This window comes from Mustelus asterias, chromosome 17 (genome assembly GCF_964213995.1).
Source record: "Mustelus asterias chromosome 17, sMusAst1.hap1.1, whole genome shotgun sequence".
Taxonomy (NCBI): domain Eukaryota; kingdom Metazoa; phylum Chordata; class Chondrichthyes; order Carcharhiniformes; family Triakidae; genus Mustelus; species Mustelus asterias.
Window position 1 is genome coordinate 38,841,726 of NC_135817.1, and position 288,358 is coordinate 39,130,083.

Below are 288,358 nucleotides of genomic sequence, written 5' to 3' on the forward strand. Positions count from 1 at the left end.
GACTGACTTAGCTCTAAGTCTCTCTGGATCCTGTATACACAAAATGTTAGTTCATAAAGAGTGTTCAGGGTGGACTTGCTCTGGTTTAATGTGAAACCTTTCAATGTGAATCCTTCAAAATGGATTCCTTCAATATCTGGAAGGTGACAGCTCTCAGGAATGGCTTTCTGGTTGCTGGGGGATGGTGCAAATACTTTGCAAGATCAAACAATGAGACAGCCCATAATTCTCATGATTCCTTTTAACATATTTTTAGCATGACAGATGGTACATAAATAAGATCTTCTATTTTCCTTACATAAAGGGGGCTAGTCAAATGGAAAACAGAAACCCTGGTTTATAGGCTCTTTTCAATTGATGTAAAAGTAGTGTCTTTGATGGAATTACACCTCCATTGGCCAAGACATATATTTTGCCATGTTTGAAGCCTGCTGTACCAGTCATTAGAAAACCCTTATTGATTTCCCAAAGGTATGTGACCCTTTCCGCAGAATATGGATGGGACTTAATCTAACCCATTGCGGTGGAAAACATGGTGGTCGGGTGACGTAATTGCTGGAGAGGCTGTGGCTCAATTTCCTGGCAGTGGGAAACCTCCTTTGATAAAGTCAGAGATGGGAAAGCGGCCCATGGAGGAACTTAGCTGTTCATGGCAGGATTGCATTAATGAGCCAATTGACTCCAATTATCCCTGAACCCACCAGAGTTTAGTTGTGGCTCAGGGATTTAATGGAAGTCACATGGCTTTCCCTTCCTTCTCGATGGTCCCAGTAAACCCTGTTGGATTTGCCAGTAGCCTATTCGAGAGGGAGGTGGCCCTTGTTGTCCTGCACTCTCTGCGCAACCTGGGACTTGGCGTTGGGAAGGGGGGTGCCGTCAAAGTCATTCTTTCCATTCCTCTGTCACCCTCACTCAAAGTACAGGGACCCAGTAACAGGATTGTTTTGGTGGGAGATTTTAACTTCCCCTATATTGGCTGGGACTCACTTAGTGCTAGGGGCATGAATGGGGCAGAGTTTGTAAGGAGCATTTAGGAGGGCTTCTTGAAACACTATGTAGATAGTTCAACTAGGGAAGGGATCATATTAGACCTGATATTGGGAAATGAGCCCGGCCAGGTGGTTGATGTTTCAGTAGGGGAGCGTTTGGGAACAGTGACCACAATTCAGTAAGCTTTAAGGTACCGATGGATAAAGATAAGTGTCATCCTCAAGTGAAGGTGCTAAATTGGGGGAAGGCTAATTTCAACAATATTAGGCAGGAACTGAAGAATGTAGATTGGGGGCAGATGTTTGAGGGCAAATCAACATCTGGCATGTGGCAGGCTTCCAAATGTAAGTTGATAGGGATTCAGGACTGGCACATTCCTGTAAGGATGAAGGATAAATATGGCAAGTTTTGGGAACCTTGGATAACTAGAGATATTCTGAGCCTAGTCAGAGAGAATAAGGAAGCATTTGTCAAGGCCAGGAGGCTGGGAACACACGAAACAAGTGTGGAACACAAGGAGAGTAGAAAGAAGCTCAAGCAAGGAGTAAGGAGGGCTAAAAGGGATCATGAAAAGTCATTGGCCAGCAGGATTAAGGATAATCCCAAGGCTTTTAACACATATATAAAGAGCAAATGGATAGTCAGGGAGAGGGTTGGCCCACTCAAGGACAGGGAAGGGAATCGATGCGTGGAGCCAGAGGAAATGGGCGAGGTATTAAATGAGAGCTTTGCATCAGTATTCACCAAAAAGAAGGACTTGGTGAATGATGAGTCTGGAGAAGGGTGTGTAGATACTTTCAGTAATGTTGAGATCAAAAAGGAGGGGGTATTGGGGGTCTTGAGAAACATTAAGGTAGACAAGTCCCCAGAGGCTGATGGGCCATACCCCAGAATACTGAGAGAGACAAGGGAGGAAATTGCTGGGGCCTTGAGAGAAATCTTTGTATCCTCACTGGCTACAGGGATGGTAGTCATGATGTGGAGATGCCGGCGTTGGACTGGGGTGAACACAGTAAGAGTTTTAACAACACCAGGTTAAAGTCCAACAGGTTTATTTGGTAGCAATTTGGTAGCTACCAAATAAACCTGTTGGACTTTAACCTGGTGTTGTTAAAACTCTTACAGGGATGGTCCCAGAGTATTGGAGAATAGCCAATGTTGTTTCTTTGTTTAAGAAGGGTGACAAGGATAATCCAGGTAATTACAGGCTGGTGGGCGTTACGTCAATGGTAGGGAAATTATTGGAGAGGATTCTTCGAGACAGGATTTATTCCCACTTGGAAATAAGTGGACGTATTAGCGAGAGGCAACATGGTTTTGTGAAGGGGAGGTTGTGTCTCACTACCTTGATCGAGTTTTTCAAGGAAGTGACGAAGATGATTGGTGAGGGTAGAGCAATGGATGTTGTCTACATGGACTTCAGTAAGGCCTTTGACAAGGTCTCTCCTGGCAGACTGATACAGAAGTTGAAGTTGCACGGGATCAGAGGTGAGCTGGCAAGGTGGATACAGAACTGGCTCGATCATAGAAGACAGAGGGTAGCAGTGGAAGTGTGCGTTTTTGAATGGAGGGCTGTGACAAGCAGCGTTCCTCAGGGATCAGTGCTAGGACCTTTGCTGTTTGTAATATATATATAAATAATTTGGAGGAAAATGTAACTGGTTTGATTAGTAAGTAGGTGGATTTGCGGATAGTGATGAGGATCGTCAGAGGATACAGCAGGATATAGATCGGTTGGAGACTTGGGCGGAGAGATGGCAGATGGAGTTTGATCCAAACAAATGTGAGGTAATGCATTTTGGAAGGTCTAATATAGATAGGAAGTATACAGTAAATGGCAGAACCCTTAAGAGTATTGATAGACAGAGGGATCTGGGTGTACAGGTACACAGATCACTGAAAGTGGCAATGCAGGTGGGGAAGGTAGTCAAGAAGGCATACGGCATGCTTACTTTCATTAGCCGGGGCATTGAGTTTAAAAATTGGCAAGTCATATTGCATCTTTATAGAACCTTAGTTAAGCCGCACCTGGAATGTAGTGTTCAATTCTGGTTGCCACAGTACCAGAAGGATGTGAAGGCTTTGGCGAGGGTAGAAAGACAGAAAAGACTTACCAGGATGTTGGAGTGACGGAGGTTGAGGGGCGACCTTGTAGAAGTCTAGGATTATGAGGGACATGGACAGAGTGGATAGTCAGAAGCTTTTCCCAGGGTGGAAGAGTCAATTACTAGGGGGCATAAGTTTAAGGTGCGAGTGGCAAGGTTTAAAAGAGATGTACGAGGCAAGTTTTTTTACACAGAGAATGGTGGGTGCCTGGAACTCGCTGCCGGGGGAAGTAATGGAAGCCGATACGATAGTGACTTTTAAGGGGCGTCTGGACAAATACATGAATAGGATACGGTGCCCAGAAGGGTAAGGGGTTTTAGTTCAGTCAGGCAGCATGGTCGGTGCAGGCTTGGAGGGCTGAAGGGCCTGTTCCTGAGCTGTAATTTTTCTTTGGACCAATTGTCAAAGTCTGGTGACATCCCGACAGCACTACTGGCAGCCGGCGCTACTTCCAGTGGTACTGCTGGTAATGGAGAGCTGCCAATCTTTTGCCAACATCCTGGAGCACAAGGAAAGCATGATGTTCACCAGTTAAGTACCCGAGAGGCACTTAATTCGGTCAGGACACTCCCATGGAAGCAACATGAGTTTCTCACCATTTCTCCAATCAGTTGGTGGGGTCAGCATTGGAAACATTATATTCTGGCCTGCAGGTTTAGGTAGACCAGCCTCCGGGTTGTCCACAGCTACTTCTTAAAAAAAAACATAAAATAGATTTAAATGTTTGAGTCTGTCACAGCGACAATGATCTATCCTTCGTCCCCCTCCTGTTTCTCATCTACATGCTGCTCTTGGCAACATCATTCAAAATACAGTATTAGGTTTTCACATGTACACTGATAACACCGAGCTTTCCTGCACCACCACCTCTCCATTTTCCCCACTGTTGTTAAAATACCAGATTGGCTCTCAGGTTGGTTTCCATCAGGGCCACTCAGCTCCTGACCCCATCACAGCCTTGACCCAAACATGGACAAAAGAGCTTAAGAGGTGAAGTGAGGGTGGCTGACCTTGTCATCAAGGCAGCATTTGACAGAGTGTGGCATCAAGGAGTCCTAGCAAAACTGAAATCAATGGGAATTGGGGTAAACTCTCCTCTGGTTGGAGTCATAGTTAGCACAAAGTGATTGTTGGAGTTCAATCATTTCGACCCTTGGGCATCACTGCAGGAGTTCTTCAGGGTAGTGTCCTCGGTCCAATGATCTTCAGCTGCTTCATCAATGGCCTATGAGGATATATTGGAGAGTTTGGGACAGTTCTTCTTGGAGAAGAGAAGGCCAAGAGGAGATTTGATAGAGATGTTCAAAATCATGAACGGGGCTGGACAAAGTATATAGGGAGAAACTGTTCCCCCTCGTAAAAGGATCAAGAATGAGAGGGCATAGATTGAAAGGGATTTTCAAAAGAAGCAAATGTGATGTACATAGAACATAGAACATAGAACAGTACAGCACAGAACAGGCCCTTCGGCCCACGATGTTGTGCCGACCTTCATCTGAAACCAAGATCAAGCTATCCCACTCCCTACCATCCTGGTGTGCTCCATGTGCCTATCCAATAACCGCTTAAATGTTCCTAAAGTGTCTGACTCCACTATCACTGCAGGCAGTCCATTCCACACCCCAACCACTCTCTGCGTGAAGAACCTACCTCTGATATCCTTCCTATATCTCCCACCATGAACCCTATAGTTATGCCCCCTTGTAATAGCTCCATCCACCCGAGGAAATAGTCTTTGAACGTTCACTCGATCTATCCCCTTCATCATTTTATAAACCTCTATCAAGTCTCCCCTCAATCTCCTCCGTTCCAGAGAGAACAGCCCCAGCTCCCTCAACCTTTCCTCATAAGACCGACACTCCAAACCAGGCAGCATCCTGGTAAATCTCCTCTGCACTCTCTCCAGCGCTTCCACATCCTTCTTATAGTGAGGTGACCAGAACTGCACGCAATATTCCAAATGCGGTCTCACCAAGGTCCTGTACAGTTGCAGCATAACCCCACGGCTCTTAAACTCCAACCCCCTGTTAATAAAAGCTAACACACTATATGCCTTCTTCACAGCTCTATCCACTTGAGTGGCAACCTTTAGAGATCTGTGGATATGGACCCCAAGATCTCTCTGTTCCTCCACAGTCTTCAGAACCCTACCTTTGACCCTGTAATCCACATTTAAATTAGTCCGACCAAAATGAATCACCTCACATTTATCAGGGTTAAACTCCATTTGCCATTTTTCAGCCCAGCTTTGCATCCTATCTATGTCTCTTTGCAGCCTACAACACCCCTCCACCTCATCCACTACTCCACCAATCTTGGTGTCATCAGCAAATTTACTGATCCACCCTTCAGCCCCCTCCTCTAAGTCATTAATAAAAATCACAAAGAGCAGAGGACCAAGCACCGATCCCTGCGGCACTCCGCTAGCAACCTGCCTCCAGTCCGAAAATTTTCCATCCACCACCACCCTCTGTCTTCGATCAGATAGCCAGTTACCGATCCAATTGGCCAACTTTCCCTCTATCCCACACCTCCTTACTTTCATCATAAGCCGACCATGGGGGACCTTATCAAACGCCTTACTAAAATCCATGTATATGACATCAACTGCCCTACCTTCATCAACACACCTAGTTACCTCCTCAAAAAATTCTATCAAATTTGTGAGGCACGATTTGCCCTTCACAAATCCGTGCTGACTATCCCGGATTAATCCGCATCTTTCTAAATGGTCGTAAATCCCATCCCTAAGGACCTTTTCCATCAATTTACCAACCACCGAAGTCAGACTAACCGGTCTATAATTACCAGGGTCATTTCTATTCCCTTTCTTAAACAGAGGAACAACATTTGCCACTCTCCAGTCCTCTGGCACCATCCCTGTGGACAGCGAGGACCCAAAGATCAAAGCCAAAGGCTCTGCAATCTCATCCCTCGCCTCCCAAAGAATCCTAGGATACATTTCATCAGGCCCAGGGGACTTATCGACCTTCAGTTTATTCAAAACTGCCAATACATCCTCCCTCCGAACATCTATTTCCTCCAGCCTATTAGCCTGTAACACCTTCTCTTCCTGAAAAACATGGCCCCTCTCCTTGGTGAACACTGAAGAAAAGCATTCATTCATCACCTCGCCTATCTCTACTGATTCCATACACAAGTTCCCACCACTGTCCTTGACCGGCCCTAACCTCACCCTGGTCATTCTTTTATTCCTCACATAAGAGTAAAAAGCCTTGGGGTTTTCCTTGATCCGACCCGCCAAGGACTTCTCATGTCCCCTCCTAGCTCTCCTCAGCCCCTTTTTCAGCTCATTCCTTGCTAACTTGTAACCCTCAATCGAGCCATCTGAACCTTGTTTCCTCATCCCTACATAAGCTTCCCTCTTCCTTTTCACAAGACATTCCACCTCTTTTGTGAACCACGGTTCCCTCACTCGGCCATTTCCTCCCTGCCTGACAGGGACATACCTATCAAGGACACCCAGTATTTGTTCCTTGAAAAAGTTCCACTTTTCATCAGTGCCTTTCCCTGACAGTTTCTGTTCCCATCTTATGCCCCCTAATTCTTGCCTAATCGCATCATAATTACCTCTCCCCCAATTGTAAGCCTTGCCCTGCCGTCCGGCCCTATCCCTCTCCATTGCAATAACAAAAGACACAGAATTGTGGTCACTATCTCCAAAGTTCTCTCCCACAACCAAATCTAACACTTGGCCCGGTTCATTTCCCAGTACCAAATCCAATGTGGCCTCACCCCTTGTCGGCCTATCCACATATTGTGTCAGGAAACCCTCCTGCACACACTGCACAAAAAGTGCCCCATCCAAACTATTCGACCTCCAAAGGTTCCAATCAATATTTGGAAAGTTAAAGTCCCCCATGACAACTACCCTGTGACCCCCACACGTATCCATAATCTGCTTAGCAATTTCTTCCTCCACATCTCTATTACTATTTGGGGGCCTATAGTAAACTCCTAACAACGTGACCGCTCCTTTCCTGTTTCTAACTGCAGCCCATATTACCTCAGTGTGCATATCCCCCTCAAAGTGCTTTTCCGCAGCCGTTAAACTATCCTTGATTAACAATGCTACTCCTCCACCTCTTTTACCAGCTTCCCTACACTTACTGAAACATCTATACCCCGGAACGTCCAACAACCATTCCTGTCCTTGTTCTACCCACGATGTGATACGAGAAAAAGGTTGCTCACACAATGAGTGGTTCAGGTCTGGAATGCATTGCCTGGAAGTATAATGGAGGCTAAGGCAGGTTCAAGCAAGGCATTCATGAGGTTGTTTGATGATCATTTGAATAGAAGCAATGTGCTGGGATGTAGGGAAAAGGCAGGAGAATGGCACTAATCCATTGTGCTCATTTGGAGAGCAGGTGCAGATACGATGGGCTGAATGGCTTCCTGCACCACAACATTTCAGTGATTCAGTGAATTAGAAATGGGTAACAAATGCTGGCCTTGTCAGTGATGCCCACATTCACATCATCACGAAGACCACCCACTTCAGCCTTCATAACATCACTTGAGTTCACTTCTGCCTCAGCTTACATGCTGCTGAAATCCTCATTCAACAAAATAAAATTCGATCCATAAAGCTCTTGGAAATATTTTAATGCCTCCAATACATAAGTTTGATTATGACAATATTTCTGCACAGGTTGCATGTTTAAGCGGCACCTTATTGAGAAATGTTCACCAATTGCAGGCAGTGCTGGCCCTGGGATCCGCAGAGGGCGCACTGTGGAAGAGTGTGAGGGGCTGTTTTGTTGCTGGGTTCCTGGAGGCGGCTGTCAATCAATGGCAATCAAAGCTTGTGTGAGGCTGGGCAGTGGAGCTCATCGCCGGCACTGGGAACGGCTGCAAGCCCAGTGAAATTAACTGGGAGAAACCCACCCGCAGCAGCAACACTTCTGCAACCCGGCTTCTGCAACATCCTGCTGCTTGTCCAGAGGCTGGGCTTTAACTCCCCAGGTTCAATTTCTGCTTCCCGACGCCGTGTCCTGAGATGGTGCTGAAACGGGCAGAGTGGAACCTGTGGATTGCTTGTTTTTGCATCATTTGTTTGGAAGGTAAGATTGAAGGTTTATCACGTACGTACCTTTTACAAGTGCAACCTCCCAAATGTCAGCACCAAGACTTCAAGTCACTTAGCGAAGGAGTAACTGGTTTGCGTTGTTTGGGGAAAGATAACGGGGAGAAAGTTAACAAAATACTTTGCTGAATGAAGTCTTATTTCAGGTTCTTCTAGTTGCTCGTTTATTCCTTGATTTTTGACTTTTTTCATGGAAATAACACTAAGGTGTGAATTGATGGAACTATTTACTCTAGATGTTTAATTTGTTAGAAGTTGGGAATGTTGATTTCTGCATTAGTAACTGGTCTGGAGCGAGTCAGTGGACTGGACAGTTAAGTTGCGGTGTTGGTAACATTGGGTGGGATGGGGGCGCCAGGAGTACAAGAATAAATAAGAGACATGTGTTCACAATTTGTACAATTGTTTGGATGTGACCGGAAACAAGTGTAAACAACGCTACTGATGAGTTCTTGAGAACCATGCCGGAAATTACATGAGTTGTCGAATGTAGGTCATGTTGTCAAAATGGAAACACAAACATCAGATGTCTTTTCAGAAATCGAGAAGTAATTAATAATCATTGTAAATAGCCTAACTTAGAATTTCCGATTCATTCTAATTGCTTAATTCAAGCAGCTGACGTGAGAGAGAAAATACATCTTAGTATTTGGAGAAGTACTGTAGTAGGTCTGAGTTTTTACAGTATTGATTTACAGAGTTTGCTGTTGTTCAAAGTTTTACTTGTCCTTGGTTGGCTTACATTTAAGTTCTTTTTTGGCTTATTTAAGTCTGCTAAAGGGTATTTTGACAGAGGAATAAGAACTATCAATATTTTGTAACGTTGAGATTAAGTAACGAATTGCTGAATATTGACGCAATTTAGACATATGTTATGAAGTTAAGGATAAATCTATAAATCTGAATAGACAATTTAAGACTGGGTAACATCACAGAGTTTAATAATGCTAATGGGGCAGGATTGACCAACGCCTCAAAGGAAAAAAAGGCAAAGGTTCAAATGAAAGTTGCTATATTTGAATACATAAAGCAATTGTATCAGAGTGGATGAACTAATGCACCCAACATATTTGATCCAGTGGCCGTGACAGAGACACGATTGGGCAGTGACCAAGATGGGGAACTAAATATTCCAAGGTAATTGCCTTTTATGGAAAATAGGCAAGATAGCAAAGGAGGTGGGTAGTTTGATAAAGGCACTAGTGGGAAAGGGTATTGGCCCAGAATATCAGGCTGTTGAATCTGCATTTCTTATCTCCACCCATAGTAAGGGTAGAAAACGCTGGTGGGAGTGGTTTACAGGTCTTCAAACAGTAACCATTGTATAAAACAAAAAGTTAGGCGTATGCAATAGTTGTGGAGGAAGTTCAATATTTGTACGTACTGGGTAAGCAAATCTAACTTGGAAGTTCATGTCATACATTCAAGACATTTTTGAAGGCCAACAGGAAAGAAGCTCCTTTAGATCTAGTATTGTGTAATGAGACAGGGTTAATTGGTAAACTTAATGGTAAAGGAGAATGACCATAATACAGAATTTTATATTAAGTTTCAGAGTGTGTTAAGGTCTGAGGCTAGAGTTCAAAATTAAACAGCCAATTATGGATGCATGAGGGTGAATTGGAAGAGGTAGATTGGGAATTTGATTAAAATGGTAGATAAGCAATGGAAGACCAATAGAAACATTTTTGTAATCCCCAACAAATATACATTTCTTTTGAGGAATAAAAACATTAGAGGTGGTACAAACATGAGGGATTTTTGACAAAGTAAACTTGAGGATTGAGGGGGTTTTAAAAATCAGAAAAGGATGACTAAGAAATTGAAGAGCAAGGTAAGTAGAGTAAACTAGCAGGAAGTTTTTAAAAGGTCAGAACTTTTACAATAGTATCAAAAGGAAGAGATTAGTGAAGGCACACATGGGTCCATGAGAGGCAGAGACAGGTGAAATTATAATGAGGAATAAGGGTTTAAGTTCTGTTGGCTAATGTATATATGCACAGAAATTCCATTCGCCCATCGCCGCTTGTCTATACTGACCAGATTGAGAATAAAAGAAGTCTCATCCTTGTAATAAAATCCCTCCATTGTCTCTTTTCTCCCTATCTCTGCAACCTTTTCCAGCCCTCAGACGGCTGCTCTGATTACAACCTCTTATACATTCTTCACTTCCTCCTCCTATCAGAGGCTGTGTCTTCAGGTGTTTTGTCCCTGAAATTTGGAATTACCTCTTCCCGCCCATCATTCTCTCCTCCTTTAAGCTTTTTTGTGTTTCTATAATGATATAAAGGCACCAATCACTCATAAGGAATTGGGCAAACACATTGTGGGTTAATTTATTGAGACTGGCTGTGTGAGAATATTTATACAAAGGTATAAAGCTGGAAGACATCAGTAGCAGAGCTGCAAAGTGAAACTGAGACTAGATCATATGACACATTTCCTTTAGAACGATGGTATGCTGTTCTCCCTTAAAGGCATATTACAACAAAAAACCTACCTACATCTTTACCCAAGGTTTTGTTACTTGTCTTTTATTGTTGGCTTGGTGACCATTTTGTTTGATTATGCCTCTGCAACGTACCTTCTTGGGACTGCTATATAATTCCTGTTGATATTGGAAATAGTTTTGGTCAACAAGGTGGTAGCAGCATAGAACACTGTTGCAGAGTAACTAAAATGTTCTGTAATGTATAGTTTTCAATCTTAATCTTACAATCATGCAGGAGGTTACAGTGCTAGATTCCAATAAAAAATGATTTTTGCACTTCATCAATCGTTTTGATTGCATGACCCTGTGAAGTTCCCAGATATTCAGATTCCACTGGTGATTCGGTCTGTTTGGTCAGCTTCCTGCTGAAGTTATAGAGGGGTAATGGTGAGTAATTTTGGCTTCATGTTACATATGCTACATTATATTATTATTTGGGAATTGGAAGTTGCAGAGGGTTATTAATATATACAGGTGGATGGTACTGTAAATTATTCTGGAGATTGTACTCACCAGCTTGGGCCATTCCTGCTTGCTTCTTTATGGAATTTTCCAACTCTACTAGGCGCCATAGCTAGGAAGCTGGTGGGAAGGTCGTCTTGTATGAGAGCAGGGCTAGGTCTACTAAAAACTGTACTGTAGAGCATTTCTTTAACTACATTATGGCACTTTTCTTTCTTGAGTGCTCACAATGATCTGTTCTGATTCAGATTCTTCTTGTAATGATGTCCAGCTAGTGAATAAAATCATAAGTGCCCTGTCTGCCTGTAGTAAATTGAGGGTGTCTTGATGAGGCTTCAGAACAAAAGGCTTTATTGCTAAAGCAACAATTAACCACACATACAAATAGGATCTGATAGGCTAACTGTGTGACTGTACACAACTTCTCCCTGGCTCCAACTATTAAACATAGAAACTAGAAGCTGGAGTAGGCCATTCGGCCCTTTGAGCCTACTCCACTATTCATTATGATCTTGGCTGATCATCAAATTCAATATACCTGATAGCCCCCTCCCCCCATATCCCTTGATCCCTTTAGCCCCAAGAGCAATATCTAATTTCTTGATCCTTCCCGATGCGGGGGTACATGCCTTAGCACTCAATTGGCTCAACTTCTCAACTCGATATTCCATAGGGTCTGGCCCGACCATGTGGCCCTCAAGAGAAAGCCACCTTAAAGGGGCAACACCACCACATCTCCCCCCTCCCCCCATTAACTCCTGAAGTCACCCAAGGAGGAAACAAAAAAAAAGTTTTTTCTTGGTAATTTGTTATTTGTGTTAACAATCAGGGATAACCCTCACGGCAACTTGTTATAAATTTAGTTGATCCAGCGACTTCCCAACTCTTGTACTCAACTTCGAGCTTGTTTCATCTGGATGTGAAAAATCAGGCCAAGGCAAATGGCAAACTCGTCAATCCAGTTGGTCCTCAGTAGCTGCTGTGTTCTGTTAGTGAAACAACTGGATATTCTGATTCCACGTCCATGACTGGAATCCCCACTCCTAATCCAGGCAGATCTTCATGTACTGCTGGAGTTACCTGTTAATCACTTGTATCAAGTACTGCTCTCCTCCTCAGATGACCCATATGCTTCTTGATGTGACATCCTTGCAACTCTACAACATAGGAGACTGGCCCTGTCCTTTCCACAAACCTACCAGCCACCTCTGCCAGTCCTGCTGCAAAACTTCTGACCATGATGAAATCTTTGTCTCAGCAGACTCTGGTGTTCTTCCTTGAGTTGTGATTCTCTTTCTGAGGGGCTTACCTAGCCTCCACCCTCCCCACCAAATCTGGAAATATTGTATCCAGCTGTGTCCTTAAATGACATCCCATTAGCAGCTTGGCTGGTGTGGCTCTTGTGGTCACATTTGGCGTGGTGTTGTACGACAACAGAAGGCTGGCGATCCTTAAAGGTAGAGGCCTATTTACTTCTTCATTGAGGCCTTGAACACTTGCATGGCTCGTTCCGCTAATCCATTTGATGCTGGGTGGTGAGGTTCTGACCTAACATGGCGAATGTCCTTTGATTTTACAAACTTCCGAAATTCCTCTGCTGTGGAATGTGTAACATTGTCTGATATTAAGACTGCTGGGATCACATGAATGGCAAAGATTTTTCTCAATTTATTAATAGTGGCAGTGGTCGTCATGAACTTCTTCAACTGGATATCCAGCCACTTCGCGCGTGTGTCCACCAAAACATGTGACCCATAAAGGGTCCTGAAAAGTTGATATGCATTCTTGCCCACTGACTCCCTAGCCACTCCCAAGGGTGTGGGTTTGCCGGCAGTGGCAGAGGCTGTTGAGCTTGACAACTGGGACATTTTACAACCATCCTCTTTATTTCTGTATCAAGGCCTGGCCAATGCACATAACATCTGGCTAGTAATTTCATCCTGCATTGACGAGGATATGAGTCGTGTAGCTCTTGCAGCAATAGCCGTCATCCTTGGGGCAGGACTGTAACCTTAGCTCCCCCACAACATCACTCCGTCTTCACAAGTTATCTCCATCCTCCTCTGTCGGTAGGGCTTGAACAGCTCAGACTTCTCATATTTCCACCTTTGCAAGACCATTTTTTAAAACTTCGGTAATACTGGGTCTCTTTCCGTCCACATCCTTGTGTACTTCGCTGAGACCAGTAAGGACTCTATCATATGCAGTGCCAGCACTATCCCTTGTGGAACTGGCGATGATGCCACTGTCTGTGGCAATGTGCTAAGTGCATGCGCATTTGATGTGTTCCTGTGTGATGCTGAAACATATAATTGTACACGACCAGAAAGAGAGCCCACCTCTGCACTCTTGCCAAAGCTATTGCCAGCACTGGCTTATCTTCTCTGAATAAGCCCAGCAATGACTTGTGGACTGAAATAATTGTAAAATATTGACCATAAATGTACTGATGAAACTTCTTGATTGCATATATGACCATCAAGCTTCCCTTATCGATTTTGGAATATTACTTTTCTGCCTAAGGCAATGCTCTTGAGGCAAAGACAATTAGCCTTTCTACTCCATCAGGCAAAACTGCTCCCATTCCATACTGTGATGCTTTGCAAGTCACCAACAAGGGTTTTGTTGGATCATAGTGCACCAGTAATGCCAACGACTGCAGAATCTGTTTGATTTTAAAAAATGTCTCTCTCTCATTTTCCTCCATCTCCAACGTTGATGTTTCTTTAACAATGAGTGGATTGAGGCTGAGGTGGTCGGTGTATTTTGTAGAAACCTGCCATAATAGTTTACCATTCTGAGAAATTACTTTAATTCAGAGATGTTTGTTGGCAGTGGAGCCTCTTCTATGGGTTTTTACTTTGTCTTCCAAAGAGTGCAAACCTTTGCGTCCACCCTAAAATCTAAATGGGTAACTTTGTCTGCTTGGAAGGTACGCTTCTCTCATTAAAGTCTCACCCCTGCTTCTTTAAATTGCTTCAGAACTTCCTCCAAGTTTGCCCTGTGTTCTTAAGGTGAGGCTCCTGTAATTAGAATATTGTCGAGCTAAACCGTTACATTCAGGACGCCTTGTAATAGACTTTCCATTGTATGTTGAAAAATGGCACAGGCTGATGAGACTCCAAAAAGATAGGCATGTATATTGGTATAAACCCTTGAGTATTGATGATTACTAATCTGTGAGTCCTTTTCAATTCCAACTACTGGCAGGCATGATTGGGATCTAACTTGGTATATTTTAAACCTCCAGCTAGTTTGGCATAGAGATCTTCAATTTTAGGAATGGGTATCTGCCTGTTGAGCTCCTCTATTAATTGTCAATTTATAGTCCCCACAAATCTTTACAGTCCGATCCAGTTTGAGGAAAGGGACTATAGCTGAGGACCATTCCGAAAATTGAACAGACATTATGATATCTAAATCTTCCAGTCTCTTGAGTTCGACTTCCACCTTATGATGAAGCGCAGAAGGCCCAGTACAAGCCCTGAAGTATTTTGGTGTTACCTCCGGATTCGAATATATTTTAACTTTAGCTCCCCTTATCTATCCTAATTAATTTTGGGAGACCTCGGAGCATTTCTACAGCAGCTCCTGAAATCCTCCATCTCACAGATCTAATGTCTCTAACCAATTCAGTTTAATCTGCTTCAGCCTGTCCCATTTAAGCACGACCCTAAACAGATAACTGTGCCATCTGGTCCTTTTAGGGCACTCTGACTGTTACTGTCCCTAAAGTCCACAGTGTCTCTCCGATTATAGGTAGACAATATAGCTCCAGACTCATTTAACCAATGGGAGAGGTGCAGACTCCTCACAGCGAGTGACCCAAGCCAGAAATTGAACCCGGGTCCCTGGCGCTGAGGCAGCAGTACTAACCACTGTGCCACCATGCCACCCATACACATTTCTTTTCAACTCAAACGTCTCCATCTTATGGAAAACTTGTTTAATAGACAGTGCAGTAGTGTGGCCCCTTTAAGGGTGCATTCTCTGAAGGCTACGTGGTCGAACAATGAAGTGTCAAGATGGGAAGCTGAGCCAATCGAGTGCTAGGGTGCACATCCGGGGTTGGGAAGGATCGGCAGTCATTTAAGAAGTCTGCCATTTACTATCAAGGCTATCTCTATAGGGGGCATTTGACTCACTTGGACCTGGTTTGGGGTAAATGATTCAGGTCCCTTGTTGGGCTCCTCAGCCAGTTTCTTCCACAGGAGTTAAACTAGCTGTTGTGGGGGTTTTTTTTTGCTTATTCAGTTTTGACAGCTTTACTCTGCACCACGACGATTTTGTTGCACCAGAAAGACACCCAATTTGTATATCAGCAGGCTTCTTGGGAGTGTTCTCCCCCACACCAATAACAAGCCTCTGCCTTCAGTGCTGAGTCCCTTTTATTGGACTCTTACCCATGTTTTGGTAGTCCTTCTCAACAGCTGTTTCCCACCACAAGCGATTTACTTCGTTTGGCACTCCTTACAATTCGCTTACACTCTGTTATTTAGTTACCTGGGCCATTTTGATCCTTCCCATATCTTATTTTGTATAATCAGGCAGTTTATGCCACAGACCAAAGAGTCCCTCAACATTTCTCCTAAAGCTGGGCTGAATACATAATGCTCTGCTCATCCTCTCAATCTGGCCATGAAGCCTGAGACTGCTTTCCCTGGCTCTCCGACTGCTGAGTGAAATTTGTAACTTGAGGGGTTGAAATGATTCTTAACCAGCTCAACTATCTGGTCAAAAGATTGAGTATCTGGAGCATCAGGTGATAAATTTCTGATTAAGCTATAAGTCTGTGGACGACAAGCTAAACCTTCCGTTTTTCTTCAGTCGTTATTGCATTTGCTACAAAAAAGTAACTTTTTTTGGGGGGGTCAAAATTTCTAATTTCCTGATCAAAGGCATTTTAACAAAGCATCTGGACCTTGCTTTTTCTTTTTGGTGCTCTTGTTCCAACTCCACCCCTACCCCCAGCTGTGCACTGCAATCCTCATGGGACTTGTTTTTCCTCGTTGCCAGTGTAATAAATCAAGGGTGATTCAATGAGGCTTCAGAACACAAAGGCTTTATTGTCAACGCAATGATTAGTTATACATACAAATAGGGTCCGACAGAATAACTATGTGACTGTACATAACTACTCCCTGGCTCCGACTGCCGATCCTTCCCAACCCTGAATGTGCACCCTAGCACTCGATCGGCTCAGCTTCCCATCTTGACATTTCATTATACGACCATGTAGCCCTCGGGAGACGCACCCTCAAAGGGGCCACACTACTGCACTGTCTATTAAACAAGTTTTCCATCAGATGGAGATGTTTGAGTTGAGAAAATGTGTATGGGTGACATGGTGGCACAGTGATTAGTACTACTGCCTTACAGGGTTCAATTCCTGGCTTGGGTCACTGTCTGTGAGGAGTCTGCACCTCTCCCCATGTCTGCGTGGGTTTCTTCCGGGTGCTCCGGTTTCTTCCACAGTCTAAAAGACATGCTGGTTAGGTGCATTGGCCATGTTAAATTCTCCCTCAGTGTACCCGAACAGGCACCGGACTGTGGCGACGAGGGGAATTTCACAGTAACTTCATTGCAGTGTTAATGTAAGCCTACTTGTGATACTGATAAAGAAATGTTTTGTTTGAGATCAAACATGATAGACATAATTAGGCTAAACATTAAAGTTTGTGTCCACCCAGAGAACCTTGGCCTGGAATTTTGCTTTCTTCTTGTTAAAGTTCAGCAGAAATGGGCTGACTCAACTCAGTGGATTGTGAAATTTTGAAGTGCAAGTCACTCACTGCAAATTGAATTTGCTGAGAACTGGTTTAAAAAGCATCACAAGAGAAGACCATAAGACATAGGAGCAGAATTAGGCCACTCGGCCCATCGAGTCCTCTCTGCTATTCAATCATGGCTGATATTTTTCTCATCCCCCATTCTCCTGCCTTTTCCCCATAACCCCTGATCCCCGTATTAATCAAGAACCTATCTATCTCTGGCTTAAAGACATTCAATGACCCGGCCTCCACAGCCTCCTGCGGCAAAGAGTTCCACAGATTTACCACTCTCTGGCTGAAGAAATTCCTCCTCCTCTCTGTTTTAAAGGATCGTCCCTTCAGCCTGAGGTTGTGCCTTGAGAAAGCCGACAACACCCAATAAATTGGCAACATCTCCATTTGAATTAATCAGCATGGTGTGTTTCCGCTAATGATGTTCACTTGTGAGTCTTTGAAAGGGCTCTAAAAATGCTTACACTAATGCAAACATCGTAAAAACCTTTGAAGATAATTTTTTTGAATGTGTTAAGAAACTGACCACTGAACGCCAATATAACTAGCAGATGGATCTGTTTTTATAAGTCATTTACAATCAAGTTCCTCAGCTGGTGGGACCAGGCACTCATGAAAATCCTTTTTCTTCTGTTAAATAAATGTTGAGCAAAACTTCATCGAACTGCTCCGAGTTACCACTTTTTGTTTGCTTTAAAAGTAATTCTTGATGCACTTGTGTTCTGAAATGCAGTCTGTGCTTGTTCACGGCAAGTTTTGCATTTGCTGATAAGCAAATGAATTCTAGTAGAAACACGAGGAAAAGCCCCATCGCAAAGTGGGTGCGAACTTGTGCCCAGTTGATTAATCTCACAGCCCAAGTGGAAACTTGATTCCCATCATGTCTTAGTTCCTCAATCTGCATTTGTGACTTTTGATTTCTTTTCACAATTTTTGGCAGGCAACAATGTTTTAAAAAAAAAAAATTCCTGACCTGTACTTGGGTCAGTTGATGTGTCGGGAACAAAATGGTGACTCAATTTGGATCCCACCGCCCCATTTGTATGGGATCTTTAATGACAGCATCCTCTTTGATGCACCATCAATCGAGCAAAGACTAGTTTGTATGCAAGAACAAATAGGCTTTTATTAGCAAAAGACTTGGAGCACACCCATGCCGATGAACTGGTCCAGACTGAGGCAGGGGGGTGGGGAGCAGTCGCCTTTCTACCTGGACCGGGGGGGGGGGGGGGGGGGGAGGAGTCTCGGGTAGGGATGGCAGGGATGTGTCCCGGCATGTCACATATACAGGTAATAAGCTAACAGTGGTTTACCACACTCTTCACCAAAATCTTGTCATAAATTAGTCCAGCAAAAATCTTGCCAAGATGTGTCTATCAAAATAACAGCTCCAATTATACAAGTAAAGATTAATTCTTGGTGCCTGCCTTGTGGGTGCCCTTGTCCAGCAGTGTTGCTGCAGCATGGCTGGTGAAAGGTTGCTGATTTTTAATATCCCAGACGGCAGATGGCCTTGCTGTAGCTCAGCCTTGAGGACCTGGCTTCTGACTGCACCAATTTGGTCTGGGCTGGCTGACTGGCAACTGCAAAGGCAGTAGTGCTGCCATTTTGTGGGAGGCTGGCAGGTTTGTGCTCTATGGTGGTACTCCCCTGGGGCAACATCTTAGTCATTTCTTGGAGGTTAGTTTGCTGGAGATTTGCAGCTGAATTGGTGGCAGTATGAGATTCGATCGCAGCATTGAGATGTTGGGCGGCTTTTGCTGGTGCTACAGTGGAAGCTGAGACTTCAGCCACCAGATGTTGGGTCTATAAGTATTTTATGGGGTTGGCCATCATTTCCATAGTGAGAGGATGGGTTCCAAGCTCCATATAATGCTCTGTGCTTTGTCCAAAGTAGACTACTTGACAGTAAGGTGCGACCTGGCATTCCTATCAATGCACCAGGCACCCTGGTGTATATTCATCAGCATGTTCCATCAAACTCCTTATCCAAATCTCCTGAAGCAGAACTCTTCTGCACTCCTGCCCGCTGTTGAGCTGGCATGCAAACTAGTTATCCTCTCCCTCTGCTCTGGCTGCAGCTCATTCGTGCACAATGACTCACCAGGTGCAGAACTTGACTGTATACTTGCCTTCAGTTTGGGTAGGGTCAGTGTCTGAGTTGCTGGTGGCAAGTGTCAAATTCAATGATGAACCTCTTCTTCAGGGCTCTGCTGGTGCTTTCTTTTCCTAGTGTTTGGGTTATGTGCCTGCCACAGATGAATAGCTGGGAAAAGGGTAATGAGACTAGTAATGAGAAAAGGGCATGAGGCTGGTATCATTAAAAAGTGTGTGAGGATTAAGTGGAATACTTAAATATTAGGCCGGAGTTTTGAATGCTAGGAGCTGCTACTGGGTGAGTAATGGGGGTAGTGCGTTGAAGCATACGAGCGTTTGCTGGGTAGGAGATGGCCACACACACATTCATTCAGCTTGACTACCTGTGTGAAGTTATTGAATTTCTTGTGGTATTGGTGCCGGGTCCTTGGGGACAGACTCCAGAACAGGAAGGCCAGTGTCTGATTCCCTTTTCCTGGAGTCCAGCAAAAACATGACCGTTCTCCTTCTGCTCATTTTCCTCATGTCTTCACCACCATGTCCATCGACCGAGGTGACTTCTCTCCTTCCCTGGTGCTCCATGTGACCAGTGTCAGAATAAGCAGCCAGCAGCAGCTTCCTTCCAATGAGTGCGGCTCCCATTTAAGAGGATTGTGACCACACCCTTTCTGAAAATGGGCATTAACAAGCTTTTAGCTTTTTGTGTCTCAACTGGAATTTTTCATAACCCCCATTTTACTTCTATAAGAGCCTTCACGACAAATGGAAGTGGCGAGAGATTGGTGGTGCTCTGAATATGCTTCACCTACATTATTGAGTGAATTCGGAGCACCAGATGCAACATTGAAGCTCTAGTGTATGTGCAAGGTTTTGTGCATGATCAACAGATGCAATAAGTGACTTTGTGTAGCATCCATGTACCTTTCTTAATAGTGATGAAGAACTTGTTGTCTGTATCTTACCGGCAATGATTATCAGCTCGGTACAAAGAGGAGGCAGTCCTGTTCTATTAGTACTTCACTTTATTATCTTGTTAGGCAGTGTACATATAAATCATAGGTCTGGTTAGAACATAAGCATGCAGTTTGTATCAAAACTATGCAGTCTAAAATGCACTCCCATTGGTTTCCATGACAATTCCTGAGTAATCACAGAACATGAGAGATATTACCCAAGAAAAAGAGCTAAGCTGGCCAGATGTCTGTCTTCCCTCTGGATGCCATCTTCATGTCTTCCGATGTAGGGTTTTCCTCTTCTGCACGGTTCGTCTCCAGAGTTTCACTGCAGCTGGTCCAGGAATCTTGAATCTTATCCTGTTCTTATTTCTTCCAAGATGTGCTGCCTCTTTGTTGTTGGTTCAAACATCCTCACTTATTTCATATTATTCCCTTATTGGCTCCAGCCCAAGGTCCTAGGTGGGATTACCTCATTGCTCTCTGGCTAAATAAGGGCTTATACCTTACGACAGTTCTTTACTAAGTCAGCTTAACCACTTCAAGCCAGTTTCACATTGTAGGTTACTCCAGTTCAAACAGAGTTTGCAGACTTTAGCTGCCCCTTTTCAGTCCCGGGCCAACAAACTGTCCAGCTTAATGTCACGATCCTGCAACTAGCTGAGTTAATGAGAACAATTTAGCACATGCCGCTGTAGCTTTCATCTCGAAAATGTGTTTTTTTTTGAGGTAAAGGATGGAAATTCTAAGAAATTACTTTGCTAGCTCTTGGTGCAAGGTGTACAATCACCCTTACTTTGGGCCCGATTTTACCAACAATTTGCGCCCATTTTCAGGTGCAAATTCGCTGTAAAATCGGATGTGAGGCCTTTATTGCGATCTGCACCCGTGTCCGAGCAAATCGCGACTTTACCGATACCCACGAGTGGTGCGGATCCGTTCCCCGCCCGAATCGGGCGGCCCGACGATTTAAATGCATTAGCATGGATTTAAATTGATTTAATTACCTGCCTGCCCAACTCTCGCCCGACTCAATTCCCACTTTACCTTCTTCTGTTCCGTTCCGGATCTGCGCTTTTAGCAACCTGCTAAATAAAAATCCGAAGAGTGGGGTCAGAGCCTGCAACAGCTCTCTGACCCAGATAATCCTCTGGGAAGGGGGGAGGAGGGAGGCGGGTCAGATGTATCTCTTGGGGGGGGGGGGGGGGGAGAAGAGGAGGAGGAGGCAGGTCAGATGTATCTCTGGGGGGGGGGAGGAGGAGGCGGGTCAGATCGTCCTCTGGCGGAGGGGGAGGAGGAGGCCGGTCAGATGTATCTCTGGTGGGAGGCAGGGGGGTCTGCTGCCACTCTGCGGGCGATCCCTCCTCCCCACCGGAGGAACGAATCCCCCCTCCCGGAGTGATTCAAGTCCATGATCTTTCATCTGAAACATTAACTCAGTTTCTCTCTCCGTGCGTGCTGCCTGAGTATTTCCAGAATTTTCTGTTTTAACTTCCAATGTGCAGCATTTTGCTCTTCTATCTGGAAGTTAGTGCCTGTTATGTTCTGTGTCTTGCTATTTGGGGGAATATGGCTCCAAATATTCTGGAATCCTTTTGATGCCTCATCGAAACGTTTTCACGTGTGAGTCTAGACGGTGACCACTGCCAAGCTTTTTATCCAGCACAGCATTGTAACTGAGCTCAACATTGCTCTCTGAGTGTTTTACATGTTTAAAATTAACAAGTTAAGGTCACTGGATATTGATCAGAAGCAGGAGTAATTGAATGGTTTTTGTTCAGTTTAGAATAGAGAGGCTGAAGCCCTGCCTGGCATTAGCTGGAGCTTGGACTAGGGATCAAATACAGGGATTTTGTGCTCTCTGTGCCTCATGTAGCAGGCCATTTACTTACTGATTCATACTCAGGCAGCACATACGGAGAGAGAAACGGAGTTAGAAAGAAAAGAAAAACTACAGCACAAAACAGGCCCTTCGGCCCCACAAGTTGTGCCGAACATATCCCTACCTTTTAGGCCTACCTATAACCCTCCATCCTATTAAGTCCCATGTACTCATCTGATGTTTCAGTTAATGTTTCAGATGAAAGATTATGGACTTGAATCACTCTGGGAGGAGGGATTCGTTCCTCCGGTGGGGAGGAGGGATCGCCCGCAGAGTGGCAGCGGACATCCCTGTACCCCCCCCCCACCAGAGATCCGTCCGCCCACTCCCCCCCCCCCCCCCCCACCACCACCACCCAGACAATGATCAGCCCTCTCACCCCCCCCCCCCCCGAGATACATCTGACCCGCCTCCTCCTCCTCCCCGCCCCCCCCCCCCCCCCCAAGAGATACATCTGACCCGCCTCCCTCCCCCCCCAGAGGATGATCTGTGTCACAGAGAGCCGCTCTCTCCGCTTTCTGCTTTTTTGTTTCCCGACACGGGCGCACTTTATCAGATTTTTTTCGAACTGTGCATGCGCAGTTCAGAGCTCCGATCATTCTGGCAGCGCTAAGCCCCGCCCACAGCGCAGATCGGACTGGAGCCGGCTGAAAGCGTATGGGCGCGTCTGAACACCGATTCCAAGGTCGGATCTGTACTACGCCCAGATTCAGCACTTAGAATCAAAATGGTAAAATCGGGCCCTTTGTGTAGCATGAATGCAAATATAAATTAATACCAAGCAACTGAGACATTACCCGTTTCTGGGTAAATCTGAAATTTAGCTCCCCAATTATTAGAATTACCACTCAGGTGCCAGCTAGTGCCACGCTAGGGAGCAATTTTGAGCTGTGAATGTTCGGCGAGAGGACAAAGTTTGAAGCAGCTCAAATTTGCCTTTGTTCAAGCTTTTTACCAGCCAGAAAGGTGGGCGACCATTGTCCACTCTGCCTGGGTTTTATAACTAAAAGGACGGAAGTGCCACATAGTCCTTACCAGCAAGAAAATATTCAAATTTCACTTTATTTTTTTTAGGATTTTTAATGTGACATTTGCTGTGTCAACCACTCCCTCCCCAACGTCCAAGAGTATTAATATGAGCTGCTGCAATTGGGTCGCTTGGGATCAGTTTGTGAGTTCTCTCATGAAAGAATTAAACTGTTATAATGAAATAAAAGTGCTTGCAGTTCAAATTGTTCTGTTAAAGTTGTGCTGTGAAGAATTGCAATGCGTTTTCAAAAAAAAAGTTAGGAAGTGCCCAATGGTGAAGGCTGGCAGAATTTAATACCTCCCCAAATTATGTGTAAAAGAGGAACAGTGTGTCAGGGGAGCCTCATAAAGTATTAAAGCGACACACTGGGAGAAATAGCTTGTTTTAATGAGTGGAATTGATGAAGCATAGAATCACATCAGTCAGAAAATAGCCTGCTCTTTCCAGAACACTGCCGGAATAATATGAATCTTTCAAATCCCATTGAAAGTGTGAAGATTTTCTAATGAAAATTTTATTGTCTGTCTTTAAACTGATAGTGTAATCTCCTCAGTTTATTGAGCAGAGGGAACATGCAGGAGGTCATTCTTTCAAACAGCATGAGCAGAGCTATTTATTCCAATGAATAAAAAATAGAGATAATATGTTGAATCTTTGGGTGAGAGTGAACTCCGGGCGTGATTTGAGTCTGTCTAAACAAAATTGGTGTATTGTTGACTGAATTAAAAGGATCTCATCCATTTTAATGCGTTGTCTTTTGTCTAGTTTTGAGCCTTACTAAATATGCACATTGGCAAGAGTATAATTTACAACTCAAATACAGTCTTGTGTTGTATGATGATGTAAGCTGAATGAATGGAGTAAGTGCAACAGTCTCAAACATTTCAAAATAGAGTTATGCATATTTCAATAGCTTTCTTTACACATACTGTAAATTGGACAGTAGTAGGATGATGACTGGGGGATAGAAACACTTAATTATTACTGGAAGGTTCCAGGCTGCCACCGGGGATATCAGTAATGTCAATCAATCCTCAATTTACTGATGCCATGTTTGCAAAAGCAAATAATGTCACTATCATCTCCGCAGACAACTGGAAATTGTAGGATTGGACTCTTGTTTAGATTACAGGCTTTCCTCAAATCCAAGCCTTCATGAACTACACAAACATTGCCCTGTAGGTTCCTTCAAACAAATCCAGTTCTTTCATGAAGCTCAAGGGCTTTTGTTTGATTAATGCACAACAGTATATGATCTCCAGCACCACATTAGGCAGGTCTCTGACTGTTTGATGCACCATCGCTCATTCTTTGTCCCTATGAAGCGAGTGACAGGCCGATGCTTGGGAACAAGGACTTTACCCAAGAACTGCTCTCTACACTTCTGTCAAGAACCCATAATTGACAGCTAAGCTACAATTGGGTTTAATTTTCTTTCTTTTATGAGATGTAGGTGTTGCTGGCTAGGCCAGCATTTATTGCCCATCCCTAATTGGTCTTGAGAAGGTGGTGATGAGCTGAGCTGTTTTCTTGAACCGCTGCAATGGTGTAGGTGCACCTACAGTGCTGTTAGGGAGGGAGTTCCAGGATTTTGATCCAATGACAGTGAAAGAACAACAATTATAATCTCAAGTCAAGATGGCGTGTGGCTTGGTGGGGAGCTTGCAGCTGGTGGTGTTCCCATGTGTCTGCTCCCTTTTGTCCTTTTCAGGTTGTCAAGGTTGTAGGTTTGGAAGGTGCTGTTGAAGGAGCATTGGTGAGCTGCTGCAGTGCATGGCACAGTGGTTAACACTGCTGCCTCACAGTGTCATGGACCTGGGTTTGATTCCCAGCTTGGGTTACTGTCTGTGCGGAGTCTGCATGTTCTCCCCATATCTGTGTGAGTTTCCTCTGGGTGCTTCGGTTTCCTCCCCAAAAGACATCCTGGTTAGGTGCATTGGCCATGCTAAATTCTCCCACTGTGTACCCGAACAGGCACCGAAGTGTGGCTACTAGGGAATTTTCATAGTAACTTCATTGCAATGTTAATGGGATACAACATATGGTTACCCTTGGATAAAGACTTTCAACATGATGAAGGTGACAACATTAATCACATGAAGGATGACAAAGAAGTTGGAGAGCCCTAACCATTTGAGCCCATTGACAGCTGCTCATCAAAGAGCATCTCACTGAACGTTTCCTGCTTGGCTCTAACAAGTCATGTTCAACACGGTGGCACAGTGGTTAGCACTGTTGCCTCTCAGCGCCAGGGACCCAGGTTCGATTCCCGGCTTGGGTCACTTTCTGTGTGGAGTTTGCACATTCTCCCCATGTCTGTGGGTTTCTTCCGGGTGCTCCGGTTTTCTTCCACAGTCCAGAGATGTGCAAGTTAGGTGGATTGGCTATGCTAAATTGCCCCTTAGTGTCAGGGGGACTAGCTAAGGTAAAAATGCATCGGGTTATGCGGATAGGGCCTGGGTGGAATTATGGTCGGTGTAGACTTGATGGGTCGAATGGCCTCCTTCTGCACTGTAGGGATCCTATGGATTCTATCTCTCCCAGTTTCTTCATTGAACTATATCTGTACAAAATCTAACACGTTAGCTGACGGTCACTGTTTCTGACTGGAACACTCATAAATTGATTTCAAAAAAGATTATAATTTTCCTCGCTTAACTAAATAACATTTCTTATTGCCCTCGTGTGAACTGATAGGAGTGTACTTAGAACAGGCATGGTATACTCTAGTGCTCCTATGAGTAACTTGCCCAGTGGTGGAATACTGTTTTGGTTCAGACAAGAGCTCATGCGATGCTTGTGGATGGTGACCTTTAGGAGCTTTGAGCCTGTGGGTCCACCTGTAGCCGTGTGCCACCCTGGGTAGTCTGGTACAGCTGGCTTTCTTGATCACTATGGCACAGCTGGCACTCTCTAACCCAATGCCAATGTAGTGCGGTCCTGAAAGAGGACAACTGATTGCATTCTAACTGCATCGCAATGCATGATAAAAGCAAATTACTGCGGATGCTGGAATCTAAAACCAAAAGAGAAAATGCTGGAAACTCTAAGCAGGTCTGGCAGCATCAGTAAGGAGAGAAAAGAGCTGATGTTTCGAGTCCAGATGACTCTTTGTCAAAGCTAAAAGGCATAGAAAGTAGGAGATATTTATACTGTAAGGTGTGGGAATGAAAGATGAGTCATAGTCACGGAAACAAGGGGAAAGACTATTAATGGCAGCATTTTTATTTTCATTTTATTCCCCCTTTCCTTACCTTTTCTCCCCCTTTGCTTCCCCTTCCCCCCCCTTTTTTATACACCCCCCCCCCCCCCCCCCCCCCCGCCCGCCCATCTGTCACAGCTTACCCTCTGATTTCAGCTTCTCTGCCGTTTGGCCACTCGCACCTTCCACTTTCTGTGGGCTGCCATTAGCAGCCTTTCCCCCTGGTTTCTGTGGCCATGACTCATCTTTCATTTCCTCACCCTACAGTATAAATATGTCCCACCTTCTATGCCTTTTAGCTTTGTTAAAGGGTCATCTGGAGTCTGAACGTCAGCTCTTTTGTCTGTAAGGAGAGAAATGTATGATATTGGGCTCTGACGTATTACTGATCTACGGGAGAGCAAACTGCTGGAGCTCTGTGATCTGACTGAAGACCCTATGCTTTTGGTGTCCAAATTTGGAGGGAATATTGTGCATTTGGGAAAGTTGTCCTTCTCTTCTGGTGGCACAGTGCTAATGTGACTGGACTCATAATCCAGACACTCAAGACTAAGGTACGAATTCACACAGTGGTGGGATTTTAAATTCAATTAATTAAGCAAACCTGTAATAAACTGGTGGACTCATTAATAGTGACCATGAGACCAAGGGGAGGATATCTGTTATCCTTGCTTGGCCTGTATGTGACTCCAGAACCACATCAATATGGTTGATTCTTAACTGTCCCCTCACATGACCTAGCAAGCTCCTCAGCTGTATCTAGGGATGTGCAATAAATGCTGACTCTCCAAGAACCAGTGAAAAATAATCTGTAGAACCTACTAAAAGGGCAGGGGGAAAATAGGGTTAGCACATAGTGACAAGAAGTGAATGGCGGCAGTACCCATTGTTTTATTTGTATGTGAGAGAGTTGAAGAGAAAAATGGACAGTACTCGAACACCATTGTTCATGTGATCACAAACGTTGCCATCACCAAGTTGTGTGCTGCCCTCTGCCAGTGAGTGTAGTGGCACTTTGTCGTTGATTAAGTTTGCAACAGCAGCGCTACTACATAGCTGCAAGAAGAGTGTGTTGGTGTGTGTCCTGTTGAAGGGTTCTAAAAATCAATTTAATACTGACTCCACTTGCTGAGCTTCCTATCTAGAAACTTCAGTTAAAATTGGAAATGTGGAACCTGGGGAGATTCCTGGTGTGACCCAAGTAACAATAATTGCCAACATGTCCAATTCATGTAGGGTTAAAATCTATTTCCAATTCTCACCCCCACCATCACTGTAACTCTGCTCCGTGTTTAATCTAAGATGCCATATCTGCGAAAGTCCATTAGTTGGTCAGGCAAGGTTTACCCCATCTCACCTTATTTCTGATCTTTTGCAATTTTGCCTCATTGCTGGTTTTCCATTTGTTGAGAATAGATTAATAGGCATGCGTTTGCCATTTGACCTTTCTTTATGAGGCAAACCAGGCTTTTGTGTTTGCAAGTTGTTTGTGTCATTCCAGTTGTAGTAATTGCAAGGATTGGCGACCACCAGTTAGTATAATGAACTCCAAGCAGCTAAATATAGAAAGTACTTTCACGATATCAACACTTCCAGTTCTAGGATCTACTCTGGCTGCAAAAGCCCACAGTCTGTACCGAGATCCCTGTGCTTGTTTCCCATTTGGTGACCCTCCTGATATACACCCCTTCAAGGGGCCAGCTACTACACCAGTGTTTAGTGTCTATCTCAAGTCTCATTCCATGCAGCTTTGTGTAATATGAGGTCCCTCAATCCTGAGGGTTTATTGATTCAGTTTGTCCAGAACCTTGGCTTTAGTCGCATCCATGTGTTGGAGTGCGCACACTGCATATTTACGTTGAATGCCATTTCAATTCTGTCATCCTTGATTTTAAAATTTTCCAAGAAGCAATATTGAAACATAGAAACTAGAAGCAGAAGTGGGCCATTCGGCCCTTTGAGCCATTCATTATGATCATGGCTGATCATATTCAAGATTCTGATTCCCCCCCCCGCCCCACTTCCCTTCCATATTCCATGATCCCTTTAGCCCCAAGAGCTATATCCAATTTCTTCTTGAAATCAGACAACGTTTTGGCCTCAACTCCATTCTGTGGTAGTGAATTCCAAACATTCACCACCCTCTGGATGAAGAAATTTCTTCTCACCTCAGTTCTAAAAGATTTACCCCTTATCCTCAAACTATGAATAATAGTTCTGCATGTTGGCAACATTCTATTCATGTTTGTGCTGCACTGAATATTAGTACTGGAGTTTTTAACTTTATTCTTGTAATTTTGCTGTTTATAGCATTGGAAGGAATTGTTTTGGTCTGTTGGACCTAATTTGCTATGTTGTACTGTAAAATGTATCACTTGATTTTTGGCATTCCATTTGTGTTTTAGTTCCAAAATTTACAGGAATTCAACTCTGCAAATCTCTGCTGCCTGTTTTGGAAGATGGTGAGGAAGTGGTAATACACTTTCATCTGGTCCGCTTTAGATGATGCCTACGTGTTTTCTGGCTGTCAGGACATCTATTTATGCACCAGTCTCCACAGCCTGAATTTCAAAACACCAAAGCCATGCATGTCTGAAAAATTCATGTCATGTCTCAAGCCTCCGGATGAAAACAGAAATAGCAACTTTTGTTTGATAGGGAGCTGGATATTAAGAAACTAATTTTAAAAATGTTGTATGGAATCAGTGCAATGACTAATTCTGGAGGGTATGTACTGAGAGCGTTTTACAGTGATTAGTTTCCACTTTGAACTTGCTAGACTTGCATAAGGGAATATTTGATGCTAAATGTTCTGCCTGAGTAACTAGAGTGTTATCACGGTAAATGGTTTAGTACTTCTGACAAGTCGCTTCCTTGGTTCACGAGAGAGATTTTTGTCTCTTTGGTCGGATTGGAAATTTTCTACATCAGTGGAAACTAATGAGTATGCTTGTTGGAGTGTTACTTTATCCTTTTAAAAATAAAAAAATTGGATAACATGCAGCTCAGGTGAACCAGGATTTCTGCGGTCAGATGAAGTAAATTAAATTTTTCTCAGGTATTGATTGTTCTTGCTCACTGTTCTATTCGTGATGGCCAAGTGGTGACGGATAGTACAATAGCCTTGCTTTATATTTTTGGAAGCTCTTATTTACAGAGAAACAATACAAAGAAGAAGCAACTTGATTGAACCTTTTAAGATCCTGAGGGGTCTTGACAGGGTCGATGTGGAGCGGGTGTTTCCCCTTGTCGGAGAATCTAGAACTAGAGGTCAGTGTTTCAAAAATAAGGAGCCACTCATTTGGTGTCGTGAGCCTTTGGAACCGTCTTCCCCAAAAGGCAGTGGAAGCAGAATCTTTGAATATTTTTATGGTTGAGCTAGATAATTGATTAACAGGCAGGAATGAGGGGTTGAGGTTACAAGCAGAATCAACCATGATGTTGTTGAAAAGTAGAGCAGGCTCAAAAGGGCCGAGTGGCCTACTCCTCTAATTTGTATGTTCCTCTGCACCACCAAACCCAACAGTCTCCGTTTCAGACTGATGCTATATATACCTCTTTGTAAACCTAGTACCAATTAAGTGCTTCGTTTGAAAGAGGCATGACTCATGAACAAAAATGAGCCAAAACGTTGAAGAAATTTAATAAAAATGTCAGACTTGTTATTTTAGGTGGATTGGCCATGCTAAATTGCCCCTTAGTGTCAGGGGGACTAGCTTGGGTAAATACATGGGGCTATGGGGATCAGGCCTGGATGGGGTCAATGGGCCAAATGGCCTCCTTCTGCACTGCAGGATTCATAGAAATCATAGAAACCCTACAGTGCAGAAACAGGCCATTCGGCCCATCAAGTCTGCACCGACCACAATCCCATCCAGGCCCTACTCCCATATCCCCACACATATTACCCGCTAATCCCTCTAACCTACGCATCTCCGGACACTAAGGGGCAATTTTAGCATGGCCAATCAACCTAACCCGCACATCTTTGGACTGTGGGAGGAAACCGGAGCACCTGGAGGAAACCCACGCAGACACGAGGAGAATGTGCAAACTCCACACAGACAGTGGCCCAAGCCGGGAATCGAATCCAGGACCCTGGAGCTGTGAAGCAGCAGTGCTAACCACTGTGCTACCGTGCCGCCTATGATTCTATGATTTACTGCACAGGCCCCATTAATGCCCACCATCTGAATACAATGAAGCACTCAATTAGTTTACAACCAACACATTTTAAATATATTCTCTTGTCTGATTTATTGAAGTCATGCAGGCAATGCTTGCATTTAAATTGCCAAATCTTTACATAGAATTACATAAAAGTTACAGCAATGGCTATAGGCTGTTTGCCCCAACCAGTGCATGCTGTTATTAATTCTCTATGTTAGCAGTTCTATATATGAACACTTCCAATGTCCATTTATTCCCCTTCCCTTCAGCCACCTGTCTAACCTATTCTTAATTACTGACATGGTCTCTGCTGTGGTTACTGACTCAAGTCAAACGTTTTACTGCTCCGTAAATTCCAGTGTAATTAAAAAAAAAACCCCTGCTCTCTGTCTTAGATCTCAAGTTTCAACCTTGCAAATCATCTGAAAATAAATGTAAAAACTATCCTGCCATTACATATATGGTCTCTCGGACCTTTCCTGCACCATTAATTGTTGCAAAATTGTAAGACTTGTAAACAAATAAAACTGAAAGTCCAAGTTTGTTGATTGCCGTTGAATTGTGAGAATAATCTAAGAAAATGCCTATCCTTTTCCAAGGAGGTGTAAAATCAAACTTGAGGAAGTGACTGACTTTCTGGTGGGGGGGTGGAATCTCAGTTCAGTAGTATCCTGAACACATATATCCTTGTAGCTCCTATATTGTGTGTCTCTTATACAAGGAAGCCGATTTTTATTCTACAGATCTATATTAATTATCTATCTTCCTGAAATTGCAGACAAATATCAGAGTTACCAGTTGAAAGCTACTATGTCTGGGACATGGAAATCTTAAACTTTGACGATTATTTTGTGCAGTAAAATATTCTAAATTTTTCCTGGCCGTAAGAGCTCATCTTTAAAAAACCACAGGTAGAGATGTTGCTCCCATTATCAGGTAGAAAATGATGGAAAAAAGGACAAATTCTCTGGCGAAATATGCTTGACTGCTGACAAATATCAAGGTCTACCAGCAGGCTACCTAATACGTAATGGATCTCTTCAATATGTTAACGAGGATCCAAATGCCTGCTTGGGGATCGTTCCATTAAATTTCTCCGCAATAAGCAGAGCTGTTTCTGGGCAGTTCTGCTTGGCTTTGGATCATAGTTTGATGTAACTGATGTGTCAAATGGACTGCTGAAAGCCACTACCAAACAAAATCAATCCTTTTTAAAGGAAATCTTCGTGCTGGAGCAGAGGCTTATAAGCAGAGGTCTGGAGACCCCTGGGTGTCTGTGAAGGGTTTCTGGGGGTCTGTGGAACTGGTGGCTGCCATGTAACCGGCAAATGTCTGTCCAAAAAGAGATGTGGATAGGTTAAATGGCCAATTTTTTCAGAAATAGCTACAGCAATCAAATAGGCCAATCAGACCAAGGCATCTTGGAGCACTAATGGGCTGCATCCAGTGCTCTGAGAGGCTTTGCTCTGATCAGCCCATTTGAGTTATTCTATCTCACTTTGCTGTACAGAAAAGACCATGGCCAACAGCAAGGATTGATCTTGAGAATGGAGCTTGGAGCAAAAAGGCAATAAGACCATAAGAAATAGGAACAGGATTAGGCTGTTTGGCCCCTCGAGCCTGCTCCACCATTCAATAGAATCATAGCTGATCCAACATTCCTCACGTCCATTTTCCTGTACTTTCCCTAGAACCCTTGATTCTCTGACTGATCAAAAAATCTATCTATCTCAGCCTTAAATATGTGCAAAGATTCTGCCCCATAACTCTCTGCAACGAGGAGTTCTGAAGACTCAGTCCTTTGAGAGAAGAAATTCCTTCTCATCTCAGTCTTAAATTGGCACCCCTTTATTCTGAGACTATGACCTCTGGTCCTAGACTCTCCCACGAGGAGAAACATCCTCTTGGCATTTACCCCGTTAAGCCCCTTAAGAATCCTATAAGTTTCAATGAGATCACCTCTCATACCAGGGATCACCCTAGTGAACCTTCTCTGCCTCCAATGAAATCATGCCTTTATTAAATAAGGGGATCAGAACTGCTCACAGTACTCCGGATGTGGTCTCACCAGTCAGTACCTTGTGTAGTTGCAGCAAGACTTCCCTACTCTTACCCTCCAATCCCCTCGAAATAAGGGTCAACATTTCATTAGCCTTCCTGATTACCTGCTGCGCCTATGTGCTAACTTTCTGTGTTTCATGCAAACGTACTTACAGTCCCTTTGTGTTGCAGTTTTTCTCTATTTAAATAACACTCTGTTCTTTTGTTCTCCATTAAACAACTTCACATTTTCCCACATTATACTCCATTTGCAAACCTTTTGCCCACTTAACCTATCCACATCTCTTTATAAACTCTTCATACACTTAACTTTCTATCCATCTATTTTTATAGCATCTGCAAATTTGGCTACGGTGCATTCGCTTCCTTCCTCTATTCATATATATTGTAACCAGTTGTGGACTCTGTGGAACCCCATTGGTTACAGTGTTGCCAACCTGAAGAAGAACTCCTAATACCCACTTGCTGTTTCCTGCCCATTGGCTAATTCTCTCTCCATGCCAATATACTTCCCCCAACACCATGGGCTCTTATGACTTAATCTTTTGTGAGGTACCTTGCCGAATGCTTTCTGGAAGTCCAAATATAACATATCTGCTGGTTCCCCTCAATCCACTCTGGCTCAGATTTCCTTGAAAATCTCTAATAAATTAAAAGAAGCAGCCAGAAGCGGTGAGATGCTGCAGAAATGTGTGTTTGAGAAGTGGGGGGTTCTCGGCGAGGCTCATGTAATAGAGCTGGGGGCATGCTAGGGCCTTGGAGAGGCACTTGTGTTTGAGGGGGGGGAGGGGGTGGTGATGTCGAACCTTGGGGTGTGTGTGAGATATGTGCGTGAGTGCATGTGCGCAGGAGATGGTTGGTGGGGGGGGTTGTGAGTGAGCAAGGTTTACATGTCCAATGTGGGAATCGTTACCTTATTAAATACTTATTACCAGATCATCCACTCCTAAAGTGGGTTATACTTCCCACGGCTAATATTAAGGGGCAATTAGTGTGTGGCTTGGGGTTAATGTGAGGAGCCGTATAGCTGGCGAATGTACTTGTGATTGTGTGCCTCTTCCTAATTCCTAATATATGCATAGATTATAGTTAGAAAATAGTTGTTTATGTTTGATTTCTGTGTTTGCACCTATTTTGTGACCAAAAAATGGGTGTCAACATTATGAGAATGTTTGGGGTTCTCCAATGCACTTGGGAAGTCACGAGGGGTCCCACATCTCGAAGTCTAGGTAGCCCTGTCTAGAGTGTTCTGCCCAGCTCCACAGCCTTTGAGAGCTTAGCATTTTGTTTCGGAGAAATGAAGGTTGAGAGGAAATTTGATAGAGGCATTCACAATAATAAGAGGTCTGGACAGAAGAGATGGGGGATAAACTGTTCCCTTTGGTGGAAGGATCGTGAAATCGAAGGGCACAGATTCAAGGTAACTGGCCAAAGAAGCAATGGCGACAGGAGGAAACATATTTTCACATGAGAGGTCAGGACCCGGAACGCACTGCCTGAGAGTATGATGGAGGCAGGTTAAATCGAGGCATTCGGAAGGGAATCATTGTTATTTGAAATGAAAACAAAACATGCAGTGCTATGGGGAGAAGATTGGGAAGTAGCTTGGCGAATTGGCCCTTCAGAGAGCCAGCATTGACATAACAGGCTGAATGGCTGCATCAGTGCTGTACCCATTCTGTGATTTCGTATCATAGAAGCAAAGTACTGTGGATGCTAGAAATCTGAAACAAAAACAAAAAATGCTGTAAAAACTCAGCAGGCCTGGCAGCATCTCTGGAGAGAGAAAATAGAATTAACATTTCAAGTCCGCATGATTCTGTATGATGAGCTGACTCATTTTTTCCCCTCCCCTTCCTTCAATTATGTAATCGAGCGAGCAGTATTCAGAATCGTATTCATTGTATCTTGGTTTAAAAAACAGATTTGTAAACCACTAAGGTATTCTAACAGCTGGGCTATTTGTCCCTTGATCTGAAATGTGATTCCCAATTTGGGGAGACCATTTAGTTTATATTTAGAATGCATTGAGTTGTCTGAGTGTTGCGCTGAATGAGATATTCTTGTCCAGAGAAATGCTTTTGAAATATTCAGTTTCCTTCTCGGATATTAAGTTCATGATTGATCGCGGTACACATCACGATACAGAGTATGCTCATTGCGGGTTACTTATGTCATGCATTCGTATCCCAATATAGTGAGATTTCCTCCACTTTCTGATGCATTTCATTCCATTGCAATTTTTCTGTTATACATGTTGAGACACTTGTATTCAGCCACTAGAAATGATTAAAATAATTAAAATTCAATTTGCAGAAATTAAAAGAAGTGTACTTCAATTGTCATGGAGCTTCACCTGAATACGGGTCATAAAATGTGCTTGGGTTCCTACATGGTACATCTTTTTGTAAGAAAAGTTACAGGCAGATGGATGCTGCACAGAAATGACTCCCCTTGGAAGTTGCGCTAAATTTCACATTCTTCTGGTGATCGGTGTACCATAGAAATGGACATGGCTAATCAGCTTTGACAAAGGGTCATCTGGACTCAAAACGTCAGCTCTTTTCCCTCCTTACAGATGCTGCCAGACCTGCTGAGATTTTCCAGCATTTTCTCTTTTGGTCTCTCCACTGGCCTGACCTGCAACATTAGAGGGTACGCATCCTGAAACCCTACTATAACGTGGGACTCCATCAGAAGAACGTGGAAGCTTTGGAGAGCATGAAAACAAGGTTCACCAGGAGGTTGCCGGGTCCTGAGGGTATTGGCTTTGAGGAGAGGTTGAATAAACTAGGATTGTTTTCATTGGAAAGACGGAGGCTGAGGGGAGATGTGATAGAGGTCTACAAACTTATGAGAGGCATAGACAGGGTGGATAGTCAGAGGCTTTTTCCAAGGGACAATTACAAGGGGTCACAGGTCTAAGGTAAAAGAGGGAAAGTTTAATGGAGATGTGCGGGGGAAGTTTTTCATGCAGAGAGTGGTGGGTGTCTGGAACGCGCTGCCAGAAGAGGTGGTGGAAGCAGTCACATTAGCAACATTTAAGAGGCATCTGGATGGGTACATTAATAGGGAGGGAATAGAGGGATACGGACCGAGTAAGGACAGAAGGGTTTTTGTAGTTAGAGCATTATGATTGGCACAGGCTGGGAGGGCCGAAGTACTTTTCTTTGTTCTTTATATTGCGATTCCATCACAGACTTTGAATTTTTGTGTAAATTATTAGTTCAGAACATTTCTGAAGGAATTGTATTTCAACAATGTTTTGGAATTGGCCAACGAGATGGCAGCCTCGAGGCTGGCTGGCTGGCAGTTTTCTTTTTATAAGTATTGGACAAACTGATGCCCACAAAATGATCAGCACAAAATCAACGGTCCTGAATTATGAAAGAGAAAATTTTACACCATCACGGAAACTGAATATCACTCCCAGATTAAGGAAGGGACTACACAAGCAATGCTTTACAAAGATTTTGATTTTGGTTTGATTCATCCTTGGAAGCAACACTTTATAGGTGTTTTAAAGATGAGGGGAAACTGAAGGATGTCGAAGGATACTGGTGGCCAAGCAAAACAAAAAGAACTTGGAAATACCGACCCCAAACCTCTTCACAAAACCATATAAACATGATTCACCCAGCCGAGAGCCAAGGCCATACCTGTATCCAGTCCTGTTCAATCCCCGGGTAAGAGGTTTTTGTCACCAAATGAATGGAAATACTCATTCTCCAGTAGAGCCAGATTCAAGAAACAGCACGGCATTTTGCAAATGATTTTAAGAACAACAGTCTGTGAGTGAGCCAGCTGCAACATCGTTTCATGCTGAATTGAAGAACTTACATAAAGGAGGATATACAGAAGAACAACTCTGACTGCGGTGAGACAGCCCTCTATTACGAAATGTTACTGCAATAGACACGAGTGAGAAGAATCAACAAAATGTCTGGATCTAAACAAAGACCAGGTTGACAATCCTCCTTTGCAGCATTACTGGTCTACACAAGCTGACCAACATCAATTATCATTTATTTCAATTTTTTTTTGTTGCTATTTTCCTCTTCCCCTCACAGGCACTAATTTGTGTTGGCATTAATTTCCATAAGCACTGATTAGTTCTATAGTACCTTGTGTATTCCACATTTCATAGGGCAGAGAGCAAGCTATTTTATCAGGAACATTTTATCGTGAGGATTAATCATGAGGATTGTCCCCTCGTGACATCCAGATGTGCACACTTCAATTAGAGATTACTGCACAGTGAGCAGGATGGAAGTTGGCAGATTTTTTTCTTTTATTCTCTCTAGCTTGAGATGTTGAAGCTATTGGCCTGTGCGGCTCGGTACCACACCGGGAGCTACTTCTGGATTGCTGTTGAGGAGTTTGCAGTTGTGCACATTCAGGAAATATGGTATAGAGTTGTATGGTGAATATGCAATTAAACTCAAAGCAAATTCTTTCTCATTTTTACATGACCTTCACTCTGCTGGAGTTTGACGTATTTTTAGATTCAAGTTTCGCACAGTTGTGACAAACTTATTTTCAAATGAGAAATATATTTTCTATCTTATCTTTTTTCCCCTTCAACAACAGCACCTGCTTCCTGAAATGTCCTTTATGACTTTGGCGACACTGCATATCGCTCCGAGGCACAGCTTAGAATGAACAGATTCTCAATTGTTTCCAAATCACTAGAAATTCAGTGAAATTTTATGACAGCTGTGCAAAAAAAAGGACAGCTCTGCACATTCCTCTTGTTTGACTGAACAGCAAGCCAATTGTATGATTTATTAATTTCTTAAAACTACTCAATGCATAATTTTATTGTTCAAGAATGTTATTTATGAAATGGCCCAGGGCAGTTGTAACAACGTAATTAAACAAGATTTTTTACAATGAGAACAATTTAATTATATATATATATTTAGACTTACTGCAGGTGACCTGACCTATTTTGTCAATGGTATAACATAATCGGCTGTGAACATAATTCCTTTGCATCGAGCAAACCAAAAATGATACATTAGGCGACTTCCAAATGGTCATTTACCTTGTCCTGGTCTCCCTTGCACAGATCAACTTGTCAATTTGTTTTTTAAAATTCTTTTTGCACATTGAGGGATTGCACTTAAACTAGTGCTGTTAATTTCATAATTCTTTTGCCAACTAAGTGATATTGTGACTTGAAAGAGAATAAAAATTCTTGTACTCAGCTTGGTTGCAATGCTAATTTGGCACTGGCCAATTGAAACTGTATTCGGTTTTTCCTGATCCAGCTGCTTCAATGCCTGCTAAGACCCGTACTGCACAATTGAGAATTGAAATATTGCTAACTTCAAATAAAATTCCCGAGGGAAAGGTTAAAGCTCTTGGTCACCTTTTCTGTTCTGATCCTGAATGGAGACAATATTACTGGTTAGTGGGGGAAAGAATGTGCTTCTGAAACTTGGATTTGCTTGAAAGGTGACTTTACAATGCATGCACTGCTTTTATATAAAAAGTTCAAACAGGCTCAATTGTAGAGCAGCTGCACTGTATATTGGACAGATGGATCTTTCCACTTGACTTGGCCGTTTTATCTGCATGATGAAAATAAGAGTGAAAAAATATGAAAACCTGAGGGAATTGTACTCGGGGATGAAAAACATTTTTTTATACAGAAAAAAGAAGCGATTTATAGTCCAGAAGTTTGTGTTAAAGGATAATGAGATGTGAAATGTACTACTGGACCTCCACCTTCTTTAGATAAATGGACAAAAATAATTCTGAATATCATCACTTTTTAGTACGTGCTCTATGTAAACTAATGATACATCAATTTACAAGAAAGATATAGGGTTCAGTTATGAAGGAAAGTACAAAGTGATAACTGATCCCTCATGAACATGGACCACAGAAACATACTAAAGGGTCTGTGGAATGTTCCACTTCAATACAATGGCCTGGATTTTGCAGTCAGCAGCAAAGAAAGCTTACAATGATTTATAGGGTTTTAGAGTGTTGATTTCCTCTTTTTTTTTCAATGCCAATTCCCATTCAGTACATTTGACAGGTTATCTGTGGTGTAGATGCAATCCTCAGCAAAATAAATGCACATTTCTGTTATTGTACAGAGCATGAAATAAAGTTTGGGACGTGCACATGGGGTGAAGGCAGCATCATTCGTATTGCAACAAAGAATGTAATTTTTAAAATCAAAATCTGCAACTTATTCATGTTCACCTGAGGGAATGAAAATCCACACCTATAAAATTATTTTTTTCAGGGCCACAGAGGCTGTTCAGTAATTGTGACAGTTTTCTTTTAAACTCAGGTTACTTGCGATTTTGAAAAATCCATGAAAAATGTTAAATCTTGTCCACCTGAGAAAAATGTGCAAGAAGTTGAGTTCCTGACCAGTCAGCAATTGCTAAATAGGTCCATTCACAAAGCTTGGAACAATGCAACCTGTGGAGAGGTAGGGCATCACTTGATGACAGCTTCCAGATTCCCACGCTTAACTGCGTGTGTGTAGATGCCAGGAGTTGCTATTTTTTTAACGCAGTCTCACAGTGAGCTGTCTTTTTAATAGCATGCGCTGACAACTTTTTCATTATTGTTACTCTAAGTTCTTTGTTAAATTCAGCTTTCATAACATTTGGGGAAACAGAAAGATGAATTATTTCTCTACAAGTTCTGTCAGTTTGTTTCAACTGCCTGATACCTACATGTCCAATAGTGAATTGCGAAGTGTATGAAATATCAACAAGTGTATGCTTCACATGTAGCAGAGAATTTTTTTTCACAGATACATGCTGATTGCCAGATTGATGCCCTTTTGGTACACTTTGCTTTTATAATTCATTCTGCTCCATATTCTGAATTTGTATCTTTCTAGTTAATATTGCTTCATAGGTTGAAGCTCTGACCCATTTGAGTGGCAGGGGGAATGAGATCTACAATAGATTTTGGATCTGCCAGTTGGCCAAGATCTAGTGAAGGAAGACCTTCTATAATAATATCCATAGCAGGTATAACACTGGACATAGAGCATGCCACTGTATTCTGAAGTGAGTTTTAAGGATCTTGTGAATTCTGAACTTTGGCTGTTAATTTCCCCCTGTACACATGCATTGGGAGATTGATTAAGCTCCCTTTTGTTTCCATGTGGAATGGAAATGCAGCTAGTCTTTGTTAAAAATCAGTGTCGGAAATCCTAGCCATTGGGTTAAAATCTACAGGTTCTAATAAATTAAAATCAAGATCTAATAAACCCAATTAAAAACAAGAACTTAATGAGTAAATTATTTATAATGGAGAATGAACAATTTGAGTTGTCTTCTCCAAATATTTGTGTACTTTTGTATTTTGTCTGTCTAAATAATTAGTGAATAGCCCTTATTCCAGGCTACAAGAAGTCTACATTAGTGGGAGACCAACAGGGAAAGTTGCTGAATGTTCTCAGGCCACTGTTACTGGAGTTACCTACTCTGGAGCTGCGGTTGTAAGATTACCTTTTTTTGGTTGGACTCCAGAATAAATTTGGTAACTCTGGTGGATTTCTGAGTTCTACCCAAATTAATAAAATATTTCCTTTTAGCCTTTATCCAGTAATGAAAGAATCCTTCTCGACATAAATCAATGAAATAAAATCAAAAATAGCGAAGGGTAAAAGACCTCTGTGGATGCAAGTGAGAAACGTCAAGGTGCAGATTTTGAGAAGACTCGAGAGGCAACTTGGTCAGTGGAATGACCACATTATTTTGAAAATGTGAAAATGTGTCTGCTGTGTGTGAATCCCATGCTATAATGCATATGTCAATTAAAAATTATTGACTAACAGTTGAATTGGGTGAGGAATCCTTGCTGGCATTTATGCCATTCCTAGAGACACAAGCTGAACCTTCCATGTGGAATGCTTCATATTCTTCACAAATAGTAGTTGATGTGTGGCCATTTTAGAAGTTGACAAAATGAGACATTGTAAAATTCTGGTGCAACAAATGGGAGAAAGTAGAATTTCTGCTGATTTTCTGTTGATAACTCATAATCGTTCATTTATGCTACCTTGAGATTTTGATAGTCTTGCATTGAAGTGACAGTGGGAGATTGAGAGAACCCCTGCAGAAATGAAATTTCAGTTGATTGAGCTTTGTATAAATGTATTGAGTGACCGCAAACAAGAAAAGTCCTCGAAACCAAATCTGTGCTGACTTTGCTGGTAACAGCTGGGTTGATGTAACTCTAAGTATTATAATTGGTCGCTGAGCCTGTGGACTATTGAGAGAAAAATTCATCCTTCGATGATCATTGCTGGAAAATGAACTCATGGCGACTACAACTCAGCCAAACACTGTCATGGTCAGAAAGTCTGCCATTTCGCCAATGAAAAATGGTCACTTGGATAAAGGACTGGCATGCTGCCAGCGACTGGAACCATTTCCCAGCAAGTGCAGAAGACAGAACACTGCTGATGGGTTTTGTGCATGACCAGCATGTTCCTGCAGCAATGGTCAAACTCATCAGCCCTATAAATTTTGCTTGAGGTTCCCATTTCGTTTGTTTTTTTTTGTAAATGTTGTTTGTGGCTCGTGAATTAGAAGAACATGACTATGAACATAAAGCAAAGGGAGAAGCATTGTTTACTGGAGTTGTATTGTTGATCAGAATCCCCAATTATCAGAATGGATAACCTAATACTACCTTAAGAGCCTGTTTCCCATCAGCATCTGAAATGCCTCAATCAGCTGTTTCACAATATTGGAGAGACAGCACACAAGCATAAAACATTTATTGTGAGCTGGTAATAATTCTTGCAGATGGTTCAATTTGATTGAACGCGATTCTTAAAATAGAACTATTGTGTATTAATATCTGGCTAAATCTTCTAGCAAAGCAGTATTACCATAGCTTAACATCCTGGACATAACCTTTCTGAGCTGATGTTTTCTCGGCTTACGGATATACCAGGGAATATGTTCTGTTTGGGGAAAATAAATTAAAATTGTTCATGTTGGATCACACATCAGAGCTGCAAAGATGATAGAAGGGGTCGTGTTTTCAGGAGTTTAAATAATTTATTTTCCTACAATTCCTGGGCAGCAACAGAACACTGGGCCCAAGAGAGAAGTGGGAGTGTCGCTACTGCGGATTTCTGAATGACTCCTGTTAATGCTGTAGCGATTGATGCGAGGCATCTAGTTTGAAGAGATGAACTGTCACTGATGATTGCTCTGTTCTGCTGAGCACTATGTTGAATTGGTGCACAGTATGGAACTCCCATTTAGCAGCCCTAGGGAGACCTGGTGAGACTGTCAGTTTTGAGATTTTATCAGCTGACCCTCTATCTGAATAGTTTAACACCAGATGCTCTAACCAGGATATGTTTCCCCAAAATCCTGTGCAAGTTATTAATTTTCTGTCTGCCCTTAACAGACCTAATGACAATTACTCCACTTTGAACCAAAACCCTTTCTAAATATTGTAAATTACTATTCAAATTTGCCAAAAATATTCATTTACAATGAAGTAGAAATATAAAAACCTGTAAATATGTAGTTTATATTTTGCTTATTGCATAGACCTCCAGGAAATGATGCACTTGTGAGGCTTCTCCTGTTGGATACTTCCATCACCCAGTTACTTGAGACATGACATAGGTGCAGCATTATTAGGAAGAACAAGTCCAAAGTCCAAAGATGTGTGGGTTAGGTTGATTGGCCATGCTAAAATTGCCCCTTAGTCTCCTGGGATGCGTAAATTAGAGGGATTAGCGGGTAAAATATGTAGGGTAATGGGGGTAGGGCCTGGGTGGGATTGTGGTCGGTGCAGACTCGATGGGCCGAATGGCCTCTTTCTGTACTGTAGGGTTTCTATGATTTCTTCTATGATTTCTAAGTGACTTTGAAGCTAATGTTTCCAAAGCATTCCAGCACCAGAGTTTTCCTCGCCTCTTCACTTTTTTTTGGAGGAAGAACAATAGAAAAACAAAAGACAACCAGGTGGCACTGGTGGTAAACTGTTAGGGACATCTACCTCACATCTCCACACGAGCAAACCTATCTGCAATTAATCAGCTTAACTGGCTGCACAACCGTGGCTCAGTGAAGGGCAAATGCAGCATTGTTCAACCTGCTCTGTCGAGATACCCATCTAACAGGAGCCAACTGATGCTTCCACCGACAGTAGTGGTTAGCTTTGCCCTCCAGTCCTCTTCTGCTTCTTGTAAGTATGTTGCCTTGTTATTCTATAACCATTGTGCCATGGAGTGGCAAACATTCTGCTCATCAGAAGCTCTTGCACACCACCTCCACTGGTGAAACAGGACATTTGAGCGCTGCACTGTTCATCACTTGGCTCGAGATTTGAGTTTCTTTCATTTATCGTAGCAGCTAATGGATTTCACCAGCAATTTTTGTTATCTAGAAAGCCCTTGCAAAGATTGAAATATGCATTAAGCTATAGCACCCACTGTGATACCTAACATATTGGGACACTGAAGGGATCATACTCACTGCATCCCGAGTGAAACTCCAGTGGCAGCTCCAGTATGTCATAGAGTTTAAAGCATGGAATGAGGCCTTTTGGCCCATTATGTCACCAAAGCAGATTCTACCAAATTGCCCAGGACCACTGCTTTAATGTTTGGAGAGGTGAAAATAGTTGTGTGTCATATTAATATTTGATTGGGGGCTACATTAGAGAAGTTTATCTCACTTGCTGACTTTCTAGTGGTACAAGAATGCATTTCAACTGCGATCTTGTATTCGGTGTAACTTGTCTCATTTTTACATGCAAATATCCTGAAATTGTTGAGTAAGTTTTCCACTTCAAATCATTGACCTTAACCAGGCTTGTGTGAAGCCAGTAAAATGTTATCTAATTTGACAAATGGCCTTTTGCAAGTTAAGTGTTCAAGTGTTAAGTGTTTTGCAGGCCCAATTCCGGCAGACATACAGAAAATGCTTAAAAAGTAGGTGGCAAATGCTCAGAGTGACGTTTTTAAAAATCTGTTTGTCGTTAATAGCTTGTTTAAGTTCCTGTGATTCACGGATATATCCAAGTGCCACTAATATCTACGCACAGATTCAAAGCTAAGCATTAAATGATGCTTCCCCTTGCTGCCCTTGTGATTTCCTGTCAGAGTCATCAGTGTCTCTCTGCATTGCGTGATAATTGTTTGTTACAGCTCGCCTCGGATGTGATTAGTTCTATACATGTTAGCAAAGAAATGGAAGCATCAGGGGCAACATTATTCCACAGGGATAGCTCCTGTCATGCCCACTGATAGCTTGAAATTTTTACTTGAATAAACCATGGCCTTATTTTTAGCCGCAGTATCACAGAAGATGATGGCGAACGCAAATGCACAACAAATTACAGAGAAGTACAGTATTTTTCAAGGCCAGCTGGACCTGTGCCAGTGTATAATGAAGCTTTCCCTTTCTGTTGTTTTCCATCCTACCTCCTTATGAACTTGTACTGTGTTGCCCCAATAAAGATGCAATCAACTTGCCCTCACTTGCTGCTGCCATTGTGCTGTCATGTTAAAAGCTGTCTCTAAAACTGAACTAATTCAAAAAAAAGGTACTTTTTGTTTTACATATGCATTAAGATAAAGCTGGAACTACCAGAATAAGTATGAATCTTCTATTTTGAATTGCATTTCAAATTCACCATTCCCCCTTTTATTTTCTCCCTCAAGTTTTATAATTGTACTGTTTACATCTTTGCGCACACACTGTCTGAAATTCTTTAAGACTTTCATTTGGAACAATTGCAGTATGTTAAAAATTCTGCTGTTTTTTTTGTTCAGCAGCTGAGGATATAATGGGTGTCTTGTGATTTGAGACTCGAAATACAATATGCTGGAGATGTCAGTCCTGGGTAGTTTTGACATTGGCGAGTTTGCAGCTATGGACTGGGCTGTTACTGTCCAAATTCCTTGCAAGATATTTATCTGATCATCATATAGTAGCTTGTAGTCTGTTCTTCTATACTCATTTTAACAACTATGGTATAGATATATAAACCAAATTTAAACAATTAAATTGGGCTCCATGTTTTCATAGTTTTGACACAATTGGCTTAATTCTTTGTTGGTTGGAGCATTTGCATGTGCATTTTCGTCATCTTCTGATCTAACCTTGTTCCTTCAATCTCTCTTTGTCTTTCTCTTCCTGTGTTCATCTTGGTTGCTTCTTTCAGGTCATCTCACCCTGTTCATCTGGTACTTTGTGCTCCTCCCGTCCAATTTCTATCACAACATTTCACTGCCTTCCTACTCTGCTGCTGCAATCCAAGGCTGCCCTCCCTCCCAGATAAGTCCACAGCTTCCCTCTGTGCCTTTCACTGAAAGCATGCATCATTGCTTCCTTATAAGCAGTAATCCCATCTGCCCTGTCCTCCTTGTGCCCATTGAGAGCTTATCTTGTCAACCTCCTTCCCATCTCATCATTGACCCTGGCTCTCTACCAAGGGATCAGCTAACATCATCCCTCTCTGCATCTCCCTCCAAAATCTCCATTCTCTTGTGAGCAAGTGGTTTTCCACCCATGACATTATAAACGATTTAAACTTCCTATCTCAAGTTACCTGATTCTATTTGCTCTGAATTCGCTACCCTACAGTTTAACCTCTTTCCAAATAAATTCTCCTGTCCATATCTCTAGCTACCCCCTCATCATTGGCCCCTCTATCCCCATGTCAATGACTGATGTGACCATCACTGATCATTTCCTTGTATCAGTCCTTGTTCATCTTGCACTTCTCCTTCCCTTCCAATCCCACTTCCTTTTACATCAACTCTTCATTAAAAAGATACTGCCAAGTCAACTACAGAAGCACTTTCAATACCCACATTCTACATAGTACTTCTGCAGCTACACATCTGCTCAATCACGCATTGACTGCTACCACAGTAAAACTCGTATTCCCTCAGAATGGTCCTCTCCCAGGTATGACTACAATCTTCAAAAAGAAAACACCTGTATTGTAGAATCATAGAATCCCTACAGTGCGGAAGGAGGCCATTTGGCCCATCAAGCCTGCACCGACAACAATCCCACCCAGGCCCTACCCTCTAAACCCCACATGTTTACCTTGCGAATTCCCCGACACTAAAGGGCAATTTACCATGGCCATCCACCTAACCCGCACATCTTTGGAATGTGGGAGAAAACTGGAGCACCCGGAGGAAACCCATGTAGACACAGGGAGAATGTGCAATTTCCGAGGCTGGAATTGAACCTGGGTCCCTGGTGCTGTGATGTCGCAGTGCTAACCACTGTGCCATCGTGCTACATTCTCCCTTTCCTACCCAATCTTTGAATGTGTTCTAACCTCCCAAATCTATGCTCATCTTTTTCACAGTTCCATGTTTAACCTTCAACATCAGGTTTCCAGTACTGAAACTGTCATAATTAAATTAGCAAGTGATGTTCCAAGTGACTGTGGTAGTCTATTCCTTGTTTGACTGCAGTGTCCATTGTATCTCCTGTGTTGTCCAGTTAACGAGAAAATCTATCGTCCTAACACGGAACCCTGAGGCACCTTCATCCGGCCTAAGAACAGCCATTACAACTCGAGGAATAGCACCTCATCTTTCCGCTCAGCACTCTGCAGCCTTCTGGATTGAATGCAACAGTTTTAGATCATATTTCTGCCTGCATTTGTTAAAAACATTCTTCCTTTACTTTCTATTTGGATTGCTGCTTGGAGCGAATGCACCTCGTCTAGATAGGGCTTTTGTTTCTTTACTATGATGTCCAAAGATGTGTGGGTTAGGTTGATTGGTCATGCTAAAGTAACCCTGGTGCCAGGGGGTTAGCAGGGTAAATGGGGTCACGGGAATAGGGTGTGGGTGGGATTGTGGTCAGTACAGACTCGATGGGCCGAATGGCCTCCTTCTGTACTATAGGGATTCTATGACTATGCTGGGCCAGGCAGATACAAGTCTGTGCTGTATGACTCTATGACCCATTACCAATTCCTTTGGCTTTTGTACCACGAAACCATTTAATCTCTCCTGCCCGTCACCCTACCGCAGACTTTCCTTTTTTTTTTGTTCTCTTCCACCCTGCCCCCTCCCACTTCTTTCAATTTCTCAAAATCTATTGCATTTCTGTCTTTCCTTAGTTCTGATAAAGGATCATTCACCTGAAATGTTAACTCTTGTTCCTCTTCACATGTCTGACCTGCTGAGGATTTCCAACGTTTTCTGCTTTTATTTTGGATTTCCTGCATCTGTCCCTTTTTATTTCATGGGCTTTAGCTTTGTTGACTAGTCTATTATGTGGCACTTAATCAAATACCTTTTGGTAATCATGAACACCATATACCCTCATTAAACCTTGATGCGCGACAATAAGCACATGGAACCAAGGCTTCGGTATTGAAGGCTTTAATAGAGTAACAATGGAACTACTAACACGAATACACCAGTTCAGACTGAAGGGGTCCTGCCGGAGCAGGGGGTCTTATACCTCGCCACCGGAGGCGGGACCCCACTGGAATGTGCCATGATAACTCTTATAACAGGTAAACACCCTAACCCAACAACATTGTACAACCCCCACAGTAACAACACCCTAGCCCAACAGTAACATAGTAACAACCCCCAGTGGTGAACCAACGATGGTTCACCACATTCACCCCTCCTTTAAGAACAAAAGGTGGCGGGGTGCACGAAAAACAGGTCATATAAACAGACAAATCACAGGATTCACAAGTCCAGACGGTCTGGAGGACCGCACCGACGCTGCGATCTCCTCAACACCGGTTGCGAAACCGGAGCAGGTGCTTGTGGTGGCGCTCTTTCCAAAGCAACGTCTGGCTGTCCCCTCAAGGACTCCCGAGCCGGCCGGCCCTGGTGAGGCGATGGTGCAGGGGATCCTGGAACGTTTGGTGGTAGTGGTGGTGGTGATGATGGTGGCGCCGATCTCCGAGTCTCAGGCAAGCTGTACATGGGAGTAAAAGTGTTATGCACTGGTCCCGGTGCTGACCGCGCCACGTCTGGGGAAGTAATGAGGAGTAGTGGATTCGTGACTGGGGGAATAGGAGCGACAGGAGTTGCTACGTCCCCTGCGGGCGCCAGGTCTCTAATGGAGACAGTGTCCTCTCGCCCGTCAGGATATGCCACATAGGCATACTGAGGGTTGGCGTGGAGGAGTTGGACCGGTTCGACCAAGGGGTCGGACTTGCGAGCCCTCACATGTCGCCGCAGAAGGACGGGTCCTGGGTACGTCAACCAGGCTGGCAATGAGGTTCCCGAGGACGACTTCCGAGGGAATGAGAACATCCTCTCGTGGGGAGTAGCATTGGTTGCCGTACACAGGAGGGAGCGGATAGAATGGAGCGCATTTGGAAGGACCTCCTGCCAACGGGAGACTGGAAGGCCCCTGGATTTCAGTGCCAGTAGGACAGCCTTCCAGACTGTAGCATTCTCCCTTTCCACCTGTCCGTTACCCCTAGGGTTGTAGCTCGTGGTTCTACTAGAGGCAATCCCGAATGAGAGCAGGAATTGCCTCAAGTCGTTGCTCATGAACGACGAGCCCCTGTCGCTATGAATGTAGCAGGGGTACCCGAACAGGGTAAAAAGTTCACTGAAAACCTTGATGACGGTGGCAGTCGACGTGTCCGCACAGGGGACAACAAACGGAAACCGGGAATACTCGTCTATTATGTTGAGGAAATAGACATTCCGGTCCGTTGAGGGAAGGGGGCCCTTAAAATCCACACTCAGCCTCTCAAAAGGGCGAGTGGCCTTGACCAATTGTGCCCGGTCTGGTCGATAAAAGTGTGGTTTGCATTCTGCGCAAATCCGACAGCTTCTAGTCACTGACCTGACATCCTCCACCGAGTAAGGCAGGTTGCGGGCTTTGACGAAGTGGTAGAGTCTGGTGACTCCAGGATGACACAGATCATTGTGGAGAGCCTTCAAGCGGTCCTCCTGCATGATTGCGCATGTTCCGCGCGAGAGGGCATCCGAGGGCTCATTGAGCTTCCCTGGACGATACATAATATCGTAATTATAGGTGGAGAGCTCAATTCTCCACCGCAAGATCTTATCGTTCTTGATCTTGCCCCTCTGCGTGTTACTGAACATAAACGCCACGGATCGTTGATCCGTGATCAGGGTGAACCGCTTCCCTGCCAGGTAATGGCGCCAGTGTCTGACTGCCTCCACAATGGCCTGAGCCTCCTTCTCCACTGCTGAGTGCCGAATTTCTGGGCCTTGAAGGGTGCGGGAAAAGAACGCGACGGGCCTGCCTGCCTGGTTTAGTGTGGCGGCTAGGGCGAAGTCAGATGCATCACTCTCCACCTGGAAAGGGATGGATTCATCCACCGCGTGCATCGTGGCTTTCGAGATGTCGTTCTTCAAAACCTTGAAGGCCAATTGGGCCTCCGGCGTAAGTGGGAAGGTCGTGGACTTGATGAGCGGACGAGCTTTGTCCGCGTAGTTGGGGACCCACTGTGCATAATACGAAAAGAACCCGAGGCATCTCCTCAGTGCTTTCGTGCTAGCGGGCAAGGGAAGTTCAGTGAGTGGGCGCATACGGTCTGGATCAGGGCCAATGACCCCGTTTTCCACCACGTATCCGAGGATGGCTAACCTACGCGTACGGAATACGCACTTCTCCCTGTTATAGGTCAGATTCAGGCGAGATGCAGTGCGCAGAAAGTGTTGGAGATTCGTGTCGTGGTCCTGCTGGTCATGGCCGCAGATGGTGACGTTATCCAGGTACGGGAAGGTAGCCCGCAACCCGTTCTGGTCCACCATTCGGTCCATAGCACGCTGGAAGACCGAGACCCCATTGGTGACACCAAATGGAACCCTGAGGAATTGGTATAGACGACCATCCGCCTCAAAAGCCGTATATTGTCGGTCCTCTGGGCGGATGGGGAGTTAATGGTAGGCGGACTTAAGGTCTATGGTAGAAAACACTCGGTACTGCGCAATCTGATTGACCATATCAGAAATGTGCGGGAGAGGATACGCATCCAGCTGCGTGTATCTATTAATGGTCTGACTGTAGTCGATGACCATCCGAGGTTTGTTCCCGCTTTTGACTACCACGACCTGCGCTCTCCACGGACTAGCACTGGCCTGTGTGATCCCTTCCTTGAGGAGCCGCTGAACCTCAGATCTAATAAAGATCCGGTCCTCAGCTCTGTAACGCCTACTTTTAGTAGCGATGGGCTTGCAGCCAGGTACCAGATTTTTAAAAAGGGATGGTGTAGTGATTTTCAGGGTGGATAGATTGCATGCGGGGCGCTTTGGGCAATTTGGATGCTGCGGCTGATTCCCTACTGCCAGTGAAGGGAGTGGCCCACCGTACTGTAGGATCACACTCTTCATGTGGACCATAAAGTTTAGTCCGAGGAGAATTGGCGCGCAAAGGTGAGGTAACACAAGGAGCCTGTATTGCTCGTAAATTGTGCCCTGTACCTCAAGAGTTACCATACATTGTCCTTGGATCGGTACAGACCGGGACCGTGATGCCATGGAAATTGTCTGCTTGGCAGGGAGAACCCGGAGTCCACACCTTTTAGCAGTTTCAGGGTGTATGAAACTTTCGGTGCTTCCACTGTCAAACAGACAATTCACAGTTCTACCACTAACCTTTATATCCATCATAGAATGTTCCAGTCTGTAGTGCCTGGTCTGATCCAGGGAGATCGACGCCACCGTTGGCCCCTGGGTGTCACTGCATGCTGCCGATGTGGATGCTGAGGACACCTGCTGGTCGCTCCTAGTCGTCGTGGACCATGATGGCCGCCCCCATGAATCGCACGTGGGCGAGGGCGCCAAGCGCAGCGACTCCTGGTGGTCTTCCTCCTCCTCTGTCAGCCACGATGGCGCCGTCCTGGGATCGCACGTGGTCGGACCTCGTGGGTACTGCGACGCCGAAGGAGATTGTCTCCGTTCTGGAGGGTTACAAGCTGCACTGCCGTTTTTAGGTTTGGACCTGCAGACTTTGCCGTAGTGGCCTTTTTTACCGCACTGGCTGCAGATTGCCGTTCTTGCCGGACACTGTTGCCGTGGATGCTTGGCCCCACCACAAAAATAGCATCGCTGGCCACCTGGAGCTGCCGCCGTCGTCGAATCGATCTGGGAGTGCGGGTTAGCGGGGCGAGGAGGGAGCTGAGCTTGCTCCAACCACGTTGACTGCACGTGGTCCTCGGGGTACAGCGCCAAGCTCTTCGCCGCCGCCTCCAACCTCACGGCCATCTCCATTGCTTGGGTCAAGTTGAGTTTCCCCTTTTCCAGCAATTTAAGCCTGATGTACGAGGACCCTACCCCTGCTACGAACGCGTCTCGGGCGAGGTCGTACATATACTGTTCGGCTGATACGTCCTTACAATCGCAACCCCTGGCAAGCTGCAGGAGCTCATTGGCATAGTCCTCCATGGTTTCGCCCGACTGCCGACGTCGTGTAGTGAGGAGGTAACGAGCATGTATCTCGTTGGGTGGCATAGTGTATCTTTTTTTTAGGAGCTCGACGGCACCCAGGTAAGTGGGAGCTGCACGAATGGCTAGGTAAATCGTGTCGCTTACCCTTGCGTGGAGGACCTGGAGTTTATCACTGTCTGTAGTGATAGCTACCGAGGCTGCCAGGTAGTCCTCAAAGCACTTACACCAATGGTCGAATGTGTTAGCTGCACCGACCGCACGTGGGTCCAGTGTCAGACGATCCGGTTTTAGAATCTGTTCCATACTCTCTGTTTTTTTTTCTTCTTGTTGTACAGCTGTGAGTTTTCTGTTTACTCTATTAAATTGATGCGCGACAATAAGCACATGGAACCAAGGCTTCGGTATTGAAGGCTTTAATAGAGTAACAATGGAACTACTAACACGAATACACCAGTTCAGACTGAAGGGGTCCTGCCGGAGCAGGGGGTCTTATACCTCGCCACCGGAGGCGGGACCCCACTGGAATGTGCCATGATAACTCTTATAACAGGTAAACACCCTAACCCAACAACATTGTACAACCCCCACAGTAACAACACCCTAGCCCAACAGTAACATAGTAACAACCCCCAGTGGTGAACCAACGATGGTTCACCACAAACCTCTCTGTTACCTCTTCCTGAAAACACAATCAAATTAGTTAAACATGATTTGTAGTTATCAAATCTGTGCTGGCTTGTGTACGCCGGTCAGCTCCTCTCTCTCTACACGACTGCTGTTGAACTGCTTATCCAATATCCTGTATTTTTCTCCAATTAAGCATTGGGAAAATTGAGGGCATCACCAACATAACCTCCGTAACTCCACTATCATTTCATCCCTTCTTCCCAGATGCTGCTGCTGTCTGAACTAGTCTGTTCCCACCTTTGGCAACCTGTTTGATCTTGAACCGGGTTTCCTACCTTGTATCCTAGCTCTTTGTTATAAATCCTGCCTACTTCCACCTTCATAATTTTGCCTGTTTCTACTGTTGTTCAAACCCTCATGCAGCAGATTTGACTGCTCCAGTGACCCTCCACCTCCTGTAAAGATACACTTTCACAGACTGTTAGTGAACACCAAAAAGATATTTATTCATAAGAATTGTACATCAATTGAAAACTCTGTATGATGTGGTATGGGCGGCACGGTAGCACAGTGGTTAGCACTGCTGCTTCACAGCTCCAGGGTCCCGGGTTCGATTCCCGGCTCGGGTCACTGTCTGTGTGGAGTTTGCACATTCTCCTCGTGTCTGCGTGGGTTTCCTCCGGGTGCTCCGGTTTCCTCCCACAATCCAAAGATGTGCGGGTTAGGTTGATTGGCCAGGTTAAAAAAAAAATTGCCCCTTAGAGTCCTGGGATGCATAGGTTAGAGGGATTAGCGGGGACAATGTGTGGGGGTAGGGCCTGGGTGGGATTGTGGTCGGTGCAGACTCGATGGGCCGAATGGCCTCCTTCTGCACTGTAGGGTTTCTATGATTCTATGTGAGATCCGTAAGATTTCTGGTTAAGATTTGGGACAAAATAGCGAGTTAAGTCATGAAAACTCTTGACTGAGGGAAGCAGTTAGGCTGGAGCTGAGCCCTCAATACGGTGATTTGGCCAGTGAGCGGGCTGATGACCTGACAATATCAAAGACTTTGTAGATGATGACTGCCAATATGTTTAAGGTCATAGATGACAGCATTGGCTTTTTGGCACAGAATTTCAGTGCTCATATTGCTGAACTGTAGAGTAACCAATAAGAAGCTTGATGAAATGGCGGAAAGAATCCTTATTGTCGAGAATGCAGCTTCCTCAGTCGAGGCCCGCTTTCAATCCTTGGAAAATCAGCTACATGCTACGTCAGATATCCTGGTCAATCTGGAGAGCTGGGGCTGGAGGAGGAGTGCCCGGGTGGCCAGCTTTCCAGAAGGAGCTGAGGGGCGAGCTCCCAGACATATCTTTTGAGAACTGGCTACCAGATTTTCTTCATCTCAACATGAAAGACGGGCATATTAATCTTGAAGGGGCCCATCGCATCCTGTTTTTGAGGCCTTACCCCAGCTGGTAATCATGCATTTTCATAGCTTCGATTGCAGGTGTTTTGATGAGGCCGGAAGGCATCGGAAAGTTATCTGAATGCAGGTTGCCCTGTTTTATCCTGCTACGCTGAGGGTGACATCTGACAGATCCTTAAGGCTGTCCGACAGTCCTGCAATTGACTTCTCAAAACATTGTGGATGGCAATAATTTGGAGTCACAGTCTGCAGCTCATCCCTACCCTTTGTCGTCACATTCTCTTTGTGATTTTTGTGAGGTTACTTATCATGTTGACGGATGATCTGGTAATGAGCACTGAGGCAAAGTTCGCCTGTTATCCTTTGAAAATCAGTGATGTCCGTTTGTTTATAATGGAGTGCGTTCCTCAGCGTGTTCCTTTTAATTACTCCAAGCTTAAGACACAGATTTGATCCTACTATATCCTAATCGTGTGAGAGCTGCAGGTGACACGGACTACCTCCATTGCTTCTGGTCCTGTATCAATATTGAATCCTCATGGTTTAATATCCTTAAAGAGCCCAAGTGTGTTGGAGAGTGTGCTGGGTAGGCTGTACGGCACTAGGGCTGTGTGATATTTATCTGTGTTTTCTTCTTATAATCCTTGCATTGATAACGGTATATACTATTATATCCTTTAGTCTTGTCGTGGCTGATATGAGTAACGACACTGCGGGGAGGTGGGTGGGTGGTTTGGTGTCAAGGTTATGGGTATGGCCCAATGAGTCCTTATAGCTGGTAAGGAAAACCCCCTTAGAACTATTGGTGTTGTGTCGTTGTTTTTCTGTATTTTTGTTATTTTGAGGTTAAAGAGCCTCTGATCGACTCCTGTGAAGGTACAGACAGAGCATATATCCTGGGAAAAGACACTGGCCGGAATCTTGCCACCCGTCCACCACGGGAATTGGAGCGGGCGAGGGGCGGACAATTGGAAGGTCCGTTGACCTTGGGCGGGATTTTACGGTTTCGGGACGAGCAACGCTGTAAAATCCTGTCCACTGTTTTGTATCAGTTGCGCCCCTGGAATAGCTGGAGATGGGGAAGTATGCTTCAGTGTGCACCATGAGCAAGGCATGTGAATCTTTGGCTGTCCAGCCTTTTCCATACCTGTGTTGGGGGAGATATTATCACTAGACTATTAATCCAGAAACCCGGCTCTGGGGACCCGGGTTCTAATCCCGCCATAGCAGATGGTGGAATTTGAATTCAATGAAACATATCTGGAATTAAGAATCTACTGATGACCATGAAACCATTGTCGATTGTCAGGAAAACCCACCTGGTCCTTTAGGGACGGAAATCTGTTGTCCTTACCTGGTCGGGTCGACTTATGACCCCAGAGCCACAGCAAAGTGCTTGACTCTCAACTGCCCTCCAAAGGCAACTAGAGATGGGCAATAAATGCTGGCCAGCCAGCGACACCATGTCCCACCGAACCAAATTTAAAAGAAAGATAAGTGCCATACAACCGACACAATGCATCTACCAACAAAACGAAGGAGACTCTCCATTGACCATAAGCAAAGAGCATTTTCCCATTCTGCCACTGCCAGGACAATTTCTCAAGCTTTTCAAGGATACTAATCCATCAGGATTTAATTTTAACACAGGGCCAAAGGCAAAGTGGACAGATCCCCACACCCACCCTGCATTCTTGGCACAATTTGAATGTATAATAGGATGAAATCAGTGTCCTCAGCTTAAGTTAATGCAGATGGTGTGGTATTTTATGCTAGGTCTCCTCCGCTCCACCGAAAGAGCACACTGGGAGATGCATTCCATTTAAACAATTGTGATCCCCGCACATTCTAGGATTCTCAAATTAGCTACTGCCATTGCGCATTCAGTCAAGGAAAATATAGGATTTTTAAAAATTCATTTCCCTAGTTGTCTTTGAGAAGGTGGTAGTGAGCCGCCGCCTTGAATTGCTGCAGTCCATGTGCTGTGGGTTGACCCACAATGTCGTTAGGGAGGGATTTCCAGGATTTTGACCCAATGACTGTGAAGGAATGGTGATATAGTTCCAAGTCAGGGCAGTGAATGGCTTGGAGGGGAACTTGCAGGTGGTTTTGTTCCCATGTATCTGCTGCCCTTGTCCTTCTAGATGGAAGTGGTCGTGGGTTTGGAAGGTGCTGTCTAAGGATCTTTGGTGAATTTCTGCAATGCATCTAGCAGATAGTACACACTGCTGCTACTGAGCGTCGGTGGTGGAGGGAGTGGATGTTTGTGGATGTGGTGCCAATCAAGCGGGCTGCTTTGTCTTGGATGTTGTTGAGCTTCTTGAGTGTTGTTGGAGCTGCACCCGTCCAAGTGGGGAGTATTCCATCACATTCCTGACTTGTGCCTTGTAGATGGTAGATAGGCTTTGGGGAGTCAGGAGGTGAGTTACTCGCTGCAGTATTCCTAGCCTCTGACTTGCTCTTGTAGCCACTGTATTTATGTGGTGAGTCCAGTTGTTTCTGGTCAATGATAACCCCAAGGATGTTGACCAGTGGGGGATTCAGTGATGGTTATACCATTGAATGTCAAGGGGTAATGGTTAGAATGTCTCTTATTGGTGATGGTCATTGCCTGGCATTTGTGTGGCGCGAATGTTACTTGCCACTTGTCAGCCCAAGCCTGGATATTGTCCAGATCTTGTTGCATTTGAACATGGATTGCTTCGGTATCTGAGGAGTTGTGAATGGTGCTGAACATTGTGCAATCATCGGCGAACATCCCCACTTCTGACCTTATGATGGAGGGAAGGTGAAGCAGCTGAAGATTGTTGGGCCTAGGATACAACCCTGAGGGACTCCTGCAGCGATGTCCTGGAGCTGAGATGACTGTCCCTCCACAACCATCTTCCTGTGCACCAGGTATGACTCCAACCAACAGAGGGTTTGCCCCCTGATGCCCATTGATTCCTGTTTTGCTGGGGCTCCTTGATGCCACATTCGGTTGAATGCGGCCTTGATGTCAAGGACTGTCACTCTCATGTCACCTCTGGAATTCCGCTCTTTCGTCCAGGTTTGAACCAAGGCTGTAATGAGGTCAGGAGCTGAGTGACCCTGGCGAAACCCAAACTGGGCGTCACTGAGCAGGTTATTGCTGAGCAGGTGCTGCTTGATAGCACTGTTGATGACCCCTTCCAACACTTTACTGATGATCGAGAGTAGACTGGGCGATAATTGGCTGAGTTGGATTTGTACTGCTTTGTGTGTACAGGACATACCTGGGCAATTTTCCACATTGTTGGGTAGATGCCAGTATTGTAACTGTACTGGAAGAGCTTGGCTGTGGGGGAGCAGCAAGTTCTGGAGCACAAGTCTTCAGTACAATTGCTGGAATGTTATCAGGACCCATTGCCTTTGCAGTATCCAGTGCCTCCAACCATTCCTTGATATCACGTGGAGTGAATTGAGTTGGCTGGAGACTGGCATCTGAGATGCTGGGGACCACTGTTGGAGGCCGAGATGGATCATTCACTCAGCGCTTCTGGCTGAAGATTGCTGTGCATGCTTCAGCCTTATCCGATCAAAGGAGGAAGGAATGTGTCTTTTCTTAAGTGGGAGACGGTTGACTTGGCTTTGTTTAAGGAAGAGGTGGGGGGGGGGGGGGGCCTCGAACTGGAAGGGGCCATGTTTGATGTGCCTCACTGTCGCCTTTTGTGCAGCTATGTCGGCAGTTTTTCTGAGATACTCCATTTAACTTTATCCTTAATAAGATGGCTCCTCTTCTTGGTGCTAAGGTTTCCCCGATGGGAAAAAATCCTGTTGTTTGCAGAACCTAAGCAAGTGTTTTACACTGGAACCTGTGAGAAGTTGCCTCCATGTTGTCTGACTTACTCCTATAAGGATTTTCCATGAGTTATGTGGCTCTGTCTCTAGTATCCTATAAGCGAGGGCATGCACCGTTATGCCAAGTACTCATGCTTTACCTTGTTCTGTTTTCTCCCAATCTTTAAAGCATCCTTTCACTGTTTTTATCTTTTGGAAGTGCCATTTGCAATGAATAACCTGGATCAACGATGTTGGTGCTCTCTTGTCTCTTTCTGTATGTATATGTGGTAAAATAATAACGCTGTACTATACCAAGCCTGGAGGGTTTGTTGCATTGTTCGTTGTTACTCAAAATGAAAAATCTTCAATTTATTATTGAATTTATTGAAAAAAAAGAATTGTACAGCAGCCATATACAATGGTTAGCACTGCTGCTTCACAGTGCCAGGGTCCCGGGTTTGATTCCCAGCTTGGGTCACTGTCTGTATGGAGTTTGCATGTTCTATGGCTGCGTGGGTTTCCTCCGGGTGCTCCTGTTTTCTCTCTCATTCTGAAAGACGTGCTGGTTCAGTGCATTGACCCAAACAGGAGCCGAACTATGGCGACTAGGGGAATTTCACAGTAACTTCATTGCAGTGTTAATGTAAGCCTTACTTGTGACAAATAAATAAACTTTTAAATATGGCTGTAGCCAGCTCCCCAAAACATCTCTTTGCCTAGGATCCCTTCTCCATGAAGTGATTCCACGGAGTCCCAATTTGTCACTCAGGTCAGTTGATTGTTACTCTGCTGTGTTGCCCTTAAAGAGACAATCACCACACCTCTGTAAAATTGGGCTCATCTAAAGCTCTGCTGTCCATATCCCAATTTGCACCTTTCCATTTTACCCAACTCATGCTTGCTGACTCTTGGTTATTCCACAGTTAGAGAAGCAAGGGCTGTTGTGCATTTGCAGTAATTACCGCGTGATTCGGGTTTGTGTTTTTGAACAAGCTTTAATTTGTTCTTTATTCAATGGTGGGTATGAGCAGGCCAGCCTTTAATGCCCTCCCCTAAATTGCCCTTGAGATATTTTTCGGTTAGTACAGATATTCATTGACTAATAACATTATCACAACTATTGTACTTGATTGTGCTAAGTGGCAAGAATTGCTGCAATCTGTACTCTTCAGAAAGTCTAGTTTAAATTGATCAGATTCCCAAATCACTGTTAACTTTTAACTGCAGACTATCCTGAGAATACTCTGACTTTTGGGGCAGGGGGAATAACCCATTCATATACTCTTTGCATCTGCGCACAACAATATGTGTTGGTGCACTTTTTTTGAGGACGCGTTTTAATTGTTTACCTTGTTTCATCTACTCTTCTGGCCTTCACATCTGTTCTTACAGGCAGTTTTTAAAATGCAATTTTAATTGTAAACCAAGTGGCCTTGTAAACTTCTGTAATTCTGACTGCTGCAGCTGAACTGCTATCTTTTAGCCTTGTACATGTTGTCTTAGCAACAACTCCCTTATCTCCGGTGCCTGATTCTCATGGCTCAGCTCATTTTGTTCACACAAAAAATAAGAGCTTTTTTTTTCCTTCTCCACATTTCCTCTCCACCTTTGAATCAACATGCTGTGATTCATCGACTCGAAAGTCAGAAACATTAGTACGGTCAGAGTTGAAACAACTCTGGAGCTAACTTGCATTTTACCAATTAACTTTGTTTCTGGTTCTGCCTTGGACCATGTGGAGTTTACAGGCAATTAATGTTAAAATGGATATATATGTGTGGTGAACCATTGTTGGTTCTCACTGGATAGTGCTGAGCCAGGGGCTGGCCAGTACTACAAGGATGTACATATGTTACTGTTGGGTTGTGCTATTGTTACTGTTGGGGTTAGGGTGGGGTTGTTACACCTTTGTACTGTAGTGTTGTGGCACATCCCAGTCGGGCTCCGCCTCCTGGGAGAGGTATAAGAGTCCCTGCTCTGGCCGGGACCCCTTCAGTCTGGGATAGTGTATATAAGTTCTAGCAGCTTCATTACAGTAAATAAAAGCCTTTCATTTACTGAGCTTCAGGCCTCGTGTTTGAGTAGCGCATCAATATGCTTGGTCAAATCATACATCCAATGGTGACAGAAAAAAGCATAACTCAGTTGTACAGAAAGTTGCAAAGTTCATGCTATTACATGGTCTTAAATAATTCTCCAGCTCCCCCCTTTACCTGAATTATTTCTGTCTAATCCTCAATTTTCCCTGTTTAAATCAAAGCAATGCAATCCTGAATTTTGTAAATCCATGTAACTTTTTACTTGAATTTCAATCCCCCTGTTAGAAAGCAGATGATCAATTTTTATGATGTTGATTTGAGTGATAAATATTAGCTAGATCACCAGGGATAACTCCCCTGTTCTTTGAAATGGTACCGTGGGATCTTTTACCTCTTCCCAAGGGAGCTTTGTTTAACATCTGATCCGAAAGATGACATCTCCAACAATGCAGTTCTTCCTCAATATTGCACTGGAGTGTCTGCCTTGGTGCTGAAGACCTGGGGTGAAATTAGAGGGGAGAATGTAATGAATTTAGTCACAGCTTAGAAGCAATCAAACTAACTTACCAGTAATGTGGCACTTAATCTTTTGCCCTATGGAGGTGACAAGTTTATACTGTTAGTTCGTTAATATCTGCTGCCTACCTGTAATGTTGGCCCAGATCTTCTGCTCTTTGGATAATTGGACACTGAACAAATGACCCAAGATGTGCGTTGGGACCCCACAGAGGTCCTGATGGTGTTTATTAACAGTAGGGCTGTCGAGGGATAGTCAGGGGTCAATGTGACTGATTGAAGGGGTTTAGTTCTGTAGTTACACAGGAGTTAAGCTAAGCTTTTTTTCCTTCCTAATATTTCCTGGATAACTGAGTGCCTTCATTTGCATATTGCCAGGCAGTGAGGGACAGAGTATAAACTTGTCACTTCCATAAGGCAAAAGATTAAGTGCCACATTACTGGTAAGTTAGTTTGATTGCTTATAAGTTGTGACTAAATTCATTACATTCTCCCCTCTAATTTCACCCCAGGTCTTCAGCACCAAGGTAGACACTCCAGTGAAATATTGAGGAAGAACTGCATTGTTGGAGATGCCATCTTTCGGATGCGATGTTAAGTACACTGGGGAAGTTGGCTTCAGAGCACTTGCGCGCCATTGCAGAGAACCAACAGACCTCCTCACAGCTCTCGCTCCTCCCCCCCCCCACCCCCTCACCCCCTCTCCCACCGATCATTGGCTATTGGCGGCACTGTCACCACCACCCCCACCCTCAACCCCTCCCCGACACCAACACAGGTTGCTGGCATCAGGACCCTCCTAATGAGTCCCCTGGCAGACCCCCAGCATGCCTCCCCCATTATGACTTCCCACTCCCACCCCCCCAAAAATTTGCACACCCAACCCCTGTCATAATCCCACCCCCTTGGTATTGCCCCAGCACACTTATGGTGCCAAGTGGGCACTGCCAGGCTGGTACTGCCCAGCCATGTCTTGACCACTATTGCAGAACAGTAGTGATTCTTGATAGCGTGATGTCTTGCTGGTGAAGGGGAAGCATCATCCGGGAAGTCAGAAGCAGCCATGTCAAACACAGTAACTATATTTGAATGTAGTCAGTTCTATGTAAATCGGCGCTTTGTGCCCTTTTTAGAGTGAAGCCATTTTCATCGTCAAAACAGGGCCAGGAAGATGGCCATCCAAGTTGCGCCTGGTGCAAATCAGATTTTTGGCTTCACACACTATCTTCCCGGCTCACCACACTGATGGACCAGCGAGTCAAGCTGGTAAGATTGTGCCCGCTGAGAATGCATCCTGGTCTGAATGTAAATATGGTGGTGTGCTAAAACAAGTTGCTTAACAAAGTACGTGGTAGTCACAATATAACTTTTACATTCTTGAAATAGATATAAACTAAGTGGATCAACTTTGACACCAGATGCCTAAGGAACTTGACATTCGATTGTGAGAATTCTCACTTGTTGTCGAGTGCAAGTCTTGCTTCCTGTAGTTGTTGCAACAAAGCTTGCACTCCCTTTGCATGGATCAGGTCATCATCGTGTGATGTATGACAACATCCAGTCCTTCGCGGATACTTTACATCGTCCTCTAGAAGATGTTTGGCACTGACGTGATGGCAAAGGGTCATCTGTTGAGAGAAAACCTTTCAAACAGTGTAATGAAGGTTGTGAGTAGCTTAGCTTTGATCAATGTTGCTTGGCCCTTGTCCACAGATAAAATAGGATGAACTTGGTGCTCAACAGCTTTGTTCGGCTGTGTAGGGTCTTTGCAAATTCTGATAGATCTGTTAGTTTTTGGCACTCGGAGCATCCCAGAGCACCAGCTTGTTGGTTCTGTCGCAGGTGAAGTAAACTCTTGTGTAAATATGGAATCAATTTCCTTATTTTCCTTTGGTGAAACGTCACACAGGCTTTGTTTCAGAACCATGTGATGTGGAATGCTGTCTTCAGTTTTCCTAGTTGTGTGAACAGCTGTGGAAATAACTCCTGAAGTTCTTAAGCTGATCTTGTCAGCTTTTCAGTTCCTCTACTCTGTAGGTCAGTACTGCTTTCCTGATTATGAGCTCTGGTTCAGTATCACAGGTTTCAGTGATTTCTCCCTTGACTTCTGTACCTTCTGGCCTCTGTAGGTTTTGTCTGATGGCTTTTCTCCAACCATGGTTCAACATTAGAAAGAACCAAAACTACTGCACAATAAAGTGGGTCTTGTTTCCCCTGCTAAGGTGTCAGCACTGCAGTAGCTTCTGCTTGTTTTTTAAAAATATTAATTCGTGGGACATGGGCGTCACTGGCTGACCAGTATTTATTGCTCATCGATAATTGCCCTTGAGAAGGTGGTGGTGAGCCGCCACCTTGAATCGCTGCAGTCCATGTGTTGTGGGTTGACCCACAATGTCATTCGAGAGGGAATTCCAGGATTCCTTCCCAGCGACTGCGAAGGAATGGCGATATATTTTCAAGTCAGGATGGTGGATGCTTGGAGGGGAGCTTGCAGGGTGGCGTTCCCATGTATCTGCTGCCCTTGTCCATCTAGGTGGAAGTGGTCATGTGTTTGGAAGGCACTGTCTAAGGATCTTTGGTGAATTGGGTAATCATTCTGAGAAACAGTTCTTCATGGCAGATGAATTTGTGAACGCTTTCGTATCATTTGCAATTTCTTGTATTCATTGTCAAAATTAACTGAAAAGGTTTTGACAGGACATCCTACATGTGCACCCTACCCATCTTTATTCAAAGGATTGACATGAATAAATCAAACTGATCTCACTTCTGGCCTTCAGTTCACTTTAGCTCAGTTGGACCCAGTTTGACCCCCCAGACTCTCAATTAGATCAAGCTTGTTAAACATAAGGAAATAACATTTCATCTTGGCTGGACTGCCTGGGAAATGGACTGCTGGCACGCTGCTGCCTGCTTTCCCCTGCTGCCCAAGAGGAGTTTCATTCCCGCTCAGTAGCAGTTTCTGATAGAAGTAAGGATTTGAATTAGTTTTTAGCCTTTCAATTGTGGCGTTAGTTTTAAGAACCAATACATTTGCAGAGCTGTCAAAACCAGAGAACTGTTGGAAGTCCGGTGTCACAGTGGTTGGCACTGCTGCCTCACAGCGCTAGGGACCCGGGTTCAATTCCCAGCTTGGGTCACTGTCTGTGTGAAGCCTGTACGTTCTTGCTGTGCCTGCATGGATTTCCTCCGGGAGCTCCAGTTTCCTCCCACAGTCTGAAATATGTGCTGGTTAGGTGTATTGGCCATACTAAATTCTCCCCGAGTGTACCGGCAGAGTGTGGCGACTAGGGGATTTTCATAGTAACTTCATTGCAGTGTTAATGTAAGTCTGCATGTGACGGTAATAAACTTAAGAGTGACCCATATGAGACTTGTTTTTCCTGTAGTTTGGGTAGTATTTTTATTGAATACATCAAAGTAAACAATACTACACACGAGCTTTTTGATGTACATTCGCGTGCAGGGAGTCCTGCATGTGGCCCTTAGGTGTTTTAGTCTAGTTGAGAGCTATGATCGACCTTCTGTTGTTCATGTGATTATGTAGATATTCGGGTCTTCATGCAGTTCACCCCAATGTCAACAGTCAAGAACGAGGTTGTTACATCACTCCCAATTGTGCAGGAAATCTTGATCTCAACTTTGAAAAATAAATTGCTGCAGCGATTTTTCCTAAACCAATAAAGCTTCTTTAAAAAATAAATAATAAATAAATTGGATCACACACTGCATCAGGGATACTGCTTCAGCATCTAAAGTAGACACCATGCAGTTTGATACAAGAAATCCAATATAAGTTTCTGTCAAGGCTGGGATTAGAGCCTGAACATTTGTAAACTAATCGGTTTTGACACTCTACTGCCCTAGGTGTTGGCACCCGACTCTTCTACTATTCATGGATACAAAGCACTGAAGTTCTATTTAAAAAAAAAATGAATATCTTCATTGAAAATTGGAAAGGGCATGTGGTAGCCAAGCATGTTGCTGGAGGTCCAGATGTTTGGGAATGCTTTATAAATAACAACAGTTTTAGCTTGTGTTTAACATTAGAATTACTGCTAAATGCTCTTTGGCTGTTTTGTGTGAAATTCCTTGCTTCATTATTTGATGAGGTGACATTAAGCTATTTATTTTAATGGACTAACGTGGACACTACAATAGTGGAGAGAGGAATTTTGGAAATATACTAATAGCAGCAATAATGGGTGTGTACCTCACACAGCATCATTTCAGGAATCATGTGCAACATCCTTCAGCATTTAGGAGGCACAATTACGTGTTTAGTTTAAATAAATACCTTCAAACACACCGGCCTGACATTGTTGGAATGTAAATTTGGTGCATCTATCTGAGGGAGAGTTTGAGATTGGGGGTGAGAGCAGATCTCTCGGTTCTATATGCCATTGATGTTCTATCCTAAATCCCTCCAGAAGATCTGTGGTGAGAGTTGCAGTTCTCCAGGATGTAGCTGATAGAAGACATCTAACGTCTCCTCCTACATCTACATCAGAACCAATCCTTTACCCACAAAGTATTACCTGCCACTATCCACCAGCATCCCATGCCTTCATTAAATTGAAACTGGACATTGTAATGCTCTTCATAGAATCATCATAGAAACCCTACAGTGCAGAAGGAGGCCATTCGGCCCATCGAGTCTGCACCGACCACAATCCCACCCAGGCCCTACCCCCACATATTTTACCCGCTAATCCCGCTAACCTACGCATCTGAGGACTCTAAGGGGCAATTTTTAACCTGGCCAATCAACCTAACCCGCACATCTTTGGACTGTGGGAGGAAACCGGAGCACCCGGAGGAAACCCACGCAGACACGAGGAGAATGTGCAAACTCCACACAGACAGTGACCCGAGCCAGGAATCGAACCCGGGACCCTGGAGCTGTGAAGCAGCAGTGCTAACCACTGCGCTACCGTGCCGCCCCTGCTCTTCTTGTCAGTTGACTTTGCTCTCAAACTGCATAAACGTTTTCGCGTGCAATTTTGGTATGTTTTTCCAAGAACAAGACTGTTTGTTTATATAGCACCCTTCGAGAACCTTTGTATGTCCTGCAGTGCTTTACAGCCAATGAAAGGTGAATGGTAACCTGGTTATGTTACTGCAATAAAAACTGCAAATGGTAGGATTACTGAACATCTGTAACAGTGTTCAGTGTTTCAGGTCAATGACCTTCATTCAGAACATCACTTCTACTGAGAGCTATTATAATCTGAAGGCTGCTCAAAGAACCATACTTCACAGTACAAAATGCCACTCAGTTTCTCTGCACCAGGTCAGGTTCAGACAGATTAAGGACTATAGACAGTGAGGTGTAGCTGAGTGTTTCAGATGAAACACAAGCATAAACGAGCAGGGACACATAATGGCAGCAAAGGTTGGGGTGGGATGTGTTGTCCAGGGCTCCAAGCTTTCATGGCTTTCTTTTTTGGAACCAGTCATTAATAGTGGGATGCTTCCCATGCAGTAATGGGTGACTATGTCTTGCTGTGCACTCTAAAAGGTAGCGCAGTTTTGAACAAATACAGATAAATTTGCAACATTGCAGTCCATTGTGGGATACGTGGCAACTCTGGGGATATTTGCCCAGAGCCCCCACACCAGGGGTGCCCAGGACAACCAGGGAGTTCCTCCCATTAGATTCCTGCCGAGGTGCAAAGCTGCGCTATTTTCATTGGAGAAGAAGACAGCTGGTTAGATCTTTTCTTCACTTCTCAAACTCTCCAGAAAAGTATTATTTGAGCATTTTTTGGGTGAATGAATTTAAAGAACTGCTGTAGTGCAGAAAATAATGAACTATTTAGGGAGGGGGAATCTAAGTATCAAATATTAAGTTTTGTAAAATGGTAATATATGCATAAAGTAGGGAATTAAACCAGCACAGTTATGCATGCATGCTGTTGGGGAGAAACAAATTGTACAGTCGAGTTCACACTATATAGCCTGGCAAGTTGTGCTTTGCATAATTAATTCTGTGCTTAAAAATGTACAGAAATATTTTCTTCCTACCCACCTTTCCCAACAATTTCCTTTCAAAATTCATGACGAATTTTGTTTGTGGGTGATAGAATATTAAATTGGCAGAGGTTAAGTGTTTGCCATTTCTGGGTATCTTAAATCAGGATGAAGGTTTTAATTAAGCAAAATCTAAATTAATCCGAAATCCAAATGAACCTACTTCAGTCTATTTGCACAACACATTTTAAATTTCAATTAATGAAATTCTAATTAGGCTAATGGCATTCAAATTAATTTCTCAGCACGACGAGTGGTCATTATTTACTTACTGGATTGGGGGTTGAGAAGTAGATAATTCTGCATTTGTATTACCATGTCATTGTTTATAGCAACTCCAGTCTAAGAAATAGAACTGCAATTTAATTGAGTTGACCCCCAGTGCCTCCCAACATCATGGAGAGCCACTGCAGGCACAGATTTTCCCCACGGAGCTGCCAGCAGATAGTGTAAAATCCTGATATCAGTGAGGCTGACAGCAAATGCCTACCATTTCTTCTGGCTCCAGATGGGCTGAGCACTTGCCCTGCTTTTAGGTACCACAGTGATGGCTTTGACGTTGAAGATCTTTGCAGACCTTGTCTAGTCACTGAGGAATAAGCCGACTTGTGACAATTAATAAATAAACTCTAAGGAGCAGTAGTCAGCAAATGGAGGTTGTGATCACATTTTTAAGTAATCTGCAAGTCCAGGCACATTTGTTTTTGAGCTACCAGCAATGCTTTGTATTCAGTTCCACGCTTGAGTACATTCTTCAACTTGATGCAGTTTTACATGAAAGCCAATTCAGAGAGGCACAAATTTTTGCCTGACTGATCAGCCTTGGCAGAGCAAAATTCAAATTGAAACCTGTGACTTTTGTGAGCTGCACTAGTATGTATTGCAATCTTCTGCTTTTGCTCTTTAGAATGTGTTGAAAGACCAGTTAGCTCATATGGTTAGAGTATGGTGCTTAATGGCATTCATGATGCAGGAGCAATCCCTGTACTGGCTGAGGGAATTCTTGGAGCATACCTCTAGAGATAGCTATGTGCTGAGAGCCAAAATTAGTTAACATTCAGAGAGAGAACCTGTTGAGTTGATTAGTAAATGGAGAGCCCTTTTCTATGCATACTGTTATGATGATATTACCATGTTACAGATAAGGAATCATAGAATCCCTATAGTGCAGAAGGAGGCCATTTGGCCCATTTGAGTCTGTGCTCACTCTGTGATAGAGGATCCAGCCTAGACCTGTTTCCATAGTCCCATGTATTTAACCCGATAATCCCCCTAACCGGCACATCTTGGGACACTGAACGGCAATTTAGCATGGCCATTCCACCTAACCCGCACATTTTTGAACTGTGGGAGGAAACCGGAGCACCCAGAGGAAACCCACACAGAGACTGGGAGAACGTGTAAACTCCACACAGATAGGCACCCACGGGCGGAATTGAACCCGAGTCCCTGGCACTGAAAGTGCTAACCACTCTGCCACTGTTTAGTTGTATAAAAGCCCAGTCGTTAAACTGGCTTTTCTCTATGCTTAAGAAATCATAGGGCATACCTATAGATGCATGTTCAGGACACCTTTAACCTAAAGGCAAATTGAAAGTCCATTTTGTACATTATGTGGGTGTTACCAGTGCTATGGATGCTCACCACTTAGCATATTTTGAGCACTCTTTGCCAGCATGCTTTCTTGCTATGATTCCATATACAATCCAGTGCTTTACTGCCATAGAATCCCTGTAATGCAGAAGGAAGCCATTCGGCCCATCAAACCTGTACCGACAACAATCACACCTGGGCCCTATCCCTGTAACTCCCAAGTATTTATCCTGATAATCCTGACACTAAGGGGTAATTTAGCATTTCCAATTTCCAATCAACTTAACCCATACATCTTTGGACTGTGGGAGGTAACTGGAGCACCCGGAGGAAACCCATGCAGGCACGGGGAGAATGTGCAAACTCCACCCAGTCCCCTGAAGCCAGAATTGAACCTGCATCCCTGGCACTGTGCGGCAGCAGTGCTACCCACTGTGCCACCGTGCTGCCAGTGTGACATCTTTCCGATAAGTCAAACTGAGGCTCTATCTGCTCCTCAGATGGCCCTGTCCACCAAGGTTCTCCCTGGTGCCCAGGCCAGTGTTTATTCTTCAACCAACTAAAACAGATTATCTGCTCATTAGCACAATGATGTTTGTGGGACCTGACTGCCTGTAAATGTTTTTGTCACCAAATGGATTACTTCAAAAGCAGTTTATTGGTAATAAAGCACTTGCAATGCATTATGTAAATGCAAATTATTTCTTTCCTTTATTTGGATGAATTTTGTTTTCAACACTGAACATGTATTCAGCAGAAAATTAAGCATCCCACCTCAGCGACACTGAGCTGAAGAAACTTCAAAACAAAATAAATTTGTGAACCATAAAATTGACAGTCGCAGTGTGTTTTGGATCTCTTGGGAAATTCTTGATGCTTATACCAAAACTATGTTACACTGTTATAATTTATTATTTATTACAGCAACTTAAATTGATGTAAACTGGAAAATTAAACTGTTGGGCACTTATGGAGGTAATGATAATAAATTAGATCAGTACTGAACCACTCTGGCACAGTATTGTATGCATACTGTATTTGCATATCTGCACACTTTAATCATTGTTGTAAATCAATTTCTACTGGTATTTCATTTGTATGCAAATTTCAGTTCTAATCCTCTTTATTAGCATAAATGTTAATTGCAATGCAGGGAATCACCATTTGGCTTAGTTGTTAGTCTATACACAAGTAATATTTTGCTTGCAAACTTGCCGCAAGCCATAGGCAATGTACCGTAAGGAACTCATGATTTTAGTTGTAAATAAACTTGCTCTGGGTTTGTTTCTTTTGGTACTAGATGCAGAATTAATTAATCTCTGTCCATTCAAAGAAGCCTCATTTGCATCTGAATGCCAGTTTTGTACCTTAGGCTTCCTGCTGTTGTTGCCAAAACACAACAGCTTTGTGTTCTGGTTGCTTGAGGCCAGAAATGTGTCTGAAAATGTTTTGTCTAATGGCCTCAAAATAACTGAATGGATGATGTCAAAGTTCCCCTTTTGTCCTAATATTGTCCGAGTTGGCAGAATTGGAGAATGGAAGGAATTTCTTTGTTCTGTATCCATTGACAGTGCCGTGCACTCTGAGGTACGGTGCACTGTGAACCAGGAGCATCAGTGTGACAATATGGTCGCATTTGTCTGTGATTGTCGGTAAAACCTTCACTCCACCCTGCTCTTCTCAAGGAGCTGTTGCCTGTCCATTGTGTCAGTGAGTGACGTAGCTGCAGAGGGGGAAGAACCCATGATATCCTTTTCCCCGTGAAGTGAATCTGTTCTTCCTTTATTGTAACCTAGTTAATCATTTGGAAAGTGTATTGAAGGTTAACGTTACCACTGTTGACCTGGAATTTCCATGGTTGTCCTGATCTGCTGTGACTTTGACAGGATTGACAAACTCCCTTGAGAACTAGTATCACCAGAGAAGCTCTGTGTGGGTGAGGCAAATATGTAGCCTTGCACAAAGGAAAGGACTAAGGGGTTATTGAAAGAACTGATCATGGCAGAGGGAGAGGAAATTGGAGCCATTATGGGCTTGGATGGGGGAGAAGATCAGAGAGAAAATAATTTTCTACCAGCTGGAGAGTGGGGTAGAAATTGCAGTCAGGGTCCAAAGGGTAGCTGGTTATGGTGTAGAGAACATGCAACCATTGAAGAAAGGGCTGCTGCTGCCAGGGAATCCAGCCTTTTGATGTGAAGGTTTGGATTTGATTTGATTTATTATTGTCACCTGTATTAACATACAGTGAAAGGTATTGTTTCTTGCGCGCTATACAGACAAAGCATACCGTACATAGAAAAGGAAAGGAGAGAGTGCAGAATGTAGTGTTACAGTCATAGCTAGGGTGTAAGGAGGTGGAGCATCACAGGAAGAATGTCAACTCTCTTCATAGATACAGTAGGTCCAAGCAACAATTTTCAAATTGACATGTGCGCAATGTATCTCAAACCCACCGAGCAGCAGGAGCGAGCCAGTGAACAGCAGGCAAAAGGTGGGTGGGTGGGTCAGGGCACATGCCAACCACAATGGATACTGGAGAGGGTGGTGGCTTGGATCAGTAGCTACCAAAAGTGGGCCCTGGGATTATTCAATCTTATTTGATAGTAAAGTGGCTACTGGCTAACAGAAGGCTGCCTAATTGGGCTGCTCCAGTGATGCTAGGTGACCGGAGCCTGCTGCTGCATGCAGACACAACTCTGCTTTAATTATTAGCGGTTGATGGTATTATTCTGAATATTAACTCTCATACTGCACCCTAATATGTGAGCAACTAATGTTGTGAGATTCATCACTTCAAAAAAAAGACATCAATAGCATTTGGATGCATAACAGGTGTGCCAATCAATTGTTGGCACCTCTGCAATTGAATTTACAATAGAAACAACCTGACGCACAACTTTCAAATGTATTTTGAAAATGATGTTGTGATTTACTCAGCAGTTTTATTATCTAATAGATAGTAAGGATACAACCGGATTGCTACCACCAACCCCTTCATATGCTTGAGTTAAACCACATGGAAAATCATCTTTCCAAAGGGAACATACGCAAACTCAGTGTTTGATCATAGCTTAGATTTCTATTGGAATCGACTGGTTATTCTGTTTAACTTTATGGGGAGCGGTTAGGAAAGAACTGTAGAATTGCTTACAAATTCTTTTGTCTCAGTTCAGTTTGATTTGATTTATTATTGTCACATGTATTGGGATATAGTGAAAGTATTGTTTCTTGCACGCTATACAGACAAAGCATACCGTTCATAGAGTACATAGGGGAGTAGGAAAGGAGAGGATGCATAATGTATTGTAAAAGACATAGCTAGGATGTAAAGAAAGATCAACTTGATAAAAGGTAGGTCCATTCAAAAGTCTGATGGCAGCGGGAAGAAGCTGTTCTAGAGTCGGTTGGTATGTGACCTCCAGACTTTTGTATCTTTTTCCCGACGGAAAAAGGTGAAAGAGAGGATGCCCGGGATGCATGGGGTACTTGATTATGCTAGCTGCTTTTCCGAGGCAGCGGGGAAGTGTAGCCAGTGTCAGTGGATGGGAGGCTGGTTTATGTGATGGATTGGAGTACATTCGCAACCGTTTGTAGTTTCTTGTGACTTGGTCAGAGCAGGAGCCATACCAAACTGTGAGACACCCGGAAAGGATGCTTTCTATGGTGCATCTGTAAAAATTGGTGAGAGTCGTAGCAGACGTACCGAATAACCTTAGCCTCCTAAAAAGTAGATCAATAGTAGTTGGTCAATACAAGTATTCATAAAAATACATCCTTTTGTATTTCCGAATTCAGGTGTATGGATAACTTTTCCAGGAATAGTTCAGTTTCAGACCTCTTTCAAAGGTGTGCAGCAGAGGACGTAGCCCTTTTAAATTCTGTCAGCTCGGGGTGCAGTGAGAACTCCCTCTGCTTTACAGATTTACACACATCCTGAGGTTTTAGTGGGAATGACTGTGTGAAGAATGTCTCAATCTCTACATCACGCTGTAGCTGCTCGAAATGCAATCAGGAATTTGTACCCTAATTGAATCACTAATGATAACCAGTAACTGGAAATCATTAATATTCCACAGATGCTTCTTTCTAAAGTCTTGTCTCCTAAAGTGTGAATAAGTGCTCATGTGGCAGAAGATATTAAAGAAATGGCAGAATCATTTATCTTGAACTGAGTTGTTTAATTTTCAAAGGCCAGCACTCAGTTAATGCATGGCAGCATTTCACGATTGGTCACTTGATCAGGAAAATTTGGTGATTCGTTATTAGCAGATTCTTTTGTGTGCTTTTTGTAAGTAAAGTTACTCAACTCTATTACATCTGCTGTCGGTGTTCTTTGGAGAGAGTGGGGCCTGGAGGAGAAGGAAATACGGGGAGGTATTTGACAATGCTCAGCCGAGCAGCTTTGGTTTCACATAAACTGATTTTACACTTAGTGGTGTCCATGTAGGACAGCTTTCATTTGTAATCCCAATAATCTGCACATGTGCATCAAGCTTGTGTTGTTTCAATGGCCAGAACATTATGGGATTTCAAGAAGAAATTAGATATCGCTCTTGGGGATCAAGGGCTATGGGTGGAAGGCGGAGCAGGCTCGAAGGGCCAAATGGCCTACTCCTGCTTCTATTTCCTATGTTTCTAGGCACGAGCTGTGGATTCTTCGGTCCCTGTACTTCAACAATTTTTGGTGTCATGGCCTTAGCAATAATGTTGACCAACGCAACATGTATTGATGAAGGTGCATACTCAGAGCCAACCTCATGCCTTGTGTGCTGACAGAGTGAAGCTGCATCATGCAATGATGTCAGGTGACAGATGCACAGCAGACACGAAGCACCAAACAGCAGTGACCGTCAAGAAGATCCAGCTTTGCACGCAAGGAGCCAACGGCCTGAGCACAGTATGAAAGTGGCTACAGACGAAGGCTTTGCTTGTGACCATTGCCGCAGGCTGTTGTGTTAGATCATAGATAATTTTAGTTGCTGCTTCTTTCTCATGCCTTCTATAAATATTGCGGCAATAGGAGGCTTTGCTATTGCTCCGTTTAAATATTTGTGTAAGACATCAAGCGCTGGTGAAAATTAGTTGATTAGTAACGATTGCTCCACATGACCTTCCTTGAAGGCCTTTCTGAAGGCGGAATGCCATGTGACTTGTTCAGAAATTTGTTTGTAAATCTGTTGTTCTGGGTGCATTACTCAGAACAAAGTGACTATTATACTGGCAGAGGAGCAAAAGACGAAGAAGCTTTTGTACATACGTAGTGGGCAGAAATAAGTGAAAATCATTGAGCTGGGGAATCAGATTGGAATGAAGGAGGGAAGAAAAGGGAAATCAAAACCTAAGGGAAAGAGAGAGAGAGAACCAATACTTCAAATACGACAAGAGTTTAGCAAAAAATAAAGTTTTGTTAAACTTTTTATTATAATGTTTACGTAAATGTTTCCCCCATGTAACATTTTTCAACCTGACCCAATTTATTCCATTCTCGTTCTCCTGAAATAAATTGCCTGCAGTTTGTAGCCATAACAGCAATGAAGCTATCCGTGTCCATTCCCATTGAGGAGTAAACGTGACATCAACTTCTGCACATTGATAGTTAAATGGGCAGCACAATGATTGGCACTGTTGCCTCACAGCACCAGGGACCCGAGTTCAATTCCAGCCCCGAGTGACTGTGTGGCGTTTGCAGGTTCTCCCCGTGTCTACGTGGGTTTCCTCCGGGTGCTCCAGTTTCCTCCCACAGTCCAAAGATGTGAGGGTTAGATTGATTGGCCATGCGAAATTTCCCCTTCGTGTCAGGCGGATTAGCAAGGTAAATGCGTGGGGTTACTGGGTGGGTGATGCGCATCAATTGGACACGAGGCTCAAAGCTTCGGTAAAAGAAGGCTTTTATTAACTAACAATGGAACTATCAGAACTTTAACACACTATCCCAGACTGAAGGGGTCCCGTCCGAGCAGGGGGTCTTATACCTCTCCCAGGAGGCGGAGCCCGACTGGGATGTGCCACAACAGTAACAACCACAGGTGTATCAATCCCACCCTAGCCCAACAACAACATTAGTACAATCCCACAGTAACCTATATACATTCCCATAGTGCTGGCCAGCCCTGGCCCAGTACTATCCAGTGGGAACCAATGATGATTCACCACATTCACCCCTCCTTTGAGAACAAAGGCCGGCGGGGTACGAAAACAGACTAAAATGTCAACAGATTATAAATTCAGACGGTCTGGAGGACCGCACCGTCGTTGTGACCTCCTCAATACCGGTGGTGACACCGGAGTAGGCACTTGCGGTGGCGTTCTCCCCAAAACGGCGTCCAGCTGTTCTCCCACGGACTCACAGGCCGGTTGACCCTGATGAAATGGTAGTGCAGGGGATGCTGACACATTCTGCGGTGGCGCGATCTTCGGGGCTCAGGCAAGCTGTGCATTGGAGTAAAACTGTTAAGCACTGGTCCCGATGCTGTCCGCGCCACGTCCGGGGGAGAAATAAGGGATTCGTCACTGGGGGTATGGGAGCGACAGGAGTTGCTACGTCCCCTGTGGGCGCCAGGTCTCGGATCGAGACTGTGTCCTCTCGCCTGTCAGGATATGCCACATAGGCATACTGAGGGTTGGCGTGGAGGAGGTGGACCTGTTCGACCAAGGGGTCGGACTTGCGGGCCCTTACTTGTCGCCGCAGGAGGACGGGTCCTGGGTACGTCAACCAGGCTGGTAAAGATATCCCCGAGGACGACTTCTGAGGGAATGAGAACATCCTCTCGTGGGGAGTAGCATTGGTTGCCGTACACAGGAGGGAGCGAATGGAGTGAAGCGCATCAGGGAGGACCTCCTGCCAACGGGAGACTGGAAGGCCTTTGGACTTCAATGCCAATAGGACAGCCTTCCAGACTGTAGCATTCTCTCGTTCCACCTGTCCATTACCCCTAGGGTTGTAACTCGTGGTCCTACTAGAGGCAATCCCGTATGAGAGCAGGAATTGCCTCAAGTCATTGCTCATGAACGATGAGCCCCTGTCGCTATGTATATAGCTGGGGTACCCGAACAGGGTAAAAAGATCACGGAATGCCTTGATCACCGTGGCAGCCGATGTGTCCGCGCAGGGGACAACAAACGGGAACCGGGAGTACTCATCCATTATGTTCAGAAAGTACACGTTCCGATCTGTTGAGGGAAGGGGGCCCTTAAAATCCACACTCAGCCTCTCGAAGGGGCGAGTGGCCTTGACCAAATGTGCCCGGTCAGGTCGGTAAAAGTGCGGTTTGCATTCCGCGCAAATCCGACAGCTCCTTGTCACCGACCTGACGTCCTCCACCGAGTAAGGCAGGTTGCGGGCTTTGACAAAGTGGTAGAGCCGAGTGACCCCAGGATGGCACAGGTCATTATGGAGGGCGTTCAAGCGATCCTCCTGCGTAGTAGCGCATGTTCCGCGCGAGAGGGCATCCGAGGGCTCATTGAGTTTCCCTGGACGATACATGATATCGTAGTTATAGGTGGAGAGTTCAATTCTCCACCGCAAGATCTTGTCATTCTTGATCTTGCCCCTCTGCGTGTTGTTGAACATGAACGCCACGGACCGCTTTTCCGCCAGGTAATGGCGCCAGTGTCTGACGGCCTCCACAATGGCCTGGGCCTCCTTCTCCACCGCCGAATGCCGAATTTCGGGGCCTTGGAGGGTGCGGGAAAAAAACGCGACGGGCCTGCCCGCCTTGTTAAGTGTGGCGGCCAGGGCGAAATCAGATGCATCGCTTTCCACCTGAAAAGGGATGGATTCGTCTACCGCGTGCATCGTGGCTTTCGCGATGTCGTGTTTCAATTCCTTGAAGGCCAATTGGGCCTCTGGCGTGAGTGGAAAAGTCGTGGACTTAATAAGCGGACGGGCTTTGTCCGCGTAGTTGGGGACCCACTGCGCATAATAGGAGAAGAAGCCTAGGCATCTTCTTAGTGCTTTTGCGCTAGCGGGCAAGGGAGGTTCAGCAAGGGGGTGCATACGGTCTGGATCAGGGCCAGTGACCCCGTTTTCCACCACGTATCCCAGGATGGCTAACCGGCGCGTACGGAATACACACTTCTCCCTGTTGTAGGTCAAGTTCAGGCGAGATGCAGTGCGTAAGAAGTTCAGGAGGTTTGTGTCATGGTCCTGCTGATCACGGCCGCAGATGGTGACATTATCCAGGTACGGGAAGGTAGCCCGCAGCCTGTTCTGGTCCACCATTCGGTCCATAGCACGCTGGAAGACCGAGACCCCATTGGTGACACCAAATGGAACCCTAAGAAAATGATACAAACGACCATCCGCCTCAAAGGCCGTGTATTGTCGGTCCTCTGGGCGAATGGGGAGTTGGTGGTAGGCGGACTTGAGGTCTATGGTGGAGAACACCCGGTACTGCGCAATCTGATTGACCATATCAGATATGCGCAGGAGAGGATATGCATCCAGCTGCGTATATCGGTTAATGGTCTGACTGTAATCAATGACCATCCGGGGTTTGTTCCCGCTCTTGACCACCACAACCTGTGCTCTCCACGGACTAACACTGGGCTGTATGATCCCTTCTTTGAGGAGTCGCTGAACCTCAGATCTGATGAAGATCCGATCCTCAGTGCTGTAACGCCTACTTTTAGTAGCGATGGGCTTGCAGCCTGGTACCAGATTCTGAAATAAAGAGGGTGTGGTGATCTTTAACGTAGAAAGATTGCAGGCGGGGCGCTTTGGACAATTTGGAGACTGCAGCTGTTCTCCCACTGTCAGCGAAGGGAGTGGCCCACCGTACTGTAGGATCACACTCTTCATGTGGACCATAAAGTTTAGTCCGAGGAGAATTGGTGCGCAAAGATGCGGCAACACAAGGAGCCTGAAACGCTCGTAAATTGTGCCTTGCACTTTCAAAGTTACCACACAACGTCCTAGCACAGCGACAGACCGGGACCTTGATGCCATAGAGATTGTCTGTTTGGCAGGTTGAATCTGGAGTCCACACCTCTTCACCGTGTCAGGGTGGATAAAGCTCTCAGTGCTCCCGCTGTCAAACAGACAATAAATTGCATGATCATTTACCTGTATATCCATCATCGAACAATCAAGCCTGTGAGGTTTAGCCTGGTCCAGGGTGATCGACGCCACCATTGGTCCGTGAACGTCACTGCAGGCAGCTGAGGTCGATGCTGAGGACCCCTGCTGGTCGCTCATGGTCATCGTCGACCAAAATGGCCGCCCCCATGAATCGCACATGGGTGAGGGCGCCAAACGTAGCGACCCCTGGTGGTCATCCTCCTCAGACTCCGTCGACCGCAATGGCGTCGTCCTGGACTCGCACGTGGACGAACCCCGTGAGTACTTCGACGACGATGGTGATGATCCCCTTTCCGAAGGGTCACAGGCCGCACTGCCGTTCCTGGGCTTCGATCTGCACACCTTCGCATAATGCCCCTTTTTACCGCATGCGGTACAGACTACCGCTTTAGCGGGACACTTTTGTCGTGTATGTTTGGCTCCTCCGCAGAAGTAGCACCGCGGGCCGCATGGGGCTGCAGCCGTCGTCTGGTCCACATGGGAGCACGCCATAACACTGCACTTCAAGCCCGAGGGGCGAGGAGGGATTTGCGACTGCTCCTGCCACGTTGTCTCCACGTGGTCCTCCGGATACAGGACCAAGCTCTTCGAAGCCACCTCAAGCATTTCAGCTAATTCCATGGCTTGGGTCAGGTTGAGATTCCCCTTTTCTAGCAGCTTGAGACGGATGTATGAAGACCCGACCCCGGCCACAAACGCATCTCAGGCGAGGCCGTACATGCTCTGCTCAGCCGACACAGCTTTGCAGTCACAGCCCCTGGCTAGCTGCAAGAGCTCATTGGCGTAGTCCTCCATGGTTTCGCCCGACTGCCGACGTCGTGTAGCAAGGAGGTAACGAGCGTGGATCTCGTTAGGAGGTTTCGTATAGCGCTTTTTTAGAAGCTCGAGGGCCCTCGGGTAAGTGGTGGCCGCACGGATCGCGAGGTAGACTGTGTCGCTTACCCTCGCATGGAGGACCCGGAGTCTGTCATCATCTGTGGTGACCGCTGTGGAGGCTGCTAGGTAATCTTCAAAACACTTCAGCCAGTGGTCGAAGGTGTTAGAAGCGCCCACCGCACGTGGATCTAGCGTCAGACGTTCTGGCTTAAGGATTTGCTCCATACTCTTCTTTTTTTTCCTTCCGTCGAGAGTTTAATTTTCGTTAATAAAATTGATGCGCATCAATTGGACACGAGGCTCAAAGCTTCGGTAAAAGAAGGCTTTTATTAACTAACAATGGAACTATCAGAACTTTAACACACTATCCCAGACTGAAGGGGTCCCGTCCGAGCAGGGGTTCTTATACCTCTCCCAAGAGGCGGAGCCCGACTGGGATGTGCCACAACAGTAACAACCACAGGTGTATCAATCCCACCCTAGCCCAACAACAACATTAGTACAATCCCACAGTAACCTTATATACATTCCCATAGTGCTGGCCAGCCCTGGCCCAGTACTATCCAGTAGGAACCAACAATGGTTCACCACAGTGGGATTATTGTCGGTGCAGACTCAATTGGTCGAATGGCCTCCTTCTGCACTGTAAGGATTCTATGAAACTCAAATCAGGAATCTGCTGCCCAATTTGCTGTCCTCCAAAAGTGTTACTGCGTTGGTGCTGAGGTACTCAGCATTACAATATTAAAATGGAGACCATGAAATTAGTGTGTTTGAACTGTTTGGTAGCTAAGGTTTGTCGATTCAAATATGTGAATTTTTAATGGTGCCATAAGTGTGAATTATTGTCAAAAAAACCTTGTTACTTTTAAAAGTGTGGACTATCATTCCTTCAGATTTTAACTGATGCATATTTTTCAAAAAATCTTTTAAAACTTTACCTGTCTGTCCCTTTATACCATACTCTGTCTCTTTATCTTTTCTTTCTTTCAGAGAGTCGGTGCAGACTCGATGGGCCGAATGGTCTCCCTCTGCACTGTGAGGCTTCTATGGTTCTGCAGCTTGCTAAGTTGGACTCTGTGGTGCTGGTCTCTGAAGTGAAATAATGACAACAGGAATGATTCTGGTCAAATCTAATGTGACCCATGTCATGTTTCCTAGCTGCTCACATGGGCCTGGTGTGCGTGTGCTGGAAACATGCAGAGTAGATAGATCACGATGTCAAACAGCCCCTCAAGTTGATTTGACTCACAATCTGCCATTTTGGACTATGCAAGCCCTTAATGCCCTCTCTTAAACACTCCAAACTGAATGTGTTCTGCTATGGCTGATACTCCCCATTAAAGCTCCACACTGCACAGGTGTGAGACTGCGCTGCATTTGGCAACTTTCTGTGCAGGGACCCAGAAGGCTGCACACCAGTAATGTTCTGTAAATGCGCACATATATAGCAGTCTTTAGGACAATGGGAGCTATTGTTGCATTTTCTCTTGGGCGACAGTGCTATTTGGAAATGGAGCACAAGACTGCAGAGGGAGGAGTAGAAGGAAAAGAGGATTCATTCGGATGGACCCCTTTGTTCCAGACAAGCCGTTAAAGATACTTGGACTCCAATTTCCTTTAGATGCCAATCTTGCATCAAAATTGATTCACAATTCCCCAAATAAATTCTGCTAGTTATATTAATAAACTTTATGAAGAACTTTGTTAAATTTACAATCTGAAAGTTAAATATAAATGTTATATTTGTGCGCATATCTAGCTGTGGCAGACCAGAAGCTCCAAGTCCTAATATTTCTATTTTTATTACTTTGCCTGGAAACGACGGTGACATGAGTGTATTGACAACATTGCTCAATGAATGGAACTGTTATGTCCAATTCTTCTAATAGACTGACTAATAAGTTATATGGAACAGATTTGATTCCTGGTCGGTGTTGAGTTGGCTGATTTGTACTTGGGAGAGACAGTGCCATTATGTTACCGGACGAGTTATCCAGAGGCTTTGGCTACTGCTTTGTGGACCTGGGTTCAAATCCTATGAGGGAAGCTGTTAGAATTTAAAATCAATGAATAAATCTGGAATATACAGCCAGTTTCAGTGATGGTGACCACGAAGTTGGTTGTCATAAAAACCCATCTGGTTCACTATCCTTTAGGGAAGGAAACCTGCTGTCCTTCACTGGTCTGTCCTATATGTAACTCCAGACTCTCAGCAATGTGGTTACCTTCTGAAATAGCCCAACAAGGCATTCTGCTCAAGGGCAATTGCTATGGGGATCATACCAGAGACACCCACATCCCATGAAAGAATTAATAAATAAAGTTGAGTTGCTGCAATTTGAGGAGGAAGGGAAAAGAAACCGGAGGACCATATCATGGCTGATATGTGTTCATATGTACTGAGAGTGCCTGATGGTGATGACATCATTAAACATGCTATCTGACTATCTTACCTCTCTTTGCAAGTTTCTCCCAGAATATAATATGTTGAAAATAGAATCAGCAAGGTATCTTTTTACAGTAATTCTGCTTTTGTTTTGCAGGGCTTTGTGCCCCTGAAATACTACAAGAATTCTCTCTCCCATTGTAACTCTTGCAGGAGACTGGCCAAACTGCCAGTGACATGTATATCCTGAACACATTTTTATTTTAGCTTTTTGTCCATAATTGGTGGAAGAACACATTCAAAAAAACATGACCGGTGCATTTACTCAGTTCATTATTGATTGAGCATCCTTGTTTGTTAACACCCTCTCCCTATTTTATTACATGAAGCCATGGCAAAAAATTGACCCAGTTATGTTTATCATTCAAGTGCATAAAATCTCTACTGTACTGGCTTTTAAACATTTCCGTATGCTATGCCATGAGGACACTAGAGAGCATTCTTATTGTACTTCAGAAATTAATCAGCATTAAATCAGTTTCTGACATCACCTTGGACCTATTGGAATTCTAAGAGTTAAAACTCTCTCTAAATATTTGTTACAATCATAAATTATGACCAATTGAGTCTTGTTGCGCTATTGAAATTGATGCCTGAGATCTATGGCTCGAGCCTGTGGCTGGAGCGGAATATATGTGATTGCTGGCACTTGAAATCATGACCTTGTTGCTATTGTATTGACACTTGCTAGAACTCCATCAATATACCAATCTAGTGATGGGTGTACAACTTGCAGCCTGGCCTCAAGTGACACGATGATTTAGTGAAAGTGGTGTCTTGACTTTCCAGTTATAATTCGTGTTAATTACGACTTCTGAGATCAATTTTTTTTACAATAATTGACAACATATCAAACCTTTTAATTAGAAAAGCATCAAGGGTACAGTTGACTTTATTTTTTTGACATTGTTTTGAATATTGAATACCACAGTGACCTTTTGGGGATGATTACTTGCTCCCCGTGAGGAACCGCATCTTGGTTTTGATTCTTTGATCCACAACTTTGCGTTATAGCTATGTACTGCAAACCAGAATCGCAGCATCATCTCTTTTAATTGAAACAAACAGTTCTAATCATAGTTAGCTGCCCTGTTCCAGATCCTTTTCCTTCAAGCACCTATCTTGAATATTGACCTGATATAGGCCTGAATTTTTGCAATGACGGAGAGGCTGTCCATCATTACAGAAAATGGCAGAAGAGGCTGAAATACAGAAACTGCCGTCACATATGTATATGGAGCAACAAAGTAAAGTTTATTTATTAGACACAAGTAGGCTTACATTAATATTGCAATGAAGTTACTGTGAAAATCCCCTAGTCGCCACACTCCAGCGCCTGTTCGGCTACACTGAGGGAGAATTTACCATGGCCAATTCACCTCGCACATCTTTGGACTGTGGGAGGAAATCCCCGCAGACACGGGGAGAATGTGCAAACTCCACATGGACAGTCACCCAAGCTGGGAATCGAACCCGGGTCCCTGGCGCTGTGAAGAAGCAGTGCTAACCACTGTGCCACCGGGCTGCCCCCAGTCAGCCCCCAGTCAGCCCCTTGAGCCTGCTCCGCCATTCAAAAAACAAAGGACCCTCAGAATCTTATATGTTTCAATCAAGTTGTCTCTTATTCTCTCAACTCCATCAGATAGAAGCCTAGCATGTCTAACCTTTCCTCATAAGGCAAACCACACATTCCAGGTGTTAGTCTGGTAAACCTTATCTGAATTACTTCCAATGTATTTGCATTATTCCTTTAAATAAGGTGACCAATACTGTTAACAGTATTCCAAATGTGGTCTCAGTAGTGCCCTGTACAACTGATGCATTACTTTCCTACTTTTGTTTTAAATTCCCCTCACAATAAATTATAACATTCAACTAGCTTTCCCAATTACTTGTTGTACCTGCATCCTACCCTTTTAACTCATGGTCTCAGACACCCTTTGTCCTCCAGAGCTCTGCAATCTCTCACCATTTGAATAATGTGCTTTTTTAAAACATTCTTCCTGGCAAAATGGACAATTTCACACTTCCCACATTGCACACCATTTGCCAGGTCTTTGTCCTATCTATATCCTTTTGTAGGTTTCTTTTGTCCTCTTTACATCTTTCATTCCTACCCACCTTTATGTCATAGGCAAATTAGCCAATCATGTCTTCAATCCCTTTGTCCAAGTAATTGATATAAATTGTGAACACTTATGTCTCAGCACTGATTCCTGTGGCGTACACTTGTTACATTACATCTTGCCAACCTGAAAAATACCCATGTATGCTTACTCTCTGTTTCCTGTTAGTCAGTCAATCTTCTACACATGCCAACATGTTACCCCCCTATACCATGACCTTATATTTTCTGCAAGTAGCTTTGACGTGGCGCTTTATCAGATGTCTTCTGGAAATCTCAGTTCAGCACATCCACCGATTCTTCTTTATCCACAGCACAGGTTATTTCCTCAAAGGACTCCAATAAGTTGGTGAAAAATGATTTCCCTTTCACAAAACCATGTTAGGGTTCTGCCTGATCACCTTAAGCTTTTCAAATGCCCTCCTGTAACGTCTTTTAATGATAGCTTCCAGCATTTTTCCTACAACAGATGTAAGGTTAACTGGCTATAGTTTCCCACTTTCTGTCTCCCTCCCTTTCGAATAAAGGAGTTCGATTAGGGGATTTTCACAGTAACTTCTTTGCATGTTAATGTAAGCCTACTTGCGACACTAATAAATTTAAATAAATAATATCCTTTAGGGAAAGAAATACGTTGTTCTTGCCTGGTCTGGCCTACATGTGACTCCAGAGCCACAGCAACGTGGTTGGCTTTCAACTGCTCTCTGAACAAGAGTGACTAGAGATGGGCAATAAATGCTGGCCAGCCAGTGACACCCATGTCCCACAAATGAATAACTAAAAAGTCCAGAGATAACTCGGATATGAAGGTGGGTTTTGTGAGCAGATGAACTGGGGAAGACTATCTGAATTACTCTGTCAAAGTGACAATGTAGATGACTGAAAATGTATAGATGTGCATTACATCGATGTGCCCATTTCCATGTATCAAGAGGCATGGATACTCCCCAGTCTTACTGCGTGGGATATTGGAGCTCGGAAAAATCAAACCCTGTTGACTGGTATGGTAAGAGTATGCCCTCTGAGGGGAATCAATATCTCACATGCCAGGTTGTGAATCCTTCCATGACTCCACACTATTCTCCAACAAGAGTGTGAAGATATGAATACAACTCTGAATAATTTTACCATCATCTTTGCCTATATGCAGCATTTCATCTATTTTATGTTATAGCTGATTTGACTACTTCTATTATCAGTAACCATTGAACCTAATTTTTATATGGTGCAATTTTGAGATGATTCTTTCATTTGCTTTTATCTTGAGTTGTGCTGTTATTTGTCAGTTGTAACTATACCATCTTTTATCTTATTGTCTGCACAACAAATGATGCCATAGAGTGTACAGCACGGTTTCATTTTAGCATCTTTTTGATATCAATGACTTCCTTCTACTTAATGATCGTCCTTGTTTCAGGCACAGCAATGCCGAACAGTATCACCTTCTTCAATCATGAAATCAGTGCCAAATATTTAATGTGTAACTCTCAACACCTCAAAATCTGCTGTACTGTGAGCATTTCATTCATAAATGCAGATTCTGTTTGCTGTCTGAGCACCTGGAGGAAATCCCGTGCAGACACGGGGAGAACATGGAGACTCCGCACAGTGACCCAAGCCGGGAATCGAACCCGGGTTCCTGGTGGTCTGAGGCAGCAGAGCTAACCACTGTGCCACCGGACCACCCCAAACAATTCCATTGTTCTTTTTCCTTCATCTATACTTTTGTTCCGTCTCCTTCTTCCCCTTTCTGTACCCAAATCCAAATTGGGTGAATTTGGATTTAATTCACCCAACTGCCTCTTCTGATCCAGTCGTGCCTCACAAATTTGATAGAATTTTTTGAGGAGGTAACTAAGTGTGTTGATGAAGGTAGGGCAGTTGATGTCATATATATGGATTTTAGTAAGGCGTTTGATAAGGTCCCCCATGGTCGGCTTATGATGAAAGTGAGGAGGTGTGGGATAGAGGGAAAGTTGGCCGATTGGATAGGTAACTGGCTGTCTGACCGAAGACAGAGGGTGGTGGTCGATGGAAAATTTTCGGATTGGAGGCAGGTTGCTAGCGGTGTGCCGCAGGGATCAGTGCTTGGTCCTCTGCTCTTTGTGATTTTTATTAATGACTTAGAGGAGGGGGCTGAAGGGTGGATCAGTAAATTTGCTGATGACACCAAGATTGGTGGAGTAGTGGATGAGGTGGAGGGCTGTTGTAGGCTGCAAAGAGACATAGATAGGATGCAAAGCTGGGCTGAAAAATGGCAAATGGAGTTTAACCCTGATAAATGTGAGGTGATTCATTTTGGTAGGACAAATTTAAATGTGGATTACAGGGTCAAAGGTAGGGTTCTGAAGACTGTGGAGGAACAGAGAGATCTTGGGGTCCATATCCACAGATCTCTAAAGGTTGCCAGTCAAGTGGATAGAGCTGTGAAGAAGGCCTATAGTGTGTTAGCTTTTATTAACAGGGGGTTGGAGTTTAAGAGCCGTGGGGTTATGCTGCAACTGTACAGGACCTTGGTGAGACCACATTTGGAATATTGTGTGCAGTTCTGGTCACCTCACTATAGGAAGGATGTGGAAGCGCTGGAAGGAGTGCAGAGGAGATTTACCAGGATGCTGCCTGGTTTGGAGGGTAGGTCATATGAGGAAAGGTTGAGGGAGCTAGGGCTGTTCTCTCTGGAGCGGAGGAGGCTGAGGGGAGACTTAATAGAGGTGTATAAAATGATGAAGGGGATAGATAGAGTGAACGTTCAAAGACTATTTCCTCGGGTGGATGGAGCTATTACAAGGGGGCATAACTATAGGGTTCGTGGTGGGAGATACAGGACGGATATCAGAGGTAGGTTCTTTACGCAGAGAGTGGTTGGGGTGTGGAATGGACTGCCTGCAGTGATAGTGGAGTCAGACACTTTAGAAACATTTAAGCGGTTATTGGATAGGCACATGGAGCACACCAGGATGATAGGGAGTGGGATAGCTTGATCTTGGTTTCAGATAAAGCTCGGCACAACATCGTGGGCCGAAGGGCCTGTTCTGTGCTGTACTGTTCTATGTTCCATGTTCTATCTATGCCTCTACCACCACCACCCTCCCACCCCCAGCCTATCCGCCCACCCCTTGAGGTCTGAGTCATTGAATCAGTCACTTTTACAGCCTGGATCACTATATCGTGACATTTGAGGCTCTAATTTCTTCCATTATGTGGCTGACTAGAAATTTCTCCTATTGTTAGCACTTCCCATTTATGTGTTGGAAGTATTTACAAGTTGATGCTCAACCTGTTTGGCCGTGTTATGGCCACACCTTCCATGGCCATCAAGTCCAGGAGTGGGTCTTGAACCTGGAGTTTCTGGCTCAGTGACAGTGAGGCTAACCATTCCGCCAGTAAGACCTTCACTCAGTAGACAATTGGACAAATGGATGATTTCTAGGGTAATAATTCTGTTAACAGGTTTGTATAGATATAAACTGTAAAACTAAAACTTATGTGATTTTGTTCGTCAGCTGAATCCTGAGATTGATGTGTTTTATAGTGATTCACTGCCTCACAAATGTATCTTTTCATTATTTTTAGCACGGTGTTTGCAGCTAACAGTACTTTCTGATGTTACAGGGAGGTTTGCAATACAGGATGTCACAGGGTAGTGAATGAGATATTTCGCCTTGTAGGATACTGACTAGTGAACCAGAATGTTTTGGGATGCTGAGGAGTAATATAGGAGTTTGAAATAAAAGTGAAAAAAGCTGCAGATTCTCAGCAGCATTTGTGGAGAGAAATGAAAACATTTCCGTTTGAAATGACCTTTCATCAGATTTCCAGCATCCGCAATGCTTTGCTTTTTCAATGTAGGAGCTTTGATGGGTGTTAGGCCAGTTATGTACAACTCTCTGGAATAAGGATTTATTTTGGACGGTGAAGTGTGGAATAATTCACCATATATTTCTTCAGTTTGTTATTAAAAGAATGGCAACAATATTCAACAAACGTTTGGTGGGTGTTTGTGAGTTTGCTGACTTAAAAGGCAATGACCATTCCCATTTTCATTGCAACCATTTATCAGGTCACTGAATGGTGAAAATGTCATTCATGTGTTGAGGATAAAGAATATTAACAGGATGCGCAGATTATTTGTGCAGTCTTTTATTTCTGCTTATAGTGTGGATAATGCTTCCTGGTGCTGTCATTGTAGGATGATTAAATCTCAGCAGACTCTGTCTCCTGTTTAATTTCAATAAGAGGTAAAGCTGTTTGCACTAATGCTTGTGGTTATTGCTGACTTTCATTGAGCCAGACCTATTACACAACAATATACATGTGATATAATCATCAGTTGGAAATGGTTGTGTGCGACCTACAATCTCCTTATTTAAATTAATGAAAGCTGAATTCCAATAAAGCTACAAGTAAGTACCCTGAGTGACAATGTCACTAGCACATTGAGGCTGTCCTATATGTCAGGTCTTTGTTGTGGGGTAGTGGGGGGGGGGGGAGAAATAATCCTATTATAGGGTTTGTGTGCGCGGTTAATTCTGCAGCTCTGTTTACTAAGATATCCAAAAACAATGTGGTCAGATTACCACGGCGTGGCTGTAGTTTGTAGATTCCTTTCACAAGGATGAGCACAGACGAAGTCATCAATTGGCCTCCACACATTACATTTCTGGATGTGGGTATATTTCATGTCTTATTTATGACTCCATAAATGTGCAATGCACTGAAATTTAAAAAGAAATAGTAAAAAATCTAAAAGACTAGCAGTGATTCCATTCCCTAATCGGACCTTTCTGGCGGATGAAGCATTTTTCTCGTGTCTGGAAAATTTTTAAAAATGGAAGCGCTTAAATTATTGGGTTATTTTAAAATGTGATAAATCTTTATGTGGTTGGAAGTGGTGTATTTCAGTTTACCAATCAATGCTATTCCCATGTTTATGTGGAGATTTGAAACGCTAACTCTGTGTTTCCCTCTTCACAGATGCTGCCTCACCTGAGTATTTCCAGCATTTTCTGTTATTAGTTCAGATTTCCCACGTCCGCTTTTATTTTGTTTCATTGTTACTTTCACAATGGGTTCCATGCATTGAATTTTTCTGTTAATCTGTTACTTATCGTGCAAACTTTTTTTAGATTATTGAGGCAATACCAGAGCCCTCATTCCTTGTCATTCTTATGTTCCCCCTTGCAGTCTCTGCCTATATTTTCCCCTCCAATCTTTCTCTTATCAATGGTGTGGTGTACTTAGGAGGAGAGACTTTTGGTGTGACATTACACAACCAAATCTAATGACAGACAGGGACCAGATGGGTTCTGGTGGATAGTGATAGTGCAGCATACCAAACCAATTTACTGAAGGTTTCTCATGATGCATCTTGAGGAGGGCATCAGAATAAGATATACAAAAGACAGATTACTGCACCACTTTTAGGGCTGAGTATTTTGGAAATTTTCAACTGAAGTCCATATGACCAGTGCCAGCCTCTGGATAAAATCGAGGACTGCAGCCAAATTTATCACATCTCTTGATCGTTGTTAATGAACCTTTCAATCGCGGGTCCTGTGCCAATCACCAGTCAGTTGGGATTAGGAGAGATGTTAAGTACAGCTGCTGAAATAATCTTGGATAAGGAGGTTTTAAAAGCCTCAAAAGTTAACAACAGGTAATATAATCTAATATTGTACATTCCTTGTACAGTAAATTAGCAATTTTAATCTGATCAATGAAGAAAGCACCCTTTTCTCTTTGTCCCTTCTTGTAGCTGGTGCTTATGGGAAGGATCCCATGCTGTGATTCCAGGAAAAGCTATCATTTCATTACATAAAGAGAAGACTGAAGCGGGGGATTCTTACTGGTGGCCTGATTCTCTTAAAAACTGAAGAAAACGAAAGAATTAAATTTGCAATGGCAAAATCTTAGCTCAAGACGTAACAAAGATTTATGAAAAACATGAAAAATCATTACAAGATAGACAAGACAACCTACGGATGTGGGAGGGCTTCGGATGGTCAAATAGCTCTGGATTAGTGTAAAATACCCCTCCAAAGATCTGAGACACTGAGCCAAAATTCAATACAATTATACCTTGTGCTATCTAAGATACAACTTCTAATTAGCTTAGATTCAATTTCATTCCATATGAACATGTCAGTCCAAAACATGACAGATCACCTCAGTGAAATGCGATGCACTACTTGACTATAAAGGTTGACTCTGGGTCGTAGGAGATGCAAGGTCCATTTATGGGAATGAATAGTGACGCTGCATCCAAGAAATGTCTGATGGGTAAACTGTGAATTAACTGAATTAATATTCGGCATGGAATATTACGGGCTACAGCAGTATCCTGGAGTTCTGCTTGATCACTGAAGCCAGTGAGTTTTTTTTTGTGAATTTGTTTGGAGATGGTGGATGTGGTTGAGGGTTGTTTCTGCATGTGACAGACTTGATTGACCTGATATCCTCGCCTTGTATTCATATGTGAAGTATTGAAATCCAGCGTAGACTATTGGGGCTGGTTTCCATTTCCTAATGATTGCAGGATGTTAACTTGATCCAGTTTCTAGTAGATATGAGCTTTTAACACACAACTGCCTATAATTGTCACTTTATTGGCAGTCTCGGCAGAATAGGGTGAAAAATGGAAATCCTCAACACTGGCGCCGTTTGTTTGGATGGATGGTGATTAGACATTGGAAAGGGACATGTCTGATTTACACTACACCTAACACAATAATGTTTAGTGCTGACACCCGAGTTCTAAAGCAGAAAAAGTATTGCCATTGCCAGCATTGCCAGTTGTCATCCTTTTTGATATATTCTTGCTTTGTTTACTTTGTGCAGAAGTTTGATTGAAGCAGTGAATTTACGTTCATGGTTATTACTCAACTGAAACTTTGCAAATGATTAATGATTTAATATTCTTTGCAAAGTAATTGAATATTAGTTGATTTTATCTAAAATTTAAATTGAAAGTGTGATCTGAATCCTTTTAACTGCAGATATAACTTATTAATTTTATGCACGTGAAATCCATTAATGCTCGGAACAATGAACCTTTCTTGTGTTGAGTGCGGCTATTTGTGAGCATCAACAGCAAAGAGGAGAGCTTGGAATTGGAAAGGTCGTTTGAAGGGCCTCAATGTGTTTCAAAGTCCACTAAGGGAAACACAAACTACCCAGGGATTTGGCACAAATCGACACTTAACTGGTACTCTGACTAAAAAGTCAATTAGTTTTTTTAAAAACCTTCTTTCTCCTGATTTGACCTCCCAGCTTCATTTAGAATCCCAGAAATGACCAGTTGGGATTCTGCAGAAACTCTTGGTTTCCAGTTTCAGGTTGCTATTTATTTATTTTCAAGGAAGTAATTTTGTCCCTTGTGTTCCCAAATAATTACTTGAACTGAGTTTCGATTCTGTGCCCGTTCAGCGCACAATTCTGAACAGATGGCAAATGTTGATTGCATAAAACCCAACAGGATATAAAGAGAATTATAAGATAATCATGTCTAGGAGGTGTTGTGAAAACCTAAAGATGCAATTATGATGAGAGGAATGCTATAGCACTGTGCATTGTCTTGATGCCCTGTATCTTGCTCAGTTTGTTCTGAAATATGTCTTGGTATTTCCTTAATATTTCATGAAAATTGTTTTCATTAATGTTGAAAATCTCAAACCAATTTAATTGAATCTGACAGAGCCAAACTCGGCCCCTGAGACTTCGCCCCTGGCCCTTGACCACGATGATAAGTCACTGGGCTGATTGATGTTGGTAGGTTACTGGTGCAGCTGTGGTGCTGAGTACCTTGATTTGATTTATTATTGTCACATGTATTAACAAACAGTGAAAAGTATTGTTTCTTGCACACTATACCGACAAAGCATACCATTCACAGAGGAGGAAATGAGAGAGTGCAGAATGTAGTGTTACAGTCATAGGGTGCAGAGAAAGATCGACTTAATGCAAGGTAAGTCCATTCAAAAGTCTGATAGCAGCAGCGAAGAAGTTGCTCTTGAGTCGGTTGGTATGTGACCTCAGACTTTTGTACCTTTTTCTCGACGGAAGAAGGTGGAAGAGAGAGGGTGCAATGGGGTCCTTAATTATGCTGGCTGCTTTGTCGAGGCAGCCGGAAGTGTAGACAGAATCAGTGGATGGGAGGCTGGTTTGCATGATGGATTGGGCTGCATTCACGACCTTTTGTGATTCCTTGCAGTCTTGGGCAGAGCAGGAGCCATACTAAGCTGTGATACAACCAGAAAGAATGCTTTCTATGGTGCATCTGTAAAAATTGATGAGAGTTGACATGCCAAATTTCCTTGGTCTTCTGAGAAAGTAGAGGCGCTTGTGGGCTTTCTTAATTATAGTGTCGGCATGGGGGGACCAGGACAGGTTGTTGGTCATCTGGACACCTAAAAACTTGAAGCTCCCAACCACTTTTACTTGTCCCTGTTGATGTAGACAGGGGCATGTTCTCATCTACGCTTCCTGAAATCGATGACTATTTCCTTCGTTTTGTTGACATTGAGGGAGAGATTATTGTTGCCACATCAGTTCACCATATTCTCTATCTCATTCCTGTACTCTGTCTTGTCATTGTTTGAGATCCGACCCACTACGTGGTTGTGGTGAACCATCGTTGGTTACCACTGGGGGTTGTTATTATGTTACTGTTGGGCTAGGGTGTTGTTACTGTGGGGGTTGTACAATGTTGTTGGGTTAGGGTGTTTACCTGTTATAAGTGTTATCATGGCACATCCCGGTGGGGCCCCGCCTCCGGTGGCGAGGTATAAGACCCTCTGCTCCGGCAGGACCCCTTCAGTCTGAACTGGTGTATTCGTGTTAGTAGTTCCATTGTTACACAATAAAAGCCTTCAATATCGAAGCCTTGGTTCCACGTGCTTGATTGTCGCGCATCAATTTTATTGTGTAACAGAAAACTCTCAGCTGTACAAAAAAGAGTATGGAACACATCTTAAAACCAGATCGTCTGGCGCTGGACCCACGTGCGGTCGGTGCCGCTAACACCTTCGACCACTGGTGGAAGTGTTTCGAAGACTACCTGGCTGCCTCTGTAGCTATCACTACAGACAGTGACAAACTCCAAGTCCTCCACGCAAGGGTAAGCGACATGATTTATCTCGCGATTCGTGCGGCTCCCACTTACCCGAGGGCAGTCGAGCTCCTGAAGAAACGATACACGAAACCACCCAACGAGATACACGCTCGTTACCTCCTCGCTACACGACGTCGGCAGTCGGGCGAAACCATGGAGGACTACGCCAATGAGCTCCTGCAGCTTGCCAGGGGTTGCGATTGTAAAGACGTATCAGCCGAACAATATATGTACGACCTCGCCCGAGACGCGTTCGTAGCAGGGGTAGGGTCCTCGTACATCAGGCTTAAATTGCTGGAAAAGGGGAACCTCGACTTGACCCAAGCAATGGAGATGGCCGAGATGCTGGAAGCGGCGTCGAAAAGCTTGGCGCTGTACCCCGAGAACCACGTGCAGTCAACGTGGCAGGAGCAAGCTCAGCTCCCTCCTCGCCCCGCTAACCCGCGCTCCCAGATCGATCCGACGACGGCGGCAGCTCCAGGTGGCCAGCGATGCTATTTTTGTGGTGGGGCCAAGCATCCACGGCAACAGTGTCCGGCAAGAACGGCAACCTGCAGCCAGTGCGGTAAAAAAGGCCACTACGGTAAAGTCTGCAGGTCGAAGTCCAAAAACGGCAGTGCAGCTTGTAACCCTCCAGAACGGAGACAATCTCCTTCGGCGTCGCAGTACCCACGAGGTCCGACCACGTGCGAATCCAGGACGGCGCCATCGTGGCTGACGGAGGAGGAGGAAGACCACCAGGAGTCGCTGCGTTTGGCGCCCTCGCCCACGTGCGATTCATGGGGGCGGCCATCATGGTCCACGACGACTAGGAGCGACCAGCAGGGGTCCTCAGCATCAACATCGGCGGCATGCAGTGACGCCCAGGGGCCAACGGTGGCGTCGATCTCCCTGGACCAGACTAAGCACCACAGGCTTGAGAATTCCATGATGGATATAAAGGTAAATGGTCGAACTGTGAATTGTCTGTTTGACAGTGGGAGCACCGAAAGTTTCATACACCCTGAAACTGCTAAAAGGTGTGGACTCCGGGTTCTCCCTGCCAAGCAGACAATTTCCATGGCATCACGGTCCCGGTCTGTACCGATCCAAGGACGATGTATGGTAACTCTTGAGGTACAGGGCACAATTTACGAGCAATACAGGCTCCTTGTGTTACCTCACCTTTGTGCGCCAATTCTCCTCGGACTAAATTTTATGGTCCGCATGAAGAGTGTGATCCTACAGTACGGTGGGCCACTCCCTTCACTGGCAGTAGGGAATCAGCCGCAGCCTCCAAATTGCCCAAAGCGCCCCGCATGCAATCTTTCCACTCTGAAAATCACTACACCATCCCTCTTTAAGAATCTGGTACCAGGCTGCAAGCCCATCGCTACTAAAAGTAGGCGTTACAGCGCTGAGGACCGGATCTTTATTAGATCTGAGGTTCAGCGGCTCCTCAAGGAAGGGATCATACAGGCCAGTGCTAGTCCGTGGAGAGCGCAGGTCATGGTAGTCAAAAGCGGGAACAAACCTCGGATGGTCATCGACTACAGTCAGACCATTAATCGTTATACGCAGCTGGATGCGTATCCTCTCCCGCGCATTTCTGATATGGTCAATCAGATTGCGCAGTATCGAGTGTTCTCTACCATAGACCTTAAGTCCGCCTACCATCAACTCCCCATCCGCCCAGAGGACCGACAATACACGGCTTTTGAGGCGGATGGTCGTCTATACCAATTCCTCAGGGTTCCATTTGGTGTCACCAATGGGGTCTCGGTCTTCCAGCGTGCTATGGACCGAATGGTGGACCAGAACGGGTTGCGGGCTACCTTCCCGTACCTGGATAACGTCACCATCTGCGGCCATGACCAGCAGGACCACGACACGAATCTCCAACATTTTCTGTGCACCGCATCTCGCCTGAACCTGACCTATAACAGGGAGAAGTGCGTATTCCGTACGCGCAGGTTAGCCATCCTCGGATACGTGGTGGAAAACGGGGTCATTGGCCCTGATCCAGACCGTATGCGCCCCCTTACTGAACTTCCCTTGCCCGCTAGCACGAAAGCACTGAGGAGGTGCCTCGGGTTCTTTTCGTACTATGCGCAGTGGGTCCCCAACTACGCGGACAAAGCTCGTCCGCTCATCAAGTCCACGACCTTCCCACTTACGCCGGAGGCCCAATTGGCCTTCAAGGCTTTGAAAAGCGACATCTCGAAAGCCACGATGCACGTGGTGGATGAATCCATCCCTTTCCAGGTGGAGAGTGATGCATCTGATTTTGCCCTAGCCGCCACACTAAACCAGGCAGGCAGGCCCGTCGCGTTCTTTTCCCGCACCCTTCAAGGCCCCGAAATTCGGCACTCAGCGGTGGAGAAGGAGGCTCAGGCCATTGTGGAGGCAGTCAGACACTGGCGCCATTACCTGGCGGGGAAGCGGTTCACCCTGATCACGGATCAACGATCCGTGGCGTTTATGTTCAGCAACACGCAGAGGGGCAAGATCAAGAACGATAAGATCTTGCGGTGGAGAACTGAGCTCTCCACCTATAATTACGATATTATGTATCGTCCAGGGAAGCTCAATGAGCCCTCGGATGCCCTCTCGCGCGGAACATGCGCCATCATGCAGGAGGACCGCTTGAGGGCCCTCCACAATGATCTGTGTCATCCTGGAGTCACCAGACTCTACCATTTCGTCAAAGCCCGCAACCTGCCCTACTCGGTGGAGGATGTCAGGTCAGTGACGAGAAGCTGTCGGATTTGCGCAGAATGCAAACCACACTTTTATCGACCAGACCGGGCACAATTGGTCAAGGCCACTCGCCCTTTTGAGAGGCTGAGTGTGGATTTTAAGGGCCCCCTTCCCTCAACGGACCGGAACGTCTATTTCCTCAACATAATAGACGAGTACTCCCGGTTCCCGTTTGTTGTCCCCTGTGCAGACACGTCAACTGCCACCGTCATCAAGGCATTCGGTGAGCTTTTTACCCTGTTCGGGTACCCCTGCTACATTCATAGCGACAGGGGCTCGTCGTTCATGAGCAACGACTTGAGGCAATTCCTGCTCTCATTCGGGATTGCCTCTAGTAGAACCACGAGCTACAACCCTAGGGGTAACGGACAGGTGGAAAGGGAGAATGCTACAGTCTGGAAGGCTGTCCTACTGGCACTGAAATCCAGGGGCCTTCCAGTCTCCCGTTGGCAGGAGGTCCTTCCAAATGCGCTCCATTCTATCCGCTCCCTCCTGTGTACGGCAACCAATGCTACTCCCCACGAGAGGATGTTCTCATTCCCTCGGAAGTCGTCCTCGGGGATCTCATTACCAGCCTGGTTGACGTACCCAGGACCCGTCCTTCTGCGGCGACATGTGAGGGCTCGCAGGTCCGACCCCTTGGTCGAACCGGTCCAACTCCTCCACGCCAACCCTCAGTATGCCTATGTGGCATATCCTGACGGGCGAGAGGACACTGTCTCCATTAGAGACCTGGCGCCCGCAGGGGACGTAGCAACTCCTGTCACTCCTATTCCCCCAGTCATGAATCCACTACTCCTCATTGCTTCCCCAGACGTGGCGCGGTCAGCACCGGGACCAGGGCATAACAGTTTTACTCCCATGTACAGCTTGCCTGAGACTCGGAGATCGGCGCCACCACCGAAGGTTCCAGGATCCCCTGCACCATCGCCTCACCAGGACCAACCGGCCCGGGAGTCCTTGAGGGGACAGCCGGACGTTGTTTTGGAGAGTACCCCACCGCAAGCACCTGCTCCGGTTTCGCAACCGGTGTTGAGGAGATCACAGCGTCGGTGCGGTCCTCCAGACCGTCTGGACTTGTGAATTCTGTATATATGACCTGTTTTTCTTGCACCCCGCCGCCTTTTGTTTTTAAAGGAGGGGTGAATGTGGTGAACCATCGTTGGTTACCACTGGGGGTTGTTATTATGTTACTGTTGGGCTAGGGTGTTGTTACTGTGGGGGTTGTACAATGTTGTTGCGTTAGGGTGTTTACCTGTTATAAGTGTTATCATGGCACATCCCGGTGGGGCCCCGCCTCCGGTGGCGAGGTATAAGACCCTCTGCTCCGGCAGGACCCCTTCAGTCTGAACTGGTGTATTCGTGTTAGTAGTTCCATTGTTACACAATAAAAGCCTTCAATATCGAAGCCTTGGTTCCACGTGCTTGATTGTCGCGCATCAGTGGTGTCGTCAGCAAACTTGACAATCGAATTGGAGGGGAATTTGGCCACACAGTCATAGGTGTATAAGGAGTATAGTAAGGGGCTGAGGACACAGCCTTGTGGGGTACTGGTATTGAGGATGATCGTGGTCTGAGAGTTAGGAAGGTCAGGATCCAATTGCAGAGGGAGGTTCTGAGGCCCAGGCCACGGAGTTTGGAGATAAGTTTTGTAGGAATAATGGTGTTGAAGGCTGAGCTGTAGTCAATAAATAGGGGTCTGACATGGCTGTCTTTGTTATCTTTGGTATCTTCAAGGCTTCTCCAGTATACGTGCTGTGCTTTGAATTCTAGAGGCTGGACCCCATCCTGCAAATACCAATACATCTGCTCTCCTATGATGGTGGAAGAGGCTCCCGTATTTATCTCCATTCTTTGTGGCCAACCATTTACCATTAACACAATTACAATTGGGGCTGACCTGCTTGCTTTAATATTGTTTGATCTTTAAATTTCAGATTCTTCTTCAGAGTCATTTTCTGAACTATGCAGCAGAGTCATAGGTTTTTTTTTGTTGGCCCATGATTGGCTTTGCTTGACTCATATGCTCCCTTCTGTTACAGGTAAAACATGTTATATCTTTAAATTTACGTCTTTCCTGGGGTCCTCTCCGCAGCACCAGTAGCATTCTGCTACGTTCTTGGTCTGCCGACCTGGCTTTCTGTTTCTCTGTGCCCTGTCTTGCTCACTGCTCTTAGGCTCATGACTTTCAGTGCCCTCATCTCTAGTGCCACGACTTGCCGAGGTTTCCCACCAAAGTTGGTTGACCTTGCCTAGTTGCATGCTTTGCAAGTCTATTGCACCTTTTTTGGTGCTTTCTGTAGTCTGAGCAACTCTAATACTCCAGTCAAAGTAATTTCTGTCTCTGCTTATCGTTTTTTGTATGGTTAGGTTATTCACACTACAAACTAACCTATCTCTTAGCATATTGTTGTGTCAATCTGAATTTGCCTTGATCAGTTAACTGCCTTAACCGTGCCATGAATGTTGTTATCATCTCCCTTGGGTTTCTCATTGTTCAATTAAGTTTTTATCATTGCATTATCACCAATGGTTTTGAGTGATAGTATTGTTTTGTTGCAGCAAAGTGATCTGAGAGTCTGGGACCTGAGTGAATGGATCAAGGAACCGTCTATCTCCTTTGAATGATTGTGAGAGAGATAGCACAAGGACTGAGAAGGGTGAATGAATTTGGGTGAATTAAATCCAAATCAGATATAGAAAAGGAAAGAAAGAGATTGAACGAAAGAATAGATGAAGGAAAAAGAACAACGGAAAAGTAGAATTTTTAAATGTAAAATCTCCAACAACAATTAATACCTGTAGAAATGAGACTGCATATGAGACTAGTTCCTTTTCGGCACCATAGAATTTGATTTGATGGTGGTTGCTTAATTTTCAATATCTGGTTCAGTGTGTATCTATTGCGCAAATACAACTTCATGTCATTCATTGTATTTCAGTGGTGATCCAGACACAGCAAGATGCCATTTATGCAAAGGCATATTTAACTGTGCATCTGCTCCTCAGCTGCATGTACTGTACTGTTTACATATTAATAATTGAAAATGCCATTTGTTTCACCATTAGTTTAACACTAAAATCTGCCCAATACAAACGTACAATATCTTACTATTCGATTATTATTCAGTAGAACCAAGCTAACAGAATAACATTTTGCAGTGTAAAATTACCATACCAATTTAGTAAGATTCAGTTAAGTTTAAATCAAAGTGGCAGTGCCAGGTTTCCAGTTTTAAGGCTGCCTAATTGGATGCTTTAAATATAAAATCATCTTCTCTTCTTGGCATTGCTAATCTCACATACAGAGAGTTTTCTGTATTGGCTGTTGCGCTGTACTTTGTCCCAGTGCTTTTATTCTCTGTTTATACTTTGATTAAAAAACATGTTGACCTTTCTAAAACTTTTAGGAGACTTCTAACCTTAGCCCTCAAGGCTGCTGTTGGAACAAGACCCTTCAGATGTAAAAGGTTCCTTTTCTTTTGCACCTGACGGTTTCTGGTACAAGGCTTGGAAAACTGTCTGCATTAAGACATTCAAATGCATTGTTGGGTGGATGGAGGGCTGTTTTTTAATTTGAACATCTTTTAGATTGCTTTCCTGTCCTCTCCCTGGATCTCTCCTTGTTACGTAACTGTGATTATGTAGCAATTTCCTGAATTCCAGTTGATGCACAGTGCAAAATAATGTCTGCTGTTTGTCCATTCTGGTTTGTGAAATATACATATTTATTTGATGTGATTTCTTGTGAATACAAGGATCAGAATCATGCCACCACTGACCTTCCTTTATCTAAACAATAATGTAAAAACAAGAAGCTTATTGACAGGAATAATTATCCAGGATTACTAAATACGTTGACATTTCCTGAAAAGCTCAGTTTGATTACAGCTCCGCGGCTTTTAGCAAGCTAGTCTCCTTCAGCCAACTGTTCTGGTGAGGATAAATTAATACCCGTAGTTCCACTCTGGTCATGTTTTCAAGTAATTTCCCAGACAAAGCCTTCCAGTGGCTTGAACAATCTTGATGAGCACCCCCCTGTTCTTTTTTGAAATTTTGTTTAATTTTGTCAGTCATCCACCTCACATCATGGGATTTTTCTAATGGTGCTGCAGAAACTGTTGGCAGTTTTATTTTGTAATTGCTGACTCCCTTTGGTGTAGTTTGCAATACAGCGGTCTCATGTGACTTCTGTATTAACAGGCATTTCCATTATGAGGAACAAATTTAATAAAGTATCATTTTTAATTACTGAACACTATGATTTTCAAATGAACCGTAAAGGCAGATTCTGGAAGACTTGCAGTGTCTGTACTCCCATGGCTGTCTGGTTGAAGTAATCTCATAACAGAACAACGTCAACATTCTGGGGCCTGCTCAGCATGTCAATATTTGTTGGTGCAGATCAATGTAACCGGAGCACCTCCTTTTCAATGTTGTTCCACATCTCCCATTTCTGGAAGCTAATATATGTAGCAGGATCAATTCTTCCTTGTCTCTCACCCACACTAATGACTCAGATTGCTGCATCTGTGTGCTGTAGGTGGAAACTTTGTGAGGAGAGAATCTAAAGCCTATGTTACCCGACTGGAAACTTAAACCTTTTTCCCAGATATTTTCCCCTTGTGTGAAATCCAAAGTAAAGAAGTCCAACAACACCAGGTTAAAGTCCAACAGGTTTATTTGGTAGCAAAAGCCACAAGCTTTCAGAACAGGCTGTCCCTTCGTCAGGTGGGTGGGAGTTCCCACCCACCTGACGAAGGGACAGCCTGTTCCAAAAGCTCGTGGCTTTTGCTACCAAATAAACCTGTTGGACTTTAACCTGGTGTTGTTCGACATCTTACTGTGTTTACCCCAGTCCAACCCCGGTATCTCCTCATCATGAAAACCAAAGGACAGAGTTGACTCAAATTTCACTTAAACAAAACTTTCTCTTTATTCAATACTTTACGTACCAATACTCAACATAAACCCACATTAGTTGCAACACTTACTTTAACTCACTCAATTCATTTAAGTTCAACCTTTTAATTAATTTAACATTAATGCTAACTTTAACTCATTTAACTTTAAGTTTTAACTGAAAATAAATACTACCCACTTGAACGAACTGGCCAGGTTTGCCTTGGATATGAATCTTCCTCATGGTTCCTTTGTTCTTCTCTGAGGATGTTCTTCAAGGCACACGTTATGAATGTGATTCTCCTGCTGAGGACAAAACCTCAAAGCACATCTTTTATCCTAATCTTTGCACAATCTCGTTACTATAACCATCACTGACGCGGTTACCGTTGCCCATCTGGCCACATCCACTCCATCCCACTTCTTTTCTCTGGATTTGTAGTTGCTTATAGTTTGTTCATCACCAGCATTTTCCAATTCCGCTGAAAGGTTATTGCCCTGGAACGTTAACTCCTGTTCCTCTCTCTATAGACGCTGCCTGATCTCCTGAGTGAAGCTCACCATTTTTATTTATAATTAGTTGGATTCAATTAAGCTTTCAGTTCTGCTTCAGTGTGATTTGGACAGGCAGTGTGTGTGGGCATCAGCATGGCAGATGCAGTATAGTGTGAATAAATGTGAGGTTAGCCACTTTGGTAGCAATAACAGGAAGACAGATTATTCCTTGAATGGGTATAAATTGAGAGAGGTCGATATTCAACGAGATCTTGGAGTCCTCGTGCTTCAGACGCTGAAAGTAAGCGTGCAGGTACAGCAGGCTGTAAAGAAGTCAAATGGTATTTGGCCTTCATAGCAAAAAGATTTGAGTAAAGGGATAGGGATGTTTTACTATTGTATAGGGCATTGGTGAGGCCACACCTGGAGTGTTGTGTGCAGTTTTGGTGTCCTTACCTGAGGAAGGATGCCCTTGCTATAGAGGGAGCACAGCGAAGGTTTACCGGGCTGATTCCTGGGATGGCAGGCCTGTCATATAAGGAGAGACTAAGTTGGTTAGGATTATATTCACTGGAGTTCAGAAGAGTGAGAGAGGATCTCGTAGAAACTTAGAAAATTCTAACAGGGTTAGACAGGGTAGATTCAGAAAGAAAGTTCCCAATGGTGGGGGAGTCCAGAACGAGGGGTCATAGTTTGAGGATAACGGGTAAACCTTTTAGAATCTAAATGAGGAGAAATTTCCCCACCCAGAGGATGGTGAATGTGTGGAATTCACTGTCACCGAATGTAATTGAGGCCAAAGCATTGTCCGATTTCAGGAAGAAATTAGATATAGCTTTTGGGGCTAAAGGGATCAATGGATATGGGAGGAAGGGGGATCAGGATATTGAATTCGATGATCAGCCCTGATCAAGATGAATGGTGGAGCAGGCTCGAAGGGCCAAATGGCCTACTCCTGCTTCGAGTTTCTACATAAGTCATCTCCGTGATCTTTGAGTACCATCAGAACCTGCTCCTCACTTCTGCAGATTGAATTACAATCGTTAATTTTTTAGCATTTATTTTAAATATTCTATAGGTATATTGACACCATTTAAAATGAGGTTCTCTCATCCTTGTTAAATTTACCTTGGAGAATCAAATTCATCAGCTCTGTCGTTTCAGTACCGGTGGTTAAATCCTAATGATGATTGATGTATCAGCAGGACAGAACTATACTCTGAGCTTTGTAATAGTAATATAATGTAGTCACAAGATAAAATACAAAGTGTGTTTAGCCAATAATTTGCAAGAAATCTCTCCAGGTCAATGGGTTTTCAAATAAAGAGCTAAATTTCTATGCAGAGAATTTTGCACGGTTTCAACTTACGCGCAGTAATGGAATGACTTTGTGTTTGTGACCGTCTGCCCAACACTGTCCTATTCTCATCTCCTTCAACCCTTTCGACAATTGCTTTGCGGTCAATTGAGTTCATTTCCACAGGAAATCTGACATAACTGGAAAATTTCATTTGACGTTTCCAACATCCAACCGTGCTGTTGATCAGATTCTAGCGTGTCAAACACTGCAAGTCTCTGCTTAAAATCTAGCCACCTGAAGAGACACTTCAGTGCTTGATCAGTTAGCTTATAAATCAAGGACTCAATAATTGTTAACTTGTACTTCACTAACAGAAGAAATTATTTGTCAATCTATAGGGTTTGTGCATACGTTGGCTCTCTGTCTGGGGCTTGACATAAAATCCAGTGTTATATTGGGGTATATGCTGTTTCATTACAAAGCGCTATTTTGCCAATACTGCTGTAATATTGTGCAAAGCTGCTGTTTCTTTACAAACTTCTTAAGTTATTTATTGAGAAGTTTCTGTTCTCAAAATAGAATCATGCATGGTTCAGTGTGTTAATATACCACATGCACATCAGAAATATTCCAGAGTTCATCCCTGTCTTTGTCAAAGTATCTGATTTCACTCAGGGCAGCAGGAGTGTTTTCTGTTTTCACCTCTAAATTTCACTCCTGATTTTTTTTTCTGTGATCATGCCCTCTTGATCTGAATTCCCCAACCTTTCAGAGATAAGGTAGACATAGTGGAACTATCAAGTTGTTTTATCACTTTAAGCACCTCAATTCCTCAATCTTCTCAATGCATGCTAAACTTATGCATCTTGCCCTCTTAATTTAACCTTTTAAGCCTGGGTGCCATTTGATAAATGAGTTGTTACCCCCTCCCCCTCTCCCCGCAGCTAATAAATCTTCCCTGTGATTAAAAACGGAAAATGTTAGAAATGGATTTTGTTACTCCGACAATAGGGCTTGATTAAGGCTGGTTTCTGAAGAATCACTTCCTCACTTCTGAATTCCAATGCTTAAAAAGAGGCCAGTGGGCCACATTAGCCTTTCTAATTCCTTTTTAAAATGCATCAGTTTGGGCAATATCTGTGGATATAGAATCAGTTCAATGATCTTTCATCTGAACTGCAAATCATAGGTAATCGTTTGTAAGAATTTGTAGTTTGGAGAGTTGAGAAGAACAGAAGAGAAGGTCGATGATGGGAGTAAAAAGCAAAGGGATGATTGGTGTGTAATGACTGCAGCGAGTCCCACAAGGGTGGCCTCTTGGAGGATGAACTCCCTGATTGAGTTAATGATTGCCTACCCAATTAGGGAGTCTCACTTGTGTGTATAGAAGAGTGTCAGGGCTACTGACACTCTGGATTCTGACTTTGTACCTGAAGCAGTCTTAGGAGTGGAGTTGAGCTTGTAAATAAAGGGAACTGCCCTCTGAAGAGTAATTTCATAGTGCAAGGCAAAAGTGGGTGGTAATGGGACAAGTAAATAAAGAAAAGTCTCAGTGACTTGAAAGTAGCGACAGCAGATTACCTGCTGTCCCCCACCTCACCCCACCCCACCCCAAAAAAGCAAAGTGGGAGCAGTCATTGTGATCTGACATTCTTGAACTCTGGAGCCTGGAAAGTTGCAAATCTTTTCAGAGGTTCAGTGCCCAAAACATTTCAATACTTCAGTTGGATTAGAATAACGCTGAGTAGAACTAAAAAATCACTTCCTTACTTTGGAATTTTAAACAAATAGCATTTTAAATAAAGACCAACAAACCATTAACTGTTTCCATTGCTTTTTGTTTCACTTGTGCATTTGCCTTTAATGATTTGTGCAGATGGAAACCTAAATCCCATCGCTCCTTCACAGCCCCGAGTTTCTCACTGCTAAGTAAAGACTCCAGTTTGTCTTTCTTGGAGCCAAAGTACAAATCCCCACACTTTCCCACATAGCGATTCACACTAAGCAGAGGGGATTTATCATGGTACGTTTGCAGAAGGTTCAATGTGAGAGTAATTGATCGTCATCTAGGTCAACTACCTTTTAGAAGATTGCCCTTTGGTTCCTGAGGAGCTGAAGAGAAAAAGTTACTTGTCTTTTGCTGCGAGATGCTCTCCCTATTACCAGTAGATTGGATCAGGTGTCTCTCATGCAGCCTCATTGATGCAGGCGACCACTCCCAACTTTGACTCCAAATTTATGATTGGGTTTGTGCATTTGTCCATCGACATCTGGGAGTCCTAATCTGCTGCACCTTCACCTGTGAACGTTTTAGATTTTGGTATTCTATATGGGTTAAAGGAACTTTAGTGCTACTGCCAGAATTTTGTGAAATAGCATCTTCGCGACATATGAGAGTTGTCTATTTGTATATATTGGGTTTGTATGGCAAATTGAATTAAGAGGTTTGATGCCAGACTTTTACATAATTTATTGTCCAATTCTGGGTTTATTTGTGATGCTATGAGCCACTTTAAATAAATGAACTCAGTTAAAGAAATGGTCAGATTGATTGATTAATGTAATGCAGTCTCACAAAGATTCAGTTAACTGTTGACACACTCCAAAAGAAGTGAAAGCTAGGCCGTTCCTGTATTGGACAGCTGCTCCACGATGATGCTTTTATGCACAGGAGACAAGTTGAAAATCTACTCCTTTTAAGTTCTGGGTGATGCATTCATCAAGTTGCCACTTTTCCAGCAGCGATGACAAGCGTACCTGCTATGGACTGAGTAGGTGGCAGTGTCTCTCTGGGGGCCTGCCATTGCCATTAGTGTGACAAAGTAGTGAGGGCAGAAAAATTATTTGCCATCTGCAGAATTTTGCAACCCGCTCGGGAAGTGGTGAAAATTTTACATTAAATTAAATTTAAAGCATCTAAAACATCTCCCACTGCTCTGCCAAAATTACATTCATCCTGCTTTGGGCATGGAATTAAATTTCTGGACTGTAGTATCTACTCAATGAACAGGATGTAAATCCAGCGTGAGCACACATCTTTTTGTACATTTTTATTTGCACAGCAAGTATTCGGTAGGGCTCAAGTTCAAAATGACACTTTTCAGGTTAAGTTTCTAATGTTTTTCAAGTTCAAACAATAGAAATTTTCTTGTGAAAATGATTAGCAAAAGTGCTAACAGTTCAGTTTCTTTTTGTTGTTTTTGGCTTTTGTCACGATGTCTTCTTTGGACCTTTCCAAAATGTTCTACTTTAAATTAATGCTGTTCATCTTCAAATGCTGTAACTCACATCCCTTCATAGGAAATAGATCTAATGCCATCAATCACTTTAAAAGCCATGATTCAGCCAGGAGAGACATTTACTCTGCGGATGATAATTTTGAAGGATATACTGGAAGGCCAGGACAATGATTTGTTTTACAAACGGCTAAATGGTATAATGGGGGGATGACAAGAGCTGGTATTTTGGAAAGTAGGGATAATGAAAAGGTATGTCATTACAGATTAATCTTGCAAACTTTCAGGCAGCTGCTTCAGATTGACATACAGAGAGATTGGATTACATTTCATGTCTAGTCCCCTTGCTGAAAAATATTCCGCGTGGTGCATAAAACATTAGGTAACACGACCCATTTCTTGTTGTTTGATCTTAGTCTTTCATTTTATTCATAATCATCTTTTGCATGGAAAGATCGGACACTCTGCAACCAGGTAGCTGTCTGGTTAACCTACCGTAAAGATGATGATATAGCATTTCCCGTTGGATGAATCATCCCACTGAAAATACTCGCTTAATAGCCCTGAACAAGAAAAGCTAAGATAAGTTCCAAGCTAAGCATTGATGTGACTAATTACATCAGTACAGCATTCCCTCTTCCCATCTACAGGATACAACTAAGGTAATTTTATGCCCTCCCAGTGGCAAGTTTGATGGGGGGGATGGCAATTTAATTGGCTGGGATGATGGTGGCTCCTCACTTCCTCCCTGGCTCTGCCGCAATTAAGCCTGTGGTGGGGAGACTCGTGGATTGCTTCCCTACCCTGCCATCAATGCGCTGCCTTAAGTGGGTGACAAATGAATGGGAGCACAGTTTAAAAGTTAATTAGTTTATTTTATTAGTGTCACAAATAAGCTTACATTAACACTGCAGTGAAGTTACTGTGAAAATCCCCCAGTCATCACACTCCGGTGCCCGTTTGGGTGTACTGAGAGAGAACTTAGTATAGCCAATGCACCTAACCAGCATGTCTTTCGGACTGTGGGAGGAAACCTGAGCACCCCGAGGAAACCCGCGCAGACATGGGGAGAACGTGCAGACGCTGCACAGACAGTAACCCAAGCTGGGAATCGAACCCAGGTCAGGAGGAATGAGTGCTAACTCTGATATTGGGTTCAGAGGAGGAGAGGAGATGCTGCTCTTGTTTTCAGCCCCCAGTAACTGGTGATTGTTCAAAACCATTAATTAGGTGAGCAGGTAGGTTTTATCCTTGTATAGTAGGGCAAGTATTGCATTAAATTAATAGTCTAACTGCAACAGTTGAGTGATGTTTCTAAATGTAAAACCTAATAAGTGAAATAAGCACAAAGATGGAAGGACATGTGATGTGTTATAGCTGTATATTGGAACTGGTCCATGGCAACTGTGTCTGCAGTTCAAGGAGCTTCGGCTCAGAAGTGAGGAGCTGCAGTCCAAGCTTTGGACAGGGCCTACAATCAGAGAATGGAAAGTTACTGGCACAAGGGATAGCCGCACCTTAGGCTAGGCACTGCTGATTTGGTCAATGGTCTGGCCAGCATGGGGACTCAGAAGGTTACAATGGTGGAGTCTCGGGCCCTGCAATTCTCCAATAGGTTTCAGGTTCTTGCAGCCTGTGTGGACGAGAGCAGGGACTGCAAGGAGGATGAACCGACTGACCGTGGCGCCATGGTGCTGGGCGCCATTGAAATGGGCAGAGTAAAAAGGAATGTGGTTGCAGTAGGGGATAGTTTGGTTAGGAGGATTTTTCCAGCTGAGAGCAAGAGTGCAGAAGGCAATTATAATAACTCCAGGAGTCAGCTGTAAAGGAGCAGTGCTTTGTTGCACAAAACAAAACTACTAACCTTTGGTGAACACAATAGGTTCCAACCGGGACAATACAATAATGGACCCACTCAGGGGCCTGCTTTATTCAGGCGCCATCTGGTTAGTTAATTACCAATCCTCAGGGAGCTCGTATTCAATGAGTCCAACAGGGAGGTCAATCAGTGATTTCCCCATGGAAGTCTTGGGGGTTTATCACAGCAATAGTACATGCGGTGCCAGAAGGATCCAGCTTTCATGGTGAATTTGCATATCAATGCCATAGTTAGGACTAAGGACAAGGTTCTGCTGTGGGGGAGCATGAGCAACAGGGGCTACGTTAAAAAGGACCACAAGGATGGAAATCTCTGGATTATGACCTGAGCCACAAATGCATTGGCATAGGGTAAATAAAATCAGCCAACTGAATGTGTAGCTCAAAGGTTAGTGTGGGAGAAATAGGTTTTGATTCATGGGGCACCAGCACCAGTACAGCAAGCTGCCACTTAACACTGGCTTGAATGTTTCATTTTTAGTGTCAATGTATGTGTTTAATGCTGATGTGCAGATGCCGGCGTTGGAAACCCACTCCATCTGACGAAGGAGCAGCGCTCCGAAAGCTAATGGCATTTGCTACCAAATAAACCTGTTGGACTTTAACCTGGTGTTGTTAGAACTCTTACTGTGTTTAATGCTGCCATTTTTGCTTTTTAATGTTGTTTTTCACCGACTTTTTCTGTGGCCCACCGACTCGTATGGCTTTCCTGCAGTGCTTCCACTTTCCCTCTGCCGGCACCCATTCTCAACTTGCACTCAAATCTGGGGCTACATCGAGTAGCAGGATTAGGTTGGTGCAGGTAGTGCTGGGTTGTCAACTCCTACCTGCACTCACCAACTTCTGCCACTGGATGGAGACTGGTCAATCTAAAAGTACTGTACTGGAGATGAGTGTAAGATTTTGTTTTTTAAAAAAAACAATTTACATTGTATTTAATGAAAAAAATTTTTTATCTTTAGTAATTTTACTTTGCAAATTATTTCAGTTAGGAATGTACAGAGCTACAAACGTATTATTTGAACTTGTACATTTTTTTTCTGAGTGAGAAATGTCCAGAGGAACCTAACTCTGGCATTAGCATTGATTCCGATGGGAACCCACCATTCACTTAAAGTTGTTTCACTTAATATTGCAATATTCAAAGGTGCAGCAGCAACTTTAAGTGAGGACATGCTATACTGTGGAAAGAAGGGAGTTGTACTGTTGGGATGATCGTCACATGAACTGCGTTTGGACTAAAGCCCTGGTGAGTCATATAACTAGACAGAAGGAGCTTTAAACTAAGAACAAAGAACAATACAGCACAGGAACAGGCCCTTCGGCCCTCCAAGCCTGCGCCGCTCCCTGGTCCAAACTAGACCATTCTTTTGTATCCCTCCATTCCCACTCCATTCATATGGCTGTCTAGATAAGTCTTAAAAGTTCCCAGTGTGTCCGCCTCCACCACCTTGCCTGGCAGCGCATTCCAGGCCCCCACCACCCTCTGTGTAAAATATGTCCGTCTGATATCTGTGTTAAACCTCCCCCCCTTCACCTTGAACCTATGACCCCTCGTGAACGTCACCACCGACCTGGGGAAAAGCTTCCCACCGTTCACCCTATCTATGCCTTTCATAATTATACCTCTATTAAGTCTCCCCTCATCCTCCGTCTTTCCAGGGAGAACAACCCCAGTTTACCCAATCTCTCCTCATAACTAAGCCCCTCCATACCAGGTAACATCCTGGTAAACCTCCTCTGAACTCTCTCCAAAGCCTCCACGTCCTTCTGGTAGTGTGGCGACCAGAACTGGACGCAGTATTCCAGATGCGGCCGAACCAACGTTCTATACATCTGCAACATCAGACCCCAACTTTTATACTCTATGCCCCGTCCTATAAAGGCAAGCATGCCATATGCCTTCTTCACCACCTTCTCCACCTGTGACGTCACTTTCAAGGATCTGTGGGCTTGCACACCCAGGTCCCTCTGCGTATCTACACCCTTTATGGTTCTGCCATTTATCATATAGCTCCTCCCTACATTATTTCTACCAAAATGCATCACTTCGCATTTATCAGGATTGAACTCCATCTGCCATTTCTTTGCCCAAATTTCCAGCCTATCTATATCCTTCTGTAGCTTCTGACAATGCTCCTCACTATCTGCAAGTCCTGCCAATTTTGTGTCGTCCGCAAACTTACTGATCACCCCAGTTACACTTTCTTCCAGATCATTTATATAAATCACAAACAGCAGAGGTCCCAATACAGAGCCCTGCGGAACACCACTCGTCACAGGCCTTCAGCCGGAAAAAGACCCTTCCACTACCACCCTCTGTCTTCTGTGACCAAGCCAGTTCTCCACCCATCTAGCCACCTCCCCCTTTATCCCATGAGATCCAACCATTTTCACCAGCCCACCATGAGGGACTTTGTCAAACGCTTTACTAAAGTCCATATAGATGACATCCATGGCCCTTCCCTCGTCAACCATTTTGGTCACTTCTTCAAAAAACTCCACCAGGTTAATGAGGCATGACCTCCCTCTCACAAAACCATGCTGATTATCGTTAATGAGTTTATTCCTTTCTAAATGCGCATACATCCTATCTCTAAGAATCTTCTCCAACAACTTCCCCACCACGGACGTCAAGCTCACCGGCCTATAATTACCCGGGTTATCCTTCCTACCCTTCTTAAATAACAGGTCCACATTAGCTATCCTCCAATCCTCTGGGACCTCACCTGCGTCCAGTGACGAGACAAAGATTTGCGTCAGAGGCCCAGTGATTTCATCTCTCGTCTCCCTGAGCAGCCTTGGATAGATTCCATCAGGCCCTGGGGATTTGTCAGTCTTTATATTCTCTAACAAACCTAACACTTCCTCCTTTGTAATGGAGATTTTCTCCAACGGTTCAACACTCCCCTCCGAGACACTCCCAGTCAACACATCCCTCTCCTTTGTGAATACCGACGCAAAGTATTCATTTAGGATCTCCCCTACTTCTTTGGGCTCCAAGCATAATTCCCCACTTTTGTCCCTGAGAGGTCCGATTTTTTCCCTGACAACCCTTTTGTTCCTAACATATGAATAAAATGCCTTGGGATTCTCCTTAATCCTGTCTGCCAAGAACATTTCGTGACCCCTTTTTGCTCTTCTAATTCCCCGTTTGAGTTCTTTCCTACTTTCTTTGTCCTCCTCCAGAGCTCCCTCCGTTTTTAGCTGCCTGGACCTACCATACGCCTCTCTTTTCTTTTTGACCAGTCCCTCAATTTCCCTGGTTATCCACGGTTCTCGAATCCTACCCTTCTTATCCTTTTTAACAGGCACATGCCTGTCCTGTAGCCCTAACAACTGTTCCTTAAAAGACTCCCACATGCCAGATGTGGATTTACCCTCAAACAGCCTCTCCCAATCAACAGCTGCCAATTTCTGCCTAATCCCACTAAAGTTAGCCTTCCCCCAATCCAACACCTTACCCTTGGGACACCACTCATCCTTTTCCATCACTATCCTAAAGCTAACAGAATTGTGGTCACTATTTGCCACAAGTTCCCCTACCGAAACTTTGAAGACCTGACCGGGCTCATTCCCCAGTACGAGGTCCAGTATAGCCCCCTCTCTAGTCGGGCTATCTACATATTGTTCCAAAGAACCCTCCTGTACGCATTTTACAAATTCCTCCCCATTCAGAGTCCCTGCTCTCAGCGATTTCCAGTCTATACCAGGGAAATTGAAGTCTCCCACTACAACAACCCTATTTTTCTTGCACCTATCCAGTATCTCCTGACATATCCGTTCTTCCACTTCCCTTGGGCTGTTGGGGGGCCTGTAGCACACCCCCAACATAGTGACTGCGCCCTTCCTGTTTCTAAGCTCCACCCAGAGTGACTCGTTACACGACCCCTCTGAATTGTCCTCCCTCTGCACCGCAGTAATATGCTCTCCAACTAATACTGCTACTCCCCCATCTCTTTTGGCCCCTCCTCTGTCTCGCCTAAAACACTTGTACCCCGGAATATTCAGCTGCCAGTCCTGTCCCTCTTTCAACCAAGTCTTTGTCACCGCAACCACATCCAAATTCCTCGTGAGCATTAAGGCCCTAAGTTCATCTGTCTTACCTGCTACGCTCCTTGCATTGAAGTATAAGCACTCCAGACCTCCAGGCCCAGCGAGGTCATCCTCCCCCAGAGTGCTCTTCATCTTTGCCAGCCTTGTCCCAGCCCCAAGCTTGTCCCCAGCCTCTACACTTGTAGACCTAATATTTTGATCCCCTCCCCCCTGCCATACTAGTTTAAACCCCCCCGAACTGCACTAGCAAAACTCCCAGCCAGGATAAGTAGTGGGGTGAGGGTTCACATGACCAGAAGAATTTGCAAGTTAGAAACAAGACAGTCAATAGACCAGGGTAACGATATGGGTAATGGTAATCAGTGTGACAGGAAGGGACAGAGCATACAAACATAATGCAACAGCAAATATAATCCCGTAGGGATTAATGGCCTAAGAAGAAGAGGGTTTGAGTGAAACGAGATTTAGAGAAAAGTTGAGACAAGAAAGTATATTGATGTGGGACAGAATGTGAGTTTTATGGTAATAATGTATCGGAGAGTAAGGTCGTTGCAGGGAATAGTGGTAAAAAAAGAAAATTGACGTCACTTTTTTTCTGCCACCTGTTGATCTACCCTATTGTGTATGTTCAGCATGCAGATAGAGATTTAGATTCTTTTCCATTGCACAGACATGTTTAAAAGGTGACCAAAGGTTGGGAAATTCCTGGGTGCATAACATTTCAAAAGCACCGGTGGAGTTGAAAAGCAGGAGTGGCCCTGAGAAAAAAATCACAAGGACGTTTCTGAGAAACATGCTTGGCTTAGAAAATCAGGAAGTAGAGTCCATATTGCTGGAAATTGGGAACAGCAATGGCTGGAAAACATGGGGGAAAATTGTAGGCCCTTTAATATTAGTTACGCCATTGAACAGGACATTAAAACAATTAATTATGGGTGCTTGAAGCAAAGTAATGTAACAGTTGTAGGGTACTTTAATCTCATATAGTGATTCAATTAAATTGGCAAAGTTGGTCTGAAAGATGAATTTGTAGCATGTTTTAGTGCCAGTTTCCTGGAGCAATATGTTGCTGAACCAATTCGAGATTAAGCTATTTTAAGATCTAGTATTGTGCAATGGGGTGTAAAGATTTAACTGGGAAATAGTAATCATAATAAAATTGGATTCCCCATTAAGTTTGAAAACAACATACTCTAATCACAAACAGAAATCTTAAACCTAAAACCATGACATACACGGTATGAGGGGAGAGCCGGCTGAGGTTCAACAGGTAAATAGATGACAAGCTATGACAGTAAATAAACAGTGCAAAACACTTAAAGAAACTATTCAAAAATATTCAACAAAAATACATTCATTGAAAAGTAAAAATGAATTGAAAAAGATGTATCTATGGCTTACAAAGGAGGTTCAGGACAGTAACAGATTTTAAAAAACTGTTAGAAGAATAGTAATACGTCTGAGAATTGGAGTGTTTATGAAACCTGCAAAGGGTTACCAAAAAGTTGAAAAAAAGTGGAAAAGGTTCAATATGAGAATAAACTAGCCAGGAATAGAAAGACGTTGAGAGGTTTTAAATTGTGATAGTGAGGACACACGCCTCAGAACATGGCCTTTCCTTCCCACTTCTCAATTGATCATAACGGGTTTTTGTTGAATATACAAGGATGAAGGTATTAATTCTGTGTCGGTACTTGACTGTTTGTGTGCTAATTGAAAACTAATCCGTCCCACAGGCTTTCTTGATTTTAAACAGTTTTTATTGTGCTAAAAACCCATCCAGGTGCAGATGTTTTTAAAACAGTAAAGCCATGTCCTGATCTTTGCAGTGTATGCCCCCCACCCACAATACACTCACAACGTGCAACATTTGTAAGTTATTCAGGAGAGGAGGTTAATTTTCAAGCATAGGCATGCAAAATTATAAATTAAACAGCAGAAGAGGTCAACGTTTGGCCAAATTAAGGTTGTGATAAAAGGAAAAGAATACAAACGTCACTATGAGGCAGATTTTCTCATGGTGATCTTGAGGCTCCAGTGGGTTTGAGGCCAATTGTAAACTGCAATTTCTGGAGGCAGTCTCTTAAACAGCAATCCGCCTTTTCCAAAAATGTTGCAATGAGATTCCTTTCAATTGAAATTCTCTCTCTCTCTCTCTGTCGGATTCCACAGCATAGCAGAGATGGGGCTTTGAACTTCAGAATGGAAAAGAGGTGGTGTTATTTGTCCCATGTGCAGATGACTCCTAGACTGTCCATAAACATCCAGGGTGTTGTAATATAATAGATTTCTCAATGGTGATACTGGTTGCATGACCTATCTATCAGTGACATGTATTCCTGAAAATTAATCCATTAGCTCATGTCTGGACAGACCCTGGCCTTGGTGATTAATTTATTTAATGCTCCAGCCACCACTCCTCAATAGATGATGAACTAGGAAAAACCCATCACCATTTTCCAAGAATTTCTGTCTGCTTGAAAAGTAGCTTTATAACATGTTTTGTTTGCCTTGATGTCTCTTTCAAAAAGTTTTATATATATATTTGACCAGCTGATGAAATTAAAGATTAATATTGAACATGCATTCATTGCACCATGACATTTCCAAGTATGTGAAAAGGAAGAGAGTAGTGAAAGCTTCCTTTGTCTTTAAAGGCAGAGACAGGAGAAACTATCACATGGGAATGAGGAAATGGCAGCAGAAATATTTGTATCTGTCTTCAGAGTAGAAGACTGATTGTTTTCAATCAAGAGGTAGTAAATAATTATGCTAATTGTAAGAGAAGGAAGGAATTTCTAAAGCAAATGGAAAGTTGTTTTTATGAGTCTTCGTATGAAGTAGCCAACAAGAGGCGAAGTATCTTGGATTTGATCAAGTAATCAGATTAATCAAATCTTCAATGCACTTATTGTTGAAGCTTTAAGCACCAGTTATTATCATGTGATCGCATTTGACAGTAATAAGGATTAATGATCAGAATGCAAAGAAAATTGCCAAATTTTAAGAAGAACAATATTATGCACATTAAAAGTCTTTATAGCGTACGGATGAACGATTGGGTTCTTTCAAAGAGATGATGCTAAATGTCATGGAGCAATGTGAACCCATGCAAAACAATTGTACCAATTGTACAGTTACTCCTGTTGGTTTGAGTGAGAAAATTTCTTAAAAAGAGGGGAAAAAGGCATTTGTAGCTATGAAGGAAAATGGCACCAAGTTGAGGTGGACTTAACACTAATTAGCATATTGGAATTGTTTTAAAAAAAAATTTAGAATCGGCAGATTTGAAATAGCTGCCAAAGGGCTAGCATTATAGGAATTTCTTTGCTTTTTTAAAAACTAGATCGAAAGGTTATGCAGTCATTATCAGAACCGAGTCTGGTTAAGCATCATTATTTTCTAAGGACAAATAAACAGCTGGATTGTAAAACATTTTGACAGACTTGTCAAATTTAATAGCGGTTTCAATTCACCTGCAATAGAAATCTCCGCAGATCAGACTTTGAAACAGATGGATCTTTGGAGGCAATGACCTCACTTTGCCTCAAGTAAATGCTGCGGCATTTCCCCCTGATTTAATCCTCACCATCTGCTGGATCTTTCTTGGTGGTGCGAAGGCTTGACAATGCAGTTGGCGAGTTCTGCCAATCCAAGTAAAGCCAATATCCAAACTAAGAGCCTTAGAAAAAGGTTCATTTTGCACATCAGGTTTGATGGGTGGCAGCAGAGAAGACGTTGATGGATTATTTGTGAAAAGGATGGTAACAAGAAAACATTTTAATGAAACCTGACAGTGCCTTGCTGCTAGAGGCTGGTCTATTGTGATTCTTGAGCAGATTTCAATTTAAGCAGTCATCCCTCATGCCTGAAACAGGAAAGGAGCCTTAGGAATATGTTGAAATAGGAGTTCCACAACACATGAATCTGATGCAATTGTGATCTACAGCCTTTCTGTTTAATTTCTGTAAAAAAGCTCACTTGGATCTAATTTGCCCAAACACTTTAAGTTAAACAGTTCTACTATATAAGTTCACTGTTCCTTTTTCAGGCAACAAAGGACCCAGGGTGGCCAGTCTTTGCTCCTAAATTGGTTATTTAAGTTCTGAGATGAACCGTGTAGCATGTCTGCCCATCCTCCCAATAACTGAATACCCTTTTTCAAACTGGGAGAACAAAATTCTGCACAATATTCCAGATGTGGTCTCACTGGGTCAAATACAGCTTGAAACCAGTCTGATGGATTTACATGTTGATGTCTACACTTTCCCAAGATTAGATTCCCCAGCTCTCTCCACTGATTTGGAGATGGAAGGTCCTGAAATTGTGTAAATCTAGTGCTTTTCTTTGAAACTTTTCTGGGCTTTCTCTCTTGTTCCCTTCCTCACTCTCTCTCTCTCTCTCACGCCCACACCCGTTCTCTAACATGTGTCCCCTTGCCCGCCTGCCTTTTCTCATGCACCCACAGTGTACATTAATGATCTGGACATGAAAATAGGAGGTATGATCAGTAAGTTTGCAGATGACACGGAAATTGGTGGTGTGGTAACTAGCAAGGAGAGAAGCCTTTGATTACAGGATGATATAGACGGGCTAGTCAGATGGGCAGAACAGTGGCAAATGGAATTTAACCCTGAAAAGTGTGAGGTGATGCACTTTGGGTGGCCAAAAAAGCAAAGGAATGCACAGTTAGCAGTAGGAAGTACAGATGACCAGAGATACCTTGGGGTGCATGTCCATAGATCCCTAAAGGCAGCAGGACAAGTAAATAACAGGACAGGTTAAGAAGGCATATGGGATACATCCTTTATTAGCCCAGGCATAGACTATAAGAGCAGGGAAGTTATGATGGAGCTGTATAAAATGCTTGTTAGGTCACAGCTAAAATATTGTGTGCAGTTTGGGTTGCCATGCTACAGGAAGAATGTGACTGCACTCGAAAGGGTGCAGAGGAGATTCACCAGGATGTTCCCAGGGCTGGAGTGTTTCAACTATGAAGAGAGGGTGGATAGGCTGGGGTTGACTTCCTTAGAGCAGAGGAGGCTAAGTGGGGTCCTGATTGAGGTGTAGAAAATTATGAGGGACATGGAGTAGAAAGGAGGAAATCTTTCCCCTTAGTAGAGCAGTCAATAATCAGGCGGCATAAATTTAAGATAAGGTGCAGGAGATTGAAAGGGAATTTAGGTAAAACTTTCCCACCCAGAGGGAATCTGGAACTCATTGCCTGAAAGGGTGGCAGAGGCAGGAACCCTCACAACATTTAAGAAGCATTTAGATGAGCACTTGAAATGCCTTTGCATACAATGCCATGTGCCAAGTGCTGGAAAATGGGATTAGAATGGATAGGTGCTTGATGGTCGGTGCAGATACAGTGGGTTGAAGGGCCTCCTTTTGTACCGTAAAATTGTATGGAACCAAAATTGGACAAAATATTCTGGATGTGACATCACCTTTCTGTGAAGAAAAAGATTGTTTATGCTGTTTTATAATTAATTGCTGTTGCCATGCATTATTAAACATGATAATTTCACAATATTTATGCAGCACCATTCGTAGAATTTTCATGAATCCTGAACTATAACATCAGAAACCCCTGAGCACACAACCCTGCTTAATAAACATGTGCTTGGAGTTCTCCCAACTCAATTGTACCATGTTGTATTAAAGCTATACAGTCACTATTTAGTCACATTTACCTGTGTCATAACATTACTAATGCATGAAAGTTATTTCCTTCAAATCTGCAGCTGGGCAGCTTTTGCAGTCAGCCAGCAGTTCTTGATGATTTGCTGGTATTGAATAGCCAGTCCCTCACCTCTTATTGTTCTCAGCATATCATATGCTACCAGTGGATAAGCCTACTCCTTGAACCTTGATGTTCTTATCACATCGTGTGCAGAAAAATTATTTATATTAATGCATGATTCATCAAGGTCAGCATTCTGATCTGCATGCAATGCGTTTTCCCCATCATCTGTGCTGGGTTTGTATGTTCAGCTCTTACATACAGTCCATAATATAAAAACCATCAGTGACCTGATAGCAAGTTGTTGCGAGTGAAATTTGCAACAGTTTCTCATCTATTATGAATTTGACCAAGAGCTGATAAGAATGCTGGCCTGTGGTTACCGGGGCTCTGTCTTTGATCTCTTTCCACTGCTACTAATAACGTTCAGTACTTTTTGAGCAGGTAAACAAACCTGAGGACAAAATCAATGAGCTGAGGAAGCAGTTGGTTCTTTAAGCAGGGCTTTTGGTAGCTTTTCTGAGCTAGAGGTCTTTGATTTTGCTCGTCATAAATTTTAGCCTTTACTGTTTGAGCTGCTGCATTATGATAGCACCAGACAGATGAAATTTCTACAAATAATTGCATTCAATACTCTGCTTGTCTATATGGATCTATATTTCACAAAAGGAAACATATTCCGATGGAACTGATTTTAGGACATTGATTTGGCTGTGATTCACCAGCACAGAACTTGCCTGAGAATGCAAGTTAGACTGATCTTGGTTCTTTTTGTGACTAGTAAATCATTTCCTCTTTTGGGCTTAGTAAGGATTTAGACTTCCCTGCCTATTTGCTTCTTGATCTTCCACAAATGCCAAAGCATTTCTATGTGAATTTGCTGCAGGATATGGTAGTAATATTTACCATTGGTTGGAATAAAGGAAGTTGTCAGCATTAAATCTCCTTGCTGTAAGCTCAGATGGATCTTCTGGCTGGTACGTGCATTTGTCTCAACTAATTGGAGACTGTTATGTAGTGACACTTCAGGCGTCGTCTAGACAATTCAGACTTCATTCGGGACAAGAAGGTATTTATTAATGAAGAGAAACTTAGTACACAGGTTTGTAGCCCTAGACTGCCTTGGACCAGTCTACCCAGTTGCTCCAGTCTTTACATGCTTACTACATGGCTTCCAGATGTATTCCACCCCAGAGAGGCAGTGAGTGCTCCTCTGGGGTGATCACTCACTCCCTGTTCCCATTGGTCCTTCAAGCCAGGTGACCCTCTTCTGCTGTGCTGTCTTAAAGAGGCAGACGCCACAAACACAACAGGGACAGAGCCACAAAAAGCAATGGCAAATTAGTAAATATTTTGTAATTATGAAAAAGTTTTCAGACTTATTTATATTGAGCCATTCACAACCTCAGGACTTCCGAAAGTACTGCACCGTCAATGAAATGCTTCTGAAAGTAGTCACTATTGTAATGTATGTACAAAGTTCCAGCCCTAATAATTTTATAGCTAATTTTCCTGCAACATAACATCATTGCATTCATATATAAAATGCCATTGCTATCCACTGGTGCTCGGTAAATTTTGGAAGTTCAGGTTTGGAGTCAGAAAAATCAGTAGTTGACGTTTTACTGTGCTGTATTTTATTACATTGGTTATGACTTTGTGTCAAATTCCAGGTTGTGTGCACAATTTTACCAGTGTCATCCTGTTTAAAATAAATTGCATTCAAAAATGCAAATGCTTACATTTTAAAATTCTATGTTTCATTTTTAACAGGACCATGTCTCTTTTGTTCTTGAATTGTGACATTGGCAATGGAACATTCAATGAGATTCACAAGGTCCTGAGCTGCAGGTTGAACCACTGCTTTGCTCGGTTCACTTGTACAGATTGTTGCAAACAGGTTCATAGAGGAAGATATGAAGCAGAGAAAGTAAGAGTGATTTCTAGCAGTGAGGTGTTGTATGGTGGAGCATTCATTAAATAATATGATTGTTGCCATTTGGCATAGTGTTGAAATGCTTTAAATACCTGAAGGGGTTAATCTGGCCAATCCAAGTATTGTAGTTGAGTGCACACTGATTTCTCAAAGGGTTAATGTGGATAGTGCAATGTCATGGTAATTCTACCTCTAAACAAACACTTATCTGCAATTCACACCATCCCTAATTTCGTCTGGGATTTGGAACATGTAAAGAGATCGTGTGCAGCTGTTCAGGGGTTCCAGCTTGGAATGGTTGTAAGCTCTTGCTGGTTTACCTAATGCAGACATGATTCTGTGTTGTCTGCTGCCATCTGCTTCCATCAAGAAACAAAAGTGGGTTCTGTTTGATGTAAGCATGTCAGATAAAGCTGTAAATAATTTAGGGCACAACAGGGCAGATTTTTGACATTGTCCAACCCTCCCAATTATCATTAAACCCTGACTGAGCTATAAATCAGGCTGCAGACTCGCTATCACCTTCACTGTTACACAGTCAAGATCCACCCCTAGTGATTTTGAATATTTAATTGTATTACGCCTGGTTCTACAGTTATATAACATGAGAAACACAAAATTATAAATGCAGCATACATTTATATGCATGTATCTATATAATCTAGGATAACATACAATCTCTGATATGCTTGTCAGGCAGTAACACTTTGAGATGGTCAACCAAGATCAGCCACAAGTAGAAAGGTCAGCTTGGCAGCAACCTCTCAATCCTAAGATCCATTTCTGCCTTGGAATGTGTTTTTTTCTATTAAAATGTTTTGTTTGTTTCTCATTCTGCCGTTTTTGTATACCTGGATGGGCCCTCAAGTTCGTCAGAGATGGAACTTAAGTCTTACTGAATGATTAAGCTGGATGTGGCTTCAGAATCTTTCTTACTATTACTGGGGATAACTTTGTTTCTGGACTCGTATGATGCTTTGGGAGGTGGGTAAAGAAGCACTAAGGGATTTTTAAAAATGGGCTTGAATAACTTTGGGTCTATAAGATGCGGCTAACAGGCCAATCATGCATGTTTAGATTCTTGTATCTGCTTGCTTATCATCACCGAGGAAAATCAGTGAATGAAACATCACTTTGTGTTGCCACCATGTCAGTCACTGTTTCACTTCATAGTATTGTACCACAGAAGGAGGTCATTTGCTTTGTTGTTCTTATGCTGGTCTCTGAAAGAACTCTTCTTCATCCACAGTCTCAATATTCTGTGACATTTTTCTTTTTCAAATATCCACTTGCATTTTTAAAAAAGCATCATGAGTTCTACTTTCACCACTTTTTTTCTCTGGTTGGGCATTCCATGTCCTGAAAAATAAGGATTCTCCTGGAGTATCTTTTCAGTCTTGTGGTGATCTGTGCCCCCTCTCAGCTGATCAGTCACTTTGAACAAGTAAAAATGGTAATGTTTGGACGATCGTTCAGTCAACTTCAATGACAAGAAGATTGGACACAGTGGGAAGTTGGCTGCTGACGTGCTCTGCACGAGGACCAATTTCACCCCCAGCGTCTCTCATTCTTTTTGCATTTCTCTCCATTTGCCTTTTTAAAAGATATTTGTGTGTTTGAACCCCAATAAATCTCTGCTTTTCTACCCTTCAGTAGTTTCATAATTTTATCTGTGTGATAGCTCACTGTTCCTCCCAAAAGATATCCGTGCTCGTTTCACTTCAATAAGTTTCATGCAATAATTATTTGCTAAATCTGCTTACATATTCTTCCTTCACACTTGAAACTACATTCTGAAAATTTTGAAATTGGGGTCGGTTTTGAGGCCTCACACCCAGAAGAAATGAGATAGTAGCATTCCCGAAAATCATGTGGGATGATTTATTTCCATCATCATTTAGGCCGAGTGTTGAACAGTGTTAGAGGACTTAAAATACTCTGGGGATTTAAAACACGAATGCAGAATATTAGAACAGAGTGGATTAATTTAGGATAAGAATCACATACTGCCTTATATATACTTTGCAGAGGTACTGTGTGCATAGACACACATATAACCACAGATAGGGAATTTAAACATGTATTTTTGAAAGTGTACTATTGAGCAGGCATACATCTTGGATAATAGCACAGGGTTTTAAGGCATCATGGGGAATAGGCCAGTAAAGTGAACCACATTGCTTCTAACAATATACTTATAGAAGCGTAACTCTTATCAGCATGAGTACCAGATAACTCAGTAAAGGGGACATTCATTGAACAAGGACAAGCTAGTGATTCCAGACAGCTAATGAATAGGCCGAGTATACTATCAGATAAGTGTTTAGGCCAGGTGGTCATCAGAAAGTCAGGCAGAAACCACTAGAACTTATTGTTCTCATGTTGTCAGACAATATCTGTAGTTGGTCAAGGTATATGACATTTACTAATGGTGATTGACCTGAACTAATGAGGATTGGCTCATGATGAGCCAGAGAGTGGGTAAAATGTCTTTTGGAAGTTGTTTAATTGTATTGCCACTGTGATGTAACTGCAGAGAAGAGATGGATTACCCAGCCCTTCTCTCCCAGCGTGCGTTGGTCAATAAAGAAATGTCTTTCACCAAGATACTGTGTCATGAGTCTTTGTATTAGCTAAAGTTATGCTCAATACTTATACTCAATATTCTGGAGAAAAAAAAGCCCTTAGCGACAGCATTCAGATTTTCTTGCTGGGAAGTTGGCCCTTGGCTTATAACTGATTTTGAGAGCTGAGTATCTGGGTCACTTTTTCCTGTGCCTTTATAAATTGAGTTCTTGTTCTTTTGGAAATAACTTATCTTTCTTGGCTCGAGCTATGCTCACTCTATGGATCATGGTGAAATTGGTTTTCATGGTTATACATATTTTTTTGAACTATGTATAAAGTTTATTTCTGTTTATGTAAAATTATCCAATTATTATTAATGTAATGCAAAATGTGTAGTTTGACACAATTACCAATGAACTTTACATCTAGTTTTAATCTATTTATTGCCATACAGTGCAAAACACATTTGCACAGTATTAAAAACAAGAACAGCCAAAGTAAGTTTGTTTGTTTTCGCCATAGTCTTAGTGGGGCTGTTGGTATCATCTTTCTTCTCTGGCTCTCTCAATCCATGTCTCAAAACCCATCTGGTTTTTCTTCCTTTCTGTTTTGCCCTCAATTACTCCTCCAGTCTTTATCAGGACAAGGCTGTGGGGGTCTTTGTTTCCAATGTTCTTACTTGGTTATGTTTCTGTCTCTGACTGTATTGGCAGCTCCTTTGATTTCTGAACTTTTACCCTTGAACAAACCCACTCATTTGTGTTTCTGTCCATTCACCTGATTCTATTTAAATACTATACATCATTTAAAAAAATAAACTATTGCGAAATAAACTTTATCTTTTTACATTGAAACAAAGCTATCTTTTTAATCAGTGATTTAGGGTTCCTCCTTTTAAAAACTCTGTTCCATCACCATTCCCTGTTTGTGCAGGGGTGGGAGAATGTGGGCTTTGCAGCCTTGCTGTTAGCATTTTCCCCTCTTTTTTTCGGGAATGGCAGACCACCAAGGATTCTTGGTTTGTCTCAGGGTTGCACAGCTTTAGTCTTTGATTTTCCAAACTTCAGAATTGCTTGTCGAGATGTGTGTTGCAATTGTGGGACTGTTTGATGATTTGTAGGGGGAAACTCTTTGCAAAGCAGCGGGGAAACAAATGACTTCATCTGGCATTATTTCCATCTTAGTTGAAAGTGAGTTCAGGGTTATTCAACTCATTTCATGACAGCTTGCTGAGCATTTCTACATCAAATTCTAATAGACAGCAAACGCAGAGCTGTCTCTTGAAGCAATGTTCAGTGATTGACTAAAGTTTACTATCTATATAGTCCATAGGCTTTGTTAGTTGTATGCTGACAACTGGCATATTGCTCCCGACAATTAAGAGATTTGCTCCTCTCCATTTCCTATTTCTACATTTAATATATCTAATTAAATCTAGCTGGTAATGAGCTATTTGCTGCAATGGATCTCTTGCTCTAATTAAGTATTCTACCCAGATGCCTCCTGCTCCAAATTTTGTATCGTACTGTATAGTACTATGAAACATGTAGGACAACAATCCATTGGATAGTTTACCTACTTGGTAGGATTACATGACGTGTCGTTCATCCTCCTCTGTTCCACCCATCAGTCACTTATGTTAGATGGGGTGGGCAGCTGATGTGTCTTGACTTTGGGTTGTATACTGCACCTGTGAACCCAGTATGGAATGAAATATTAATCTTGACTTTTTTAAGCACAGCATTGATCGGGGTGTTGTTTTTTCCTGTCATGTTTAAAAAAACCATGTTATCTGAAAGATTACAAGAAGGTATTGTTTGCTGATCCTTTTTGGAGCAGCAAGACTGTCTTGCTCATGTGATGCTCATGGCTGTCCTAACTTTGATCAATACCAATTACAAACTAATTGATTAAACATGACTACTGTATTCATTCACATCTCTCAAGGGCAAAGGCGAGAGCAGCTGGAGGCATTCATTATTAACGTGGACTCTCGTGTTCTGTTATGTGATTGCCTTGTGGTTTGAAATCATGCAGAGACGATCCTGTAACGCAATCATGCCTGTCTGTTTTAGGCTAATATCGCATAAAGTGTGACATTGTTTCACAAGGTGTGAGAGAAGTCGATAAAAGTAGTAGTCATGGAACAAAATCACCCTGTCAAGTAAACCATTATCCATGGTGCACATTCAGTTCATCTCATCATGGATTTACAGGATCGTTTTAATGTGTTAACACCTTCATTAAAATACCAGTGAAAGTGTTTGACGAAGGAAAGTTCAACAATTCTGGTCGCACCAGAAATTCTTTTAGCTTCTAGTCTCTAGTCCTGGATGAGGCTTGTTAGATTTAAACCTGAAGCAAATATTTTGTACACGCTTACACTCACATTTATATCTAGTTAAATTTACATTTACACCTTCATCTACATTTATTTTATATCGTCTTTCCTTGTTCTTCCCATCATTTATTGCTTCATACATCGCTGCATTAAATTTAATCTGCCACTTGTCCGACCAATGCACCCCTGCTGTCTGTGAAGTTTCATTATCCTCGTCAGAGTTCATAACACTTCAAAGTTTTATGTCAATTGCAAATGTTGAAATAGTACCTTGTACACCATTGGTCATTCAATATAGATCAAGAAAAGTGATACTGACCCCTGGGGAGCACCACTATATTCGCAGTCACTCAAAACATGCAAATATGCAAATAAGGTCCAGAAGTAGGCCACTCGGCCCTTCAAGCCTGCTTCGCTATTCAATAAGATCGTGGCTGATCTGATTTTAACCTCAAACTCCTTATTCCTGCCTGGACCTCACCAGCCTTTCACTCCTTTGTTAATCAAGAATCTGTCTAGCCTTGTCTTAAAAAAAAATATATATTTTGCATTTTTAAATGAACAAGAGCTTTGATTTTTTAATCATATTAAACTATATGTATTGTTGAAAAAAACTTATATTTAGTCAAATGTTGGTGGGGGGAAATGTATAGTCTCGTGATATTGACTCAAAACACAAAATACTGAAAAAATGCTGTGTTTGCACCTATTCAGTCATGTTGGCTTTAAGGGTGAATTTGGATCATGGTTGCAAAGTTATTTTTATGAAAAATAAACGTTAAAATCCTAGGCAAATAAAGCATTGATATTCAGCATGTTCATTGTATTTTAATTCGAAATCAGACTTTGAAAAATTCGTTCTTGGGTGTGAGTGTTCCTGGTTAGGCCAACATTTATTGCCCATCTCTTATTGACCTTGAGAAGGGGCTGGTGAGCTGCCTTCCTGAATTGTTGCATTCCATGAAGTAGGTACACCCACAGTACTGTTGGGAGAGAGCTCCAAGATTTTGACCCAGCTGCATTGAAGGAATGGGAACATTTCCAAGGCAGGGTAACCTCCAGGTGGTAGTGTGCCCATGTAGTGTACTTTAAATTATTCATGAGTATTTAAATCTGAGGGAAATGGGTGCAGGTTGCACTTTGCAACATGTAAAAGTACAGCTGTCTTCAAACAGATCCAGTTTTTGTTACTAGGATTGTCAAAACATGACTCATGGGTTTAGACATTCGAGGAAAAGGTCCAAAGTTGCTGGTGTTTTCTTTTTGGAGAGGTTGGCTGCCCCTGGGGGGAGAGGTCGGCTGCCCCTTTGGAATTGTTCAGAGTAGATATGAATGTGTGTAAAGTGGATCATTTAGCCCTTTAATCTTTTGAAAAATTTTAGCCTGCAGTTGGGAAAAATAGCAGTGCTTGGTGCCATGGTGAGTACTGGGTGAGTTGGCATGGAAGGTGTAAGGAACAAAGTTGGTGGGCATGTGTTGGCACTAAGTTAGCATAGGAGCAACAGGAATGAGCAGAGTCCTATGGATTTGAGTTGGCATAAGGGTTAGGGCTATGGGGATGAATGGGGGTGATGGGTTGTATGAGTTGACACTAAGTTATCTCACAATCTATAAAGCACCATGGAGGGCATGGGTTGGCATGCCGGGAATGAGGGAGCATGGGGTGATGGGCATGGGAGGTGTATGGAGGTTGAATGGGGCTGCGGGCTAGAGGGCGGTTTTGAACAAAGTCCTCGGGCACCGAGGTGGGCTGCTGAAACTTTGTGGCTGTCTCCAAACTATTTCTGTAGTCGATGGGCCAGACTCTTGTTGGCACCTGTCATTCCCAGAGCGAAAATATAAAGATTTGGGGCACTTTCTCCCAAATCTGATTTGCAGAGGCAGAAATGTTCTGATTTCCAATTTAAGCTTAACAGTCGAGTTTGTCACATGGCTGGAAGCGACATATAATCATACGCTGGGCCCCTTCCTCTGCAAACAAAAGGAAAATGTTCAAACCTTTTTTAAATTACTTGGGAGCTTGGGGAACCTATACTTCCCCATTGCTCGCTCCATGGCAACGCCTCTGCCAACCAATCTGCATCCTTTTCTCCTGCATAAATTGTTGTGATTGCTTGAAATTTGTCATTCTTGTGTTTGTCCTGATCTTTTTAGCAATACTCAAGTGCTGCACTAAGTGGCTAAAGAATTCACAGAGCTATGTATAATATATAAAGCAGCTGCGTTATGTCAATCTGAATAGTCATTTGATTCATTTTTATTAGAGAACAAGACATCCAATTTGCACAATGAAGTCTGGGGAAATTCCACATTGAAGGATGATAAATTTAGTAGTTTTCAGAAGCACTTTGTGTTAGTGGTGTAATAATAATAATTATAAATCCTAGTTTTTGCACAGTCTTTATATGTTTGACGGGTGGTAGGATGTTTGGGGGAAGGAGTGGGAGAGGAAGAAAATTCTTCTGAGTCACTGTGGTTGGGTTAACTGCAGTTCCAATTTAGGATTTAAATGTGGATTACAGGGTCAAAGCTAGGGTTCTGAAGACTGTGGAGGAACAGAGAAATCTTGGGGTCCATATCCACAGATCTCTAAAGGTTGCCACTCAAGTGGATAGAGCTGTGAAGAAGGCCTATGGTGTGTTAGCTTTTATTAACAGGGGGTTGGAGTTTAAGAGCCATGGGGTTATGCTGCAACTGTACAGGACCTTGGTGAGACTACATTTGGAATATTGTGTGCAGTTCTGGTCACCTCACTATAAGAAGGATGTGGAAGCGCTGGAAAGAGCGCAGAGATTTACCAGGATGCTGCCTGGTTTGGAGGGTAGGTCTTATGAGGAAAGGTTGAGGGAGTTAGGGCTGTTCTCTCTGAAGCGGAGGAGGCTGAAGGGAGACTTAATAGAGGTTTATAAAATGATGAAGGGGATAGATAGAGTGAACGTTCAAAGACTATTTCCTCGGGTGGATGGAGCTATTACAAGGGGGGATAACTATAGGGTTCATGGTGGGAGATATAGGAAGGATATCAGAGGTAGGTTCTTTACGCAGAGAGTGGTTGGGGTGTGGAATGGACTGCCTGCAGTGATAGTGGAGTCAGACACTTTAGGAACATTTAAGCGGTTATTGGATAGGCACATGGAGCACACCAGGATGATGGGGAGTGGGATAGCTTGAACTTGGTTTCAGATAAAGCTCGGCACAACATCGTGGGCTGAAGGGCCTGTTCTGTGCTGTACTGTTCTATGTTTGTTCTGGGAGTGAGAGGGTGTGAGATTTGTGAGCTGCTAATGTGATTATGAGGCCATTTGGCCTGTCCAGTCCCTGATGCCCCTCAGCAAGAGCAACTCAGCTAGCCCCACGACCCGATCCTTTCCTCTCCCTGCAGTTTTCTTTCTTCTCTCTCCCCTGCTCATCCAATTCCCTTCTGAAAGCCCCTGTTCCCACCACACACTCAGTGCATGTTCTTTTATTCTCAAAGAATCCGTACAGTGCAGGAGGAAGCCATTCGGCCCATCGAACCTGCACTGACAACAATCCCACCCCACTCCATAGCCCCATGTATTTACCCTGCTAATCCCTCCTGACACTAAGCGGCAATCTAGTTAATGTTCCCCAAGGCAAGTCACTGGGTGATCAAGTTCTTAAAAAAAAAAGTATTTAAAAGTTTACAAAAGTTTTAAAGAATTTATTGGAATATTTAAATGGCTATTTTCCTGCTTTCAGTCATAAAACAAAATAACATCAGAAACACCCTGTAGCGATACTGTGCAACCCATGTTCCATCAATAGAATGCAACTGTTTTTCTATTAAGAAAAGCATCTGGAGGTGTGATGCGCGACAATCAAGCACGTGGAACAAAGGCTTCAGTATCGAAGGCTTTTATTGTCTAACAATGGAACTACTAACACGAATACACCAGTTCAGACTGAAGGGGTCCTGCCGGAGCAGAGGGTCGTATACCTCTCCTCCGGAGGCGGGGCCCCACCGGGATGTGCCATAATAACATCAACAACAGGTAAACACCCTAACCCAACAACATTGTACAACCCCCACAGTGACAACACCCTAACCCAACAGTAACCTAAGAACAACCCCCAGTGGTAACCAACGATGGTTCACCACATTCACCCCTCCTTTAAAAACAAGGCCGGCGGGATGCAAAAAAAAACAGGTCATATGTACAAAATTCACAAGTCCAGACGGTCTGGAGGACCGCACCGTCGCTGTGATCTCCTCAACACCGGTTGCGAAACCGGAGCAGGTGCTTGCGGTGGCGTTCTCTCCAAAACAACGTCCGGCTGTCCCCTCAAGGACTCCCGGGTCGGTTGGCCCTGGTGAGGCGATGGTGCAGGGGATCCTGGAACCTTCGGTGGTGGCGCCGATCTCCGAGTCTCAGGCAAGCTGTGCATGGGAGTAGAACTGTTATGCACTGGTCCCGGTGCTGACCGCGCCACGTCTGGGGAAGAAATGAGTAGTAGGGGATTCGTGACAGGGGGTATGGGAGCGACAGGAGTTGCTACGTCCCCTGCGGGCGCCAGGTCTTTAATGGAGACAGTGTCCTCTCGCCCGTCAGGATATGCCACATAGGCATACTGAGGGTTGGCGTGGAGGAGTTGGACCGGTTCGACCAAGGGGTCGGACCTGCGAGCCCTCACATGTCGCCGCAGAAGGACGGGTCCTGGGTACGTCAACCAGGCTGGTAATGAGATCCCCGAGGACGACTTCCGAGGGAATGAGAACATCCTCTCGTGGGGAGTAGCATTGGTTGCCGTACACAGGAGGGAGCGGATAGAATGGAGCGCATTTGGAAGGACCTCCTGCCAACGGGAGACTGGAAGGCCCCTGGATTTCAGTGCCAGTAGGACAGCCTTCCAGACTGTAGCATTCTCCCTTTCCACCTGTCCGTTACCCCTAGGGTTGTAGCTCGTGGTTCTACTAGAGGCAATCCCGAATGAGAGCAGGAATTGCCTCAAGTCGTTGCTCATGAACGACGAGCCCCTGTCGCTCTGAATGTAGCAGGGGTACCCGAACAGGATAAAAAGCTCACTGAATGCCTTGATGACGGTGGCAGTCGACGTGTCCGCACAGGGGACAACAAACGGGAACCGGGAGTACTCGTCTATTATGTTGAGGAAATAGACGTTCCGGTCCGTTGAGGGAAGGGGGCCCTTAAAATCCACACTCAGCCTCTCAAAAGGGCGAGTGGCCTTGACCAATTGTGCCTGGTCTGGTCGATAAAAGTGTGGTTTGCATTCTGCGCAAATCCGACAGCTTCTCGTCACTGACCTGACATCCTCCACCGAGTAGGGCAGGTTGCGGGCTTTGACGAAATGGTAGAGTCGGGTGACTCCAGGATGACACAAGTCATTGTGGAGGGCCTTCAAGCGGTCCTCCTGCATGATGGCGCATGTTCCGCGCGAGAGGGCATCCGAGGGCTCATTGAGCTTCCCTGGACGATACATAATATCGTAATTATAGGTGGAGAGCTCAATTCTCCACCGCAAGATCTTATCGTTCTTGATCTTGCCCCTCTGCGTGTTGCTGAACATAAACGCCACGGATCGTTGATCCGTGATCAGAGTGAACCGCTTCCCCGCCAGGTAATGGCGCCAGTGTCTGACTGCCTCCACAATGGCCTGAGCCTCCTTCTCCACCGCTGAGTGCCGAATTTCGGGGCCTTGAAGGGTGCGGGAAAAGAACGCGACGGGGCTGCCTGCCTGGTTTAGTGTGGCGGCTAGGGCGAAATCAGATGCATCACTCTCCACCTGGAAAGGGATGGATTCATCCACCGCGTGCATCGTGGCTTTCGAGATGTCGCTTTTCAAAGCCTTGAAGGCCAATTGGGCCTCCGGCGTAAGTGGGAAGGTCGTGGACTTGATGAGCGGACGAGCTTTGTCCGCGTAGTTGGGGACCCACTGCGCATAGTACGAAAAGAACCCGAGGCATCTCCTCAGTGCTTTCGTGCTAGCGGGCAAGGGAAGTTCAGTAAGGGGGCGCATACGGTCTGGATCAGGGCCAATGACCCTGTTTTCCACCACGTATCCGAGGATGGCTAACCTGCGCGTACGGAATACGCACTTCTCCCTGTTATAGGTCAGATTCAGGCGAGATGCGGTGCGCAGAAAGTGTTGGAGATTCGTGTCATGGTCCTGCTGGTCATGGCCGCAGATGGTGACGTTATCCAGGTACGGGAAGGTAGCCCGCAACCCGTTCTGGTCCACCATTCGGTCCATAGCACGCTGGAAGACCGAGACCCCATTGGTGACACCAAATGGAACCCTGAGGAAATGGTATAGACGACCATCCGCCTCAAAAGCCGTATATTGTCGGTCCTCTGGGCGGATGGGGGGTTGATGGTAGGCGGACGTAAGGTCTATGGTAGAGAACACTCGGTACTGCGCAATCTGATTGACCATATCAGAAATGCGCGGGAGAGGATACGCATCCAGCTGCGTATAACGGTTAATGGTCTGACTGTAGTCGATGACCATCCGAGGTTTGTTCCCGCTTTTGACTACCACGACCTGCGCTCTCCACGGACTAGCACTGGCCTGTATGATCCCTTCCTTGAGGAGCCGCTGAACCTCAGATCTAATAAAGATCCGGTCCTCAGCGCTGTAACGCCTACTTTTAGTAGCGATGGGCTTGCAGCCTGGTACCAGATTCTTAAATAGGGATGGTGTAGTGATTTTCAGAGTGGAAAGATTGCATGCGGGGCGCTTTGGGCAATTTGGAGGCTGCGGCTGATTCCCTACTGCCAGTGAAGGGAGTGGCCCACCGTACTGTAGGATCACACTCTTCATGTGGACCATAAAATTTAGTCCGAGGAGAATTGGCGCACAAAGGTGAGGTAACACAAGGAGCCTGTATTGCTCGTAAATTGTGCCCCGTACCTCTAGAGTTACCATACATCGTCCTTGGATCGGTACAGACCGGGACCGTGATGCCATGGAAATTGTCTGCCTGGCAGGGAGAACCCGGAGTCCACACCTTTTAGCAGTTTCAGGGTGTATGAAACTCTCGGTGCTCCCACTGTCAAACAGACAATTCACAGTTCGACCATTTACCTTTATATCCATCATTGAATTCTCAATCCTGTGGTGCTTAGTCTGGTCCAGGGAGATCGACGCCACCGTTGGCCCCTGGGCGTCACTGCATGCCGCCGATGTTGATGCTGAGGACCCCTGCTGGTCGCTCCTAGTCGTCGTGGACCATGATGGCCGCCCCCATGAATCGCATGTGGGCGAGGGCGCCAAACGCAGCGACTCCTGGTGGTCTTCCTCCTCCTCCGTCAGCCACGATGGCGCCGTCCTGGATTCGCACGTGGTCGGACCTCGTGGGTACTGCGACGCCGAAGGAGATTGTCTCCGTTCTGGAGGGTTACAAGCTGCACTGCCGTTTTTGGACTTCGACCTGCAGACTTTACCGTAGTGGCCTTTTTTACCGCACTGGCTGCAGGTTGCCGTTCTTGCCGGACACTGTTGCCGTGGATGCTTGGCCCCACCGCAGAAATAGCATCGCTGGCCACCTGGAGCTGCCGCCGTCGTCGGATCGATCTGGGAGCGCGGGTTTGCGGGGCGAGGAGGGAGCTGAGCTTGCTCTTGCCACGCTGACTCCACGTGGTCCTCGGGGTACAGCGCCAAGCTTTTCGACGCCGCTTCCAGCATCTCGGCCATCTCCATCGCTTGGGTCAAGTCGAGGTTCCCCTTTTCCAGTAATTTAAGCCGGATGTACGAGGACCCTACCCCTGCTATGAACGCGTCTCGGGCGAGGTCGTCCATGTATTGTTCGGCTGATACGTCTTTACAATCGCAACCCCTGGCAAGCTGCAGGAGCTCATTGGCGTAGTCCTCCATGGTTTCGCCTGACTGCCGACGTCGTGTAGCGAGGAGGTAACGAGCGTGTATCTCGTTGGGTGGTTTCGTGTATCGTTTCTTCAAGAGCTCGACGGCCCTCGGGTAAGTGGGAGCCGCACGAATCGCGAGATAAATCGTGTCGCTTACCCTTGCGTGGAGGACTTGGAGTTTGTCGCTGTCTGTAGTAATAGCCACAGAGGCAGCCAGGTAGTCTTCGAAACACTTCCACCAGTGGTCGAAGGTGTTAGCGGCACCGACCGCACGTGGGTCCAACGCCAGACGATCTGGTTTCAAGATCTGTTCCATACTCTTTTTGTACAGCTGAGAGTTTTCTGTTAGACAATAAAATTGATGCGCGACAATCAAGCACGTGGAACAAAGGCTTCAGTATCGAAGGCTTTTATTGTGTAATAATGGAACTACTAACACGAATACACCAGTTCAGACTGAAGGGGTCCTGCCGGAGCAGAGGGTCTTATACCTCTCCTCCGGAGGCGGGGCCCCACCGGGATGTGCCATAATAACATTAACAACAGGTAAACACCCTAACCCAACAACATTGTACAACCCCCACAGTGACAACACACTAACCCAACAGTAACCTAAGAACAACCCCCAGTGGTAACCAACGATGGTTCACCACAAGGTGGTAAGCTGACAGTGTCTGAGTATCTCTTCAAAAAGATTAATATTCTGTTACTGTTGGATTACGTTGCGCACTTAAAGGAATTCTAACTCTTCTACACCCATCCGAGTCATGGTGGAAAATTTCTTTATCGCCACTACTGAGGAAATCCTTTTGTTGCATACCGCACGTTTAACAGTGATTTAAAGGGATCGAAACAATGTCTGGTAACCTCTAAACCTTATCCTTTTTGAGAAAGCTCCTTCGATGATGATTAGCCATCATATGCACTGCTCATTAGATTTTTGCATTGTATTGTTAGTACTTGTTCAAATCTGTTGTACTTCATAATTCCATCTAATTGGAAATAAAGGTGATTTAGTTGCTTTAACCTTTAAAATTTCTGGCTTGGTTTCATGTTGCACCAATTGTGTCATAGGGTGAGACGATAATCAATTCGGTCCACAGATTATTGTAAATGGGGTAAATGTTAATCCTACATATCAGACAATTCACGAGAAGATTCTTGGGGCGGCACAGTGGTTAGCACTGCTGCCTCACAGCACTATGGACCCGGGTTCGATTCCCAACTTGGGTCACTGTCTATGCGGAGTCTGCACGTTCTCCCCGTATCTGCGTGGGCTTCCTCCGGTTGCTGCAGTTTCCTCCCATAGTCCCAAAGACGTGCTGATTGGGTGCATTGGCCATGCTAAATTCTGCCTCGGTGTACCCGAACAGGTGCCGGAGAGTGCCGACTAGGGGATTTTCACAGTAACTTCATTGCAGTGTTAATGTAAGCCTACGTGTGACACTAATAAATAAACTTTAATAAAAAGACAACACCATCTGCAGAGTGGAAGACAGGACCGTGGAGAATTCCCTTTCCCTGGTTGTACAGAGGTACTGCTCTCCAAGTGAACAGGGAAAAGCTTGGGGAGTGAGCTGGTTATGCTTGGTCACCGACCCTTTTTTTGTTCAGCACTCCCAGATTAAGTGGGTGTGGGTCTATCGTCCATCCAACTACTTTTCTGCCATCTTTGATCAAGATGAAGCTGACGTGATGATGCCACCCACCAGAATTCCTGCAAGTTTCAATGCTTTAGACTCCAACATTAAATGTTCCTGCACAGCGCCGCTGGAAATGGGCCGAGGGGGATGATGGGAACCTCAAAGCAAATTTAAAAGTTGGATTCTTGACGTGAATTAAAAATTTTTTTTCAACCCTGATCTGCATTTGTGGTACTATGTGCCTGTTAATCTTAAAAATAGTGCCTCTGTACAAAACTTAAATTACTATTGGCAATATAAGCAATGCTTAATATATTTGTTATGACAATCCTTTGTACATTATTTGAGTGGCGTTAAAAACCTATTTAGATGAATCTGGTTAACATTACATTAAATAGTGGATGGAGCGAGATCATAAATGCACTATGCATTCATCCAGCAGTAGTGTGAGCAGCAACACCTAGACTAGTTTTGCAAAGCCATATACAAGGGACAAGCGTTGCAGATAAAATCATTGATTCAACATTGTTGTAAGTCATGCAAGTTACGGATGCATTGTTTGCTAGAACAAGCAACTTTATCCACTTCTTCATTGACAAATGTTTCTCGTAATTTTACAGAGCAGCAGAATTCTCTGCAAATAATCAGTTTAAATTCATGTGGCTTATCGTGCTCCTTAATCATTCAGGCATGTATGTCAACATGCAAGGATACCACTCCCTCGTTCTTCAGCTAATTTTCTCAGGCAGCAGCAACTAGCTCTGGTGAAGAATTGGAGAGGGCGGCACGGTAGCACAGTGGTTAGCACTGCAGCTTCACAGCTCCAGGTACCTGGGTTCGATTCCCGGCTTGGGGCACTGTCTGTGTGGAGTTTGCACATTCTCCTCGTGTCTGCGTGGGTTTCCTCCGGGTGCTCCGGTTTCCTCCCACAGTCCAAAGATGTGCGGGTTAGGTTGATTGGCCATGCTAAAATTGCCCTTAGTGTCCTGGGATGCGTAGGTTAGAGGGATTAGTGGGTAAATATGTAGGGATATGGGGGTAGGGCCTGGGTGGGATTCTGGTCGGTGCAGACTCAATGGGCCGAATGGCCTCTTTCTGTGCTGTTGGGTTTCTAAGATTTCTAAGAAGAGTTATGCCTGAAATACTTCACTGCTCTATCTTTATGTGTGCTGATTAACTGTGTTGCTTCCCTGGTTCCAGGGTAAAGGACATGTGAGGGTGCAGAATATTCTGCAGAGGATAGTGAGTTAGACAGAAGCTGGTACCGACATGTACAGCAACATAGGGGAGGATTATGACTCTTAATGGGAGGATCACTCGTGTGATTGGAGAGGGCTTAAAATAACTTGGCGCCATAGTCTTCTAATCTTCTCTGGATATGGTTGAGTTTGCAGAGGATTGCAAAATGTCAAATGTTGACACCCCTACTCAAGAAATGGTACAAGGACATACTGAGTAAACTAAAAGCCAGTTGGTTTAACATCATGAGTGGGTATAGTTTTAGAACCACTAAAAAGGGAAGAATTCAGTCGGCACTTGGGTTGCAGTTAATTAAGGAAAGCCAAGAGGATTTGTGAAAGGTAAATCATGCTTAACCAATCTTTGTTGTGCATGCCTCATTGTTGAATATATTTAAGGCTGAGACATTTTTTTTTGAATCGAAGGATACCAGGAGTTGAAGCTGAAGATTGGCCATGATTGTATTGAATGGCGGAATACGTTGGGCCACATGATCAACATCTGCTGCTATTTCTCAAGTTCTTATGGAGTGCCTCAACACTCATACTGATGTATTGGAGAAGAGCTTGATGGACTGCTTTGACATTCTGGAAGCCCCTTTGAACAGTTGCATACAGCATCATGAAGACAGTAGTCCGAGGTTACAAAGCAATAATCTGAGCAGCACTCCTATCTTAGAAAGCTGTGATATCATCCATCACACAATGCATCACAGTGGGATCCAAAGATGACTGCCATTCTATATTGGAAAGGGTGGAATCTGAGCTCTGCACAAAGTCCTGAGCCAAACTATTGCTGGACTCAATGTTCCTTGGCACTGAGTGCAGAGTTTGTGGTAGGTTTTCCAGTCCACCAAACATTTGGTTGTGTACATCCATCATTCTTTGTCTGGAGCATGTCCTGTTGAGGTCTTCAATTGACTTCTCTGAAACAGAACTCGTGTGTGAGCTCATCCTCTGGTGAGCTGAAACCTGCACTATGCTGCACTGTTAGTGTGGAGGGAATGAATGTTTTAAATGCTGGGTGTCAATCAAGTGGGCTGCTATGTCCTGGAATGCTACTGAGCTTGAGTGTTGTTGGTGCAGCACTCATCCAGGCAAGTGGAAAGTATTCCTTCATACTCCTGACTTGTCTTGTAGAGGATGGGTAGGACCATCGGAGCAGGAGTACGCCATTTGGCCCTCTGGCCTGCTCTGCCAATCAGTTATATCATGGCTGATCTTATGCCTCAACACGATTTTCCAGCATTATCCCTCTATCCCTTGATGTCTCTATTATCTCGACATCTATCTATTTCTGTCTTGAACATGACTGAGCTTCCATAACCCTCTGGGGGTGGGGAATTCCAAGGATTTATCACCCTACAAGTGAAGAAATTCCTCATCTCAGTCCTAAATGGCTGACCTCTTATTCTGAGACGGTGCCCCTGGTTCTAAAGCCACCAGCCAGGGGAAACATTCTTCCTGCATCTAACCTGTAAGAAATTTGCATCTTTCAGTGAGATTACCTAGAATTCTTTTAAACTCTAGTGAATACAGACCCAGTCTCCTCAATCTATCCTCAAAGGATAAATTTTGCCATCCCAGGAATCAGTCTGCTGAACCTCCATTGCACTCCCTCTTGTGGTAAGTATATACTTCCTTAGGTAAGGAAATCAAAACTGAACACAATATCCAGATGCAGTCTCACATGGATCTATACAATTGCACTCAGACATCTTTACTCCTGTACTCAGTTTGGTTTCTTGTCAGTGGTTACTCCCAGGATGTTGATAATGGGGGATTCAGCAATGATAATGCAATGGAATGTCAAGGGGCAATTGTTAGATTTTCTCTTGTTCGAAATGATCATTGCCTGGCACTTGTGTGGCATGAATGTTGCTTGCCATTTAGCAGCCCAAGCTTGAATGTTGTCCAAATCTTGATGCATATGGACATGGACTGCTTTAGTATCTGAGGATTATGATATACAAAGGAGGTGAGCCAGAACTGTATAATTTGGTGTGGGGAAAATCTTGGATACAGCTGCCTCCATCAGTGAATTTCATGCCAAGGTTATTTCTCCCTTGAATTTTAATGCCATTGGCTTATGTAAGGCAATAGCAGAATACTCTGTTTGAATATCGGAACCTAGAATGTACAGCTAGATAATGAAAGTGCCTGGGTCAAGAGTTTGATTACTTATGCCAGCAGATAGTTGCTGGGGGCAAGGTTTGCCACTGAAACCTGGCTAATGAAACCTTTAGAGACCGCTCAGCTATAGATGTAAAAGGAAAGAGAAGCTGAGACACAGTATCCAGGATAATTGCTTGGGGCTGTAAAGAACAGGGGGACTTTTGGATGGGAAACTGAAAGTACTGGTTTGACTTGAAAGAAGTCTTTTAAGTATTTTCAATAACATTACAGCCTGGCAGCTCGCAGATTGACAGACTGCCTGAGGGTGGGGCAGGGGTGGTCGAACATTTCAGGTTAATTGGACATCTGGGGTTGTGGGTAAGGCGGCGTTCCGATCCAATGGAGGTAAGCTTGTTGGGCCTGGGCGAAGCTGCGGCTCCTAGCCCATGAGTAATGCAGTAAAGGCACTTGCCTCCTGGATCCAGCTGATCTATCTTCCCCTAGACCCAGAAATCTTGGCTTCCATGTGTTAAGTTTTAAAAATTGCAGATGAAATGGAGGCACATGGTCCCTCTAAAAGAATTCACTGACCAAATTGCCTCCTGACAGCAGGTTGGTGGCTTGCCCCTCTCCCACCCCCCCCCAAACAGGATTCTGTTAAAACGGATGTGATGGGTTGGGATTGGGTTAGAGTATTTTAACTGGACCTGACATTATATAACCAGGGTGTGTTCTCCACCTTATCAATGTAGCAGCAGTTAATCGTTGCATTGCAGGAAATGTCTCCGAGTGGAAGGCGGAAGGGGGAGGGGAGAGATCAGTGGGCAGTTTGGAGAAAAGGACAAGAACCTAGCTGTAGGGGTCTGAGCAATGGAGTCCCCTGAGCAAGCTGATGGGAATGGTCACTGGTTAGGGGTTATGGTTTGATGATAAGGGGTAAACCTTTTCGGACTAAGGTGAGGAGAAATTTCTTCACCCAGAGAGTGGTGGGTGTGTGGAATTCACTACCATGGAAAGTAGTTGAGGCCAAAACATTGTGTGATTTCGAGAAGAAATTAGATATAGCTCTTGGGGCTAAAGGGATCAGGATATTGAAATTGATGATCAGCCATGATCAAAATGAATGGCGGAGCAGGCTCGAAGGGCCGAATAATCGACTCCTGCTTCTAGTTTCTGTGTTTTTATGTAACTCTTCTCTCTTCACCTGAAACCATCAGTCGTTGGCATTAAAATTCCACTGCCCCCACCCCAGCTGTACCTGCTTGTTATTTGGAGAATCAGAATTTGGATGCTGAACCAAAGGTTCAGAGGCCTTGACCCATTGGGTTAGTTCTGCTGAATGACTCAGTCAGGATACCTCACATTCCACCTTATACAACCTCAACATCGAAAGGGACGTTGTCGGAAATCATAGAGAAGAAGAGAGCTAGGTTTATCTCGTGGTAAAGAAAGGAAGAAGAGTGACTTGCATTTATGGACGGCCTTTCACAACTTTCCTGACATACTGAAGTGCCTTGCAGCCAGTGAAGTACTTCTGAAGTGGAGTTACTGGAGCTTTGTCATTCAATTTTGCAATGTGAAAACATCCAGAGGATCTTTTTTATTAATTGATGTTTAAGGGGTAAATATTGACTAGACACAGGGAAAATTCCACTGTCTTTGTTCAAAAAACACTGCTTAGGAAGGTTTTTGATCTACCTGAGTGGACAGACCTGTCAGACAGTTCCACATTCCCGCAAACAGCATTGCAGTGTCTACCTTGATTTTTGTGCTCAACTTACTGGAGTGGGACTTGAACACACAACCTTCTGACTTTAGAGGCATGTGTGTTACCAACTGAGCCATGGCTGACTTTAACCAGCAGTCAAAAAAAACCCTTCAGAATGAACAACCTACTCGGGTAACATCTAATGGAAAAGACTCTTAACATCCACTACCCACAAACTCATGCCCAAACTTTGAGCCAGAAGAATTTAATCATACTTTCATATTAGGAAAGAATAACTTCACTTATTTTGTTCTCTTAAAGGGGGAATTGCTCGTATTTCTGGTAAAGGAGAGTAACGCATTATATTTTTCATTGTAATACATGAAAAAGACGCATTTATGTTTTCACAATGTGGTGATGTGTTTATACTTCAACGTTAGTTCAAGGGATTGGAGGCTTACATTGTGGATACATCTTACAATTCCACCTGGCAGCAGATGTAATTATGGTGAACAGGCTGGAGATTAGTGTTCTCAGGGTTGTTAGAAATAAAAATGCATCTGAAGTTATGCTTCCAAGGAAGGGTTGTGGTGGTATGAAACAGCTGTTTAGTGTATTGCCTAATCATAATTTCCAAAAAGTTCCAGTACTTTTTATTGTCACAGAGTTTGTGTTTTATTGTTGTCTGATATCCAAGTGCTTTAATATGTGAGCTTAATGTGTTTCCTTATCCTGAATGTTTTGTCCCAATTTAAATGATTCCATCAGCAAGCATTTTGTTAATTTAAAAATAAAGATTGGTATCTATTAGCGCACACTTTTCCTCGAGGTTTAAACATTTACATGCATGCACACACACAATGGATATAGATGAAGAAAGAAAATACAGTCTGGAATTATTTCAGTCTTTTTCATAGTAGACTTGTAGTTTCTTGATGCTTTAGCTAGAGTGAAGTCTTGGAAAAGCAGAGCATTCTCAGTAAATTAAAAGGCTTCTTGCAGTTGAATTGCCAGATAGTCAGCTCTCAGGTCAACCTGAAGTTGGAACAGATTGGGGAAGGTTCCTATTCCCACTTTCAAGGTTTGACCTTGGCCTTACAGCTGTTTTGATGGTGTTTCAGATGGGGTATGTTATACTGTTTCTGCCCTGAACAGCTGCTGTTTTCACAAGGCGCAGGTAACAAACATGGCTACCTTAACCATGTGACCTCTGACAAGTTTCCAAAAAGGTGGTGGGTTGGGATAATACACATCTTGTAGTATTACCTTTTGTATTTTGTGGGTTTGGATATAGCCAGAGTCTTTGTAATTGAATGACCCATTCCGTTTAAATTACCCCGTTGAATACCTCTCAGGAGATGACAATGTGTTCTGATGTCTCTCTGGCCCACGGTGAGGTAGAAAGATGAGTCAGCTGATATGTGATGGTTTGATCTGTCAGCAGTTCATTCCTATCAAAGGAACCCATGAATTTCACAAGTTGCTCTGGGTTGCCCATATTTTAATTACGTATTTGGTCAAGTCTCAGCAAATGCATTTTTAAAATTTGCAATATTTCTACATGGTCCTTTTGTGGGTGTGAAACTTCAATAAAGGGTAGGTATTATTTTATTTTTGCACTCTTGAAATATATGAAAAATATCCAATAAATGTATTAATCTAATGCTGTATTCTAGAAAAAATTGAGTCGGGGTGGTGGAGTCCAATGGGTAACAGTCAGGAAGCAGAATCTGTCTTCTCCCTGGCTGGGGAATGATAAGTGGAGTTCACTGATAATAGGTGTACTAGGAGGAGGCAATGGCCTTATTGTATTTTTGCTAGACTGTTAATCCAGAAACCCAGCTAATATTCTGGGAATCTGGGTTCGCATCCCACCACGGCAGGTGGTTAAATTTGAATCCAATAAAAAAAATCTGGAATTGAGAATCTACTGATGACCATGAAACCATTGTCAATGTTGGAAAAACCCATCTGGTTCATATAATGCCCTTTAGGGAAGGAAATCTGCTTGGTCTGGTCTTCCTGTGATTCTAGAGCCACAGCAATGTGGTTGACTGCCCTCCAATGACAACTAGGGATGGACAATAAATGCTGGCCAGCCAGTGATGCCCATCATCCATGAATGAATAAAAAAGTATATTTTCCAATCGACAAAGTATGAGTTTGTCCATGTACTCCATTCCTCTGTGTATTAAGCACTGATATGTGAATTTTGTTGGACATAAGACCATTAGACATAGAAGCAGAATTAGGGCACTCGTCCATCGAGTCTGCTCCACCATTGAATCATGGCTGATACTTTTCTCATCCCAATTCTCCTGCTTTTTCCCCATAACCCCTGATCCCCTTATTAATCAAGAACATATCTGTCTCTATCTTAAAGACACTCAATGACCTGGCCTCCACAGTCTTCTGCGGCAGAGAGTTCCACAGATTCACCACTCTCTGGCTGAAGAAATTCCTCCTCATCTCTGGATGAGGATCGTCCCTTTAGCCTGAGGTTGTGCTCCCTGGTTCTAGTTTTTCCTACTAGTGGAAGCATCCTCTTCACATCCACTCTGTCCAGGCCTCGCAGTATCCTGTAAATTTCAATAAGATCCTCCCTTATCCTTCTAAACTCCGACGAGTACAGACCTAGAGTCCTCAACCGTTCCTCACATGACAAGCTCTTCATTCCATGGATCATTCTTGTGAACCTTCTCTGGACCCTTTCCAAGGCCAGCACATCCTTCCTTAGATATAGGGCCCAAAACTGTTCACAATACTCCAAATGGGGTCTGACCAGAGCCTTATACAGCTTCAGAAGTACATCCATGCTTTTGTATTCTAGCCCTCTCGATGTGAATGCTAACATTGCATTTGTCTTTCTAACTGCCAACTGAACCTGCACGTTAACCTTAAGAGAATCTTGAACAAGGACTCCCAGGTCCCTTTGTGCCTCTGATTTTCTAAGCATTTTCCCATTTAGAAAATAGTCTATGTCTCCATTCCTCCTTCCAAAGTTCATAACCTCATACTTTTCCACACTGCATTCCATCTGCCACATCTTTGCCCCCTCTCCTAACGTCCAAGTCCTTCTGCAGCTCCCCTGCTTCCTCAATACTACCTGTCCCTCTACATATCTTTGTATCATCTGCAAACTTAGCAACAGTGCCTTCAGTTCCTTCTTCCAAATCATTAATGTATATTGTGAAAAGTTGTGGTCCCAGCATCGACCTCTGGAGCACACCACTAGTCACCAGCTGCCATCCTGAAAAAGACCCCTTTATCCCCATTCTCTGCCTTCTGCCAGTCAGAAGTTTAACAACACAAGGTTAAAGTCCAACAGGTTTATTTGGTAGCAAAAGCCACACAAGCTTTTGGAGCTCCAAGCCCCTTCTTCAGGTGACTCACCTGAAGAAGGGGCTTGGAGCTCCAAAAGCTTGTGTGGCTTTTGCTACCAAATAAACCTGTTGGACTTTAACCTGGTGTTGTTAAACTTCTTACTGTGTTTACCCCAGTCCAACGCCGGCATCTCCACATCATTCTGTCAGTCAGCCAATCCTCTACCCATGACAGTCTCCTATGTGTCGCCTTGTCAAAGGCCTTCTGGAAATCTAAATCAATCACATCCACTGGTTCTCCTTTAGCTAACTTCCTTGTTACCTCCTCAAGGAACAGATTTGTCAGACATGACCTTCCCTTGACGAAGCTGTGCTCACTCTGTCCTACTTTATCATGCACTTCCAAGTATTCCGTGATCTCATCTTACTGAAGTCAGGTTAACCGGCCTATAATTTTCCGTCTTCTTCCTCCCTCCTTTCTTAAACAGCGGTGTTACATTAGCTACTTTCCAGTCCTCATACTCTCCCTGCCTGCCTGCAGTGATTCCTGAAAGATCACCACCAATGCCTCACGATTTCCTCAGCTATCTCTTTTAGAATCCTGGGGTGTAGTCCATCCGGTCCAGGTGATTTATCCACCTTCAGACTTTTCAGTTTCCCCAGAACCTTCTCCTTAGAACATAGAACAGTACAGCACAGAACAGGCCCTTCGGCCCACGATGTTGTGCCGAACTTTATCTGAAACCAAGATCAAGCTATCCCACTCCCCATCATCCTGGTGTGCTCCATGTGCCTATCCAATAACCGCTTAAATGTTCCTAAAGTGTCTGACTCCACTATCACTGCAGGCAGTCCATTCCACACCCCAACCACTCTCTGCGTAAAGAACCTACCTTTGATATCCTTCCTATATCTCCCACCACGAACCCTATAGTTATGCCCCCTTGTAATAGCTCCATCCACCCGAGGGAATAGTCTTTGAACGTTCACTCTATCTATCCTGTTCATCATTTTATAAACCTCTATTAAGTCTCCCCTCAGCCTCCTCCGCTCTAGAGAGATCAGCCCCAGCTCCCTCAACCTTTCCTCATAAGACCTACCCTCTAAACCAGGCAGCATCCTGGTAAATCTCCTCTGCACTCTTTCCAGCGCTTCCACATCCTCCTTATAGTGAGGTGACCAGAACTGCACACAATATTCCAAATGTGGTCTCACCAAGGTCCTGTACAGTTGCAGCATAACCCCACGGCTCTTAAACTCCAACCCCCTGTTAATAAAAGCTAACACACTATAGGCCTTCTTCACAGCTCTATCCACTTGAGTGGCAACCTTTAGAGATCTGTGGATATGGACCCCAAGACCTCTCTGTTCCTCCACAGTCTTCAGAACCCTACCTTTGACCCTGTAATCCACATTTAAATTAGTCCTACCAAAATGAATCACCTCACATTTATCAGGGTTAAACTCCATTTGCCATTTTTCAGCCCAGCTTTGCATCCTATCTATGACTCTTTGCAGCCTACAACAGCCCTCCACCTCATCCACTACTCCACCAATCTTGGTGTCATCAGCAAATTTACTGATCCACCCTTCAGCCCCCTCCTCTAAGTCATTAATAAAAATCACAAAGAGCAGAGGACTAAGCACTGATCCCTGTGGCACTCCGCTAGCAACCTGCCTCCAATCCGAAAATTTTCCATCCACCACCACCCTCTGTCTTCGATCAGACAGCCAGTTACCTATCCAATCGGCCAACTTTCCCTCTATCCCACACCTCCTCACTTTCATCATAAGCCGACCATGGGGGACCTTATCAAACGCCTTACTAAAATCCGTGTATATGACATCAACTGCCCTACCTTCATCAACACACTTAGTTACCTCCTCAAAAAATTCAGTCAAATTTGTGAGGCACGACTTGCCCTTCACGAATCCGTGCTGACTATCCCGGATTCATAGAAATCATAGAAATCATAGAAACCCTACAGTGCAGAAGGAGGCCATTTGGCCCATCGAGTCTGCACCGACCACAATCCCACCCAGGCCCTATCCCCACATATTTTTACCCGCTAACCTTCACATCCCAGGACTCTAAGGGGCAATTTTTAACCTGGCCAATCAACCTAACCCGCACATCTTTGGACTGTGGGTGGAAACCGGAGCACCCGGAGGAAACCCACGCAGACACGAGGAGAATGTGCAAACTCCACACAGACAGTGACCCAAGCCAGGAATCGAACCCGGGACCCTGGAGCTGTGAAGCAGCAGTGTTAACCACTGTGCTACCGTGCCGCCCGATGATGCCGGATTAATCCGCATCTTTCTAAATGGTCGTAAATCCCATCCCTAAGGACCTTTTCCATCAATTTACCAACCACCGAAGTAAGACTAACCGGTCTATAATTACCAGGGTCATTTCTATTCCCTTTCTTAAACAGAGGAACAACATTCGCCATTCTCCAGTCCTCTGGCACTATCCCCGTGGACAGCGAGGACCCAAAGATCAAAACCAAAGGCTCTGCAATCTCATCCCTTGCCTCCCAAAGAATCCTAGGATATATTTCATCAGGCCCAGGGGACTTATCGACCTTCAGTTTATTCAAAACTGCCAGGACATCCTCCCTCCGAACATCTATTTCCTCCAGCCTATTAGCCTGTAACACCTTCTCTTCCTCAAAAACATGGCCCCTCTCCTTGGTGAACACTGAAGAAAAGTATTCATTCATAAGAACATAAGAACATAAGAACATAAGAACATAAGAAATAGGAGCAGGAGTAGGCCATCTAGCCCTTCGAGCCTGCCCCGCCATTCAATAAGATCATGGCTGATCTGACGTGGATCAGTACCACTTACCCGCCTGATCCCCATAACCCTTAATTCCCTTACCGCTCAGGAATCCATCCATCCGCGCTTTAAACATATTCAGCGAGGTAGCCTCCACCACCTCAGTGGGCAGAGAATTCCAGAGATTCACCACCCTCTGGGAGAAGAAGTTCCTCCTCAACTCTGTCTTAAACCGACCCCCCTTTATTTTGAGGCTGTGTCCTCTAGTTTTAACTTCCTTACTAAGTGGAAAGGATCTCTCCGCCTCCACCCTATCCAGCCCCCGCATTATCTTATAAGTCTCCATAAGATCCCCCCTCATCCTTCTAAACTCCAACGAGTACAAACCCAATCTCCTCAGCCTCTCCTCATAATCCAAACCCCTCATCTCCGGTATCAACCTGGTGAACCTTCTCTGCACTCCCTCCAATGCCAATATATCCTTCCTCATATAAGGGGACCAATACTGCACACAGTATTCCAGCTGCGGCCTCACCAATGCCCTGTACAGGTGCATCAAGACATCCCTGCTTTTATATTCTATCCCCTTCGCAATATAGGCCAACATCCCATTTGCCTTCTTGATCACCTGTTGTACCTGCAGACTGGGCTTTTGCGTCTCATGCACAAGGACCCCCAGGTCCCTTTGCACGGTAGCATGTTTTAATTTGTTTCCATTGAGATAGTAATCCCATTTGTTATTATTTCCTCCAAAGTGTATAACCTCGCATTTCTCATTCATCACCTCGACTATCTCTACTGACTCCATACACCAGTTCCCACAACTGTCCTTGACTGGCCCTAACCTCACCCTGGTCATTCTTTTATTCCTCACATAAGAATAAAAAGCCTTGGGGTTTTCCTTGATCCGACCCGCCAAGGACTTCTCATGTCCCCTCCTAGCTCTCCTAAGCCCCTTTTTCAGCTCGTTCCTTGCTAACTTGTAACCCTCAATCGAGCCATCTGAACCTTGTTTCCTCATCCCTACATAAGCTTCCCTCTTCCTTTTCACAAGACATTCCATCTCTTTCGTGAACCATGGTTCCCTCACTCGGCCATTTCTTCCTTGCCTGACAGGGACATACCTATCAAGGACACCCAGTATTTGTTCCTTGAAAAAGTTCCACTTTTCATTAGTGCCTTTCCCTGACAGTTTCTGTTGCCAACTTATGCCCCCTAATTCTTGCCTAATCGCATCATAATTACCTCTCCCCCAATTGTAAGCCTTGCCCTGCCGTACGGCCCTATCCCTCTCCATTGCAATAACAAAAGACACAGAATTGTGGTCACTAACCCCAAAGTGCTCTCCCACAACCAAATCTAACACTTGGTCCGGTTAATTTCCCAGTACCAAATCCAATGTGGCCTCACCTCTTGTCAGCCTATCCACATATTGTGTCAGGAAACCCTCCTGCACACACTGCACAAAAACTGCCCCATCCGAACTATTTGACCTACAAAGGTTCCAATCAATATTTGGAAAGTTAAAGTCCCCCATGACAACTACCCTGTGACCCCCACACATATCCATAATCTGCTTAGCAATTTCTTCCTCCACATCTCTATTACTATTTGGGGGGCCTATTGTAAACTCCTAACAACGTGACCGCTCCTTTCCTATTTCTAACCTCAGCCCATATTACCTCAGTGTGCAGATCCCCCTCGAAGTGCCTTTCCGCAGTCGTTAAACTATCCTTGATTAACAATGCTACTCCTCCACCTCTTTTACCAGCTTCCCTACACTTACTGAAACATCTATACCCCGGAACGTCCAACAACCATTCCTGTCCTTGTTCTACCCACGTCTCCGTAATGGCCACAACATCGTAGTCCCAAGTACCAATCCACGCCCCAAGTTCATCTACCCTGTACCGGATGCTCCTTGCATTGAAGTAGACACACTTCAACCCACCTTCCTGTCTACCGGTACCCACCCTTGACCCTGATACCTTCCCCAATACCTCAACACTGACTTCTGCACTACAACTCCTTTTCCCACTCCCCTGACAAATTAGTTTAAACCCCCCTGAAGAGCCGTATCAAATTTCCCTCCTTGGATATTGGTGCCCCTCTGGTTCAGGTGCACCCCGTCCTGTTTGTACAGGTCCCACCTTCCCCAGAATGTGTTCCAATTATCCACGTATCTGAAACCATCCCTACAACCACATGTTTAACTGCACTCTCTCCCTGTTCCTCAACTTGCTATCACGTGGCACCGGCAACGTACCAGAGATGACCACATGTTTTGTCTTGGCTCTCAGCTTCCAGCCCAGCTCCCGAAATTCCTGTGTTAAATCCCCGTCCCTTCTCTTACCTATGTCGTTGGTACCAATGTGTACCACGACTTGTGACTGTTTCCCCTCCCCCTTAAGAATCCGGAAAACACGGTCTGAGACCTCACAGACCTTGGCATCCGGTAGGCAACATACCATCCGTGAGTCTCTTTTGCTGCCACAGAACCTCCTATCTATCCCTCTAACTAACGAGTCCCCAATAACTATTGCCCTCCCGCTCTGCCCCTTACCCTCCCGAGCCACAGAGACGGACACAGTGCTGGAGATCCTCTCACTGCGGCTCACCACTGGTATGTCGTCTCCTTCAACCGTATCCAAAGCGGAATACTTGTTGCTAAGGGGAACAACCACAGGGGATCCCTGCACGGACTGCTTCCTCCCAGCCCCCCTCACCGTCACCCATCTGTTTTCATTCCTCGGAGTAACTGTATCCCTAAAGCTTCTGTCTATGGCCACCTCTGCGTCCCTAATGATCCTAAGTTCATCCAACTCCAGCTCCAGTTCCCTAACACTGTTTTGGAGGAGCTGCAGATGGGTGCATTTCCCACAGATGTAATCAGCAGGGACACTGATGGAGTCCCTCACCTCAAACATAGTGCAAGAGGAACATAGCACTGCCTGCACACCCATCCCCTCTAGATACCTTGCCAGTACCAGGTAGAAACAGCAAAAATGAATTAAACTCATCCCGGCTCGCCCTGTCCCTTGAATCCCTGTGAGCCTAAGCCCTTATAGCTCACACTCTGCTTCCCACACACTCCCTGTGAGCCAAAGCCCTTATAGCTCACACTCTGCTTCCCACACACTCGCTGCCCGCTCCCGGCACTGCCCGCTGTATACTGCAGCCTACCTTTTATACTTCGCACGCTTAAAAAACCCTTCCCAGACTCCTTAGCAGCCCACTTCTGGTTTTCACTTCAAACTTAAGAAAAATACTACCACAAAAGTAAAGGCCAAAAAAAAAACACACACTAACTGACTACTTAAATAAATAAATAATTCAATCAATCTCTCACCAGCACTCCTGCCTCCAATCACCCCCTCTCTGCTTGCTCCAGTGGAACAATGAGAGTGATGGCCACTACACTCATGTGCCCCCTAACTCTCCTGGAGCTCTGGCATCCCACTGGTGTCTTCCACCGTGAAGATTATTGCAAAGTAACTATTCAGTTCTTCTGCCATTTCTTTGTTTCCTATTATTATTTTTCCAGCCTCAGTTTCCAGTGGTCCAATGTCTATTTTTGCCTCTCTCTTACCTTTTTATATATTGAAAAAAACTCTTCCTATCTTCTTTTATATGACTAGCTAACTGCTGATGAGATTGGTGGCCCAATATTCATGCCTCAAATGCATGTGCCTGTAGAGCAATCAGTAGCTCATGCATTACGTGGTATTAAGAGCCAAATTTGGGTTGGCCTCGAGCTCGCTGGTTGAGGTGAGTATTTCTCAAAATGGACCCAGAGTGCTGACCATATTTATTGCCCCTTGGGCTGTAAGTTAATACAGTCAGGAAGAAGATCTGCAACGTCCGTGTTGAAGACTCTCAAGAATTAGCCCCAGGTTCCCTTCTCTACAAAGTATTCAAGAATGAAAATAATTTAACAATTAATCAAAAGACGAGGATGCATTTATGTTCAAAGGAGGCTTGAAATGAATTTAAAATTATTTTTATTTAGCAATATCTTTAGAGCACTGAAGAAAATCTGACAGTATACTTCCATGATCTCAGGAGTTGAGCTTTCAGTCAGTATTAGATTCTCTATATAAATATATTGCACCAAATCATTTGCTCTGAACTTTTAGCATTGTTTCATATTCGCAAGTGCACCAGTAAAAGGTGGGGCTAGGGACAATTCATTTTTTCCAAGTCGTTCCAATAGGCAGAGGAAACCTGTTCATATGTGGATACAGTAAGAAGTCTCACAACACCAGGTTAAAGTCCAATAGGTTTATTTGGTAGCAAATACCATAAGCTTTCGGAGCAATGCTCCTTCGTCAGATGGAGTGGTCTCTGTTCTCAAACAGGGCACAGACACAGAAATCAAATTACAGAATACTGATTAGAATGCAAATCTCTACAGCCAGCCTGGTGTTAAATGCACAGACAACACAATGTGGGTGGAGGGAGCAGAGTTGAATGCTCCCTCCACCCACATTGTCTGTGCATTTAAGACCTGGCTGGCTGTAGAGATTTGCATTCTAATCAGTATTCTGTAATTTGATTTCTGTGTCTGTGCCCTGTTTGAGAACAGAGACCACTCCATCTGACGAAGGAGCATTGCTCCGAAAGCTTATGGTATTTGCTACCAAATAAACCTGTTGGACTTTAACCTGGTGTTGTGAGACTTCTTACTGTGCTTACCCCAGTCCAACGCCGGCATCTCCACATCATATGTGGATGTACAGGGATGTCAAAACTCTGATAGCCAGGTGGGCAGTGAAGGATAGAGTAATAAAGCCAAGGTTTTATTGACTTACAATATTTTATTTGCAGAATTAAACGTTGCATAGTTTGCATCTCCAACAGCTCAAGCCTCTTTCAGCTGGCTCCTCGATATATAAATGCAGGTGAGTCCCAATTAACACCTGGCACCTGGATACAATTATCATCTGGTGCAGGAGAAGGGGAGCAAAGTACTGATTGTTGCTGCAGATGAACAAAGAGATGGCTGTGAGATGAAGGAAGGAACAAGAGAGGGAAGGAGAGAGCAAAAAGGGATTTTTTTTAGCATTAGATTAGTGATATTAATCAGCAAAATAAAACATTGTGTCGACATTGTTGAACCAGCTGCTAATTAACCTTCCTTCTATATTTCACAACGAGATACTTCAAATACAAACCCTACAGTGCAGAAGGAGACCATTCAGCCCATTGAGCCTGCGCTGACAGCAATCCCACCCAGGCCTATCCCCATAACCCCACTTATTCATCCTGCGTGTTCCCCTGACACTAATGGTCAATTTAGCATGGCCAATCCACCTAACCTGTACATCTTTGGAGTGTGGGAGGAAACCGGAGCACCTGGAGGAAACCCACGCAGACACAGGGAGAACGTGCAAACACCACACAGACACCCGCGGCCGGAATTGAACACGGCAATGATGCTAACCACTGCACCACTGTGCTGTCCCAATAACTCCAGGACAATTCACTCACCTGATGAAGGAGCAGCGCTCCGAAAGCTCGTGCTACCAAATAAACCTGTTGGACTTTAGCCTAGTGTTGTGAGACTTCTTACTGTGTCCACCCCAATCCAATGCCGGCATCTCCACATCCAGGACAATTGGTCATGGTGTATACAAAACAAACTTTATTCATACACAACACAAGAGAACAATCTATACCGTGCGGAGGAGTATCTTTCAATTTCTTATTTCAGTTTGCCTTATTCACTAAAACAATCTTCCTTTCTGCATCTCTGTTTTAGAACTTTAAAGTGCATTTCAGAAAAGGCTTCACCATTTATATGAATCTTAGTTATTTATTTCAAAGATACTTGCGCTGCCACGACTTCTTGATTTTTTTGTTCTTGGATCCGTTGAGAACCAGCTTTATTGACTGCTTATCTATCTAAACTTGCCCTCTATATTGAAGTTAATTAACTCTTCTGCAAATGTTTATTATACCAGTCATTAGAGTTATACATTAATGGATGAAACCATTCCAATCATTAATTTTCTTGTTCAGGCATTCGCGTTTAACTTTTGTTTTGGGAAGCCAGTTTATACTTGTTACACAGGTCAGTTTGACTATTATCCTTTAACTGTCTTGCGTATTTGATAGAAACGGATGGATCCTTTGAAATGAAAAGATTGAGAGAGAAAAGGAGATATAGATGGAATGGCCAAATGGGCAAATAAGTGGCAGATGGAATTTACCCCTGAAAAGTTTGAGATGATATACTTTGAAAGGAGTAATTTGACAAGAAAGTACTCCATGAATGGTAAGACACTAGGAAGTTCTGTGGAGTAAAGGGACCTTGGAGTGTTTGGGCACAGATCTCTGAAGGCGGAAGGGCATGTTAGTAGAGTGGTGAAAACGACAGATGGGACACTTGCCTTTATCTATCTACCGGCTCCAAGTGGAGAGGATCGCCAAGAAGATAACAGAATTCCCACTCACCTGAAGAAGGGGCTAAGAGCTCCGAAAGCTTGTGTGGCTTTTGCTACCAAATAAACCTGTTGGACTTTAACCTGGTGTTGTTAAACTTCTTACTGTGTTTACCCCAGTCCAACGCCGGCATCTCCACATCATGACTACCATCGACACCGCAAACTACCGGCTCCAAGTGGAGAGGATCGCCAAGAAGATAATAGAATTCCCACTCACCTGAAGAAGGGGCTAAGGGCTCCGAAAGCTTGTGTGGCTTTTGCTACCGAATAAACCTGTTGGACTTTAACCTGGTGTTGTTAAACTTCTTAATTTATCTATCGAGGCATAGATTACAAAAACAAGGAAATCATGTTGGAGTTGGAAAGAACTTCGGTGAGGCCAGAGCTGGAGTACTGTGTGCAGTTCTGGTCGTCACAATTTCAGAAGGATGTGATTGCACTGGAGGGGGTGCAGAGGAGGTTCACCAGCATGCTGCCTGGGAATGGAACATTCAAGTTATGAAGAAAGGTTGCATAGGCTTGGATTGCTTTCATTGGAGCAGAGAAGACTGAGGGGTGACCTGATCGAGATGTACAAGATTATGAGGGGCATGGACAGAGTGGATAAGGAGCAGCAGTTCCCCTTAGTTGAAGGATCAATCACGAGGGGATATAGGTTGAAGGTGAGGGGCAGGAGTTTTAGGGGGGATGTGAGGAAAAACTTTTTTATCCAGAGGGTGGTGATGGTCTGGAATGCACGGCCTGGGAGGGTGGTGGAGGCGGATTGTCTCGCATCCTTTAAAATGTATCTGGATGAGCACTTGGCATATCATAACATTAAAGCCTATAGGCCAAGTGCTGGCAGATGGGATTAGGTGGGAGTTCAGGTGTTTCTAATGTGTCGGTACAGAATTGATGGGCCAAAGGGCCTCTTCTGTGCTGTATGATTCTATGATTGTTGATAGAAGATTATTTATAGTTAATGAAATGTTTTACAGAAAGAAAAATAAATGGTGAAAGGTTTTGCAATCTCAAATAGTTTGTGAAGGAATGGCCTATTATTTGTCGTGGTCCTTCCTTCTTGTAAGACTTGCCTAGCTTTTTTTTTATTTCATTGATTTGGCATGAAAGTCGAGCTCGTTCTGCAATGGGCGGCAATCCATTCTGCCAGTTATCGGCTGATAGTGAAGGTGGTAATTACCCCCACTTCCCCAGAATGGAATTTTGCCCTAGTGCCTTGTGTGATTGTAATGAGTGTGTTGGCATCTGAATTTGAGGAATCCCATCCCTTTCCATTTTGGATTTGTTCTGGGAAATAATACCCAATCTTTCAGAAACACATCAGAAAATGAGGGACATTTATCAGTCTTGTGGTGTGATATACTGCTGGCTGCATAGAATTATGGATAATTTATCTCGTGTTTATGCATCTGTATTTGCACCTTATAGATTAGTTCTGTTCCTTCTCCTTTTGCGGGTCTGTATCTAGTTGGAATGACAGTTCCTGTCCACCCATAGATTGTTGCCATTCGATTCTTATGTTACATTAGCCCATGCCAGGGTTTTCCAAACTGTTTCAGTCATGCAACCCTTTTGACATCCCAAAAGTACTGATCGAACCTCAAAGAAACATTATGTTGAAGAATTAAACGACAAAATAATTATTGCACAATAGGTGCAAACATACAAAAACAAATTATTTTCTATTTCACACAGTCATCTCTCTCTGATGCACACACACTGATCTCTTCCTCTCATGTACACACTCGCCTCTCTCTTTCGCTCTTCATCTGAGACTACTTTCCCTCCTGGCTACATCTGCCCTGGTTTCACCCCAACCCCAGCCTCTCCTGCCCTGTGCATACGACTACCTTGCTCTGAGTCTGGTCACCTTCGCTCTTGGCCTTGCCTGTGACTTTCAATTGACTTTGCCGGTATCTGCAGCCCATCCAATTAGAATCTGAAGTCTCAGTGCATTGACTGCTGATAGGTGCACTACTCAGCCTATCAGTAGCCACTGCTGTGCGATAACCACCTCTGATCAGGTTGGAAGGACAGCATTTTAAAAAATGAAATGGCTGGATCTACTACAGCCCCGCTGTGAGTCCAATGGAGCCCAGGGTTCTGCAGAACTGAATTTGGAAAATGCTGGCCTATGTCATTCTATTAAACGTTTGACTCATCCTACACTTTCCACCTCATCAGTTACACTCCAGCAAGATAAAAACATTTTTCAATTTTGTCTCCAAGTGTTTGTTTTTCTTCCCTCTCCATAACTGTTTGAATGGCGTCGATACATTGATTTCACACAGTAAGAAGTCTCTCAACACCAGGTTAAAGTCCAACAGGTTTATTTGGAATCATGAGCTTTCGGAGCGCTGCTCCTTCATCAGATTAGTGGAAGTTAGTTCATAAACACACAGGCCGTGTTTGTGAACTAACCTCCGCTCTCCCGATGAAGGAGCAGCGCTCCGAAAGCTCATGATTCCAAATAAACCTGTTGGACTTTAACCTGGTGTTGTGAGACTTCTTACTGTGCCCACCCCAGTCCAACGCCGGCATCTCCATCTCTTGATTTCACATGGTTAAATTCACACTGATTTTAATTCAAATACAGAACACCAGATGCTGGGTCTGAAACACTGCAGTCTTTGTAAAACACAGATGGTTGCCATGTGTGGGGTGACTTCACAATAGAGAACCAGACCTTGTTGAGTTATATCGAAGTCTGCATAACTACTTTATTTTCATATCTGAATTATCTGCAACACTTTCAGGAGAAATTGAGACCAAGAAACTATGACCCTTTTGGTTGGAGTGAATTGGAGGGGTTGCAAGCCGGTTGGGGCTTTGGCTAGCCAAACTCCTGGTCTTCCCTACAAGTTTGTGTTGGGCTTCTGAATCCTCTAGGCAAGGTCAGTGGGAGAGGACTCCCACATCAAAAGCGTCCCTGTGCTGTATCTGGAGAGAGATCAGTGATGTGCGATAAATCACACGGGAGGCTGGATGTACCCGGGAAATAAAGGCTTTTATTACCAACAATAACGGAGCTACTATATACAATATGCAATCCCAGACTAAAGGGTCACCAGGCAGAGCAGTGACCTTTATACCTCTCCCAGAAGGCGGAGCCAACTGGAGTGTACCATAGGACGATATTAACAGGTAGAACAGCCCAACCCTAACCCCAACAGTAACATATCTACAGACTCATAGTGCTGGCCAAACCATGGCTCAGCACTCCTGGTGGTAACCAACAATGGTTCACCACAATCAGTGGGCTGGTATGCTGAGCAAAAGTAATTGTACCAAAATGTTGCCTGCTGGCAGACACCGTCCTGGGGATCCTTGCTTGGGCCCCAGGAAGAAAATTTAATTTATTAACTTTTTCTCATTTCTTATAAAGGAAGACTTTGAGCATTATATTTGGACCACTCAATCTGACACCCTCTTTAGGCAATCTTGGTCTATCTCATGGGCACCTGATGTTTTAGTAGTGCAGGCACCCACTAATTTCTATAAATTCGGTGAACTCCCTGACATCACCAACTTTGGCAGTGTTACTGCCAGACTTCATTGTACAGTTGATTCTGGCATTTATGTGAGGATCATAGGGTGAAGAGATTTTCGGGTGCATACTTTCTCACTGCAAAAAAAAAGAACAACAGTAAACAGACTTCATTTATAAAAAAACCCCACAGATTTCTTGAGTGGAGAGCATCAGCCTCTGGATCTCTCTGAAAGCATGAGATTTAATTTCCAGTGTTCACCACCTCTTTTAGAGACTTCTAAGAAACACCAGGAAAAATGGACTTTGAGTACTTTCTTTAGGTTATCCAAGTTTTGGAATGTTGTATAAAATTGCAGCTTAATTCCTGGCAAGCCTCATAACCCACTCCACTGTCTGTGGTAAGGGCTTATTTACATGAGCAAGGCTAAATCAGAAAGGAACTGAATTGCAGAATATGGGTCCAAAAACATTAGTGAAAATTCCTGTGTTACATTGTCCACCTCAGTGGCTTTGATCGTAAGCTTGTAGTCCGGACTGATTCTGAATGATCTGTTGTTTTTGCAGTTGTCAGCTTTTGCCAGTTTTCTCATTTGACACCGTATCACAAACTCTCAGAATTCATGTACGCCACGTATATACATTTGTCTCAGGGAAGAAGACTATTAATAGTTGTTAAAATCGGATTACAACGGATTGTCTCCATAGCAATAAGAAACACCTGCTCCCCTTCCTCAAGTCCTGCTCAGCAGTGACCAGAGAGACACAAACTCCTGGCAGCTGGGGCTGTCTTAATCTGCTTATAGCAATATTAATCACTGCCTAAGATGGCATAAGCATCAAAGTACAGTCATTTAATAGCTGAAGTTATGTAATATGGTCTAGAATTCTGGTTCATCACTTTATATTAGGAATTATTGATATCACTTTTGTACCATATTGTGTTAGATAGTAGCATCTGCATTACTAATGCTGAATAGTAGGTAGTTAGGAAATCCGATTGGACTTTTGATGCGTCATGCATAAAGTTGTCTCTTATCTATGTATTAAGGAAATGGAAGCCATTCTACAGGAAGAGGATGTTTTATTTAAATGATATAAATAAGCTAATTTAAAAGTGAATGGAAGGAAGGATAACCCTTCACGATGTGGCGTTTCTATTTTCTTATCTGCTCTGAGCAGCAGTGAATATTTATTCGCTTTCAGCGCAGACAGAGCTTAATTAATGGAAGGAGAAGGAAAAGACACTGCTGACGCACATGGTTGAGATTCACACATGGGAAATGGCTCCTTGCATTAGGCACCATGGAACTGCGTCCTGTATGAAGCAGTGGAGGAGAAGAACTAAAAAAATCGTTCATTCAGAGTGAAAATTGACGTGACCCTAAGGGGGTATGATTGATTTTTCAAAATCTGTGTATTAATACCTCTCATGTCACTTGTTTACAGCAGATGCATTTTGTTTGATAGCATTAGGTGTTCAAGAAATCATCTTGAGATAAGTCTGAGAAAATCCCAAGACAACCCATCTCTCAATACAAAACATCTTCAATCTACAAACCCCAAGTAAAATTATTTTAGAAAAGCAAGCAGTAATGAATTCTCGCATTTCATCAATATCGAAGATTTGTCAGAGACAATTTATTCCTATTAGATTAAACAGTATAGATTTGGTTCAATCCCTTGTATCTTTTGTATCCAAGCAGTGAGATAGAGTAATTGCTGCGGTGGTAATATTGAAATGGAACTGCATGTGTGAACAGCTGCCTCGCAAACACAGTCACTTCCAGATGAATTATAAAATGTAGTGGCCTACATTGTTTTAAATTCAATTTTACAGCATTTCCAAAAATAACCTATTTTGCCTTAAGCAGCCTCTGATTATGTTGAGTGATTGAGATAAAATAATATTGAGATGAAATCAAAGCTGTGAGGATGAATATTTCGCTTTATCAAGGCTGTAATTTTGCCAAGCTTAAATAATGTCTATGGAGAGAAGCACAAGAGAACTGAATAGTGAAAATATGTAAAAATAATTGAATAGTTGTGCTTGATTACTTTTCAGAAACTGGAGGTGATTATGTAGAAGAATAACGCCAATATACATTGTACAATACCTTGCTTCTTCTGAAGAAAGGTCCTTGACCTGAAATGTCAACACTCTTTCTCGCACCACAGATACTGCCAGTTTGCTAAGAATTTCCAGCATTGTCTGTTCTTGCATTGCATATTGATGTCAGGTTGCCTCACCATGGTCCAATATAAGTAAACTTTCGACAGACTTGGAGCACATGACTCTGTTTCATTTTCCATAGAGCGCAAGATGTTGAGACTGTGAGAATACTTCTGTTAAACACCAAAGAATTGTAACTTCAGATTTGGAACAGATCTAAGGATAGCCCAATTGACCCTTCTGGTTGGAGTGAATTGGAGGGACTGCAGCTGGTTGGGGCTTTGGATATCCAAACTCCTGGTCTTCCCTGCAAGTTTGTGTTAGGCTTCTGAAACCTCTAGGCAAAGTCAGTGGGAGAAGACTCCCACATCAAAAGCTTCCCTGTGCTATATCTGGAGAGAGATCAGTGGGCTGGTATGCCAAGCAACAGTAATTGTAACAAAATGTTGCCTGAAAAATGTCACCGGAAGGGGTGGCATTGAAGCACAGTGGTTAGCACTGCTGCCTCACAGCGCCAGGGACCCTGGTTCGATTCCTGGCTTGGGTCACTGTCTGTGTGGAGTTTACATGTTCTCCCCATGTCTGCGTGGGTTTCCTCTGGGTGCTCTGGTTTCCTCCCACATTCTGAAAGACGTGCTGGCTAGATGCATTGACCCGAACAGGTGCCGGACTGTGGCGACTAGGGGAATTTCACAGTAACTTCATTGCAGTGTTAATGTAAGCCTTACTTGTGACTAATAAATAAACTTTAACTTAAAATTTGGCCACAATTTTGGTTTGGTGCAGATTCATTCACTTGTCTATACTCCTAGACTGGCTGGCAGGTGAAATGATTAAACTCACAATGTCAATAAATCAGTGGCTATTTATTGAAGTTAGGATTATCTATAGGATTACTGTAGGATTGGATAAAAGTTGGTGAAGTGCAATTTTGGTGGGTGCATGAAATTGCATGTAGTAGATCAGGTTCCTGCTTTGTATCCCACCTGACATTCCTCTTCAACGAAGTCAGTGGTAAAGAAAATTGGCAATCGGCAATCTGCTACTACATGTTGGAGTGGAGGAGACTTTTTCTGCAATGAAAGCTGTAGGTTCAGAAATGTAGTTGGATTTCTTCCATTGCAGAAAAAATTTGATGTGAATTAGGATGATTTTTTTTCCAGAGCTTTTGTGACGGTTTTCTTCCGTCAGTCAAAGTGATTGAGAATCCTGAAAGTTAGAAATACTAGAAATCCTGGGTGGCTTTGTACATGAACTGGGTGGAATTAGTATGCTTTTACGATGGGAAGGTAGCGGTTATGATGTGGTATGCTCATGAGGATGACTTCATTGAGCAGTGTCAACAACTGGATACCAGAGGTACATTTATCAGACCACGTTTAACAAAGGTCTGTCTTGACCAATTCAAATGTGGGATCATTGAAAATGTTCTTGTATGAAAGCTTGCATTTAAAATGATTAATGTAAAAGAATTGGAAAACTTGGATGCTCTCCCTTCTGTCAAATAAGATGCCTATACCACAGAATGATGAGATTGGAAATTCCATTACTTGATGGCCATTTTGCAGTATACTTTTTCAACTCCATTCCTAATGACAATGAAAGATATTTGGCACTTTTATTCTTGTTACCATAGTATTGTCATCCTATTGATCCGCTCTACTAGTTGTAAATCCTGTTGAAGGCAACAATAAGAAAATTCCTGTTCTTTATAGCTGTCATCTCACTCATGTTGGACTGAATGAAAATCTATCTTTAGCAGATGAAGTGGTAGTGATCAAAGACATGAGGGAAAATTGAATCTCTTGTTGTTACTGTCTTTATACTTATTATTTATCATTACTACTGCCTTTGCCGTGTCCCGTTTCTAACGTACGAGAATTGATGTAGAGATTTCAAACAGAAGGAGGCATGCACCTGTGCAGAAAGAAGGCGCAAACACAGGTATTTGGAAAGGACTTCTGAAAATTCCTACTATGAGCTGCCATTAGTGTGAGGAGGTACTAGTTTGAACTAGATAGCATTTAGGCTGCAAGTCATGGGTGCGCACTGTCAGATGCATAGGAAAGTTGGGTAATGGATTGTGGACATTCCAGGTTATTTTCTGAAACTTTAACCCTAAACATTCCTCTGACTTTACAAAATGTACAATATTTTATTTTAAAAAAGAAAAATTCAGTGCAACTGAAGTTACCCAGTTTCAAAGCACTACATTCTATCAGCAACAGTAGAATTCTCTCATTGGACACAAAATAGTCATAATGATGACAAGAATAAAAAAACAAAGTGTTACTTAAATGGAGAGCGTCTGCAGAATTCTAAATGCAGAGGGATCTAGGGGTTCCAGTGTATGAGTCGCAAAAAGTTATAATGCAGGTACAGCAAGTAGTTAAGGAAGCTAATGGAATGCTATCCATTATAAAGCAAGGAATTGAGTATAAAAGTAAGTAGAAATACTTCAGTTATAAAGGACATTGGTGAGACTGCATCTTATAGATGTGTGTGTAGTGTTGGTCTAATTATTTAAGGAAGGATGTGAATGTGTTGAATGTGGTTCAGAGGAAGTTGCCAGACTGATATCTGGAATGAGTGGATTGTCTTCTGAGGAAAGATTAGACAGACTTGGCTTGTTTCCACTGGAGTTTGAAAGAGTGATGGGTGACTTGATTGAAGTGTACAAGATTCTGAATGGTCTTGACAAGGTGGACATTGAAAGGAAGTTTCCTCTTGTGGGTGAGTCCTGGCTAGGGGGCCACTGTTTTAAAATTAGGTGTGTCCTTTGAGATCAGAGATGAGAAATATTTTCTCTGAGGGTTGTGTGACTTTGGAACTCTGCCTCAAAAATTGACGGAGGTGGGAGCAATTGAATATCTTGAAGATGGATAGGTTCTTGTTAGGTAAGGGAATCAAAGGTTACTGGGGTTGATGGGAAAGTGGAATGTGAAACACAAACAGATCAGCCAAGATCTTATCAAATGGCAGAGCAGGCTCGAGGAGCTGAATGGTCGCTTTCTGTTCCTATTTCATATGTTTGTATGTTGCCTTTATCCAATCATTGTATTATCTAATAATGTACCCACATTTCCGGTTGGACAGGATACTCCTTTTAATGGCCAATGGATAGAAAATATTTAATGCTAGCCACCGTTGCATTAAATATGCCTGTGTTTTTTAAATATTATTCTTGAAAGCCCTGGACTGAACAGGATAAACATCAGGTAGATTTTTATGGAGTGGTCCTTGCTGGTGTTTCTGGCATTTGAACTTGTGTGCATGTTCGGTGAGGAAGGTTCGTACTTGCTGTTACGGTTCCCCCCCCCCCCCCCTCCCCATAGTGAAATTGATTTTATCCAAGTACATACACAAACAAAATGGTGATTCCACAAGTTGTTGATATATGTTGATGCTAATGGAATAGTGCCTTAGTTGAAATCCACAGCATCAAAATGAAGGGAAAAATGTGAGGAACAAGCATTGTCCTCACAACAGGTGATGGAAATAAATCTCAAATACTTTAAATTTGAATTAATTTTAGCCAGATTATTACATTGCCAGTCTCAGATTATTGGTAATACTCTCATTTTTAAGTCAGAATGCCATGGGCTCAAAACCCCATACAGTGAGTTGAGCACATATCTAGACAGACATTTAGAACATAGAACATTACAGCGCAGTACAGGCCCTTCGGCCCTCGACGTTGCACTGACCAGTGAAACCAATCTAAAGCCCATCTAACCTACACTATTCCAATATCATCCATATGTTTATCCAATGACCATTTAAATGCCCTTAATGTTGGCAGTAATGTTACTGCTGCAGGCAGGGCATTCCACGCCCTTGTTACTCTCTGGGTGAAGAACCTACCTCTGACATCTGTCCTATATCTATCACCCCTCAATTTAAAGCTATGTCCCCTCGTGCTAGCTATTACCATCCGAGGAAAAAGGCTCTCACTATCCACCCTGTCTAATCCTCTCACTATCCACCCTGTCTAATCCTCTGATCATCTTGCATGCCTCTATTAAGTCACCTCTTAACCTTCTTCTCTCTAACGAAAACAGCCTCAAGTCCCTCAGCCTTTCCTCATAAGACCTTCCCACCATACCAGGCAACATCCTGGTAAATCTCCAATGCTTCCACATCCTTCCTATAATGCGGTGACCAGAACTGTACGCAATACTCCAAGTGCGGCCACACCAGAGTTTTGTACAGCTGCAACATGACCTCCTGGCTCCGAAACTCAATCCCTCTACCAATAAAAGCTAAAACTCCGTACGCCTTCTTAACAACCCTATCAACCTGGGTGCCAACTTTCAGGAACCTATGCACATGCACACAGAGATATCTCTGTTCATCCACACTACCAAGTATCTTACCATTAGCCCAGTACTCTGTAATCCTGTTACTCCTTCCAAAGTGAATCACCTCATACTTTTCCGCATTGAACTCCATTTGCCACTTCTCAGCCCAGCTCTGCAGCTTATCTATGTCCCTCTGTAACCTGCAACAACCTTCCGCACTGTCCACAACTCCACCGACTTATAAATCCAGGTCATTTATAAAAATGACAAACAGCAGTGGCCCCAAAACAGATCCTTGCGGTACACTACTAGTAACTGAACTCCAGGATGAACATTTCCCATCAACCACCACTGTCTGTCTTCTTACAGCTAGCCAATTCCTGATCCAAACCGCTAAATCACCCCCAATCCCATGCCTCCGTATCTTCTGCAATAGCTTACTGTGGGGAACCTTATTAAACGCTTTACTGAAATCCATATACACCACATCAACTGCTTTACCCTCATCCACTTCTTTGGTCACCTTCTCAAAGAACTCTAAGGTTTGTGAGGCACGACCTACCCTTCACAAAACCGTGTTGACTATCCCTAATCAAATTATTCCTTTCTAAATGATTATAAATCCTATCTCTTATAATCCTTTCCAAAACTTTGCCCACAACAGAAGTAAGGCTCACTGGTCTATAATTACCAGTTTTGTCTCTACTCCCCTTCTTGAACAAGGGTGGCACTATTCCTGTGGACAATGAGGACATAAAGATCAAAGCCAAAGGCTCTGCAATCTCCTCCCTAGCCTCCCAGAGAATCCTAGGATAAATCCCATCCAGCCCAGGGGACTTATCTATTTTCACACTTTCCAGAATTGCTAATACCTCCTCCTCATTAACCTCAATCCCATCTAGTCCAATAGCCTGTATCTCAGTATTCTCCTCGACAACATTGTCTTTTTCCTACGTGAATACTGATGAAAAATATTCATTTAGTGCCTCTCCTATCTCTTCAGGCTCCACGCACAACTTCCCACTACTGTCCTTGACTGGCTCTAATCTTACCCTAGTCATTCTTTTATTCCTGACATACCTATGGAAAGCACTAGGGTTTTCCTTGATCCTACCCGCCAAAGACTTCTCATGTCCTTCCTGGCTCTTCTTACCTCTCTCTTTAGGTCCTTCCTGGCTAACTTGTAACTCTCAAGCGCCCCAACTGAGCCTTCACGTCTCATCTTTACATAAGTCTCCTTTTTCCTCTTCACAAGAGATTTTGTAAACCACGGTTCCCTCGCTCGACCACTTCCTCCCTGCCTGACAGGTACATACTTATCAAGGACACGCAGTAGCTGTTCCTTGAACAAGCTCCACATTTCAATTGTGCCCATCCCCTGCAGTTTCCTTCCCCAACCTATGCATCCTAAATCTCGCCTAATCGCATCATAATTTCCTTTCCCCCAGCTATAACTCGTTCCCTTCGGTATATACCTATCTCTTTCCATCGCTAAAGTAAATGTAACTGAATTGCGGTCACTATCACCAAAGTGCTCACCTACCTCCAAATCTGACACCTGGTCTGGTTCGTTACCCAGTACCAAATCTAATGTGGCCTTGCCTCTTGTTGGCCTATCTACATACTGTGTCAGGAAACCCTCCTGCACACATTGGACAAAAACTGACCCATCTAACGTACTCGAACTATAGCTTTTCGAGTCAATATTTGCAAAGTTAAAGTCCTCCATAACAACTACCCTGTTACTTTCGCTCCTATCCAGAATCATCTTTGCAATCCTTTCCTCTACATCTCTGGAACTTTTCAGAGGCCTATAGAAAACTCCCAACAGGGTGACCTCTCCTTTCCTGTTTCCAATCTCAGCCTATACTACCTCAGTAGATGAGTCCTCATCAAACGTCCTTTCAGCCACCGTAATACAGTCCTTGACTAACAGTGCCACACCTCCACCTCTTTTACTACCTTCCCTGCTCTTACTGAAACATCTAAACCCCGGAACCTGCAACAACCATTCCTGTCCCTGCTCTATCCATGTCTCCGAGATGGCCACAACATCGAAATCCCAGGTACCAACCCATGCTGCAAGTTCACCCACCTTATTCCGGATGCTCCTGGCGTTGAAGTATACACACTTCAAACCACCTTCCTGCCTGCCGGCCGGTACTTTGAAACCTTATCCATGACCTCACTACTCTCAACCTCCTGTACACTGGAGCTACAATTCAGGTTCCTATCCCCCTGCTGAATTAGTTTAAACCCTCCCGAAGAGCATTAGTAAATTTCCCCCCCCCCCAGGATATTGGTACCCCTCTGGTTCAGGTGTAGACCATCCCGTTTGTGGAGGTCCCACCTCCCCCAGAATGAGCCCCAATTGTCCAGGAATCTGAATCCCTCCTGCACCATCCCTGTAACCACGTGTTCAACTTCTCTCTCTCCGTATTCCTCTCCTCACTATCACGTGGCACGGGTAACAAACCAGAGATAACAACTCTGTTTGTTCGAGCCCTAAACCTCCACCCTAACTCCCTAAATTTCTGCCTTACATCCCCATCCCTTTTCCTACCTATGTCTTGGGTGCCTATGTGAACCACGACTTGGGGCTGGTCCCCCTCCCCCTCCCCCTTAAGGATCCCGAAAACACGATCCGAGACATCACGGACTCTGGCACCTGGGAGGCAACACACCAACCGCGAGTCTCTCTCGTTCCCACAGAATCTCCTATCTGTCCCCCTAACTATGGAGTCCCCAATAACTAATGTTCTACTCCTCTCCCCCCTTCCCTTCTGAGCAACATGGACAGACTCTGTCCCAGAGACCTGTACCCCATGGCTTACCCCTGTTAAGTCCCCCAAACAGTATCCAAAATGGGATAGAGGAACAGGGGATCCAGGGGATCGCTGCACTGACTGCTTCTTACCCCTTCCAGCCGTCACCCACATATCATTTCTAGGACTAGCTATCTCCCTGTAGCTTCTATCTATAGCTGCCTCTGCCTCTCGGATGATCCTGAGTTCATCCAGTTCCAGCTCCAGATCCCTAACACGGTCTTCAAGGAGCTGGAATTTCAGTACCAAGTGATGCCTTTTGGATCAGACTTTAAACAGAGATATCAACTGGCCTCTCAGATAGGTATTGAAGATCCCAGGGCACTGTGTGAATTCAAGCATGAATGTTTTCTTAATGTCTTTATCCTCATTGGCTTAGAAAGGGATTGAGGTGTCCTGAGCTTGTAAGGACTCACCTGATGAAGGAGCAATGCTCTGAAAGCTTGTGATTCCAAATAAACCTGTTGGACTTTACCCTGGTGTTGTGAGACTTCTTACTGAGCTTGCAAAAGGTAGCAAATGAAATGCTAGTTCTTGCCTTTTTGTTGGCCTAAGATTGCCAATGGCTTGCAAAAGGTTTTTGATTTTAATTTGAAAAATAATTTTAATTGGGTAAAATACTTCTCAATTCTTAGCAAGACAAATGCAGAAGAAATATACCTGAAACAAATGTAATATAGGTCTACCCTGAGGTTTGAATTCCGGAGTGTAGAGAATTAGCCTTGAAGTTCTGAGCTGTTCAAAGTTGCTTAAGGCACTTGACTCTTTATCTGTTGTTTTAATTATTTCCCTATTGGCAGCAAACAGAGATTATGCATTAAAATGAAATGTTGGTTCATGATAAATCCATAGTTACAGAATTGAATTATTGATTAAATACTTGCTGCTCTGCGGTGTTTATTTGAGTAAATATTGTTTCTAATTTAGTATGGTAAATTTTGTGCTATCTGGCACTCTAGCAATTGGAATTGTTTATCAACTGGAATTCCAGATATTACGATTCCTAATATGAATCGTAACTTTACCAACCATAAGCTGTTATTATTATTTGGGACAGATAGCTGTATTATTTTATACTTCAACTTATGTTTTCATGTACTGTTGACGATTAGAAGTAGAATTAATGCTGTTATTTACTTGAACATTCGTTCATGTGACATGTATTGTGCTGTATTTCATTGGTGAATGGAACTCTTTGTTAATTGGCATCACCCATGCCCTGTGCATGCTGGATAATAAAGATTGTACTGTGTATAATTTTGGAAGTTTTCGGATTTATCCAAACCAGAAGTTCAAAGGCAGATATTTTGAGGGAGACCACAAGGGTGGAAAGTGGAAATATTTGGTCATGATTCTCTTCTGGCACAATAATTTTTTAGTTCTTTGTTCCATGCTAGTTTCACTTAAATGAGGATATGTTTCAGATATAAAAGTTACCAGATATATATGTTACAAGCTGAAGGCAAGTCACTTTCATCGAACTGAATTGGCTAATTGCTAAAATTTCCAAATTAAACAGCGATCAATAGCATGAAGTTCTTTTAAATGTGACTTCTGCTGATTTCCAAGCTTTATTAGTGTACAATGCTCCACATCTTTGTCAACCTAAGTCACTGACAAAAATAACTTGGCAAAGGCAAATTAATTCCAAAATGAATTGAATATGTGGGACTACTCAATGCGCTCCAGTTGAGAGTTGTTCCGCAACTGGAACTATATAGAGCAAAGAATTGTAATTTTGGAAATAGCCACATACAATGAAGTTGAGGACCAGAGTGATTTTCTGCAGCATGCAAATCAGTGCCAGATTAGACAGTGGGTTGCAGGAGGCAATCTGGGTCTTTAACTGCCTGGAGACTTGTGCACTGCTTCTCTAAGAATTCTAGGTATGTCAGTGTGCATCTATTCACCCTGTTGGGAAAGTAAGGAATATTAGCAAGCGACAGACAATTTCAGGGAACATCAACCAGTCCACATTTCGGTTTTGCATGACAGAGGTAATCGATGGCTTGTTTGCTAAAACAGATTAATTCATCACATTCCCCGCTGATTACTAGAAACCAGATGATATTGCGTTTGCTCTTCAGTGATTGATGCACAGGATATCAGAGTGTAAATGTTCACTCAAGTCTTCCCTTTTAATGCACTCTATCCTGTCATAAGTGACTTGACTTCTTTGCCCCAGGACAAATCCTTCAACCCAGTACTTATCCTGAAAACACATCAGATTTCTTCATCTCTACATGACAATGTGAATCTACACAAAATAATTGTACCCTTTCTTGTATTATTGTAATTTCCACGAACAACAGTGCTACACAAGTGTACATTCAATTTTAATACAAATTACTTTTCCAAAATTGACTGTTCTTTGGCTAATTGTTTTTGTTCACTGATTCTGGATTATACCTTGACCATCATAATGAAGACATGCAGTGTTTGGGATGAGAGAAAAGGCTCCCAGTGTCACTGCCCTTCTCCTTTCCATGACAGACACATTTTTGGAGGTTTCTTGCCTCGAACATCTAGTAGCAGGTATCTCTTCTGTTTAGTTTCATCAAAATAAACACTTATAAAATATATATATACATATCCTTTCATGGGATTTGAATATCACTGGTAAGGTGTGCCCATCCCTTTCTGCCCTTGAGAAAGTGGTGCTGAGCGACCTTGTAGAACCAGTGCAGTCCATCTGGTGTAGATACACTCCGTGCTGTTCGAAAAAGAGTTCACGGATTTTGATCTAGAAATACTGGACGAATGGTGCTATAGTTTCAAGTCCAGATGGTGTGTGGCTTATAGGAGAATTTGCAGGTATTGGTTCTCCCACTGCTTCTTCTGCCTGTGTTCTTCTAGGTAGTAGAGGTCATAGATTTGCAAGGTGCTGTTGAAGGAGCCTTGCTGAGTTACTGCAGTGCATCTTGTAGATGGTGTATACTGTTGCCATTCTAAATCAGTCATGGAGGGAGTCAGGGTTTAAGGTGACGACGGAAGGGATGCTAATCAAATGGCAGCTTTGTCCTGGATGGTGTCAAGCTCCTTGAATGTTGTTGCAGCTGCACCTAACCAGGCAAGTGGAGAGTATTCCATCACACACCTAACTTGTGCCTTGTAGATGGTGGGATTTGGGGAAATGAGAATCGAGTTACCAGCTCTTGTATCCAGCGTTTATGTAGCTCACCCAGTTCATTTTCAAGTCCATGATAACTCTCAGGATGTTAGTGGGGGATAATACAATTGCGTGTTAAGGGAAGATGACTGGATTTTCTCATGTTGAAGCTGGTCATTTCCTGGCACTTGTACGGTGCAAGTTTTATTTTCTGGTTAAGCCCAAGCTTGAATATTGTCCAAATGGACATAAACCACTTCAGTACCTGAGGAGTTGCAAATGTTATTGAAATAATGCAATCAACAGCAAATATCTCTACTTCTAACCTTATGATGGAGGGACTGTCACTTGATGAAACAATTAAAGATGTTTGAGACTGGGGCCCTGAGGAACCTGTGCAGTGACGTCCTGTTACTGAGATGATTGACCTCCAACAACCACAGGCATTTTCCTTTGTGCTATGATACCAACAGTGAAGAATTGTCCCCTGGTTTCCATTAACTTCAATTTTTCTGGGGCTCCTTGACACTACACATCAATCAAGGATAGTCACTGTCTCAGCAAAAATAGACAATGTTGCTTTTAAAAGACATTTAAAATACAGTGACATTTTGGGCTGATCCTAATGCATCCGCGCCATGCTTTTAATTATTCTCTGGCTGCACTCTCTGGACCACACAAAATGCCGTTGGCCTGCTTCAGTCTACTAAACCAGCTCATCATTCCAGGATCATTTAAAATGTAAAGATAACCACTGGCTTCTTTTCTCCACTGCAGTTTCCTTAAATCAGTCTCCCCATTTTCCTTGTACTTGTTTGAGGTCAGGATGAGGAGCTCATGGATTTGTTTCTCATTAAGATTGAGACCATCTGACCAGCTGCCCTGCCACATACCTCCATTTTACTCATCCACCGAGCTAATCTTCCTCTCAGGTTGCACCCCTGCGGTAAACCACTGTTATCTGTTATCTGTAGTGGTTAACCACCGTAGTTAGTATTTCTCAGTACCTGTATATGTGGCACATCCCTGTTGGTTCCGCCCAAGTCTCCTCCCCCTGGTATGGGTATAAAGACGGTGGCTCCTCCCCCCTTGCTCTCAGTTCAGACCAGATCACCGACAGGGATGGCTCCAAGTTCTTGCCAATAAAAGCCTATTTGTCTTGCTCACAACTAGTCTCGGCTCGATTGATAGTGCATCAATTTTATTGGCAAGTTTTTTTTTGAAGAATGGAGCAGCTACTGAAACCTGAAAGGCTGAATCTGGACGCGCAAGCTGCCGGAGCCTCTAACACGTTTGACCACTGGCTGCAATGCTTCAAAGATTTTATTGAAGCCTCCACTGCCATCAGTACAGATGATGACAAACTACGGGTGCTCCGCAGTCGGGTAAGCGACGTAGTATACGCTACGATCCGAGACGCGGAAAATTATACGGCCGCTATCGAACTGTTAAAAGGCCTGCATAATAAACAGCCTAACGAAGTCTATGCAAGACACCTCCTCGCTACACGCAGACGGCAGCCAGGTGAATCAGTCGACTAGTTCCTGCACGCCTTGCGTCTGCTTGCTCGGGACTGTAACTGTAGGTCTGTGACTGCCGCCCAAAATGCAGACGACTTAATCCGGGATCCCTTTGTCACGGGCATCGGAACTACTTCCATCCGGCAACGGCTGCTGGAACAGGGTGCACTGGACTTAAGGAAAACAGTGCAACTGGCTGTGTCCCTAAAAGTAACCTCACAGTACCTCGAATCCTACTCACCTCACCACGTGGGCGCATCCTGGACACCACGGCGTCGCTACCGGGAGGACCACAGCCCTACGCCACCTCACGCCTCTCTGGTGACCTGACCATGGCTGCAACCTCTGGAGGCCCGAAATGCTACTTCTGCGGCCTTCAACTACCGCGAGTGACCAGCAGGGGCCGCCATCTCCTACCTCATCGGCCTCCTACAGCTTTCTGCAGGATTCAACAGTGGCATCAGTGACCCTGGATCAGACGAAGCCTCATAGTCTCGCCGACTCCATGATGGACCTTGAGGTAAACGGGCACTGGGAGCATTGTTTGTTTGACAGTGGGAGTACGGAGAGCTTCATTCACCCCGATACAGTGCGCCGATACGCTTTTTCTGTGCGGCCCGTCCAGCAGACGATCTCCATGGCATCACAATCCCGCTCTGTAAAGGTCCTCAGCTGCTGCGTGGTGACCCTGAAGGTGCGGGGCACGATATACGATAACTTCAGGCTCCTTGTGCTGTCACACCTCTGCGCTTCTGTACTCCTGGGGCTCGACTTCATGACCTATCTGAAGAGTATCACTATACAGTATAATGGCCCTTTTCCCCCGCTCTCCGTCTGCAATCAGCAGTGCCTAAATTGCCCACCGCGCACCACCTGCAGTCTCTCAACTCTTAAGATCGCCCCTCCCTCCTTGTTTGCGAATCTCACTCCCGACTGCAAGCCCATCGTCACCAAGAGCAGGCGGTATAGGGCTGGAGACAGGGCCTTTATTAGGTCCGAAGTCCAGAGGCTCCTCAGGGAAGGGATCATCGAAGCCAGTACCAGCCCCTGGCGAGCACAAGTGGTAGTCGTTAAGTCCGGGGAGAAACACAGAATGGTCATTGACTACAGTCAGACCATTAACCGATATACGCAGCTGGATGCGTACCCCCTTCCCCGCATATCTGATATGGTCAATCAGATTTTACAATATCAGGTGTTCTCCACCATTGACTTGAAGTCGGCGTACCACCAGCTCCCTATCCGCCCGGAGGATCACCAATATACGGTGTTCGAGGCGGATGGTCGCCTTTACCACTTCCTCAGGGTCCCCTTTGGCGTCACCAACGGAGTCTCGGTCTTCTAGCGTGAAATGGACCAAATGGTAGACCAGAACGGGCTGGGGGCTACCTTCCCGTACCTGGATAACGTCACCATCTGCGGCCATGATCAGCAGGACCACGATGCCAACCTCCACAGATTCCTGCACACGGCTAGCCTCCTTAACCTGACCTACAATGAGGAGAAGTGCGTGTTCAGTACACACCGCCTTGCCATCGTCGGGTACGTAGTGGAGAATGGGGTCCTCTGCCCCGATCCTGACCGTATGCGTCCCCTTCTGGAACTTCCCCTCCCCACTAGCCTCAAAGCACTGAGAAGATGCCTGGGCTTCTTCTCGTACTATGCACAGTGGGTCCCCAACTATGTGGATAAAGTCCGTCCGCTCATAAAATCCACCCTTTTTCCCTTGACAGCGGAGGCCCGGCTGGCCTTCGACCGTATCAAAGCTGACATTGTGAAGGCCACAATGCACGCTATAGACGAATCCATCCCATTCCAGGTGGAGAGCGATGCGTCTGATTTCGCCCTAGCCGCCACCCTTAACCAGGCGGGCAGACCCGTGGCCTTCTTTTCACGAACCCTTCAGGGCCCTGAAACCCGACACTCCTCTATCGAGAAAGAGGCCCAAGCCATAGTGGAAGCTGTACGGCACTGGCGCCACTCTTTACCTGTAAACGGTTCACCTTACTCACGGACCAACGATCCGTTGCCTTTATGTTCAACAACACGCAGCGGGGCAAGATTAAGAATGACAAGATATTACAGTGGAGGATCGAACTCTCCACCTACAATTACGATATCTTGTATCGGCCCGGGAAGCTCAATGAGTCACCTGACGCCCTGTCCCGTGGAACATGCGCCAGTGCACAGATGGACCGGTTACAGGCTCTCCACAACGACCTCTGCCACCCGGGGGTCACCAGGTTTTTCCACTTTATTAGAGCCTGAAACCTGCCCTACTCAGTTGAGGATGTCAGATCCGTAACTCGGAACTGCCAGGTCTGCGCGGAATGCAAGCCGCACTTCTACCGGCCAGACAGGGCACATCTCATAAAGCCACCTGCCCCTTTGAACGCCTCAGCATCGACTTCAAATGTCCCCTCCCCTCATCTAATCGCAACATATACTTCCTCAATGTCATTGACGAGTACTCACGTTTCCCCTTTGCAATTCCCTGCCCAGATATGTCCTTGGCCACAGTTATTAGGGCCCTGCACGGCCTCTTCACTCTGTTTGGTTACCCCAGCTATAACCATAGCGACCAGGGATCCTCCTTCATGGGTGAGGAACTGCGACAGTACCTGCTCTCCAAAGGCATAGCCTCAAGTAGAACTACCAGTTACAACCCCCGGGGTAACGGACAGGTGGAGAGAGAGAATGCCACTGTCTGGAAGACCGTTTTACTAGCGCTACGGTCTAAAGGCCTTCCAGTCACCCGCTGGCAAGAGGTCCTACCGGAGGCACTACACTCCATTAGGTCCCTCCTTTGCACAGCAACCAATGCCACCCCCCACGCACGGATGTTCGTGTTCCCCAGGAAGTCTTCCTTGGGGACTTCACTACCATCGTGGCTGGCATACCCGGGTCCTGTCCTGCTTCGGAAGCATGCCGGGACCCGTAAGTCTGACCCCCTGGTCGAGAGAGTAGAACTCCTCCACGCCAACCCCCAGTACGCCTACATGCAGTACCCTGGCGGGCGGGAGGACACAGTATCTATCCGTGACCTAGCGCCTGCAGGTGACTCGGGGACCCCTGTAGCCCCCAACCCCCGACTTTGTCCCTATCATGTCAGAATCACTACTCACTCCTCTCGCCCCCGTGTACAGCTCGCCTGAGCCCCAGGAGTCGGCACCATGCACCCGAGGGGCAGATGAAAACACGGATGACAGCTACGTTCCGGCACCCGCAACGACACCGCGACCTGAATCCACGTCGGAACCGGTACTACGGAGATCGCAGCGGAAGAGCAAACCTCCGGATAGACTCAATCTGTAAATATTGTTCACTCCGCCTCACCCCCGACGGACTCTCTTTTAAACGGGGTGAATGTGGTAAACCACTGTTATGTTATCTGTAGTTGTTAACCACCGTAGTAAGTATTTCGCAGTACCTGTATATGTGGCACATCCCTGTCGGTTCTGCCCAAGTCTCCTCCCCCTGGTCTGGGTATAAAGGCGGTGGCTCCTCCCCCCTTGCTCTCAGTTCAGACCAGACCACCGACAGGGATGGCTCCAAGTTCTTGCCAATGAAAGCCTATTTGTCTTGCTCACAACTAGTCTCAGCTCGATTGATAGTGCATCAAGCCCCTGTCTCCAGTTTCACTATTCATTTCTCTCCCATCTCCCCTCATATCCTGTCCAAGCTCAACTTACCCTTGAGCCTCACCTCCTGCTCTCTTGACTCTCATCTCAATAAATTACTGATGTCCCAATTTGAACATGTTATCCCTCTTCCTTTAAATCTGCCATCACCATCCTCAAAAAGCAGCATTCTTAATCTCATTGATGTTGCAAACTACTGCCCAACCTCCCTTTTTTCTCACCAAAGTCTTTGAACATGTGGTTGTTTTTCCAAATCTTTGCGTGTCTTTTTCGGAATTCCATATTTGAATCCATCCAGTCAGCTTTCTTCCCCTGCACAGTACCCTAGTTGCTCCTATCAAAGTCACCAATGACATCCACAAAATAAAATTTCTGTCCTTGTCTTTTTCAACTTGGTTGTAGACTTTCATGCAGTTGATCACATTCTCCTCCTCTAATAATCCCCATTGTTGTTCTGCTGTGTGATACCATTCTCACATGTCTAATCTATTATCCTTCTTATCCATTCTTATCTAATCATTTCTAGAATATCACCTAGCAATAACTTCTCATCCCCCAACTGCACCTCTCCCTCTTGTGTCCCACTGTTCTTGGCCCCCTCTTTCACATCTAAATGCTGCCCCTAATGTATGCTGATGATAATGTATGACTGGTTGGCACAGTGGTTAGCACTGCTGCCTCACCGCCAGGGATCTGGGTTCGATTCCCGGCTTGGATCGCTGTCTGTGTGGAGTTTGCACATTCTCCCTGTGTCTGCGCGGGTTTCTTGCGGGTGCTCCAGTTTTCTTCCACAGTCCAAAGATGCGCGGGTTAGGTGGATTGGCTATGCTAAATTGTCCCTTAGTGTCAGAGGGACTAGGGTTAAATCGTGGGGCCATGGGGATAGGGCCTGGGTGGAATTGTGGTCGGTGCAGACTTGATGGGCCGAATGGCCTCCTTCTGCACTGTTGGATTCTATGATTCTATAACCAGCTCCAGGTAACTGCCACTGTTGTTAAACTATCTGACTGCTTATATGAAGTCCAGTGCTCGATAAGCAGAAATTTCCTCCACTTAAGTATTGGGAACTTTAATTGCTACACCATTATTTAGGCTCTAAGCTCTGAAATTCCCTCCCTGCAGTCCTCGGCACCTTTACCTCACTTTGCTCTTTAAAACCTACTAAGCATTTGGTCATTTGATCTAATACTCGACGTCCTATTTTTGTTTTAAAGTGGTTCTGTGAGCCACCTTCGGATCTTTTATTAGGTTGAAGCCCCTGTACAGATTTAAGTTGTTGTTCCAATGTTAACTTCAGTTTTCTGTCTCAACATTAAGTCAGCAAGGATGAAACCAAGCTGGTTGCAATTTAATTAACTAACCAATGAGGGAGGCAGTCACAGCTGATCCATTGTAGACATCTCAATAACACGGCCCTTTTGGTTATGCAAGTTTCTGCAGCTTTGCAACACTGGGAAGGAGACAGGTTGGTTGAACCTGGTAGGTATTAATAAAGAATTATATTTCTAAAGGTTAATTTTGGAGCTCTGGGCAATTGACAGCTAAATAAAACAAATCTCTGATTTTACAGTCTAAAATGGCTGTCTTCAATTTTGTCCAACCAGGATTTTGAATTGTTGAGCTTGAATGCGAACCTACAGCGGTGTGTCAGTAAGGTTGTGGATTTAATTTTAACCAAACCAATGGATTGTCTAATTGCAAAGTAAAATCAGGTGGGGTATAAAGTGGGTGGCCAATTTAATCCTGCCAGTTTCCTGTCTGAGTGAAGGAATTAAAATTACCTCCGGTAGTCTTCTATAAAAGTTGTTTTCTGTTATACGTGTTTTTATAAACCAGTTTGTTAACTTGGAAATCGTGCCTCATCATCTCTTGGCATCCTGGGCACTGTCCATCCTCTAAAATGATAAACTCTGCAAATTGTCCTTCACACTGCACCATGGTTAAGAGTTCCTTAACTCGGACTTGACAATATGTTTAACCACCACCTCTAACAGTAATGTACAGCCCAAAATCCCTACCATAACATCAACTGGGTGATGGCAACACTTAAATGCCATTAGTTGTCTGATGCCATCTGGGACACATCATTTAAATGTTAGCCTTCACTTCATTTGCTCAAATCTTTTTACAAGAGCAACTTGGGATGCAATGTCCAAATAAGGCAAGGTGCTGGGGCAGGTGTTATGATGGCTGTGGGGGATCATCAGTCAATCTCCCCGTGGGTCTCGTAGAGTGCAAGCACCCCTGTTAGGCAAGTGGAGGCTTGCCAGTGGGAAGGAGCAACAGGGTTTTAAAACCAACTGACTCCACTCAGGCTGGCAGTCAAAGGGCTCTGGGGGTTGACCTGCACACTGTAGCTGCCGAGTGGCACTTTATGCATGTTGTAAATAAAGGATGATGGTGATGGAAGACTGGCCTCGGCGGGATTATTACGGAAGGCTTTGCTGCCCTTCTGTTCCCTAATCCTATAGGCTAAAATATTCTTATCTTGTGTCCATTTTTAACTTGATATCTTTAACAATAGTGGAGATGGTAGATGGGGAAGAGAACACAAGTTTCTTCCTTGTTGGCTATGTGAGGTGCAGGCCATACCATTGTTGCATCCCTCACTCCTCTCCATGGGAGAGGGCAAGATTGAGGGGACACTGTAGGCAGCAGTTTTAATTGTATATCTTTTATTTTTGGTATATGGGAACTGCTGCCAAGCCATGTTTATTACTGGTCACTAGTCCTGAGAAGGTGGCAGTGATGGGCCCATTTTAAATAGATGCCCTCCGTGCGTTAATTATGCTGTGACTGTGGTTTACGGGATGCAGCAGGAAAGACCACACAGGGATTCTGGATCTACGTCCTGCTTCATGTTCTTCTGGTACCTCTTCAATCACATCGTGTGTTGCTTGCGTTTTCATTCTCATACACCAGCTCAGGTTGTCTCCCCTTGGGGAAATAATGTTATTGGGGGAAGTACCATTATAGAGACAGAGCACAAGGGAGCTGGATGATTGGGGAAGGGCCAAGGATGTTACCACCTTGCCATTTCTGGTTGAGGTGAAGGAAACCTATTGTTTTGGAGTCCAAGTCTGAGTGCTAATAGGCTATTGCCTGAAACTTGGTATATTCAAGAGCCATCAAAGATACACACAAGCTCCGAGACCAATCTTTCAGGCAATGGACAGCTGCAACTCTGGAATCCGCAGTCCTTATTTGTGGTAATGTAAGATAAACTTTTTTTAGGATCCTTACTGTTGTATATCAACTCTGGTCAAGGCTTGTGCCTTTGTATGATTTTCCTTCGCTATTGTACTTGCAAATGTTAAGAAAGCCCTTTCCATTGTATTAAGATTTATGCCTTGTCGCCCTTAATACATTTGTTTATTTGACTCTGTTCCCTGACTCTCTTCCCAGAACAGCACAGGGAAGGTTAATGAATGATGGCAACTTCCAGAAAATCAAGCATTTTGTGAAGGTCATTTGCATCTGGTCAGAAACATTCTGGATATTCAGTTGATACCTCTTCCTATTGATCCTTATTATGCTATGCCTTGCTGTCATGCTAAATGAGATAAATTCCTCAAATTCTCCTTATTGAGTCAGTTAACTACAAATAACAGACATGGACAATGGTGCCCTAAATGTTTGGCCACCTGAAATGAGTCTGCAACATAGAAATTAGGGGTGACCAGTCCTTTCTCTTGGATGGACAAAATTATTTAGGTAGACAATCTTGTCCAGGGCTGGAGGTGAAATTGGCCTTTGCCTAAACTGTGAAAAAGGCTTGTAGTGAATCGGCAGTCATTTATTTTATCTCATTCAGTCTTTCCCCTGGAGTTCACAGAATGATAGTTGACCATCTTTTGGGGGCTCATTTCCCCGCCTGTGTCACTTTTGAGATTTAAAGTCTTGACAATATTTGTCCATATAATGTAAAATCTGCCAGGGTGAAACATGGGCTGTTGATTCGCTGAGTCAGCTTTGTGCCTAGTGTAAATTAATCTTGCCGCCCCCACCGCACCCCCAGGTGGTCTTGTATTGGCTGGGCACAGCTCCCCTGATGCCTCTTTACTGAAGCAGATATTTCTTATGCAGAGCTCTTCACTGAGATGGGAAAAGATCTGTGATGTGCAAATATCTTGGTGTTAAATAATATCTCAATAGTTTTCAAATGTGTCATCTTCCCCCTTCAGTAAAGCTACTAATCGTGAAATGTCCATTGGAAAACCATGTCACCTACTCAGAATCTCTTATTATGGCATGAGCGTAAAAATATCTTTGATTCTTTCAGGCTATCTGCTATTTTGAAGCAAGCCCAGCTTATAAAAGTTCTTTTTTATGTTGATACAAAATATCTTGGTCTTTTGTAGATTGTAATAGATAACAAGTCCTATTCTGTGACACGGTTGTGGGCTTGAGATAGAATTTACAAACTAAAATTGTCATGCTGTGGTATCATCTGATCTCCTTGATCACGTGATATGCTTGCCACACATTCCAATTCAACTTGTACTCACTATTTGAACAGCTCATTGCGTCTGCATCACATAAACAATACCATACTCAAGTATAACATGTTCACCGGTCACTTTAATGGCATTAGTTGTTTGCATTTGCATCAGTTCAATATTATTAACCTTTTCTTGGCAGGTCGGGTGGAGTCATTAGAAGTGACTATGAGTAGCAAGAGTGTACAGGTTGCCAGAGGTCAAACAGCTGAACTACCATGCACCTTCAATACAAATGCTGCTCTGAATCAACTCAACATCATCTGGACTGTGACACCTCTCTCCAATGTCAATCAGCCAGAACAGGTTGGTCATTTAAAAAGCATTGTGTCCATAAATTGATGAGTTTAGACTTGCCCGAGTGCTCCAGCCCTGGTGTTAAAGTCACTCTGTTTATCGTTACTGGTGCACGACTTGCTGGCGAAGTTCTTGACACAGAAGGAAAATTCACAAAACTGCACTGAGAGAAAGTGTCTTACACAGGGTGTGACTGGTCTTATCTTTTTTTTAAACTTAAGTTTACTTACTTCACTTTGTATCTCAAGTTCAGAGCAGCCCCTCAGCTGAGTCTCCCTAAAGCAGAGCAGTTAACCGTAGAATCCCCACAGTGCAGAAGGAGGCCATTCGGCCCAACGAGCCTGCACCAACAACAATTCTCCCAGCCCCAATCCCCGTAACCCCATAACGTACTTACCCTGCTAACCCCACTGACCTACACATCTCGGGACACCAAGGGGCAATTTAGCATGGCCAATTAACCTAATCCACACATCTTTGGACTGTGGGAGGAAACCGGAGCACCCGGAGGAAACCCACGCAGCCATGGGAGAATGTGCAAACTCCACACAGACAGTCGCCCGAGGCAGGAATTGAACCTGGGTCATCAGACTTTAACTATTGCTGTGAGGCAGCACACTAACCACTGTGCTGCCCATTATTCACACTAGGTTCTACAGTTAGTAGAAGCTGATATCGAAGATCTAGTATAGCTGGCAGCAAAATCAGTGGAAACCTAATGAGCTTCATTAAGGCCAGAATCTAGGAAGCTTTTTTTAAATTCGGCTACTCAGAATTTTTGTACTAGGCAGTTCTCCTGAGTAAATCTCGTGAGTCTAATCTGGGGTTGCTTCCATCTTGAGAAGACCTGTGTGCGAGGAGCTAAAAGCTATAACTTTCACTTGGAACATATTTTACCATAGGAATTGACTGCTAATCTAAACCGCTCAATGTGGATGAGCGAGAAATGGGATCTGCCCCTCTGGGCATTTGCTTCAGGGAAGAAGTAGTCAGAGATGGTCCCGATGGGAGCTTAGAGGAAATTCATGCAGGATCAATGTGGAAATGGTGGACCTCATTCTCTGTTGAAATTGTGCTCTATTTCGGGCAATATGGGCACAATGTGTCCATGTGGTACCAGAAGACAGGGCAGCTGCAAAAGCAGTGCAGTCGGAACTGAGACGGGCAATGAAATCAAAACAGAAAATGTTGGAAATACCCATATCATCTATGGAGGGGGAAACAGAGTTAACATTTCCAGTTGATGGCCTTTCACTGGAACTGGAGAAGTTTGACATGTAGCAGGTTCTAAGTAAAGACTGAGGTAGGAAAGTGGATGGATTTGGGGATGGGTTTAGGGGTGGGTGGGCGGGGGGGGGGGGGGGGGGACAGCAAAAGGGCTGGTTGGTGATTGCTCAAAGCAGGAAAGATTACATGACATGATCATGATAGAAAGCGAAAGGAGCTGGTAATGGGTCAAGAGAAGAAACAAATTTAAGTCTGGAAAAGTTGCAGATGACAAAAGCAGTTCCATGCCAGCAATGTCAGTCCAAAACCAATAGGAGCCAGTTATGATCTGTAATTGTTGAACTCAATGAATTCAGAAGGTATAAAGTGTCTCATCAAACTTCCATTGAGCTTTATTGGAACAATGAAGGTCAGAGTGAGAAGCGGGAAGAGAATAAAAATGACAGGCAATTGGAAATTTAGGATTACACTTGTGGACTGAATTGAGCTATTCTGCAAAATGATCACCCAATCTGTAATTGGTCTCCTGTGGTAGCATGGCCCCTTTAAGGGGCATTACCTGAGGGCCACCTGGTGGGCTTTTGCAAACCACTTCACTTCAAAGAGGAAGTTATACCACAAACTGTGGTCAGGCTTTACTCTAACTATTGCAGTCAGGATCAATGGGGGTGCTTGAGGTGCATTCAACTGTGACGGGAAATAAAAATAAACACAGGTAGCTGGAGGATGATAAAAAGCTACTGAGCTGACAATTGAATCTTGAGGCAGTGCATGTTGCATTTGTTACAGATACAAGGCTTGAAGTGCAATGGAGAGGGTTTCAATGATTTCAGTTCGCTGGGAAGCCTCAGCAACTTCAAATCAAAGCTGTGTGCGTACAATGGGGCTGAGTGCACAGCTGTAGAGAATGGAACCCTATCCAGGTAAAATTGACATCTGCTCTCTGTCAGAGGACTTCAAAGGGGTCTTCTCACATCTGCAGCTTTTGACAGGAAGAAAGGAAAATCTCTGCTGCAGAATGGAGTGCTGCAGTGATTTAAAATCCTGTCAGGCGACGGGGGTATGGAGATTCAAGTGACCTGGCCACTTGAGAATTTGCACAGCAGGAATGCAGATATTGATCACAGGGCTACCTGAAATCGCCATGCCAGGCATGATCTGCCATTATGCCAGGATTAGAAGGGGCAGTCCAGCCATGACACCCCCATCCCAGTGGTGAGTGGTGAGATCAACCCTTTTCCCCCAGCCCAAGCCCACCCAACGCCCAGGACCCTTGACGGACTCTTCCCCTGCAGCCTGGCAGCAGCAGTGGGGTAAATGGCCAGTGGACCTCCATCCTCAAGCCCCCTTGAGGCCCAAGGCATCAGGCCAGGGTGTTGGCACTGCCAAGCCACGTGGTCTGAAGGGAGACTGAGTGGGGGTCTGAAGGGGAAGGGGACCGGAGTGAGGCGTCTGGTAGGGTAAACAACATGTCTGCATGGTGTTGGGGGGAAGGAGGGTGCCTCTCGTTGTTGAGGGGTTACTGGTGCTTCCTCAATCCTCGGGGTCCAATATGTCAGGTCCTCGCTTGTGAGGACGTATATGAAAGCCCATCTGCTGCAGATCTCGCTGGGGAGACAGGTGAATAGAGGAAGGTATTTGAATTGGGCTTCAAGCCCATTAGTTTCTTTATTAACTAGCCAATTTAAATATTCATCAGGTTCCCACCCTCCCAATTGGCGCTGCCATTTATAGTGCCAAAAATCCATTTTTTGTGCCAACGCCCAATTCTCCGAGCCATCGTGATTTGCGATTGGAGCTAGCAGGCCTGGAGAATCTTCCCAGGAACTGAATTAGGTCATTTGGCTCTTTGAGCCTGGTCTGTCATTCAACAAGATTATAACTGATCTCAATTTCATCCTCCTGTAATATCCTAGAATTCCCACCATACCCAAAGATTCTATTGACATCCATTTTGAATATACTCTGCCTGAGCTTCCATAGCTCTGTGGGACAGAAAATTCAAAAGATTCAGCAGCCTTTGAGTGCAGAAATTTCTCCTCCTTTCAGTTTGAAATGACCTACCCCAATTCTGAATGGTGACCTTGTGTTTTAGATTTCCCAGCCAGGGAAAACGTTTTTTTAGCAACTACACTGTCAAGTCCACTTTAATGCTGTCCATTTAAATGCGTAATGAAATTTGGTTCAGGGTTGATTTGTGGTTTATGATTCAAACTGAATTGGTTCATCCCGCTTTGAACTAGCTGAACTAGTAATTCAACAAGGTTTAATTTGAGAGCATTAACTTCCCGAGCAGTTCTTTGGGACTTGAGGGGCAACATTCAGTCTCTGTCGATCTGGAGACTGTAAGAGTTTTAACAACATCAGGTTAAAGTCCAACAGGTTTATTTGGTAGCAAATGCCATTAGCTTTCGGAACGCTGCTCCTTCGTCAGATGGAGTGGATATCTGCTCTCAAACAGGGCATTCAGAAACACAAAATCAAGTTACAGAATACTGATTAGAATGCAAATCTCTCTACAGCCAACCAGGTCTTAAAGATATAGACAATGTGAGTGGAGGGAGCATTAAGCACAGGTTAAAGAGATGTGTATTGTCTCCAGACAGGACAGCCAGTGAGATTCTGCAAGTCCAGGAGGCAAGCTGTGGGGGTTACTGATAGTGTGACATAAACCCAAGATCCCAGTTTAGGCTGTCCTCATGTGTGCGGAACTTGGCTATCAGTTTCTGCTCAGCGACTCTGCCCTGTCGTGTGTCGTGAAGGCTGCCTTGGAGAACGCTTACCCGAAGATCAGAGGCTGAATGCCCGTGACCGCTGAAGTGCTCCCCCACAGGAAGAGAACAGTCTTGCCTGGTGATTGTCGAGCGGTGTTCATTCACCTGTTGTCGTAGCGTCTGAATGGTTTTGAGACTGGCAGACCTGGGCTAATGTTTCAACTTGTTAGTAGAGTAAATTTAAATATCCATCTCCATTTTGAATAAGCATCCTTCTCTATGTGGCGTATTCAAAGACAGTGAAACACCTTAAGCAAATATGTAGAATCCATATTGTGGATGCCCTACCTTGCTTATTATTTATTTATTAGTGTCACAAGTAGACTTATATCAACACTAATGAAGTTACTGTGAAAATCCCCTAGTTGCCACACTCCGGCGTCAATTTGGGTACACTGAGGGAGAATTTAACATGGCCAATCCACCTAACCAGCATGTCTTTTGGACTGTGGGAGGAAACCGAGTGCCCAGAGGAAACCACGCAGCCACGAGGAGAACGTGCAGACTCCGCACAGTGACCCAAGCCGGGAATTGAACCTGGGTCCCTGGTACTGTGAGGCAGCAGTGCTAACCGCTGTGCCACCTTTACTCTAATTGAACAACATATTTTTAAAATTGTCATTTTGGGGCAAGTGTGAAGGGAAATATTGATCAGAGAATCGGTAATTAATTGGAATTGAAATCCTGTTACTGGGGTTAATAAACGTATGGTCCTCACATAAGGATTCATTCTCAGTGTTATAGGAAGTTTGAAAGCAGCTATACCATATTCTGCAAGCATACTAGAAATCCTGTTGTTTTCAACAGTAATTCCCATCCATCCAACAGCTATTTTGTTTTTGAAGAGTTTGAAGTTTTTCTAAGTGTTGTTATGCCAAAGAAACATAAAGGGTAAAATAAATATAATCTTGGCTACTTCATAAAATTATTATTTTTTAAAATGGTTAAAGGCTTTTTACTGAAGCCTCAGCAGCTATGACTCACACAAAAGGAATTACTATCCTTCAGAAAACAACAAGGATGTTGTTACCCCAAAGGATTGCTTATGCCTTCTGTGACTACAAAAATCAAATTCCAAGAAAATGCACAAAAACCCTTTACATTTCGAAGGCCGAACTCTGGCCAACATAGACAATTGGCAGAATTTTCCCTGAATTTGGCAAAGGGTGACAAGTGGTGGGGAAAGCAGCGTTGAAGAGGTGTTTTTCTCCAGTGTATTGTTCGGGACATAGCAAGGGGTAAGTCCCACAACATCATGCTGATTGATTGAGCCCGCCCCACCAGCAACCAAGTTGTTTGAAGATTGGGACGTCATTTCTGAAGGCTGCCCCAGTGCACATTAGTTCACCTGGACCCCCCCGCCCCCCCAAAGAAAAGAAAAAAAGCATGCAACTGCTGCCCCCAGCTCTGCCTGGGCACAAGTGCACCAGGGCAATGCCCAGGTGTGACCCTCTTTTACTATCCTGAGTGATACACTCACCTGAGTTTTTCTGTGAGGTCTGCTTGCCAGCTGCACACCTTGGGAGATTAGTCGGGTTTCGCGCCGGTCTGCCCTCATGCTGACGTGAATGGACTTTCTTACGGGCGGGGAAGGGAATAGAACATAGAACATTACAGCGCAGTACAGGCTCTTCGGCCCTCGATGTTGCGCCGACCAGTGGAACCAATCTAAAGCCCCTCTAATCTACACTATTCCAATATCATCCATATGTTTATCCAATAACCATTTGAATGCTCTTAATGTTGACGAGTCCACTACTGCTGCAGGCAGGGCATTCCACGCCCGTACTACTCTCTGAGTAAAGAACCTACCTCTAACATCTGTCCTATATTTCTCACCCCTCAATTTAAAGCTATGTCCCCACATGCTAGCCATCACCATCCGAGGAAAAAGGCTCTCACTATCCACCCTATCTAATCCTCTGATCACCTTGTATGCCTCTATTAAGTCACCTCTTAACCTCCTTCTCTCTAACGAAAACAACCTCAAGCTCCTCAGCCTTTCCTCATACGATTTTCCCACCATACCAGGCAACATCCTGGTAAATCTCCTCTGCACCCTTTCCAACACTTCCACATCTTTCCTATAATACGGCGACCAGAACTGTGCGCAATATTCCAAATGCGGCCGCACCAGAGTTTTGTACAGTTGCAGCATGACCTCCTGGCTCCGAAACTCAATCCCTCTACCAATAAAAGCTAACACACCGTACGCCTTCTTAACAACCCTATCCAACCTGGGTGCCAACTTTCAGGGATCTATGCACATGGACACCCAGGTCCTTCTGTTCATCCACACTACCAAGTATCTTGCCATTAGCCCAGTACTCTGTATTCCTGTTCCTCCTTCCAAAGTGAATCACCTCACACTTTTCTGCATTAAACTCCATTTGCCACCTCTCAGCCCAGCTCTGCAGCTTATCTATGTCCCTCTGTAACCTGCCACTTCCCTCCGCACTGTCTACAACTCCACCGACTTTAGTGTCATCCGCAAATTTACGAATCCATCCTTCCACGCCCTCATCCAGGTCATTAATAAAAATGACAAACAGCAGTGGCCCCAAAACAGATCCTTGCGGTACACCACTAGTAACTGAACTCCAGGATGAATATTTCCCATCAACCACCACCCTCTGTTTTTTTACAGCTAGCCAATTCCTGATCCAAACCACAAAATCACCCTCAATCCCATGTGTCCGTATTTTCTGCAAAAGCTTACCATGGGGAACCTTATTAAACGCTTTGCTGAAATCCATACACACTACATCAACCGCTTTACCCTCATCCACCTCTTTGGTCTCCTTCTCAAAGAACTCAATAAGGTTTGTGAGGCACGACCTACCCTTCACAAAACCGTGCTGACTATCCCTAATCAAATTATTCCTTTCTAGGTGATTATAAATCCTATCTCTTATAAATGATCCGGGTGTGGAGGCCTGGTAATGATATGCTAATGTATGGAAATTATGTTCCTCACGCTGGACGACGGGATCCACGTTGTGGATCACAATGCATCAGTTTCAGCCGTTAACCTCTCTGAAGGAATAAATCATTGGACTTTTGATTCTGGACTCACGTGAATGACAATTCTTATTTTGTGGTCTTTGCTCTGAACCTCTTTCTTTCTGTTATGCCTCATTTATTGTGTGAATGTGCTGGGGGCTATGTTGTGAAACCCCTTCTCGCCTTTTGAGTGTATCAAATAAACTAACCCTCTGATCTCAATTTTGCTGTTGGGTTATTTGAGGAGGATTGGATCGCTCCAAAACTGAGTCGGCGGGGAAAATACAGCAACAGTGAAAAAGGGGTGGGAATCGAAAAATATCTTTCTGTTTATGGGTGGGTAATCAGGGCTGTTTTAAATTAAATCCCCTGTGTGTAAGGGTATGCTGAATTCCTTCACACCTTTTCTGCACTAAAATATGTTAAACTACTGTGCTACGTTTAAAAAAACGCGTGCAGTCTGTTTTTAATACTCTAAATGTTTTATGGAGTGTTTGGGATCACTGATGTGCACACTCCCACTGTTAATAGCGCTTGGTGTCAGAGACAATCATGATTTTGACAATAAATATCATATGCAGCCTGCATATGAGCCATGACCATTTCCCATTTTAAAAACTCACGTCTGTGCTGTACATTATACACAATTCAGTTATAGCTCCAGTAATAAAGGAAAAAAGCCATCAAGATTGTAGAATTTCAATTGAAATGGTTAAGCTGTCTATAGGGGATTTTCACACTGACAGGAAATATACATTCCCTGACAATTAATTGGATAGGTGAAATTCTGAAATTGTTATAAAGATTTTAACCAAGCAAACCACCTCTGGACATGTTAGGGTCTCAAATTGCCATCTCTTTAGGACCCCTTGTGTTGCTGAACTCAGTGCAACTATACTGGTACATAGCAGCGTTGATGCTGTGGTCAATGGTGTTTAAACTAAAATCTTGTCATAGAATGAAATATTATTGAATTTAATTGGGACGAGCTTAGGGGTTTAAAAAAAAAAAGGGCGGCATGGATAAGTTGGGCCGAAGGGCCTGTTTCCATGCTGTAAACCTCTATGACTCTGTGTTATGTTTTAGTTTGAGCTAAATGTATTTATTTTTCCTCTTTGTTTTCTTTTGTCGCAGGTAATTTTGTACCAGGGAGGGCAGGTAATTAGTGGGGCCACCCAATTTAATTCCCGTGTGGGTTTTGTCACCACCATGCCCAGCACAAGTGCCTCCATCTTCATTAATAACACACAACGGTCAGACACGGGGACGTACCAGTGTTTGGTGAACAATCTGCCTGACAGAGGAGAGAGGAACATCGGTATACTTGGGTTGTCTGTATTAGGTATAATTATTTACTCTTCTGCCATCTTTCAAGTGATTATGATATTGTGTGCTATGCATTAGATAAAACTTTGTCGTTTTGTTTCTGAGTGTTATTGCCTCAAGTTACCTTGAAGCTGCTCGCGCTACAGTATGACTTGTCTTGATATCAATTGATCTCTCTGTTACATGGTTGTTCAATATTCCAAAGAGATGAAACGCTGCAGATTACGAGATCCTTAAACGGCAGAATCAATGCTCAAATTGAAGCTATATAGATAACTTGAAAGTTTATTTTTAAAATTGGCTTTTAAGGGTTATAGGTCAAATTAAGACTGCCATTTTCAATCCTATTTTCACTTTAAATCAATCCACAATACAAAATTGTGTTCAAATTCAGCTGTGTAACATTGGTTTATCAAGTTCACTCAATAGTGCGTTTATAATGTAATGTTTATCAAGGTGTTGAATTCACACTTTATATTTTGTAATCTAAGTGCTATCATATTTCAAATAATGGAACCAAAGCTGAACTTTATGAAACATGATGACTCCTGTGTCTATGAAATGTAAAAAATGACGAGCAAAAGTAAAGAATACAGCTTACATAATTTGGAAAGGTATTAAATATCTTGCCAGAAACTGAGTGGGATAGTGGCAGAAAAGGGACAAAATTTGGGAAAGAATGCCTATGCTGCATTTTTGCCTCAAGCTAGACTTTCCATAGCTTGTCCTTGGGTATAACTGTTGGCTACCTCCTCTTATCTGCTGCTGTATTTAATTATTGATGGGTGCAAAAAGGCTTACGTTCCTGCTGGGTTTTCTTATTTACTGCCTCTTACTATCACAGTGTGGAGCTACCTGGTAAAATGGGGCACGAGACCTGAAGGTGATGATAATGGCTCTGGTTTGTTTAAAGAGAGGGTGAGAGTCAAGGAAAGACCTCTTGTCTCTTAAATGTTGCCCAGGATCCTTCTCCTTCATTTCTAACCACCTGGTGCAGCAGTAGCCTCATTTCCAGCTTGACACTGGCGGGCTCCATCTTGTCTCTGCATGCCAAGAGAAAAAAAACTGAACAAATTGTTGCCTTGCTTTGGGGATTTGCATTTGCTGAACAAATGAGCAGAAATCTTGCTTTACTGTAATATCTCACTAAGAGAGGAATTCAGCAGCTTGAGACAAAAATGGGAACTTTTACTGTTTAAGATAGCTGTGGTTAAAATGGCAGTTGCTTTCTCTTCACTAATATTCAAAGTGGAAGGTAGTTATGGTCAAATATCTCTGGGTCAGAAGTCAAATATGCAGAAAATACATTGACAACTGGTGTAAAATCTATGAATTGTATATGACTTCAAAGACCCAGCTATAACCTTTCTGATGCTTTAGCAGTTTGGATGGATGCTTGCATGTTCCCCTATTGTGAAGTAATTGCAGATCCATTTTAATGTGCGATTTACCTTTAGCATTAGTAGATAAGAGACCATTATTCTTTTGAACCTCATGCAATCACAACTGATGGGCAATATGTTTGAAAGAAGACATCCATGTAATTTATGGATTCATTTTTTTTCAATGGTCTTCATTTGCTATTGACAATTTCTCTAAAACGTGAAGGGACTGATTAGAGTTCCCTGAGAAATACTCTTACATATTTACCACCTGGGTCCCAAACATAAATTCAGCAATCCCATTTTCTCAACCAACATCACTTTTTAAAAAAAAAAATCCTCTGATTGTTTATCTTTTGCTGTTTGTGCTACCTTGCTGAATATAAATTGGTTGCCACGTATTCCTAATAAACAACAGTGGTTTTACCTCGGATATATTAAATTGGACATCCTGAGGTCATGAAAGGTACTGATTTTAGATGCAAGGTCTTTTTCCTCCGTTCCCTATTTCATTTTTTTTGATTCACAGACATGAAATTGTAAATATTTCACACGCTTATGTTCTTATTTCAGTGAGCTTGGTTATAGTAGGTTCAATGATATTATAGATCAATCACTCAAACACGCTCTAATAGTGAGAGAATTGTACTAGTGTACACATGAAAGGAGTGGACGTGCAGACGTTCTGTTAGTATACAAATGTAAATACTATTTTATTAAGATTGAAGTTTAAAACATTGCAATTTTGAGCAAAGCTCATGTTCTTGTGAATGGTTCTGTGACTATTGATCACCATCAACCCTCAGCTCAGTTTTTTTGCTTCTCCCTAGTTGTGTGGGCTTCAGAGTTGGGGATGGCTGCAAATAGGAATTTGGGACAGACTCTACATCTGCCAGGTTTCTGACCCAAATCTGCTGTGTCAGAAATTCCAACAAGTCTCCGATCTGTCCAAAGCAGCCCCCGATCCGTGGCAGAAAAATGTAAATGAAGGAATCAAGGCGTGAAGCCACTAACTATCCCACTGCTCATGGGTTCTATTCTCTTTCAGATTCCAGAACTGGCACAGATGTCTGCACCTACTTAATGATATGCACATCTTCTGTGAAAGAGAAGCTGCTGAAGATGAAATTGCATTGTAGGCTCTTAATTTCTTGAAGCTACCTGTCGGTTTTGTAAAATTCTTGCACCATTTTGTTCGGGAATCCCTCACTTAGTTTCTCCATTACATGTGGGGAAAATGAAATTAAGAGCTAACTCCCCGAAGGAACCTCACAGAAGTAGCAGGAGGTTGCCGGCAAATCGGGCTTATTGCAGACAGAGACATGGCTACAATCGGGGCATGCTTGTTATCCGATTAATTCAGGCCATAGGATCTTTAGAAAGGACACAATATTGAGAAAAGAGGAGTAGCAATATCGATTAATAGGGAGAATTACAGCAGTAACAAGGAGGTATTTAAAACTGACTCAAACAATGGAAGCACGATATTTAAAGTTATGGACTGCAAAAAGGCTGGTGGGAGTTGTCGAAAGCAATGGTTCCCAACCTTTTCAGTAACATGGCACGCTTCAGTGAGACAAACAGTTCCACGACACACCCAATTTTTTTGACCCACTGTTTCCATGAATATAGCTGATAGTTTTGAGCACTTTATCGAATTTGTTTCCGTATGTGCAGCTGTTTTGATTCTGTTTACACCTTTTCACGCTGTGGATTAAGGCTTTTTTATTCTTGGGAAGTGGGAGGAAAAACAGTAGAGATAAAATAGTTAACTGGTTTGGGAGCTTTAAAAATTCAAGATTCTTTAATCTTCAAGACATTATTACTTGACACACTGCAATTCACTGAAGCAGAATCTCTGTCCTTTGATAAACGTGTCAAATGTAATACAAAGAAATGCAAGTATTTTTACTGAACCCTGCCAGTTAATGAGGGAGCTCCATAGAACAAGCTGTACAGATTGTTTAGCAACAATCAATTAATAACTTTTTGTCATGCTAAGTGAACAGTAGTGACACTTTTCTGTGGAATGGATGCATGTAAAATGGAACTAGAAATTCCAGGTCAATCAAGAAGTGGTCAGATGGCGAGGGCCCTGTTGCTCTGCTGTTCATAATAACTTTCCGTTTCAACCGTCTTCTCAAGGATTTATTAGAACAGAATCATAGAAGCCTACTGTGCAGAAGGAGGCCATTCGGCCCATCGAGTCTGCTCCGACTGCAATCCTACCCAGGCCCTATCCCCATAACCCCATGCATTGCTGGTCTGGGCTGGTGGTTGGGATGGTCTGAGAACTTTCTGAAGGGCAATGGTTTTCCTGTTTGAGGGAGAAAGACCTTGATCGAGACCTTGATCTTGAAGAGCTACTTCAAATTGGAGATCTGGACTTGGACCTCAGCGGAATGAGGGACCGACATCTCTTCAAATGAGATCTGCAATCTCAGCTTCAGCTTTGAGAGCTGGTGTAACGATGCTCCCTTGATCTGCATCTTAAATGGGAACAAGACCTTCCTAGTTGCTAGCCCCATCCAAACCATGTCCTTCTGCTGAGTGTAATTAGCAGGTCAGCAACATGTTTCCCCCTAGGTTGCGTGTTACAGTCATTGATGTGAACAGGCAATATGAAATTTATACTGTCTGTCTCGATTCGATTGGGCGCAAGGTAATAACACAACCCCATCCCCACTGAAAAACTAGAACAAAAATAAAAAGCGAGTATGCTGGACATGACCGCAAGGATAGAGAGAAACAGAACTGACATTTCAGTTTGATGACCTTTCATTCTGATGAAATGCCACCAACCTGGAACATTAACTCTGTTTCTCCATATCCACAGATGCTGTCCGCCTGCTAAGTACTTCCAGCATTTTTTGTTTCTATTTCCGATGTCCAGCATCCGCAGTATTTTGCTTTTGGCACAAAAATAAATTGCATTTAATTTCCTTCCACTGTTAAAATGCCAGAGCGCCCCATGTTATTCATCGTTTCCAGAGCGAGGAAGCTGTAATGCTGCTAGCTTAAATGTGCAGGTTAATATCCATGAAATTGGGAGATGGTAAGGGCCTGTGGATTTGATTATTAATTCTAGTTCTCCTGAAACATTTTAAAGTGGTACCTCCAAAAATACAGCTAAGGGGTTCAGAGGACGTTTGGAGGTCATTCTAGCTCTGGATATGTTCTGTAAATGTGACTGTGCAGAACCTGCCCTGTGTTATCAGTTGGTATTTTGTACGTGCCAACAAAAGCTCGAGTGAATCAGAACTAAAATTAACTGGCACAAGACATGATATTAAATTGGTCCCCCTTGAGTGCTTTCAGCCCCCTTAATGATTTTTTTCTGATTCTGCCACCTTTACGATGATATTCTTTCCATACACATCTGTGAGTTACACAGCTCCTGTTTTAACAGGTAGGATTGAAACTCTTGAATGACTCGGGAAGTAAATGTTTTAAAAGATGTGAAACATGTATGTAATCCACATGTATGTAGAGGTGAACGAAACCCCACAATCATTCCAGAATTTCTCAATCTTCATGTCTATTCCTGAAAAGCATCCTCTGCATTTCTGGGGTCTTCAAACTCCACAGAAGTGAAACCTGGAGGGTTCCATGCTACCCACACATTCCTTAAAGAGCCACAGTCATTGAAAGCTCATTCCAGCTCTCCTTTGGCAGTTTCCGTTCCCAACGAAGACCTCGCGGTCTGGAGCTTCTGGAGCAATATGACATTCTTCAGCTCCATTTTCTTTCCCTCCTTTTTCCTTTCCCTCTTGTTGCGGGATTCTCTGGAGGCTACATATCACCATAACTTCAGTCCATACAAAGACTCACGGAAGCCAGTGTCCCAGTTTAAAGACATATCTTTAACCATGGGAGAATGAGCATTGGGCAGTCCAGTGCCTTACTACAAGACAAGTTATCAGCATTCCAATACCACTCACTCTGAGGTTACAATACACAAATCATAGAATCCCTACAGTGCAGAAGGAAGCCATTTGGTTCATCAAGTCTGCACCGATTACAATCCCACCCAGGCTTTATTCCCGTAACCCCACATATTTACCCTGCTAATTCCCTGACACTAAGGTCAATTTAGCAGGCCAATCAATCTAACCCGCACATCTTTGGACTGTGGGAGGAAACCGGAGTACCTGGAGGAAACCCACGCAGACAGTGACCCACGGCTGGAATTGAACCCGGGTCCCTGGCACTGTGAGGCAGCTGTGTTAACCACTGTGCTACTGTGCTGCCCCAATTGATCAATCAATCAATTATACATTTTTCATATCAAATTCTCTCACCTTTCATTAGTTGTGAACCAATTATCTTCAATATAAATCAATCATTAATAACACTTGCTACACACTTTAGCCAATTGCATTCTACCTTCTGACATCATGGGATTTCATTGGTCTGTAGAATCTGGATGTTTCCTCCTCCTATTGCTGTTGCTTCTTCCTCTGTTGCCTGGTAATTCCTGATGCTTAGCTACAAAGGTAAAAGTTAAGGTTCCCACCAACTCCTGCTATATCGCTGGCCAACGAGACAGATGTACATTCTCATATCTGAGAAGAGACCTTTCTTATGTGGATAGTGTGAAGATCTCTATTCATAAGTAGCCCTGAGAACCGTAATGCTAGCAACTTTCGCTGATAACTTGCACATTCTGAGGTTCATTGTTTCCAAAGGATGTGGTTCTGTCTACTAAGGCTTTAGCTCATCACCCCCCGCAGCAGCCTGCTCTTGGCTAAAGTGCATAATTATTTTTTATAAAATGCAGTTAATACATTTCAAAATACACATTCAATCAGAAATACTTGTTCAAATCTTTGCCTTTATGCCAAATATGCCTTGATGCAGGCAGTTTCCCTGTTAAACTGTTTGTCTGATTTGAGGACATTTCACTTGGTGTCAATTGTTTGATTAGTGCCTTAAATCCCTAATTGTTTAAAATTTCTCTGACCTACTGGGATTTTCTCTCCACCACCTCCATCCCCTCCACCTGATTAAGAGTTGTTGTTTGTGTTAATTGAAGTTGAATACCATTAGCTGTAGCTGCTATGGTGTCATTGGAGCCAAGCCTTTAGGAATTGACAGAGAGAGAAATAAAATAAAGTCGGGGCTTGGGGTCTGTCCTGTGGCCACAGTACACTTGCACCCTACCTGTAGCGCACAGTTGAAAATCACTGGCCCTCCTGAAAGCAGTGTGGCAGTGAGGGACTGCACAAATACAGAGAACAAGGAAGTATAGAAAAAAAATTGGTTATTGGGACACTTTAATTTTCAGAGACTGGTGAAGTATGAAAGCTCAAATAATAAAAGCAATGAATTTCTAGAACGCATTTGGGACAGTTCCCTAGAACAATATGTATTAGAACTGGCAAAGCAATTGGCCATTCTGGATTTACTGATGTGTTATGAGCCAGAATTAGATATCAATCTGATGGTAAAGGGACATCTTGGGAATAATGACCATAATGTGATTGAATTTGATATTTGATTTGAGAAGAAGGGAGAGCCACTAACCAAGTCTTTAAGTACAAGTAAAGCAGCCTCAAAGGGATGAAAAGTAAATTGAATCCAGCAAGCTGAGATGAACTGTTAAACCTAAGGAAAAACACGGTAGTATTCAAAAAATATTTGAGGTGGTTGTTATATGTTAGTTATTGTGCGATGCCTAGTTCCTTTAAGCGTTTGTTCAGTCCATCTTGTCATTGACTACTTTGCAGGCTTTACTCAGTCCAGATCCAGCCACTGTGGAGAGAACAGCAACCTGATAAAGCTGTTCTGTTGTTACACCCAAAACCCATGTGCTATCACTTCCTGGTCTTTTTTCCTGAACAAGTGCTGCAAATACAGCAAAGGTACCTCGGGTATGCACTGGTTTTGTAAAGGCTCCACTTTGAAATCATAAGGCGGAATTCTCCCAAGCCCCCGCCATTGTGTTTGATGGTGGGCATAGTGGAAGAATATGGTGGGAGGGCCAGAAACTAGTTTTATCCAGCGTGAATTTACAGCGGGACCTTCTGCTGGTGCCCACTATGGTGGGTCAGAAAACCTGCCAGAGGACTTCATTTGCATCCGTTAATGGGATGCAGATGAAGCCCCCCTTCCCCACATCAGATTCTCCACAATGCCAGTGGGAGCACACACTGGCATGAAATATATTTGGAACAAGTTGGCGTACAGATGTTGGGATTCATCTGAACAATGCCGGGGCTGCCTTCAGAGTTCAGGATGGTGACCCTGGAGCGCCACAGTGAGTTGGGAAAGCACCTGCAGGTGGATCTTCCAGATCAGGTGTCCTGGAGGTGGTCCATCTTCAGTGTCAGAATGCCCTCGGAGATCTCCTTTTTTTCCGGGAGGTCCACCTTCTTTCTTTGATGGTGAGTCAGTGATGTTGGGCACCTTTTCAATTTGGTACTTGGACACAATGGCGGACAATGTGCCATCCAGGCCAGCCCTGCCATGGAATATGGTGTAAAACATTCGGAGTCTTAAATGATAACATTGGGGATGAAGATTTGGTGTGTTTTCCAAAGCTGCCATAGTGGGAAACACAGTAAGAAGTCTCACAACACCAGGTTAAAGTCCAACGGGTTTATTTGGTAGCAAAAGCCACAGCTCTTTAACCTGGTGTTGTGAGACTTCTTACTGTGTTTACCCCAGTCCAGCGCCAGCATCTCCATATCATAGTGGGAAACACCATGTTCCTCTCCCTGTCACAGCACTTAGTCTCAAATTAGGAGAATCCCGCTCATAATGTCAGGTTCGACTTGTATGATGTGGTAACGCTCACTTCTATTTCACCTCCAACTCTCTCTTATTTCCCATCCAACATCCAGTCCTGGATACATATTAGGAAGACCAAAATTATTGCCTTTGGTTCCTGCCGCAAAACCTGACCTCTAACCACCATTACCATCCCATTCAGGCTATTGTGTCAGACTAAACTAGGCTGTTCATGACTCCAGTGTCCCATTTGACCCTGAACTGAATTTCTGACTCCACGTCCTCTCCATCGCAAAGTCCACATCCACTTTCAGAATATTCTACATTTACATCTCTGCCTTGGCCCACCTTCTGCTGAAACCATCATCTTTTGTTATCTCTACATGCGACTATTTCAATGCTCTGATGGCCAACCTCTTATCTGCCACGCTTCATGAAATTCTGCTGCCCTTATCCCAACTCCCACTCATCCCGTTCACTCATCACTCTTGTGCTCACAGGCCTGTGACTGTCAGTTTACCAGCACCACAATTTTAAAATTCTAATTTTTGTGTCCGAATCTCTCCACCTCTCACCTTGCCCCATCAGTCCTATTGAACACCTTAGGATCCATAGAATCCGTACAGTGCAGAAGAGGGCCATTCAACCCATCGAGTCTGTTTGACTGTGTTGTCTAGGCATGCTCTGCAAAAAAACCTCAGCACTAAGCAAGCCCTCCTCTCATGGCATTGTTCCTGACAGGGAGCCATTGCCGGTTGAATCTTTGGTGCTTATTCCTAAGCTGTCAGGTGCTGGCTTCTGTGCTCCGATGACATGGAGTTCTGAGGAGTCGGACCAGAATTCTGGAATGTGCTGTTGTATAGAGAGATGGCAGTATCAATCAGGTCAACTCCAGTGATCACCATCCCACTTGGTTCTCAATTTGGCTCATTGATCAGTGGAATGGCAAACCTAACAGAAGCTATCAGACCCTTAACACAGCATTTCCTGTGTGTGCGCATTGTGTATCTTCACATACTTATGATTCCACCTTTTTAGCGGCAGAGGTCAGGATGTTTCAGGCCATGACTACCATTTAAAACCAAAGTTAGGATTTTAAGGGGACTCGCAGCTGTTAACATTGTCGGAGCTCCAGTGCAGACATTGCTATTGCAGAGCTTGTGACCCCAGAACTTCGGCTTATGACCTCATGATGGAAAGAGCTGCCTTAAAGTCCTTAGAACTCGCCTTAAATGTTCATTCACTCTACACTGACGCACACAGTCAACCTTCTTCAAGATACTGAAACAACTCAGCAAGGCTGCTTTGAAAAAAACCACCTCAAATCTGCAACCTCTTCCAACTAGAAGGACAAGGGCGGCAGGTGCACAGGAACACCACCACCTGCAAGTTCCTCTCCAAGCCACATACCTTCCCGACTTGGAAATATATTGCCATTCCTTAACTGTCTTTGGGTTAAAATCCTGGAATTCCCTACCTAACAGTGTAATGGTGTACCTACACCGCATGGACTGCACAGTTTAAGAAGCTGGGCCTAGCCAGCGACACCCACTTCCTGAGAAAGAATAACTAAGGAAAAAAAAGATGGCAGCGGCCTTTAAAGTCATGGCTGACAGTTGAAGATCCTTTGCCCCCGCAAAGTGAGTGATTGCTCCCTTCCCTAGCACTTAATTTGAGAAGAACTGAGAGTCATTAACCAAGTTTTAAGTAAAGCAGACTTGAAGGGATGAGAAATAAATTGAATGCAGAAAGCTAAGATGAACAATTAGACATAAAGAAAAAGAATGTGAAGTATTCAAAGTGTGATTGAAATGACACCAATCCAGTGCATATCTTAAAAAATAAAGGCTTAGAAAGCATAATGTCAGGTATCTCTCCTTCATAAAATAAAATGAAAAGATTGAATCATTTTCCTGCACCAATTATTAAAAGATTATTACCATTAATTTCTGCAAAGACACATTATGTTCCCTTGTTTTAGATTTCTCCATGGCTCAATTGGGCTGGAAAGGATTTTGCACCGAATTATTCTTTGTTTTGAGTATAGGAATCGTGCATATTTAGCATGATTATTGCGTGGGTTACAGAAGGCTGCATCCTGCCACAGTTTTTGTCTTTGCATTATATTAGTGGAAAAATAAATGTAATCAGTGATATATTTGGAAAACTTCAATATTTTGAATACAACATTTTCATGGTATAACAGATCCATGGGGAAAATGTTGCACTCTATGGATAATTTAGGTATTTTTTTAGATTTTTAACATGTATTTACCTTTGTAAGATTATGCAGAAATGAAGCAATGCACTAGAGGGTGCTCTTGCAACATATTTACCTCTTTACTTTTGATTTCTTTGTGATACATACTGCGACTGCCATGCTTTACTCAAAACAAAGGATAATTCGGTGCAAAATTCTAGGCAATAGAATGAAATCAAGTCGCGTGTACAAGATCCTTTCCAGCCCAATTGAGCCATGGAGAAATCTAAAACAAGGGGACATAATCTTAACATTGGAGGTAGATCATTCAGAAGTGAAATCAGGAAGTACCTTTTTTTAAGAAAAAGGGTGCTTTAAATTCGGAACTCTGTCTCCAGAAAGACAGTGGGTACTTTGGACACTTGGAGCTTTCAAGACTGAGGTAAATAGATTTGTGTTAGGTAGGGGCAACGGGTACTTGGAATAAAGACAGGAAAATGGGAATTGAGGTGCAGGTCAGCAATGATCTAATGAAAGAGCAATAAATTTAGAATTTATTCTTTGATCCGATTAAGTAATTAGATTTTACAACCTTTCAGGACTTACTAAATGTTTTAAAATTAATTTCCCTCAAATTCCCAAAACACCAACATCTCTCTGGACTGCCCTTGTTCTTGCAAGCATTGCATTCGACGTTTCTCCAGCTCTTTGGCTATGTAAGCCTACCTGCTGTTTGAAGAGGTTAATAGCTAGAAAGACACGATCATCAGTCATGTGGCCCTCCAACCCTTTGAGAGTAATAAACTCCATGATTGCCCCAATTGCACTTATCCCAATTTCTACAGTTAAATTTAAATTCCTGAAACCACAAGCTGCCCTCTAAAGTACATTATAACAGGCATGAATCATGAGCTATTCTCACAACAGTATTCTCAGCGTTTCACAGATACTTTCAATTCTGAATGGGGCTTGGAAGTGTTCCATCAGAAGGTGAAGCAGATATTGCAGATGGTGTGTTATGCGATCATTTTGTTGTAGGAATGTAGCTGTTACTATTTAGTTAAAAGTTGTCTCGTCTATCGACAGATGCACGCTGCCTCACCGCCGTGCCATGTGTGGTATGAAGTCGTCAATGCTGTTGTTGGTGCGGTGAAGCACATCCACACGAATTCAGTGTTAGATCTCTGAATGTGTCGATAGACAGCTGAGAGTCCAATTAAATGCTGAGGGAAGGATTTGTGGTGTCCAAATTGGACAGCTTGTCAATGCAATAGAAAATAAAGGTTGGTAAAGTATTGATGTCCTGCCACTAAATCTTACCAGCATTTTATATAATGTCTCATATCGTAAGATCACCAGATAGATATGGGATGAGGACAGCTATTTGACTGAATGTAGCTCATCTCCCCAGAGGAAAGCAGTCCTCCATCACTACAATTTTGCTGAAGGAAGGAAGGGCAGAAACTATGGAGCCCCTGTCACAACTTGCAATCTCTTAGGTTTTGGAATGAAGGATTACAGATGTTACAGCATTGCTCCAAAAACAGGAAGAATGGTAAACCTGACAATTACAGGCCAGACAGCCTAACATTGGTGCTCAGACACTAATCCAAGAGAGAATTAATTGGCAAAATATGGGTTGATAACTGAAAGACAGCCAGATTATGGCAGAAACCATGTTTGACTAATTTGAATTGAATTATTTGATGAAATAATGGGGAGGATGGATGGTGGCTGTGCAGCTGTTGCTGTCTTGACGGACTTTCAAAATGCATCTAATAAAAAAAACCACACAATAGATTTGTCAGCAAAATTCAAGTTAGTGGGGCATAACTGTGTGAATGTGAATTGGCTCAGGGACATAAAGCAAATAGAAGTGAACAGTTGTTTTTAAGGCTTTAGGGATGTGTGCAGTGGTGTCTTCCAGGGGTTGATATTCAGACCACTGAACAACTTGATGCGCCTTAATGACCTAGACTTCAATATACACGACTTTATTTAAAAATTTCAGATGGCACAGAAGTTGGAACTATGGTCAACATTGAAGAGGATATGAAGAGACTTTAGAACACAGGCTATTGAAATGTACAGACTTACGATGCAGAGAGATGTGAAATAATATTGCTAGGGAGAATGAGGGGAGGCAATGTATGCTAAAGAGGATGCGGTTCTGGATGTGTATGCATGCAAATCTTTTGAAGGTGGCAGGACAAATTGAGAGTGCTGTTAAAAAGGCATGTAGGCCATTGGGAGCTTTTTCGGCCCCTTGGAAATGGGTTTGAAAGATGGAGGTGCGGAGGTGGCCTGTAAAATCTTGAAGTGCATTTCCCAACTGCACTATCACCTTCTTGTTTAGGATCGCTTCCCCAGGGCCAGGCTGTATGCACAAATGGCAACCTGCCTGGCAACTCTGGGAAACCAATTAAAAGTGTTTAATACATTCTGTAATGGCCTTTTCCTAGGGCAATGCCAGTTTGTCTGAGGCACACCGGACCACTGCTGTGTCGGTGGCTTGCCTTGTCACTGGAGACGAGAGCACAGTGGGGGAACAGTGTTTCATGAAATGAATCTGCAAAGTTACCTTTCAAATGAGCATATTAGCATAATTCAGCACATCCATGGGCAAATGCTGTCAAGCGGAGTTGTTTCCCCTGCAGAAGGATCCTGATAATTCTGGATATTAGTGAGTGCCAGAATTAATAGCATGGCTCCATCTTGATGCCCCATACTTGATCTTCGGGGTCCCTGACCTGGAATTCATCCCGACAGCAGGATTGGCATACTCACAACAAAATGCAGCCCATGGGGCAGGATTATCCATTCTGGGTCAGGACCCTGATGTCAAGGAGGCCTCCACATGGTGTCAGGATCTCTCACCTGACTGCCTTCGTGTCTGAACTAGTGGCTAATGGGCGTGCTTGCTATCCAATTAAGGAGGGTGGGCAGGCTTTCAAAACCACAGGGTCAATAAACTTCTGCATTGGAATGAACTACATTCTGTTCTTGCAGCTAAGGGAGAGAGAGAGAGAATGGACTCTGCATCGTGAGGCCACAGCTGTCAGACTGCCATTGTGGAGGGGGAATGAGAGGGTGGGAGGGAGCTCAAAGCCAGCCTGGAGTGCCGCCTGCCTCCCCCCCGACCCGTCGTCTGCCACTGGGAGGCCACCCCAATGCTGTGGAGGGCCTGCAGGCCAACTGGAATTGATGAACTTTTCAATCATCTCAGTTGCCCACATGCTCTTTGCAGATGGGTTCTGCCCGAATCCAGCCTCCAGGGAAATGATCTGGAGGCAGGATGGTGCTGGCAAACTCTCACACCAACTGGCAATGTGCACTTCCACACCTCAACCACCTCCAGTTCTCTCCCCCAAATCGGGGCCAGATTTCTGCCATAGTTATATTTGATGTAACATTCTGGATTTATCCTTTCTGTACTAGTTATTACCATAGACCCCGCTATGAGATCCCTACTCAATCACCTCATTGAGAGGGAGCGCATTATTGCAGAATAATGTTTCAGCCACGATTAGATCCGTGAGCATTAGTGATCTTTCTAATTTGAGAATTTAATGTAAAATAATGCCATGAATGATCCTAAAAGTTAAGTCAAAGCACAGATCAAAGTGACAAGCTGACTGAGTGCACAATCTGCTGTGAATTGGTGAATGTTCTGGTAAATATGAATTGTACCCAAACAGAACATTGTGTCATTAAGCAGTAGTACAGAAATTGGGGTGCTGAGTATTGTCGGTAACATCAGACCAGATGTAATGGGAGTACATTTCTGTAACTTGACAATTGTGCAGAAAAAGTTTAACTTTGATCATTTGTTGAGTTGAACGGTCACGCAGGAGCTTTGTGGCTTTTCCCACCGAAATGATGAGGCAATAAATATAAGCATTTCCCCAGGCGGTACGAGGCCTGCTTGCATCTGTGCTCTCATTAATTTCTGGGGGAGATGTGTTTTAATGATGCTCTAGCTGTGCTTTTCAGAGCTGATGTTTTGTAATCTTTTCTTTCAGTGCCACCCACTATCCCATTGTGTGGACTTCAAGGAGTTGTTGACACTGGAAATGATGTCACGCTGACTTGTAGCTCCAAAGAAGCTATCCCCACCGCGATGTATTCCTGGGAAAAACTGGACTCAATAACTAAACTACCACCAATGTCAGTACATGGTAATGTACATACTTGGTCCATCAGTATACCTGGTTAAGAGTGTTCTTTCTGATTTTTTTTTATTACTATGAATTTGTGAGCTTTAAAAAGAATTGCTGATGGTCTTGTGGTTTTCTCCGGTACTGAATGAACATCTTTGGACTCGTATATCATAAATAAAACCTATAATTACCTGATTATCCATTTCTGTTAAACGGATAATGCTGATAAATTTAGGAAAGCTGGTTTTCAAAGTCAACATTTCCAGCTAACGTTACCTTATTATTTCTGGCTTCTTATAGTTCTCTTATCAGTTAAATCAACAGTGATGATGATGAAGACTGCGCCTTTGATATAATTACCATGTAATAGCTGCCTCATTTATACAAGAAAACCCAGAAACTCATTAACGGTTGTGAAGTTTGTTTTTGAAACACAACACGGGAAATATTGATAAAAATAAATGTAGTGCAGCAATGGCATTGAACGGTAATTTTTTGCAAATGGGAACAAGAGAAATGATGGAGATTAATGGGAAAGTCATGACTGGGGGAAGGAAAAGATCAGACAACATTAATCAAAGGAATAGTGAAATAGATTGGTGTAAAATGTCAGGAGATCACAGTGAATAGCGATAGACCGGGATGCTATTCTTAGGCAGGAATCATATAATGCAGCAGATATAGATTACAACATTGAGATAGTACGTTGGCATGGGACATCGCTGTTCACCTCTGCAGACCTCTCAATGCTTGCTGCTAAGGATAACAAATTAAGCGAATTTCTGCAGTCTAAGGTCCTTTCTGCAATAGAAGCGAGTTTGCGAGCAGGACATTTATATCCTGAATGAGTGCTGTCACCTCTGGCAGACCTGTGTTCAATGTTTGGTGATGTTACATAAAAAAAGAATCAACATTTTTATTAAAACAGAATAATTCTGTGACTGTAGACGGGGCACACAATAGAATTATGCCACCATTAGTGGAAGCTAAATATGAGGAATATAGAAACACTAGCAAGAAGGGAATGAGAAAAAGGTCATTTGGCACATTAAGCGCACTATTTGCAATGCATCATGTCATGGACTCAAAACAACTTATTTAATCTCTTGAGGGAAACAAATAACCACAGGCAAAAACACAAACACTAAACTGTTTGAAATTTCTGCTGGAAGACAATCTGGTGAAATTGAGAGATATTAATCTAATGCATTGCAGTCTATATTATCCACTTGCCTGGTTATATTTTATGATATTTTCATGGTGGTGGTAGCCTGGAACCCGAGTATTGCAAAGAATATTTGGTCTCCTGTATTAGTGGTTATTCCAGTTTACCATTTGGCAACCTGATGTTGATTCTTTTCATTTTTGAAGGACTTCATTTAAATAGTGTTAAAGGAAATTGTTAGTTTAGGAAGAAAAAGGCTTGATAGACTTGTCATTTTGATCATGATGCACCACACGTGCCATACAGCGGGGTTTAATGGAAGCATAATATCTTTGTGACGCAAATCGTTGGGTTGAAAATATACCATGTAATGTGAGAAATGGGTACAAATTAGTAATCACCTGGAAATGCAAAGTTAATGGAGGACAGCCAGCATGGATCTGGTGATGGCAATGGCGTTTGAACAATTGCAGTAGATCTTTGATGAAGTTACTCACTGGAAGTTAAGTACAGTAAAGAGAGAGAATATGGATTTTCTAAGACCATGTTTCATAAGGCATCTGACAAGAAGCTGGAGGCATGTGTTACAAGAGTGAGAAGAAAAGGGGGGAATAAGTTCTTTATGCCATGTTTTGCCACAAGCGAGAATTGCATTCGTTAAGGAAAAACAGGATAAATATTGAAACAGAAGATTATGGGAAAGGCGAATAGGGCACTTGGATTAGTTTTGCATTACTCTAGAAAAGAGCAATAGCTAAGTGACCTCTTTCTGCAATGTAAACCTCTGATTCAATGGTTTCACGTGTTAATGCATTGAACTAATATTTCTTTGTCGACTGCTGAATGAAGTTTGCTTTAATAAGATTATTAATGTGAGAAATTTCACATTCAAATATCTTAGCATGTTATAGTGCAAGATGTGATTTGATTCCCGTGTCAGCTTGTTGACAAACCCAAGTTGCATAATTGCATGTGTGATATTCCGATGCTGATAATCATTTGTCAACTACTTTCAAATGAGGATTTATCGCACTTCAATTCACGAACAAAAAATAACTGGATGCCTGGGATGTTAATAAAAACCAGCACCCCCCCCCCCCCCCCCACCCCCACTTCCCTGCAGACAGGATTGGGGCAAAGAGATTTGCAATAATATATAGAGGGGTACAGTGTGGAAATCCTGCCACCTTTCTCTCTGAACCTGGGTTGGGAATGCTTTTGTGGCCTCCTGGGGGAGAGGGGCGTGACGGGAGTGGGGGGGTGGTGGGGGGGCGCTACATCAGGGATGAATGGGGCCACAGAAAGCCCACCCCCTCTCTTATTGTCAACCACCCTCTTCCCCCCACCCCCTCCCTCCACCTGCAGCACCCATCCCACTCACTTACCTGTCTCCAGAGGACCCATTGCTGATTCTCTGGGTAGGCCCCTGTGCAATACCTGCAATGGCCATGGCTCCCGGTGACACTGTTGGTGCTGCAGAGCTGCCTTTGATTGAGCAATAGAGGGAAGGGCGTCGGGGTTTCCACACCACAGGGGCTTTAATTCAGTGGGAAGCCCTATGATGTCTAAGTAAGCGCCTGGTTACCTTGGGAAGGTAATATGGGATTCTTCTACTGGTGGGTAGGACCCATGTTACACCACGAAATTCTGCCGCTGGTCTGACTTGAGGACTAATTTGCTGAGATCTCCCCATTCTTGGTTCAGAGAGGTGCTTAATAGGGGGCAACTGGTACACCGTAGACAAGAGGAATGCTTCTAGTGACAAATTTAGAATTAGATTAGCTTCATTGCAAGAGGACTTGCATATAGGAGGTTTTACTGCAACTATGCAGGGCCTTGGGAGACCATGCCTGGAGTATTGCGTGCAGTTTAGGTCTCCTTACCCAAGATGGGATGTACTTGCCACAGAAAGTGTAGTGAAGGTTCACCAGACTGATTCCTGGGATGGCAGGATTGTCATATGAGGAGAGATTGGGTCGACTGGGCCTGTATTCACTGGAATTTAGAAGAATGAGAGGGGATCTCATTGAAACGTATAAAATTTTAACCAGGCTGGACGCAGAGATGTTATTTCATCTGGATTGACAAGGGGGTCACAGTCTCAGGATATGGGCGAGGCCATTTAGGACTGAGGTGAGGAGAAACTTCTTCAGTGGGAGGGTGGTTAACCAGCAAAATTCTCTACCAAGGAAGCCTGTGGAGACCAAGTCACTGAATATATTCAAGAAGGAAATAGATTTTTAGACTCTAATGGTGTCGAGGGGTATGAGGAGAGCGGTAGAGTATGGCATTAAGACAGAGGATCAGCCTCCATCATGTTGAATGGTGGAGCAGGCATTGAGGGGGATGAATAGTCTACTCCTGCACCTATTTTCTATGTTTTTACGAAACTTGGAACTAAGTTGTCCATGGATATCAGGATGGAAGCAGGTGGGGAGTGAAGAATAATAACGCCGTGAGCACCCGTTCCTAAAATTAAATACCTTTAACTTTTCTTTTCACCTATTACTAGTGATTTACTTTAGATTGAAATTTATTCAAATGAAGACTTGATAGCCTCATCAAAGAGCTGACTTGGAACAGTTGCTAAACCTGATGTAGCAAAAAAAAAAGGCTCATTTAATAGACACGGTCAAAAGGACAAAAGCCACTGAATCGCTGCGGGTAAATTACTTTATATAATAATGTTCCTTCAGCTTCATGATACATCATACTCCTCTGAGGTTTCTGATGGTATTGTCTGTATCCGTTGTTTAAAATAAACTTGTTAAATATAAAAGTGGTCAAAAATGGCAGAGAAGTGCCATCAGTGATAAAACATCCTCTTGCAATGTTTAGTCATTTTATTGAGTAGAGTTTTGATACTTTCATCTTTTTATTTTTTGAGTTTATTCTTAAAATATTTATTTACAGCTTTAGACTGCATTTCTGCAGGTTTAGGGAATATGTTCCTGGGTGGAAAAAAATGAAGCAAAATATCAGAATGTGGTGCGACTTCCACGCAAACCTCTTCGAAGTAGATGTGACATTGTGACACAGACAGAGGTCACATAGAGTTCAAAAATATTTGCCGTCAGGCTCAGCTTCATCATTTTCATGGTCATTTAATTATGATTAAACCTATCCAGAATAATACTTGCATACAAATATGCAAAGATTTGTTTAAATATATCACAATTAATCAAACTATCACCCACTGCCAACATTGTAGCTTTCCTCCTCCTTATTCATGGCCTCGACCAATTTCCTTCTCGGTTTGGGCAGCATGGTGGCACAGTGGTTAGCACTGCTGCCTCACAGCGCCAGGACCCGGGTTCAATTCTGGCCTCGGGTGACTGTCTGTCTGTGTGGAGTTTGCACATTCTCTCTGTGTCTGCGTGGGTTTCCTCTGGGTGCTCTGGTTTCCAGCCACAGTCCAAAAATGTGCAGATTAGGTTGATTGGCCATGGTAAATTGCTCCTCAGTGTCGGAGGATTAGCAGGGTAAATATGTGTGGTAATGGGGATAGGACATAGCTGGGATTGTTGTCAGTGCAAGCTTGATGGGTCAAATGGCCTCCTTCTGTACTGTAGGGATTCTATGATTCTGTTGGCTGAAGTTTTGTAGGGTCCGTGTCATCTCGCCCAGCTGTGCTAGTTTCCATCAAGATGCAGGCCAGCACTCGAATCTGGCAAAACTTTCAAAAACCTGATACTTCCTCAAAAATACCGACCGGTCAAAAAAAACTTCTTGATACAAGCCGATGGATTGTTGAAGCAAATTGTGGTACTGGAAGTAGAATGAGACCTCGTGCAACTATATAGTAAGTATAAACTGGGACTTGCAAAAACAAAATACTGACTATGGCTAGGATTGAACTGGAAGCATGATAAACTGAACCTGCAAATTTTATTTTGTGGGTAGCCATTGAAAACTACTTTGCCGAGTTGGATTCGTAATTCTTGGGGATCTGGGCCTTCCCTTCCCCAAGATCCACTAAAATCCAAACATGTAGTAAAATGCAAAAATAATAGACCCGTAGAATATTTACACACTGCATTAATAATAAATCATAATAAACCACACTTAATGGAGCTGCTGCAGGCTCTTGTGTTAACCTGTGCATGTTCCAGGAATGCCAAGTGCATTGTAAGATTTTGGGTTGTCACATGAATACTGGGAACAGTTTATTATTACCTTCAACATCTGACTGGCCATGTTGACGTATCATTTCAGCTATTTGACGCATGCTTCCATGTCCTCCTTGTTGCTAGGCAGATGTAGATGGCACTGAAGACTTTTTTATTTTACACTCAAATCCTCGACCCAACTGCAGTGCAATCAGAACCAACATGCATGATGTATTATGATGAATGCAAGAAGGGATGTGGGCTGCAGAAAGATGCAGCCCCTTCTCTTTGTTTTACCTGTGCGCACAGGAGAAAGTGCGATATAACTTTAACGAGAAAACCTGGATTAGAAATGGTCATCTGAACTTCTGATGCCTTACCTACTTCTGCAAATCTTTGCACCAGAAGCCATTGATGGACTGGGGGAGGAAAATGTCCAGCAAGTATCCACCTTTTGTTAGTTTTTTTCTTATCCTACTTAGTTGCTAAGATCCTAATTTCCCTTTGAGCACAACAGTGTGCTGCAATAGCTTTGTATCTTATCGAATATCATTGTAACATATGTTCCTTTTCTCTTTCTGTAGATGTTTTCCTCAGCTGAAGAGCTGGGTTCAGTGACCCTTCATAACATCTCACATTGTGCATACATAATCAGAGTAGAAGAATCTTGGGTCATTTAGAGGATGGAACTCTGGAAGAAGCACTGGGTGAACTGCACACTACAAGTGAGGAGGAGGGGCAAGAGGAGGCGAAAGAAAGGAACAGGAAGCAGGTGGCTGCAGAGCCTGCTACAGATAGTGTTCTGTCATGTGAAGCATGCATTGGTACTTCATGGGCCTACCTGTAGAAGAGATTTGATAAACAAACAAAAGGCTGTGCATGTCTTTTGCGAATGTAAACACGACTTTGCGAGATAATTGAATAGGTTGTAGAGGTGCGACCCTAGCTTTTGTGATAATAGCACACGAATTCGCATTCCTTGACGTCACCATGGTGCACATGACAGTGCTGTGACTATCTACTGAATAAGACAAGTTAGAATTCAAGTGGTAGCAAATAATTTTCTCTCGTATAGATCTCTAGTCATCCTGAAGGAATGCCCGGTACTTGAGGCATGGCAGGAAGTTGCTTGTGGATTTTGAAGGCCAGTAATCTCAGCCGTAGGTTTTCTTTGCCAAAGTTCCTCAGAGCAGAATCCTAAGCTTCAGCCGCTTCATCAGTGACTTTGAAATGGGGATGTTCTCTGATGATTGCACAGTATTCAGTATCATTCACAATTCCTTAGATATTGAAGCAGCTCGTACCAACATGTAACATCCAAGCTTGTACTGGTAAGTAGCATTCACACCACACAAGTGCTGGAGAGTGACCAACTCCAAGAAGGAAGTGTCTTTAAACCGCCCAGTCAATTGCAGTGCCATCATCAAATTCCCTCATCATCAACATCCTGGGTGTTAGCATTGACCAGAAACTGAACTGGACCAGCCATATAAGTACTGTGGCTAGATGAGCAAGTCAGAGTCTGGGAATTCTGCAGAGAGTAACTCTCACTTCCTGACTCCCCAAAATTTGTCCATCACCTTCAAGTCAGGATGATGAAGTAATCTGCATTTACCTGGGTGAGTGCAGCTCCAATAACACTCAAGGAGCTTACACTAGCCAAAGCAAAGCATCCAGTTTGAACGACGCCCCATCCAACCTCGTAACATTCACGCCCTCCAATTGGTGCAAAATGACAACTGTGAACGTCATCTACAAGTTGCACTGCAGCAGTTCACCAAGGTTTTCTCAATAGTATCTCCCAAACCACTAACCTCCGTCACTTAGAAGGAGAAGGACAACAGTCACAATGGGAAAACCACCATGTTTCTAAATTCTTGGAAGTGCAGGGTCGGATTAAGACTAGTCAGCATGGATTTAGTAAGGGGAGGTCGTGCCTGACAAACCTGTTAGAGTTCTTTGAAGAGATAACAAATAGGTTAGACCAAGGAGAGCCAATGGATGTTATCTATCTTGACTTCCAAAAGGCCTTTGACAAGGTGCCTCACGGGAGACTGCTGAGTAAAATAAGGGCCCATGGTATTCGAGGCAAGGTACTAACATGGATTGACGATTGGCTGTCAGACAGAAGGCAGAGAGTTGGGATAAAAGGTTCTTTCTCAGAATGGCAACCGGTGACAAGTGGTGTCCCGCAGGGTTCAGTGTTGGGGCCACAGCTGTTCTCTTTATATATTAACGATCTAGATGACGGGACTGGGAGCATTCTGGCCAAGTTTGCCGATGATACAAAGATAGGTGGAGGGGCAGGTAGTATTGAGGAGGTGGGGAGGCTGCAGAAAGATTTAGACAGTTTAGGAGAGTGGTCCAAGAAGTGGCTGATGAAATTCAACGTGGGCAAGTGCGAGGTCGTACACTTTGGAAAAAAGAATAGAGGCATGGACTATTTTCTAAACGGTGACAAAATTCATAATGCTAAAGTGCAAAGGGACTTGGGAGTCCTAGTCCAGGATTCTCTAAAGGTAAACTTGCAGGTTGAGTCCGTAATTAAGAAAGCAAATGTAATGTTGTCATTTATCTCAAGAGGCTTGGAATACAAAAGCAGGGATGTACTTCTGAGGCTTTATAAAGCACTGGTTAGGCCCCATTTGGAGTACTGTGAGCAATTTTGGGCCCCACACCTCAGGAAGGACATACTGGCACTGGAGCGGGTCCAGCGGAGATTCACACGGATGATCCCAGGAATGGTAGGCCTGACATACGATGAACGTCTGAGGATCGTGGGATTATATTCATTGGAGTTTAGGAGGTTGAGGGGAGATCTGATAGAAACTTACAAGATAATGAACGGCTTAGATAGGATGGACGTAGGGAAGTTGTTTCCATTAACAGGGGAGACTAGGACGCGGGGGCACAGCCTTAGAATAAAAGGGAGTCACTTTAGAACAGAGATGAGGAGAAATTTCTTCAGCCAGAGAGTGGTGGGTCTGTGGAATTCATTGCCACAGAGGGCTGTGGAGGCCGAGACGTTGAGCGTCTTCAAGACAGAAATTGATAAATTCTTGATTTCTCGAGGAATTAAGGGCTATGGGGAGAGAGCGGGTAAATGGAGTTGAAATCAACCATGATTGAATGGTGGAGTGGACTCGATGGGCCGAATGGCCTTACTTCCGCTCCTATGTCTTATGGTCTTATGGTCTTATGTTCCGCTCCAAGATGAACATAATGCTGATTTGGGAATATAATCCAATCCTTTACTATCACTCAGTCAGAATCCTGGAGCACCCTCCCTAACGGCACTGTGGGTGTACCTGCAGTAATTCAAGAAGGCAGCTCATCACCACCTTCTTGAGGGCAATTAGAAATAGACAATAAATGCTAACCTTTCCAGTCACGCCCACAACCACGGAATGAATGAACACAAAAGAGGACCAAACGAGCCAGGTAATTCTGAGGAGAATGGCTCATTGCTTTATCCAGCCGGTGCTGTCATTGGCCTGAAGAATTACCAATTTGGGGGACAGAGTTGACGCACAGCCACAGTGTTAGGCATGGTGCCAACATTTGATGGGATATGAAGGCCACAGTGATGAAAGTCTGCCTGCCTCCACACTGCTGCCTTCATTACAGTACATTCTTGAAAAGAAGCAATTTAGATTCTGAATGACATATACCATGCAGAAACAGTGAAGGCGAGCACTGGAATCACACATACAATTTTATTTTTAAAAAAGATGCAGTGTACATAAGGAAAAATACTTGCAACCGAATGCTGAAAGCTTGTGCACGAGTGATTCTGCAGGAGCAGGATTGTAGATGAATTATGGATTCTTTTTGTGAGAGTTGTCCATGGCTGACAGAGTAAATCTCTTTTGCCCACATGTTCCACTTCTTCCTGAACATCCCCTGACTGGCGATAATTGGGCTGGTTTATTCGTTCTCCTGCTGTAGATGACTGTCTTTGTTGTAATGTTGTGTAGTATGTAACAGATGGTGGCAAGTTTGGGAATCCTTGCTGGGTATACAGTTGCAGTCCCATCTTTACATTGTCAGTCCAAAGATTGTAATCCTTACATTGCATACTTCTGGTACACTCGATGTTAATTCTTTTGAGGGATGTGCCTTTCTGTTTCTTTATTCAAGTAGGGTTTCTCAGGGGTGATGGAGATAGTGGAATAGTGGTGGGGTATTCATTAGTTCATCAACAAAATCTCATGCAAGCCCTTGCCTTTTCTCCATTCTTTCAATTTCTTTTGTTTGACAGATTGTCACGAAATTAAGGTCTTTGGATGCTGCTAGGATATCAGCTATTGACTTGCATGATGAAGTTCTTGAGGTCTGAAGGTTGAGATAAATTTCCGCAGGGGTTCTCTTGTTCATTTGCTGAAACTTAAGCTGAAGATCTGCCGTAACCACAGAAAAGTTATGGACATGACCCACCAACAATATCTAAAGTGTAGCCTCTGTCTTACTTGCATCCAATTTGTAGAGAAATGACCAGTCTTACTTTTGGCTTCCATCTATTCCACAGAGGACACTTAAACTGAACCATGGTAGGTGATGGGACCACTCTATGGGGTGCATCACCTGTGGAGGCAGTGTCAACTCACAGAAACACAAAGCGTCCAACCACTAAGATATGGACGGGATTTTATGGCCTCGCTCGACCCGAGACTGGAAAATGTCATTCAAGGTCAATGGACATTTCCATTGTCCACTCCTCGCCCGCTCTGATTCTGTGGTGGGCGGGGCAGTTGAATTCCGGTGCAAGTCATCATGGACAGTCAGCTTGTAGAAGGTCAACTTGTTCCGTTGCCCTCCCCGCTCCTCCACTAACAGGACCAGTGTACCTCAAGTCTGTTGTGCCTATCCTTAAAGGCAACAGCAACTTGCATTCATCTAGCACCTAAAAATGTAATTAAACACTCGTGGGCACTTCACAGGAGCATTATCGAACAGATCATTAGACCTATTCCTGGTCCAGGTGTGCTGCAGTTTTCCAACGCAGGCCGTTAACGTGGCCTGGATGCAGGTCTGTCCCTCGGCAAGGCTTGGCTGGAAAAAAAAGGGGGAGGAACACCTGACAGCCCTGCAGCTGTATTCTTTGTTGTCAACCTCAGGATCGAGAGTGCAGGAGTGCAAAGACCCTAAGTACCAAAGAGTCAATGGATAACTGGAAAAAGATTCAGCTTATTGGGCCCCTCTAGTCTCAGCAGAAGACTTGGTGCACATTGAACACCAAGTTGATGGATTGCCAGGCATCTTGTTGCACCTATGGGGCTCACTGCAGGACCGAATGGTGGGATATTCCTTTCCACCTCATTAGCATTGACATGTTGGACCTGTATCTGTTGGAAGCGTGGGTATCATTGTAACAGTTTTGCTGCATTTCTACTGCAAAGATGGTAATGGGATGCGCACAACTCCAAGGAAATTCAGTCAAAGTGTCTGCACTTGAAATGTGACCCCATAATTTCTCTTTACGGATGGAGCTGCTGTTTACTATCAACTTTTCCTGTTTTTAAAAAAAATTCTGTTATTAGAAACAACTAAATAGTGACCCAGGCAGCCTATGGGTGGTGGGGTGGGGGGTGCTGCGGCAGGTTGAGGGCTTTATTTTTATATGGTTTTCCTTCGAACTGTATTAATGCGGATGTGACCTTCAGCGAATGCCTCTGAGCTTGAGCAATGTCAGTACTGCCTTGTCGATGAAGTGACATATTTTAGGATTATTCAGAAATGCTTTTTATAAATTGATATATTATTACGACTTCCCTAATCATTCAATATATTCTTTCAGATCAGACACCGGGAACATTGATTCTCCGGAATATCAGCACTGCTACAAATGGTTTGTACCAATGTACAGCGTCTAATACAATTGGATCCAGTACGTGTGCCATTGACCTACAGGTTATTGCACGTAAGTACGTCTTCAACACTGGCTTTTTGCAGAAAATACCACTTTGTGAATTTTCCTTCACCTCTGAGTGAAGAATTCAGTTTGACCTGCATTTATACCATGCATTAATAGCAAGTAGGATTTTGAAATCTACAGCCATTGCACACATTAGCCATCCAGCCACTGAAAACAATTCGGACTCTGTAGATGAAGCAGAGTTAAGCCCGTCGAAAGAACATTTAAGGTAACCTATTCATCATAAAAATACCTACCTTATGAATCCAACAGAATTTTATAAAGAATTGTCTTTGACAACAATGTTCTATTATATAGCAATATTTTAGGGGTTACCTAGTGTGAAAATTGGGTATGTTGTACATTTAGATGAATAAGGCTGTTATTATATTTGAGCTCAAGCCTGTAATAACCATTCTGCCATCCTCTCGTTGCAGCTTAAACATCCATCTGAGCAGGTAGACAGAACCTCAGTTTAATGGCTCATTTGCTCTGACAATACAGCATTGCATTGGAGAACCAGCTTAGACTATGCACTCACGTCCTAATGTGAGTCTGCAAACTTATGAATCAAAGGAAAGAGTGAAGCTGCCATTTCTGATATATCTTTCTGAGAAAGTTGCAGGGCAGAGAGAGGTTTAAGTACAACTTTATGATGGGTTTATAAAAATATGAGGTTTGTTTTATTACGTTTATAAGCATAAACTGACTTCCTGCAACTGTAGGGGGAATTTCTTGGAGTAACCTCCTGGGGAATCTTGTATGCAGTCGAACACAGCAAACACAAAGACTTGTGAAAAACAGTATGTAGTAAAAGGCGTTTCATTTAACCAACACGTATTGGGACAGAGATGATCTGAGGATTGTAGCCTCTCTGACGTTACATCACATGAGCACAACAGATACACATTTCTGAAGATTTGATCTTCCCGCCCCACCTCTCATTCAAACTGGATGATCCAATTATATTAATACACTTCATTTACTTTGACCATCAGCATTCTAGCCTCTAGCAGATTTAGGAATTCATTGGTCAACCGGACCCATAGACTCTTTCCCCCTGTTGCCTAGTAACTTCACTCTCGCAAATCCGGTAGGTCCTAGGGTCGCTCCTAACACCTGCGGTCCTGAGAACAATAAGGGAGTCATCTTCCCTGTCGGTTTCCCTGCCCCTTTATTAGTAGATGCTACATTCCAGCTAGAAGCTGAATCCATTCATTCATTTCAAAAACCTTGGTATTACAGCTGCATAATCTGCCTCTGATATTAGGCTACATTACTCTATACTTCTTTATTCCAAAAGAACGCAGTTTGTCTGCTTAAACCTATTTCCCATTATGCCAAGAGGTAAACTGCTCGTTTGCCAAAGCTTACAATAAAATACAAAAATACAGTTTAAACCTATAATACTTGTTCAAAAAATGATTATATATGTGCTTAAATAGACAATACTTTCGTGGCATGTAAGTGATGCACATTGGGATACCTTCAATATATAAGGCACACTATGGTTCCTAATCTACTTTGTTTTGATAGTCTAATAAAACAGGGGTTCCCATTGCCCCCACCATAGCAACCCTTCAATTTTCTCTCTTCCCCTGATGAAGACACTCTCATATTCTGGGTTTGAGTTTCACAGGCAATGGTATTTTCCAGTAGAATTGCCTTAGTGACTATCCTTTATGTACGTTTTGACATGCTTTACGATTTAAAGCTGTATTGCAGTTGATCACACTCTTACTTAACGAGTATGATTCACTGAATAGTGATTAGGAGTGGGTATGCTGAGAATTTTTAAATATATACCTCCCACGCTTTAGGGCAATTATGGCACGCCTCATGCTACCCTGGCTGAGATAAAGTGAGTTAGCATAAACTGGGGATTGACTCTAAAATTTTCCTATCTTTCTGGGACATATTACACTGACAAAGAGCATCTAGCGGTTGGGCCATTAAGAGAAACTAGTTGCAATGTTTACCTTAGAAATAAATATCTTCGATTCCTTAAATGGTTTGGCAGGTGCTACCTTGTTCATTTAAAATATCTTATTGTTATACATTTGAGATAAAATCCGATTGAAAAAATGCAGAATGAGGGTGAGAATTGTATTAAGCTAGATGCTACTATTATAAACTCACTTTCTTTCTAAACAAAAAAGGAAAAGCTTAAAATTATACATATATGGTACTATAATTAGCACGTGTCTCTACCAAGATCGATAAGAATCTGGCAGTAATAATATATAAAGAACGCACATGAGAATATGTCAAAAATATTTATGAAATTTACCTTTTTAAAAATCCTATGTTATATGCCTCTGCCATTTACTATTCATTCTCTGCTTGTCATTTGAGCTAATCTTTAAAAAATATCATTGTTGAAGGGACTGCATGATATTATATGACAATCCTAGCAAGACTGCTGGGATGAAAGTCACCTCTCGCTCATGCTTGTTAATGGTCCTAAGTGAAATTAGTTCAGGCAATCACAATCCAGTTCTCTGGGGATGCAGGTCCATAGCACAGATCTCCCAATACTTTGGCACTAATTGACACTAATGAGGCAATCTCACAGAAACATTATGAGGCTGGATAATGTGAGAAATGGAAATGTCATGCTAATATCGTGAGGGTAGAGGAAGGGATTCCAGTAGGTTTCTGCAACGAACTGTGTTTGCAATGTTATACAAATAATAATCTTACACCTTTTATTGGTTGTCTCTCTCAGATGGATGTTTGCACATGTTGCTCATTAAAATTTCCAGAAATACTGTGGAATGTTACGAAGGAATATTTTTATTCCAATCGTATTGCTGTGGAACTACTAGAAGGCACCACTTTGCAGATACATTTTTAAATAGATGGGAAGAAAAGCCAAATCCTGAAAAGCTATGGGCAACCATTGTGTGGTTATAAATCTAGGTGAATAGTGGAAATGAGAAAGGAAGACTGGCACTTATAAAGCACCATTGACAATTTCAGGACATTCCAAAATGCCTTTCAGCCCGTAAGTGAAGTCTAGTCATTGTTTGAATGTAGGAAACTCAATAGTCAAGTTGTGCACTGCAAAGATCCAACAAACAACCATGTGATGAACAATCAGGTAATCTGTTTTGTGTGTTGGGTAAGAGATAAGTGTTGGTTAGGATTTCAGGAGAACCCTCCTGCTGTTCTTTGAAGGTGCTGTGCTTTTGAAGGGGCAGAAGTCTCGACTTTAATGTCTTTCCTACAGGACAGTACCTCCAACCGGGCAGCACATCCTCAGTGTGAGCTGAGATTATGGAATCAAGACTTTGGGTCTTGAAATGTAACCCATCAATGGCGAGAGTCCCATCGCTGTACCAAATCTGGAATTTAGCAATTTATGTTCTTGTGAACTGCCATACACCCTGGTTCAATTGCCAATTTCTGGAAATGGCTGCATTTTTTAATGAAGTGTTTTCTAGCAGTCTAAGGTTACTCTCAGAAACCAATTCTGGCAGAGCCATTCCAGATCAACTATGTCCACTAATATTATAAATGTGGCATTAAAAACCCGTCCACTTAAAGGAAGACTTACAGGTCCAAAGTAGAAGACTCATTAATGATGTTTCAAAATTTTAAGGTTACCATATTTAACACGACCCTTGGAGTTGTTCTCGCTCTTACTATTTAAACTATGCCAAATGTGCAGTGATGACCTGTTATGTGAATAAACACATGTTTTTCCTGCCATGCTTCTGACTGAGTTCAGGTGGAATAGTCCACACTCTGATAACAGTCCTGCAATACGTGTACGATTATTACGATCTTCAGAATTTTAGATTGGTGCTGCAGAAGCCACAACAATACAGTGAACTAAACCACCAAAATACTTTGTCAGTATACCCCAAAATGTTTTTTGCGAAATGGTTCATAGAAGTTAAGGATGCCGTTGCACTGTTAGGCCAACATGTTGTATGTTATATTAAATATAGACACTTAGAAAATAGGAGCAGGAGTTGGCTATTTGGTCCTTCGAGCCTGCTTTGCCACTCAACATGATCAGGATTGATTCTTTATCTCATTGCAAAGCTCCTGTGCTCTCCCCTTACCCTTGATACCTTTAGAGTCTAGAAATCTATCTGATCTCTTAAATATATTCAGTGACTTGGCTTCCACCAACTTCTGTGTTAGAGAATTCCACAGGTTCACCACCCTCTGACTGAAGAAGTTTCTCCTCATCTCAGTCCTAAAGAGCCTAGCCTGTATCCTAAGACTTGTTCTAGACCCTCCAGCCAGAAGAAGCAACACTCTTACATCCAGTATGTCCAGCCCTGTCAGAATTTTATATGTTTCAATTAGATCCCCCAAATTCTTCTAAATTCCAGTGAATGCAGGCTTTTTTGACCCAATCTCTTCTCGTACGACAATCCTGCCATCCCAGAAATCAGTCTGTTGAACTCTGTGGCAAACCCTGTGAAGATCATTGTATTTTACAACATTCTATGTGTCATCACTCTGGCAAAATGTCACCCTGTGTCACAGAATGGGAAGAAAAAAAGTATTAAAAGTTACCAACACATCAGACCAGAACTACACACAATACTCTACGTGTGGCCTCACCAAGGCCTTGTACGGCTGCAGTAAGACACGCTTGTTCATGTACTCAAGCCCTCTTGCAATAAAGGCCAACATACCATTTGTATTCTTAATATCTGGCTGTACCTGCATGCTTGCTTTCAGTAACACGTGTAGAGGGAAAACCAGGTCCCTTTGTACAATCTGTCACCATTTAAATAATATTCTGCCATTCTGTTTCTCTGTCCAACATGGATAGCTTCACATTTATCCACGTTATACTGCATCAGCCACATATTTGCTCACTCACTCATTGTCTAAATCACCTTAAAGCTTTTTAACATTCTCCTCACCTCTCACCTTCCCATCAAGTTTCATGTCATTAGCAAACCTGGAAATATTACTTTTGGTTCCCACATCCAAATCATTGAAGTATATTGTGAATAGCTGGGACCCAAGCACTGATACCTGGTGGGCTCCCACAAGTCATTGCCTACTTCATCGAAAAATACCCATTTATTCCTACTTAATTTCCTATCTGCTCACCAATCCTCAATCCATGCCAATATATTACTTCCAATCCCATGCGCTTTAATTTTGCACATTAACCTCCTACGTGGGACTTTGTCAAAAGTTTTATAAAAATCCAAATACACCACATCCACTGGTTCACCCTTACCTATTCTACTAGTTGCATCCTCAAAAAACTCCAATAAGTTTGTCAAACATGATTTCCCTTTCATAAATCCATGCTAACCTTGTCTAGTCCCATTAGTATTTTCTAACTGTCCTGTTATTGCATCCTTTATAATAGACTCTAGAATTTTCCCTACTGCTGATGTAAGGCTAACTGGTCTGTAATTCCCTGTTTACTCCCTCTCTCCCTCCTTTTTTTAAATAACGGGGTTATATTTGTCACCCTCCAAACTGCCAGGACTGTTTCAGAATCTGCAGAAATTTGGAAGATAACAACCAGCGCATCCACTATTTCCATGACCACCTCTTTTAGTATCCTGGGTTGTAGATCATGTCATAAAATTCCTATAGTGCAGAAGGAGGCCATTTGGCCCATCAAGTGTATACTGACCCTCCGACAGCTTCTTACCCAGGACCACCCCCACCCTATTCCCGTATACCCACGCATTTACCCCACTAATCCTCTAACCGACACATCTTGGGACACTGAAGGGGCAATTTAGCATGGCCAGTTCACCTAAACTGCACATCTTTGGACTGTGAAAGGAAACTGGAACACCCGGAGGAAACTCGCACATACATGGAGAGAACGTGCAAACTCCACATAGGCAGTCATCCAAGGCTGGAATCGAACCTTGGTCCCTGGTGCTGTGAGGCAGCAGTGCTAACCACTGTGCCACCGTTCCGCCCAGATTATCAGATCCTGGGGATTTATCAGCTTTTGTTAGTTTGCTGCTTGCAGATTCAAATCCCAAAATTCCTATTTCAGGAAGCACATCAGAAAGATCTCCACCAGAGGCTTGGTGCTTCCTCAGAAAGTAAGTAAATGTCAGAACAGCTGGTTAGAAAGCATCAGAAATAAGAAGCGGGCCACCTGTTTATTGTAGAATGATACATTTTCTGAACAATATCACAGATAGTGGAATTACTTATTAAAAATTGGTTACAGGGAGGAAAGAGAAGATAATATTCTCTTGGTTTCTTTTGCTTCAACAGCACAACTCCAGAATGTTGGAATCATCATCGGAGCGGTGGTGACGGGGATTCTGGCCCTTCTACTATGCATCTTCTCTATTATTGTCATTCTGTTCTACTGGAAGAGTAAAAACAAGTATGAAGAGGAAGAGATTCCCAATGAGATCAGGTTAGTACTTCAGACCATGAAGCAAGGTAGAATTTGCATTTATATAGCACTTTTCAAAATATTTCAGAACTAATGAATTACTTTTGAGGTATAGTCACGGATGTAGGTAAGTCAGGCAACAAATTTAAACCTAATCTGGTCACAGGCACAGCAATGCAATAAAGACCAGTTACAATCTACATTTTGGTGATGTTGCTTGTAGACTAAATCTTACTGTTACACCAAGAGATTTTGCTTTACCTCCATCTGAATAGCAAATGGAGTCTAAATGTTTAATCTGAAAGATAGCGCCTCTGACAATGAAACATTCCCTCTGTACTTGGGGATTTTCAGACAGATCTGAAATCAGGTAGCAATTAGTAAACCCTTTGAGAACTGTGGAAGTATTTATCAGGTGTCTGCTGTGGCTCAGTCGCTAATGCCTTTGCTTCGCTGTCATGAGGTCATGGATTTAAATTCCACTTCAATTACTTGAGGGCAAAATCTTGTGTAAGGATCCAGTTCATTACCCGTGGAATGATCCACTGTTGGATTTGCTCCCTTTCAGATGAGTCATTTGTCGTGAGGCAATGCCCCATTATTTTTCTGAAAATATGCTTGTTCAATTTTTAACTGAATGGAAATTTTGCAAGTACTGGATATTGAAGCAATGGCTGCCATAGACAGTCACACCCAAACCTCTTGGGAATGCACAGCGGGTGAAGTATAGCAAGGCAAGGCTGCCCAGCCATTAGGAAGGGATTGTAATTGACCCTGGTGATGTCAAGAAAGTCTTCAGCAGAAGAAAGAGGTTGAAATTTGCTCTCTCTCCCTCTCTGTCTTTTGGAATATGATTGTCATCTGGTTTAAGAAGCCAACTCTGGTAGAAATCTGCAAGTGATTATTATCGTGTAACAGTTGCAACATCTTCAGCATGTGACCACATCAAGAAACCAGCTAACCCAAATTAGCCACTACGTTTAAAATCTATGCCTTAAGGGCAATTAAAGGACATTAGTTTTATATTTCATCTTTGTTTATTGGACTTAGATGTGTGTGTCCGTGTGTGTGTGTGGGGTCTGAATGACTCCATGAGGGCCAAATGCTCTGTGTTTTTATTATTTTTTCTCTGCTCTAATGGTTAATAAATTTGCCCTTTAATTCAAGAAACTGTATTTGATTGGCTCCTTATTGCTCACTGCATAAATAGTTAAATTTTGCAAGTACTGGTTTGCAAAACGCAAATTCTTGTGAAAAAATAAACTTAAACCTTTGTTATGACCAATTGAGGAGATTGAATAGAAGAAAGCCAGTTTACCCATACTCAGCTGATCATATAACACGTCCAGTCTAAGCCTCATCCACCCTCTTAGGTGGATGTAAGAAATCCACGACATTATTTTGAAGAAGAGTTCGCTGGTTAATATTTATCCCTCAACTCAAATGTCAGAACAGGTAATCTGGTGATTATCACATTGCTGCTTGTGGGTCTTTGCTAAGTGCAAATTGGCTGCTACGGTTTCTGCATGACAACAGTAACGACGCGGCAGAAACATTTAATTGGCTGCGAGGTGCTTTTGGGTATCCTGGAATCGTTAAAAATGCTATAAAAAAAATATTTCACTCTTCCTTTTGCACCCTGATGTGATCGAAAATAACTGTAACCTCCCTGACAATCAATTTATGCCTCCCATAAGGCATGAAAGGACATTTCCTGTTGCTTTCCATTTTCTTTGAAATCTTTTTCAGGCAGACCAGAATCTTTTTTTTCAAAAATAAAGCAAAAGGCTTTTGTATAACTTATGTATTGATCTTCACTTTAACATGAACCTCGCTTTTTGTAACTGAGCAAAACCTGTTCTGGGAACAGTTGGCAGCCTGCCCGGTGCACTCAAGTGCGTGTGCGCCCAAATTTATAGGGTCTGAATAATTCATGCTGCTTACAGCACAATGCTGGTGGTGCACTGGCAACTAATGAGGGATACACAGAACCTGGCCAGCAGTTCAGATATAAAGAAGTATACGTAAACTTAAGAGGACAAGTATTATTTCAGCCTTTCTAAAACTTCCAGTGAATTTCAAATATTTGTTTGCGTTGATCAAGTCTTTGGGGAGAGTGGGGTGGGGGGGGGGGGGGGTAGAGGGGTGGCAGGGTGAGAATGCTGCCAATGAGGTGAAAGGAAACTTAACATGGAGATACAAAATGGAGTCCATCAGCAAGTGACATGGTTAAGCACAATGCAACAGGATTTGAGCATCTTTCTCTGATAGAAGTAGCACACCTGGTCTGTCAGGAGGTCATACCAGTTTGTAAAGTCATGGTTATTGGAGGCCAATCAGCTCAGCTCCAGGGTATCACTAGCAAGTTCCTTGGGGTAGGACCCTAGGCTCAACCATCTTTAGCTGCTACTTGGATGAGCTTCCCTCCATCATGTGGTCAGAAGTGGAGATAGCAGTTCATGACTAGTAGTATTTTAATCCTTTTTGCAATTCCTCATAATGAGGCAGTCTTTCCCTGCTTGAAGCTGTGGTCAACATCTGGGCTTGTGTTAATATGGAGGAAGTAACATTTGTACCTCATGTGCCAAACAATGACATGGAAGTCTGACCACATGCACCTGACATTCAATGGCATTGCCATCGTCATCCTGGGGGACACCATTGACAAGAAACTTAACTGGTCCAGCCAGCTACAAGAATCGATCAGAAGTTGGGTATTTTGTGGCAATTGACCCACCTTATTGGTTCCCAAAAGCTTTTCTACCACATACAAGGCACAAATCAAGAGGGTGACAACTCCACACTTTCCCTGATGAGTGCAATCCAACAACAAGTTGCTTAAATACCCACCTCCTTGAGGGCAATTTGAGATGGGCACTAAATGCTGGTCTTGCCAGTGACTCCCATGTTCTGTGAATGAGGAAATAATTTTGAAGCGTGGAATGCCATCTACTATCCCCTGTACTATGGAAACTCTGTACTTGCCAAACTTCAGCCTCATATTTCCAGTTAAAATGATGAACGTGTTGCCCCGCTAAGAGAAAATGTTTTGGATGCAACTTGGAACAGATGATTGACTCATTTGGCATATCTCAGCATTAGTAGTTCTGAAGGATTTGATGGTATAAAGGTTTATTGCACATGCAAGAGCACAGCCACAATATGTAAAGCCTTGACATTTGAAGAGCTACAGATGAGCTACAGCTGGGCACAAGGTTTTTATTCGTACAACATATATCGATCCAATTTGTTCTGTTCTTCTCTTGCTCCATGATTAGCGATCGCAGGAAATTGTAAATGTAATGTGCGTTACTCTGATTGACATCAATGCTGGATTCACCAAAATGTTTCCTATTAAGTTCTGTGGAAGAAAAATGATGGAAATGCATATTTTCATTGTGCAGAATACTTGATTGATCGAGTTAAATGAATAAATGTAGTTTTCATTCTGAAGGCTATAGCAGTTACATTTGTCATCCTTTTAAGCTAAAATCTCATGTCCTAATTATGTGATTCCAGAAGAAAAAAATGGTGTGCTGAGAATTGATGGATTATGGAATAATGGATGATGTACAAGGACTCTGTGGACCTTAAGATTTTTTTTCACAGGCTGTCTGATTAGTTGGGCAGTCTGTTTGTAATAGGTGCATTAAATACAAGATTGCATTTAAAAGACTATTTTAAAATGTGAGGTTTCAGTGACCAAGTGAGATATTTTGTGTGAGGATAGTTTGATGGTGTAATATGTTCGAACATCAATGTAGAGTGATGAGAGACGTGTTTGATTCTTCCAGAATTCCCCTACAGAGTCATAATGCTACGGATTTGGGTACTTAGTGGAGGGCAGGTTCAACACTATATCATGCTGTGCTTTTATCCACTCGACCATTAGTCTGTGCTATGGTGTCTTCATGATGAACTTCATAAATACCTAGCTATAAGGAGGAGAGTGAAGCAGATGATCAGAAGGTTGTGCTTTCACCACTTACTCATGGGTTTGAAACTAGGTCAAACTGATAGGAGTACTGAAATCACTTTGATTTCAAAGTTGCTAGGCAACTCGCAAGATACAGGGATAATTTACTTCAAGGTCTGTTCTAACTCTCGAGAACACTTGCGTAACAATCAAGGTACTGTGGAATTCATTAAAGCTTTTAGTTTTGAAACAGCAGTTTACTTTGTAAAACACACTGTTGGTTTTATTTTAATTATATTTCAATCTAGTGGACATGAACCATGTTGCCAGTTGTAATAATTAACAAAATGCAAGATTCCTGCTCTCACGGGCGAGATTGGAGTCCTGTGGAACTGAGAGATTTGTTGGAAGATACTTTGAATATACTATACTGATTTCTTCGTGCCATAAAGAAGGTTAACAGGCTTCGCTATATCAGAGTTTTAATGTAATTCACTGATTCAATGTTGTAAAAATAAAATACATAGAGAACAAATATCTCGGGCAGGGGGGGAATTGCATGCAAATGGAGCATTCCGACCTGTGTTCATTTTGAGCACAGGATCAGTGCAATCTATTTAGTTTATTGAATTTTAATTTCCTCTGATCAGGTTTAGCACTTTAACTCCTGGAATAAATCATCAGTCATGTTATGAATTATTTGTTATATTTATTGATGCAATAGAAAATGCAACAGAATCAGTAGATGGCTAACAATTATTCTGAGATTTAAAAAAAAATAATGTTCTTTTCTTCAGGGAAGATGACATCCCACCATCATCATCTACCAAAGGTTTCCATCCAGCTAGTTCCTCTGAAAATGTTACCCTTACGTCAGCAAACACATACAATGCCCACTACTGGCAAAACAAGAAGCCCATCTACGAGTCAAATCCATTCAGTCGGTACAACGGACACACGCTCCACTCAATTACAACGACGTCTAGTCAACCACAGAACCGACCACTGTATACAAACGGAAGCCACCACGCCACACCAAAGGCAATGGTTGTTGCTACAAGAAGTCCATCTTCACAAAACCTAGCAAAATGCAATGGCTCGCTTAGTCGTAAGACTCCTTCACAGCACACACTCTCCTATGCTGTTAGTCATTCAAATCTTCAGCGAATGGGTGGCATACCAGTCATGATACCTGCACAGAACAGGGCAGGATCTCTGGTATAGGTAACATTTCATTGATAGACTGAAGACTATACTCCTGTCCTAAATTTCAGTTGCAGACTGATATTTTTTCATGTTTAAAAAAACACTTTCTTGCAAGGTCCCTTTCCTGATTGGTGAGAGGGGTTATGTAAAAGCAAAGCCATTTCATGCCTGAGTTTGATTTAAATGCAGCTGCATTTTGTCTTAAATTAACATTTCTGAAGTCTTATTTCGCTTTTCAAAAGTCATCGACTAATATTGATGTACTTTCCTAAGGTTCTTAAGAAAGGAGTACACATTATTCCAAAAGGAACAAGACAGATGCTTATGATTAAAGATGAGTGATTTGAATATAGCTTCTTAATTTCTAATGGACTGAAAAAGTGTCTGAAATTAAGTTACTGCCCTCAGAGACAGGAATACCTGAAGATTTTTTTTTAACCAGGAATATCTCAAAGTTATGATTCCATCAGTTCACTTAACTTTCAGATGCTTGTAATCACGCCTGGGAAGAGAATAAATATTTGAATGAAAGACAATGTTGAAATGTAAGAACTAGTTCTGGAAAATTAACAACTGAATTCCAGAAGTTCAACAACTAATTCTAAGTGCATTGCAAAGGCCAGGGATTGGTGGAAAAGTAGTTTTGTCAGCTGGGCCATGACACTGGAACAATGCATTTTTCTCTGAAGGGAATGATTGCGGTCTCCTCCAATCTGGATGTCCTAAGACGTTGCAGCACATTGCTTTTGCTGAAACACTCCTATGAAACAATTCTACAAGAAGAGCAGTGATGCAAATTACAGGCAGCGAGACCGATTGACACCATGAGAACTAGACTGCTTGAGATGATTTAAGAAAAATAAATGAAAATGGAATGCAAGTACTAAATTATATCTTTAGCCACCAAAATGGATTTGCAAATTACCGGACTGAACATGCTCTTAATTGCTCTCCGGAACAATAAACCAGTATTTTACAGTGTTTTGTTTTCACAACAAGGTTTAAAATGTTCGTTGTAGTGGAAAAAAATGATTTCCAATGGCTGAAGTCAGTGTTTCAGCACTTTGTTGTTAAAGCTTTGGTTAAACATTTACTGAAGAAATATTTCTTTTCCCTATTAAGAGATTAGGTTGCACTTGTATTGCAACAATTAATTATGTTTACATTTTTTAATGGTGTCGATGACTCTTGCAACTGTTGTACATTATTTGCATCCGATAGAACCCTCTAGCTGGCAGATTGCTGGTTGGCACAGATTTCCGGTTCTCCCACTGTCTTGAAACCGCTGGGCTATGATTGCCCAGCTCAAAGGCTGTTTTTCAGGGTACAAGAGGCTGAGGCCCTATATGAGATTTAACTTTGAGTTCTGAGAGTTACTGTGGAGGTCTTTTGCTGACATGGGCACTCCAACAGATTTCATCTAGGTACCAAACTTTGTCTCAATTACCAGTGGTGTAAAGCACTTAACTACTGCGCTACATACCCGAGTCATTTTATTTAATTAACAAAGCTGCTTCCATCAGTGTTATGTAAATACTGACTTGCTGATGAGAGCAGTGCCGAAGCAACTTCTCCAGAAGTTACTAACCACACCAGCTGTGTACAAGTCTAAAGACTCTGTTTTTTCACCCACCCTGTAATACTGCGAGTCAAAGCAGCAGCCCATGGAGATCAGTTTAAAAGAAGATTTCCAGTATCACTGGCAAGTCAGTGAAAATGAATTAATCGGCAGAATTGAATGAAAACTCTCCTCGAAGACACCACTGATTTTCAGCCGTTTGTGCATGAGTTTCAGTTATTGCATCAATCAATTAAAAGAAAATTATTTTTTTGATTCTTCTGCACATCTATAACTGTTAAATGTACAATAAAACTCATTAGCACTGAAAAATGGCATTTTGCATTTAATTTCTAAAAAATTACAGTACTGGGCATAATGTGATTAACATTGTCAGTTTATCAGGGTTCGACCAATTGTAGAAAAAAAAGCAATCAATTTTGATGACTAATAATGTTTAACCAGTAATTATGACCAGAAATTGAAGGGGATGGAGGAATAGAAGCCATTTGGAAAAATTCACTTCCTCTTCTAGGCAGATGCTCGAAAAATAATTGCTTGCCTATTTTTGATCAGTCATCAATATTTACAAACCATTAATGTGTTCGCATTTCATTGTCCAGCAGTCAAATGCTGCCAGGAATGTTTCACTGATCATGCAAAGTACGGTACAAATTTAAAATTGTAATTTTGTCTCCATCAGAAATATTTCGAGCTTTTCAGTCCAAAAAAAGGCTAAAAGATTATGGCTCCAAAATTGGGCTCCCTTGTGCCGACAGTTTGTGTTCCAGGTGCCCTTTTGGTATTAAAATGGGGGTGCCTGTATTGTCTGTAACAATTCCCACATGGCCTGGGCCCAATGTCATTTTGTTGAGGGCTGTGGCTCGGATGTAAGGAGTGTGCACCAGACGTATACAGAGTAGCCAGCTTGTGACGTCAATCAGCATGTAATGCTGATTTAGAGCCAGTACTTTGATTTTTGAGCTTGCTGTTCTCGCCAATGCCTTCTCTTAAATATGCAGAGCTGAGCGTATGTTCAGCACCAAGAACACAGACAGACACATACCCACACACATGCACACACAAACATGCACATGCACACAAGTGGCCTGTGCTCAGGGAGTTATGCTGCACATAGAGAAGGGCTTAGTTGTGACTGCAAAGATTCTGGTCAGGCCACTTTCTCTCCGTCTTGAGTGCTATAATTGCAATCACTCTTGAACTGCAGCACAAGGGGGAGATTGAGCAGAAGCAGCAAAAAAAGACTCGCTGCATTGCGTGGAGGAGGAGGAAAGAGTTCTCTGTAGGAGGTCTCATTCACTTCCAGTATTCCAGATGCCTTTACCTCCCACTTAGCAAGGATGAATTAATGCTTTGTCTGCACTTTACAAAAATTATGTTCCTAAAAGTTAATTCCAAGTGACTAGATCTGGTGACCATCTCATTGCATTCTTTCCAGGATGAATCAGGTATGATCTTTGTTCAGTGCTAACTGCTGCGACAGAGAGATAAGAATTTTTTTTTGTTTATATATCCAATTCAATCCAATCAAAGTCCAATTCCAAGTCTCAGCAAGCGAGATATTCCCGATCGAAGCTGACAAGACAGGCCTCTCAGTCCCTGTCTTGGGCTTGATCGACATGATCCAAGCTGATTGGAACAGGCGTTGCAAGGCTCCTCCAAGGCTTGATCTAATTTGCATTTTAGCCAAAAGGCCGAGATGCCGCTTTAAAAAATTGCTTCAAATGAAACCTCAGTGTAACCTCATGATTTCAACCATGTCGATACTACACTTGATCTTAGCCAAAAGGCCGAGAAGCAGAAATGTTCCTTTTGCCAGGGGAAGGAAGCTCATTGTGTTCTTTCTGACCAGAGAGAAGGCAGAGTGTGCACTCAGTTTTGTCAGAAAGGGAGGGCGTGGGGGGATATCCAGTGTTTCAAGGTGGCATCGACTGCACAAGTGCCTTTCCAACTGCCTCATTTAAATCCTGAATTGCATCACAACCACTTGGGAAATGTGTAGTTTGTGTGTGACGATGCAGCACATCGTACAGGTGAAGAGCCCACTATCCTGGCAGCTATCACAACACTTTTGTCTGTGTCAGTCTGTTGTTCCCATAGCATTTAAGACACCCCATCAAAGCATAGGATGACTGTTAGGAGTCCATGACTCTCTGCTTTACACCTGGCACGTGACTTCACTCTACACTGTACAGATGTACAATGAGCGCCATGGTACTAGACAAATCATAGAGCAGTCCACCGGGGTTCTGAAGAAATAATTCCATTCCTTAAATCTCCCAGAGGGAATCCATCAGCATTAGCCGGAGTTTGTGTCCTGATTCGTGATGGCCTCCACAACCTGACCATTAAGGGACCAGTCCTTGCCATCAAGGATACAGGAGCAACTGGAGAAGAGGAGGAAAGATCAGCAGCTCCCCTTTCCAGCCAGGTGATCCTTGATCACATCAGTCAACTACAATTCCACTTTGCCCAAATTGTGCAACAGTCAGACACCTGGGTTGAATTTTCTGTTCTGCCCACCACGGGGATCAGAGCAGGCGAGGGGCGGACCAAAGGTCTGCTGATCCCGGGCGGGATTTTCTGGTTTCAGGGTGAGTGACACCAGAAAATCCCCGCCTATGATGTTCTGGTCCCTCCCTTTTGGAACATCAGAGTCCTCTTGGCTGCAATGCTGAAATAAACATTACCACAAAGCAATCATCCACACCAACCTCATCTAACAAACCAACCAATAGTAGATATATAGTCAGCTATTGACCCTGATGCATCCCCTTTCTGGCTGGTACCTTTGCCTGGCCTATTGAGTTCTACCTCACTGGCTGCAGCATGGCTGGGAGAAGACAGATTTTCAGTGGAGAGAGACTGCAGATGGCTTTGCAGGACATCCTCAGACAGCTCTGGTCCCGGAGCAGGCATGTCAAACCTTTTCCTGTGCCATTGGGTGGGCGCATTCAACTTTTCTCTCACCACATTAAACTTTAATTTTTGAAAAAAGCTGACATCTGAAGGGAATTTGCTGAGCAAGAAAAAGTCAAAATGATAAATTGATAATTAAAAACAAGAATTATAAATAAAGATGATCATTAGAGTGTGAAAGGTGAGAATGTTTGTCCTGTTCACTCACACACAGTCTCATCCACTGTGAGTGTCAGGTGGGGTGCGAGGATCAATGAGAACCATGAGACTGAGAGTGAAGCAGACATGCACTCTCCTCCTCCCTGAAACCTCATTCTGTCTGTCTGTCTCTCTCCAACACACACACCCTTCTCTGATACACACAACTGCCCCACACATACCACCTCTCTTCCATGTGCACATACAGCTTTTCACTCTCACACATGCATATACATCCCCTCTCTCACATGTACCCCTCACACACACGCAGAAACCCTTCCCTCATGTACGCACACCTTTCACGCATGTGCACACACCCCTCTCGTGCACACTCCCCCCTCTCTATGGCCTTTCACTTTATTGATTTGTTAATTGTTTAATTTGCTGCCTTGTTAACTTTTAGTCTGTTAATTTCATTTTAAGTTTTCATTGGTCTATTCAAAGGAAGCACCCCACTCTTCACACTCTCAGGCTCTCCCCCTCACTCACATTCTCCTCTCTCACACAACACACACTCACCCCTCTCCCAAACACACACTTGCTTCTTGCTGACATGCATGCACACTAACTCTTACTCACACGTGGACAGGGACACCCCTCACTCATGTACACACACTCATCCCTTGCTCTCTCACACTTGCACACTGTTACATATGTTTGCACTTTTGCACGCATGCACACACAATTGCTCATCCCTCACACGTGCACATTTACTTGCCCCTCACACGTGCATTTGCAATTAACATTAGAAGAATGGTCAGCCCTGTAATTGGATGGGTAATAACAGTAAACATTAGGTCAGTCAGGCATCTGAATTGGATATTTACAGTAAAGGTGATGTCAGTAATCTATATGGATGGGCGCCCAATGCTCCAAGACAAATTGGATGGTATGTAACAGACAGCCTTAGTTGTCTATGAGTAAACCACCCATTCTCAGCCATCCTCACTCTCACTCTGCCACCCTGGCTCTCACTCACTCAGCCACCCACACTCAATCCCTCTCTCTCACTCACTCACTCACTCACTCAGCCACCCTCGCTCCCTTTCACTCACTTAGCCACCTTCTCTCCCTCACTCTGTCACCCTTGCTCCCTCACCCTCCCTTCCTCGCACTTTCTCTCCTTCACCCTCCCTTCCTCGCACTTTCTCTCCTTCACCCTCCCTCCCTCTTTAGTGAGTCTATCAGCAGCAAACACCGGAACAGCCTGTTATTGGAGGAGCAGACCCTTACCGAGCACACAGAGGGGCTTCATGGACCACAATCCGGCCTGCACAAGCCTGTCCTCGAGGATCGGGTTTTGGATTGCACTACCTCAGTATGTGTGGCAGCACACTCCGATTCCTGGCCTGCTGTAAGTCTGCCAGCTCCTTGAGTCAATGGTTTCAGCAGCCACAATGGCAGCAATCCTAGTATACAGAATATCAAGCTGGACTTGCAAACTGCACGCCTGGGTCTCAGGATCGCGACCTGTGCAGCAGCAATTAAATGTTGCTTTTCTGCAATAGAAGCTGAGACATCAACCATCAGGCATGGTTCAGTTCAGAAGCGTTCTCTTTGTGTTTGCCTGAACCTCCAGGCTGAAGAAGATGGGCTGCAAGTATCACACACATCCCTGGGCTACGTTGGTGCTGGATTCCTCCTTTAAAGTTAAAGTTTATTTATTCGTCACTCTTGCGCCTGTTCAGGTACACTGAGAATTTAGAATGGTCAATGCACTTAACCAGCACATCTTACGCACTGTGGGAGGAAACCAGAGCACTTGGAGGAAACCCATGCAGACATGGGGAGAACGTGCAGACTCCACACAGACAGTGATCCAAGCCGGGAATCGAAACTGGGTCCCTGGCGCTGTGAGGCAGCAATGCTAACCATTGTGCCACCTTCACAGTAACACTTTCTGGCAGGTCTGTCAATACGCCAAATGTCTCTGTGCATCTCTATCAGTCTTTCTCTGTACGATCACCCCTCCACCAAAGTGCTATTCTGAGTTCTTTTGTAGCAAATTTTGTGCACAACCTTACCCTCTAGGCAGCCGGCACAGTCACTACTTTTCCCTACCTCAACTACAGGCCACTCATGCCCACTAATGCCTCTCTTATCCTCTATGCCTGGTATCAGTATCTGAGCTGGTGGCTGAGTGCATCAGATTGAGTGATAGTGTTTCTTCATTCATTTCTTAAACGTCAGGCTGCTGTGCCAGTGACTGGGGGGAAGCTTAAGGTGCAAGCTTATACCATCTGCAGAGAAATGGGATGAGGGGATCTGTGATTTGAGAAGGTGGGTTAATTTGGTTCATGCTGTGCTGCTGGTCACGACCTCAGTCATGATCACTCAATGATGGCAAGCAATATCTCCTCCATTTAGGTGAGGACATGTAGCTGTACCTATCTCCTGTCAGACACTGCTGCTACCTATTATAAGCCATATTGTCTGCAAGAGAGAGGAAATGTGGTGCAATGTAGGCATGGGTTGATGTGCCTGCTCCAGTTGAATAGCTTGGTTATGAAAGCTGAGAAATAAAGATGTGAGGCTTGCCGCGGTGAGAGGGTGAGGTTATGAATGTTAGGCATGAGTCATGGTTGACAGTGACTGCAATTTCCATTAACCTGTATGTGTCCCCCTCTCATCCAAAATTTCAACCAAATTCATTGGAAGCAGGGGAGATCAAAGGCAACCCGGGCAGGCTGACAGGAGACTAGGGCAGGCTGGCAGGAGACTAGGGCAGGCTGGCAGGAGACTAGGGCAGGCTGGCAGGGGAGCAGGTTCCACATTTGTTTTGTGGAGCCAGGAGAAGAACTGCAGCTTCTTCAAACTCTGAAATAAAAAGGACATTTTGAGGTTTCAAGTTTTTATTGTGCATTCTTCAGTGGTCCCTTTAAGGAGCATCTGGGTTGGAAATGGAAAGAGGGAGGACCACATTGGCAGTTGGTCAAACATCCGTGCAGTATGGGCTTAGGTCTCTGCCTTGCTAGTCGTCATTTATTATCTTTCTTGAAAAACATGTGGAATGATGTTAAATTCTGACCCCATCATTCACTGCTATAACTTTGAATAGAGCAATAATGATTAACTTGGACAATTGAAAGATATAAACCAGGGTAACAGCTGGGAAGAATAAAGTTTAGTAACCCACAAGTTCCATTCTTTTCCAGGACACAAGTCAGGTGCACTATGCAGGAAATTGGACTAGGATCCATTTCTGATGAGAATCACTGACTGAGGGGGGTGGGATGATTTGTTTACCTGACCGCCCCTCAATCCTGATGACATCTTTATGGTTGTCGAGCAGGATTCTGAGAGTTCCTGAAAATCTCAACAGTAATAGGGGCGGCACGATAGCACAGTGGTTAGCAACGCTGCCTCACAATGCCAGGGACCTGGGTTCAATTCCGGCCTTGGGTCACTGTGTGGAGTTTGCACATTCTCCCCGTGTCTGCATAGGTTTCCTCCGGGTGCTCTGGTTTCCTCCCACAGTCCAAAGATGTGCGGGTCAGGTTGATTGGTCATGCTAAATTAACCCTAGTGTCGGAGAATTAGCAGGGTAAATATGAGGGGTAATGGGAATAGGGCCTGGGTGTGGTCTGTGCAAACGTGTTGGGCCAAATGGCCACCTCCTGCTCTGTAGGGATTCTATGATTCATTCTATGAACCCTAGAATCCCTACAGTACAGAAGGAGGCCATTCGGCCCATTGAATCTGTACCAACTCTCTGAAAGAGCATCTTACCCATGCCTACAAACTGTCCCCCATCCATGTGCATTTATCATGATCTAACCTACACATCTTGGGACACTAAGGTGCAATTTATCATGGCCACTCCACCTAACCTGCACATATTTGGACTGTGGGAGGAAACCAGAGCACCCGGAGGAAAAACACACAGTCATCCAAGCCCAGAATGTAAACTGGGTCCTTGGCACTAAGGCTGCTAACCACTGTGTCATTGTGTTGCAACACCTCAACTATAGCTAGCAGTAAGTACACATGCATGAAGAAAAGCATGCGCGGTGTGCAAAGGCAACATATGTGCCCTGCAATGCTGTTGGAATATGACGACCACTAGTGAACACATTGAGAGAGCAGTTGCAACCATATACATCTCTAGTCAGACTGATCTTTCACGCTCCCTCAACCAGGCACTGTCGTTAGATGCAGCCAGGCTTGTGTAGTGCTTGCTGTGATACTGCTGGTACCAGTGTGAGTCTCTGCCCCATATCTTTAAATTACCACCTTCCTGGGATTTAGAATGGAGGAGTTGGAATTCCTATTCCAGTGGTACAGTTGGAATAGCTACACTCAGCTTTTTAGTAAGCTTTGACAATGAAACAAGAAAGCAAAAAGTTTCGATGTGCAATCTTATGAATGTCACCTGAGGAAATAAGTGTAGTGTGGGCAGTCAGTAACAAACAACTGGCCCCAATGCACGCTCTCCCAGTGCATCATCCCAGAGCACAATTCAGGTACTTAAATGAGCACTCTCGCACTGTTGTTTGTTATCAGCTTATTCCCATGCAGGTTTACAACACGCCTTAGATATCCTATAATGACAGAGCCAACGTACACAAAACAAATGTTGCTTCTGGCATTTCAACTCCATACAACAAGACATTCATGTGGTTCCACCATCGCAAAGCAGGAGGGCAATTCTGTTCCTCATCACGTAATGTCCTAAAGCACTTCACAAGAACATTATAAACTGAAATTTGACATCATATGAGATGTTTGAGAAGATAACCAAAAGCTTGGCCAAAGAGATGAACGTTTTAAAGGAGAAATTGGTGGGGGGGGGGGGGGGGGGCGGCGCGGGGGTGGTTGGGGGGGGGGGGGGGGGGGCGGCGCGGGGGTGGTTGGTGGGGGTGGAGCTATCAATGGTGGAGCAATTAAAAGCTGGGATGTTCAAGAGGCTGGAATTAGAGGAGCATGGATATCTCCGAGGTTTGTGGGGCTGGAGGAGATTGCAAAGATGTTGAGGGGCAACCATAGAGATATTTGAAAATAAGAATTTTTAAATCAAGGTGTTGTTTAACTGCGAACCAATGTAGGTATCATGGTTCGTGATAAATTAAACCCATCACGGTGTGTGAACTTCTACTCAGAAAAAAATGTTATCAAAAGATCTGCTGTACAAATCACGTCTGAGGAACAGTGCACTCCTCTTAATTGTTATCATTTGGGAATGGGTAGGTAATTGTACTGTAATTATTTCACTGATACAGTATGCTAAGAATCACTCAAATCTGATCTGCCAAATTAAATCTTGAATTAATTTACTAACTTAATTCTGAGCATGATTTTAAGCTGAAACGCCGAGGTGAAGGGACATCACCCACAGTGGAGAAGGGTTCCAAGGTTAAAGAAGTGAAAGGAAATGGGATAATGTGATTCTGTGACACCAAGTTTGTGTTTTAAGAGCTTGAAATTACTAGTGAAATCCAAAGTCTAACAGAACTCACTCAGATTACCATTAAATTTAATAGTAACTTGTATTTACATTACAGCTTTCACGTCCTTTCATCTTAAAGCACTTCATGGGAACATTATAAACTGAAATTTGATGCCATATGAGATTTTTGAGAAAATAACGAAAAACTTTTTTTATTCATTCATTGGACATGGCTGGCTAGCATTTATTGCCCATTCCTGGTTGCCCTTGGAGGGCAGTTGAAAGTCAATCACATTGCTGTGGCTCTGGAGTCACATGTAAGCCAGACCAGGTAAGGGCGGCAGATTTCCTTCCCTGAAGAACATTAGTGATCCAGATGGGTTTTTCCTACAATCAGCAATGGTTTCATGGTCATCAGTAGATTGTTAATTCCAGATATTTTTTATTGAATTCAAAATCCACCACCTGCTGTGGCAGGATTCAAACCCGGATCCCCAGAACATAGCTGAGTTTCTCAATTAATAGTCTGGCATTAATACCACTAGGCCATTGCCTCCCCTTGGTCAAAGAGAGGAGGAGCATTTTAAAGGAGAAAAGAGAATTGGGTGGGTTGTGGGGGGGGTGGGTGGTGGTGGAGGAGACAGAGATCTGAAGTCTCAGCCACCAATGGTGGAACAATTAAAATCTGGGATGCTCAAGAGGCTGGAATTAGAGGAGCATGGATATCTCCGAGGTTTGTGGGGCTGAAGGAGATTGCAAAGATGTTGAGGGGCAACCATGGAGAGATTTGAAAACAAGAATAAGAATTTTAAAATCAAGGTGTTGCTTAACTGGGAACCAATGTAGGTCAGTGAGTGAATGCAATTTAGTGTAAGGAGCTGGCAACAGAGTTTTGAATGACCTCAGGTTTAAGGAGAGTAGAGTGTGAATAGTGCATTGCAATAATCAAGTTTAGAGTAACAAAAGCATTAACAAGAGTTTCAGCAGCAGATAAGTTGAGGCAGGAGTAGAACTGGTTGGTGTTATGGATGTAGAAATAGGTGGTCTTGGTGATAATATGAATATGTGGAAGGAAAACCAGGAAGATTTTCATTGAGATGTATAATCATTCCTGCTATTTTTTTCCCAGGCAAGGTTTAATGTTTCGACACTATTGGGTAGTATATCAAGCTGTGGAGGTCATTGGCATGAAAGGTGGGCAGGTTGGGAAAGAGAATGGAGTCAAAGAACCCCAAGTTAATGGAAAGGAATCAAAGTTATGAATGAAACTGTGACACTGAGAGAGCAATTTGATAAGAAAGTGGATACCTGTGAGCAGAGCTATATTTTAGATTCTCTCCAGAGCTTTGGAGATGTTGGAGATAATGATGAGTGATCAACCATAACACTAAAGGAGTGTTGTATGATTTTGTGACATAGGAAACTAATAACTTGACAGTTAATAGCAACATCTATAACATTAGAAATAATATATAGGCTGTATTCTGGAGGACAAGAGGGATCACCTTTGTTACAGATAAGGGAGTACAAGCATATTTCCAAGAAATGGAAATTTGGATTGAAAGTCAGAAAGATTGAAGAAGTAGCATAGGATAAAGGTAAGTTCGCACAGAAAGAGAAAGAGAGAGCTTGAGAATGTGGGCTCTGAGTGAGTATCAGAGATCCTATTCAATTCCTAGAGTGGAAAATTGAATAAACCTGCTGGAAATTAAAACTTGATACTAGTCATGATAGTCTTACAGAATGGAAGAGTGAAATAAATCAAGGGAGAATCCTTGTAAAGATCATTTAAATTATATCTGGAGGAAAATGAGAGTTGAAGAGAGCCAGTTTTTATTTGAGAGTTAGAAACATTCCCAAAATGTTAGAAGGAAGAAGTATTGAAAAAAACATTACAAGAGACTATTTTCAGCAAGGGACCAGAAAGGATGCAGAGGGAAGATGAAAGAAGGTTATTTTTTTCTCACGTTTCTGTTTAGAAACTTAACTTAACATTCAGCGATGAGCTTGATCCACTGCAGCTAATGACATTTCCTGCTGTCTGGTTATTCAGGACACATGAAAGTTCCATATTATGTGCACTCTGGCTGTGGGAGCTGCCCTGATAATTTATTAGATCAAACTACTGAAAAAATAAAGAACTAAAATATCCCATTCACAAAAGGTAGAATAAATCTAATCCATCAATGCCACCCCATTAGTCCACTCTCAATCATCAACTAAGTTATGGAAACTGTCATTGACAGTGCTATCTTGCAACACTTGCTCAGCAATAATCTGCCCACTAGTGTTCAGTTTGCATTTTGCCTGGACCATCAGGGGCAAGACCTTATTGCAACCTTGGTCCAAATGTGGACAAATTCATGGATGAGGTGAGAGTTACAGCCCTTCACACCAAGGAAGAATTTGTCCAAGGAAGCAATAATAAGCCCATGTAAAATTGAAGCCAATGGGAATCAAGGGGAAAACTCTTAACCCTTCTCTTCTAAAATGGGCAACGGGGAATGGCTAGTGCGTTGGCAATCAGCTCGTGAATACATTGGGCTGTCTTTTTTCTGTTGCCTGTTTTGTGTTATTTATCGCGTCACAGTGAATTTATATCACAGTCATTCCTCAGAAAAGCTACTGCCTTGCCCCACTACATCCCCCCCCCCCCCCCCCCCCGCCCCACCCCACACACACACACACGCACACACACAAAGAATGTGCTGCCCAAGATAGGAGTACAAAATACTCAGTGGGTCTGATCAACCTATTCGAAGGTGGAATAAAATTAACAGACCTTAATATATGATTTCTTTTAGCTGTTGAGTGTTGATAGCTGCACTTTTATTGCATTGAAACTTGAACTGTTCTGTGCTTGTGTTCCTCTGCATATGGATTTACCATCCTGAATGAAAGATGGATAATTGAGAAAATAGGTATGAGAACAAAAATTTTTTTCATCTTACATACTCCTGGTTGAGTCAGTTCATTCTGTTAAGAACATAAGAACATAAGAAATAGGAGCAGGAGTAGGCCATCTAGCCCCTCGAGCCTGCCCCGCCATTCAATAAGATCATGGCTGATCTGACGTGGATCAGTACCACTTACCCGCCTGATCCCCATAACCCTTAATTCCCTTACCGCTCAGGAATCCATCCATCCGCGCTTTAAACATATTCAGCGAGGTAGCCTCCACCACCTCAGTGGGCAGAGAATTCCAGAGATTCACCACCCTCTGGGAGAAGAAGTTCCTCCTCAACTCTGTCTTAAACCGACCCCCCTTTATTTTGAGGCTGTGTCCTCTAGTTTTAACTTCCTTACTAAGTGGAAAGAATCTCTCCGCCTCCACCCTATCCAGCCCCCGCATTATCTTATAAGTCTCCATAAGATCCCCCCTCATCCTTCTACACTCCAACGAGTACAAACCCAATCTCCTCAGCCTCTCATAATCCAAACCCCTCATCTCCGGTATCAACCTGGTGAACCTTCTCTGCACTCCCTCCAATGCCAATATATCCTTCCTCATATAAGGGGACCAATACTGCACACAGTATTCCAGCTGCGGCCTCACCAATGCCCTGTACAGGTGCATCAAGACATCCCTGCTTTTATATTCTATCCCCCTCGCAATATAGGCCAACATCCCATTTGCCTTCTTGATCACCTGTTGTACCTGCAGACTGGGCTTTTGCGTCTCATGCACAAGGACCCCCAGGTCCCTTTGCACGGTAGCATGTTTTAATTTGTTTCCATTGAGATAGTAATCCCATTTGTTATTATTTCCTCCAAAGTGTATAACCTCGCATTTCTCAATGTTATACTCCATTTGCCATATCCTCGCCCACTCACTCAGCCTGTCCAAATCTCTCTGCAGATCTTCTCCGTCCTCCACACGATTCACTTTTCCACTTATCTTTGTGTCGTCTGCAAACTTCGTTACCCTACACTCCGTCCCCTCCTCCAGATCATCTATATAAATGGTAAATAGTTGCGGCCCTGTTGAAAGGAAGCTGGATCAATAGCTTGCTAAGAAAGGCGATTGAGGATAATAAAGATATTGGTCAGCCTTTTCCATGTATATACTCACCAGCTTCAGATTTTTCACCCACCTGCTTTAACAGTCAGAGAGTTGCAGGATGGCCAGCAGTGAGGTGACCAGTTGTAGTTATGGACTGCACTGCTTCATTTTACCTCATAAGCAAAATTACTTTTTAGTAGAGAATAAACAGCTCATAGTCTGGAGAAATACATGATCAATCACAATGGACAGTAAATGGTGCAGGCTTGATAGGCTCACTGAACTTCTTACTTTGGACTTTCTGATGTTCTTATAAGATATAAGATCATACTCCCCAAGACTGTTGAGTGTTGATTTTCTTCTTCAGCATCTGTTGAGGGCTGTTTTCATTCCTCCCTTACAATTATGGTATTTTTTTTTCAACATTCCAACTATGTGTAACATTATACACTCGGCATAGCTTTGGGTGATATTGAACTAGTGTTAGTGTGCTGGGCCAGAATCACAAGTTACATTAGGAAGCCAGACGAGACCCCAACAATTTATTTTTGGCATAAATGTGAGGATAGTATATCTCTCTCCACGAGTGATTCCACTGACAAAGTGTGGGTCTTTTATAGTAAAACAAAGTTTATTGAATATCACAGTTTAAATATAACTCTAACAAAGGAAGCAACTTTCTAACATATGACTGTCCTACTTCCAAGCAAGTCACATTGATGCATTGATCAAACCTATGTTTAAATAGTTAGCAAACCCAGGCATACTTGTTTTAACATTTGTTAACAGTCTTGAAGCTTTCAGAGAGAGATTTCCGGAAGCCTGCAAAATCCTCCTAACCTCAGACTTCAGCTGCAACTAAACTACTTTCTGAAAAAGCTTTTTTTCCTCTGCTACAGATCTTGCTCTGCACATAAACCACATCAATCACTCTAACCAGGAATCCCAGGGGAACTTAAGTTAACAAAAGTCCATTAGCTCTACTTAAAATAAACACTTGCAAGGCTGAAATGACTAATTATCCTGCTCCCCCAGCACCTGAGCTGCATTCCTTCTAAACACACTGGCTGCCTATAAAATAAAGCTAAATTTTAAACATTCCCCTTAAACATAAAAACGTATGCTTATTGCACTATTGTCATCACATTAGCCACTGGTTATACAGTTCTCTTCATTTCCATCTTGGTTTTCCCATTTGAAAAATGAATAGTGAAGCTGTCTCTGATCTTTAAATACACTTCACAGAAATTGATTCTGATACTTATCTATTTAGTCCATCTATTCTCTGAGATCCACATTGCCCTCCTGAAAGAATGGTGTTCAGTTGTTTGTGACTTACTGCCCTTGCTAATCAAGGAAAGCTCCATAATGAGTAGTAGATTGTCATACTCCTCGGGGACTGTAAGAGATTTCACTATTTGGCCATCTTTGCTTTTAATAATTGTAGTTTGGGGTCGACTCTATTACATGCACAACACCGACGAGTGAGGAGTCCTCCAGGAAATCAGGATTGTAAGTGACCAGTCATCAAAGTGGATCAATGAGTTGGAATGATCTGTTGAATGTCTAATATTTCTAAGCAAGGGCTGTCAATCATCCATAGTCTTTGTCACATCAGTCCTTACAGAAGGTTTCCAGCTCTCTAACCAAAATCAAACGCAGCATAGATTGTATTTCAATATTCATTTCTTAATTGTTATTGAGAAACAAAAACCTGGAAATTAAGCTATCCATCATTATCACATGAGCACATAATACATTCAGATCAAATTTCTTCATCTACTTTTTGAACAGCATAGTTAACATTTAAAATAAATGACTAATACATTCATCAAAAGTAGTGGCCTAAGGATACCCACGTGATTAAACCATTTGTGTCATAAATATCAGACAGCATAATTTTCATGCTCCAGCTTGTTAAAAGTAGCAAATCACCAAAGAAAAATGTTGAGTGATGACCACATCTTTATTCAGTATGGTGATTTAAAAACCTCTACTTACTCATAGTGCAAATTAATATGCGCTAAGAACATCTTTAAACTATGCATAACAGCCCATATCTTCACCCAAACACCCACTTAAAAATAATGCAGGAAAATTAAATACTGCAAAGGACCCTACTCAGAGCAGAGCATACACCACGCTTGTTGTGTTTAGTTTTTTTTCTGGAATATCGCAACCTAACCAACAGTCCAGAGGAGAATGAATAAAATTGTTTCATTCTCTTTTCTTTCTTGTCTTAATTTGGAGACTGGAGGGACAGGATTACTTTGGGCCAATGCCAATCCAGCTTTCCACCCTCTTGTTCTTTGTCTTTAAGGACTTGACTGTAAATCAGCTTAGCATCTGAGTCTGCCAGTTTTGAGCAGGCCCCAACGACATATCCATTGCTTGCTGTTGTAATGTATGGGAGGCCTGAGGTCAAATTTACTGCAAGCCCTCAGACTTTCATATTCAGGCATGCCTTCAAGACTCGCTTTGTACCAATTTTCAGGAGAAGATTAAGTACCAGGCCAATGTAATTAAATATAGATAACGAATGAAATATATATGAGCTACAAACAAAACTTTCTGACTATAAGAATACTTTTTGAGCTATAAGTAGTTTCTTAAAATTGGCAAGAGGCTGTGTGACCTGTTGGCAAAGCAATAGGTTTCACAGGAAATTCTTTTGAGTTAGGTGTAAAGCATCAATGCTATTTTTATAGTGCAACATAAATAATAATGCCAAAGAAGTTGATAATTCCGTAATCAAAATCCCCTCCAAAAGTAACCTCAATTTGCTTTGCCACTATAATAAAATAGGCTCTGGTTTGAAACCAGCCCTTTTTGCATTATGCTTAAAAGAAAAATGGATAGAATGCAGTGGTGGTGGTGTGGTAGTCATTTTAGAATTGCAGTTGTTACGAATACATAACTTTAAAAGATGGTTATGTTTTAAAATGTCTCTTTTCAATTAAGATAAAGCAGAATGTCCTGGTTAGGGGGGGGAAGATGGTAATCATATTCTGCATGGAGACAGGCTTATGTGATCTGTAACTGAAACCTATTGAAAATCAAGTGACAGGTTCACACGTGGACAGCTGGTTTGTGAAACAAAGACACAGAGATGCAGAGACACGGAGAGAGTGAGAATCAGAAACAGCTGCTTCTGTGAAGATCAGAGCGTGTGATTGTTTTCGTGTTAGTGACCAAGCAGGATACTGGTAAGAATTGATTCTCTGTTTGAAGAGAAGGGACTTCTCAGTCTTTAAGTCTCCAGGAGTTGAGAGTCTTGTGGGCCTTGCCGCTAGAAGTCGATTTGGGGATACTCGCAAGGCTGAGTGGAACTATTTTTTTAAATGCTGGCAGAGTTGACTTAGCATTGCAGGGAGAAGAGAGCCTGCTGGAAAGCTGGGAGGAACTTGAAATTTAATCTTTAAGGCTACTTATCTGCCAGAAGTATGATGCGAAGTTAAACGTGCCATAAGATTTATTTTAGTTGCATTAGTTAATGTAAAGTACCTTTTCTTCAGTTTGGTGTATTAGTTGTTTATGGAATTTTTTGGTCAATGTTGATTTTAGCTTGTTACAGTAAATGTCTTAAAATGTGTAATCTTGTCCTTCAGTTAATTTTTGTCTGTTGCAGGAAAATTAATCTTTCTTTAAAAAAGTTATTGATTGCTACAGGAATTGTAACACAATTGGAAAGAACAAGTTATGTGACTAAATCATCCTCCTGGAATAAAAAAAACTGAATGTAAGATCCTCTAAGTGATTTGATTTTGATTTAGATTTGATTTATTATTGTCACATGTATTAGCATACAGTGAAAAGTACTGTTTCTTGCGTGCTATACAGACAAAACATACTGGTCATAAAGAAGGAAACGAGAGAGTGCAGAATGTAATGTTACAGTCATAGCGAGGGTGTAGAGAAAAATCAACTTAATGCGAGGTAGGTCCATTCAAAAGTCTGACAACAGCAGGGAAGAAACTGTTCTTGAGTCAGTTGGTACCGACTCAGACTTTTGTATCCTTTTCCCGACGGAAGAAGGTGGAAGAGAGAATGTTCGGGGTGCGTGGAGTCCTTAATTATGCTGGCTGCTTTGCCAAGGCAGCGGGAAGTGTAGGCAGAGTCAATGGATGGAAGGCAGGTTTGCGTGATGGATCGGGCTACATTCATGACCTTTTGTAGTGATGTAATTAACCTCCCTGGACGAAGTCCAACTAATTCAAGTGCCACTTGAGAGCACTGTCAATGACATCTTCCATCACTACTGATGATTGAAGGTAGACTGATAGGGTGGTAATTGACTATGTTGACCTGTCCTGCTTCTTGTGAACAGGACATACGTGGGCAATTTTCAATGTTGTTGCATAAATGCCAGTGTTATAGTTGTACTGGAACAACTTAGCTAGGGGCATATCTAGTTCTGGAACTCAATTCTTTAGTACCACAGCTAGGATCTTGTTAGGGCCCATAGCCTTTGTTGTAACCAGTGCTTTGAGCCATTCTTTGATATCATGTGGAGTGAAACAAATCAGCTGAGGATTGGCATCTATGATACTGGGGATTTTAGGAGGAGGCTGAAATGAATTATCTACTTGGCACCCCTGGCTAAAAATTGTTGCAAATACTGCAGCCTGATGTGATGGGGCTCTGCCATCATTGAGGATGGGGATATTTATGGAGCTTCCTTGTCCTGTTAGAAGTTCAATTGCTCACCACCATTCAGGACAGGATGTTGAATGCACAGATTTGATTTTATACATTGTTATGGAAGTACTATGCTCCATTTTTCACATGCTTCCACCTCAAAGGTACTGTAAAGGCATATGTTATTATCAATATAGTTCCTGCTTGTATTGCTGTAAAAGTGTTGCTGTTGTTAAACTGGATGTACAATATAAATATGTCATATAGCTGGAACCAGGGGAGGTTTGCTGTCAGTTAGTAGTAACACACTGGAAATAGGAGCAAGGTATTTAAATCAAGAACTGTGGAAATAGAAGCTCCTTTGAAACAAAGAACAGGCATGAAAAAATGTGCTGAAGATAATTGAGCCACCAAACCAGTTGTTTAGATCAATTACTTAATTCAATAATTTAGATAATGGGGGCGATTCTCCCAAAAAAGCTCTAAGTGCTGAATTCACGGGAAAACTGGTGTAAATCACGACTGCTTTTTAAGTGGGAGTTCAGACAAGAATCTCCCACATTCTGTGCACTGCAGAGGTCACAATCATGAATATCATTAAAAGCTCAGAGGGCAGTGCCTATTCGCGCCAGAGCCTGACAGTTCCGGAACTTTGTGCATGCATGGTGGCCCCAAACTGTCAGCCTCCCGTTTGCTGGCCAGCTCAATCGCTCACAATGCTGCCCCTTCACTCCTCCACGAGCATTCCCAGGCCAGCCCTGACCCCCCCACCCAGCCCGGAGTGCCTCGATCTCCAGCCGCCCCCCCCCCCCCCATATGTCAGCAGCAATGATCCTCCCCATGAAGATCCCCTGCACACGGGAGGTAGACCCCCAGCCAGCCTGCCTTGACCGCTGGCCTTCCAGCTCCGATCAGTCCCAATGCAGAGTGGCAGCTGGACCTCCCATGCCCACCGATCGCCCATAGGCCCCACTCCATTGGCACTACCCCTAGGCCCTGCCCCCTTGGCACTGCCCAAGCCTGATGGGCAATGCCAAGGTGCCCCCAGGCATGGGCACTTTGCCCCTTGAGCAGTGCCAGGGAGCACAGACTGGCACTGTTTGCCCCCTTCACTCCAGCAAAGTCTCCTGCCAGTTCCCCGAAAGTGAGGAGCTTGTCTGAACCCGCCAGAGTAAAATTGCAATGATGGGGTGGGAGATGCTAGTGGGCCCGGAGACTTCAGTCCCGGGCCTGATAATGACATTTAAATTATGTTAAAAATAGATTAAAATCACTTACCTGCTGTTCCCGCTGGTTTCCAGTGTGATCCCGACCGCGCCGGATATCCAACACTCGGAAGTCCACACGTGTCGGGAACGCATGCGCAAATCCCGCGAAATGGCCAACACGCAATTCTCCTGGGCCGACGTGCCAAAACAATTAGCGGGTCAGGATGGGTGAATCGTCCCCAGTATATTTAACTATTCTGTCAAAATGCTAACTGTATTGATGCACCAAATAGGGGAGGCGATGGCCTAGTGGTATTTTCATTTGGCTATTAATCCAGAAAATCAACAAATAATCTGGGGACACAGGTTCAAATCCCACCATGGCAGATGATGGAATTTGAATTCAATAAAAAAATCTGAAATTAAGAATCTACTGATGACCATGAAATCTGGTTCACTAATGTCCTTTAGGGAAGGAAATTTTACCATCCTTACCTAGTTTGTATGTGACTCCTGAGCCACAGCAATGTGGTTGACTCTCAACTGCCCTTGGGCAACTAGGGATGGGCAATGTCCCATCTGCAGAGATGCCCATCTCCCATGAATGAATAAAAAATCAATTAATAATGTGGTAGATCGCTTCACTTGGTAAGTTAAAACAATACATGTCACACACTACTTGAATAGGTATGTCAAAGGTTATCATAAGTTTTACAATCTACAGGAGAAAGCATGGGGATCAATCTGTTAATTCATTAACAGCAAACAACTTTAAGAACTGGAACATCTCTTTTTGTTGCTGTGAAACACTGGGGGCAATTCTCCCAAAAGTGCTGAATTGGTGGGAAAACTGTTCCAGATCACAACTGTTTTCTCAGTTCACCTTCACACTCGAATCTCCGCACTCTGTGCACCGCAGAGGTCGCAATCGTGAATCTCATTAAAAACCCAGGGGTGGCGGGACCTGTTCACACTGGAGTCTGACAGTTCTGGAACTTTGCGCATGCGCAGTGGCCCCGATCTGTCAGATTTCCCTTTTGCTGGGCAGCCCGGGACTCCACAGTGCTGCCCCTCCAGCTCCCCCACCATAACCCGATCACAGCTCCCATGACAATTTCCAGGCCAGCCCTGACCCCTCCCGCCCCAAGCACCCCAGCAGTGGCGATCCCCCCACCCCCCTCACCCCAGCTGACCAGCCCACCCCGATCACTGGCCTCCCTCCAGCCCAGACCGATCGCAATGCAGATTGGCAGCAGGATCCCCCACTCCCACTGGTCACCCCAAGGCCCTGCCCACAATAGGCCCCACCTCCTTGGCACTGCCTGATGCCCGCTGGGCATGGGCACTTTGCCCCTTGGGCAGTGCTGGGGGCACAGGGTACCCATGCCCAGGGGGCACCAGCCCCCCCACCCCCTCCACCGCCCGATCCCCTGGGGGCCCCCCGATTGCCCTCCTTCATTCCGGCAGGGTCTCCCGCTAATTCCCCGAACATGGTGAGCTACTCCAAACCCGCTGGAATAAAGTACTCCTGGCGGGGTGGGAGATTCTGTCGGGACTGGCAAATTCCCGATAATGACATGCAAATCATATTTAAACTACATTAAAAATATATTCAAATGACTTACCTCTCTTCCCGCCGATTTCCAACGTGGTCTGGATTCCGACTGTTCTCCAGCTCTGGGAGACGCGCATGCGTTCCCGGTGCATGCGCAAATCCCGGAAAAAGGCAGATGACGCGATTCTCCCAACTGGACCTGCCAGAAAAATTGCGGGTCGCGATTTGGAGAATCGGGTCCACTGTTACTGAACAAAAGCACTATATCATCTCATAACTGTACAACACACTCAAGTCTTTTCTTTTAATTTGTGTGTTGCTGTGAGGGGTACAAAACTATCACTCAGTAAAGTATTAGAGCTGTAATGACACATGAACATAATTGCCAATAAGAGAAGAAAGCAATCTTCCATCAGTTACTTTTCAAAAAAAATCTCTGAGCACTAGAAAACATGATTGAGACAGATTATTGTGTTACATTTAACACATTTGTCGGTATTCCTGTAAAAGTCTGCCATAAACTGCAGTTTAAATTACACAGCAAAGCATTGCATATCGAATACTGACCTGTGGGTTTTTTGAATTAGCACTCCCAACATTGAAGAACTGTATATAATGAATCAACGTACATTAGACTCAAAGTTCCCGTTATGTTCTTCTGTTAGAACAATTTGTGTCCTGGAAATTTCAAATACAAGCTCGGCATGATTGAGATAAAGAGAACAATTTCATAAAGGGGCATTGTGTGCAGGCCAATGATACCTCTGGAACTGTGTGCACAAGTACTTTCAGGCTTCCATTTATCTTCCAAAAGTTGTACCTTGGCATGTCTGAAGGAAATTTTCTTGCCACCACTGCCTCACTAGAGAGGATTTGACAGTGATAGACCATCTGCTCCAGGCTGACCGGCAAACAACTTTAAGAACTGGAACATCTCTTTCTGTAGCTGTGAAGGTCATCACTGTATTAAGCTTCTATGCCACAGGATCCTTCCAGGTTCCCACAGGAGTCATCTGCCAAGTGAGCTAGTTTGTTACCTGTAGAAGCATACAACAAGTGACAGAGGCCAGATTTACCAGAGGAAACACTGTTATGATTTTCTCTGTGGAAAACAGGTAGCAGCTGGGTGAGGGCAGGGAACTTTTTCCCTGTGGCAGGTTTCCCAAGGCAGGACATTATAAATGACAACCATCGACCATCCTTGTGCAAGGACGTTGCATTGCAGCATACTGTTGCTGTTTCTGATGGCTGTATTTGTTCAGGGCACAGTATTTCATTGCAAGTTATTAGTATGCCTCATGAGATATTACCTTCCACCTTTCATGCAATAGTGTTGGGAGAAAGTGTTTTATCTGTATGCATGCTTTGCCATGTCTCACAACAACTTTGTGCTGTGTCTTCTTTGTCCCAATTGTAGCATTGCATTTGACACTAAATTTGAGACTGCTCCTAATCCCACAGAACCTCTTGCTCACATGAACCCAGGATGTATTTTGAATATTTCTTCAATGGAAATGAGCCTTGTACTTTCCAGAGGTGAAGCCTCCCCCTACTTAGAGTTTGCGTATGACTTGTGTGTGGTGTTGGGGGCTAGATTCTGAGGCTTTCATCAGTCTTCCCTATGTAAAACCAGTAGGCCAATGTTATTGCAGGGACATAGTGGAAATGACCATTGGTGGAGTTACAGAAACAGATGAGATGGGACCCTTGTGGGATTTCAACCCATTGTTTTTATGGTTCCAAATAATCTGACAATGAATGAAAGAGAAACAGCTAGATTTATTACAGTCATACCTCTGTAACTTACTGTAATATCATATATTCCAAATTGCATACTGAATCACTTTTTGCTTAATCGCAATACTAATGCACTACTTATTGGTGTTGATAAAGGAACATCTCAAAATGTGCAGTCCCAATTGATAAGCTATTATGTGCATCATATATAATAAAGAATGTCTTAACACAAATTGCCTCAGGCTACATTTTCTATGTACGTGCCCCCTGTAATGTTTTGGAGCCAAGACAATAATAGCAAAAAAAAAGTGATCTCACTGATTCCAGTGCTCTTACAGTGATGGAACAGTGTTCCAATGATTTTTGTATGCAGAGTTGGGTCAAAGCTACATGCAACCAGGTCCCCTGAGTTTCCATGTGCTTCTGCAGCTCTCCTGCCACCACTCTGCCAAGTTGCTATTGGCCTAATTTGGATATGTTAAAATGAGGGCCAGTGATGAAACGTGGTTCAAGTAGGCCACCAATAATCTAATGACCTCCTACAGTGAGTACTGAGTGCTTCTCTACAAAGTACATCAGAGCACAGAAGAAAACCATTCAGCCCATCATGTCTGCACCAGCTCGCCAATGAGTGTTATGACTTACTGCCATTCCCTGCCTTTTCCCCACATCCCTGCACATTGTTTCTTTTCAAATAATCACCTAATGCCCTTTTGAATGCATCGATTGAATCTGCCTCCAGTACACTTCCAGGCAACGCATTTCAGACTCGAACCGCTTGCCATGTGAAAAAGTTTTTTCTCGCATTGCATTTGCTTCTTTTATAAATCATCATAAATTTGTGCCACCTCGCTCTTGATCCTTTTATAACCTATCTACTCTGTTTGGTCCTCTATGATTTTGAGGTACCACACTATCCTCCTCATAGTTCACAATACTTCCAAGTTTTGAATCATACACAAATGTTGAAATTGTCCCTGCACACCAAGATCTAGGTCATTAATATATGTCAGGTAAAGCAAGGGTCCGAATATTGATCCCTGAGGAACTCCACTTCAAACCTTCCTCCAACCTGACAAATAGCTATTAACCATTACTCGCTGTTTCCTATCACTCAGCCAATTCTTTATCCATGTTCCCGCCGATCCTTTTATTACATAACTTCTCCTCAGAGGGAGCAAAGTGTTTAGAGATGGGAGTTGAGTGCTAATTTGAACTGAAGATAGTGAATGAAGGTAAAGCTGACAGTAGTGGATTGTGTGCAGGGATGAGATAAAGAAAGAGATGTGGGCATGTGAGACTGTATAAAGTGAATGTCTCTCCAGCTCCAACTCCTACCTCCCAAAAGCCTGCTCTGCTAAACATCAGGGATCATTCTGGTGGTCTTCAATGCTATTTCTTGTTGCCTGTGGCCAGCTGCTACTCCCCACCTATTCTGGGTGGGTAACTGTATTGAACCCTCAAAGTGAGGCTTATATTTTTGTGCTCCCTGGCAATGTCCAGCTAATTCCAATGCTTTAGTCTTAAAATTCAATGATTGAATGACTCCTGTAAAATAATATATATAAAAATTCATCTTCAATTTGATTTTATAAGAATTTTGACATGGATATGTTAATGCAGCACATAAATCTTTAACATCTGAGAATGAGTTTACAGGCCTTAATCTTCCGATGGCAATAGTGGTGAATGTTGAGATATCACTGTTGCGTATCAGGACCTTGTGCAAGTCCAAGATGTTCAAACATCCAATGGACAGAATTACGTTGCTTGGGCCACTCTGAGAATGTATCTTATGTTGACCTTACCACTTGGGGTTGATGCCCTATACTTAAGTGGAAAAGTATCCAATCCTCCTTCCGTTGTTAATCTCAGGCGTAGGACAGTGATTAATGTCAGGCTCTGTATGAAAAGGCCTGAAGAACAGCCCTTTGCTACCAATACCCAACAATTTTCACCCAGCCATCCCTGGCAATGCTTACCACACCCCCTCCCCAACCTCTTTCCAACACTGCTCACTCTGCCACCCTTGACAATGCTCATTAGCTGTATCCCCGACAATGCTCGTTTTCTTCACCTCCTCCCCGTGATGCTAAAACCCTTCAACTCCTTCCGGATAATGCTCAATCCCCGTCACGCTGCATCTTGACATTGCTCATCTCCCCGTATCTCCAACATTGCTCCCTCCATCCTCATCCCCTTCCTGAAATTGCTCACATCCCTGCACCTCTGATGGTACTCACCCATCCCTACATCCCCAACAAAGCTCAAACCCCTCCTAGAAATGTTCACCCACATTCATGCCCCTCCTGACAATACTCACTGCACTCACTTCACCCCTCCCATCAGTGCCTAACCCCAACCTCCATGGCAACCCCACCCCTACCACAATCTGATAAACAGCAATGAAAAGTCTTAAACATTAGAAACAGGTAAATAAGCCAAATAAGATCTTTTTAAAAAAACACACATTGCATTGCAAGCATGCTGACTTTAAGGGGAGTTACTGGAGCTGGGCCTCAGAATGGGCTGTGAGGCCTAGCTTGCTGCTCCTAGTTCTTGCCAGAATTGCTTTTGGATCCCTATGGAAAAGCCTTGTTCCTTACTGCAGGATAGGAAGTCCTGGCTGGAAGGGCGAAGATAAAGTCGTTCTTTTAATCATAGTTACTGGCGACAATATTGCTGACCAGTGGATCTGGGCCAATATGTTTGGAATATGCATCAGCAGATTACCTATGCGCTCATAAGGTTAATCAACCTTTCCCTGTTTTATTTCAGATCTCAAGTATTCATTGCATCTCTCTTAGACTATCAATTCAGTTTGACTTCTATAAAACCAGTTAAATACCTCAAGCAGCAGATTTTTTATTTACAATGCGCTATCACCTGTGGGCCAGTGGATGGCTATGTTATACTTTAATGGTTTTGTGGATGGAAAGTAGGTCAAATCTACCAGGACTGCATTCGCAACAGCATCAAGAGTACATGGTACACTGGTTTTCTGCAACTGAGGGTTGAAAATATAACTGGCTTTCATTTTCTCGGAGTTCTTCTAATTAAACACAAATTTAGATTGATTGAAAAATTAATAAGTGAAGTATTGGCAGTGTTGAAAGTTACTGGACTTGCTATGAGCTAGTTAGAAAATCTATGACCATCTGCTGAGGATAGACAATTATGTTGAGATGGTACCCTCACAAAAGAAGAGAATTTCTAGACTCTCATAGTTGCTGGTGGTGTGTTACAGATCACTGAGTCGGAGTTGCTGTGGCAACATGTACTTTTACATGCATGTTGTAGCCTGGAGCTGTATGGACAGTGATAGTAGAAGCTCCAACTTTCTTTCCATCATATGGCTGACCAGAAACCCCTCTCACTCTTAGCACCAGCTATTGGTTTGTTTGGGAAGGATTTTCCGGTTATAATCGACCTGTTTGACCCTGTTATGAACACACACATCACTTCCTTGTCCTGGGGTGAGACTCAAATCCAGAGTTTCTGTGCACCACAAGACCTCCTCGTTCCATAGTTACATGAGTATCAAAAGAGGAAACTAAAGACGTGCATACCTGGAATGTGTAAACTTGTTTTCCTTCAAAAAGCACCCTACAAGTAGGTTATCTGTTGGGAAATAGTTTGAAAAATTGGATTTAATTGCCAATTTTCAGGCAGGAGTCTCCCAGGGCTGATGTAGAATTTGCAAATTATTGCAATGTATGTAGGAACTATTGAAATGTATGAAAAATTACATTAAAACCTGTGTTCATAAAAACATTATTCTAAATATATATTATAAATGGATAATAAAAATTAAGAGTTACCATGAGCTGATGTATTTAATAATTCCTCTAGATGGCAGCAATGAAATATAAGACAACACGGAACTGAGTTGGAGACCAGCTTTGTGCAAAATGAAGGCAAACCATTTGTTAACAGGTTAATAGAGGAGACCTAAAATGGAACTTAAATAAGTGAGAGATGTAGCATTGAAATATTGGCTTTGCCCTTTCAGTGTTCTACTTCTTGCATGCTATTACAGTTGCAATGGCAATAAATTACACATTTGCACAGAGAACCTGGAGCAAGTCTTCCATATTTCACTTTCATTCTGCGTGATGCCCAAACAAGTCCATCTGCATTTCCATAGAAAGCTCTAATTTCATAGCTGTGCACTGCGTGCCTGAACATCAACCTCCTGGGAACAAAGATGTCAGCGCAGTCAGATATCCTGCTACATATCTCATTCTGTGAGCGCGAGCCATTTCACTGGACTCTTTAGAATTATGAGCAGCAACTGACATCTGTACACTTAAGAATTAAATCATGATTTGGAATAAATATTTTTAACCAGCCTACAAATCAACTGGAACTTCAGTATTCGGGGGATTTCATCCTCTCTGATTTTTACTTCCAGATCACAGCCCTCCTTTTGCTGTGTAACAATCATTTTTCTCAGTTGTTTTCCTACAGGCGCTGCCAAATGTGAACACTCCAATATAACTTAGTGACATTTCTGGGGTACGTTGCTACATTGCAAAAAAAAAAACTGCTGCATATTAAGTGTATCTTAAATTTAATTGTGAGGAAAAGAGACATTTTGGAATTGGATACCAAAAGAAAAATCAAAATCCAGGGTCATCACCTGATCTGATTGTTCAGATGTTTAGTTTTTTGCAGCCAACATGATAACGTGGCTTCCCTGAAGGACAGAAATAACCTTAGAATGGGGAGATTTACCTCATGCATAATAGACCAAAGTGACCAATTATTTGATACACCAAATCTCTGATTCACTTCTCTGTCTGCTAAGTGCCCACATTTGACGTATCTGCCCAATTAACATCCATCAAATCTCCTATGGAAACCAAATATAATAGTTCTCAGTTCCAGGCTTTAACCTGTAATCAAATCCAAGATGCAGCATAAAATGTGTTGCACGGTGGCACAGTGGTTAGCACTGCTGCCTCACAGTGCCAGGGACCTGGGTTCAATTCCCAGCTTGGGCCACTGTCTGTGTGGAGTCTGCATGTTCGCCCCTTTTCTGCATGTGTTTCCTCTGGGTGCTTTGGTTTCCTTCCACAGTCCGAGGGATGTGCTGGTTAGGTGCATTGGCCGTGCTAAATACTCCCTCATTCTACCTGAACAGATGCCAGACTGTGGTGACTGGGGGATTTTCACAGTAACGTCATTGCAGTGTTAATGTAAGCCTACTTGTGACAAATAATAAATAAAATGAACAAAAGGACTTTGCTTAGACAATATCAACTGTTCCTTTCAAAAATCGGTTCAGTTTGCAATTTTACAATGTTCTCATTCTTGGAAAGAGTATTTCTGACTAATGAAACATTGTGCTTTCTTTGATATGACTGATTAAGAAGTTATTCAGCATGATTTCCCTTTTCACTGTGGGATAACCAGAAGGATGAAGAAGCTAACAGCAATGTCTGAAGCAATAGTTCCTCCATCTGGGGTGGAGAGATCAGACATTGGCCCTGGATTTCCACCTTATCGGATTCAGATTTGCATTCATTATTTATGATTTGCATTTCTGACCTTAATAAGTCAAGGTCAAAGTATTGTCGCATCATGATTAAAAATGTGAAAAATCCAGAAGATTTGAATAATTGATATTCAGTTGTTAAGAGGAGCTACCGACCATCAGTGGCACTTTCTGTTACAATAGTGTACTGCATAGAAGAGTGGCAGCCAAAATAGGATGCTCAGAATGTAGCAAAAGCCATAACTTCCATATTTAAAAAGTGGAACACATTAGGGATTTTTACTTAACAATGGAACCACAACATTCCTCTCATTGTTGAACAGGCTTGCATTTTGTTGCCATCTGCAATTGGGCTGTTAACATTGCCTTGGTCATTTACTTGTCTTAAAGACCCAGGATCTTACCGACTTGTCCTGCCGGTAAGATTGGGCAAGAGGAATTAAAATTATGTTCGCGCCCAGTTTTTCGCCTCTCACGATGTTACCGGCCATGTTTTGCCGGTGAAATCGCAAAACCAATTTCAATGTTCGTTACCTAATTTAAATGTAATTATTGAGTCCTAGACACTATTGTCCAAACTCACTTGCCCTTACCTGCTCACTGGTTGAGGTCCTCACCGGTGAGGATCACATATGGACCCCACCAACAGGGATCAGACATGATGGCCTTGCTGGTGGAAACGGAGCCATTGAAACCCCTGGGTGGTCGGGGGCAGGCCGGGCAGTGCCACTTAGGCAGTCTCAACCTGGCAATGCCAGCCTGGCAGTGCCAGGTTGAAACTGCCCAAGTCCGAAGGAGGCAAGGCATGAAGGGCAGGGCCATGATTGGGATGGGGGAACTCTGGGGGGGTGGGGTGGGTTAATCAGCTAGGGCGGTGATTGGGGGGGGGGGTGATTGGGAGGGGAAAGGAGACTGGCACAGTGAGCAGTTGGTCCCGATGTCCATGGGAGATCGGGGTGCCTGTGCACAGCAGCTGAATTCACCTGAGGATTGGGAGCAGTATAAAATTCAGCAAAGGAGGATCAAGCTATTGATTAAGAAGGGGAAAATAGAGTATGAAAGGCAGCTAGCAGGGAACATAAAAACTGACTGTAAAAGTTTGTAACTGACTGTGAAAGGAAAAAGATTGACAGAAATTAATGAAGGCCCCTTCCAATTAGAAATGGGAGAATTCATAACACAGAGCAAAGAAATGATTGAGAAACTAAGGTCGATAAATCTCCAAGACCTGATAATCTTCATCTCAGAGTATTTAACGAAGTGGCCTGGAAATAGTAGTTCCATTGGTGGTCATTTTCCAGAATTCTTTGGACTTTGGACTGGTTCCTGCAGATTCGAGCATAGCTAATGTAAGCCCGATATTCAAAAAGAGAGGTAGAGAGAAAATAGGGAACTATAGGCAAGTGAGCCTAACATCAGCACTGGGGAAGTTGCTAGAGTCCATTTTCAGGATTTCATAGCTCAGGATTTGGAAAGCAGTCGTATGATCTGACAAAGTCAGCGTGGATTTACAGAGGGGAAATCATGCTTGATGATTCTATTGGAATTTTTTGAGGATGTAACTAGTACAGTTGACCAAGGAGAATTGGTGGATGTGGTTTATTTAGACTTTCAGAAAACTTTCGACAAGGTCTCGCATAGCATACTACTATGTAAAGTTAAAGTATATGGGATTGTGGGTTGTCATGATGTGGAGATGCCGGCGTTGGACTGGGGTAAGCACAGTAAGAAGTCTCACAACACCAGGTTAAAGTCCAACAGGTTTATTTGGTAGCAAATATTTGGTACCAAATAAACCTGTTGGACTTTAACCTGGTGTTGTGAGACTTCTTATTGTGGGTTGTGCCATGAGATGGATAGAAAGATGGATAGAAAGCTGGTTAGCAGATAGAAATCAAAGATCTGGTATAAATGGCTGTTTTTCCAACTAGCAGACAGTGACTAGTAGGGTACCACAGGGATCTGTGCTAGAAGCCCAATTATTACATTATATTTTAATGATTTGGAAGAGAGTGGTGAATCTGGTATCCCGAGCTTTCAGAGCACTGTTTCTTCATTGGGTGACTCACCTGATGAAGGAACAGTGCTCTGAAAACTCGTGATACCAAATAAACCTGTTGGACTTTAACCTGGTGTTGTGAGACTTCTTACCGTGCCCACCTCAGTCTAATGCTGGCATCTCCACACCCAGGATTCCCACACTTCAGATTCCAGAGTCAACAATTGCTTCCTGATTACTTCGAGCTGGGAGCAAGGCAGGAATTCAACCTGGGTCTTTTCTGAATCCTGATAGGCCACTGATATAGCAATAGTCATCAGGGAAACCAAGGAACCTGTATTTCCTTAGGAATTCACCTGACCATGAAGGAAAGAGTATTTACTGCTTGTTAAATCTCAGGATGAAAAAGATATCCATTTTGGAATGATATCCCTCACCTTGCAATGAAACAACTTCCTGAGCCGACTTAGAATTCCATAATTATATATTCCAAAATCATTTAATTTCCACAATTTTGATAAGAGTGCAGGAATAAATTTGTATTTATTTGAACAATGTAGCTGTGTAGCTGAATGGCAGGTTAGATCTCATTTACACTTGGTAAAATGTGAACACAAGGAAGCTTCCTATTTATGGGCAGTGTCAACTAAAGCACTGGAATTATCCACGCCTCTTCAGAGCTCATGCCAACTGATCGTTATTATGCATCATGGGTGGTGCATATGTCTTGTTTAATACCCCCTCTGGAGGGTGGTGCATCCAACAGTGTAGTTTTGTGTTGGCAGGCAAGTGGAAATAATCAGGAGGGGCTAAAACCCATAGCCATCTGGCCTTCTAGAAACTTCTCTGTGGAAATAGCTGACACCAATCTAATCTCTTTGTATCTTTTAAATTTTATAAATATATTATAACATAATTTTACCTCGAATCAACATCTCATCAAATTGACCTTCCAGGATTTTTTTCCCCTTTGACATGTTCCCAAACAAAAAGGGAAAAGTAACTAGAAGTTATAGTAAAAAAAAATTGTCTGTTAATTTTGCAATAAGAACCGTGACTTTTAATTCATTCAAAGTTTACGTTATTGATGCACCACTCTGCTCAATCTATGGTTCAGGGGTTAATGCTGATTATTGTATGGATGTGCTCTTACGGCTAATTAGCTGTCCAAAAATCTCTTGCTCCTTGCACTAATGATCAGAATCTGAGTCTGTAAGCAAACAAGTCGATCTTCCATGACAATGTGCACAGAGTCAAAATCAAGTGCAACCTTCAGGTGAAGCAGGGTTGGAAGATGAAAGTAATTGGACCAGAGTGGGCGGGTATAATCGCTATTTGAAATTCATAAATTCTGTCCTTCTGTTTGTATTTCCATTACAGATTCCTGCATTGCCATCTATAATGGAAATGACATGGAATTAGATCCTTCTGACCGTGGTGGTGCAGTAGAACATCCAATTGTAGGAGGGTGTTATTGCAGTGGGACAACTTTCCATTATAAATATGGAAATGAGAATTTATAATTGGAGGTAAAGCTCCAGCAGAAAGAGGATATTAACACAAAATTGCTATGTATTTCTTGTGAAAGAGTAGCTACAACCAGCCAATATTGGCTACATTAATCCAAAATCTAAACTTCTCATGATTAACATTAAACGACGATTAGTTTCTAGCATGACATTATGATTCCTCTATTTACATTTAGCATTGTTTTCCAGCCTGAGTTATTAGTCAAAGATAAATTGAACCACATTTTGCTTTCTGCATTCAGTGCTTTTTCTTCAGACGCATCTCTTGGCGGACATGCTCACCAATGCTGAGGTCCTTTAGCCTGTTAATTCTATCAACACACACTTGTTTATAGTGGTTTGTGATAATTTGTTTAGTACTGTTATCAGCCAGAAAAGCAATCCAATTTCTAGACAATTTCCTTTCTATGATGCAAGTATTTGTGTGACACTGAGCACCTCATAGTCCCATGATTGTATACATTTAATGGTTTACCAGCAGAAATTACCTCATGAGCCTATGCTCATCATGTGGCATGGAATGGATTGTTGGGCTGGCAACAGGGTAAAGCTAGCTCAGGATAGCATTGACTGTGAGGCCAGTTTATAGTTTGTGTTCAAGAAATAAATAGAAAAATGTTAATGCTAGGATATTACATTCTCAAATTCACAAATAACCCTGCGAGGTTTGGATCAGAGGCGGGGCAGAAGCCGTCATATATTGGTTGTGATGACTCATGTTCATTGGCTGGATGATGGCCATACATCCAAAGACCTTTTGTATAGTGTACGGCCCCCTGAATCACAACCTGCTGGATGTCAATGCCTCCGCTATAAGGACACGTGCAAGCAAGATTTGAAGATTGTGGACATTGATAGAGGTAATTGGGAGACAACCGCCAATGATCAGAACCTCTGGAAGCTTGACTGTTCAGAAAGGCATTGGAAGGAACAAGGAGAAATGGAAAGTTTAGCTGGCTGACAAAAGAGTCCAGAGAAAACAAAGGGCAACAACTCTGTACCTTCTCAAAACACTACTTCCTGCCGCAAATCGTGTTAATCCCAGAAAATAGAGTATGGACCTAAAAACTGGTTTCGCGCACAGCACCAAATGGTTTGCAATTGTCCCAGTTCCATTCTACTGGCACAAACTGGATCATGCCCTTTCTGAGTGTGAGGCCAATTAGCATATTTAGTAGCATTTAAATATGCATAGCCCGGTCGACACCAGATTCTCCCAGCTACTGGGACTTTCTGACCTTCTGCACAACACAAGCCTGGCGTGAATCACTACTGGTCTCCACTTGATGGCCACGCTGAGGGGTGCTCGGAGGCTATTGAAGTCCCCGGGTGGTTGGGGACATGACCGGGCAATGCCCATCTGGCAGTGCCCTCTGGCACCCTGGCAATGCCAAGGCGATAGGGTCTGATTGGGGTGGGGCCTGAGCAGTCATCATAACAGAGGGGCTATGACAGGAGGTGCCTGTGAAAGGGGGGGGGGGGTCATGAATGGGTGTGAAGTGAAGGAATGGGAAATGTTGGAGATGGGCATGTCTGGTATCATGAAGGGGGGACCCATTGGGAGGGCACCAATGCCCTGACACTAGCGATCCGTGTCAGGGAGTGGGTGGGGAAACATACCGCCAATGAGGGAGGGAGGGGGTCTCCCAGTGCACTGTGTGATTGGGGCGCCTTCCAAAACTGTGCCGGATCGCTTTGTAGTTGGGCTTACGAGCGTGTTTTAGCCGCACCCCTCCAAGAACCAGCAAACAACTCACTGCACTCCCAAAAAATGACTCATGCCAGAAAATTACCGGGGCAGGCCCAGCTCGCAGAAAGGAATTCTTCGTTGGCCTCAGGCGGGATTTTACAAGCCTCGCCCGAGTGAGGTCGTAAAATACCGGCCTAAGTGTGTGACGATTATGCTCCAGTCCACACCGAACAGACATGCACGGATTACTTTGGTTTTTTTCGCCATAATGATACTTGGTCATTTTTTGGGAAAATCATTGTCTCCATCTAAAAATAAAAATTTGGATGTACGCATTCTACAAATAAGTTGGGATTTAAACCTTCAAATAGTCTCAAAAAAAACCACATCAACCAGCTTCTCATTACACACATGCTCAACTCACAAAGGACAAGTTCAAATGCATGCCATTGCTGATAAGAGGGAATCCTTTTTCATCCATTTTCCCCTTCTTTGAAAATAATTTATTTTCCCTTGCAAATATATTGCATTCGAGGCAAGGTGATAACATTTTGCTTGATTTTACCATTATAAATTATTTCAGAAGACCACCAGGGCCATCTAAAATGTACCTCAAGAGAGTAAATGGGTTTTAAATTAAGTTTGCAACATAGAGGAGAGAATGGTAATCTATCCTCCATGAATTTTCAGCCACAAAAATACTCGAATTCCAAAACTAAACCCACAAAGTATGATTTTTGAAATCATGTTTTCTGTAGATAAAATTCAGTTTTTTTTATTGCCTTTAATAACCACTCCATACTTTGAAAAACAATTTGTGCAGAATATATTTCACATAGCACCAGAAGAGCCTGAGGCAACCAGACACTATATTATTTTTAGATGCTGCACAGCTTCGTACTTCATTTGCAACTTTGACAGACTTGCACTGAGATTGTCCTATGTTTATGATATAATGGTGAGCCAGTGCCAAGTCATTACAATTATCAGGGAAAGACGTGCTCGTAAACAGAAGTATCCCATTGTCCCTTTTCCATATATATTTTGTACCATGGGTAAAACAGCAAAAGGTTTACTATAGTTAAATTTGATATTTTCAGATATAGTTAATTAGGGTCAACACCTGATTTCTGATATTAGGGCGGCACGATGGTACAGTGCTGAACACTGAAGCCGCACATCGCTAGGGATCCGGGTTTGATTCCTGGCTTGGGTGTGGGGAGTCTGCATGTTCTCCGTGTCTGCGTGGGTTTCCTCCAGGTTCTCCGGTTTCCTCCCACAGTCCGAAAGGTGCTGGTTAGGTGCATTGACCATGCTTTAAAAAAAAACTCCCTCAGTGTACCCGAATAGGTGCTGGATGTGGTGACCTGGGATTTTCACAGTAACTTCATTGCAGTGTTAATAAACTAAACATACATAAAATGATATGCAAGATGACCATGATGAATCCCTAGTATCAGAACCAATTTGGCATTTAGTGCTTTCCAAATGCAGACAGTGACCCTGATTTCACTGGCACAGCCGCCCGAGGCTCATAAGATTGCACCCAAGGTCAACAGAGAATGCCGTTCTGTGACCCTCACCCGCTCCGATTTCGGGACGGCTGTGCCAGTAAAATCAGGACCTGTGTCTCCACTTGGCATGCTGTGAAGGGACTAAGACTTCACACTATATATTCATTTAGAAAATAGGTATAAATATCCTCATGGCTGTTTCTAAAATTAAAAAAAGACTAGACAAAAACCTTTAGAATGCCCGGTTATGTACCTATCTGTGATCCCTGGTCAAAAGATGCCATCTGGAGGTTTCAAAGAAACTTCCACCTCGTTATCTCTGAATAATGACACATTTCGTACGTCAGACCTGCCCAACCAAAGTTTACTCGTCTGCTGGGACAAAGGACCCCTTGACCTTCCTTTCAAATGTTAATGGTTGAAATATTTAACAATCTCAGGGATCCAGACAAAGGATATCCTCCCTTTGTTAAAGTCAGAGTGGAGAGGTGGAAATCATGTGACATGGACCTAGCTTGTGGAATCAGTAATATTGCCTTGTGGAACTGTAAAGCTCAGTCAATCATTTTACCATCTACAGGCCTCTCAGAAAAAGGGCTCAACCCAGATTGAATCCCTGGCCCCATCTACACTGCTTTTGCTCGAAATTCTGTACCATCATCCACAAGACTGATTCATCTCTGCATGCCGATCTCATTGTCTGAAGTTAATGACACCAGAAAAATGAATTATGCAGCATTGCTTTTGAGCCTGCTGACTTCCATAAAGGACTTCATTGGATTTTGATTCTGGAACCTGAAAACCAATGAAACAATAAGTGCTTGTGGTCTTTGCCCTGTAAATCCTTCCTTTCTCTTTTATTGTATGAGTGCAAAGGGCGCTATGTGGCAACACCCCCCTCTCACATCTAAGAGTGTGCAAATAAACTAACCCTTTAAGTTCAGTTTATCTAGTGTTTGCTGTGAAAATTGGATTACACCAAAACTGAGGGGTTGGGAAACAGAGCACTGCTTATAGGGGAAAGCAAATCAAAACACCTTTTTGTTTATGGATGGGGTGGTAAGAAGAGAAATCAGGACTCCTGCCACAACCTCCTGTCTGTAACAATGCTGTATTAGGCACTTCAGCACCCATTTTCAGCCCAAGAAACAATTAATTTCTAGGTCATTTTCTTTCTATGTGTTTGTGTGACATTTGCTGAACACCTCATTGTCCCTTGACTGCATAAATGTAATGGTTTATCAGGAGAAATTGCCTCATGAGCCTTTGCTGATCTTGTTAAGGGCTGGCGGATGGTAAAGCTAGCTGAGGATAGCATTGACTGCAAGGCTAGCCTATAGTTTGTGTTCAAGAAGCAAACAAGAGCCAGAATTTTCAGGATGGTGGGGGTTCAGCTCTAGCCATCCGAAGAGGTGGTGAGAGACATTTCTCTGTCAGCTCCAGTAGGCCTGCTGCAATTTCATCCTCTAAAGAAACATTGATTGGCAGAGGTGGGACTTCTGCCTGTCACCAGGAGGAATTCTCACCTTGGAGAGCTGTTGGCCATATAGCTGTCTGGAACTAAGTGCCAGGAACTGGAGGAAAGTTAAGTGGCAGGAATCAAGGGGGTGGGGGGATTAGGGAAGGCCTAAGGGGGTGATTGGGGTACTGGGGGATAGGTTGGTTGGGGGGGAGGGGCTGCTGTAGAGAGGTCCAGAATTGCTGAGGGGAGGGCTTTCAACAGAGGTCTTTGCACCATAGATTGAACTTAGTTTCATTTTGGGTTCCCCCCCAATCTATCAAGCTCCCGCCAGCCTAAAAATTGAAGCTGGGAGGGAAAGAGCCTTTAAGTGTGATGCGCTATCAATAAGGCGAAAGACTACCGATATGCCAATATAAGTGTAGGCTTTTATTCACAACAGAATCAGGAGCAGATCCCAACAATTAACCGACCTGGACTGAACAAGGGGGAGGAGACAGCCACCTTTATACTAGGTGCTGAGGGGAGGAACCAAACTGGAAGGGGATGTGTCCAGGTATGACAAACACACACAACGGTGGTCCATATAGGACAAAGGCACAACTGAGGTCCACCACATTCACCCCTTCCTTTTAAAAAACAACACGGGGGTGAAGCGGAAACAATATCACAAGTCCAGACGAACCGGTGGCTTGATCCGTCGTCGCGATCGTCGTAGTGCAGGTCGCAGAGTCGTCCGAGCAGGGAGCGATGTCGGCCCAGGCTCTGTACAGTGAGCGTCGAGAGAAGGCGCTGGGTGGTGTGAAGCGAACCGATCCGTCGTCCCGTCCAGTCGTCGGGTACTGCGTGGCGACGGCTCCGGCGACTCAAGCGAGCTGTACATAGGGGCGAGAGGAATGAGCAGTGGCCCTGGTGGCGTATGGGGAACAGTGGGAACCGGAGCTGGGGGGTGGGGGGCTGCAACAGGCTCTGGGCACACTACATTGGGGACAGGGACTGAGGGAGGAAGAGGCGTAGCAGTCTCCGAATGGACGACACCAGGGACCGTGGGGCGGAAGGACGTGGTGACCTCCGGGGCACCCGCGGGTGCCAAGTCACGGACAGAAACCGTGTCCTCCCGCCCATCAGGGTACGCTACATAAGCATATTGGGGATTAGCATGGAGCAATTGGACCTCCTCGACCAAGGGATCTGCCTTATGGGTCCGGACATGCTTCCGAAGCAGGACGGGTCCCGGGGACATCAGCCAATCCGGGAGCGAAGTACCCGAGGAGGACTTCCTGGGAAACGAAAACATCCGCTCGTGAGGGGTCGTATTGGTCGCTGTGCACAAGAGTGACCTAATGGAATGTAATGCGTCCGGAAGGACGTCTTGCCAACGGCTGACTGGAAGGCCCCTAACGCTAATAGAACGGCCTTCCAGACGGTTGCGTTCTCCCGCTCTACTTGACCATTGCCCCTGGGGTTATAGATAGTGGTGCGGCTGGAGGCAACGCCTTTGGCGAGCAGGTACTGCCTCAGCTCGTCACTCATGAAAGAGGACCCACGGTCGCTATGAATATAGGCTGGGAAGCCGAACAGGGTGAAGAGCTTGTTCAGGGTCCGAATCACTGTAGCCGTGGTCATGTCCGAGCAGGGGAAGGCAAAAGGGAAACGTGAGTATTCGTCAATGATATTCAGGAAATAAACATTGCGGTTAGAGGAGGGGAGGGGGCCTTTAAAATCAACGCTAAGGCGCTCGAACGCGCGAGTGGCCTTTACAAGGTGCGCCCTACCTGGCCGGTAGAACTGCGGTTTGCACTCAGCGCAGACCCTGCATTGCCTGGTAATCGTCCGGACTTCCTCAAGGGAGAAGGGCAGGTTACGGGACTTGACAAAATGGAAAAATCTGGTGACACCCGGGTGACAGAGGTCGTTATGGAGGGACTGTAGCTGGTCTAGTTGGGCACTGGCACATGATCCACGGGACAGGGCGTCTGGGGGCTCATTGAGCTTCCCAGGCCGGTACATGATGTCATATCTGTAGGTGGAGAGCTCAATCCTCCACCGCAAGATCTTGTCATTCTTAATCTTGCCCTTTTGCCTGGTGTTAAACAGGAAGGCAACTGACCGCTGGTCCGTAATTAAGGTGAATCGTTGGCCCGCGAGATAATGGCGCCAGTGCCGGACGGCTTCCACGATGGCCTGGGCCTCCTTCTCGACCGAGGAGTGTCGAATCTCAGGGCCTTGTAAGGTCCGGGAAAAGAAGGCCACCGGACGGCCCCTCTGGTTAAGGGTGGCAGCTAGGGCAAAGTCAGACGCATCACTTTCCACTTGGAATGGGATGGATTCGTCCACAGCGTGCATCGCGGCCTTCGCGATGTCCGCTTTGATGTCATCGAAGGCCCGACAGGCCTCCTCCGCCAGGGGAAAAGAGGTCGATTTTAGGAGCGGACGGGCTTTATCTGCGTAACGGGGAACCCACTGGGCATAATAGGAGAAGAAGCCCAGGCATCTCCTCAGTGCTTTGAGGGTAGTAGGGAGGGGAAGCTGCATAAGGGGACGCATACGGGCTGGGTCGGGGCCAAGGACACCATTTTCTATCACGTACCCAAGGATGGCGAGGCGGCGTGTCCGGAAAACACACTTCGCCTCATTGTATGTGAGGTTCAGGAGAGTGGCCGTACGGAGGAATTTTTGTAGGTTGGCATCATTGTCCTGCAGGTCATGGCCGCAGATGGTGACGTTATCCAGATACGGGAAAGTGGCCCGTAGTCCGTGCTGGTCCACCATTTGATCCATGGCCCGTTGGAAGACTGAGACCCCATTGGTGACACCAAAGGGGACTCGGAGGAACTGGTAGAGGCGGCCATCCGCCTCAAAGGCAGTGTATGGGCGATCCTCCGAGCGGATAGGGAGCTGGTGGTAAGCCGATTTCAAATCGATCGTTGAAAAAACCCTATAGTGCGCGATGTGGTTGACTATGTCCGCGATACGGGGAAGAGGATATGCATCTAGTTGGGTATACCTGTTTATGGTCTGGCTGTAGTCAATCACCATGCGGTGTTTCTCCCCCGATTTAACTACGACCACTTGCGCCCTCCAGGGGCTGGTGCTGGCCTGGATAATCCCTTCCTGGAGCAAACGTTGTACCTCGGACCGAATGAAGGCCCGGTCATCCGCACTATAGCGCCTACTCTTGGTGGCTATAGGCCTACAATCCGGGGTGAGGTTATCAAATAACGGGGGGGGGGGTGATCTTGAGGGTCGAGAGACTGCAGGTGGTGCGCGAGGGGCGCTGCCGTGACGACGCCTTGCAGACGGAGAGCGGGGGATAAGGGCCATCGTACTGCAGGATGGCGCTTCTATGATGGCTGAGGAAATCTAACCCCAGCAGTACAGCTGCGCAGAGTCGCGGCAGCACGAGGAGCCGAAAACGCTCGTAGACTGTGCCCTGTACCGTCAGCGTCACCAAGCAGCACCCGAGGACCTCCACTGAGTGAGAATTCGAGGCCATGGAGATGGTCTGGCTCCAGGGTCGCACGGGAAGGGCATATTGACGCACTGTGCGAGGGTGTATAAAACTTTCCGTGCTCCCACAGTCAAACAGGCAGTTTTCTGCATAACCATTTACCTTGATCTCCATTATGGACTTGGAGAGTTGATGTGGCTGCGACTGGTCCAAGCAAATCGATGCCACTGTTGAATTAAAGAAGAATCCATCTTCGTCGCCGTCTGATGACGTCACGGATGAAGCTTCCTGCTCAGCTTGCCTTGATGCCAGTCTCAAAGATGGCGACTCCCGCACTTCCGGTGACCGCATCAAAGATGGCGATTCCCGCACTTCCGGTGACCGCATCCAAGATGGCGATTCGCGCGCCGCCGCCGCCTGCATCAAAGATGGCCGTGCCCTCGGAGCACACATGGCTCCACGAGTCTTCAGAAGCGGCTTTGCTCTGCAGACTTTAACAAAGTGGCCCAGCTTACCGCATCCGGAGCAAATCGCGTCCTTTGCCGGGCAGTGACGCCGAGGGTGCTTCGGGAGGCCACAAAAGTAACATTTGGGCCCTGCTGGAGCAGCCGTCGCAGTGGAGCCGTCGGTGGAACGGGATCCAAGGTAAGACCCGAGATTATGGGAGGCTGCTTCTAACGTTTCAGCCATCGTGGCCGTTTTCCGGAGGTCTAGGTCATCTTGTTCCAGCAGACGCTGCTGGATGTATGTAGACTCAATGCCCGCAACGTAGGCGTCGCGGATCAGATCCTCCGTGTTCTGAGCTGCTGAAACAGCCTTACAGTCGCATGCTCGGGCGAGGACTCGCAGGGCGCGCAGAAATTGGGCGCACGATTCTCCTGGCTGCTGTTTGCGGGTAGTTAGGAGGTGTCTGGCGTAAACCACGTTAGGGCTCTTTCGGAACTGCCCTTTTCGGAGTTCGATAGCGTCCGCGTAAGTAGCAGCGTCCTGGAAGATTCCATAGACAGTTTCGCTTACCCGGGCGCGGAGCACGTGGAGTTTAGCAGCGTCGGTGTCGATGGCCGTAGCGGTGTTGATGAATGCTTCGAAGCAGTCCAACCAATGATCAAATTTATCAGAGGCTCCAACCTCTTGAGGGTCTAATGCTAACTTGTCGGGTTTTAGAAACTGCTCCATACTAGTAACTGTTGTGAATAAAATTGATGCGCTATCAATAAGGCGAAAGACTACCGATATGCCAATATAAGTGTAGGCTTTTATTCACAACAGAATCAGGAGCAGATCCCAACAATTAACCGACCTGGACTGAACAAGGGGGAGGAGACAGCCACCTTTATACTAGGTGCTGAGGGGAGGAACCAAACTGGAAGGGGATGTGTCCAGGTATGACAAACACACACAACGGTGGTCCATATAGGACAAAGGCACAACTGAGGTCCACCACAAAGTGTTCATTAAAAGACCACTAAATAGATCATAGATCTATAGATCATAAGGGCGTTAATTGTGGTCAGGGTGGTCTTCCCTTCTGAGGTCCTGCCTGCCAGGCATAAAATCACAACCACATTGGGATGGGTGGGCTCCCGGAGGGAAACCCATCCTTGAAATGTTATCCCCCACCCCGCCCCCATCCTCTGGCAGAACAGAACCCAGCGGTTGGCTGCGGGAGATTTGATCAGGTAAATGCAAGTAACCAGGATATGACATTCTGAAATTCACAAATAACCATGCTAAAATTGAGCATACTTAAGGTTGTATCAGAAGCATCATAGATCTAAAATGTTCTTCACAGCAGTATTAAATCATAGTATTTGCGAATAGTTAATAGAACTAATGAGCTATAGTTAAGCATTTTTTTGCATTTTAAAAATAACTAGAATGCACAGTATTGGTGAACACTTGCCTCACTCTGTGCTTTACTAAATCTGTTGTACATTCTGCATTGAATATAAAATAGTAATCACTGTTAGAAATTAGCTGGTCGTATCAGCAAGGGATGTTGTATCCTTTCAGGTCCTTTCTTTCATATTGTCATGAGGATTTTGTTGAAGCATGGTGAGTTAGTGAAAACTTTGTGCTACAGCTGCTTAAAGTGTGAAAAGCACCCAATGGTACCGTTATAGATTTTGCTTTTTCCAATTTTTTCTGGAGAAGATATTGCAGAATTTAATGCTGTGAACTGAGGTTCTGAGAGTTCATCTGAGAGCCCATTTCATAAAAGTACAGAAGGATCAGCATTGGGATTTAGGTTCAAATTGGACCCAGATTGATGAGATGAATGTCTTTACTACCTGCAGGCTGTAACTATGCGGATTGGTCTGAATAATTTCAATTCAATTGTTAGTGGAGAGGATCGCAGAGCATGAAATTGCCCCTAATTGACATAAAGGAACACTGGTATAATAGTGAAGACCGTTCTGTTCTCCATATTACGAAAAGGATACGCAGACACAGAAGAAGGTGCAAAAACGATTTGTAAGGAACTTATCAGAGGACACTAGAAAACTTATTACCATCAGGAAAGACTAAACAGGCTATGGTTCCTTTCTCTCTAAAAGAATTGGCTGAGGGGTGAACTAATAGAGATTATTACAAATGTGAAGGGATTTGAGAAGCTAGATGATTCTACTCGTGGGCTAGCCTACAACTCAGGGACATGAATAGTAGATAGTCATGAATAAATCCAGTCAGAAATTCAGGGGAAATTTCCTTACACAGGAAGTAATTAGAATGTGGAATTTGCTATCACAAGGATTAATGGAGGAGGATAACAAGAGTGTATTTAAAGGGAAGTGAGATGAATAGGTGAGGTAGAAAGGAGGACCAAGATATGCTGATAGGATTAGGTGAAGATGTTGGGATGAGGCTGGTAAGAAGCATGAGGAGAGGCATAACTCAGTTAGGCTGAATGGCCTACTTCTGAGCTGTAAATTACATGTTATGTTTTTTGAGGCGAGGACTAAGGCATAATTTTGGGTTAGAGTAAAGGAAACTTTACTCCTTTCTAACCCTTCTACACTTGATCTGGCAATGTTCAATCCTGACAATGAGTGAATGAAATGGAAATTGTACAACTGCCGAGGGCTAATGTCGATGAGGACAAAAATATACAAAAAGAAAATCAATTTCAGGCACTGCTATATTCAAAAACTCCTTCAGCTTTGCACTTCCATTTCTTAAGCAATTCTGCTGTTTTGCTTTTCAAGATGCAAATTCCAACCAAAAATTGATATTGAAGCTGCTCTTAATATCAATAATGTTAATTTATTGAGAACATGCACACTGCATGACGGTATCTCACTCATCATGTTCTCTGCAGCATGCATGAAAACAATCTTGTTCCTTTGCTGGGCCACATATTATGCTGTACAGAAAAAAAAGAGTAGGAGAAAGGAATTAGGCCAAGCTCAGGTTAATAAGTCAATTATGTTTTTTTGAAGTATTCTTGTTCTTTTTACTTAAGAACATAGGGAATGTAAGACAAGACAAGATCAAGACTTGTCTAGTTCAAATTTTGGTAGTTGCATGCTACAGTGATAATGAGTTGTTGGCTAAGCATGGCAATCAATCCCCATCAGTTAGTCTTCAAGAGTCCCAGAAATGACACAAAAGAAACTCCAGTGTTTTTCGAGAACTTTGGAAACCAAAGGCTCAAAATCTCCTCGTTCCTCCCAAGCATATTAAATGTATTGGATGCTGTGTCAAATGTAATTAGAGTGTAATCTGTTATAAAATTTAAGAGACATTTCCCTGATGGGGGTAAAAAAAACAGTCAGTTCCCTTTTACTCCAATGCACACCTGTGCTGTTCACAAGGCCTCCCATTCCTGTTGGTCAAGCTAAATAATTAAAACATGATCACGTGTGTATTGCACATCTGGAGAGTGAACCTTTTATTCTGAAGGGGAGGTAGGTGGGCATGGATGGGAATTTCAAAGTGCAACAGATCTTAAAGGGGCAGCTGCATTTATAGCAAGTCATGGGATTAGAACATAGAACAGTACAGCACAGAACAGGCCCTTCGGCCCACGATGTTGTGCCGAGCTTTATCTGAAACCAAGATCAAGCTATCCCACTCCCTATCATCCTGGTGTGCTCCATGTGCCTATCCAATAACCGCTTAAATGTTCCTAAAGTGTCTGACTCCACTATCACTGCAGGCAGTCCATTCCACACCCCAACCACTCTCTGCGTAAAGAACCTACCTCTGATATCCTTCCTATATCTCCCACCACGAACCCTATAGTTATGCCCCCTTGTAATAGCTCCATCCACCCGAGGAAATAGTCTTTGAACATTCACTCTATCTATCCCCTTCCTCATTTTATAAACCTCTATTAAGTCTCCCCTCAGCCTCCTCCGCTCCAGAGAGAACAGCCCTAGCTCCCTCAACCTTTCCTCATAAGACCTACCCTCCAAACCAGGCAGCATCCTGGTAAATCTCCTCTGCACTCTTTCCAGCGCTTCCACATCCTTCTTATAGTGAGGTGACCAGAACTGCACACAGTTATGGTTTTTGGGGGGAGGCTGACTGCTTGCTAAGCAAGATGGCTGGAAAAGCTCCAAGAAGTGTCTACTCACTGAAGTCAATCAGGAGAGCCTGCTGGAGCAGATGGCACCTGGATAAGTGGCCTTCTGAATGGTTGAGAGGAACCCTCCTAAAAATGCAAAGGTGCAACGGGCAAGGCGAAAGAAGGCAAATGGAGTAAATGCCTCTCTTATCACCTGAGCTCTTAGGAACAAAAACATTTCTCAAGACTTGAATAAAGAGAAAGGAACACCTGCTCATGGACCAAGCCCTCGTGCACAGCTGCTTTAGCAATGCATCCTCCTAATCACTGCCCCTCAAACCCAACTCCTTTACTACCATGCCTTTGAGGCTGCAGTTCCAACCAAAAATCTCCCTTCTGGTTAACGGTATGTCCATGGAACCTCTCCCTTTTCCTGATTCCAGTCCTATTTAGGTGGGTCTCACTGAAATTGTGTGTTCTTCCTTTTGGTGTCATATCCTTCTTCCTTATTTGACAGTTACAGCCAGACCTCCCCTGCAAGGCATTCTTTAAAAGTGGCACAAATCACCTGGGACCCATCCTGACAATTAACTTTTTGATCCATGCACTTCCCCACTGACTTGCAACTGCAGCCTTCAGCCAGACATGGCTTTTTAAAGACTGCAAATCAGCACTATACTTTCTATTTTATATGAAATTTATACCATCAATCTGGCGTTGAATATTGAGATGAGTTGCCCCGCAATGTTAGCAAGGTTAGTGCTTCAGAACATTGGCAGGTGAAAGCCCTGGATCAGGGGTGAAAAACTGACATAATTGGCTCTGTGAAATTTTGTGACTGTGGTACATTAAGCAGATATTAGATGACATGTTACTTTCACTACAGTTACAGGTTTCTTTGAGATGTGAATGGATTTACTATTGAATCTTAGAACAACAGCAGGTCCGTCTTTGGCTGACAGGTTTTTGACAGTTTTACCTACTCAAACAGTGATATCACGGCAATAAAGCTATTGATATGTTAGGGATAGCTTTACAGTTGTAACTTTAACTCAGTGCAACTTAATTAAAAAATTAAAACATAATTAAACATCTTAAAGGAGAAGATTTTAAAATAAAAATATTAACATTTATTATTTTTATTTTCGCTGCCTTTACTGCCTCTCTCATGTAATTTATTACTTTTTAACTATTTCAATTGAATAAAATTATTTTATTTTTTCTAAAAACAATTTCTTAAAATTTAGACTGTATTTCTTGTTGCCTTTTCTCAGCCCTACTGGTCACATTCATTCCGGAGCAAGCAACGATAGCAATTGGAATTTGGTTAAAAAAACAGCTCAGAAAGCTTTCCTTTCTCAGCTAGTCGAAGAGATAAGCATAAAGCTTGTCAGATGTAACCAAACCAATGTTTGATGCAATTTTCTCACATCAAGCAGACACCCATGACTGTTAGACAGGTCATCTTGATCATAGTGTTGAGTATGGATTTATGCAAGGATGTGATAACTTGTTCACAGTATACTGAAGGTTAACTTATTTATTGAATCCAACTGTCATTTTTTTCTGCTGTAACAACAGTGTGTTTGAGTCGTAATCCAGGGTTGGGAACCTGATGCGCAGATAACTTCTGGGTCCCAACCATGTGCTGTCACTCAACGCAGACATCAAATTTAAATACCCTAGTTGTTCTGGCAACGAGGTTGGCACCCTGTTAGTGATGCAGAGGTGGGTGCGGCCTGCATGGCTGCAAAAGCAAATGGCAACCATAATGGGGTCTGCCATTACCTTGGGAGAGAGAGCAGGTAGCACAATGGACGGCCAGCAGTTTTAACACAAACAGCACGGTGACACAGTGGTTGGCACTGCTGCCTCACAGCGCCAGGAATCCAGGTTCAATTCCGGCCTCGAGTGACTGTGTGGAGTTTGCATGTTCTCCCCGAGTCTGTGTGGGTTTCCTCCGGGTGCTCTGGTTTCCTCCTACAATCCAAAGATGTGCGGGTTAGGTTGATTGGCCATGCTAAATTGCCCCTAATGTCCAAAGATGTGTAGTTTGGGGGATTGTGTCACACTATTTGTAACTCCCACAGTTGCGTGGACCTGCAGAGTTTCACTGGCTGTCTTGTCTGGAGACAATACACATCTTTTTAGCCTGTCTTGATGCTCTCTCCACTCCCATTGTTTTGTTTCTTAAAGACTGGATTAGTTGTAAGTATTCGCATTCCAACCATTATTCATGTAAATTGAGTCTGTGTCTTATAAGTTCTGTTTGTGAACAGAATTCCCACTCACCTGAAGAAGGGGCTCAGAGCCTCGAAAGCTTGTGTGGCTTTTGCTACCAAATAAACCTGTTGGACTTTAACCTGGTGTTGTTAAACTTCTTACTGTGTTTGGGGGATTAGCAGGGTAAATACGTGGGATAGGGGCTGGGTGGGATTGTTGTCGGTGTAGGCTCGATCGGCTGAATGGCCTCCTTCTGCACTGTAGGGATTCTATGATTCTATGAGAAGTGGTCAAACGGTCAAATAATGGGTAATGTGTATGATCCAGCTCAATACCCCCTAGTTCCCAAAATGTTCCATCCTAGAAAAAATCTGTCAATTTCTGTCTGCATTGAACCCCACATCAATGAGCATCAGGCTGTTCAGGACTGGCAATTTACAAATTGAAAATCACCGTCTCACCCTCCTTGGCCACGTGCAGTTGAAAATCCCAACTAATAACACATATTTGAGTAGTTGGCTTCAAACCAGGCTTCCATATAAAGTAAAGTTTATTTATTAGTCACAAGTAGGTTTACATTCACACTGTAATGAGGTTACTGTGAAAATCCCCTAGTTGCCACACTCCGGCGCCTGTTCAGGTACACTGAGGGAGAATTTAACATGGTCAATGCACCTAACCTGCACATCTTTGGACTGTGGGAGGAAACCAGAGAACCCGGAGGAAACCCACACAGATACAGGGAGAATGTGCAAACTCCACACAGACAGTAACCCAAGCCGGGAATCGAACCCAGGTCCCTAACGCTGTGAGGTAGCACTGCTAACCACTTCACCACCATGCTGCCCCATATAGGTAGCATAACATATAGATATAGGTAGCCATATAGGTAGCACAACATGAAAGTCTGCTGTTTATGTCGATGGTTTTCGCTCTTTCTCTCTCATCTAACACTTTTGTGGGCTGAATCTTTTGAGGAGTGGCAATCACCGTCAGATTGCCACTTCACTCCGAGTTTTTGTGCTGGAGCCCCATGTTTCTGACCCGTGGACTTCTGAACTGGGTCTCTTCAGAAGGGTGGAGCATAGCTGTTCTCAAAGTCCTTCCATGTATTGCAGGATCATTGGGAAAGCCAAGTCACGTTCCCTTTTTCAGCACCAGCTTTGGGAGGTTTAAATAGCTGCTCAGTGTGTTAGTGAATGAGTATGTGAGATAAGTAGGTCAGGTGACAGCTGGGTAGAGTGGAGAGGGTATCAGTTGGGTAGAGTGGTTAGGGTGTCAGCTAGGTAGAGTAGATATGGTGTCAGCTGGGTAGAGTGGGTTGGGTGTCAGCTGGGTAGAGTGGGTAGGGTGTCAACTGGGTAGAGTGGGTAGGGTGTCAGCTGGGTAGCGTGGAGTGGATGTCAGCTGGGTAGAGTGAGTAGGGTGTCAGCTGGGTTGAGTGGGCAGGGTATCAGCTGGGTAGAGTGGGGTGGTAGGTAGCAGGGTGGTGAGATTGGGTCAGGGCGACTCGAAGGGTTGGGGCAGCTGGTGTGTCAGGTGAGAGTTGGAGTGTTCCGGGGGTTGCGCTGGAACAGGTCAGAGGGTTAAAGGGGGGGTCATGGGGTGTCAGTGGGACATGGGGGGCTAGTTCTGGGGTTGGTCACTGGGAGTCGGTGGATCAGTAGTTATCAACAATTTAAACCTTTTGTTTCTGTCTAACATTTCCTGGGTAACTATCCAGGTAAGTCAGAATCCTCCAAAGTCTCTGACTCTTATTTTCTGATTTATATTGTGTCTAGACCCTCTCTCTCCTGTTTCATTAAGTTATATCCTCTATAGATAAATATTTTCCAAATATAGTGCGGCCCCGTTATAACGCGATGGTTGGGGTCCATAAAATGTTATCGCGAAAAAAGCGGGGTCGCGCTAAATCGTGGTTCAAGAAAATCAGCGTTCAAACTTACCCAATGTTGACCTAACATCCTAAGACACCCCTATTATCGCCCTATTTGACCCGTTTCTTGCACGTTTACCATCTGGCAAGTAAATTACCTTTTAATTAAAGAATTCCGCGAATAAATCGTTGTTGTTACAGTAGAAATTGAAACACATTAATTTTTAGTAAAGCTTTTTAATAAAACAAAACAACAACAGTTTATTTCTCAAAAAAGTGATCGAGTGTTCCTTGCTTGAACGTAGCATTTCACTGACTGCGAGCCGGTGCTATAGTTACATTACGGACGATCTCGGCGTCCGTCAGATGCTCATATGTTGGGCATTCGTCATTGGCAGAGTGCCACTGGTGTAGCTCTTCTTTGCTGCATTCAGACAGCTTCTCTGCCTCACGCACATCTTCCTCTGTGAAGCCGTACAAATCTGGCTCGTCATCATCTTCCATGGTGGATTGGCGTGATGAAAAGGCTGGCCCCAGACCCTTTCCCCAGCATTCCTCTACACATGACGAGCTGACTGGTGGAGCATGGTGGAAACAACGGGGCGAGCGAGATTTGCCAATCATGAGCGGGGAAAAAAAGGGTCCAATGATTCATCGCGTTATATCCGAATTCGCGCTAAATCGGGGCGCGTAAAATCTGAGTTCCGCTGTAGTTAAAACACAAAGTTGGAAAAGTGTAAGTTTTTCCACCCAGTTATTCTCCTTTTATTTTGTTTTATCAATCTATTGGTTGTTAACAGTTGATACTTATCGGAAATTGTGATATTATGCAGGTGAGTCTTGGATTATTACCAGCTAGTTTGAGGTATGAAAAAGATTTGGATTGCAGTTACAGTTTTCATACAATGCTTATACATTTGAACTTCCTAGCAGGAACTCTGGCAATGTTTTAACATTCCAATCTGAAGCTAACTGTATTACTTCTAGTGCTACTAGTTGAGATCAGATAGATAAGTATCGAACACTATTTGATGCTGAGGCTTAAGTGGTCTTTAGGTCTCAATAGCACACCACGTGGAGGTCTTGTGTGCAGTGAGTCTTTGATTCAGAAGCTCTGGGTTTGAGTCCCACCCCAGAACATGATGGCCAAGGAAGGCGCATTTATAATGCGGTAAACAGGTTGGCTATCAACTATCTGCAAAATCCTTCCAATACACGTCAATAGCAGGCGGTAAGAATGGGAAAGACTCCTGGTCAGCCAAACTTGGGGCAGAGTGGCGCCCCTCAAGCTATTAGTCTCTGGCAACAGACCAGTAACCTGTTCCAGGAAAAACTAGCTATGGAAACAGATGAAAGTCTACTTTAGTGCACCATGAGGTGTGGGAAGAGAAACAACGATAATTGCACTACTTGGTGCATTGACTCACTGGGAGAGACAAATTAAATTTAAGGTTTCTTTTCAAATGCTGATCTTTCCAGTTAAATTATTAAGCAGCTACATGTGCTTGATTTATTATTGATCATTCATAATTGTTGTCTTTTTTACAAGCACTGTTTTTTCTCACTATCTACATCATGCCCCCAAAACATAACAGCTCTGAATTTCCTTGTACTTTGTGATGCAACAATTGCTTAGGAACTGAGATGCACTGTTCGTCGAAAGGAAATTAAGGTATAAGCGATTGAATGTCAGGATCTCACTTTATGTGAATTTCCATGATCATTTGCAATACCCATGAGTCGACTCTGCTAAAAACCCCTAGCTAACTCATTGATAACCCTACCCTTATGTAAAAGACCAGCAAATGTCAGTTTTCTGCATCCATGACAGACCTGAGTGAGTTTAAAGTTTACATATAGAAGCAGAGCATAGTCAGAACTAAGATTTCTGGAAATTGACACTGATTTCTTTCGTTTAAGAACAAGTTTGTAACCAAAATGCTGACAGCCGCAGTTAGAGTCATAGGGCCTGCTTTTACTATCAAGTTGCACCCTTTTTCAGGCGTGAAAACTTGGTAAAGTTGGGCGTGAGGCGAGTTGCACAATCTGTGCCTTCCTCCGCGCATATAAATTGACTTAATGGGCTGCACGCCTAAACTTACCGGCACTTCCCCATTTACCACCGCATTCGCCCATCCAGATTCGGCAGACATGGTCCGCAAAGGTCCGATATGGGCGCTCCAGCTTCTGAGGAAATAAGTTCAGAGCTTCCAGCGGCTCTCTGACTCAGATCAACGGTGGTGGTGGAGGTGGGTCAGATGGCTCTCTGGTTGGGGGGAGGGAGAAGGCTCAGATTGCTCTCTGGTGGGGAGGAGGGATGCAGGTCAGATGGCTCTCTGGTGGGGGGGAGGGAAGCATGTCACATAGCTCTCTGGTGGGGGGGGGGGGGGAGGTGGGTCAGGTGGCTCTCTGGTGGGAGGAGGGAGGCAGGTCAGATGGCTCTCTGGTGGGGGCAGGAGTAGGGAGGTGCGGGGTTGGAGAGGCAGGGGGTCCGCTGTCACTCTGCGTGTGATTGGTTAGGGGGGAAGGGTGGAGGGGCCCGTGATCGGTCTGGGTGGTGGAACGGGGGGGGGGTGGTGGGATAAGGGGGTCAGTTATGTTGTGGGGGTGGGGCAATGCCTGTGGGGGCAAGGGGGAGACATTATCTGGCCCAGGAATTATGTGGCATGGGAGCATTTATCTTTTTTTTTCTGCGCATGCGTAGTCGAAGGCTCCGATCGGAGCTGCAGTGTTTCGGGTGCAATAAGCCCCGCCCACAGACTTCAGCAGTGCGATTCAGAATCGCTGCTATTTTTTCAGGCAGAGTGCGTATGGGGGCGCCGGAGAACGTGTCTAAAAGTCAGATTCGAAACACTCCCAGTTTCAAGACCACCCAGCACTTAGAATTAAAATGGTAAAATAGGGCCATAGAGTCTTAGAGGTTTACAGCATGGAAACAGGCCCTTCGCCCCAACTTGTCTGTGCCGCCCCTTTTTTTAAACACCAAACTAATCCCAATTGCCTGCATTTGGCCCATATCCCTCTATAGCTATCTTACCCATGTAACTGTCTAAATGCTTTTTGAAAGACAAAATTGTATCCGCCTCTACTACTACCTCTGGCAGCTTGTTCCAGATACTCACCACCCTCTGTGTGAGTTGACCTAAGGGTTGACACACACATGCCTTCCTTCATGTGCTCAGAAAAACTAAACAGCTTGAATTGCCTTCCCACTGAGCAGGAGATCATATGGCTGCATGACGTGAAAGGGTGAGGTGGCAACGAGAGAGAGAGAGAGAGGACGTGTTAAGTCGTGATGCAGCAGCCATCATGGTTTTGAAATGATTTGATGGATCAACTGGTCTAGTCCTGCCTGTTAATTTTGCATGTTCTTATATCACTTGTTCTACATAATAATAGAAGATGAGGAGAATCAGCAAGGACAAGAGGCTCTGAGAGAGAGCAGTCGGGGCATAAGCACAAATAGGCTTTTACAGTCGGGTAATATGGTGGCATAGTGGTTAGCACTGCTGCCTCTCTGTGCCAGGGGCCTGGGTTCAATTCCTGGCTTGGGTGACTGCCTGTGTGTTGATTCTGCACATTCTCTCCATGTCTGCATGGGTTTTCTCTGGATGCTCTGGTTTCCTCCCAAGTCTGAAAGACGTGCTGGTTCGGTGTATTGGCCATGCTAAATTCTCCCTCAGTGTGCCCGAACAGGCACTGGAGTGTGGCGACGAGGGAATTTTCACAGTAGCTTCATTGCAGTGTTAATGTAAGCCTACTTGTGACACTAATAAATAAATAATTACCTCTGTTGGTGATGCTACACGTACACAGATTTTATGCCAGTTTTAACATCTCTATGAATGGGTCGCTTCCAATAGTTATTTTAATTATTGCAGATTACCAATGCTCTATTTTCCTCCTTGCAGCAAATGTTTGCACTGGTAAATTTTGTCCTCGTCATTCTCCTGATTAATATGGCAATGGTTGACAATAGTGCACTTTCCATTCCTGAAAACAGCTCAAAGACCTGCCCGGAATAACCTTTGCTTTGTGTCTTGGACAGTGCAATTGGTCAATTAAATATTCTCCTTGCCTTGGTAATTGTCACTGTGCAATGTGATGCTTCTTTCAATAAGCACCCAAATGACACTACAAGATTTAAAAAAAACCTCTGCATTCCTTAATTCATCTTCCATTTTATCAAAATGTTTCTCACTGTATTCAATCTGAGTATGGCACTCTCTAAGCTTTCAATGTTCTATTTCATTGCTAACTATTATTTTCTCCATACATCTGTCTCTCTATCATTTTAGTTACCAGTTTGGGAATAGTACCAATAAGCGCTGGAGATAAAACTATTAATCTTCCCGATTGTGTTGGCTGACAGGGATTGACATACACATTAACTCTATGGTCTTTTTTTCTCCGTCTAATTTTATTCTTCTTCTCCCCTGAAGGTAGTGCAGCAATTTTCAATTTGGTTGCCCGTAGAACTGGGGGTGAAGAATTGAAAATTGGTGGTGGTGGGGGTGGGTTGTGTGTACATCCTGTGAAAGGTGTTATAAACGTGTAAGTTTATGTTGTTACTGCAGTCTTCATATAGGCCTGTAAATGGACATACAACGCAGCCACCTCTTTTAAGTACAGTGCTGTTTAAATGCACTATTCCACAAAACATTCCAGTTATAGGGCACTTACTGCAATTTTCATGTACAATGGACAAAGGGAAGAATTTAATAGGACCCGCGGAAGCAGTTTGGGAGGGGGTTGGGGAGGTTCCAGAGAATCTGGAAGGCACGCGCTGGATTGGAAACACCATCCCGTAAATGAATTTTAAAAACTAATGAATGCTTCTTGGAGGTGTGACCACTGAACCTCCAGCTGGAGTGGAGACTGGCTGCTGATCTTGCTGCATCCGTCTCTGGGATGTCTTTGGCTGCTTTCCCTTGACTGCTTGAGGGCTGGTCCCGACATGTTGAGGAACCTCGGCACAGGCGTAGCACCCGCCTCGGTTTCCGCAGCTACTAGATGGGTTGGTGTTACTGGCAGAGGGACTGAGGAGCTGCTGTCCACACTCGAGCACCTGAGAGGAGGCCCAAATGCATGTGTACCTCCCTGCTAACCTAAAGTTTAAAGTTTATTTATTAGTGTCACAAGTAGCCTTACATTAACACTGCGATGAAGTTACTGTGAAAATCCCCCGAGGAGGACAAGGACCTTGATCTAATTGCGTTGGTCCCTCTCGCTTTGCCACTGCTGCTTTGAGCTCATGGACAGGCAGGATTTTAGAAAATTAGAACCCCCACTTCAACTATCTCACTCGCTACTTCTTTTAAGACCCTAGAATGAAGTCCATCAGGACTTGCAGATTTGTCAATCTGCAGACAGTTTCAACAATTTGCTTAATAGCACTTCTTTGGTGACTGTAATTTTTCTGAGTTCCTTCCTCCCTTCCTTTTCCTAATTTACAGCTATTGTTACCTGTATATTTCACAGTGAAGACTGAATGAACATCCCTGTTGAATTAACCTGCTATCTCCTTTTCCATTATTAATTCCCCAGCTTCACTTTCTACAGGACCAACACTCACTTTGTTAAGACTTCTCTTTTTTAAATATCGATAGAAACTTTTACTAACTGTCTTTATATTTCTAGCTAGCTTTCCCTTGTGTTCTAATGTCCCTCTTTATTAATCTTTTAGTCATTATTTGCTGTTTTTTATATTCTGACCTGCCATCCATCTTTGAGCAATTAAATGCTTTTTCTTTAGGTTTGATATTATCTTCTAACTTTTTTAGTTGCCCACGAATAGTGGACTTTGAAAATGGTGCCAGATACTGCCTCTACTTCAGGTGATGCCAATATTGATGCCACGAGGCCACCCCATGCCAGTACTGGATGGGCCCTGTGTCTTCAGGCCATTAATTGGATGACCACCTAGCGTTTGCCATCAGCCATTGGCATATCTTGCAGGGATTACACTCCAGGACCACCACTGAAACATGCACCATGTGAACGAAGCATATCCAACTGATTTCTATCAGTCAAGTATAAATCCTAGATGGGCCATTGTTCCAATGGGGACAGGAGGAGAAGGAGTACAGCACACAAATACTGAGGCATGCAGCTGGGGCTTATTAATCACTTAATATTACCTTCCCACCCCAACCAGCTCAGTGTAGGACCCAAACAATTTCCTCTGCCCTGTCTTCACCCAGAGAAGAACATTTTCTCTAGCTGCATCAGGATAGAGGTCCTGCTTTGGGTACAAGTGACAAACAAAATGCAAACCATACTGAAAATTACTTGCTGAGTATCCACCTCTCTCAATTTACAACCATTCAAATAATAATCTGCCGCCTTATTATTGCTACCACAGTGGATAATCTCATATTTATCCACATTATACTGCATCTGCCATGCATATGCCCACTCACTCAGCCTGCCTAAATTACGCTGAAGCACCTCTGCATCCTGCTCAAAGCTCACCCTCCCACCCAACTTTGTATCATCAGCAAATTTGGAGATAATACCTTTAATTCCCTCTTCCAAGTCATTATATTGGATGACCACCTAGCATTTGCCATCAGCCATTGGCATACCTTGCAGGGATTACACTCCAGGACCACCACTGAAACATGCACCACGTGAACGAAGCATATCCAACTGATTTCTAATATATAATGTGAATAATTGGGGTCCTAGCACAGATCTCTGTGGTACCCCACTAGTTACTGCCTGCGAATCAGAAAAAGACCCATTTGTGCCAACTCTTTGCTTCCTATCTGCTAACCAGCTTTCTATCCACCTAAGGAAACTGCCCGTAATCCCATATGCTTTAACTTTACATAATAGTCTTCTATGTGAGACCTTGTTGAAAGCCTTCTGATTGTGTAAATAAACCACATCCGCCAGTTCTCCTTGGTCAACTCTACCAGTTACATCCTCAAAGATTATTTCCTGTGCTCAGATAGCAGTGATCAGAAAATCCTTTACATTTATTAACTGAACAGTTAAATCATCTAATTTAAATTATTTTATGTCAATTGCGATTTTTCCAATCTTCTCTTTTCCTTCTTCATGATCATTTTAGTAATCCTCATTACATTTTCCAACCTTAATCTTTCCCCAGTTGCTTAAATTAACTTTCCCTCTGTGGTGACTTTTAACCGGGTATTTAAATATTTAAGTTCAGCTTTTAATATTATTCTCCTATTTCTACATGGTGTAAATTTAATTTACATCCTTGTCCCAACTATTCCATTATTTATTGATTTAATACTGGTGATCTCTCAACTCAAATCTCTGTGCTTCCTCCTCTTTTGCACTTGAGTCTTCTACTTGCTTTGGAGGAACAAAAAAAGTATTTTCCCTTCCATTTTTAAGCCTTCACGGTTAACATTACTTTCCGCACTGTTATTTTTTCACAATGCATAAACCATAGCTCTGCCTTGAGATAAAATCTGAATGCTTGTGACATTTATTTATCTTATCCCTTGCTTCAGTCAGTAACATGAGATGGAATCTAATGACCTGATCAGCATTACGCAAACCTTCCTGAACTAACATATTTCCTGGCACCTTAGGCTCACCATTAAATACCAGATGAAGGATGACTTCTTTCGTGGTGCCTTTTTAACAAGCTGTGTCAATACCTGTGCTACACTGGCTCCTTAAGTATACTCCACCTACCACACCCTTTTAAAAGGTGAAAAAGATGTACTACTATTGTCCTGTCACTCTCCTCACTCAATTACAAGGTACTTCACACCAATTTTATAAGGAAATACATTTTACTTGACAGCAAGATGGCACATTAAAATGATAGTGAGAAGGGGAAAGATTTGTTTTGTTTTAAGTTACTCCCTGAATGTCAATGGCAGATAATTACATATAAATATAAAAGTTAGCTGCCTATGTGGTAGATCCATTTGTTTTAACAGTGCTGTAACTTAAATATGTGAGAGAGGGATCTGGTGCCAAACCAACCTCATAAAGAATGGTACTGGCTGGATATGCTGTGCACTTTCCCATTTGTTATCTATTCCTGACGTCAGGCAGCTTCAGGTCAGTTCCCAGGTTTGACTGATGTCATCAATAATTATTATGTCATCAATAATTATTGATCTTTCCATATTCAAAAAATGTAATATTGCTGATCGTGTTGCTACAAGGCCTTCGTACTGATTCCAAGATATTAGCAGTGGCTCTTATTCATATGCCATTGAATTAAAGGCTGACACAACACTAATCCACACTGAGAGAAGTGTGAAGTTACACTGATCATAAAAAAAATGGCAGGCCATCACATTCATACTGGTTCCACAGTGAACAAAAGGTCTCCACCATGCACCTACTGATTCTTCACTAACTGAGATCTCAGCACAGCACTCCTACTGACCCTACACTGGGAGCTCTGCGCAGCATTCCCTACACTGGGAGCTCTGCACAGCATTCTCTATACTGGGAGCTCTGCACAGCATTCCCTACACTGGGAGCTCTGCACAGCATTCTCTATACTGGGAGCTCTGCACAGCATTCCCTACACTGGGAGCTTTGCAAAGCTCTCCTACTGGCCCTTCACTGGGAGCTCTGCACAGCATTCCCTACACTGGGAGCTCTGCACAGCATTCCCTATACTGGGAACTCCGCACAGCATTCCCTACACTGGGAGCTCTGCACAGCATTCCCTACACTGGGAGCTCCGCACAGCATTCCCTACACTGGGAGCTCTGCACAGCATTCTCTATACTGGGAGCTCTGCACAGCATTCCCTACACTGGGAGCTCTGCACAGCATTCCCTACACTGGGAGCTTTGCAAAGCTCTCCTACTGGCCCTTCACTGGGAGCTACGCACAGCTCTCCTACTGATTCTAAACTGGGAGCTCTGCGCAGGACTTCTAATGACCCTACACTGGGAGCTCTGTAGTGCATTTCTACTGATTCCTCGCTGGGAGCTCTGTACAGCACTCCTACTGACCCTACACTGGGCGCTCTGCATAGGACTCTTACTGACCCTACACTGGGCGCTCTGTATAGGACTCTTACTGACCCTACACTGGGAGCTCCGCACAGCATCCTACTGACCTGCACTGGAGCTCTGCTCCTATTGATCCTAACCTGGGAGCTCTGTACAGCACTCCGACTGATCCTACACTGGGAGCTCTGCACAGCTCCCCTGCTGACCCTTTACTAAATGGTAGCTGAATACAACTCTTGCTGAATCCAAAGGAAATTACTGCACTGCTGGAAATTTGCCATAAAATCAGAAAATATTGGAAATACTCAGCAAATCTGACAGCAGCTGTAGAGAGAGAAAAACAGAGTTACAACCTGTTAATGACCTTTCAGCAGAACTGAACTTAATGAATCTTCCGTGTTAGGCATGTCCAAACAGTGCTGCTAATTATTCTTCACTGAATGGGAAGTCTGCGTAATGCTGCCATAGTCCTTCATTGAAATGGAAGTGCACAAAGCATCATGACTAACCCCCACTGCTGACTGAGTGTATCGTGAGGCTGCACAACATTTCTCTTCTTCTCTCCCATAAGGAATGCGTTTGACCCGATAATGGTTGCAATCTGAATATTCTGAGCACTATCATCAGTTTTACAATATTGAGCATTATTCCATTTTAGGGCACTATTGGCATTTTCTTCTGATGAGCAGAGGAAATAGATTTAAAATACTTTGCTATGTTTATGCCTGAATTTAGATGTTGGTGGATTAAGGTCACCGTTCCCAATGCTCCTTCTATCAGCTTTGAAGAGTCATATCTGTAATAGTGTCACCTCCAATTATTGTCCTGAGGGAATGAATCCAAATTAGTATTCGCGTGTGGTTTTTGCTCATCAAGCTAATGGATTCAATACCAGGGGATGCTAATTAGGTGTGACGCTGAGACCAATTCACTGAATTTAGTTCCTTTGAAGACCCCTGTCATATTGAGCTTGTCAGTGAAATGAGTAAAGTCAAAACGTCAGTGCAGTTGAAATAATTCTGTTCAAGCTTTATGAACAAGTGCAGAGCTAGTCACTGAATGAAGAATGAAGGAGTCCACTGGGAATATCACAAAAGGAAATGCTTTGCAGCCGACAAGCAGCAGAGCTGCCTACTGAAGGGTTCTGCAATGTTAAGGGAGCATTTCAGAGGAAATTGAGAAAATGAAAACAAAAAACAAATAAAAGTTAGGCATGTGTAGAACCATGAGCTCATTTGGGAGGCTCACATAAAATCACTCACTTCCAAACAGCTTCCATTAATAAAATGGTCGTTTGACAGTGCCTGTGTTTTTCTGGTAGGATTTAAAATTTGGGTAGTCATTTAGTTTATCTCAATATTCATGGTGACAGAATACAAATGTGAGGATGTGATAAATGTTGGAAATCGTTATTCTGGCAAAAGAAGTGGAATTTATTAACTCAGTTAGTGTCAGCCAACTCGATGGGGAACAATGTTCCTGAGCACCATCACCTCATTCCTTCTCAGCCTCCACCAGTGCAAACACACTCACCTGGGTTGAGCCTCAATGTAGCTTAGAATAGGAAGCACTAGGTGAGTCACAGGTGTGCAGGAGGAGGAGGGGAATGAGGCAGTGTTAGCTGTCTCCTTCAAAGGACGGAGGAAAATTTCACAGGAAATTTACTCTATTCAGTGACACTCATGGCACAAGGATGTTTGGTGAGGGCGCTAGCTATGTCCCTGGCGGTAGCCTCACCCAGCATGCTAGGGCACTGTGAAAGGGCTGAGGCAGTCAAAGAGGCTGATGAGGGGGCTACCTCTCAGGGGCACCAGCATCATCCCTCAGCCCCTCCGCCTTCGGAATCATTCATTCAACCGCCAGAGGCTGCCCCTGGAATGACTGGGCCACTGCAGCCTGTGGAAGTAATCCCACTGGCAACTCCACAATGAGGATGGAAGCCGTGAGCAGGGACAAGGGTGTTGCCAACCTCCATCTCACCCTCAGTCATAGGGGGAATACTCTGTAGGAGTGGACGGGAGCACAAGATGTGACATTGTTAGACGCACTTTATGTGTAATTTGGGTGGTGTACTCTCAGTCTGTATAATCATTAGCATATCCTTTATTAATTGTTGATAATGCCAACAATCAGACAGGGTGTTATTATTGCTCAATGCCAAAGGGAAATGGAGTTCAGAGCTGGGGGCTGGGTTTCTACTGGTGCCTTGGTTAGTGTCTGGGGACACTGTTGACTCTGGATACCTCACTTTCTATCTATTTGGTGGCAATGGGATTATTCAGATGTGTGTTTTTCTTGGGTTATTCTTCCTTGTGCGGAAAGGTGAATTACAGAGTCATCTGCAAAGGGATTAGGTATTGCTCAAGTGAAACGCTGCTGATTCAGTGTGGGCTTTGTGGTTATTCCAGCTTGCCAATTGCCCTGAGGCCTGGGATAGCTTCAATGGTCTCTCTCCAATATTTGAGTGCCAGGCTCTTATGGATTGCCAACTTTGTTCTCCCTTTCCTCCTCTTCGCAGTCCTCCTCTGAAGAACAGTTGCACTCCAGTTCCTCCTCCTCAACCAACTCCAGCCTCTCTCAATCATGTAGTGCAGTCTGCAGCAAATGACTACAATATGAGACATTCTAGCTGGCTCCTACTGAAGGGCACCAGCCGACTGGTCAAGGCAACGGAAGCGAATTATCAAGATGCCAATGGTCTGTTCAATGCAGATATGCATTATTAGATGGCTTTGGATGTACAACTTCTTTATATCCATGTCAGGATATTGGGCACGTGTCACGTGCCACCTGTTCAGAGGACAGCCATAATCCCTTTGCAGTCACTCACGTAGTCTTGATGTTTGTTAGAAGGTCCAACATATGGGCCTCTCACAGGATGAAGGAAACATGACAGCTGCCTGTGGGTAGACTAGCTGAAAATTTGTTGAATGGAGACCTTTTCTGTTAAGGAATCTGGCTGGCTGGTCTGTTGGAGCCTTGATGACTATGTTGGTGTAATTTGTTGGGACTTGAGAGAATCCATTGATGGGAGCAAAGCTCAGAGCCCTGTGACGATCCATCTATAGGCCATCTATGACCAGTCAGATGGAGTGATGAAGTATGAACTGTGATATGTCCACAGCTGACCCTTGGGAATGATCTGTATGCATTCAAAGTAAATGACATGTTGATCTTGATGGCTACAGGTAATGGACTGCCATGCGGGCCATGAGGTATCAGAGCATTTGGATCAGGGCGTGAACATTCAAAACCAACTGCCTAAGATATGCTCAATCTCCTATGGCATGGGACCTCTGGCATTTGGAAGTAGCTGACTCCTGAGTAGTACAACTGATGTCTTTGGAAGTTCCTTCATACCTTGCAGGTCCCCTCGGTCCTCCTGACCAGGATGATGCATCTGCTGAGACTTTTCCTCACTGCTCTACCCGAATGTCAGAGCAGCCCATTCCCATTTCAACTCCATCAGCTGCTGCTCAATGATTCACTAGGGCTTCCTTTACCATCTTCTAATGCCCAAGTAAAGCCAGCAGCCTCACAGTCCCCTCACAAGTTCCCTATTCACAAATATAAACCTCTCAGCAGAAGTGATGGTAACTCTCTGCCACTGGTTGCCGCTAACATTCCCAGATCTTTTCTTTTTCCCATTCCTCTAATTGAGCAGACTGTTAATGAGCTCCATAATGAGTTCAGCAACTTTAATTGGAGGCATGCAGGATGCTAACTAACCGCACCCTATCCCACTTCCCTATGAAAATTGCATTGTGTTCCAGAGGTGTCCAGTAGCGCTATCCAAGAAAGTGACCTTCAATGTGCACCCAATCTTGCTTTTGAAAATCGAGCGCCATAGTTATCTCATTTTCCAGCAGGTATGCTATGTTCAATTTGCTTTGAAAATGCAAGGACTTTGACCTCTTTGTAGAGCTCTTAATGCCATTGTTTTGTTAACTGGCGAGAAGGTGTCAATAAACATTAAAAAAATCATAAGGGTGTGAACACCATTGGCAAGGTCAGAATTTATTGTTAATATGAGAAAATAATGATGAGCCACCTTCTTTAAGCACTGCAGTCTGTGTGTTGTTAAGTAGGAGTTCCAGAATTTGATAGATATATGTCTAAATTAGGATGGGGTGGGAATTCTCAAGCTGGCATAGTTAGATTTTAATTCATATGATTTCGATTACTATCCCAGTAATATAACCACTTGTATTCCTAGAGAGGAAACATTCCCTGGACACATTTCTATTCCCATTCCCAAACAAATTTGCTCAAATTGATTAACTTATTCCATAAGAGAATTGAAACAGAGTTTCAGACGAGGGACAAGGATTTGAACCTGGGACAACTAATTAATAATTTTACAAAACTGATTGTCATGTAATAATGTAAGATTGAAATTCCATTTTTGAATGAACTCGAATTTATCAGAAAGTATGACATGCAGATTTAATTTCTGATCCTTTCAGGTCTGCTGATGTGACAGGCATGTCACTGCATATCCTTTTAATCTGTTTGATTTTCCACACAAAGTGTGGTATATGATTAAGGGTTAATTGTAAAAGATCTGACACTGCAATTAGATGACAAAATGATGCAAATGAAATGAGCTATTAAAATGAGATGGAATTTCAGAAGCTTTTTTTCTGGTTGAAAATGTATTCTATATTTCTTTGATAATTGATGCTTTAAGATCTTGAGAGTGACAACTCATCCACCCGAATGACTCCTCTGTACTCAAGAAATCCATTACTTCTGAAGGACAGCCTAATTAAGAGCATTACCAATGGGACCTTTTATCTCTTTAATGGGAATGATCAAGAGTCCTTTGCAAAATTTTCACCTGGTGTCTGCAACAAAAGGTTTAAAACTGTATCAAGCCAGCAGGCCCGAATGTGGAACCTCTGGGGGGCAATTTTACCCAAACTCACCCTGTGGCAAAATGACAGGATCACCTGTTTCCACTTCTTGCCCACACCGTTTTAACTTTTCATTGATTTCTTGTGCCTTGGGATGAGATGATCTTCCCGTCAATGTCAGGTGAGTAACAAGTCAAATGTTGGATCAATTCTAACACATTCCTCAACACCTCAATAGATGGGTGAGAGTGAAATTGTAGCCATGATTTTGGACAGCATCAGGGATCCACGTGGACTGAGATTGGGCAAGTGTAAAATCTGAGTTCAGACTTGCAGTAGGTGCCAAAGGTGATGGCGGGGAAGTGATTGTAATGTATTTCAGGGCCAGGGGAGTGTGGTCTGTAGCTATGCTGGTGGCAGAGCAGGGATGCTACAGTGGATCAGTCAGAGAGTTTAGAGTTTGCAGCATCAGCGTCAGCAGATAATCTGATTTCCTAGCACTAAGTCTGCTATTTATTTCAAGTTTTAAAATCCGGAAGAGCTGTGTCCGGCAAATCAACTGACCCTTGATTCTGAAGTCAAGGAAGGATGTTAGCCCTCTTAACCTACATGGTCATGATGCTCAGCAACATCTCACTGTGCTTCCACTGCAGCTGCAAATTGAGCACTGGAGCTAATAGAGTAATGGAAGTGGTGTGAAATGCTGCAAAGGTAGATCAAGTTGGATATAGAGCTGAAAGAACAACAAGAGGGATGTGTAGGACCAAGAAAGAGGGTCAGAGAATCTTGGAGGAAGAGCAAGTTAGGCTTATTGTTAAACTACCATGATGGAGGAAGGGTGCAGATATCATTATGGGGGAGAGAACACTAGGGTTTGACTTAGAGGACAGTTTGGAATTGAAGCAGTGTTGTAATATCCATGGAAACCTATCACTTTTAAAAAGAGATTTGAACTTCCAGTTGATAGCTGAAAGAATGACAGAATTAGATTTCACATTTTAAAACTTTTACTGTAACAAATTACTAAAAACACTCTTGTCTAAACACTATTTTCCTTTGTAGGCAACTAATACTTTAAACTACAGACAGGAATATTCCTCTTTTGTACTTCCCATACTCTTCACTGAATTACAATTCTTTCAATTAACAGTTGCTTCTAGCTTCCAATGGGTTCCCATTTTCCTGTTTTGCCGAGTAGTAACTTTGAGTTACTGTTTCCAGGCATCTTCTTCAGTTTTGGAAAGTTTCTTAAACCGTCATCAGCAGTAAAGATTATTCCAGTGATTCTCTTCCCCCTGGCTTTGCCAGAACAGATATTCTGGGATCTATTGAAGACTGTAATAGACATCCCTTTGATTGTAGAAAATCTCCCTCCTACATCCAAATGCAGTAGCTCACAAAGTAAACATTGTTTTCTACCTGCTGACCAGACAAAAACTTCTGTCTGCCTGCAATATTCACTGGTTTGTAGGGAAGCCCCTAACCTGATCTCAAATATGACTTCTCCTGCTGCCTTCCATATGGCAATATGAAAAACATTAACCTTGTATTTGGGTCAGAATGCTAACTGACTAAGCTTGATCCCAGCACCCTTCCATTTACAGCGCAATTGTTTACAATCAGGCAACCTTTCTGGGACTTTGTGAGATTCGGTAAGATTTCCAGCTCTCCCTGCCGGCAGGATCTTCTGGTCCCGCCGAAGTTGACCTCTACCACATGTTCCCAAGTGGCGAGACAGGTGAGCCATGCAAACTGCCATTGACTTTGGCGGGACTGAAAGATCCCGGGGGCGGCCAAAGGCAAGCTGCCTCTGCCATGGCAAAACCTGCCATTGGGGTAAGGGAGGGTGTGTGGGGTTGGGCTGGTGCCTGTGAAATTCCAGCCTTAGAATCAACACATTGCAATCCCAGAGGCTGCTGCCATTGTGTCCAAGCATAAATATCTTGCACCTTCTCAGTAAAAATTGTAAGTCTTCTGAAGATCTCTAACTATCAAACCACCCAGGCTTACTGTCAGGCAAACTTCAGGACAGGTCACATGACTCCCTTCATTTACCCTAAATTTAAAAGCTACAGTCCCAAATAATTTTATAAACCTCATAATGGAAACAATGCATATTTGCACACCATTTAGTTCCGAACTCTTTACAAATAATATAACAATACAACACCAGGAATTCAACACCAGACTACCGCTTGAATATCTATATTTCCTCAACTTAAATATTTCACAGCAGTTTGGCTTCGAGACCTCACTATTGTTCACTTAATTAGCATACTGAACAATCATTCTGCAAGCATTAGAATCATTTGGCTAATTGGCATGTTATGCAATCTTGCTTTCCTTAAAAAGGAGAGTTTGAATTAATTAGCTAAAAGGCTCTACACTAAATGTTACCGTAACAGTGTAAGTCCACCCTGCCCCATTCTCTCTGCGAACAGCGTTTTCCATCCAGTTATTGCCCCTTTCCTAGTTTTGGTGAAAAGTTACATATCAAATATTTACACAACGGTTTTGACGATTGGTTATTGCCCTCCAAGGTTAGCTCTGTTAGCTCTCTCCACAGTTGCTGCCTGACCTGCTGAGAACTTCCAGGCTTTTCTATTTTTATTTCAGATTTCCACCATCTGCAGCATTTTGCCTTTGCACCTTTTTTTGACTATGTTTTCCACTGAAAGCATCGGCTCACTATCGCTGGCTTTTCACCTGATGACGAAAGGTACAATTTTTCCCACTGTGCATGATTTGAGCCCGTCATGCTGTGTCTGTTAATAATATACTCTTGGGAAGTAGGTGACCATTTGCTTGTCAGGGCTACTGGCATATCCGTGATCAGGGAAGGAGGCAGAGGGATAACTATCACATTTGCTAGAAACATGGAGATAAAAGGAGAACGGGGCAGATGTGAAGGTCAGTTCTGTCAGTTAAGTCTAGGAGGTATGGCAGGCCTAGTGAGGGGAAACAGAAGTTGACAAGAAAATATGAAGTGAATCTCCAAACAGCAAAAATATGGCATTTAAAAACATTATTTTCTTGGTCAAATGGAAAGGTCTGATTTTAATTTGCATGCAATTTAATTATAATTTTTACATTCACTTGTCAATGTAAATTAAACAGTTTAACAATTTTCATTATGTCTTGTGTCGCGGAAGTATTTTAGTCATTTTCTGGAAGGCTGGAGAAGTGCCAATAAAGGCACTTCCTGTGAAAAAGAAATTGATTGTGTCTGTCAGTGGTCATGGGATCATGAAATGCAGTTGCCCTACGCTGCCTGCTCATCAACATGATTGTGGTGTCAACCCATTGTGAAAGGCGCTGCTGACAGGCTGCAAATTCAGCAAGAGGCACACGTGTGTGCATGTCTAGGACAGCTGCTAGCTTGTGCTACTTAGAGGCAGCCAGCCCCTCTTACAGGGGAGGTGCACTCAAACATTACAACAGCTGGTTTGAGGGAACGAAGAAGGCTGCCAATAGAGCAACATGTCAAAGAGCTGGAGGTCATCATCCAGGAAGTCATCAGGAAGAGAGAGGTGATATTTGCACAAGGGGCCTGGAGGTCCCCAAGACACACCCTGTGAAGGAAATTGGAACAGATGGCATTGGGGATGAATTCCTGGAATGTCGTAAAAAGTTCAATGACCTCACGCAGGTGGCCAAGGCCAGTGAACACACCTTCAAATAACATCTACCCATGGCACCATCAACCTCACATGCCATTCAACGCATGTACTCCGAACATTCAGATGCTCCGCTTCATGCTGACACGCTTACCAACTAGCCTCATACCCACATCTCGCAGCTTGTACAGACTCACAGCTATTCAGCTATGACAGACACCCAAATAGATTCCCTCTCTCTTGCAGAACAAGATCACACATAACAGGAGGGAGCAACTGCGAACTGGCAGGGTACAGGCACTTCTGTATCTCCTGAGCCTCTTGGTGCCCTGCAATTTAGGTCCATCAGTGACTCAGCCAAGGTACCTCGTATTGCTGAGTATTTTCAGGGCGATGGTTTGTTTCTGCTTTATGCAGCTTCTCGAATTCCACTTCACCATCATCCTGGTATCTGGTGGGAAGGACCCGCTTCAGGTAGTGTGAGCACAGATGGATCTCTTGTTTTTCACCCAAACCCCACTTTCCTCACAACGGCCAAGCTCCATGCATCCCCACCCTCCCACCCCCTACATTTATGCTTTCAGATATCCAACAGCTGCTGCCTGGCTGGCCAGTACTACCCAGCATAAAGGAAACAAACAGGAGCAAATGCCTGATGAAGAAGCACTGTCACTAGATCTGACAGCAGCAGCTACCAGTTCGATCTGACAGCAGCAGCTACCAAGCACTATGCTTATTTTAGCGGCTGGTATAGATCAGGTACTGAGTAGAGTGGGTAGGGGAAAGGTGTGCCAGCTCAGAGCAGAGCACTGTCGCATATAATTTCTGCTGCAAATAACTCATGAGAACATTTGATGGGGCAGAGTTCACGGTGGCACAGTGGATAGCACTGCTGCCTCACAGTGCCAGGGACCTGGGTTCAATTCCCAGCTTGGGTCACTGTCTGTGGGGAGTCTGCACGTTCTCCCCGTGTCTGCATGGGTTTCCTCCGGGTGCTCTGGTTTCCTCCCGCAGTCTGAAAGGTGCTGGTTAGGTGCATTGGCCATGCTAAATTCTGCCTTAGTGTACCTGAACTTAGGCCGGAGTGTGGTGATTTGGGGATTTTCACAGTAACTTCATTGCAGTGTTAATGTAAGTCTATTTGTGACACTAAGAAATAGACTTTAATAAACTTTATAGTGCAGGAATACACTGGTGGGCATGCATACAGAGATGATTGGTAGATTGGCAGGTCAGCCGTGGAGCCCGCTGTCACTGTCCAGGAGCTTGGAGGATTTTGACTCCAACTTGACACAAGGCTTCGTGCAGAGCTTGGAGACCATCTTTTCCAGCCAGGAGCTGGTGGCCAATTACAAAACAACACATTTGATCCTGATGTGATGCAGAGCGTGTTGGCCAATGTCTCAGCTTCTACTGCAGACAGCCAACAGCTCAGTATTGCAGTGAAAGCTCAGACTGAAGTCATGTGATCCATGCTTGTTGCCTTGCAAGTCTAGATTGATGCCACGCAGGCTCAGGCTGCAGATAGCAATGTTCAAAGGGTCAGCTACCCACCAACCTCTGCTCCAGCAGATTACTTAGATTATGAAGGCACTGCACCGAAGGAATGGCAGTGACTCCTGTAGCAAGGACTTATTGTCCACTCTCAGAATTACAGCATTCATGTTCCCATTTTTGCTGCACCCTGGCTGTTGCCTGTCAGCAAGCTAACCCAGATTGCTGCCACCTATGCCGATGTGGTGTATTCTAAAGTTGGGCCAGATCTGCTCAAGGTTGTCCTACAAGGGCATCTGCAGTTTCCCCTAGTGAAGGCCAAAAACCTTCTATCAGCCATGCTGCAGTAACTGAGATTGGAATGGATAGGAATACTAGGCCAGGTAAAGACACCCACGAGACTGACAGCAAGGAAATCTAAAAGGGTGAACAGTTCAGTTTC

The 288,358-nt window shown here is 43.7% G+C and overlaps 1 protein-coding gene and 1 non-coding gene across 2 annotated transcripts; one reads left to right on the forward strand and one right to left on the reverse strand.

The window, feature by feature from the left end:
- The first annotated feature begins 7,894 nt into the window (after positions 1–7,894).
- Positions 7,895–221,895, forward strand: igsf11 (immunoglobulin superfamily member 11). Its single transcript, XM_078231993.1, has 7 exons — positions 7,895–8,183; positions 174,383–174,546; positions 182,676–182,883; positions 197,204–197,359; positions 208,413–208,535; positions 214,761–214,908; positions 219,601–221,895. Exons 1-7 carry the CDS (start codon positions 8,120–8,122, stop codon positions 220,025–220,027), a joined length of 1,290 nt encoding a protein of 429 aa, XP_078088119.1. The 5' UTR covers positions 7,895–8,119; the 3' UTR covers positions 220,028–221,895.
- Positions 221,896–223,207: 1,312 nt separating this feature from the next.
- Positions 223,208–223,390, reverse strand: LOC144506714 (U2 spliceosomal RNA). The gene has a single exon (XR_013499952.1). It is a non-coding gene; the product is annotated as a U2 spliceosomal RNA (small nuclear RNA).
- Between the last annotated feature and the right edge of the window lie 64,968 nt (positions 223,391–288,358).

Coding starts and splice junctions, on each gene's coding strand:
- igsf11 (XM_078231993.1), top strand. CDS start 8,120: ATGGTGCTGAAACGGGCAGAGTGGAACCTGTGGATTGCTTGTTTTTGC. Junction 182,884..197,203: donor ACTTGGGTTGTCTGTATTAG/GTATAATTATTT, acceptor CTTTTCTTTCAG/TGCCACCCACTATCCCATTG. Junction 197,360..208,412: donor ACCACCAATGTCAGTACATG/GTAATGTACATA, acceptor ATATTCTTTCAG/ATCAGACACCGGGAACATTG.